We start from the raw sequence: 218197 nt of genomic DNA on the forward strand, positions 1-218197 counted from the left end.
AGAGCAGCATCACTTCTGCAGCAGGTTTTATTCAGAAGGTTCACAAACAAGGTGGCAGCAGACGAAAGCTGGTTTCTGTTCAGCTCAATGACAGAGTCATTATTACAGACACTGACAAGATGAAGGATGAGGCAGAAGCATCAAAAGGAAAGCAGCAAACCTTCACATCTGAAGCATGAAATGTTTACTTAAACCACACTGATCTATAAAAAACATTTTATAACCTCTTCATATGTTCAGACTTGTAATAGAGTAGAAGTAAAACCTTGAATCCGAAATCACTACTCAGCATGACTCAAGATTTATTGGATCCACATACTTTAATTAAAATCCAACACAAATCAACATGTCCGACAAATGTTACAATATATACAAATATTTTTCTATTTACAGCAGATATGGAGGCCGGCGGCCTTTAACACTGAATAAAATCTGAAGGGGGAAGCGGGCTGTGTCAGTGTCCGAACATCTCCTGCGAGGTGTAGGTCATGTAGAGGAAGCCGTCCTCGTCCTGGTGGTCTTTGTACACCTGAGCCATGGTGAGAGACATGCTGGCCAGCCCGCTGCTGTTGATGAGCAGGTAGAAGGCCTGAGTGGGCAGCAGGGCCATGCGGTTCCTGAGAGACACAAGACAAAGAGGTCATTAACGAGGCATCCTGCAGACTGCACGCCGCCTCTCAGCTGCTTCACATACCTGCTGCTTCAGCAGTAACGTGGCTCCGCTATTGTTTTCTGCTGCAGCTGTGTCCAAAAATGTTAGAATGCAGACTAAAACTGACTTGTTTGTTTGCTCTTGGATTCTACTGTCCCACAATGCATTGCATGAAGAAAATGAATGACTGATTGCAGCTTTAAAAAAAAACACTGGATGGACAGAAAACAGCAACAGCAATAGTTTCAGTACTGATACTGACATGTTTTTGTACAAAAAGCTGAACCCTGATTGGCTCCAGACTAATTCTGATGTCACAAGTCCTGCAGGTACGGTCCAGGCGTTGAACTGAGATTTAAGGCGAAAACAGAAACTTTCCTCCTTCAGCAGATGAATGTGAAAAAGTGGAGGAGCTTCAACTTACAGTTTGAACAGTAAAGCAGGTGGATTTTTGCACCATGTGGAGAAAAGCTGCATATAAAAAGGACTATATAGTACATCCAGTGAACTATTAGTGTGTTGTGTTGATTTGGAACAGTCACGCTTTATGAAGCAAACATGTTATGTAAATGCAGATTAACTGTATTACATCTTGTAACTATAACTGATTCTAGAGCAGCCATCTGAGTCTCAAGGTAGTGACGCTTTCTTTACTGCTGAACCAGGACAGACTGAATGGTTCTTGACTTTCTGCTGTGTAATCATGACCAGACGAAAATGAGGAACCTCAGAGATCTGAAGAGAAGCAACGAAACAGAAGATTCACGCCGAAAAAGATCAGCAAGACTTCAGGCTGAAAGAGACAGATTATATTCACATTCATCCGAATTAATTTATCGAGCTAATTTTTACCGGGGAAGAGATTCATTTCTGCCTGCTCAACGATTCCAAAGCTCACAGAAAGATTTAAGAAGTCTTTCCATTTTGTTCCTTCAGAAATGAACTGTTTCTCGGGATAATCACTCAATGGTTTCTTTCAATTACATATTCTGTAGATACATACATACATACATATACACACACTTAAAAAAAAAGGTCACTTTTTACTGAGCTCCACAAACTAAATTCCAGACAGACGTCACAGCCTTCACAAATAAAACCAAACTGTCTGCATGCAAGAGTAAGAAAAACGATCGAGTGATTTTGAAAAGGTATAATTTTAATTTTGGAGAGATCTGACCTCAAATATAAAAGAGTTAATTGACTGGGTGTTTCCAAAGCCAGTTTAATGTTCACGTACTGTAAAAGGTAACAGCAGCAGAGGAAGCGTCTTGACTTTAACACATAAGGAGAAAATCTAAGTTGACCATGACAAGTTACAATCAGCTGTTCTGCAACAAATCGCCACGTGAAAAAACTGAAGAAACTTTGTTTCCACAAGGCAGACTGATGCACTACAGCCAGGAAACACATTCTTTAAAACATGTTGATTTCATGAAAAAAGGTGACAGATCCGCCCGTTTGACTGAAGGCAGATCAGGACAGTCTGAAACAGGAACAGACTCAGTTCTGCTGCGTAATCATGACTGACAAGAATCATCTCAAACAACAAAACTCAACCTAAAAAAAATGACGTTTGGTGTTTAGATCAACATTTCCAGAACTCTTATTACAAATAACTTATTACAAATATGAAAATAGAAAGAAAGCTACTTCAGAGAAAGCCTAAAAGTTAAACATGTTCTGAACAGTTCATATATTGTTCTACAGCAGAAGCAAATTATCAATACGTTGATCAGCAAAATGATTTAGACATTTTTTTCTAACACCAAAACCGAATATTTTTATTGCATGTTGGTTAGTTTTATTGTAGTTATCTTAATTTTATTCTTTCTAATCTTTCTTATCTGTTTCTAACATGGGGGTTGCAATGAAAATTTCATTGACATGTCATTCTCAATGACAATAAAGACTCTTGAATCTTGAAAAGATATTTTCTACTTGCAGCTCTTTGCTCCATCACTCCAGAGAAAATTGTGTTCCCACTGAAACATTAAAAGAGACGCTGTGCTCTACTCCATCAACCTGACACCTTCCACTTAAGTAAAACATCATTTTTCTCTCCCTGATTCAGTCTGAACTGCCTGCTGACTGCAGGAAACTCAGCAAGGTGAACTTTACCTGATGATGGTGACAAACTGGGTCATCGTGAGTTCATGCGGCACCAGGAACTTGGTTTTATCCAGCGGAGGAAGATATTTCTCCCTCTCGTACCGCTCGATGATCACCTGCGAGCAGCCGTGAAACAGGTGAGAACAAACAAAAATCACCTTCGCTGGTTAATCCTGAGTCATTTCGGCCGCAGACTTACCGGGATTTTGTTGGGGAACTTGGACCTGATCCCCGCCACTTCTTGTTTCCTGGTTGCTGCGGAGAAAAGAAAACACTCATCAGGCGGGTCAACGTGTCTGAAGTTGTTTCCCTGCGTGTTTCTGCTGTTTGAGACGTTTACCGAAGCTCTTCCGCTGTTTGAAGGGTTTGTCGTGCAGCTGGGTTTTGTCAAACGGAGGCATGTTGTGCGTGAGCCGGCGTGTGATGGAGGGACAGCGCGTTCAGCAGGAGGTTTGAGCCGAGCAGCAGTTAAATAGAGGCGGCTGTGGCGCATCAGCTGATTAGCACATGGTCGCAGTCACAGCGTGAATCATCTGCGGATTTAATCAAGTTAGAGCCGCAATGTGGGATGGAGCTCCGAGTCCGACCCGATCCGACCCTCCGAGCGGCTGAAGGGCCGGGCTGAGCCATTCAGGCCCCCGAGCAGAGCCCCCACTGACACTAACTAGCGCTGGAGGAGCATTCAGATGCTTTACTCCAGTAAAAGTACTAATACCACACTGTAGAAGTACTCTGTCAAAGGTAAAAGCATTGAAAATGTTACTGTAGTATAATCAGGAAAATGTGCACAAAGTAAAAGTACTCAGTGCAGTAAAATCTCTCCTGTGACTGTTCTACTATTATATATGATATCATTAGATTATTGTGACTCATGCATTAGGTAAAAGCAGGATTTTACTGTTGGAGTTGGTCGAGGTGGAGCTCATTTTGAACTGTATATGACTGTCACTGATGATTCCTCACATTTGAGAAGCTGGAACCACAAAATGCTTTTGCAGGAAAACTGACTGAAACCTTTATCAAAATAGGAAAAAAAACATTCATCTTAAAGAGGAAATGTTTCATAGTTCCAAAAAGATGAGTTTAGAGGTATAGGATTCTGGTCTGAGGGGCCCCTTATGGCTCCAGAGGAGGACTTGTTGGTCCTCATTATCCAGATTTGTACTGTACTTATAGTTTAAGCTGCTTTACATTAATACTGGGTGACTTTATACTTTTTCACTAGTAATTTATGTAATAGTCCTGTACAGCCTCTGGTTCATTACAATAGTTTTTGTTTAATCTGGACTCAACTACTTCTGTTCAACTACAGAAAGTTCCAGTCAAGTTTTAGGACAACATTCCCCTCAGGTGGCTGTTCGTCGTTTATTTTTTATTTCTTTTATCTGTATATTGAGCAGTGAAAGATGTCTGTTTTCATTTTGTCCCTGTTGTCACTTTGATGCCCGTCTATTAAAACTGATCGCTCTATTTCCATAATAGGAAAAACACCTTTTAAATGTGCTTTAACTTATTCACATGAACTTTGATTCTGATTGACACAAAGTGTCGTAGTTCGGTGATGTAACGCGCGCTCGTCTTCCATTGGATCACTTTCTTGCCGTTCACCCGATCAGCCAAATGCTGTGAGAGATTTCTGTCGTGGGTGGGACTGAGGTGAGTTGATGTGACCGCACAGGTGTGTGAAGCGGTGTCAGGTGAGCCAAAGAAACACCGGTAATGAAATAGTCCTGCCTTCAAAATAAAAGTTTCTCAGACGATCAAAATTTCAGCAGAGAATACCTTGCTCCTGTGATTGTTTGTTTGAAATAAACCATCATGAAATACATAATCTAATACTGGAATCAATCAACAGTAATCAATCAACTAGCTGAAACATAAATCACCAATTATTTTGATTGATTTTTTTTTATTTAAAAAATCAGCCACTTAATTTGAAGTTTATGTTGGAGTTTGTATAGGTGTGACAACAACCTTGTGAAAGTGAGATTTTGCAATTAATATATGAGCTATAATTAATGCAGATTTACCAGATTTAACGGAATTCTACTATTTACAGTGTTTTTTCTGCACATGTACGATGACGTTGGTTATATTTTGAAACTTCGGAGCGGAAGTGTGGAGTCTGTGTTCGTCCCGCAGCTTGACGGATGTCTCATCACCTGACAGCTGGCTCAGACAGGAGCTGCGCTGCCCAGCAGAGAGGGCTGCTGATGGACTGTATTTCCCTGCCGAGGATATCTCACTGAAGCGGCTGAGAGTCCCGGACCGAACCAGAAGCCACAACGCCCCGGTCCGGCCATGGACGAGCAGGCGGGCCCCGGTGTCTTCTTTAATAACAACAACTCCGGTTTGCCCGGCGGTGGGAATATTAAAGCTCCGCAGACTGGCGACTTCGGTGGCGGAGAGGCGGCCAGAGCTCATTACAACATCCCGGGGATTTTACACTTTCTCCAGCATGAGTGGGCCCGCTTCGAGGTGGAGAGGGCACAGTGGGAGGTCGAGCGGGCCGAGCTGCAGGTAAGCGGCCGCAATCACAGAGGTTTCCATTGTCGGACATTGTTCTGTTTGCTAGCTAAGCTTCGTCCTGACTGGTGAGGACGTTGCGCTAAACCGCGTTTAAAATTGTGGGAAGTAATTGTTTAATCGTTAATGAGCAAATTAATATTCCCGATAAAGTAGTAGATATAAGATGATTTGAGTGGAAAAGATCCATTATTTGATTCGGCATTGGTGTAATCCAGCACTCGGCACACTGTCTGATAACATTTGTACTTTAGGGGGTGTTTCTCGCCATTTGCCGCTCTCCTCTGTGATGTATGTTGGTGTGTACAGGGAATGACGCACATTGTTACTGAAATGTAAAGTTTGATTTTAAAGAGGCTGCTTTGCTGATCAATGCGAAGCCGAATTAAAGGACAAGTCCACGAGGATCAAGAAATTGTCTTGAATACTGTTCATGAGGTTTGTGTGCCAATGTCAAGCTAGACGACATGGAATTGCATAATATTTCAACGGTGGTTCCGCTCAATGTTATCTTTACTGGTGGTGTATCTGCGCTACTTGCTAACCAGGTTAGCTGTGGCTGAGGTCTCAGGCTTTCCCGTTTGTGCTGTGTCGACTGCGAGTAATTGTATGACGATTTCATGTTAGCTTGTTCCTGTGTGATTAATATAAACCAGCAAACCGAAGTTGTTTTATTGTGGATGGGCGATTACCTGTGCGCCGCAGAAATTCCTGAGGGTGAAATCCATTATCGGACATGCAGCCGTTTGTATTTTGGTATTTTCTCGGGATCCCCTCATTTTGCTTTCATCATCATATGTTGACCAGAACCATACAATCAGGACCACCCAGAGTCCCGACCCTGACACGAAATTCCGTCCCTACGAATATCGGACTGCGCGTCCTGTTGTGGCTGTCCGATAACGGACGCATAGATGTTGCGTTTCCGTGCAGTGCGTGATCTGGTTGAGTCACGAAACGTTGGCGTGTTGGTGTGTCATCTTTAACTTTATATTAGAAACCAGCCTTAGGCGGTCTGCTGAGCCTTTGTAGGACCAGAGTCTGGTTCAGGTCTGGAAACTGTTTATATATACATGTATGCGTGTATTTATGTTGAGTAACCTGACGAAGTAAACCTTATTTTTAAAAAGACTTTCCTGCAGCAGTGATTATCAAACGTCTGTGGAGAACCAGCCCAGTCAATGCATAAATATGCTGATCTGGATTGTTCATTGAATGGTGTGATACTGATGATATTCATCATTTCAGTCAACTGTTGAGCAGAATACCTTTATGCTCTTTTGCTGGGAAAAATAATAATCTAATGGTCACTCAATGCTATGCCAAGAAGCAGCTACAGGAGTTTAATGATGCTGTGGCATAAAAAACAGAGCTGTTTAGGTCACTAAATAAAAAGTATTGATCTTTGTTGCCCAGCCTTTTTTAGGATGTGTAATAGTTATTAACAACTACCAATGTGGATCTGCTGGCTTCATGTTGAGGGTTATCAGCAGATAAATCAGACACTGAATCACTGGTGAAAGGTCAACATCCGCAGGTGAACTGTTTAACTGTTGGGAGGACAGTGAAAGAGTTAATTACAAACATTTTATACAGTAAATCTCTAAGCTAGTTAGTGCAGGGACCAAGCTGCAGAACTTTTTCAACAGAAATTAGTAACAATTTAGTTAAATGATAAAAGGGTTTGTAGAAGTAAGGTTTTGAAAAAAAAGCGTTTGGTATTGGTGCTATGGCAAATTTTTACCTGTTAATATGTACAATAATGAAAAAATAAATAATAAAAAGATAATTAGGTTAAACTATTAATATGATCGCATTGATCCGATGCTGTTTCATTTTAACGTCTGCTGCATTTCATGGTGTAAAAGTTTACATCCTGGAATGTGATATAGCAGCATATCTGATGCTGCTTCAACCACACTGAATGTTCATTTTTGATGATTAATTGAGGCATCTGAGGTGTTTAATTAAAATATGTATTTCCATTTGAACTGTTAGTCCCACATTGCTGTGCGTTGCAACAAGAATCCGGTTTAGTCTTGTTCATAAAATCAGTCTTAGACACTTTTTTCCACCAAAATACCAAGAACTGGCTTTGCTCTGCCTCATTTGCATGAACCTCCCACCTGCTTGTTCCTCTCTGTGCTGGCCATCAGAATACAGACAGACGGGCAAAGTGAATTTCAAGGTCAGGAAGTGGTCAGAGAGCTGCTTGTGCTGGTCATTAATCATTTCTTTTGAAAAACAAAACAAAACATGACAGCGTTGCATTTTTTTCCCCGTTAGCATCATCGTGCTCAGCTCACCAGGCCTCCACCACAAAATCTGACATCACGCAAACCTGCTGATGCAGACTGGGACCAGGATTATACTGGACCCATGCAGGATGGCTGTTGTCACAAAGTGTGTAGGAGCCTTTATCTTTCATGAGCACCTGTAGTGCGGCTGTGTATTCAAGCTGAGCATGGTCTGACCTCTCTGTCTGTTTTATTACAGACAGGAAGTGAGAGTCATCAGCCGACCTGTGCTGTGATGACAGTGCATCCATAAAGGAAACCACTTCCTGTGCGGCTGAGCTTATGATGTGTGGCCGTTGTGCACCATCTCCCTTTACGACAACCTTCCAGCCAATCGCGCAGAAACGTCCTCTGTGTCGTCTGGCCATTTGAGGGCTTTTGTTCTGAAGAAGACGAGAGTTTTGCCCCACATATCAGAGACTGCATGAAACCATCAGTCTGCACCACTGTTTGATTTTTAATTTTCCTTCCCATTGAGCTGGGAGCCGATCAAAGCGCGACAGAGCCGCTGGTCAGCCGGGGCCGGAAACCAATTTCAGCTGTAAATCCATTTGTTCTGCTGCCGTGTTGTTTGAACGCGCTGCTGCAGACGGACTGCATGTCGTTAGCGTCTGTGGCTGAGAGCGCACTTCCTCTGAGGTAATCCTCTGCAGGGAAAAGGAAGAGGAAACGGAGGAAGCTGGCACACAAAATGGGAGAGATTACTCAGAGTTTATTATCTGAAAACAAAGAAAAAGTCTTGTGTGTAGGAAGTTTCCTAAAGAGAGGGAGGAGGTATAGTGTGACATCTCAGCTATAGCCAGGAGATTAAATCAGACCGAGTAAGATGTTGAAGAGTTATTTTCTTCAGCATCATCCAGTTGTTCCTATGAGATTGTTGATTTTTTTACAGCTGAAATCAGGACATCATTTCTGACTTTTACTGGATTTTTTGAGGCTGATTGAAAGTTGGAAGTTTACACTTGGAAAATTACTGTTTGTTAATTCTGTGCTGAAATTTCTTGTTGCTTATCAGCTGATAAACACAATTTAACGAGTGAGCTCATGTGGGCTGATGACATTGACCTGCCAATTTATCAATCGACCCATCCAATAGTTTGATTTGATATCATAGTCTCACATTAAGTGAATTTGTGATGATATGATTGTTTCAATGGTTTATTCAAAGATAATTCTAATTTAATACAAACAAAATGAGTTCTCCAAAGTTTTACACATGAGGAGGGTTTATTTTCCTGATGCGTTTATGTAACAACGGACCAGAGTTCCTTGCATTGAGTATCAGTGTAGTCATTTCTCTGTGATTCCTGCTGGGACGCGACACTGAGGTGAAGTCATGCGTGAGCTTTGTTTGCGGGTCACACACTCGTCACTCCGGTTCAGGAGGATGTTTGCCACTCAGCTTCCTTCCTCTTCGGCCGCGGCTATAAATACACAGCGGAGGGGACAACGACCGGCCAACACACACATTATGGTAAACGGTGTCTGCCGTGATCCTGCTGGGCTAACCTGACGAATTATATTTAAAAAGTCACCAGTCACATGATTCTCTTTCCACAATAAGGGTCCCATGTAGCAGGTAGGAAGTCAGTATTGAATGAAAACAAATATTTCTGTTAAAAAGAGAGAGTGAGAGCAGCAGAGTGGTGGAATTAATGCCGTGGACATTATGCTGAATTTACCATGTGAGACATTAGAGTGCAGGTAACTCCTCATTACCTGGCCTTTATTAGCAACCAGCCTTTATTTACTTACACTGTTTAGATCTGTAGGATCAGTATTGAAGCTGATTAGTTGGATCAGATGTCAGCCAGATATGCTGATCCACATTAAAAACAGTTTTCTGTTCTGCTCCACTTCTTCAGGAGCTAATGATACGTAAAGCCGCTGCTGATGTTACGCCAACGTTTCTTGCTTCTGCTTCACAGTAAATGGAGGGCAGTGAAACAAGAAGTGTTGATCCTGATATTTGTGGTCCGATAATGTTACCCAAGATCACCACCACAGTATTTTAAGGCCTAGTCCACATGTGCACTGGTATTGTTGAGAACAGGGTTTTTCTTCATTCTCAAAAAAAAAAAAAAAAATCCCATCCATTTGACAGCCATGCTTTCCAATCAGAAGCCTGAAAAAGCTACTGCCAGCGGGCTACCTGCAACTAAACGTCTGACCATTCTCGTCCAAAATCAGCGAAGTTGGCAGCGGTGGCAGTGGCGGCAGCATGGCTGAACAAAGGAGCACCTCAGAGTACTCTCATATTGACGTCACATCTAATTATCAACACATTTTTAACAGCTGGAGTGAAACAGTCCTGGAGGAGTTACGCTGTTTGGTGTCACTTCTGGTTTGTGAGTAAAAAGATGGAGCCAGGTGAAGCAGTTTGGCAGAGAGATGCAGAAGCATATAATGGACACAGAGGTCAGTGAATGCAGCATCAGAAGGGTCTTAATGTCTGAATGTTTCCACTTCTTCTTCACTCACTTTTCGCTTCAGATGAGTCACATTAATCAGTTTCACACAGAGAGGTTAATGAACATCAGTGCACCCTTGACTCAAGTGATGCAAAGTTTTTGACTCCGGTTGGCTGTCGCTTATTTGACTAAAGTGGCTTCTGGAGGATTTCATCTGTCTGCTGCCCGAACAGTTCAGACCACGAGCTCAGTAAACAAATAAAGCAACATATAAGCACGCACAGGCCTCAGGTCTGTTCCTCATGGATCTCTGAAGTGTTGAGAAAGTTAGGCAGAGCTGACCTTTGACCTCCTCACTCGTCAGTTTCCTCTAATGCTGCTGATCTGGAAACTGAAGCTTCCTCCAGTCCAACGCTTCAGCTGATGTAACTGTGATAACACACAGCGAGTGTTGGACAGTAACAGAACAGAGGGAGTTACTCCTTCAGGCGAACAGTGCGCTCATTCTACACTGATGAAAGAATGAAAAGAAAGGGATGAAACTGTTAATTGCATAAGATCACAGATGTAGTGGAGGATGATTTTCTGAAATGAAAAATGGAGAAGAGTATTGCGCTTCTACACCCTCCAGCCTCCTGTACACAGTGTACCATCTGAGTAAAGGTGTTCAGATGGTGAAGGATGTGATGTTAATGTGCACCATGTTTGCTGGAGCGTTGAGTAATTCTGCTCTTATCTCTCTGCTGCCTTGTTTCTGCAGCCCATTTCTTTCACTAATTAAATGATATTACACTACACAGACAGACAGATGTGTTCAAGCTTCTGCTGTGTGTGTGTGTGTGCGCGCATGTGTGTGTGTGTGTGCGTGTGTGTGTGTGTGTGTGTGCGTGCACAGTTTGACACATTGTTCACATTCCTACATCCCTTGTTTGTGCAGCCTCTGCAGCTCTGCACATGTTTTATACAGAACACAGATTGCGTCATGCGGACGACATTCAGCTGAGCTCCATTTCATTTCCTCAGTTTTTATGTTCAGTCTGCTCTGGATAGTAAAAGTCAGCGCTTATTTATGTGTTTACTCTGCAACGGGGAAAAAAATACAATCAGTTATTGTTTATTATAGCTTCCTTATCTCCTCACTCTATTTGTGTCTCAATGCACTTTCATAGTTTTGCTTTGTGTTATTAAATTATAGTAACAATTCTAGTTTTTTAAAGCTGCTCATCTGTACTTTCTAACAAGGCAACAAAAGAAAAACATTGAACATTGATTTGAGCTGTAAAAATCTGAGATGTGGATGTGATTCAGAGGTCTGGCCTCAGTCTAGATATCTATTGTCCAGTGTAATGTTGCACTGCCACTGTCAGTGGATCCTCTGCATCAATGCCATGTGCAGTACAGTGGGAGATACAAACTCTGCAAAGCATCTGATGTCCTTTTGTTATCCATAAAGGCTGTGCACGTCCAGGTGCTGGATGGAGAACGCATACCAACATGAAAAATTCACCATCATTTGATGGTGATGCTTCAGGGAATAAATGTGTTTATTCAGTGTTATTTTGGGTGAGTTAACGGTACGTCGCCCATGTGCTGCTTTGTGGCTGTCTCATCCACTTTAGCCAAAGTAACGCCGCACCACTGACATATTGTTGCCCCATTTAACCACAGCAGCTCTTTATTTCAAAGGGCGGTGTTGGGTATTGAGTCGTCACTTTGTGTGCCAACACTTGAAATTTCCCCTGAAGGAGTGTTTATCGCTCCTGTTTAATAGACTGTTGATACCAAAACATTAGCGTGTGGTGAGTCCTGCTATCGTGCGCTCTCAGCAAACTGGTGTCTGGGCTCAGCCAGAGACGGTTTGCTTTCGTTTGGTGAGCAGAGTCAATTCCTCACATTCGTGTTCAAATTGGTATTGAACTCTTTCTACAGAGAAACCTCAGCGTGCAGAGAATCACGTCCCACTGAGAGCAGCACCACTCCAGCGCTTTGCATCTAAATAATGCAGCTGGAGGCTTCTACAGTGTTGAAGTTTCATGCATGAGAAGGAAAGTAAGCTCAGAGTGTCTTATGTAACAACTTAACCTTCCAACAGCTGTGCAACTATCTCCTTCTCTTTGTACAACATCATCGTCAAAAACAACAACAGGACCCGGGTTTGTGCCACCCAGCCTGACGTCTTCGTTCCTTCTCCTCTTCTTCTTAACGCTCTTTCTTTCTTTTCATATTGTCTGTCTGTCTGTCTGTCTGTCTGTCTGTAAAGCAGCCGTATAAGGAATGGCATGCACACCTGCTTGTTTTTCAGACAGGCGACCGCTGCAGGGAGGAATGCCACCCCGAGCCACGCCTCAGCACTGTAACCAGGCTTTGTTTAACCGGGCCTTCAGCCAAGATTTCCCCTGACATGAAGGCACTTTCCCCGCAGCCGGACGTGAACTGGGACTGTATTTAGCCAGCACTGCGGCTCACAATACGAGTTACAGTACAACCAGCCAGCCGGATACCTGGAGCCGACACTGATTTCCACAATGTAAAAAATATCTGCTAACAGGAACAGTTAGCAGTAAGTTCGATGTCATCACACACTAAGATAAGATAAGAGAGCGTCGTTTCACCTCCGGCTTCTTCGGGTTAATTGTGTCAATGAGAGAACTCTGATCTCATGCAAACAGAAAGAATGACCTACAAGCGGACAAAGAGGTGCTGACTTTTGTGTTGCCCTCTCATGACACGTTCATGTTCTGCTATCCCATCAGGATGTCCTCCTTGACATGGATGGACTACTGAACGAGTCTACCAGGTCCATTGTCTCATTATCTGCTTGAACATCGAGCTAATTTGAAAAACAGGAAATTCCAGTTAGAAAATCACTTGGTTTATTGTTGACATAGTAGATATTTGGCGTTGTGAGATGACATTAGAGCTTGGTATCACACCTTGTTACTGACTGAAATATGTTCTTGTAATCAAAGTTCAGAACTGGCAGGTATCAAAGTACTCAGTCAGATTTCTTCATATTTTTTCATCAAATATTTCTTGATCTAAATCAGTCAGTTGTGTTTTTGTGAGACAGATTCTTGGTTGCCTGTAAGTAAACCAACCTTTCTTTAGGCTTCATGGCGTTTTACCAGGAATACAACAAAACAGGCGAAGACTAACAGCAGCTAAAGCTGAATTCCAAAACACCGAAGCAGTGAAGGGGTGACTGAGGGTATCGTGCTTGTAAGGCGACATCTCTGTGGCTGTGAATCATTTCCTGTTCATGCTGCCAGCGGGGTCATCTGGAAGCTCATGGATCTGACCTGCGTTCGGTGCGAGTTAGTTATCTTGCAGGGCGTCGTAGATGCAGAGCAGCCATAACAGACTCTGATGCTCGGATGACTGATTGAGTCAGACTGATGGCCTGATTCCAGTCTGGCATCCTCTGACCAGAGCAAATCCACTGCTGGACCACAGCAGAGATGCAGGTCAAAGTCGATGTGGATGAAGAAAATGGGGCAGAGGTCCTGAGGGCTGCACACAAGGATCAAGTCAAGAGATCTGATCAATGTCTGGACTTATTTCTGTTTTTTTGTGTTGCTCTGACCACAGAAGCTCCAGCAGCCTTCACTACGGGCAGCCAACATTTTCCTCAACAACTGAAGAAATATGTGCATGTATATGGAAGTTATTTTTGTAAGTCGACATAGAACAACCTGTCTCATTCGATATCAACCACACATGCTGATAGAATTTTCGACGTAGCTTGGTGGGAAGATGATGGATCCATTCTTAAGCCTGTTTGCACAGCCGTGATTGGCAAGTTGTTTACCCAACCAGGGAAAGAGCTGTGAATGAGCACAGCACTTGACCTATTTAATTCACTGAACAAATTGGAGATGTGACTCACAGGCAGGCCTGGAACCAGTCTTCAGAGCATTTAAACTGAACTCAAACCGGAACTACAGTGCTTAAGAGCATATCGTCTAGCGGACAGCTACACATAAGGAGCAAATGTTTGTCAGGAAGCCATTAAACAGGGCTGTCACTGTTCCAAAAAAACAAGTTTGAATAAGTTCAGACTAACATGCAATTCATTTGCGTGGCCACCAGTATCCATCCGTCGCTGGTCAGGTGCACTGTCTTCAGTATAGCCTTTATATTTTCACATGTGGTGCTGAGGTTGTGTAGCTCATGTTGCTCCAGTCATTTCTGGAGCCTCTGCTGGGTTGCAGCGAGCAGCTGAGTCCTCTGATTTGTTGTCATTGTAAAGTCAGAAATCTGCTTCGTACAAAGTGACAAACAATCTATCTTTCATGGTCATTTTACCACCTATGCTGAAGAACCCGAAAGGCTTCTCATGATCTGATCTAGTTTCCTCCTCCATTTGTATTTCTTAACTTACCTCTGAATTCCTGCAATTCAATACTGCATCAGAATGAAGAGAAAATTCCTGGGCTCTCCTGCTTGTTCTACGCACACAGACACATACACAACTGACACAGTACACAATACACCCACACACACACCCACACACACACGCACAGTGGAGTTTATAATTGTCAGGCCGACTGACTCCATTAAATCCAGCGAGCAGGAATCCCAGCCTGCCTCAGACTCGGTGGATAATATGTGTACGCTGAAGTTGAAATTAGATCCACTTAATGAGGGTGCTTATCAGAAGAGATAATGATGGTAATAATATTGGATAATAACAGCCATTCAGCACAGTCGCTGCAGAGAAAAGGAAGCAAGTGAGTTTGAAACAGTTCGATCGGCTGCTTTTCTCTGTTCTGAATTGTAGATGTTTGGGTTTTGGATCGTGCATTTTTTAACGTGTATTTCTGACATTTTATGGACCTAAATTTTAATCAGAAAAATAATCAGTCACAAAAAGCTGTAGGGCGCCTCTTTGAGAGCTGCTGTTGGTTGAAAACTGCATTTGAACTTGAACAGATGAAGAGAGGCTGCCAAACCTGCCCGCTACAACAGATCCAGACTCACATCATGGGTGATATTAAAAATACTATAGGACACTGCCATGTTGTAAAGAGTGGGTGAAAACTGCTTGGCTTACAGCTTTTCATGGAGAAGAGAAGCTAGCTTACAGCCACAGCAGGTGGGAAATAGCCACCTGATATGCAGCAGCGGGCAAAGACACTCAGCATCTCCGAATCTCAGCGGAGAGCAAACACTTTGCAAGTGGATCCTGAAGCACCACAATGCGAACGGAAAAGATCCGGTTTCAGCCCCAAAGTGTGTGTTTGTTTCCTGCAGCTCAGAGAATAATTGATCAGTCTCAGAGCACCAGGTAGACCCGGCAGAGGCAGGAGCGAGGAAGGTGGTGCAAACACTGACATTCACCCCCCTGAAGTGACTTAATCTGGCTGATGTTTGCTTTAGAAACGCTGACAGCATTGGCGGCAGCGAGCAGCAGCTTTGGGATGAGCAGCGTGACGGCAGGCAGCAAAAGAATGAGATGATTTACAACTTAAGTACACCGCCATGATTAAAACATGCGTTGGATATGTGTTGCAGTGAGAGGAGTTTCTCATGAGTGCAGCGGCACACTTGGACTACTTGAACTCGTTCATACTGGCTCGTAGGCTTCGCTTCATTCCTGACAAACTTTGGTTCGCAGTGTTCAAGAACAAGTATCAATCAGTCAAGTATGCATCTCAGCCGCCGCCTCGTTTCTCACACTATTTTCAACCACATCTTAAATGTTTATGTACAGTTTGGTTCCTCCTTCTTCTGAGACACAAATGGTCCCTGTGAGGAGATTAGTAAGCACAGCCTCAGTCTTTTCTCTGGGGAGCAGATATGAGGGTGCATTCTTTTGTTTACCTCTGCTGCTGCCAATAGTGTGATGCCAATAACTCACTTCCTCTTACTGTGGTTCAGTGTTGGACCTCCAATATGGCCAAAACAGCCAATTTCCTCCTGTCTCTGAGGAGGACAATGCTTCAGGCTGTGAATAACAGTCTCACAGAGTCAGACTTGGTCAGACTTCATCTGGTGGAGATATAAATGGCTTTAAGGTGGTGCTACGCTAAGTAAAAATCCAGACTCTCAGGTTATTCAAGGCAAATCTTCAAAATCAAGTCAAATCAAAAGTCTGTATCGCAACATTTACACCTTTGGATACAGGTGCACATCCTATTTTGATGAACCTCTTTACATAGTTGTTGTCTTTTTCGAGATGACAATATTAATCAGTCGGCCAGGTGGTTTGTCCGTCTGTCTGCCTCAGACTTTGTGATTTCTCAACAGATACTTGCCAGTGTCCCAAAAAACTGTTGATTTTCCATTTATTTTGCTGGGAGAATACACATTCTGGCATCCTGAGATGATAAACTAATTCATATTGTGTTGGTTACTATCGTGTTATGAAGAAGGATTCCTCCATCACGCTGGTGTTTCCTGTGTAGCTCCTGGAGAACTCTGCAGACGTTCTGCGACGAGTTTGAGTCGAGACAGACTGGATGGTTGTTGAGGACTCTCTTTTGTTCTGCTCATTCTTCCTCAGCTGTGCTCTTGAAGGCTTTCTGTTGTTCTAATTAACATCTCATCGTCTTCGGAGGAGCACTTGTGTCGTCGACACTCCCTGAGGGGACCAAGCAAGTGGGTAAGGGGCTTTGTCACGCCGTCACTATTCCTGCTCATCCTAAAACCTTCCCTCCCCCCTTCGCCTTCCTTTCTCTTTCCATCTCTGCCGCTTGCTTGATCTCCGCTCCTCTGGGCATTCATATCAGAAGACTTCCTCCCATCTTCCCCTGTCTCATTTATGCCTCCCCTGCTTCTGTTCGTCGCTTCGCCTCCATTGTGAAATCGGCACATGGGGTTCGGCGTTGCAGTGATGCCAGTGATGTGCCAAGATTCCTTTGCAAAACAGAAATAAAGAACACAGGAAGATTTTTGGGAATGTGAGCTTGTTAGGGCGGATTGTCTTGAGTAATATTTGTTTTCTTCCTCCTTGTAGACCCCCCCAACATTCCACATGCTTTGCATCTCTAGTCTCTCTGGAGGTTCAGTGTTCACTCACTTGCTGAACCACAGAGATAGAGAATGAACAAATCAATCAGTCAATCAACCAACCAAGCAATCAGTCAGACAATCAGTCCATCCTGTGAAGTTGTTGCAGTGTCATTTTTGATTTTGACTCGTTCCATGTGTTTTAATGCACTCAGACAATCCAATGAAGACCAGAAAAAGGTCAAACTGCCGTTATTTCTGCTGTCCATCAAACACATTCCCAGGTTCTGTTACTCACATTAAGGTCATAGCATAACTCTGCATGGCCAGTGAACAATTGTCAGAGATGATGCTGCGATCAAACTCAAGAATACTTGTTGCTGCTATAGATCTGTTAACTGATTACGGGAAAGTTGTGAGTGGTGGTGGGAAGCAGTGTCAGAACAGGACATAAATGGTGAAAGTAAAGATCACACCAGTTCAGGCTACAGTGAAGTTACTTACAATAATCAGTATAGCCTGACCAATACTGGATTTTTGAGGTGAATATCAATAATGAGTGACTTTTAAATTTGGTCATTAAAGAATTTTGACCAACACATGGACGAAGCAGGATATTTTACTGTGTAAAGATTGAACTCTTCAGCATTCAGTGCACTGGAGACACTGTTTCTAAATGACCTCAAACCTACACACAGTGCCAGTTTATTAGGTACACCTAGCTCAAACTAATGCAGTCTATTACAACAGTCCCACAGTAAATCCTGCCTTTGATTATTTTATCCAATACCTTTATATCAGTGAGGGCAGGCTAAATAATAGAAACACTGCTCTGTATAATTGTTACATACACGCAGTACAGTATGTGTATTAAGCCATAATTGGCTGATTTATCAGCACTTGTTTGTATTTATGAAAAACTTCTAAGTGGACACAGTATCAGTGAGTAAAGGGTGGACATGATTCTTCATTGGTTCAAGTAGGGAAGTGCAAACTGATGAACAGATGAGCAAAGCTTTCTCACTTTGAGCGTCAGTTATCTTATGTGTCAGAACTTTCTCCAACAACACTTGAAACGCTACAACAACTATTGTCAGATGGACTCGTTTCATCTTGTGGCCTTCAGGGTCATCTTCCACGTAAGCCCACAAGCTGAAAGGTTTTGACCTTTTAAGACTTTGCTTCGTTAGTCCAGTAACCTCCACTCTGCCAGGTTGCTATGGTGACCCACCATCTGTTTATCTTAAGGGAAATTTTGTTGCCATGGTGCAGTGATGTGATGTATGTTGGATATGGAGCAAATTAACATTAGAGTCAGACCTTTACTCTTTTTTTTAGGGATTAAGAGGTCAACATGTCAAGGGTGTATGAATGAATGATTCAGATCTCAGTTGCTGTGACGCTGCCACTTCTCCACCCCGATACAAGCTAAACTCTGAACAAAAGACAACTGCTCGCTTTTGTTGCCTCTTCCCCCAAAAAAGGAAATTCTGAACTTTAAACTTCATTGCCCTTTTTTCAGCTCCCTAAACCCATTTTGGTTAAATCACAACATGCATTCGACAGCTTTTCCCAGAGAGCAAAGAACCAGCTCTCTGAACACTGAGTTTATCAGGCCGACCCCCCAACAACACCACCATCCCCTCCGTCACCCCTCTTGCTCAGCAGCTTATCCTCCCGTCTCTTCATCTCCTCCTCTCCGGCTCCCTGGAAGAATAATCCCCTCGCTGCTCCAGATTTAAGCAGCGGGAAATCCCCCTCCCACAGGATCTTCTTTGTGTCTAAAATATTGCCGTCATTTTACCGCAATGTTAATGCAGCTTCAGCGAGGGGTCACGCATCGTCACCAGACGTATCATGTGGTTTTGGGGTAGGGCGCCATTTTTAAGGAAGGTGGTCATATGGGGTTACAGAGGCTCAGAGGACTGTTATGAAGGGGGGAAAGAACAACTGTCTCACCCTCTTGCTTGATGTGTAGACAGTAGTAGCATAGGAACAAAGATTTAACAGCTCTCATCAACATCTTTTAGCCTGTTCACTGCAACACAGTTTGTTTTTAAATGATTGAACTCAGTATTCCAAGTTTTTTGGAAGCGGAGTTGTACGTTACGTCACGCTCACCAGTTTCCAAATCATACCTCAGTCTGTAGATTGACTTCATTCTTTAGAGGCAGCTTTTTGTTTCCTTTGATTTCTATGATAAAAGGAAACAATAAGTCAACTTGGAGAGACTTGAATCTTGCTGGAAGCAGCTGATCCATCACATTAACCTTCATGCTCTGTTGTTGTTGCATGGTCAAAATGAAGGTGCTGGTGTGATGCTGACAGTCAGTTGAAATGTGACTGTCAGCTGCCAAAAGCAACGTTTTTTAATGCAAAGAAAATCACATTTGCTGTGTGCTGTTTGCTTACTGTTGTTTCCTCGTCGTTTCAGAGTTGTTTAGGTAACGATGCTGCTGATGAACCATCGAACGAGGTTTTTTAGAATTTCGTTGCTTCTTGAATTTGGTAGTTGGCTGTTCTGTGGCTGCTAACTCTCAAACCCTATTTTCTCACGTTTTTGTTTCCAAATGATTAACAGAGACAACTTTTTTTGAAGTTGTTCCAGTGTTGAACGACAGCGCTGCAGTCAGCAGCCATGAAACAGGCTGCGGTGTGATCCCTCTGGGTCTTTGCACTCCATCATAGTACACCCACTAAAAGTGTTTGTTTCTGCCACTGACAGGCTCAGATTGGGATAATGTGTGTCTGGCATTATTATTGTAAGGATCCATACAGCAATCTTGCAATCAGTTTATAGTCTCAGCACCATTAACATGCAACAAATGTGTAACTTGAACAAAAGTGTAGTGAGATGAAGGGAATTTAGAGCGATGATCTTTTAACAAGGCCCCACAAAGTTCTTCTCAGATGAAAATATACTGGGGACTGTTTTGGGGTATTGACGTTTGTTTTGTATCATTTGAACCTCTAAGACCCTAATTGCAGACAGCAGTACATTAACCAAGCACCGCGTCAGTCCAGCTGTCAGCAGAGACACTTCGAATCCACTCATTTCAAACACCACTGAACTCATTTTGTCAGTCATTATGTCGGTTTGTTCTCTGTGATGAGCTGCTCAGCTGCGTGTCCTCCCACGCCGCCCGACCAGCACGACGGAGCCGTTGCTGGTTTCTTACAGTAGCTCTCAGAGGTCAAGATACCGACTGCAGCAGCAGAACCCACTGCAGCAGCTCCTCGGAGGATCGTGGTGTGTGGGAATGCACAGTAGTGGATATTGATTTTATACAGAAGTGAAATCTGCTTCAGTAATCTGTCATCCCACAAGTGTTTCCATCCCTGCTCTGAAAGCTCGCATCCTTAAGATAAACACCAGTGAAATAATGTGAAGATTACTTTGACTAAATCTTTGCTCTCTTACCTGTTATATTTCATAGGTATGAAGCTGTTGTGAGCTCATAGTTGCTGCAGTCTATATTTGAAGCTAATGAGAGACTTTTGAGAGGCTGATAACTGTTAGTAGGAAAAGGTTTTGAGGCCTGAGTCTGAAAGAGAGATGCTGAGCGTATAGTGAGAGCTGTATTGTAGTTGTAGTTCCTGTCTGTGTGGTGTTTCCTGTATTGAGGGCAGAGCTCAGAGCTGACACAATTTAATCTTCCTGAGGCCTGTAATCCCTGTTATCTTAAACAAGACAAAGTAAGACTCTGCAGTCCGACATGTTGTCTCTATGAGCAGGCGGCAGCTCAGTGAGGAAGAGCTGAGAGCAAAGCAATCAGGGTGAAATGTTCACTTTCTATAGATGAACCTCAGAGCCACGGAGTTCAAACCCACTCAGTGTTTTATAATGTGAAACAACAAAAGGCAAATCTTTGGGTTTCAGGGCCACAGTACAGCCAGAAAATACAAAATCTACTAAAAAAGCCTGTTTTTGTGCCATATTTTCCCCAAAGCTGCTATACTCAGTCTTTCTCTAACAGTAATGTATGAAATGACGTTGTGAAGCCTCCAGAGAATGATCAGCTGAATCTGCAGCTCCCCTCGGCTTTACACATCATTGTTTATTGTCCCGACACAACTTTGCTGTTCTGGTTCGCTCTCAGCGCTCTCATAGTGTTGCTTTCAGAGGAAAAGCTGTAAAAGGCCACAGAAACACTACCTGCTGAGCAGCAAACAACAGACACACACAGTTAGAGACAAGCTGGTGAACATAGTGGAGCATTTAGCAGCTAAAGAGCCAGATATTTCCCTCAGGAAATATGTACACTAGTGTCCAGTTTATTTATTCACACAAATGACAATATCTTGGCTTTAAATCAAATCAATCAATCAGTTAATTACATAAAAAGATCATCCATTAACCTTCACAAGCACATCACAATCCCAATGAATAGAAAGACACTGCTGCTTACATTGAAGGTTATTCTAATGTCACATGGCGAACACCTTTAATGTGAAGTTGTGTTTTACAGTATCATGAAGTAGCTGCTCAGTGTGACTGATGTGTTTCCACTGGTGGATCCACAGCTTCATCCGCTGACATAACAACCGGTACAAAGTGGGAAACTTGTCAAGTTCCATCATGTCATCACAGACGGAGATTTATTTCACTTTTACTGACAGAAAATATGAATTTGAAATTATTAGAAATTTTCTTATTGAGAGAGATTTTCTTTGTGTAGCTTTTCGGATTCGAAAACAGCTTGTCCGCCGCCTCTGTGGTCTGATGTAGAGCACCAGCTCGTTCTAAAAAAGAAGAACAGGCTGATGGGAATTTTTAACAAGTGGGTTACCCAGTTTGTCCTTCATTTAGATTAGAGTAAAACCTCCCTGCCAGATAGTTCCTCTTCTGAAACTGAGCCATGTCAAACCGCTCTACCTGGATTTAAACTGGAGTGAAGTTTAAAGATAGTATTTTGTTTTGAGCCATTGAAACAAAAACTCTTGTTCCGATCATTTGTTGTTTTCTTTCGCTCGCGCGGAAAGTGATGTGATGTGTAAAACAATGTCGACAGATCTGTAAATGAAGGGACACACACTGCCAAACATGCATCTACAAAAACTTTTATAATTTAATCCTCAATGGACCAATAACTTTCTAAATCTCCACAGCGACACACAGTAGAAGAAACGAGATTTCTGGAGAAAAGTTGGGAGTTTTCCTGTTAACTTCATTATTGAAAGAGTTTTGTTGGTGCTGCCCTCTAGTCACCATGAGATGAACTGCAGATTACACCTCCACTTACCTAAAGACACTATCAATAAGTTTTAGAAATCCACCATCGGGTTGCACCTGGTAGCTGAAAAAGAGAGACAAATCTACGAAAACTCTGTCTACATGCAGAAAATGAAAAGAGTGTAGAAATTTGAGAGTGTAACTCCACCTCCAGTAATTTGAATTTTAAAAGCCTTTGTCAGGCTGTGGGATGACATTTTAGATCCGCTTCACTGAAAAGGTAACATTGTCTTACAGGTGAGTGAAGTAAGCACTCATGGGACAAAATAATAGAAGAAGTGACGCCAATAATATTGGTATTCTTTCAAGTGAAAAAAAAAAAGTTTTTGCGCCGACAGAGAATCAAAGTCAAGTTTATTTATATTGCACCTTTCAATTTAAAGTGCTGTTCATAAGACATAAAAGACTCCAAGAAAAGATATAAAGGACACCTAAAGCAATATGGCAACATGAAAACACATGAATAATATTTAAAATGAGTAAAATAAAATACAAGATAGACTAAAGAAGAGCTGCTCGAATATGGCCAGAAATCATAATTACAATTATTTTGTCAATATTAGCATCACTATATGATGTTTGACGCGTCAGGCAGCTTTTATAAAAGATGTAGAGTCGTGTTTTGAGTCCAGAATCCCCTTTATTGTGTTAATACAGTGACGTTATACCGTCACCTTACAGAGCAAAAAAGCAACGTAGGTGAAGCAGGTTACACCATCCCACATTTGGAGCAGGGTCCTTAGTCCTTGGGGGTTCGACGAGCGGCACAGGAGGTCATTCCTGCCGGTGGCTTCGAGCTCTTTGTTTCAGCTCTGGCATGAGTGGACTGAGAGGCTGCTGAGGTTCTTACTGGATCATATTTTCCAGAACATCTGGCACAGTGAAATACATCTGTTTGCCTTATAGTTGCATGCATTTTGTACGCCTTACTGCAGTTTGCACATGCTCCGAAGAGCACACCGTTGTGTTTCATCTTATGCGCCATTCTTTGTGCTGTGTCGTTGGTTTGTGTACTGCTGCTGTGGCATGTGAATTTCCCCTCAGGCATAAATAAAGTATCTATCATCTATATAAGACCTGTCAGCTGAGCTACAGTTTTGTTTGGATTCTGGACAGACAAAAAAAGCCGACACTTGTCTGAGCTGCTCTGCTGATAGAAAAAAGGCCGGGATGTTTTGTGTGACAGAGAAGCAGAAACATGTTAGTCTGCTGAGGCAGAAGTCTCTCTAGCGCCTTGTTGTAGTAATTATTAGAGTCGTTTTAACGATCATTCGATTTGACAGATAATATGTTGTTTTTTTTCCAGAGCTCTCACTCTGATGGGATTTCATATCCTGGGATTTAAATGCATCTACTCCTGGCAGAGAGCATCGGGGAATTAGTTTACAGCAGAATGTACTTTCCAACCTGTTTAACATATTCACTGCATCCAATGATTTTCAGCCTAACTGGAGTGGAAACCAGAGTGGAAAACAGCATGACTAAACCAGAGAAGAAGAGCAGTTTGAGGTCATCAGAGTGCTTTAATGGAAAATCAGTGGAAAGTCATGTAATTGCCCAAAGTTGTCAGAGTGTGACCTCTGGTATTGATTTGTTTGCACCGCTGTTGCACTCAGCTCTGCTCACTGTGAAGCTTTTCACTGGCTGCTGCTAAAACATGGCATTCAGACGTGTCAGTAAAAATCTATAATTATGAGAGAAGACGCCCCCGACGTGCTGCAGATGCCTTCCTACACAAAAGCTCGTTAAACATCACCCATCCCACAGAGTTCACCGTCATCCTCAGACGCCATGGCAACAGACGACGGAGCATCACATGACGCAGACGATGTAGTCACAGCTCGGCTTTAAATTTGTAACATGGTCAAGATCAATGCTGCAAATGAGCTCAGTGAACTCGACGCACTTTTTAAAATTTGTTGGAAAAAGTGCGTTTTGTGTTTTAACTTTTGCTTCATGGATGTAACGCCGGCAGAGGACACAAACCAATCAGAGGAGAGAGGAAGTTTGATGTGATGGAGGTGAAAGATACTGCTCGTGGTTTTTGTTTCCAGTGTGAGGCGACCATTAAAACACACTCTGTGGTCAGGAAGAAATCATAGATAAATCAATAAATTCAACCTAATGAAGTGAAACTTGGGAAACTAACAGTGCCGCCGCTTTTCACAACTTGTAAAAACCCAACTTTTGAGAAAAATTGTAACTAATAACTAAAGCCTTCAGACAAATGTAAAAAGTAAAAAGTACAATATTTGCCTCTGAGATGTAGTGGAGTACTCAAGTACCTCAGGTTTGTAATTAAGTACAGTACTTGAGTAAATGTGCTCATTTAATACCACCACTGTGAATTAGTCAATTCATTAATTAGCTGATCAACAGAAAATTTATTTGTCAGTATTTTATTAATCAGTTCGGTCATTTTTTGAGCAAATAGATGAAACAGTTAAATTTGAAGTTTTGAGGCTTTTCTCTGTTTTACATCATTTGGAACTGAATATCTTTAACTCCGGGAAGTTACAATGAGCATTTTCAACAGTTTTCAAAAGTAATGAAAATAATCATTAGTTGATACCACTTTTTATCATTGAACGATATGACACACACACACACACACACACACACGTCAAGTCGACCATTGAACTACTCAGTGTTATCAAACTGTGGGTAACCATAGCAGCAGCACTGATTCTGCTTCTGGCTCAGTTAGCAGCAAACGAGCCCAACCTAAAGTTAACTGGTGTGTCTTTTCATGTTTTAGCCCTTTAACTGCAAATTAGACCTACGAGCTCCACTGCTACAGAACCCAACCATAGAGAACCCTTTACAACATGTAATGATAATGATTTTCATCATTTCTTGCATTAAAAAATGCTGTTGGTTCTCAGATGTTGTGATTGTTGTTCAGTTGTTCAGAACAGGCAAACTGTCTCAGTTTACTGTCAACATCTCAGTGAAATGCAGATGCAGTCGCCTCGAGTGAGGAGCGACCCAGTTATCAAGTGTGTGACATGAGTGAAGGGCTGAGTGTCCCACTTCCTCCTCTGTGTGTGTGTGTGTGTGCGCGTGCGTGCGTGCGTGCTTGCATGTGTGTTTAGGGGGGTTAGTTTGCAAACATGCCGTCCAGTCAGTCAGAGTGTAACGTGGCCCGGAAGCGTCGGTCATACAGCGGAGCAGCAGCCTGCAGCGCTTGATCTGCTCAGATCAGATCAGAGACTCAAACCCACTCGTTCACAAACTGGTCTTCAGTGTCAGGAATATTCTGGAGAAGTCAAACTGGATCTAAAACTGTTTCCAGGTGAATCAACTGGTCTGTCAACCAAAAATGATTAATTGTTGTAATTTTTTTTTGACTTTATAAACAGAACGTGTGGTCAGAAGTCTGTAATTATAGCTGGTTCATCAAAGGTCACTCTACAGGAGCTCAGCACAGTGCTTCTACACATTCTCTTTCATGTGATCTCAGTCAGTCGATTGCAAATGGAAATCAGAATTAAGTGTGAAACTACAAAGGAGGAACATCTTCAGATCTCTCAGGTCCCAGCAGTGTAATGGGACACACACCGACACACACTGCAGGTTTATCTGACTGGGAGCTTCAACACATGTCACATTCTAGCTGTGTGTGCTGTGCAGCAAAGCTAACGTGCTGATTTTTAACACGTCATGCTTACCATGTTCATCATCTTAGCTTAGTTACTACTTTTTAGTCATCGCAAAGTGCGGCTGAGGCTGATGGGAATGTTATTAGTTCTGCAGGAAGTTGAAGATTTTGACCAGATGGTGGCGCTAGATGAACGTCAGAGGATCACCAAAGCTATCAGACTCATCTTCTGGGGATCATGAATGTCTGTACAAAGTTTCATGGCAATCCACTCTGTAGTTGTCGAGCTCTTTTAGTCTGGACTGAAGTGGTGGACCTGCCGTTGTTGCCACCTCCAGAGCAGCGCTGCCAGCATGGCTGCAGGGAGAGAACATTAAAAACAACATTTCACAGGTCATTAGATCATATTCATCACATTAAAAGAAATTCAACAGATTTAACATTGGTTATGTGCTTCCCTGGGGGTCACAAATAGTAGCTCATTCACTTCAATGCTGCTGTTTGACTCTTGGCAGGTACTGTGAGCTTGGCTGCACTGGGATCAGTTCTGTTAGGGAGCAACACTCTTCTGGATTTGTTTTGTTTGTCCGTTTTCAGAGAATCAGAGCGGCTTAAGAGATGACTGATGCAGTGTTAGTAGAAAGAAAATACTGCTTTAATTGCTTATTTCGTCTGCAGTAGTCTAGATTGAAGAGTCGCATCATAAGAGGTTTGTTTCCTGCCGGCTGGAGGTGTTTGTTTTGAACTCTCATATTAAATACAACAGCTGACTCTACGCAAACGCACAAACAAATGTCAGTGAGAGGAGAAGGAGGGTTGAACCTCAGGGGTGCAGAGGGGTTAGGGTGTGATGTCAGCGCTGATGTCATAGATGCAGCTGGGTAACAGCTGGGTAACAGCTGGGTCCCTGCGCACAGAGCCAGCAGCTCCCAAACACACAGCAAACTTCTGGTCAAGGACAAACACTGTTACAGTAGCAACATAATTATTTATAGTTGAACTTGTTTGATCATTGTAAGTCGACTTTTAGGACCATAGAACATATCAGCCTCTTCACATGTGTCTTATTTAACACACTGATGAACAATTGAACCTTTGAATAAGCGAAATGAGTATTTACTGCTGTGTTCATCTTCTTCTTTCACATCATTTGACCTTGACCTCCAAGTCGGTCACATGACGTGTTTTCCCACCCCAGCGAGTCGCCGCCTCTCGTCCACGCTGGTCTGAGAGGAGACGTTAAGACGGATCAGACGCAGATGTGTTAGTCGGTCACAAGATACCCTCCAAGCTGTGTCACATTTCCCAGGAGGCTTTGAGACCCTTGACCTCTTGAACAGCACCAGGACCTGAGTACCTGCTGACCCTCTGGATGTGGAGCGACAGACAGAAGAGGACTCTCTTCTTATAGCTGCGCTTTCATTAAATTAAAACTTTTCAAAGTTTTCAAATAAAAAATATTTTTATTCCTTCGAACTTTGAATGTTTTTGTCTGAGAGTGACTTTGATCAAATCCAGCCAACTGTGAGACCCTTCCCTGTTTTATCTTCATCCTGCTGTGCCAGTCACGTCAAGCAGCTTCTTCCTCAGAGGGTTTTCACTGAAGATGGAGCCGGTTAAAGACTCTTCCACCTTTTCTTTTCATCATCGTCAGCAGCTGCGTCACATGGCTGATGACGCCTGCGGAGAAATTGATTGTTTGCACAGTTGCGTTTGTTGTTCGATCTAGTCTGGACTGCTGAAGAAGACTGAATCAAGTCTCCACGTGTGCGATGATTTCCTCTTGAATTTATCTGCAGTTTTGATCCTGCTCTCATCGACAACATAGACAGAAATCTCGTGAACACTTTGAACAGAACGTTTCTGCATTTTAATTTTTTTTTGTGAATCAAGCACGGGTGTGATAGCAAATTTATCGCTTGAAGAACACACAAACATGCAGTTACATCAAATAAGGTTGCCAGTTATCAGTTATGTCTACAAATTACGTTCAGTCACCTCATCTGTTGTTACATCTCTGATCAGCAGAAGTTATTTGTTTGATCTGATTTGTTTTTTTGCAAAGCCAACAGACTGCGATGTTTCTGAGACGCTGTGAGTCTTTCCAGCTCCCTCCTTATCAATGGAGCTCGACTGATCAATTGGACAGGCCGATCTGTCAGCTGATATCAGTCTATCGCAGATTTAGCCGTGTCTGCAGAAATGTCAAATATGTTTGAGGACTTTTGGAAACACTGTCACCATCACATAGTTTGTGCGCCGACCAGCCCCTTCAGCACATGGTCGCTCTGTCTGCGGAGATTCTCAGTGATCCAGGTCCCGGTGATCTGAGAAGACTTGAATCAAGAGCAGCTGGACCTGGTTGTGGCCCTAATGCAGATATCAGCCAGCTGGAGCTAATAGCTAGCACAGAAACAGAAATACTGAACCCCTCACAAGATATTCTAGTAGTTTATGTAGCAGATGTAGACAGGCAATGTGTAACAGTCAGTGGTGGAATGTTTCTGCTAATGAATGATTTTTAATCTTTTGAATGTATGGAATAATGTTGAGGTTTGGACTGTTTGTTGGACTAAAACATTGCGAAGGCATCCGTTTTGGGCTCTGGGTCATTTTATCACATTTCTCATTATTTTCACTGCTCATTAAATTGTTGTGTTGATATTTTCAGCTGCAAATGGGTGTTTAAATGAAGGGACTGAAGACAGGGCTGTGCTGGTCTTTGTGATTATTTTAGCTTTCATGGTCCTTCACACCAGTTCCCCTCAGAGAAATCACACACAATTTTCTAAATCCACACGAAGCACTGCCGCTGTTTAACCATTCAAACCTCGGCGGGACTGCGGAGGAGCTCAGCACCAAATTAGAGATAATCGAAAACAGAATTAGACTCGATGAAACTTTAATGATCTCTGAGGGGCGGTTGAATCATCACAGATAATAAGAGCGCAGACGATCATCAAGGCAAATAATTACAGCAACGACGGCTGACAGGAGAAAACGCTGCTGTCAGGTGGATTCAGACACTGTGTTTCCCTGCTTTGTTGATTCATTTCCCTCTTGTAGTTTCTCGTCGTCGTCTTTAATGTCGATTAAATGTTCTATGGACCCCCTGAGGTTTCAGTTAATCTTGTCCACATCGCTCTCTCTTCTTTTGTGTGTTGCTGTTTTTCAGCCTCACATGACCAGCTGAACTTTGGTGCTTAATAGAAAACACAGCAGGGATCAAATCGTAATGACTGCAGTGATGAAAGAGTGAACTTCAAATCCACTTTTCGTCCATCATCCTTCAGCATTTCCTGTGTTTTCTTCCAGGCTCAGATCGCCTTCCTGCAGGGGGAGAGGCGTGGGCAGGAGAACCTGAAGAAAGACCTGGTGAGGCGGATCAAGATGCTGGAGTACGCCCTCAAACAGGAGAGGTGAGTACACACACATCCAATAATAAGCCATAATCCAACCTGCACCCCGAAATCAAGTTAACCTTCAAATAGGGAAAAATCTGAATTCATTCTTTAAACGGTTAAAACATCATATTTTTGACAACAAGCACAAACTGAGAGGAGAGATCAGTGTGTTGAGTCTTCAGTGTTTCCCACAGAATTAAATTCTGTTCCTGGTGGTTGCAGCTTTCTTACATTAATTAAAAATTAAAACGATATATTAGGAGGTCCACTGCAAATGTTTTAACGGCCAGTACTTTGTGACAAATAAATAAGTGAACAATTCATACAGAGCCATGTCTTCATGCTGTGGCAAGCAATTAAAAGAATATCAACAATGCTCTATTGCTTTACTTTGTGTCCGTCCTCCTTTTTGGCCGCTCTTATCACCGGTGCTATAGCAGCATCAATAGAAGTACATAGTGCAAAAACAAAAAGTCAAATTAAATCAGTAATTGGCCCAAAACTTCCCTCAAACAGCCTGTCGAAGAGCTGAGGACCAAAGAAAAATGCAGAAACTCCTGACATTTAAATTTCAAACACACACACACACACACACACACACAAAGATACGTACTCTACCCTGACTCACAAAGTTATATAACATAACAACAGGCACTCCGCTGCATGTCGCATCAACAAACCCGAGTAACGAACTGTAGCTTTTAAACTGAAGAGATTTGCACATGATGTGTTGAAAGGCCACAGCAGAGCAGCAGCTGTTTGTAACAGCGGAGGACGTTTCGGGTCGTCTGAGGACGTATTTCTGTCAACAACATTGTAGTCCATCTAATACTAATCTAATCAATACTGTCTGACTTCCTGTCTGTGCTCCAAGCTGCAAGCCCATTGGCTCCTGCTGAAAATGTAAATCTTTAAAGAGTCCTCACAAATATATAGTTTTGTAGAGCAGAATTACTGCTGGTCTGGAGTTAAAGTGACTGACTGACAAACACGATCGGCCTGTCAGTGTAAAATTGATCCGGGCGCCTCAAAGAGCAGCTGATCCTCTTATGGAATTATTAGTAATAAATCACATAATCTGGCGACAGATTTCATAGTTTGCTTGTCTCTGTGTTTGATTGGCGAGTCTGGATGCTGTTTAAAGAAGCGTTTGGAAGAGGGGAAAACTATATCGGCCATTAAAATATCAATGTATCAGTGCTACAGCCAGGGCCCCTAACACATCTCTACTACATCACATCAGGGCTGTCAACAGACTTGCTGGGGCCCGGGGACAAGAGACCATCATAGGGCCCCCCAAGCACCCCTTAAAATAAATTAAGGGTCATTCAGGGGCCCCTATGGTCCTGAGGCCCGGGACAACATACCCAGTTGCCCCCCCCCCGCCCCATCAACGGGCTTGCATCACATCACATGTTGAGAGCCAATTTAAAGCTTTAGAAACATCATGTAGGACATGGTGGGACATGTCAAGGTTTAGTGTTAGCAGCTCTTTAAAAGATCAACACTGGTGTTTTTCTTGCATTAGTTAATTGTCTGAATCCTTCCATCTTTTTAAAGATTTTTTCCGTCCTTTCATGGGTTTCACACGCAGAGACTTTGAGCATTTAGTCAGCTGAAGGTCAGCCACTGTCCGGAACTTAGGCAGAACTATAAAGCTCACTTGACTGTGATTTATTATCTGTCTTCTGCAGGATTAAACTCACGGTGATCTGAAATAATCTCAAACTGTCAAATCATTGGCAGTAATGAAACATTAACAAATGCAAAACCACCTGTATGCACACAGTGAGCCACCAGTCTGTGGATGAAATGATTGATTAAAAAAAGATGTAGTGCCACGTCTTTACATAAGAGCCAGTGAGGCCTGTTCAGACAGTAGGTGTGTTTCCATCCACCTGTGCTGAGTGGAAACGCTGAAAATTCACTACAATCTGAAAAACTTGTTTTTACTTGTTTTTATTTCCATCATGTTTTTTATCGATTGAGCTTTGACTGGAACTCTTTTAATGACATCATCTCATTGTGTGTGCGTATGTGTTCACCCTCAGGGCCAAATACCATAAGCTGAAATATGGGACAGAACTGAACCAGGGAGAGATCAAACCTCCAAGTTATGACTCAGGTAAGACAAACCTGCGATTGGTGAACTGCCGCAGCTCAGCTCTCACTTCCTGCTTCTTCTCTGCTGAAATGTTGTCTTTGAAAATTCGAGTGCCGCCTTCTAACTGATGATTGTAGCTGTTGTGGTCAAATTTGTGTAGCGCAGTGACACAATTATTTTAAGTCTCATGTTGTTTTATAATATCAATCTATTCATTTAGATTTGTGTACTTTATATCAATGTTCAGTAAATGCATATTTTTGTTATTACAAGGTTGAAGTGGTACTTACCTGAATGCTTACTATATCTACTATGAAGAAAGAAAATTCACTGTACTAACCCTTTAGGGGCAGAGAGAAGACACGCTGTGTGTATTTTCTCGTTAAAAGTTGAGGATGGATGGCACTTCCTGGAGGGGAGAGGTATCAGTCAGGTTCACAACACCTCCGACTGAGTACACATGCACTGTTCAACAAAACAATGTCAACTCAAGGTCCACGTACTACTGGTGTACAATGGTCTTCATCAGAGAGGGACTAGATATTTAAAGTGTTGTCCTCATTTTATGTGAAGAATGAACGTCTGTGAGAAGCAGCTGGTTAGATCAGCCTCGCTCGTCTCCTCACATCGTCTGAGGTTTGAAACAAGTCAGGTCAGGTGGTTCAGCATCTGCTCCGCATCTGATCCGCATCTGATCAGCATCTGATCAGTGTGCCTCTTGGACTCCCCCCTGTGGATGTATTCTGGACTCGTCCAACTGGCAGACCGAGACCACACTTATGGGGTTTATATATCCCATCTGGGGACCATCGGGATTCCTCCAGAGGAACTGGAGGATGTGGCCGGGAGACAAATGTCTGGACCGCTTCACTTTGGGAGTTAATGAATGAATGAAGAGAACATGTTGACAATTCATTTTCCCTCTCTCTCTCTGTCTCTGTCTCTGTCTCTCTCTCTCTCTCTCTCCCTCTGTCTCTCTCTCTCTGTTTCTGTCTCTCTCTCTCTCTCTGTCTCTCTCTCTCTCAGATGAGGGCACTGACAGTGAGGCTCCCAGCCCTCCAAACAGCAGCCATCAGCTCAGCTGGAAACAAGGACGCCAGCTGCTCAGACAGTGAGTTGACACACGGGCGCACACACACACACACACACACACACACACACACACACACGCACGCACACACACAGACTAATTTAAACTTTCACAGTGTCATGGGACAGTGGCCTGTCTGTGTCTGTCTTTGTGTGTGCGTGTGTGTGTGTGTGTCTCAGAACAAAAAGCAGAAAGCAGCAGAGTCAAATCTTCTTAATGCAGATTAACACTTTTAATGGGAATCAAACACTAATCCACTGTGACCAGTCGAAGCCGGCAGTGGTGGAAGAAGGACTGAGATCTAAACTAAGTAAGCACGTAAGTAAAAGTAGAAATACCACACTATGAATATACTGCAGTACATTATTTTAGTAACAGCTATTATTAGCAGCAAAATGTACTTAAAAGTATCAAAAGTAAAAGTACTCATAGGCAAGAGAATGGCTCCCTGTCATAGTGTTATACCATTGGATTATTATTATTATTATTTTTACACATGCATTTAAATGTTCTTCTAAAGTTTTAGCTGGTTGAGGCAGAAAAATGTTTAAATATATATGAACTGTACGTTAGTTGAATCTATAACAAAGAACCAGTTTTTATGATCTCCTATGTTTTATAACTAACTGTAACTGTTAACTCCAGTTGTCAGTTGATCAATCTTAGAAGTTCAGACAGTTTTCTCAGACTGATTTCGACGAATGCTCTTCATGTTGTACACGTATGCACTTTAAAATAAAAGATACAGAAAACATCCCATCAGGAACGTTTCAGCCAGAAGAGAAGAAGACGTCTGTGATAACGCTTTTGTTTTCTTATTGTCTAGCTTAACACACACACACACACAGTGTCTGAACATTTCTATAATTTTACGCAGGTTGTTTTTCAGCTCAGACTGTTTCTCCAAAAGACACAAGCTGCAGGCAGAGTACCAAAACTGCACTCAGATCAGTTCAAGCTCAGTGAAAACAAGCTGCTATCGGTCACCGTATGCAGGCCTGTGATAACCAGACACTTCCTAACCCCGGCTCAGCTGAGATCAGTCTGCTCAGTGACTCTGATCAGGTCCAGCATGTTACAAGTGGAGGAGCACTGTCTGCATGAGGCATTTATTCAAAAACATGAAGTCCAACACACACAAGCAGAAGCGCTGTGTCTGTTGATGTGTGTCAGCAGATCATATTCAGCTTGATTACATCCAGTGTTTTCACTTCCAGGCTGAATGAATGTGTCCAAGATGTGTGCTGATATTTCACAGTAACATTATCAAGCAGTAATGTTTGCTAGGAAGTGGTCGAATGCTAATGTTAGCAGTTGTCTGATGGTAGCTAATGGGTTATCAGAGTTGTTGTGTTACCTTAAATACGGCCTGAGAGCATCTGAGCACAGTCAGCAGCGCTAGAGTGTGTGTGTGTGTGTGTGTGAGAGAGAGTGAGAGAGAGAGAGAACATTTTGGCTGTGTGTGTTGTTGTCAGAGTAATCTTAAAAGACATAAGACTTGTAGTCTTTGTGTAGGTGTGAGGACATACTGTACATGTGCTTGTGTGTTCTTTTAATGGTTGCAGCTCACATAGTTGTTTTCTGACTCTGTGTGTGTGTGCGTGTGTGTGTGTGTGCGCGCGCGCTGCAGCAGTGGATGTGTGGCGTGACAGTGAATGGAGGATTGTGTGGAGGCGTCGAGGCCTCCTGCGATCGGAGAGGCTGGTACGGGGGGAGGCCGACCTTCCTCCCTCTTTCTCTCTCTTTCTCTCTCTCTCTGTCTCTCTCTCTCTTTCTGTCTCTCTCTCTCTTTCTATGTGAACAAACACACTAGATGTTATTCAGAATAAACCTCCGTCCACTGAGGATTAAACCTCGCCATAAAACGCTGCTCTCAGGTCAGCAGAGGCTTTTCTGGTGTCCCAGGCTGAAGGTACAGTACAGAGACTAGTTTGAACTTCTTCTGAGTAGACTTTTTGGGTCGGGGCCTAACCCTATTGTGAGTTAAACATCTTTCTGCATATTTTAAAAACTTCTGTGCTCAGGGATGGTGGAGCGTGCATCGTTCTTAACCACAGCTCAGAATCAGACAGAAAAGTTTGAAACTTGTCCTGTGAGACTGTGAGACTGTGAACAGCTTTGACTTTAGGGAGCCACTAAATGCTCCTCTGATATGTCTCACCAAATCAAGTGCACAGTCTAGCATTTCTAACAAATGTGAGAGTGGATGGAACTCATTCGAGTGCAAGAACTCTCACAGGTCAACACATTCAGCTCCTCACTTGCCAGTTTTATTGCAGATGTTTTGTATTTTCTCCTTTTTCTTGCTCTGTGTGCATCTTGAATTGGAACAGACCACAGGGAGAACGCTCAGGCTATTTAGATTCTTAAACTTGGTGGCATTGCCCTTTAAGGATGCTGCTCCATTGATATAATTGTGTTGTTGTGTGGCTCAGAGGGTACAGCAAGGCACCGACGCTGCAGGAAGAGGCTGAAAAACAGAATGAAGAGGACGCTCAGGGCCTGCCTGTGTTGTTCTGGTAAAATCAGAGGAGGTCAACAGATCAGTGTGACGGCAGTAATACTGCAAATCACAGCACCTTATATCTGGATCAGCCTGATTGGATTTTTTCACTTCCTGTGTGGAGATTTTCCACCACTAGTCATAACCAGTGGTCGAGTGTAACTAAGTACATTTACTCAAGCACTGTTCTTAAGTACAAATGTGAGGTACCTGTGACTCTATTTGGTTCTTTCATGCCACTTTCTTCTTCTACTCCACGACATCTCAGAGGTAAATATATATAATAAATATACATTATTCTTATTATTATATCTCATTACATTTATCTGACAGCTTTGGTTGCAAATGAAGATCTTTGCACACAGCATTTGTAAATATAAATATATAAGATGATGTTTTGTTATAAATTAAACTACCCAACAGTTTATACAAAGACAGCTGAAATGATGAGTCAATTAATCAATCTGATAATTGATAATTATTGAAGTCATTTTTTATTAAAAAAATTCACGGCTCCAGCTTCTCAAATGTCAAGATTTGCTGCTTTTCCTTTTGATTGTTTTAATAATTTTCTCAATTGCTTTTAATAATTTTGAAGCTTTGGTTCAAATTTGTAGTGGTGCAAGAAGTACGAATTTCCCTCTGAGATGCAGTAGGAGTAATGAGTGGCGTGAAAATAAAGACTCAATTAAAGTACCTCAAATTCTAAAAACAACGCTTGTTACATTCCACCAGTGTGATTGTGACTTCAGGGATTTCTCCACAGGGATGTGGAATAAGAGCGATGATTTGATGGTTGTCTCTCCTTCACGCTGACTCCTCAGCCTCCTCTGACCTGGTTCTCGCCTCCACCCTCAGGTACCTGCAGGAGGTTGGATACACAGACACCATCCTGGATGTGAAGTCTCAGAGAGTGAGAGCGCTGCTCGGCCTGACCGGAGACTCGGGAGAGAAAACTTCGGAGAAGAAAGCCGAACCGATGGTGAACGGCACCGAGCCGTCCTCACTGAAGGACAGTGGGATGGTCAGGTACGAGAGACGGGATGATAACAGCAGGATTAGCCTGTAATTGTAGTATTCCTCTTGAAAAGGCAGAGTTTAGCTGTTGGTTACAGGCGGCCGTGTGGGAGGAGAGAGAGCTACACCAGCCCTGTTCAGTACGTTCAGTTTAATCAGTGCTTTTACCACCAGACTCACCTCCTCTCTTTACTCTCTTCTTCCAGTAAACCCGACATGTCCGACTCGGCCACCGTGTTGGAGGCCTTCAAGTTCATCGAGAGCGCTGCAGCCGAATTCAGCGACGAGGACGAGGAGGAGGACAGCGAAGGCCGGGACAAAACCATCTTAGACCTGGCTGCAGTAAGACACGAACTCACTCTGGATTAGGACGTTCCTGCAGGCGCTTGTCCCTCAGAGGCTGCCACAACACAATCAGACACGAGTCCTTTGACAAACCACTTCTGTTCAGTAATTGAAGGAAACTTTTTAAACTCACATATGTAAAAGCAGGTTTATGGTACATGTGAGCGTATATGTGATGTATTCATGAGCTGCAGTGGTTTTATGGCTCATCGTTCCACCTAAAGAAAATATTCAAACTATCCTCTGCCCACATACTCAAGCACTCTGCTAAAGAGAGACAGTTTTAACCTGTAATCTCTCTGTCAGATGACCAGACAGTCATTTCCTGTCTGATGTCGTCAACCCGCGGAGCCAGATTCTCCCTCAGTCTTCCTCATTTTTTCTAACTTTTAACAGATGGTGAGGAAGAAGCAGTCGTCTACGCCCTCCTCCACGACGTCTGACCTGAGCGACGACCCCGACACAGAGGAGGCTCTGAAGGGCTTCGACTTCTTGGCGAGTCCAGACGAGCTGGATGGATCCAGGAGTGGGGAGGACAGCGGAGAGTGGGGTGAGACAGGGGGGCACTTTCTGATGACGGGGTTTCAATCATATGTGAATGACTGTGGAAGAATGCGAGTGTTCAGATTTAAGTTTAAACCAAACACCCGCAGTGTTCAGTGATCGGGGGGAATTAACTCCAGAAGATATTTACCTCACGAACGTGAACAACATGATCATTTATTTGGGTTGTCTTCTATTCCAGAGCCAACTTTAATCTATCAACAAAAAGTGTAATGTTAAGTTTATACAGAGGATATTTGACAGGCAAAAACATGGTGATGAATCTGAGTTGGAGTAGAATTGTTGAAATTTGTCTAAATCCACATAAATATCTATAGATATTTGCGGAGTAGATCCAGCAGCTTGATGTAGAATCAGTACACAAACATGATCGCCACATAGGTCTGTGAATGGCAGCACACCGACACATTTCCTCTGTCTGTATTAAAAAAAACTCTCTTTAAAAGTTCCCAGCTGGTGACCTGACTGCCCCCGCACTTTACACAAAACCTCCCTTTTTCTGCTGTTACTTAGCAACGCAATCAGTGTCATTTGGCCAATGACAAAAAGCGTCCCCACGCAGTTTGTGACTCAACCGTCCAGATAGTTGTAAAGGAGTGCTGACTCAATGCAACACACACTCAGTTGTTGAGGCATTAAAGACTGAAAAGAGGAAAAAAAATTAGCTTTTTTTCTTTGTAGATTTCTGTTTTCAAAAGCTGTATTTCATTTGGAGCTGTGAAAGTCATGCGGTGTTGCAGTTGTTTCCCTTCACAGTCAGTGATTATAGAACCGGCTGAATACACATAACAATGTTAAATAGTCTGTTCGGTTGCGTGTTGCTGCGTTATGAAACAGATTTGTCATCTCTGACTCTGAAGTCTTTCTTCTTGAACCCACGCCACCTCCACGACCCGACGCATCACTCGCCCCGGGCTGCCGGGAGTGATGATGAGATCCTTTCTTTGTCTCAGCCTGCAGTTATCTCGGCAGCAGTCAGTCTCGCAGACTCCCCCTCGCTGATTTCTGCATGTGTCTCATCTTTGGATCTGCTCATGTGCCCTTTGACCATCTGCAGTTTATTTTTATCATCACTTCAGTTGTCAGGAGAAGGTGAAGGCGTTTTGTTTCTGTCTGATCCTTCCTGAAGTGACAGCAGCAAAATCTGCATCTCCAATTTTTCATTTCGTAACAAAGTTATTGCTTCTACTTTTGATTCACCACCAGTTCTACACCCGCTGCCGTACGCCACCTAGGGCAAAGGATGAGAACAGCAGCAGCTGTTTACACCTGCAGGTGTCGATGTCACCTCCTGCAGGCAGTGAGCAGTACAGCTGCAGTTTTTGTCTTTATTGTGCATGCTGTTTTCTATTCGTTTTCAACATGAATGTCTGAACCACATTTCGTGACAGTCCATCCAGTAATTGTTGAAATATTCCAGTCAAAGCCAAAGTGATGAACCAGCCAACACGTCATCTGTAGAGTCGTGCATCTAGCATGGCTAAAAACATGAAATCTATCTACAGGGCGGCCTACAATTTAACATATATACAGAATAGCAGTAATAGCACCTAATTATATATTAGGAAATTAAATTAGAAAATTACAGACAGGTAAATTAAATCACGACTGTTAATTGTCTGTAAAAATAGTGACCTGTCCAGCATGAATAACTATTCTCCTGATAAACTCCAGATATTTAAATGATTTCTCCACTTTAAGTCTTGCCTGCTGCTGTTCCTTTGTTAAACCTGTAGGAGGCGATGTCCACATTTTTATGTCCTAAGGTGTAATCAGGCGCTGCTCCTCTCCTTGCCTGTCGGTGGCAAATGTTGGACTGAAGCTGCAGGTGTGAACCTGCTGCAGCCCTGCAGTTGGATGCTATTGGCTGAGCTGCTTTCAGGTGCTTCACCTGACTGATATCGTGTGTCTTTGTTCTGGTTTCACTACTTTAACTTAAGTAAAGGAATGGCTTTGTGGAACCTCTCTGGATTGTACAGCTCTGCTGCAGACTTTAAATACCCTCCCTCATGAGAGTCATGATCATTTTTGTGAACTGCTGTTTGCTTCACTGTTAAAGTGTTTTGTGGCTTCTTTATGAGAATGTGTTGCTCTCCTGTATCAACACTTCAGCCCTGCAGTGAACCACCAGCGTTTATTGCAGCTCTTTCATTCTCATGTACTTGTTTGTCGTATGCCACCCTGTTTTGTGTTCATTTGTGTTTCCGCGTTAACCACTGAAGTCACATGGATTTCATGTGTCTTTATGTTTCATGTTTGCTTGCTTGACATTCAAAGAGAGTTTAAATGTGTTGTGTTGATGTTCCCCTTGTTTCTGTATGTCATTGTTTTCTCTCAGCAGAGTCAAAAATTCTTCATTAAGAACTCAGTATACATGTTCATTAACAGCGTTTCATATTACTCATTATATGGTGTTAATTAGAATAGGACACAATAATACAGTAGCTACACGTAAGTAGTAGTTTACACTTAAGTAGCAGTTATTTATTTTCATTCTTTTTATACAGTATTGGGTCTTGCTTTTGTAGTTTTGGCCGCAGGGGGATTCAGCTAAAATGTAGTGAAATAAAGCTGGAGTCCGGATGTGGTTAGCCTAGCTTAGCATAAAGACTGGAAACAGGGGAAAACAGCTATCCCGGTTTGTCCAAAATACATCTTCACATCAACAGCTACGCTATCTGTTTCTCCCTGTTTCCAGTCTTCATGCTAAGCTAGGCTAACAACATCCTGACCCTGGCTCCATACTTACCATGCAACATGAAATTGATATTGCTCTTTTCATCTCCCTCTCGGAAATAAAATGTTAAAGTAAGGACATTTAATTTTTCATTTAATGCAGTGTTGCTTCTGTCTATATTGCCAGCTCCAGTGTTCACATTATCCAGTCCAGCAGCTTAGATGCTTGTGCTTGTGATGCCTTGTGGACTCATTTGTGAAGCTGAGTTTCTGCAACACCAGCTGTTGCACCAAAACTGAAAGAAATTATGACCCAAACTACAAAAGAGCAGGAGCAAGTTGTTAAAAACAAGAAGACAGTTCCCTCTGAAACTCCTCCTCATCCTGTCTGCCTCAGTAGGTTTGTCAAAGGAAAGTTGGTGGATATGTATTGTAGTGCATCCAGACACTTACAACAGGTTTCTACCCCACCTTCCTCCTCCTCCTCCTCCTCCTCGTCCTGTTGCTGACCTGTAGAGAAGGAAGAGCAGTCTCCTCTGGGTGAACTGGCCTGGGACGTGGACCAGGGACTGATAGCCCAGCTCAAGGAGCAGTACAGGAAGGAACGCAAGGGCAAGAAGGGGGTAAAGAGTAAGTCCTGTACCAGGCCTGTAGTCCATCCTCTCTCCTCACTTTATTTTTGTTCCTTTGACTCTTTGTTTTTGTGTTTTCTCTCCTCTCAGTCTGTAATGGCGTAACTGCTGTTGATTAATGGTTTAACTGCCTTTCACTGGCTTTCAACTCTAGCATTGTTTCCTGTAGCACAGCATTTAAATACATACTTTTTGCACAACTGTGTCATTTATGTTTCAACATCTTGCGATTGCTATTGTAATACTACATATTTTTCTTCAATATTACATATTTTTTCTTTTCAGACCAAGTATGTAGATATTTTGTATATTGTTTATTTTCATTCTCTTCTACATCTCCTTTTATATTCCTGCTACTATTGCTGCTCTCTGTAACACCCTAATTTCTCCGCCGGAGGGTTGATAAAGTTATATCTTATCTTATTTTAATACAACAATCAGAACAAACAAGAACAATACAAACAATACAACAGTCAGTACAAACAATCCTCTCTGACAGATTGTCTTTGGTCGAGTGCAGAGACACACATTCAATCTGTCCATCCTTCTGAGGTCCTGCAGTGATGCCAGATCTCTAAACAACAATGAGTAGTTCAGTGTTTTTTGATGAAACAGTTATTAAGTGGAGCTGATTTCCGCCCTTTAGCTACGGTCTCACACACTGTTACAATATGGATGAATAACATGTAGGCGACACCTTTACTGTCCCTGTTCACAGGCCTAAAAATAGAGCATGTTACAGGGCTAATTAAATAAGGACAATAAAAATAACAATAATAGTCTATAGCTGCCCAGTCTGTTTCTGAATTAGCTTTTTAGCTTCTAAGCTTTTAATTGCTAATACCTGTAAATCTCTACATTACTTTGTTACTGACTTGTTTTTTCTTGTATTTGTGCATCATATTTGCAGTATAGTTTGGTGAGATGGGCAATTAGCCACCTCAGCAGTCAGCATTAATGTATTTACATGCTACAGTAGAAGGAGTGAGAGCAATGTTAGTACGGTGGCTCAGTTTATGTGTTCTACCTGACCGGTCATGTCTGTTGACTTTTAATCATCCACCTGGCTGTTAAGCTGAAAGTCTCCCTCTGCTGCGTCTCAGTGTCTCTCCTGTCTGTCCGTCAGAGGTTTCGTGTTAAAGCTGGTCAGTGTTGGACTTCCTCTCGTCTGTGTCTCTGTGGCCTTTTTTGTTTTATCTCCTTTGAGAAAACCTTTGCTCTTACTCACATTTCGCTCCTCTGTTCTTTTTCATCATCTCTTCATTATCTCTTCTTTGTATTTTCTACAAAAGACCCAAAGGAATGCACTGACTTTAAGCTTTCTGTCTTTTTTGGCATTATCAAGTACAAGTCTGATGGTTCCCTATAATCCATTATTGATCCATTCACTTTAAATCCATTAATCACCACTACGAGACCTGACATCCTGCCATGTGTAAAAGCAGTAATTGACTTTAAATGGATTATATTGTCCCCATAATGTTTCAGTCATGCAGGTTTCTGGTATTATTAAATCATGATAATATCCAGTAATAATATCAGAGCATCTCTAATATCCCTGTTTGTTTCTTCATGTATTTGATGAATTGTGCAGTTCAAACAGCAGCTGCTACATTTCATCTGTTTCATGTTTCTCATGCAGAGATTCTTCTTATTTCTCTGTCTGCTGTCACTTTCTTTATCGGGTTTTACTCGCCTTCATCTTTTCTCTTTCGATCCTCTTCAGAGCTGCTGCATCCATGTGCTGGTTTATTTCCATCCTTCATGCTGATTTAATTATTTGTTTCTCTAACTATAGGAACTCTTGAGACTTATTTTGCCTTCACTTTGCTAATGTCAATTTTTCATCTCTCTCTCCTAACCCCCCCCCTCTGATGTCTCCTATCTTCTCTTTATTCTCTTCCTGCTGTCACTCCCTCCTCCTCCTCCTTCAGGACCAAACCGGTCTAAGCTCCAGGACATGCTGGCTAACCTGCGGGATGCTGAGGAGCTTCCCTCCATGCAGCCACCCGTGACGCCCCCTTCTCGCCCCAGTGTACCCAGACTCAATGAGCAGGAAGTGGGGCGGCCTGAAGACGGTAACCTGCGACTCGTCTTACTGTCACTTAAATGTGGATCACACAGGCAGGTTTTTCTGAACCCAGCTGCCTGTTTTGTTTCCATAGAGGCGATGACATTCCTGCCGTCGTCAGGGAAGTCGTTCATCCTGGGCAGAGTGGACGAGGCGGTTTCTAACGAGCTCGGATTGGGGGAACTGGCTGGACTGACTGTCGCCAACGAGGCTGACAGCTTGGCGTACGACGTAAGTAAAACAAACCAGCAGTCTGATGGTTTTTGATGGATTTGAGGCAAAAAACACTGAAAAATCTTGAGCAGCTGGGCTGTTTCAGGCCACACATCCTGCTTAACAAATCAGAGAAAGAATCCAAAATCACATTGTTCTTTTTGTTTATTTCAGCTATTCCATTTTATGATAAACACTCTTTCAGTTTTTTTTCCAGAGTTTAATGAGACTGTCTTAGTCTTAGTCTGAGGCATTTTTCATCCGTTGAGGTTACCAGGCAACCAGAGAAGAGAAAATTGATAGTTAACACTCTGGTTTTTGCGCAGACTGAACAAATATGTTCATCAGTGAGCTTTAGAGGTGCTGGAAGGTGGACTTTGATACCTTTGGACAGAGCTATCTTTTCTCACTATGCAGAGTTATGTAATTCTGCTTCAAATAAGAGTAAAGCACCATCATCACATAGATTGTAAATGAGGCCCCTCCCTCCCTCAGATCACCAATAACAAAGATGCTCTGAGGAAGACTTGGAACCCAAAGTTCACCCTGCGGAGCCACTTCGACTCGGTCCGGAGTCTGGCCTTCCACCCGGTGGAGCCGGTCCTGGTCACGGCCTCTGAGGATCACACCCTCAAACTGTGGAACCTCCAGAAAACGGCACCTGCCAAAAAGTGAGAGTTCAAAACGTTGTTTTTAACATTCATTCATTAACCTCAGCTGCAGAAACAGAGACAGGCACGTAATAACGCGTTTGATCATCTTTTTAAGTCAGAAGAGTTTTCTGATCTGCACCTGTTTTAATTTGCTGTTATTACAAACTGTTCTTTAATCTTCCAGATGTGCTGCTTTAGATGTGGAGCCCATCTACACGTTCAGAGCTCACAGGTGATATCCTGTTTTTTGAAGATAAATCAGTATTGCCTGAATTTGACTTGACACAGTTTATCTTTGATCCTACAAGCAAATGAATGTGATGCTGATATTTACACATCTTTTGTTGAGCAGTCAACATATTCTTATACCTTACTTAAAGAAAAATAGTGCTTTACAACTCAGTTTATAAGCCAGAGGTTCATCTCAGGACCAGAATATATACAAACAGTCAAATCAGTAAAAATCTGCTGGTAATCCGACAAGTCCGAACATAATTTTGACATTATCTCAATGTTATTCTTTAACAGTCTTATTTTAAGGCTTTAATGAAATCAACTGTTATTTAATGTTATTATGTTATTAAAGTAGAAACGGTTTTGCCTCCCCTCATGTAGTGGAGCCGTGCTGTGTGTCACCATGAGCTCCAGCGGTGAGCAGTGCTTCAGTGGGGGGGTGGACGGTACCATTCAGAGCTGGAACACCCCTAACCCCAACATCGACCCCTACGACTCATATGGTACGTTCCTGCAATAATGTAGTTTCATGAAAGCTGTTGCAGAAAATGTAGTTTTGATACCTTATCTCTGTATTACATGTCTGTGGCAGAGCCCACTGTCCTGCGGGGGGCGCTGTGCGGTCACACAGACTCAGTGTGGGGTCTGGTCTACAGCTCGGCCCATCATCGCCTCCTCTCCTGCTCCGCTGACGGAACTGTCCGGCTGTGGAACGCCGCCGACACCTCGCCGTCCCTCGCTGTTTTCAACGAGAGAGGAGGTGAGTCATAAGCATCAGTACCTTTGCTGTCGGCCATGAACTATTCAAGTCCTTTCCCTCAGTAAAAGTACAAATACCAGGCTGTAAAAATACTCTGTCCCGCATTGAAAATGTTACTTTAGTAAAAGTTTGTAAGTATTGTCAGGAAAACGTACTTCAATTACAGTAAAAATGTCCCCTGTGACTGTTCTACTATTATATATGATATCATTAGATTATTGTGACTCATGCGTTCATGTAAAAGCAGGATTTCACAGTTGGAGTTGAGGTGGAGCTCTTTTTGAACTATTTTCTATCGAACTGCAGCTAATGATTCGTTTGGGAATCGTTTCAGCTCTGCTAATGACTGAAGAACTTGGACTTGGAGCTCTGCTATTACATTTCTGCTAGCATAGTGTGCTAACATGCTAACTGTACACGGTTCTCAATACAAGCAAGCTAGCATTTAGCTCCTTAGCAAGTTCAAATGCTAAACACGCTAAACACACATATAAAGTATACTAACATGTTAAAACACAGGTTTAACATCTTTACATCCAGCTGTTAACATGCGAAGCTGTACTTGGAGCAAAGCTATTTCATCATGCTAAGATGCTAATACTGCTAAATGTACACATCATACCAGCTGCCTTTTCAGCTTAATTTGTAATTTGTTCTGTCTGCTATCTCCATGCAGTCATTGGTTTTTACAAACATCATACCTGGATTTTTTTTTTTTTTTTTTTTGTATTACGTTTGAGATTTTAAGCTTGTTACATGTAACAATATCACAGAAATCACATAATATAGAAAATGTAGCTGTCGTGGGCTCTATAGACGGTATACAAGGTCATATTTCATTCATTCCGTATTTAAAGAATTCATCGCAGCCCACTCATGGCTCATCTCTCAGTGTCTGTCATGGCTGCATTTCCACGGTTCACCTGTTAACAGCTTCCACCTGACGAGTCTCTGCTGTCTGTGTCTGTCAGAGCTGGGCGTGCCCACCTCAGTGGACCTGGTGAGCAGCGAGCCGGCTCACATGGTGACGTCCTTCACCACGGGCCACATCGGACTCTTCAACATGGAGACGCAGCAGCTCCTCCTGAAGCTGGAGTCTGCCGGGCCGCCAGGTAAATCAACCAGCCAATCACAGATGCAGACAGAGGTAGCCTCCAAAGCCAAAGAAGGAAAGTTTGGTACTTGTCATGGCTGGTCAGACAATTAGACCTCAGATTTACACCACCACTAACAGACAAAATGTCCATATTTAAAGACCAGAGTTTGTAAATCTCCATCTGTATTTAGTTTAGTGCAAAGTTCTTGAATTAGTTGTATTTTAAGACGCACTTATTATTCTGCATTTTTATTAATTCTCTATTTTCCTTATTGTCCAAAAATCCCATGAAAAGATCCAAACCAACGGCATGTTAGTGCATCTCTCAGTACTGTCTGACTTCCTGTCTGTGGCTCTGAGCTCGTTGGTTCCTACTGAAGATGTAAAAACACCTCACGAATATATAGTGTCATGTTTAAAATCATTCACTAATTTCCTCAAACAGCTGCTCACTGTAGTTTTAATCAAACTAACAGGAGGAAATAGTGAATTTGTTGGGACTATTTTCAGCTGCGGATTAATCCACATTTGGTGCTCTAGTGAGTATTTATGACGACAGGATGGTGAATGTGGGACTGAGTCAACATAAACTACAGTGTGTGTATTCATGGTAGTGAAGAAACATGTCAGCCGGTGCAACATAGTGGCTCATTGATGTGTTTTAATGGAGCTCTATGGCACAGAGGAAGAAGATCTATCAGACTGTGATACACACACAATACGTGTTAGTAAAAACGATATATTACTGTGTTTTTGCATTTTTCCCATCATGCAAACATGTCCTGCAGCGTGTTTTCCTGTAGTAGCTGTGAGAGGAACCTTCTCTCTCAGCTCTTTCAGTCCTGCTGGACTCAAGGTTGTTGGTATTAAAAGCTGATGTCGTCCTTCTCACGTCCACCTCCACACAGAGGCTCCCTGCAAGATCAACAAAGTGCTGAGTCATCCCACGCTGCCAATCACCATCACAGCTCAGGAGGACCGACACATCCAGTTCTTTGATAATAACACAGGTAACACACCGGCACCGCTCGCCTGCTGCAGAGGACCTGAACCACGTGCCAGATTCTGGTTACTTCATAAATAATCATAAATCATCATAAATAATCCCACTCAGCCTGGGAAACAGTTTGATGTCTTCTCTGGCTCCGCAGGAGTTTGTGAAAATAACTCTGATGATGTCATAGTGATGTCACCAGGGTTATCTCAGTTTGGGCTTTGGATGACAAACTGGACGTGGAGTTTGACCTCCGTTAATCTTTAAGTCTGTCCCTCACTGATCCAGCTGCTTCATGGAGGCAAAATACTAAACGACCGTAGTAACAGTTCAAGAGGGAGAACAGTTGTTCCACACAGGATTCGTCTGGATATGATATTAATGTTCTGTCAGAATTCATGACGTTTGACATCGTTTTTGTGTTGAGCATCGATGAAAAAACTACGGCAGGAATATGCAGCACGTGTTTCTATAGTGATGATGAACCAGCCTGTTTTCATCTTGTGTAGATGCGTTTTCCAGCTAATCCAAGAGGCTTTTTATAGAGTTTATTTAGCTGAATTTTCTCATCCAATAAAGGAAAACTTAATCCTTCAGTTTATCACAATGGATGTGTTGGAACGTAATGGAAATATTCAAGTAAAAGTACAAGCACCTCAAATTTGTGCTGATCTGTCTGTTGTGTAATATTTTCTCTTCATCAGGAAAATAAAACTTTATCAAAGATTAATTTTTTTAATTCTGTTTTGAATCGAAGGTAAACTGATCCACTCGATGGTCGCCCACCTGGACTCGGTCACGAGTCTCGCTGTGGATCCAAACGGACTGTACCTCATGTCTGGAAGTAAGTGTTCACGCTTACAGATGAAAAATGTTGCATGTGATTTGTTTTTAACATTTTTTGGTTTTGAATGACTACATGGAAATCTGCTTATGCTCTCTTAGCAAGATCAATTATCAGTATTGATTAAGAATCTCACAATTTATTTATTTATTTATTCTCCTTTGATTCACAAATCTGAAACCAGTTTGAGCCTCATTCATCTCAGATTCTTTTGTTTATCCATTCTGGAAGTTTTACATAAGAACTTAACAATAAACCGCTTGAACGAAATATTTCGTTTTCATTTCTTTAATCAGGATTTAAGTTTATTTTATGCAGAAATGTTCAGGATGTAGAACATGTAAACCTGATGGAGCCTGATGGGGGCTCGCTCTCTCTTCCTGCCAGGTCACGACTGCTCTATCCGTCTGTGGAACATGGAGAGCAAGACCTGCATCCAGGAGTTCACGGCTCACCGCAAGAAGTTCGAGGAGTCGATCCACGACGTGGCGTTCCACCCCACCAAGTGCTACATCGGCAGCGCCGGGGCCGACGCGCTCGCCAAGGTCTTCGTATGACCTGAGGGCGCCGGCAGCCGACTGTCGAGCTCAGAGGACGAGCAAAGAGGGGAGAGGGTGGAGTCTGGATGAGAAAGCTGAAACCTGAAGGTGACACAGACCCGGACTGCTCCTTTAAGATTTGTCAAATATTCGTCCCGACCCCCGCCCCGCACCTCGGACTTAGGCTGGCCCGGGTCCCGAAACAAACAAACCTTCGGATGAGACGATGAACAGGAAGTGGCAAAAAATAAAATCCAGACCTCTCGGTACATTTATCTACAGCTGGAATCCTTTTTTTTCCTGTCTTGTTCTTCAGCAGGTGAAACTGCACCACCACTAACCCCAAACTCTCCAGTGAGCAGCCGGTCGCTTTCAAGTATCGTTCATGATAATGTGCCTTTTTTCTTCGCAACAGAAATCCTTTTCGGTGTTGGCCAGAAGACATATTAGCGGCAAAATCAGTAAAATAACGACCCAGTTTTCAAAGAGAGTTAATTCAACATGTGGAGACAGAGACTGAATCCAGCGTGGTCAGAGCTCACGTGAGGACCTGCGTTTTAATCTGCGTTTTAATTTGACAGTCATTTGAAGTGATTTCATTATTTCCTGCTCTAAAAAGTTGTGGCGCAGCCTGAGGACGACGAAATCAGTGTGATTCAGGAGACGAGGACAAAGTTTTATCCCGTTAACGTCCAGAGGAGGTTAGAGGTCAGAGTTCATGACCCTGAGCTGGTCTGGAGTCAGTGCCTTGCTCAAGGACACTTGTGCTGGGTGGACAGTTGTGACAGAGGCTCTGTCAGCAGGTCAGATCACATCTGAAGAGTTTCATTTCAAAATGTTTTAGACTCGTGTCACATTTCACCGAGTTATTATTTTCTTCTTCTTCTTCATCTAGAAACACAGCCGATTCGCAGTGTTATTAAATATGCATCAGACATGTTGAAATAACAGCTGTAGACGACTGAATTTTCCTTACTTTATTTTTCAGGAAGGTCCTGATTGAAAGCTATTAATCATTGAATTGTTGATCTTATATGACGACGCTCTGAGTGTACACTGTTACAGTCCTTGATTCAGAGAATTAACCATAAGTTTCTGTTGTGTTCTTTTATTTCTGCACATCGAGCAGTGGTGTGTTGGGCTGTGACAGCACAGAGACAGAATTTGTGTCATGGCAGCACATCAGTGAATTCTGGCAGCAGCAGTGTGATCAATGCATCAACTGTTGGAGACGTTAAAGATGATTTAAGACGTCTCAGGTGAGTTTGGGTGTAGCAGAGCTGCAGGAGGATGCACAAACGTAGTTCTTAACGTTTGGAGACACAGTGCTGATGCAGCACTTTGTGTGGCAGAGTCTTTAAAGTCAGCACAGGGTCATTTGTGTTTTCCACGTTTCTCACCTGAGCACCAAAAACACACAAACACACTCGTTCGTACTATCTGTCCTCAGCCTCACACATGAGCCTTGTGCATCAGTTTGAAATGAAACCCCTCACTGTGTTGTGACATGTTGTTCATGATAACTGTAATATACTGTACTGAGCCTCCACCTGTAAACACGTCTGCTGTCATGTGACACGTTGATAGTTGTAGATCAGATGAAGAGCTTCTCTCCAAAGTCAAGTCTCACCTTGAAACATTTGAAATGACAGAAATATTTAAGGTTTGAATTCGACCAGTTTCAGGTTGGAATGTGTTAAATGTTTTGGATGGAATCTCTTCTGATTCAGTAGTTTTGATCAACGTTGTGATGACGAGGCTCGATTTGAAAACCTGCTGCTTTTTATTGTGTATTTATCGTCGGAAAGTTCTGACAAACTGCGGCGAGAAAAAAACCTGCAGCGACGCTTTTCTCATTCTTCTGTCTTGCTTTGATCTTATGAATTATTTATGAATACTTTAAAAGCGCCAAATTAAAGCCAAAATATTCAACCGAGACGACGAGATGCTTCCTCCTGAACCCGACAGTTGTTGTTGCTAATGCTAATTAGCGCATTTTGTTGTAAAAATAACACTTCAAGTAACACGTGTTTCAGTCCCAAACTGCACACAAGCTCCCCTCAGATTTGTACATGCTTTGTATGCTGACTGCCTGAAAATATTGTATTTGGTGTAATTATTATTATTTGGAGCGATTACTAGTTTTTTAAAGGACTTTGGGTGTTTTGGTGACAGACTTGTAAGATACAGGTAGATATTTTTTTTTAAAGACGTATTCTCTGTTTTACTTGAAAAGTGAAGTTTATTCCTTTGGGGTTCTGCTGGTGTTGTAAGAAGTACATATATGTGACTTTACCTCTCAGCACTACATAACACTTTGTTTTTGCTTTTTACCAAACTAGCATCTCTAAATGCAGCTGTGTTCCTGCGATGGCGGGAAACTTGCAGGACTTTTGGTTGCTTTTCTTTTATGGTGTAAAAAGGATACAGAGATGTGTACAGTTTTTAAGTATTAAAGCAGATCTATTTATAAAGCTGGTGTAATTAAGGGAAATTGTAACCGCGAAGTGAAAGTCAACAAATCATTTACTGACTAGGTGAACTGAAAGATCAGGCATTATTTATGTGAAAAGTAGAGACACAGCAAGTTAGTGGCTGCATCTTAAACTCAGCTGTTCTGTAAAATTGTGCAGAAAATGACTGGAGTCTGGTTGTTTCTCAGCTCAATCTTAGGTGAAGCTCAGTAACAAACTTGCCTGTTTTAATGTGACAATGTGACAGAGAGTTTAAGCTGAATTCTGTCACTTTGTTCACACGTTCAGCTATTTTAAAGTTCTGCATGCAAAGTGTTTGCTTCAGATCCTGGAAGGAATCAGTTCAGGTCGATCTTTCTCGACACATCCAGTCTGGATTTTCCTTCTCTAAAATAAGATACTTTTCACACTAAGCCAGCTGATGCGTCCACAGAAGGGTTTCCATAAAGAAATTTACCTTCTTACAGCAACTTTACTGCCTCGCAGCCTCTGATCAGTCTAATGTCATCATTTTCCAAAAAGCACCATTTCATCTTGACATTTAACCACCCTGCCTTCCAAAAGTTGGATCAACCAGTCAGCTTGATTGACTCACAGGGGCAAGATTTGAGAGGTGTGTCTCTTTGCGGAACCATGATACCGATTTTAACCTGTACTGTGGGTGAAAACAGGAACTTAAAGAATGCTTTTTCAAATTCAGCTGACTTACTGTGGACATGCTGAATCTTTCAACCACCACAAATGTTCTTCATTCACCACATTTATTTCCTCTGACTGTCCTCTAATCTTTGTTTTTTTTGGTGTGAAACACAACAACACACAACACCTCTTCAAGCCTCGAGAAACTACTTCAAGTGAAACTGTTTGAGAAGGAGGGAAGTGTGATTGGTTGAATCCTGTGAGAAGACACAGAGTCACTTTAAAGGCTCGCAAGATAAAAAGCTTGGAAACCACTGACGCACAGTGACGGAAACATTACAGAGCTGCAGGAAATGAGCGGGATCACATGAGAACTGTGCTTTATGTGATAGAATCAGATTTTTGATGATTTTGAATGGAGTCTGGTTGCTTGTTGTGCTTAATGCCAACACTGCAGAAACAAAACAATTTACTGTATAACACTGTTGTAAGTTACAGTTACTGACAGCCTGAATGAAGGTCAAGGAAAGCCTAACGAAAATAAATGTGTTTTTTGCTCAAATTCATAAAGTGATCCAACAAGAACTGAACCAGAATCAATAATGCTAAATCCTACCAGACTCCATTCACATCTGTCTACTTTATTTCAGAGCAATAGACGCACTGCGTTTGCCAATAATTTAATCTCATTTTCCATTTTTATTTTTTAAAGCAAGATTATAGACAACTGTTGGATGTCACTTACACTACATCAGCAGTAACACTAGCCAGTAGTGATGTAGGCAGCTGAACTGTGTCAGTCAAACTATTTCCAGATTTATATAATGTTGTCTTCAGTGGCCAAAAGCTGAACCTTCAAACTGAACCCTGAATGAAAACTGTTGTCAGGTCCAGTTTGCCTGTAAATTATTGTTGTCCTTTAATGTGTACAGTGAAACTATGAAAGAGAGATTATACTGTAGATGCTAATCTGGCTGTACATGAAGTACAAACAGGTGTTTTCTTTTTCATTGTTGTTCTTTTTTTCAAAATGGGAGAGTGAAGATTTATCAGTAACAACAATAAAGGAATATGTTGTATATCAGGATGCTGATGAGTTTCGTCATTCAGACACCAACATGGACACTTTTTACAGCGTGGACACGCACTCAGTGGAAGCCGCATGAAGTGGCCACAGTTTAGCCTTTATTAAGCAAGAAAACAATAAAACATACAGCATTAATGAAAAAAAACATGTGGTCTTATGAAGGCATTTCATCAATAAAGATCAATACATTTAGAATAAAAAGGTGGAAATGGTGTCTACATGTTGTTACTATTAACAGCCATGAGAAAAATAAACTGCAGGAAAGAGCCAAAACACATTTTTTCAGCACATGAGGCTGATAGAAAGGCTTGAATACAATAAAATTCAGATTAATGATACTGAGTTTTAGAATGTTATTAAAACGGGAAAGTCATTTTCCACAATTGTCATTATGATTTGTGGCCTCCAGGTGGCAGCGGTGCGCCATTAATGAGTTGATGCTGCCGTAAACATTGTCAGAAGAAGGTAGCTAGCTATTGTAAACAAAGCTGAACGGCCAGTCTGTAAAACAATTCAAAATTTGTCTAATGTGGTGGCAGAATATGATCAAAAATACTTCTACGTAACAGCAAAGTAAGTGAAAACTGATTTATTCACCAAATATCGTAACGCTGAGCGACAAATTAACTCGCAAAAAGACCGTTTAGTTCGTCAGCTAACTAACTAGCATAAACATGCTAAAGTTGAGACTGAAAAGATACCTCCGGGTTTTGGACAGTGACCAGTTAACTTTTTGCTTATTTTAGATCCCAGTGTTTTGACTGTATATAAGCTCACTGCTAAGATATTTAAGTCTTATAAGGTTTGACTGGTGTAATGTTGAGCGAATCGATTGGTCAATATTTGGCTAGCTGTTCGCCTGACTAACGTTAAGTTAGCACAGCAATAGCGTTAAATCAATAGATCTTAAATAAAGTTTGGCTGCTCAACTCAGTGACAGAATACGAAATACATTTCTCGGCAGTGCTCTCGAGACTCTGACGGCCAGACTTCCATGAGCACCTGGAGCAGCAGTTCAGTCCGGCCCCGGATCTGCCATGACCCGGCCTGCAGTCTGACTGGAAGATAATGGCTGCAGAGCTGTTCCCCACCAAGAAGCTGGTCCCCTCCGCCTCAGCGAGCAGCACTACCTCCATCCAACAGTACCAGCATCAGAACCTGACCAACAACAACACTACCACTGCACAGGGCTGCTGCAACTGGCAGGGCCTGTTCCCGACCATCCGAGAGAGGTCAGTCTGAACCCCCAGAGCTCCAGATAGTGATGAGCTGTTTAACCCCCGTGGAGGCTGACAAAGGCTAATGAAGAGAGGTCATCCTCTCAGACAGTTAGATAGACTCAGCTTTAATAAAGACAGCACTGGTGTACAGACACTGGTTCAGATTAGGTTGCTGAGGTGTCATCTGTGTCGTTGAATTTATGTCTGGAAAACTGCACATATCCTGTGCTATGATTCAAACAGAGCAACAGTGCAAGCATCAGCACTTACATTAAGTATCCAAAGCATTACTAAGAGTACCTATTCTCATTTTCTGTGTTTGAGGTTTCCAAATAACACTCTAGTGAAAATGATCAGAGATATGTGAACACACAGATCTTAAAGCCTTCCAGGAGTACTGAATCATCATCATCATCACTGAATCAGTAGCGTCTTCTTGCAGTGGACCTCCACTGACTGAAATCATCATTGTCACCTCAGCTGTGATGGTTGTATAGTCAGTGGTAGAATGTAACAAAGTACATTTACTCAGGTACTGTTTTCATGTCAGTTTTGACTGACTTTATTCTTGTACTTTACTACATCTCAAGTACAAAATTGTACTTTTTACTCCACTACATTTACTTGACAGTTATAGTTAAGAGTTACTTTTTTACATAAAGAAACATAATTTTATGATGTAATGCAGTAGTTAGAATCATTGAAATGATTCAAATCAGCAAAGTGATTCTTGATTTTCACCTTTACACAGAATGAAGAAGTATTCTCTTCTTGGCTCATTCCAAAATAACAGTAATAAGTTAAGTCCGTTTCAGATACAGGATATATTCCAAAAATCAGGTTTGTCTCAGAAGACTTTTTTTTTACCATGTCAAAGCTTTTCAGAAGCACAAGTTAAATAAGTGAAAAGATTTAGCGCTGATTTTAAACCAATACGTGTCTGCAGGATTTCTGCAGGACAAGAACATCAGAACAGAGTGAGGAAAGCTTTGTCTGGTCCCCCAAAACATCAGTTTTGTTACTTTGGATTTTATTCAAGACCTTGAATTTGATGTACTGAATGTGTTTTTTTCTTTTCGACAAATTGTTAATGAATTCTGTGTCCATGTAGGAATTCAGTCATGTTCAACAATGAGATGATGGCAGATGTTCACTTTGTGGTTGGGCCGCCTGGCGGGACACAGCGAGTACCAGGACATAAGGTAAAAACCCCCCACATGCTGCAGATCTGGGATCAGAGTGGAAAATGACCTGCAGAAAAAAAAAACATTGCTTGGTTTTCTGCAGAGAGTTACTCAGGTGCATTAGAAAGGTGCAGCTGTGTGTTAAAGCTTCATGAAAACTGGACATGAGAACAAAGCAAAAACTGCAGTAAAATCAACATTAACATAACATGGAATGACAAACTGTTAAAAATGAATAAGATCAGGCAGGGAAGTCACAGCATTACGTTACATGGTCAGAGCCATCACATTTGTATCTGTTGTCTTATGTTGTTGCTCTGCTCTGGCAGTACGTCCTGGCCGTCGGCAGCTCGGTGTTCCACGCCATGTTTTATGGAGAACTGGCCGAGGATCAGGATGAAATCCGGATCCCTGACGTGGAGCCTCCTTCATTCCTGGCCATGTTGAAGTATGTTGACCTCTGATTCATTCAGTGTTTATGGACTGTCAGCATTTAGCTTTGTCTTTGTGTAGAAACATACAAAAAAAAGTCAGTATACCTTTCAGTATGAAAAATACCAACAAACACAGTTTAGACCTAATTTAAAAATGAGCAAAATACAAATGAGTTTTGTTTAAGTGCAGGATCTGTCTTGAGTTGATCCTGCCTTCTACCTTCCCAGGTATATCTACTGTGATGAGATCGACCTGTGCGCTGACACTGTGCTCGCTACCCTCTACGCCGCCAAAAAGTACATCGTGCCTCACCTGGCCCGGGCCTGTGTCAACTTCCTGGAGACCAGCCTGAGTGCCAAGAACGCCTGTGTGCTGCTGTCTCAGAGCTGCCTGTTCGAGGAGCCCGACCTGACGCAGCGCTGCTGGGAGGTGATCGATGCTCAGGCCGAGCTCGCTCTGCGCTCCGAAGGCTTCTGCGACATCGACACCCAGACGCTGGAGAGCATCCTGCGGCGGGAGACACTCAACGCTAAAGAGATGGTGGTGTTCGAGGCGGCGCTGAACTGGGCCGAGGCTGAGTGTCAAAGGCAAGACCTGACACCGACTATCGAGAACAAACGTCTGGTGTTGGGAAAGGCCATCTACCTGATCCGCATCCCCACCATGGCACTGGAGGACTTCGCCAACGGAGCGGCGCAATCCGGTGTGCTCACGCTCAACGAGACCAATGACATCTTCCTGTGGTACACCGCCGCCAACAAGCCTGAACTGTTGTTCTGCACCAAACCTCGTAAAGGCCTGTCACCACAGCGCTGCCACCGCTTCCAATCCTGCGCCTACAGGAGCAACCAGTGGCGGTACAGAGGCCGCTGCGACAGCATCCAGTTCGCTGTGGACAAACGCGTCTTCATTGCCGGCTTCGGCCTGTACGGCTCCAGCTGTGGTTCGGCAGAGTACAGCGCCAAGATCGAGCTGAAGCGTCAGGGCGTGCCGATGGCCCAGAGGATCATCAAGTACTTCTCAGACGGCTCCAGCAGCACCTTCCCCGTGTGGTTCGACTACCCGGTGCAGATCGAGCCTGACACCTTCTACACCGCCAGCGTGGTGTTGGATGGCAACGAGCTCAGCTACTTCGGCCAGGAGGGCATGACAGAGGTGCAGTGTGGGAAAGTGACCTTCCAGTTCCAGTGCTCCTCAGACAGCACCAATGGTACCGGAGTGCAAGGGGGCCAGATCCCCGAACTCATCTTCTACGCCTGAGCCGGGCAGGATGGAGGATGCCACAGAGATTCCTGCTTCACTGCCATGTAGACTTTTACTTTGAAAGTGTGGAGACGAGTTCTCAGGAAGCCGTTTGAGGAGGCAGGGACTCCTGGATTTACTGCTGAGCCTTCGAGAGGACTGAAGAAGACTGAATCCTCACGTTCCTTCACACCTCTGTTGTTTTGTTTCACAGCAGCTATTGTTGAGTTGTGTTTAGTTTATCTTTGTTAAAGCAGGAATTATATTCCTGTCAAAATACACATACACTTCTCTGTGAGGCAGACATGGCAGTTATTGGTAACCACTGTGGGGGTGATAATTTTATATTACGATTAACAATGAATTAATGGATAAAATACTCAGACAGAACCGTTTGTTTTTGGCTAATGCAGTAAATCAAATAGCGGATAAATCAAAGTATTTCAGTGTGCACAGTGTGCTGATATCATATAAATGTCCAATATTCCAATCATCTATACAATTAATCCAATATTGCCATAAAGGAATCCTGATCATTGATTTATAGCGGCGTCCTCACACACTCACCAATGTTGAAGGGAGAGTCAACGTGTTAGAACAAATCCCCAAAATCCGTGCACATAGAAATCAGCCATGAGAATGTCTCTGAATAACTATATATTATTTTCATTATCAGATTCATTGTATATTAATCTCTTTTTTTATTTTTGACTGATCATTTAGATCCCAGAGACCAAGAGTCCAAAACCTAAACACATTCAAATCGTTGTTTATCGGTTTTGTTGATTAATCGATGAATCGTTTGAGCACTAAGTAGAAAATTGAAGAAGATGAGGCAGTTTCATAGCTCATTTTAATTCCAGCTGAACGCAGTGACTTTAAAATGCACTCTTAGAAGTGGTTTTATTAAAACCCACTCTTAGAAGTGCGTTTTAATTTGCAACAAATAAATACAGTTAAAATGGTTTCATGGTTCAGTTGCTGCGCTTCAGTAAAACAAGTTTTCATTTTCTTGCCTTAAAGATAATGTGTCTGGTTTTCATCATGAGACGACCGCAGAGACATTTAAATGTTTAAAACTTGACAACACGTCGCTCATTCTGCTGAATTCCTCCTCTCATGAAGTTAAGAGTTTGGTTTCATTTGAACATTCCTGTTGTTCCTGAAGAACTGAAGGACTTACTGAGGCACTACTTGGAGTTTGTAACCTGTACAGGTGTTTACCGTTGGTGGTTTTGGTATTTAAAGCTGAATAATAAGTTTTATATTTGTAGTTTGACACCTGGTCACACTCTGTTACTGCAGTTTTTTGCAGTCTTTCAGACATACTGTAACCTTCCTCTGGTGCTCTGTACTGTTCCTGCTTTCTGGGCTTCTTCTCTGATGAAATGTGGAGACTTAAAGGGGCATTTCAGCCATAATCCACCTGAAAGTCTACCTGTCCAGCCTGCAGTATAACAGGTTATCTGAGAGGATTTGAACTATAACTGTATACCTTTTTTGTGTTGTATTTAAAGAACAGTGTTCCTCAGACATCACTCGCACAGATACATTGTCAACAACTCATGCTTTTATTTTGAAAATCACGACATCATGTTTGTACCAGATTCTGATCTATTGTTGCATTAATGTTGCAGTCGTGTGAATATTTCAGTGATTGTGTCCTGAAGCACTTCATCTACTCACTTAGAAAATGGAGGAAAAAACTGTTTTATATGACTATATTGAAGAAACATATTTTTGGATGTCTTTGTTTCCTGTTATCTGATTCCAACCAGAATGTTCAGTGAGTCGGTGGCCTTATGAATGTGTTGTTGTGACAAATTTGGAAATAAAAGGTTCAGTCAATTTGTCCAAGTTCTCTGTGAGTCCTACGCTACTACTACACTACACTACTTGTGGATACTACAAGTAGTATAACTACAGTATAAAAATACAAGTAAGTAAAAGAAGAAATGTAAGTACCCAAATGAAAAGCACACATTAGTAGAATGACCCATTTCAGAATGATGTTTTTTATATTTATTATGTTACTCGATTTTAAATACTGATGCGTTAACATGTTCATCTACTTAATGTTGCAGCTGCTAAAGGTGGAGCTCCTTTTACTTTAGCTAGGGTGGGTAGCTTGTGAATTTCACTCTGAGCCTCAAAGTTTTATCATAATGTATTTGTTGATTATATTTTGTGTTACTAATCTGAATCTGCAAAGTAGAGTTATCAAATGTGAAGAAAAAGTACAATATTTCTCTCTGAGAAGTGTTGAGTTGAAGCATTAAGTATCAAAAAATCAGAATACTCCAGTGAAGTGTAAGGACCTCAAAATTGTACTCAAAATCAAGTAAATGTACTCTGTGTGTCTCTATGTTACTTTCTACCACTGCTAATACCTTTGTACTTTTACTGAAGTGAAATTTTGATTGCAGGACTTTTACTTGTAACTGTGCATTTTTACACTGTTTATTGCTACTTTTACTTAAGTACAAGATCTGAGTACTTCTTTCACCACTGTGTTATTACATAGCACTAATGTTCATATTTAAGCAGCATGATGTTACAGCAGGCGGAGGTGACGCCTGTTGTAAACATCTACTGTACTTAAAACAATTCATTGTAAGTTATATGTTCTTTTTAGATTTTTTAAAAATATTATTCAGCTGTCAGATAAATCCAGTGAAGAATTAAAAAAGAAAATCTGTTCTGTAGTTTGTCCATCCGCTCTTTCCGTCCAGAAAATCAAAACAAGGAAGTGACGTAGGGTGACAGTCGCGAGCAGAGTTCAAACAGCCCCACCGTCACAGACTAAACTCTGCTTGTTTTGTCGACAAAATGCACAGATTAAAGATAATCTCGGGACACTTGGGTGCCTCCGGTCCCTCAGGGTCCAGACGGGATTTACGGAGGGCGGAGTGCGGCTCAGCAGCCGGCAGGAGTCCGGAGGACGTGGTGGTGGTTCATGGACTCAGGACTGCTATCGGGAAAGCTAAGAGAGGAGCGTTAAAGGTAACTTGTTCAACTTGAACACCTGCCAGTGCTGCTGAAGGGTCATGATGGAGAAAGCTACATCACCTGCAACCTTATCGTGATGTAGCAGCGGTGGAACTACATTTACTCATGTACTTAGCATTAACTGTTTATTTTGAATTACTTGATTATTTCCATTTTATGCTCCTCAATACTCAACTATATCTCAGAGGCAACCACTGTACTTTTTACTCCACCGCATTTATCAGACAGATTGACTTACTGGTTACTTTTCAGATTATTTTTTTCTGTAAAAAACAGTTTAGGAAATAGAACATATTATAATGAATTAAATAATCAGCCTTTTTCTGAGTTGCTTCCTCTAAACGTCTGTTCAACTATTGCAGGACACAACGCCTGACGAGCTGCTGAGTGCAGTGATGACAGCTGTGCTGAAAGATGTTGGACTGCCACCCAACAAGCTGGGGGACATTTGTGTGGGTAAGACAAGACTTTCATTCTTTACATCGGCTATCACATCATTCATACTTTGTCATGAATGACTGAGTTCAGGATTCACCCTCAGCCTGGTCAAGTCAACTTTATTGATGCAGTTCAGAATCACAAATGACAGTTTGTTTCTAGGGGCTTTACAGTCTGTTCATCATCTGACAGCCACTGTCCTTAAAGCCTTTACTCAGGTCAGGAGAAACTCCATGAAAAACCCTTTAACAGGGAAAAAAAGAAAGAAAAAAGAAAGCTCAGCAAGAGCAACAGTCAATCAATAATCAATAATAACTAATGAGCAGAATATTTGATAATGAAAACATTCATTAGTTGCAGCCCTGAATGGCAGCTTTGTTATTCACCCAGAGAGAAGCTCTTCCTCCTCTGCTGTAAAACTAAGTTGCCGCAGACTTCCTGTGTAACAGTTCATCTGTGTGGTAAAACGCTGCCAGTGTGATGTGTTTGTCTTATTAACAAAATGCTCATTTATGTATTAAATAAATCCCACGTGAGGGATTCCATCATTGTCTCTGATGTTTACACTCAGAATCTGACGTGAAGATGCATTCAAAATGAAATAAAAACTATATTTAATCACATGAACAGAAGGCAGCCAAGGTAAAAAGTAGAAATCACATAATGAAAGATCAGTGGGTAACTAAACACATTTGTTTTAGTATTGTACTTAAGTATAGTTTTAAGGTATTTTACACGTCACATCATCTCAGAGGGAAATATTGTACCTATTACCTCACTACATTTATCTGACAGTTTTAGTTACTTTGCAGATTGCAAAATATAATCAAGAAATAAATGATGATGTATTATTACATTTTGAAAAAATTTTTTTTTGATCCTTTGGTTTAATTCGAAAGAGTATACAGTAAAACATGATCTCCACCAGCTTCAATATCAAAGCAACAAACACATGAATGCATCATTAATTTAGTAATATATAATATTCTGGAATTGGCCATTCTAATTAATGGGTACTTTTACTTCTAGTGCTTAAAGTATATTTTGGTGCAATACTTATGTACTTAAATGATTTTCTAATGTAATTCCGAGTATTTCTACACTGTGGTATCAGTAAAAGATGTGAGCACTTCATCCAATACTGATTGTGAAACATGTTCTTGATGCAAATAACCATGTTTGCAAAACAAATCCATTCAAAGATATTAAGATATATTCTATTAGGGAAAACTGACTAGCAGCCATAGTTTATCTAGTATTAAAAGGCTGGAATGTGACTATTTTATTTCTGCACACAAGACAGTACTTACCTGAACTTAGTCTATAAAGAGTTACATTTGCTACACAGGCTCAGGAGTTCTGACTTTGTACAGTCATAAGATAAAGTTTTGTTTTTTCTTATGCTCTGTGTACTGAGCCACTTTAACTGTCTGCAGGTAATGTTCTGCAGCCTGGTGCCGGTGCTCTGATGGCCCGAGTGGCTCACTTCCTCAGGTGAGACTGATCCTCCACAATGTGATCCTCCATCATTGAGTCACAGTGTCTCACTGCTCTGATCCTCTGTCATTGAGTCACAGTGTCTCACTGCTCTGATCCTCTGTCTGTCCTTGAGTCACAGTGTCTCACTGCTCTGATCCTCTGTCATTGAGTCACAGCGTCTCACTGCTCTGATCCTCTGTCATTGAGTCACAGCGTCTCACTGCTCTGATCCTCTGTCATTGAGTCACAGTGTCTCACTGCTCTGATCCTCTGTCATTGAGTCACAGCGTCTCACTGCTCTGATCCTCTGTCATTGAGTCACAGCGTCTCACTGCTCTGATCCTCTGTCATTGAGTCACAGCGTCTCACTGCTCTGATCCTCTGTCATTGAGTCACAGCGTCTCACTGCTCTGATCCTCTGTCATTGAGTCACAGTGTCTTGCTGCTCTGATTCTCCATCATTCAGTCAGAGCATCTCACTGCTCCGTTTAAATTTCAGTGGGTTTCCAGAGACGGTGCCGGTCTACACTGTGAACAGACAGTGTTCCTCTGGACTGCAGGCTCTGTTTAACATAGCAGGTAGAGACAAGATTCTTCGCTTATCCTTTTACAACCTGAACAAAGCACGAGACCACCGCTGACCTTACTTTTATCCTGTTTGTGCAGGAGCCATCAGGAGCAGATCCATTGACCTGGGCCTCGCATGTGGGTGAGTTATGTTACAACTGTAAGAAATACAGTTAAAGCATGTTTCTTCACTTTAACAGTGTGTGTGTGTGTGTGTGTGTGTGTCAGTGTGGAGAGCATGTCCCTGCGTTCTATAGGTAATCCAGGAGATTTGAGCTCCAGGCTGATGGACAACGACAAGGCCAGAGACTGCATCATCCCGATGGGGTGAGACCACATGCTGCAGGATTCTCATGTTCTATAACTCAGAGAAGGCTTGAAGGTCACTAGGTTGAACTGAAGGCTCTAATCCCAAATTTAATGTGGCAAAAAGTTATTTGTCAGCATCCCATAAATTTTTTTTTTGTCCCTAAATCTCAAAAATCTGCCATATTGTTCCAAATATATACTTTGTGATACCAGAAGTAATTACAGCCTTCTCAGAATTATCTCTGATCTCCACTTTGTTACATCACTCTTTAAATATATTTAAATAATCCCAACTAAAACATGTATTATCCCAAAATCTGATGTGATCTCAAAGGTGTTTTATCCTGATTTTTCTTTTAAATCCCAGAAATACTTGTAGAGCTTCTAAAATTATAGTTTTCTACTTCCAATTTGTGATTAACCTCCAAATGGCGATAAGATCACATTTTCTGATAAAGCCCCAAATTTATTATTTATATAATCTGGAAAACATCCAAGTGCCACAAAGATTTGTCATCACAACCCCCAAAATCTGATTGAAAATTATTGTATCCTGAAATTTGTCATAATCTTGAAATTTTGTTGTTGCACTCCTACAGCTCTAACATTTGTTCAACAAGATATTTATCGTAGCCCAAAAAAGTGACATAATCCCAAAATTGCTGTCAAACTCACACTTTGTTAACGTTTTGTGTTTCATTGTGATCGGGCCTTCAGGCCGCTGAGGTGCAGTTCATTTCAGTTTGTGTGTTTGTTCCTGCAGCATCACATCAGAGAACGTCGCGGAGCGGTTCGGAGTCTCCAGAGAAAAACAGGACGCCTTCGCTCTCAGTTCTCAGCAGAAGTCAGTCAAAGTTTTTAAGATCTGTTTGTCTGCAGGGGTGGAGGAAGTATTCAGATCCTTTACTCAAGTAAAAGTACTAATACCACACTAATACATGTCAAAATACTGCATCAAAAATGTTACTTCAGTAAAAGTATGTCAGCATGATCAGCAAAATGTAGTTAAAGTATTCAAAGTAAAAGTACTCAGTGAAGTAAAATGTCCCCTGTGACTGTTCTACTATTATTATTATTACTGTATGATATCATGAGATTATTGTGACTCATGCATTCATGTAAAAGCAGGATTTTACTGTTGGAGTTGGTTGAGGTGGAGCTCATTTTCAACTATTTTCTATTGGAATGCACCTAATGATTCTTTTCATTCTGGATGAATCTGCTGATAATTTTCTCCATGAATCGATTGATCATGGTTTGTAAAGATTCTGAAAATAGTGACAAATGTGGTCACAATGACGCACAGCCCAAAGTGACGCCTTCACAATGTGTGTTCAGTCCAACCAACAGTCCAAACCTCAACATTAGTACAAATACATTCAAATCATTCAAAGTCAAAGCAGCAATTCCCACATTTGAGAAGCTGGAAACATGAAATGTTTTTACAGGAAAAATGACCGAAACCATCATTGACTAATTGTTTCAGATGTGCTTGTATAAACTGTTTGGTGGTTTCATTTAAAACAAAACATTAAATGTTATAACCTCTTAATGTGTAAAGTGACTAGTGACTAAAGCTGTAAAATAATACAGTAAAAAGTGCAATATTTCACTCTCTGATGTGGTGGAGTAGAAGCTGAAAGTTGCATGAAAAGAAAATAGTCAAGTAAAGTACAAGTACTTCATACTGGTACTCGAGTACAGTACTTGAGTATTATGTAAATTCCACAGTCATGTGAAAATACGGCTTTGAAACATTTTCTTCCATATTTGTGATGTTTTTATCAACCTGCCTCCACAGAGCTGCCCGGGCGCAGAGCTCGGGTCTCTTCCAGCAGGAGATCGTTCCCATCACCACCAAGTTGGTAGACAACGACGGTAAAGAGCGGCAGGTGACGGTCGCTAAGGACGATGGCATCAGAGCAGGAACCACTCTGGCGGGACTCAGTAAACTTCAGCCAGCCTTCAGACCTGACGGCAGCACCACAGCAGGTGAGCCTTCATCCGGGACCAACAGGTGAACTGATTCATCCCAGTGCCTATCAATCAAACACACACACACGTTCTGTCTCAGGTAACTCCAGCCAGGTGAGCGACGGAGCAGCGGCCGTGCTGATTGGTCGCCGGTCTGCAGTTGAGGCTCTGGGTCTGCCGGTCCTGGGGGTCCTGAGGGCCAGTGCAGTAGTGGGGGTCCCTCCTGATATTATGGGTATTGGACCGGCGTTCGCCATCCCTGCAGCTCTGGAGCAGGCTGGTGAGATTTCAGACAAGTGAAGTTCTTGCTTTGAATTGATAAATTTAGATCAAGCGCCACCCTCAGGTGAGCCTCAGCATTACGCAGGATTAAATCTCAGCATGTTCGCATGATGACCACAGAGGGTCTGCTGTCCTTCAGTCACAGTGTCAACCTGTTTCCCCCTCAGGACTGACTGTGGCTGATATCGATGTGTTTGAAATCAACGAGGCCTTCGCCAGTCAGGTAAGTTCAGGTGTACAGTTAGAGGATTCCTTCTGTGTATGTTCAGGAGTCACTTTTTTGTATTTTAGAGTATGTGATTCTTTTTAATTGAACACAGAATTCAAACTTGACCTTATATTGAAACAAATCAAATGTTATCAGTGTAATTCTGTAAGTCTCTGGAGAAACAGTATCAGTTACTGTGAATCCAGGGAAACCACAGTGGACATATTGTGGATCATCCAGAGTCACAGAGACTGTTGAGAAGAAGTGGAGATAAACACCAGGTGGTCTACGTGGGAACATGTTTCCTGTTGTTTTACTGTGTGATGTGGTTGGACTGACCCTTTACTGCTGCTCAGGCGGTGTACTGTGTGGAGAAGCTGGGAATCCCGTTGGAGAAGGTGAATCCTAACGGAGGAGCCATCGCTCTGGGTCATCCTCTGGGCTGCACCGGAGCTCGACAGGTGGTGACGCTGCTCAACGAGCTCAGACGCAGAGGAAAGAGGTTCGTCTCAGCCGCAGCACCAATGTTCCCCATTTGTTAACAACACGTACGAGGTGATTAAAACGTGCCTCCAACTATCCCCTCCGGTGTTTTCCTGACTGCAGGGCGTTCGGCGTCGTGTCCATGTGCATCGGTACCGGGATGGGAGCTGCTGCTGTCTTTGAATACCCCGGACCATAGGAGGAGACCACCAATCACTGGTCAACATGATGGATAATCTGTAAATGTCTACCTGAGGTAATCTGCCTGAGATTAGATATACTGGGAGTAGAAGACGTGTGTGATCTGGACAGAAAAAATCATCGCAGATCGTGATCTAAACTGTGATGTTTTCTCTAAATTTTGAAATTCTCACGCATCTTGTGATTAAAACCTTACTTTGAAGGTGTAAACAGAAGCTAGAAGATAACAAAGTACCACTTTTCAAGTGCTCAGAATTCAAATAGTAAAAAATGTAACCTTCTCAATCACGGATGTTTATTTTTGGCACAAGCTCCTCATCCTTCCATGCTGCTGTTTACCCGAGGAAGAGGCCATTAAATACCGCTATCTCTACAATTCGCCTGAAAAGTAGACCGTGGACGCCTTCAAGATCAATCAGAATGTAAAATCATCCGATCGGCCGCCCCCCAGCCAAGAGTCTGTGATGTTTATACAGCATGGCGACCAATTAAAAAAGACCAGGAATTAAATACTTACGCAGGCCGTCAGAGTTTTACTAATTCCAGAAAAACGTGGCTGGAATTTGGTCTGTGCCTTCTGATGAGAGAGCAGCTTAAAGGGCCGCCTCACCGTGTTTATGGTTCGAACGGTCAGGTGAGCATATGAACACCTTAACCTCTTGCTTCCTCTTGCTCCTTAATGTGATTTCAGTGTCAGTGATGGGGGACAAACTCCTCAGTTATGTAAAGCTAACATGAGGCTTCAGTCTGAGCGAGACAGTTCAAACAGATGTCTAGTGCAGTTACAGCATTCTTTGGCAGATTTCCACTTGATTTGTCTAATTCAGACCATCTGAAGCCACATTTCAGTATCAGATAGACTTGTGAATACATTTTTACAGAATGAGGACTGTGGATTTTGTTAGAGCAAGAAAAACCTTTTTCAGTGTTCACATGGTCACATGACTGTTCTTCCAAGACTGATTTGAATAACTGTGAATAGAGATGCATGATATTGGGTTTGAGTCAATATTTCCCAACTCATTTTGGCTGATATATGAACATATTTTGTTCCACCTCACTGCAGAGATCATCCAGTCTGTACGGTAGTGGAATGAACATATTATTAAGTCCGCTCTTGTCATGATGGCCCACTGGCAGATGCAGACAAACTACAGTGCCTTTCAAAACGCACACAATCACAGGAAAACTGCTGCTGTTTCTCTTTGTTCTTCACAAATTTTATCATAATGATCAGGACCAAGGCTCTTAAGATGGACAGTTCGTTTTGTAGTGTTGAAGGAATGTGAATTGGCTCCTCGTCACATGACTGACGCTGCAGATAGCGACTTTGTTTCAGATGCTTGAAAAAACCTCCGCCCCCCAGAAATACTTTCACCACGTGTATAATTAAAGCGTTATCAGGCTGATACCGATATTTAATTCTAAAGCCTTTACTGGGCAATACTGATATCGTGCGTTATCGTGAACTTGTCCTTTAACAGCATGTTGCAGTACAACCTGCCTGCTCTCCCACACCAGAAGCTAAATGTATTCACTACATTAATAACAGCTCATAACTGCACAAATGCTGTTCGATTTAACAGATAAGCCCAGCAGTGTTACAGATCTGAACAGGGCTCCAGAGAGGTTTTAATCAATCTTTACATTAATCTCCCACTGAACTATTGCTGCTGTGCTTTAGGTGTTAATACAGTTCAAATATTTTAAGTGCCTTTGCTTCATGCTGCTGATCAAACCACTTCAGCAGTTTTTCCAGGACCAGATTTATCCTGCTTTAATCAACCGTCCAACCTGTATCTGCAACAAGTCCTGTCAGGTGTTAAACTGATGGCTCCAGTGTCTGTGAAGCTCTGTTTCTAACTGATGCGATGTAGGCTAGTTTCTTCCACAGCATACTGTCAGATACAGTAAAGCAACAGGCTTTTATTGTGAAACAGCTACAGGAAGTCATTAAATTAGCAGAGCTTTGTTAGCAGGGCTAGTCTTCAGTAAAAACAGGTGTGCAAAATGAGATATGGACATATTCTGCGCAGGGAGGAATACAGAGCTGCAGGTGATAGGCTCATACTGAGTTTTCTTTAGACTGTCATCAATGTAAAAAAATGAATGTTTACCCAGTCGAGCTGTCAGCTGTCACTGACGCTCAGCTCTTCTCTCGAGGCTGACAAAAAAAAACCTTGATTTTTCGCTGCATTGATCATGAATTCATGTGTAAAGATCCTGAGTTTGATTTCCTGGAAGTGTTTGAGGATGTTATGAAGCCAGCATGATCTGTCAAATCTGAGACCAAACAGTAATTCTGTTTGGAAATTAATTTGATCTGTAGATAATGAGCCTCATGCAAGAACATTCTCTTATTCATATCCTGAACGTTGTATGATTCAGGTTCAACAAACTGACTGGACAAACTTGAGCTTCATTACTGACATGATCCTAGTCTTAGAAACTGTCTCATAAATCTGCCTGTTCTGCAGCTGTTTGTGGGAAGTCCTGCAGTCAGAGATCTGCAAACAAAAACTAATTAGCAGAGTCGGAAGTCATATTACAGCACTACTTTGTCGTTCAAAATATTTTTCAAAAGATTAGAAAATATGCTGCCAATGATATGACATCAGAGCACTGCGAGAAATAAAGAGGGAAAGGCAGGAATGGCCCCAGTCTGAGATTTGCTGATACCAAATCTGATCTGATCTTAAAATGAAGCAGGAGAAACCTGATGATGCCACAAACAGTCTTAATCGCTCATATGTGCCACATAAGAAATCTGTTCTTGCACAAGGTTCAGTCTGTCACTGTTTTCTGAAACTGCAATGACTTTTAAATAACTGTAGAGCTTTGTAAAACTGAGCTGTGAAGAATGTCTTTACAATAATGATTTTCTGTGTGTACAAATAAAACATTTCAATGTGATCAGAGGCATCAAGATCAGTTTTTACTAAAAATGTGCTCGTTTTCTCTTCTCTTGGGATTTTTCCTGTCCGACACATGAAACAGAAACACAGCAGTCCAGATCCTGTGTCTTCAGGAGAGAAACTGTTGACTGCTTCTGTCAACATCTGTGATTTTAGAAGGAATCAGAGTCTCAGTCCAGGACAGTTTTTGTTCTCTTGTAGAAAAGCTGAGTCAAACCTACATGAACTTCTGTTTCTTCCGAGCCTGAAACTGCTCTGTTTTGCTTTTAATCGACTTGACGAGCAGAGACAAACTGGGGTCCATCGATTTCTTCGAGGCGGAATCGACTGATGGAGGGTCAGAGTCATTTTCCTGTTTCTTTCCTGTCGCTTCCTGTTTACCAGCGGTGCTGAGCGTGTCCTCCATCTGCCGCTGCTCCTCCTCTCGTCTGCGCTGCTTCTCGGTCAGGATGCTCTGCGTGGCTTTAGTCTTCTTGTAGCTGGGGTGGGACGGGTCCAGGTTGAACAGGTGGGAGGTGAACATGGCCTGGAAACGAGGGTCCTTGACATCCACCTGGACGCACAGACAGACAAGAGAGGGTTTGTTACAAAATGACACAACCGTGGACACGTTTAAAGTGTGTACCTTTCAGCCATTGAACAACAAAGAAAACAGACTTCCTATGAAAACCAACCAGCAGAGAGAGACAGTGTTGCACAAGCTATCGGTCAGTATTTTATCAACTCCACTTTTTGTCACATTTATGTAATCTGTGCGCTTAAAACTACATTATAGTGTGTTTAATGTGTCAATACTTCTATACTGCTAATAAAAGCTAAATGGGGCCAACTGCATGGCTAACGACCACTACGAGTACGTGAGAAAACGTGATTTTGAAATTTGGGTCAACTGATGCCTAACTTATCTGTCAGTTAATGTTTGGGGTTCTGGACCAGCGGTCCCACATTAAACCATTAAACAGACCTGGAAGTCGTCATCCTCCAGTGACTCCCCGCCCTTCTTCAGCAGCTTCTTCCTCTTCTTTTTGCTCAGGTTCTGCTGCTCCACGATCTTGTCGTAGTTGAAGTGTTTGTGTTTGGCTTCGTCGCCGTCGTCCTCCATCAGCAGAGCCATCTCCGCCTGCTCACAAACACACAAACGGGTTTACGTGTTCAGTATGAGCTCTGATCCACAGGTTCACAGATGTGATGACTCCATTTGCAGCCGTGCAACTGTGATTAAACTCTGACCTTTTGTTTCTCCAGCTCCTCTTCCTCCTCAGCTGTCCGCTCCTCTTTCTCCTGCTGCTTCTTTTTCTTCCCCTTCTGTTTCTTCTTCATGTCTGCAGACACATCAGACACACTGATGTTGTACTTTCCAAATGATCTGCATGCTGCACAACACAATACTCTACAGCTTTAAGGCTTTCTCAATAATAATATACAGAAATAATCTACAGTGAGTTTGACTCTGATCTGACATATAGCATCAAAGAAATTAGATTATCTATATTATTATATATAGTGCAGTTTGATAAAAAAAAGAGGTGATGAAAACATAAGCATGTCCTACAAACCCCTTGCTGTGATTGGTGAATGATTAATCTGATTGATTAATTGGCAGTATTGATCACCTGTAGCAGCAAGCTCCTCTGCGAAGAAGGGGTCACTGAGATCAATGTCTGGAGGAAGCTCGTCGTCACTGAGATTTTCCTCACTCTCGCCCTGATACAAGACAAAAAAACGGATCAATAATAATACCAATAATAATAAACTTTATTTGTATAACACTTTTCATATGAGAAATGCAGCTCAAAGTGCTTTATGACATAGACATAGAATGAATATAAATACAGGGATCAAAATCAATGTCAAATAAGATGGAGAAGAAAACCCACCTGATTATAATAATAGTAAAAGAAAGATAGGAGGATGAAAATAGAATTAACAGAATGAATAAGATGGAAAATAAAATCCACTGAATGATAGCAAGAAAATAAAGTTAAACATAGAATTCACAGAATGTATAAAGTAAAGTAATATACCACATTTTAAAAGAAGTACAGCAGTGGAAGGCAAAGCACAAACGTCTGTGCTAAAGGACGCTGGGATCACATTCAGATGATAAAAAAAGACACTAAAACTCATTTTTAAACTTGTTTCTAAGATCCTGTGCAGACTGAACAGAAGCTGCGTTTGATCTTAATGTATCGCAAATTCAAACCAATTTTGAAGAAAATCAGCAAAAGAAAATGTGAATGAATGCTTGTTTCCATCCGCTACTGTTATATGAGCTGGTTCATTGAGATAAGCAGGAGGTGGCGCCAATTCTCCTGTTGGAAAAAAGCAAAAACCTCCTCAAGCAAGTGTATAAACGTTTTTTGTGAAACTGAGAAAATTCTTTCTGAATTGTGTCATTTCATCCATGTATTCTAATGAGAAACTTCAAAATGTGGATGAAATACGTTGATGAAAACACACAGGCAGAGTTTTGAGGGAGAACATAGGAACATCTCCACTTTTTCCATCTGAAATCAACACAGGAGTCTATATGCCCGTCTTGTTACCTCTGTAGGGACAATTGTGTTGCTCTACTTGCCTCTTTTCTTTGAGATTTCTTCTGCTTCTTCCTGTCTTTCTTCTTCTCCAAGAACTCCTCCCACGGTGTCAGCTTATCCTTTCCCTCCAACTTCTTCTTCACCAGCTGCTCCGTCGTCTCCTTCAGCCCTGCAAGTACACAAAATATACATTTAATAAACCAACGACAGCTCATACTGTGAACAGAACCGCTTATCGACATGTAGATGCTGTAAACACATTAAAACAGTTCTAGTGAGGGAAAGACTGAAGGAGGCAGAGAAGGAGTTCCTTTGCATGGTCTTAATCACCTATTATAAGAAAAATTATGCATTACTGGTGTAAAATGAGAGGTTTTAAGTAATGCTGTGCTGCATGGGAACAATCTAAACAACAGTCACGTTTGACTCAAAGAGCTCTCATCTTACCTGGCACCCAGGTGATCTCCATCTCCATGTCTTTGTCTTCCTGCAGCTTCTTCTCTTTGTCCTGGATACCTTTCAGCAGCTCTCTGTACTTGGAGATCTGCTCCTCGCTTTTCTTCTTCTTCTTCTTCTCTTCCTCCCTCTGGGGTTTCGTCTCCACGCTGGGCTCTTTGAAAAGGACATCACACCTCCTCAGGACTGTCTCACCTCCTGCTGCATTGTCCTCGTGTCCATTCTCCTCCTCTCCAAAATCAATCCCTCCTTCGCCCTCCTCTTCCTCTTCCTCGCTGGAGGAGGCCAGGTATGCGTTGAAGTCCATGTCCAGCAGCTCCTCCTTGTTGAATTTCCTGTTCAGGGCGGTCACGCGGTCGTGGTCTGTCTCATCCCACGTCAGCTGCACCTGATTGGTTAAACACACACTCGGACACGTCAGTCCCAAATGAAAGATCTTAATTGTGAAGTTCTGTCCATCATTCTATTGTCATCACATTTTAATCTCAACTTTACATCAGAGGGCTGCTGCATCACCTCTTAAACAAATACAGACACAGAAACTCTTTTCATTTACCATTGAATTCCTGCTCTGACATTTTTTTCTGTTTGCTGTTTAGCTGCATAGCTGTTACTGAAACTCAGCAGTCTTTTAACATTCAAAAACCACCAGAAAGAGAGGGGTTCTGTTCTCTGAGCTGATTGAAGACTTTTAATGTGAAAAATGTGTGCAGGAAGTGTTGCTGCAGGAGCTACGACTGTCAGAGTAGAAGCAACTGGAAGTCATTGGCGAACTAAAGCAGCATTTTTACTAAAAAGAGAATCTGACACGACTCTGTTGCACTGACGGAATCAGTGGAAACATCATTATACTAAAATTACAGAGACAAACAGTAAACACGAATGTGCCTCGACATTACATCCAAACAAAAGCAGCATGAATACTTCTTACTAAAATATACTTACAATCAGAGGTGGAAGAAGTACTTTTACTAAAAGAAGCACTATCACAAGTGTGTAGAAATACTCTGTTTCAAGCAAAAGTACAAGAACTTCTTCAAGAACAAAAGTGAAAGAACTTATTGTTGGAATATTTTTTATCATATTATTGAAATATACTTATTGATGCATTAATGTGTTTATCACAAAGCTTGTATATCTAGAGCTAATTTTAATTATTCTATACACTGCTGCTTACCTTGTGAATTCCATCAATGGATCAATAGTTTTATCCTAACTGATAGGAATACATTATTTGTTTAATGTATTCTGTATTATTAATCAGAATCTGAATGGTAACTAGAGAAAAAAAAAACCTAATATAATGATAAAATAGTATTATATACTAGCACTTGAGTAAACCTACTTAGTTACATTACTAAAACAAGGGGAAACCAGAAATAATTGTGTGTCTCCTCAAATAAAGGCCTGTTTCTCTCTGCAGGTAAATATTTATATAGCCAGTATTTATATTTTTAACAATAATCATCGCTAATTGACAAAAATCCCATACAGACATAATTATCAACCAGCCATGCGATTAAAACTGAGACACTTTTCTGACAGTAACTATCAGCCTTTGTACCTTTGATGTTGTTGTGGCAGTGGAGGTAAACAGTTTGGGTGTGTAGGCCGAGAGATTCACATCCGTCGCCACGTCTTTGGGCTCCTCGTCAAACTTGACATCGTCAGGAATAAACCTGTTCAGAGGGGGTTTCAGTTTCAAAAAGGGTGTCAGATTTTGAACCATTTCTCTTCTAGTTTAAGTTAAAGAGTCTGTGGTGCTCTCATGTTTTAACTCTGACCGGAGGTCCAGGACGGAGCAGCTGCTCTCATACTCGTAGCCGTCACACTCCCCATAGATTTTAGCAGCTGTGTCAACTGAGTCACACTCCACTACAGCGTAGAAATACTTCAGCCGCTTGAACTGGTAGTCACGCATCTTCTCTCTGTAAACCCTGAGAGGAGACAACACACACACTTTAAATCGAGAGGTAGAACACACTCCTGTATCAGTGTGAACTGAATCACCTGTGTAATCTCAGGTGTTTATGCAGGGTTAGGTTATGGTAAAAGGGACTAATCGTAAATCTGTGTGTGTCTGTGTGTGTGTGTGTGTATGTTACCTCTCCTCTTCAGTGTCGTCCTCTGAGTCATCAGGCAGAGCTCTCAGCTCCAGCGGTCCCTGAGTCTTCTCCACATTCAACCTCTCCTTCCCAAACTCTGATGGGTAGATCTGGACAATACCCAGCATGCACTTCTGTTAATCTCACTTACAGACAACATTCAGCTGTGGAATGTATCAGAATTAAGTACAAAGTTTTCCATGCCACTTTCTACTTTGAGGTTTCGTTATTAATCAAACTACACAACAATTTAAACAGTACAGATTGATTGAGTCGATTGACAGAAAATTACCTATTTTGATCATTTTTCAAAGAAAATTTCATGGTTCCAGCTTCACACATGAAGATTTGCTGCTTCTTTAATGACTTTAATACAAAGTGTTATGTATTTGTAAGAATATTGAGGTTTGGGCTGCTGGTTTGACTAAACAAACATTGTGAAGCTGTCACTTTGGGCTCTGGGTCATTGTGATCACATTTCTCAGAACGTTTACAAACCAAACAATCAATCAATCAATCAATGGAGAAAATAATCAGATAATTAATCCATAATGAAAACTTATTATCTTTCATAATCTTTATGATGATGATTCTTACACTTTCACAGAAGTCATATTTCATCAATGCAGTAGTTTTACAGTGTTGTATTAGTATTTTTGTTGAAGTGAATATCAGAATACTTCCTCCACCACTGCAGTCCACCATCTTGATTATGGTGGAATGATTGAGGAAAACAGTTTGACCCACTTTATGTGCCCCCTTTAAGCCAGGTCCATATTAATGACGATTCTGGAAATATGATTTGTTTTCTTGTTTTTGGACACTGAGCTACATAAAAAAAAAACTCTGCAGAGTGGATATATATCTCTGTCGTCATGACAACTGCACAAACTGTAAACTGATGCTTGCAAGGATCATCTATAAACCTCCATCTTATCATTATGTATAAAGGCGTCATGACAACAGAAGCACAGAGACATGCCACAGAATAACTGGCTGTTCTGAGTTAATGAATGCAGATACGGTCATTTAAGTCGCCTGTGGTTGCTACCTTAAGCTTTGGTAGCGATTGAACATTTAACCCCTGTGTTTTGCTTCTCAGGCAGCCCAAACTAGTTGAAGGAGCTTGCTGGGACTGTAGGACACTCTGCAGACATTTGTAAGTGAACAGAAAACCTGCTAAAATGTGTTCACAGGAAAAACTTTTAACAGGGTGTCTAACAGTTTTTATCTGCTTTCTAGCTCCCACCACTTCAGAGCAGCTTTACCTTAACAGACAGCACAGCCCCCCCTTTGGGTGTGAAGGAGTTCAACAGAGCCAGCAGGTCTTTGGCTTTCATCCGGTCCCAGTCCATGTTGCAGACAGCCAGTCGGGCAGAAACCTGACACACAAACATTGACAGTTAAAGCATGTTAAAATGTTTCCTGGTCGAGCGAGCAAACGTCCTCACCAGACGCCACCTCACCTCCTCACTGCGTGGAGCGTCTTTGCACAGATCTCCCCAGTCATGTTCGATCTCCTCTTCTTCTTTCCTCAGGATGGCGTCCACCTCGTCGTCCTCGTCGTCTTCATCTGAGCTTGTCTCTATGTTTCCCTTCCCTCTGGCCAGATCCGGCCCACTGTCACTGTCCTCTTCCGAATCCAGACCGGACTCCTCCTCATCTGATCCACTCGCCACATCAGTCTCCTCCTCTGCATCATCATCTTCATCATCATCCTCTTCTTCTTCATCTTCATCCTCCTCACTGTCAGCTGTAACGCTGTCTCCCAAGTCAGTATCATCCTCCTCTGCACTTTGCTGCTCCTCTTCATCTTCCTCATCTGAGGAAAATAATAGGCAGCATTACAAAAATCAAGCCCATACAAAGGCCTGTAAGACTCACAAATTAAACATCTGTTTGTAAAGCTGCCACCAAATGCTCGCAAATCACTTCTGCAAGCACTTCATTGATTATTAAACAGTTAGGATGAATTGTCTGTCAAACAATTAACTGAGTAACTGAAATAAAAAGCTTGTTTGATTAAGGCTCAGTGTGTGAGTCTGGAGTTTGGGCGTCAGGATTCGGCCAAAAAACAAGAAACCTGATTCATGGAATCAAATCAGTCATATTATAAGAACACATCAGATTCAACCTTCTTGGACTGTAAAATCACTGAGCACAGACTTCACTGGTGGACAACATGTAAGTGTCCTGACAAACAGGACTGGGTGCACTGCAGGCAGGTGTTGTATCAATATACATGCAGACCTGTCTGACCAGGGGAGCTGTCTTGTATTGTCCGTGTATTGTTGTGTTGTGTGTTGTATTTGTGTTGTGTATTTCTTTATGTTTATGTTGTATTTGAATGTGGATTATATTGTATATGATGCAAATTGCATTGATACATTGTAAAGATGTTGTATGGACCCCAGGAAGAATAGTTTTGGCATTGCCACAGCTAATGGTGATCCAAATCAATCAATCAATCTGTGAGAATCAGAAAGATCTACTCACCTTCTTCAACAACTCTGACACCTTGTTCAGGCCGCTCTGCTTTAGCTTTACCATCTCTGCTCTGCACTGCTTTTCCTTTCTTCACCTCTCTGTCAGCCTTCACCAGCTTCTCCTTCACTTTTTTCTTTTTCTTGCCCTCTGCCACCTTCTTGCTCTTTACATCTTCCTCATCGTCTTCGTCCTCGGAGTCAGAGACTTTGTAGAAGCGCTTCAGGTCCTCTGTGGAGGTCTGGTTAATGGGACGGCCTCGCTTGTCCACTGTGTACTTCTCCTTGAAGCGCTTGTCATGAAACATGGACTGGAAACGCTTGTCAATCTTGATTTTGCGTTCTCTCTCTGGCATCTCCCAGAATCTGGGATCCTTCCGCACCCGCAGGAAACGCTCATCGCAGTCCTGGCTCTTGTTGGACGACATGATGGCAAACTTGAAGTGTCACCTGACAAAGACAAACAGGCCATACTGTTGGGTAACACGGACAACGAGCACTAAGCCTCCTTCTCCTATTGTATATGTGTGTTTATTCCAATGACCTGATCCTAGACTTTTCTCAGCCTCTAATGAAATAGTCAATACTTTTAAATTAACAATAGAGCAAATCACTATATGTAATGTGAGCGGTGTTGGTCATTTTGACGAGCCCACAGAGAGATAACACCAACTCTGCAGTTTCCGTCATAGCTCTAAGGAGCTTTCAGCCTCTTTTAGCTCCTAGTTTTGGTTTTCAGGTACAGCTGTTCTCTACCTGCTCAGCAGCAAACAGCAGACACACAAGATTTGTATCGCATTTAATAATTGAGAAGTTTGGCAACTTTTATTATACATAAAAGAAAAATGTGCTCACATTTCCCAAGTAAATTACTGAAAAAGTATTTTTTGGTATTGGGAACAAAAATCGGGTATTAATTGGCATCAGTATTAAAAACGTTTGAAAAGACACCAAACCAGAATCTTGAAAAACAAATCTGTTGTCTACGTCTACAAAGCAGAAAAATGTAGATTTCATGTAGAATGATTTATCAACTGAGAATCATTATCATTATTATGAACACCAACTAGACAACCTGGCAACCGGGCTCTTTTTAAAATTCGGTAACGATGATGAAAGTATGTGTTGCAGCTGATGTTACTCACTAAATCTGGACTGGAACAAATGGCCCCCTGAGCACACATAGAGTGCTTAGACAGGGCTGCCTATTCACTGGGAAAACAACTACAGACCCGTTTTAACTGTGGGGTCTGGACTTAGACTCCGTGAAGCGTCTGTGATTCTCGCCTGTGGTTCAGTTTCATGAGGCTCCACAGCGCCTTGACATGTAAACAAAATGTCTGAACAACGACATTAACGGCGGGAAAACCAGACAGCGGCTAACACTGCACAACACTGAACACACGCCTGTGAAATATATCTGAAAAATTAGTAAAATACTGTTTAAAAATAACAATAACCATAAAACTTTACCAACACTTCTCTGGTCTTCGGCTACACGTGTTTTCCCAGCATGCAACTCTTCGGTGACCTCTCTGTCATCCCGCCCCTTTCTTGATAAAGCAAGCGAAGTGGGACAAACGAGGTAAAACGCGCACCCACGGTACAGGAACGGTAAGAACAAATGACTTTTCGCCTGTTATCAATCAAAAGGCTATGATTACACATAATACATATATTTCACAATGTTAGCATACATAATTAATATTTTAGTCAATCATCCCTAGTTACTTTGTGTGGAAGATATATCAGTGTTTGTGTTTCTAACTTCTTATTAATTATTGTTCACCGTTTTATATATTTGTAAAATGCTTTTTTTAATGTTCTAGACAAAACAAGGCACGTGAATACATCACCCTGGGTGAGTGTAGAGTGTATGATTTATCCCTGCTTTCTGACATTTTATGGATTAAGCATTTAATTGCTTAATTTTAGAAACAATCATAAAATTAATCAAAGTTGAAAACAATCAGTAGTTCTCTAGCTTCACTTTTATAAGTACCAGTATTAGTGGTATACAAGCAGCTGCAGTATTCTTAGTATCTGTGGTTTTATATTTAACTGAATAGAAGTTTATTTACAGATTGTGATCCAGTTCCGTTGTTTCCAATGAGCCCAGCATATTCCAGTTCCGGGTTTTCCCTCCTCCTCCTCCCTAAGGTCATCCACAGTGGAGGACAGGAAGAAGTCCTCTCAGGTGTTAAGTGTTGGAAGTGTTTTGTCGTAATTCACCTGGCAGCAGCTCCATGAGCAGCGGAGTGTGTCGCAGAGTCCTGCAGAGGCTGCAGACAGCCGGTTCCGCTCCTACAGCCTCCCTAGGCAGCTGGAGCCGGATCCCGTCCTCATGCTGCAGACTCCGGGCTGGACCTGGGTATGAAGCCCGCAGAGGACTGTCGGTGCCGGGTAGGAGCACCATGAACGTGTTCAACAGGGAGATGAAGAAGAGGCAGAAGAACTGGGCAGCATCACTGCAGGACGGACACCTGTACGACTACCTGAGGGACGAGGTATGAGCCCATGTGCCCCAATTTCTGTACTTCAGTACACAGCTAGAGGTACTTGTACTTTATTCAAGTCTTCAGCTCTTCCCTTTACTCCACTACAGTTATCTGACAGTTTCAGTTACTTTACAAATGAAGTTTCCCACACACAAACCATACGGAGAAGTTTATACATCGTGTGCAGTTTAAACAAATACAAAGATTTGCTGCTTTTCACTTGAATGATTTGAATGTGTTTGTAATAATGTTAATTAATAATGATGAGGTTTGGACTTTTTACAAACTAAACGATCAATTGATTCATGGAGAAAATAATCAGCAGATTGATCCAGAATGAAAAGAATCATTAGTTGCATTCATACAGAGAAGAGTTGAAAATGAGCTCCACATCAACCAAATCCAACAGTAAAATCCTGCTTTTACATGAATGCAGTCACAATAATCTAATGATATCATATATAACAGTCAGAGGGGACATTTTAAATCCCAACTCATCTCTGATGCAATTCTTTTACAAATATTTACACCTTTTTCTATCAATTTAATATCGAACGCTAATACTGTTTTAATGTTGCAGAATTTGGGGGGGTTTGTATTGATATATTAATTTATTTTGCGCAAATGGGTCATTATCAGAGTTTGAAAGATGTCTTTCTTCGCTCCTTTGGAGCTCTTGAGGGATAGATGCTTCAGAAAAGTCACATTGGATGAATCATGAAAAAAAGATCTTCTTCAGGTCCGACCTGCAGCTTCTTTGATGACCAGAGGAAACATGTCCCTCCTTTAAAAGCGTAAGAATAAAGCGAGTGTTTTTTGTGTTGAATTACAGGTTGGCAGTCGAGTGGCGGATCGGGTCTACGACGTCGCCAGGTGAGTGTGTGACAGCTGGTATTTAACACACAGGTGCTACACAGGTGTTGTCCCTGTCTTCTCTTTCTTCTCAAACATTGCTCCCTCGTCCTCTCGTCTCTTCTCAGGACGTTTCCTCTGGCCCTGGACATTGGTGGTGGCAAAAGTCACATCGCAGAGCATTTAAACAAGGTACAGTGTGTCTCAGTGGCCCAAATAATCTCATCAGTTGAGTTAAATCCTGAGGTATTGACACTTAGCCACATCTTACTCTGTGTTTTGTGCCTGTTGGTGTGTCAGGATGTGGTGCAGCGTTTGTTCCTGACAGACATCTCAGAGAAAACTCTGGTGAGTGTTGAAACACATCAGAAAAACCACCTCATGGACGTTCATATATGGTCGATCTGCAGGTTCTCTGTGTGGTTTTGTCCAGAGCCGACTTTTCCTGTCTCACAGCATCTTTCTAACCAGTCTGATGCCATTAGTTTCTGTTTGTTAGAAGATGAATGAATCCTCTCACTCAGTTATTAGAGATACTAATGGATGCTGTACTTACTTCTGCTGATACATGATGCTGACAGACGTTCATTTTATGGCTCTGATCTTCAGAAACAGAGCAGACAGAGTGAGATCCCGACTAACTGTGTTCTGGCTGACGAGGAGTTTCTGCCGTTTAAAGAAAACACCTTCGACCTGGTGATGAGCAGCCTGAGGTGAGATTAACAGATAATTAGTAATCATTCTGAATGTTTTAAAGGATTTGAGGGAGAATGTGATCTTTAAGTACTTGACTGCTGTACCACTTCCTGCCAAAAGATGGCACCTTTTCATAAATTTTATTGATTAAGTTGTTCTGCTCTGTGATAAACATCCAAACAAAAGCAGCAGGCTTTACACGTTTTATTTCTTTTTCTCTCACACTTTCCCTCTTCTATCATTTCTGGTTTCGTCGGCGGTCATGCAGGCAGGCAGGAGTTTATAAACTCTCCTTCTCTGCGTTTGTTCATTCTGACATTTGAACCTTAATATTTTCACAAATTTCTTTTTTAAGGTACTTGTACTCAACTATTTCTAGTTCATGCTGAGTATTAAGCAGATTTTGACACTATGTCTTTTGTACTTTTGCGTGAGTAAATTTTTGAATCCAAGACTTTCGCTTGTAATAGAGTACTTCTACACTGAGATACTGCTATTTTTACTAAAGTCTAAGAGCATTTCTTCCACCACAGACTGCCGGATGTCATCTTCCTGTTCCTAACTTTGTCTGAACTGTTACAAACAACACTTCTGTAATGTTACTGCTCATCCCTAATAGTGGGACACGATACTTGTAGTCCTACTTAGGGGTTTTATTGCAGTAATCTATAAGCCAGCGTCACAGTCTGAGGAGGTGAAGAAGAGAAAAACAGAAGCATCTGTCCTGACTGAAACCACAGGAAAGTGTAGAAGAGAAGCTGTTCTCCTTTCTGCACCAAAGCAGAAATAGCTCACACATTTAAGGTTTGATGAAAATGTGTATTTAATCTCACCTTTTGTTCTCTTCTGTCAGTCTGCACTGGATCAATGACCTGCCTGGAGCTCTCAAACAGGTGAGCATGAAGTTTATGTTGTGTGTTGGATACAAATGATTTTCTCTCTGTGATCGTTAGCTGTGTGTTGATGGTCACAGTTTCCTCTGCTGTGAAATGATGAGTGGCTCTTACAAAGTCCACAAACTGTGTAACTTCAGGCCTTTTTGATATTTGATAAAACTGTAAATCACCCTTCCACCCCCTCCTCTCAGATCCACCAGGTGCTGAAGCCGGACGGGGTGTTCATCGGGGCGATGGTGGGCGGGGAGACCCTGTACGAGCTCCGCTGTTCCCTCCAGCTCGCCGAAACCGAGAGGGAGGGAGGCTTCTCCCCCCACGTCTCCCCCTACACCGCCGTCACCGACCTGGGCAACCTGCTGGGCCAGGCTGGCTTCAGCATGCTGACTGTGGTGAGGAACACCAACACAGACACTGTCAGAGCCAGTGAGACGCCATGACTGCTCATAGTGCTCGCTAACGTTGATGAAACACATTGGAAGATTCTGCTGAGGTTCCTTCTTCTGGTTGATTTTGTTTTCTACCTGCAACAAACGAAAAATTTAACAAACACATTCATTGACTAATTCCTAATTAAACAAGTAATCAGAGGAGGAGGATGAACAGTATACAGTGACATCCTGTGTTTAATACTGACACATCATTCTGTGTAACAAAGGAAAGGCACAGATCTCATCTGAGTCATAGATGAACTTTTTCTATGAAATAAATAAAGATTAAAAGGAAATAAACAGTTTAGAACGGTGGACATTTTTCATGCCAAAGAAGTAACAGACAAAAAGCAATAAAAACACAAATTAAGAAACAATAAAAAATCTGGAACATGACAATTAAAAATCACTCGCTGTCTCTCTGTTTCAGGACATTGATGACGTTCAGGTTCACTATCCAGGAATCATTGAACTCATGACGGATTTACAAGGTATAAGCTGTCAATGTGTGACTGAGTTTATGCAGAGTCCCATTAATTAAAGCTGTTAATATGCTGAACCTTTAGTGTCACACTTTTTGTATTTGTGTTGATCTTTCAGTTCTGGTCATTTTCCCAGTTAGTGGTGATGTTTTTATTGCACCACACTGACATGTGAAAATCTGGTCATTTACCATAAATCTAAACGTTTATTCTCCATGAACCTTTATTTCCGCGTTCTGCAGGTATGGGTGAGAGTAACTGTGCCTGGAACAGGAGATCACTGTTGCACAGAGATACCATATTAGCGGCGGCAGCTATTTATAAAGGTAAGTGTTTAAAGAGGAGGGTGATCGGCTGCCGTTAAACAGCGGAGACACACCAGATCTGTGGCTCCAGCAGCCGTTTCCAGACCGCCATAGAAATATTGACTGTATATGAATATAGAAGAGTTTCTGAGATGAGAACAGTCTCGACTTTTACAGACATTTCTGAATTTGTTCGCAGCTGAACCACAGCAGAGGACTTTCAGGGGGTTTCAACCAAACAGTAAAAGTAGTTTGACTCAAAATGGCAGAAAATGTGACTTCCGTACTTCTAACTAAGCCAGGAAATGAGATCATATACTTCTTACAGCTTCACTATACCAGTGGTGGAATGTAACTAAGTACATTTACTTAAGTACTGTACTTCAGTACAAATTCCAGGTACTTGTACTTAACTTGAGCATTTCCATTCCATGCTACTTATACTCCACTATATTTGTCTGGCATCTTTAGTTACTCGTAACTTTACTGGTAACTTACAAGTAACAGATTACAGTTTTTCATCCTCTTCATGTCCAGTGAAAACCATGTATCTCCAGATGTGTTGATGTTGAATGTTTGTGATAAACTAAAAGAGGAAGTGTTTTTTATAGGTTGAGATAATTCTCCTCCTTCTTCAGCTGAATAAACTCTTTAAAAAGCTTCTTGGATCAGCTGGAAAATGTATTGTCATAAAGCTGGAAACAGGCTGTTTTTCTAAACTCGTGAAACTTTTTAGAGATAAGTGGTTCTCACAGGACAGCCCTGCTACAAACATATGATGGTCTTTTAGAATATGATGCTTTGCTGTAGATTAAACTAGCCAACAGTGTATAAAGTAGTTCAAATGAGCTCAACCTTAAACATCTAGAGCAGGAAACTGCAACGTACACATTACCGCAGCAGTAATATTAATCCACAAACATTAGATACAATAGAGAAACGCTGACAGGGAACATTTTACTGCATTATGAGGACTTTATACTTCAAGTACATAAATGATACTTTTTTTTTTTTTACATACTTTTACGTCTGTAAGGTTTTGAAGGACTTTCACTTGTTTACTTGTACTTTCACAGTGTGATAATAGAACTTTTACCTCAGTGCAGGATCTGAATACTTCTTCCACCATTGCACTATACTGCATGCCTGTTGTTGTTGTTTCAGGGCTCATTTTATAACCTGTTAGGAACTTCATGATCTGATAACACACAGTTACTCTTCCCTCCTTAACCAGAATCAGTTTGAATCTTCATCTACTGAAATCCACAATAATGTCAATTCAAATCAAATATATATGGAAAGGACACTTTCCATATAGAGCAGGTACAGACCAAACTCTTTAACTTGCCGACAGTTGCAAAGAAAAACTTCATAAAAATGAACGTCACAAATATGTGCTTAGTATATTTTCAGATACTATGTCATGGACTTTTTGAACTGAGGCTGGTAGAGGAAAGGTCAGTGGGGCACCAGGTTAGCACTGATCACCAGGATGAGTCTGATGATATAAGTTTTTCTTATTGTCAGTAAATCCCATGAAGCCAAACCAGCAGAGAATATATCTACTAACAAGTCCTGTGTGTGTATCACAGCCTGGTAGATCTTCTTCCTCCTCCATTACAAACACACCAATGAGCCACACTGTTGCACTGGCTGACATGTTCCTTCTGTACCATGAACACACACAGTGTAGTTTATTTTGACTCAGTCCCACATACACCATCCTGTTGCCACAAATACTCACTACAGCACCTAATGTGGATTAATCCATAGCTAAAAATAGTCCCCAACAAATGCACTATTTCCTCCTGTTAGTTTGATTAAAAACTACAGTGAGCAGCTGTTTGAGGAACTTACTGAAACGATGTGTTCGTGAGGAGTGGTTTGGGCCTTGGAGTTTGTTGACAGAAAGACAAATGTAAAATAAAGCCAGACTTATCCTCGAAACAGTAACCTGACAAACATGCAGTTTGTGCTCGTAGTGGGTTTTACTCTCCATCTTATTTTCCATTAATCTTCTATCCCTGTCGTTATGGTTACTTTTTTAAATGAAGCACTCACACACACATGATCTGCATTGTTGTATCTTGTATGAAAAGGTACTACACAAATAATAAGAATTGTTATTATTATTATAATTATTAAATAATAAGTCATTTAGGTGTAACAACCACTTCAGTGAGAACAGACTGTATTTCTGACACTTCTGTCTTCTCTGTACTCATTTTTTTCCACTGTTGATGTTTCCTTTGTTGAATCCGATCTTGTGCCTTTTGTTCATCATTATCTACTCTGACACATCAGACCAGCCTAAAATAGATGGTTTTCTTTTTGGACTCTGCTGTTTAACTTCCTCTTTCTGAAAAACAAGCTGCACTGCTTCAGACGCAGGGATCAGAATGTGGTGAAAGTGGATTCTGGTTGTTGGATGAGCTGGTAAAAAACCTTGAGGGCTTCATCACCTTGTTTTCTTTCTTTGCAGAGTCACATGATGCCAGTTTTAATGATTCATCTTAGATTGTACTTATTAGGCTACTGTAGCTCAAAGACTGGAAGCAGAGGGAAACCACTAGCCTGGCTCTGTCTGCAGCGATGAAACTTATCATCTGACATACTGCCATACTGTGTCTGTGTTTGTTTGAAAACAGAGATGTATGGTAACGAGGACGGGTCCATCCCTGCCACCTTCGAGATCCTCTACATGATTGGTTGGAAGCCTCATGAGTCACAGGTAAGACAGGTGACTTGTAGAAATAATGTTCAGATGCTGCTGCTTTAACAAAGTGCTCCTCAAGGTCCTTCCTTTTTCTATATTTGTCTCAATTTTTGGTGGTGTTTCTGAGCTGCGATTCCCAGCATTTACCTGTGTATCAAACAGCCTGTGCGGGATTATTATGTTTGATTTTCTGTTGACACAGTTCGAGTTTGACTACCTCTTGCTTCTCATGATAAAAACCTTTTTCTTTTCATTTTATTCCAAACAACCAGAAACATTAAATGCATCAGTTCCAGTGGAACGGCAGAGCAAAATGAGACACCAGCGCTGCTGGGTTTATCCATCAGATTCAGGAGCAGAGGAGACATTTTTATGTAGATAACCGGTTTAATTATTTCACTGATCTTTTGTTTTTTGTTTTTTTTTTGCTTTGCCTTTTCAGGCCAAACCAGCAAAGCGAGGCTCCGCCACAGCGTCGTTTGGAGATTTGTCAAAGATCAGCCAGCCAATCAACACAAACAAGACATAGAAGCATCTGAGCCACTTAACAGCTGAAATACTGCAGATTGTAAATAAAACATTTATTTAAACAACTACGTTCTGTTGTCGGGTCAAAAGTAGGCGATCTGTTGTAATATCTTTCTCTGTAATAAAGTTGAGTCATGAAACAGCCTCGTGAAAACATTCTGCTTCCTCTGAGGGGAAATGCTGTTTTAGAAGCTAACAGCCAACGGGAGGAGCTGACTTGAAAATAGAAACTGACTCTTTTAGCCACCGAGGCGTCGGAAATAAGTCAGAGAGGACAGTTTGACATTGATGCCAGTGGACTCAAAAACAGGCACAACAACGCAGACTCATCCCAAACTACTGTCTAAACACACATCTGTTTCACAGCTGCAGTACACAAAGAAATAGTTCCAGTGGATGTAGGCAATATGAATTTTATCAGCTTCATCTTGGATTTATAATATTCTCCTAGATATATCCTATAAATACTCAATTCCATATTATAGTGTAGCCTGTGTACTCTATAGAGTCACCTTCATGATCAAAAGTGACAAGCAGCACCATGTATTTGCAGCTGAATGGGAGGACATACATCATAGAGGCACACTGCTGCCGGTTGTATTCCTATAATATTCCTGTAATATCTCTATGATCATTCAGTAGCAACTGTGCTGCTGAAAATACACCCCCAGATCAAACCACCCCTTTTAGGGAAGACTAGACTGCAGATACAGTTTTTGCTTTCGTTAAAAATGAACAAATCACCAGCTGGTAATATCTAATGGTCAGACTTACAGTAGATTTGCAAACAAAGTCACAGTTTCAGGCACAATGAGTGGAAAATAAATGGTGCAACTAGTCCTACCTGTGCAGCAGCATGCACAGGTAGGACATGTAAATGAGCACATGTATCAGCAGCAGATGTCTCTTCAGTGTGGGTTGCAGAGAAAAGGAGGAGTGTGTTGACGGCATGTCTGATGACCCAGCTGGGATTTTAATAAATAAGGCCCTTATATACTTTATAAAGAAGATTTGTAAAATGTAAGTTGTGTGTACACTGTGTTTAAGGAACGATATGATTCTGTATATTCAAGATCTAAATCAAACATTTGCTCAGATCCTGGGCACAGTGTGAAATCACACAGTAATGGCAGTTTCATTTCCAACCACAGTGTTATTAGTCATAAGTTCCTCTTAGATAAAGACTGGCTTTTAGTCCTGTGTCTCAGTGAAATTCACAGGCTGCAGAGATGTCGCTTTACCTCTACTTTGTCCTTGTTGCATGTTTCTGTCACAGCTTTACTGGTAAGAACATCTAACTTGTTGGCTTTTTAGCAACATCACATTTCTAAAGTTTGGGCTTTGGCTTAAATACATTTTAAGCAACTTAAAAAGCAGTCTTAAAACCAATTTGAAATGAATTAGATGGAACACTGTAGAACTAATGGGAGACTTTAAATGTCAGAATACTGAAAGACATTTCAAGTCTGATCCAGTAAAAGATCAGAATACTTCCTCCAACTCCGGTTGGTGACCTCTGATTTCTTTTTCATGTTATATTTTGACGTCATTCTAATCAATGATAGATTTGGTTGTCACCTCTTGAAAGGATTTCAGTATGTTAGGGGCATGTGTTACTGATCATATGTTTTGGCTGGATTATGCTACAAAATTTGTGTTGTGACAAAAATCTGTATTAAGGGTGTTAACTTATTAACATTATTCTGTACGATGCTGTCTGTGGCTTTTGCTGTCAAAACGTTGCTTTTCTAACTGATGCTCTGCTGAAAATGGCTGAACTTGAAAAAGTCACATACATCAATATAGTACAAATGTTATAATAGGTCACCTTTCTTAGCAACTGACCCAACTCAGAGAAAAGGGTTGCACATCAACTTGTCTGTAACGAATAAGACACGACATGTAGATGGAAATATTTGATTGCATGTATGTATTTGTCATTATCTGTTACCTCTTTACACTACTTCTTATACTGCTGTAACATCAATAAAGTCTGATCTACGAAGTTGTGATCCTCTGAAAATAAACTGGCTGTTGGAACCCTACAGCTGATTTCACAGCTATCAAACCAGCAGGCAGGAAAAAAGAAAAATTGGGAACCACACTTATTTGCTTTCTTCTTCAGAGTCAGATGAGATGATCAATATCAATCTCATGTCTATTCATTAATAATTACGAATTTGGACAAGGGAAAAGAAATTCAACTTCCAACAGCTGAAACTAGGAAAAGGGGGCACAGGGAAGAAGCGGGCCTGGCTCATTTGGTAGTTTAATTTAAAACCAAACATATTTTATAAGCTTTTCACATGTTTTCTATACAAAAATCCTTATCTGTAAATTAACTAGAAACTAAAGCTGTCAGATATATGTAGCCTAGTGGAGTGACAAGTACAATATTTCCCGTCAGGTATGTACTTAAATACAGTAGTTGAGCCAATGCACATGATCCCACGACTGCACAAGCTAATGGAACGTCTGGAAAGGAGATTGCCTGTAGTTTGCAAAGGGGCCAGTCTGCTGAAGTGTTAGCAGTCTGACTATCATGTAACACAGTCTATGCTATGGTGCAAAATAAGCCAATGAACTACGAAGGACATATAGATGATCAACACACAGGTTTACTGATAATATTTGACTTACTGCTGCCTTTTTACTTTACAGACACTCCTAAAAAGACTTTCCTGCAGAACACAATGGCTATACTGCCCTGTCCTCACAGAGAGGGAGATGTAATATGGAGCCGCTACATAAACGGTGAAAAGGTGATTCTTGTCTCTATCGAAAGTGGCATCGAGAAAATACCTGACAAACACTATGGCTCCCTGGCAGATAATTCACTGTTAATACATAATGTTAAACCCTCTGATTCTGCAATGTATTTGTGTAATGGAGCACAAATATATCTGGAAGTGACAACAGATCCCAACATGGTGGATCACAATGCTGGAAATGTACCAGTCACAGAAAGAAAGGATGAATCGGCTTTTGGCCTGGGACCAGCTGCAGCAGGGGACGCGGACACAGAGAGCCAACAGTCCTCAGACTCTTGGAAAGTTCCTGTTGGTGTCGTCATGGGTGCCGCATTGGCGCTTTTGGCTGTTTTATCCCTGAGATTCTGCTCAAAAAAGAGAAGAGAGACAAACACCAGCTTGGACAAAACTGTAGCTGAGTCAATTTATGAGGAGATAGAAGCTGGTGTGGAGCAGCCGAGGAGGGAATCAGATGTTGAAAGTCCATACTACTGCACAAGCATCACACCATGCAGCTCCACACCACCAAACAACAATCTGTACAGCGCTGTTAACAAGCTGAAAACTAAAGGACCCAGCAGTGAGGAGTGTGTGTACTACCTGGCCCAAAATCCACCACAGACAGTCAGTTGTCAGCGTCAGTGCTGACTGTCTGATATGTGTCACACTTACATATAAAAACTGTGTGAGGCGCTGTTGAAGTTTTCTGGTGCAGATTTGTAAGATTTAAACACAAAAACTGCGGCTGTAAATGCTTCTTTTTGTCCTGGAGTCTGTTGTTTTTCATATTAACTACACTAAACATAGATATCTTTGTTCCATGTTTTGTAATATATAAAACTCAATTAGAAATCTGAATCAGCTGATCGATTAACATGTCGGTCTATGCTAAGTGTCTAATAAACATCATCCCGTTGTATAAAATCTGCTTTAAATTGTCATTTTTCATTATTACTTTTCACAATTTGTGTCATAATGTTAATTTAAATGCCTCTGTATGACTGATTGGTTCATTCAAAGATACCTGTTTTGCCTGCTTTCAGGACTGTAAATCTGGCAGAATTTCATTCAATAAAGACTTTTTTAAAGAGAAAAAAACGATCATCTGACATCGTTGCCATGACAGCGCCTCGTGTTTACGTGTAGCAGAGGACTGAAGCTGCGGCTCGGTTAGCTAACAGATTTTAACTCCTGTTTATTGTCACCACCGACTATATATCACGATGGTGAGTAAACTCTTGTTTAATCAGTAGTTAGTTATATCACAATAGTGTTCTGGATTACGGTTAGCATGTGATAGCTTAGCATGAAACAGATACCATCTTTGTACTGTTAGCTCGGTCAGCTAACGGAAAGCGACTTCGTGTTAATGTTGATGGGGTGTTTTTTGCAGCCACCGAAGACTAAAAACAAAAAAGCTGGGAAGGGGAAGTCTTCTGCGGTGGTGGACGGTCTTTCAACGGAGGAGATGTCCAAGGATCAGGTTAGGACTGCTGGGCGATGCTAGCACAGCTAACGTTAGCCTCAGAGCTCTCAAACTGTAGTCAGGTTAGGTTAGCTTCTCATCTAACTAGTGTCCAGTCCAATGAGTATTTGGACAGTTGGTATTGTTCGGTACTGTTGTGTTTGAAACATTGTGAAGTTTAAGTTCTGTGTTTTAGCTTGAACCTGTTTATACGTAGGAAATGCAGCCCTTTTAATACACTGATCCCAGACGAAATAGAAAATAGCTTGCAAGTATATTTATATACTCAAGTACTTTACTAAAGTATAGCTTTGGCATGCTCCACTACATGTATCTGACTGTGTGTATAGAAACTCCATATGATCAACTTATTGAATATAATATATTGTCAGAAGATACGAAACAGTAATGTATAAAGCAGTTAAAATTTGCTCCATCTCGTCCAGTGACATTAAAATGCTGCACCAGAAAACATCATGTTTTATAATGTTATGACACTCTGGATTATGCCTGTAAGAATAAGGAGCACTTTTACTTTGATATAAAAGATTGTTTTAGAAGTTTTGATGATACTTTTTACCCTTGTGCAGTTTAAATGCAAGCAGATGAAGACAGGCTGTCCAACTCCTCTCCAAAGTTTCCTGCCATGAAACATCCACACTGACACTCCTCTCTGCAAATACAATACAAAATATTTTAGACAAACGTCACTGTTAACGTGGTGATGGACATATTTTCTTAAAGAAGAATTATTCTGCCATCAAACATATTTAAAATGCTAATTCAATTGTTTGGTATTGTTCTATGTACTGTGCAGCCATATTATGATGAATACTTACTGTGCAGCTCACTTGCCAACAAACTGACACAAATCTCTGAATTTCCAGCTGGAGGAGCATATAGTTCGCCTCCGAGAGGAGCTGGACAGAGAGCGGGAGGAGAGGAGCTACTTCCAGCTGGAGAGGGACAAGATCCGGTCCTTCTGGGAAATCTCCAAGAGGAGCCTGAAGGAGACGAAGGCCGAGCTGAGGAACAGGCACAGAGAGAAAGAGGAGGCAGAGGAGCGCCACCGGGTGGAGATCACTGTGAGCTGCACGCATGCACACACGCACACAGGCCACAGGTTTATTATTATATTTAGGCAAGCAGCATGTTATTCAGAGACACTTTCTTATACTTTACTAGATTATTTCATATATTAGTTTTTATACTGGAAAGATACAGAAAGAATTAGAGAAACAAATTAACCAGAAGACAACTGAAGGACTTTTAAAATCCTAAACAATAAGTAAATACACTAATGAATACACATGTTTACTTTGTCTTAAAGTTCCTGTTTACTGCTTCTCAGTACAGCCTGACATGACCATGATATGTACCATTATCTGCTCAAATCTACAGACTGTGCTCTCTCTTACATCTGTCCACTCTGTTGTCATTCTTTCAGTTATTCTTTACTTTTGTGGAAGTTCATGCACTGCTGAGTTCTGATTTGAAATCAAATTAGAGTAAAATAAATCTGAGAGGTTAAGAGAGGGACCATGAAAAAAACATATGCGATTTTCAGACTTTCTTCGGTCCATTGACATTTTCTAGTCGTTCTTTTTGTGAAAATACGACATTATCATACCATCAGTATACTTAATGTCACCAGGTCCTGTTTACACCAGATCACATTTGATTGATGCATGAGTTTCACATCCGAACACCACAATTACTGTTGGCATCCAGGTGTACAAGCAGAAGCTGAAGCACGTCCTGTCTGAACACCACAACACAACATCCGAGCTGAAGACGGACAGTGTCACCTCAGCTTCGCTGATCCAGAACCAGCACACAGAGTCAGAGCTCGGGCTTCAGAGAGAAAAGCACGGCTTGCAGGCCGATCTCAGAGAGAAGAATCTCCACAACGAACACTGCATCAAGATGCTCAAACAGGTGAGTGTGGTGTCATTTTTACACTTTAGACATGCAGTGGTTTCCTGTTTCTGCCACAGATCTGTCATTCTTTTAATTCTCAACAGAAACACCAGGTTGAGTTCATGGAACTTGCAAATGACTATGAAAGGAGAGTCAGAGGTGAATACACCTGAATGCCATTTCTGAATTAAGCTCAAAAACTACTGCCATAAACTCTGCTAAACATTTTCCCTCTGTTGATAGAAATTGAGGCAAAGTATCACAAGAAAATGCAGTTGATCCTCGAAGCGGAGGGCAAAAAGCAGAAAGCTGAGATCAACGAGTTTGAGGACAGAATGAAGAGTCGTGTTGTGACTCTGGTGGAGAAACACGACAAAGCCCTCAGATCGGCTGAGCAGGAATACTCTCAAATTCAAGGTCATCTGCTGTTCCAACGGAATGTGCTGAAGGTAAGAGATGTCACTGACTCACTCGAGGCTGTTCACAGTGAAAAGAAAACACACAAACTAACAGCTCAAAAGTATAAGTGAAAACTGGTTTTGCAGATGTGCAATGCCACAAATGTGAGATGGTCCATCAACAGTGTTTGTACTCTTCAGAAGTTATTATTCTATTCAGGCAACGTTATGATCCAAAGGAGGCCATTATTTTCTGGAATGATATAATTCATTCTCAAAAATGTGTATTTCTCTCATATTTAAAAATGATTTGTTCATAAAGTATTTTTTCATGAACAAGGTTTTCTGAGCCAAAATAACATTTGCTCATTATAAACTTACATAACAAGAAAACAAAAGATATTTCAGCATGTTTTCATCTTCTGTCCCGAGCAGATTATTGGAGAATTTCAAGACATTTCTTAAAACAAGATGACTTTTTACCACAGGGTCTACTTTAGCCAGACACACATTTTCTGCCTTCAAATAATCATTGCATCATTCGCAAATCGTAACTGTGAAATCATTTTTGTTACTTTGTCACATTTATTTGAGAACTCTGGAGTTGTTCTCACCACAACTAGTAAACTAACTAACTAACTAAGCTAACTTTGACATGTGAAATTCCACATGACGTGAAGATGTTGATCAAACCTGCATGAATTTCAGGGGTTTTTGTTTCATGGCGTGTTTAATATGTGGTAGGAACAACTCACAGAAGTGAGGAAGCAGCAGGTGCGAGTGGAAAACCGGCTTTCAGCAGCTCAGCAGGAGAACAAACATTTGAGGGAGTCTCTGCAGGAGGCCCAACAGAAGCTGCCCGAGCTCCAAAAACAGCTGGAACTCCACAACCAGGCCAAAGCCAAGATGGCGGTGCGGTCACTGCGCAGAAAGCATTACAACACAGTGTACATCATTATCTGATTTTAATTCAGTGTTTGCTGCTACCTAAAAACAACATTCTTTAATAACTTTCTACCATTAGGGTTCACCATAGCCACTTGTTTGGAGCAGAACAACGCTATTGCTGTTAGGAATATGACATATTAAGCAAGACATATTAATGTCATGCTAAAGCTGATTTTTGTTACTTTAAAGAGAAAAAGGCAAAGCTCCATTTTTTTCATCTTTTCTTTATAAATAGTCATTCCCGTTTACAGGTCTAATAATACCTGGGTATACTTTCACCTGACTCAACTTTACAGTTAAATGGGTGCTATTCAACAGAAATGAAAGCACAATAAAATGAGTTATTCAAGTTATAACTGATGGAGGTGATGTACAAAACTATGAAAATAATATTCAAAAATAATTAATCATTTCCCTTCAAACTGCCGATAATGTGTCTGACAGATGGCTAGAGCTCGAGTGAAGGTCACTGAAAAGGAACTGAGAGATCTGACAGTGGAGCACGAGCTGCTGCTGCAGGCATTTGAAAAGGTAAACTATCATCTGATAAGTTTTACCTTTATTCGGCCTGGCAGTTGTTCATGTGTACAGTATACTCTGCTGTCCGGCAGGTTCAGCAGGAGCGTGATGAGCTGTTGAAGAAGCAGACGGAGGCTATTCTCGATGTCCAGCAGAAAAGCGGACTGAAGGAACTGTTGCTGGAGAGGAAGTTGGCAGCGCTGACAGAAACTCTGGAGAAGAAGGAGGCTCAGCTCTGCGCTGCGCTCTCAGCCTCCAACATCGACCAAACTGCAGGCAGCTGTGCCGAAAACAAACTTGAGGTACAATTTTCTGTCCTTGTCTTGTTCCCACTTCTTTGTCTCAGCTTGTGCAGCTGAGACAACTACAGACGATCTGCCCTGATGTTTTCAAAACAACCTGCCTTTTAATAGCCAAGGGGGCACCACAGGGTTCTGTGCTTGGTCCATCATTATTATAGTTTACATTAATATGATCACTCCAACTCAGGCCTATAATACCCATTTTTATGCAGATGATGCACTCCTCTATGCACATGGCTATTCTCTAACTCAAGTCATGTGTAGTTTACAGTTAATGTTCTTCAGAAAACTCCACAGAACCTGAAACTTGTATTCAGTGCTGATGAGGCAACATTTATTTTATTCTCAAGAACCTATAAATCTGTGTTACATCAACCAGCAATGATGCTGAATTTGTAAAAATGGGTCGGTCCTCACAAGTTTATAAATCTCTTCTGGAACCGACTGCCTCTTCATAAGAAGATTGCCTTCCACTACTTTACACCTTATAAGTGGATTGAATTATCATGGATTTCAAAACTTTGATTTCATAGAATGGGGTGAGACATTCAGCTTTCAATTGTTGACTTTTAGAGACGTGTGTGATTGTTTCTGATGCTGTTTGTATGTGATGACATGCTTCACGTCCACACTCATCTTTCTTTTGTCTTTATATCTAAAAAATTTGCACTATTTGAATGTGAACCTCAAGAACAAATATCTGAAAGTGTTTTCCCTGCTCATAGGAAATATTGGAGTCTAAACAGGACACCATCAAAGCCTTGCAGTGCAATTTGGCTCAAGACTGTAAGGTCAGTTGTCAGTTAACTCAAAGGGTTTTCATGCATTAATGCAGCTGTTCAGATGGAAGTGTCCATCAGCTCATGTTGAACGTGTGATCTGCAGGAGTATGATGACCTGCTGCAGACCTGTCAGGAGAAGCTGGAGGCTTTGGGCGTCCCTCTGTACGACTTTCCCTTCAGTCCCTCGAAGCAGATCTTGGGTGGACAGACTCGTGTACAGAACTCTGCTGGACTTGCCACGAAACACTGAACTCCTCAGGTGTCAGGTTTACACTCACCTGCTCTGCCTGGACACTTTCCAACCAAAACTACTTCACTTCTCTACTCCTCTTTCATTTTATCATTTCCTACCATTTCGAGTGAGATAAGTAGATTTTTCAAAGTGTTTTTACACAAATATAAGTGCACTTTCTGAGGGGACTAGTCCTTCTTCCTGATGCTGCTGCTGATGAGTGTTTACCAGGTAAACCAAATCACAAAGGTTACACTTGTTTTGTTTAACAATAATAAAAATAATTTTGTCACAATATCTTTGTCTCGAGACATTTATGTGACATTTGTTACTTCATAAATCTCAACTTTCCTCAGTGAACGTTTTAATTTTCATTGGTCTTCATTTTAATTGGTAAGCTGTTTTTTTTTAGTTGACTGTATTTAATGTCACTGCTCAATTCAGGCTCTTTGAGCTAGATTTGTTCTGATTTGTTTCAAATAATGAAAACAGTTTGGTTCACAGGAGCAAAGTATGTTTTTGCTTTGTTTCATGTAGTTTTTTAACCACTTTACATGGCTCTGGGGATGGCAGTGGGGGTCGGGTGGACGGTTAAACACTTTCCAGTATGAAACATTTCAGCATCTATTGGATGGATTGCTATGAAATTTGGTTTTGATGAATTATGACTTTGGTGATCCTCTTCTCATCTAGTGCCATCATTAGGTCTTAATTTTAATTTTTCCAAAATTTTGGTTTATGACCTAAATCAGCATTAGTTTTGGTCATAGGCCAAAGAAACCAATAGTTAGTGCTACTTAGCAAATGTTAGCATGCTAACATGCTGGTAAACATCAGGATGTTACATTGTAATTGTGAGCATGTTAACATGCAGGTGTTAGCATTTAGCTCAAAGCACCACTGTGGCTTAGTACAACTTCACACAGCTGCTAGCATAGCTGCAGACTGTCTTCTTTGTTTACCTTTAACATTTATTTAATTTCAGTGGTGTTTTAATCAGTGACTGGCACTTTAATGTGACTCAACAGGATACTGTACGAGTGATTACATGAGAGGAGTTTAATCATTTTTCTGTAATTCTGCCACAGTTGAGTCTGAAAAGACAAAATCTCAAATCATGTGTGTATTTAAGTGTGTATATAAGTTACTGTGCTGAACACAAACACAACACACACTCAAAAAAACCCTGAAAAATCACAGTGTGTCAATTTTCTATTTGGTTTGTACACATACAAACAAAATGTATCATGTTAGTGAGCGAGCTTTAGAGCTGCTGGTAGGTGGATTTTTTTACCTTTGGACAGAACCAGGCGAGCTGTTTCCCCCTGTTTCCAGTCTTCTAAGATAAGATAAGCAAAACATCTCCTAGCTGTAGCTTCATATTAACTGTACAGACATGAGAGCGGTATTGAGCCTCTCATCCAACAATAACCACATTTCCCAAAATGTCAAACTGTTCCGTTGGCAACAGTTATTCTTCACCTGGGAAAAAAACAGTCAACAGTCTGAATGTTGTGGTACATTCCTTTAACTGACATTCAATGTCAATAGTTTACATTGCATACAAGCATACTGTATAGAAAAACTATGCACATTAACATTTACATTCTATATACACGCATTATGGCTTATGAAAAAAGCAGTCAGTGGTTCATGTAGTCATAATCAGGCAAATTCAAATGAAACTCGAATGCTGTGGAATCCAAACCTTCCTGTTCAGCTGCAAACACAGCAGTGAGATGCTGGAAGACTTCAAGCGGATTTACTCAGTGTGTCACTGACCCATTGGAAAATAAAAATAAAATCAGCTCTGAGCTGCTGGAGGTACAAAATGTTCCTCTGAATGAGTGTTTGTCTCTGCATAATTGTACTACGTGGGAAACGTACTAGATCGGCCCTTTTAACCTATGAAAGATGAATTAGTGCTGATGCAGTGAATAAAACGAACACCATCACCTTCTGAGGCTGCATCTCTGAGCTCTGATCTTTTCTTTGACAGGCTTGCGGACTGTTTGCCTGTAGCTTCAACTGTCCAGCAACTCAATGATTCCTGATGCCCTGAAAAATGTTAAAACCCCAAACTTCCTTCTATTGTCACTTTAATGATCACACTTTTGTTTAAAAGCAAATACGCCTGCAATGAATATGCTAAATCAATTATTAGAGCACAGAGGGGTGCTGACTGGAAACAAACTTATTCTAGCAATTGCTGGTTTGGAGTTGTATCATTAAGTTTGTGACTCAAAGTTGTACATGAGTGACAGAGCTTCCAAATGTTGTTGTTCTGCCAGCTTTGAGTCAACACACAGCACTGGTGGTTAACTTTCAGGGCAGGTTCACTTTGCTGTAGTCATTATTCATACTAGGAACTTTCAGTGCAAGTGATGGAGGACAAAAGCCAAAGTCCTCATTTTGTGCAGAAATGTGTTCTAAAGTGTCTCTGTAGCTGAAGTGAAATGAAATTGTTTCTGCTGACAGTGTTTCCCCTTTGAGCCACAGGATGGTCTCACATCAGCTCCAGATAAACCTTTGACTGTATTGTTGCACATAACAAGGACTTTGGATGTTGTCCTCTATCACTTCCACTTGAAGCTCATTCAGATCTTTTAACATCCAACAAAGGAATGATCCCAGAAAGCTAAACCTATTCTCAATCTGGGTTCTGACTGTTGTTCTAAAACTGACTTGAGGAACGTGCCCTGTAAACTGCTGTGACTGAGCAGGTGAGACCACGATAAACCACAGCAGGAGAGCCTCACCTGCAGCTGCTCACACTGTTCAGGTGTGTTTCAGCTTTACTTCCACAGTCAGTTGTTTTGGCGTGTTTTGACTTGTGTCTGCTCTTCTCTAACTACAGAGCTTTAGTCTGACCACCAAACTCATTTGGATTTAAGCTTCACATGTACGTCACGTTACATCTCCACTGTACGAATATTCAATCCCATTCAGATCAGACAGTTTCAAGCTTGAGTTTCTCAGAGACTGTTACACTTTGTGTTCAATGATTGCTTATACCTGCATCAGAACTGTGACATCACATCCTTTTTCTGGTGTGAAGCAGTTTTAATTAACAAAAGGCTAATGTGACGTTACCTGAACACAAACTGCTCTGTAGTGCTGTTAATCCAAAACGAACCCGCTCTCTTGCCAGTCTTTATGACAGGAAATGAAAATTCATCTTGTGATTGAACTATGGCTGCCATTAATGACCACTGCCGTTAGCAAACCTCTTGTTTTTAATCAATTGTTTGGTTTATAAAACATGAGAAATCTGTGAAAAATGCCCGCAATATTTCCCAGAGCTTTGTTTTGTCAGACCGTCCAAAGATATTCTGTTGCTGAAGATATTCTGAAGCTGAAAGTGAATGTTTGCCGTTATTTTTAATTTTTTGCTGATGGAGGATTTCAGTAACAAACCAATTGTTTCAGCAGGAGATCAAACGCCCTCGTTGAACTCCTAACCTCGACTGTGGTAATGTTCTGTTCTACTTTCAGACTTTCAGTTGCCATTAATATCACAGCTGCATGTGAATATATTTAATATATAGCTATTTATTGCTACACTGTGTTAAATAAAGTGTTTGTTTCCATCATCGACTAAAAAAACTCAACAAATGTTCAGTGACTGAAGATCGTAAAAAGTTGTATCATCATAGACGATGAAAACTTGCTCTACTCGTCTCTGGATGTATATGTAGAAATGAAACTCTTTAAACAGAGCGCTGAATTCTCTACTTCAACATTCATGACAGAGTTTCCACGTGGACTCAGAGCTGAACAGCACCTAACAGGTTCCAGATCATCTGACAGGATGATGGGAGGTTGGAGAGGAAACTGACCTGCAAGTTTTTCCTTCTTTGACCTCTGAGGCGATTCTCTGCGGCCCAGAGAAAAGGCACCGAGCAGTTTTTTTTTGTTTTGGTTTGGAGAAACTTTCAGCAGACAAATCACCGGCCCTGAGGCTTCACGGTAAAGTCAGCCAGTGCCGTGGCTGCTGTACTCGAAGACGCCCTTCTTGAAGAACGGCGAGAACTCACAGATGGCGTGTTTGGTGAGACGGAAACCGCCGTCTGCGTCCGCTCTGAGAGGAGAGCCGGTGGATGACAGCATCACGCGGAACAAGTTCCTCAGATAACGCTGCAAAAAACAACCGCAGCACAAAGTCACCTTTCTGACATTTCAAGATTCAAGATTTCTTTATTGTCATTGAGCATGACATGTCAATGAACTTTGCATTGCAACCCCCATGTTAGAAGCAAGATAATAAGAAAGATAAGAAAGATTCTAAAATAAAATTGAGATACTAGAATAAAATAAACCAACATGCAATAAAAATATTCGTAAATGCAATTAAAAATATACCAGAAATGAAAGTGTACTAAGACAATAAAAATATACTAAACAATAAACAATAAAATATACCAGTGAGATGTACCGACAGCAGCTTAAATATACTAAAATGTATATAAACAGTAAACATTAAAATATACCAATGAAATGTACCAATATACTAAAATGTATATAATTTAGTTAAGTGTGTGTGTAATTAAATGTTAAGTACACAGAAGGTGCAGGTGGAGGTGAAGGTGTAAAAGTGCAGTGTGCAGTGGCTCATAGTTCTTAGAACAGAGGATGACAAGAGAATCGACCTCTTTGTCTATTGTTACATCTTTTTGTCTTACTTAAATGTGGGCAAAAAAACTGACCTCCAAGTGATTCCGGCGCTCAGCAACCATCCGCTCATCTCTGTTTCCGAACAGTTTTTTTGGAGGGAACTCAAGAGCTGCCAGCTGAAACAGAGAGACATCAGTGACAGTAAACAGAGTCAGGACTTGTGCCTGACAATATGGTTACTGTGTGAAAAGTTCAAAGTGGATCAGACTGTCTCACCTCTGGGTATTTTAATTTAAGGCTCTTGTGCATTTCCCGGAAGCGACTATAACGTCTGAACACTGTCCACACGTCGTCCATCACAGTGATCTGAGGAAAGAGAAATGTTTATTGAAGAGACGGGTAAAAAGGTCAACTGCTACTCTTACCACTAAGATTCTTCCATCACTGAGTGAAAGTTTACAAGCAAAAAAACTTTTGAAAATTTTAACATATTGAATAGCTAAAAGAAAAAACAATGCTACTGCCTTCAATTTTGCATTTTGAGCCTGTAATTTTATTTATCTCATCCATTCAGAGACATTTTATGGAAAATGGATAACAATAAAATATATGGAATAAAAAGAAAAACATAACTAGCCACAGGTGGATGATGAAAGAGACCACACATAAGGATCAACGAGTCAGGACGTTAACTTATGATGATGACGAACACTGCTAAGTGAACTCACCTTCACCTCGAACTCAAAGTGCTCGTCCTTCCCCTGCCCGCGGAGAACATAACGAGGAATGCTAATTTTAACGGGCTCCTGGAGGCCGTCAGAGCTCATCCCAAGAGGACGACAGACCAGGTGCTGCAGAGGAAGTCCCCGGGAGAAAGGAGAGACAGGAAAGAGAAGAAGAAGAAAGAGGTGGAGAGTAAAGGGTTGACTCAAACAATTACAAGAACTGCTGTGAATCAATTTCTCAACTTCACTGAGAATGATTTACTGTAACTATTAAAGAAAGTCAGACAATGATTCTACAATCTTTATTATAAATATTATTCCTTCAAATACATACCAATAATATTTCATCTGTAATCATTTCACATCATGACAAATCCTCACATTTTCTTCAAGTCATCGGATCACAATTATTTTTCTTAAAGTGCAGATGCAACATTTTACATTAAACTGTGCAATTAAGTGACACCAACATTCTCCCTTTGAACCATAAAAAAAAAAATCAAAAATCAGACATTAAACCAGAATCATCAATATAACTAATGCCAAAAAAAGTATTTTATAAATACAGAGAAAACCTGATTCATTCATTCTTTACAGGCTACATCTAAACTACAGAGATTACAGTTAAGACATGTCAGCATAGTTCTCATCACATCATCACACAATTAAATTTGAATAACATGTTTCTAAAATGTTAAAAAATATTTTAAAATACTTCCAGATGCATCGATTTTACTTTGGCAAGATGATGAATCACCTTTTCAGACATTTCTGTACTCTTTATTCCATTAAATGACAATAACTTGTTAAAGGCATCCTAAAATAAATGAGGTGACTGTTCATTTCTTTGGTCTTTCTTTTGAACACAAGTAAATACTTTGCATTAATAACAATAAAGTCAGGTTAAACTGCCTTTAGGTGTATAATTCAGGTACACAGATGATTAATTAAGATCATAGCTTCAGAGGTACAACCAAAAGATAACTTCCAGGAGTCACACCGACGGCTGTAATGAGAGAAGGAGGGCGCTTCAGCAGAGCCCCGCCTGGACTCCACCTTCTTTTCTCGATCTTGTGGTCTGTGAGTTGTAAACACAATCTCTATCAACAGCCAGCTGTCATTCTGCCTCACAAGGAGGCATCTGATCTCTGAACGCTTGCGGAGTTCGAGCCCCTGAAACTGGGACTGGGCAGGAACCAAACTGGAGCCCCGTGGCACCGGGTGAAAGACGCCATCCTCACGGAGAAGAACTACATGAGTGTCTGTCAGGAGGAACTGAAAAATGGTGCTCTGATGCACACTGGTAGAGTTCATGACCTTGACGCTGGTGTAAAGCAGAGGACAAATGTTTGCCAGAGATGGTTTGTCAGGAGCATCCATGTTCCCATGGACAATGTAGAGCAGGTCTGCCAGGACCCGCTTAAATCTGGAGGTAATGTGAAAGCCATTGTCTAGGATGATGTCAGGAACACTTGACATCCAATCCAGAGAGAGGACCATGAGGTCACCAGAGAGCAAGGGATGATCCTCAGTCCCTTCAGAGAACTTTTCAGGAGAAAGAACCTTCAGCAGAGCCTTGCAGAACTCCTGGGTAAGTTCTCTGCTGTGGGTAAAGACCGCCAAGACAGTGTCTTCAGTGCAGCCAATTAGGCGGACGTGTTGCCCTGCCAAGCTTATTTGGACCTTCTTGATTTCAATAAGGTTAAACTGGTGAAAAATAGCTAAGGTGTTGACTGAATTAGTTTCACTTGACAGCACTATTATGTCCTTTTCTGACAAAAGCAAGCACCCAGGCTTTGGGATCGGATGCTTGCGGTTGGCAATTCGAAGCCAGAAGACACTCAAAAGCTTGTTGACTTTCATTGAAGGGGCCACAGATTCCAACTTTTCTTGCATCTTCTGGGATGAAAGTGACTGTATTTGAGACAAGGCTGGTGGCAGGTGGACCAGCCTCTGATAAAACACTTCAGGACATGTGTTTTTGAGAGATGACACAGAGCCTTCAGGCCACCCTGGGACACCCGGGATTGCAGACATGCTGGGATTCTGGGGAAGACCGAGGGTGCAATCCTTCGACAGATCAACCACAGCGACTTTGTTTTTTGCGAGGACACAAGGCTCTGGCTCCGGTTCAAGCTGCATTCGATTAATCAGTGTCAGCTCTTTGGATATCATGGTCACATATTGAGAGAGTGCAACCTTCATTTCACCCACTTGTACGTTTCCAATGATGTCCCGTGTGCCCTGTAGCCTTCTACCAGCACCTTTGTACACTTCGGAAAGCTTTCCAGTAAAATACCCTAAATTGTAGCTCCTGTTGGCCACTACTCTCTCAGCTCCTGTGTCTGTCTTTTCCTTCGGCTTCAGCTTGGAACTGATGTAGCCATTGACATAGTTCAGCAACTTCGACTGATGATTGGAAAGTTGGAAAGTTGCAAAAGTTGGAAAGCTGGAAAGTTTCTCCGTTGAGGAAGAATAAGAGCATCCATTTACCAGTGGGTCCTTTGCTCCATCTTCAACCTTTTTATCATCGTCATCAGGAACACAGGAGGCAGAATTGCTTCTTTTTTTACCAGTGATATTCTCATTTTCATCAAATCTGTCGGCCGTGGTGTTTGCTGAGGTGACACAAAACTTGTGTTGTCCAATATCGCGAAGATCATCACAAACAGCTTGGCCTACTGTTCCTTGAGGAGTTTTCACTCCTCCTTGCCACCACTTGTTTTGGTCACCATCTTTGTAAGGCATGTCCGCTTTTTCAATCGAGACTTCAGCTTTTTCTTCTCCATGAAACTTTGAGAGGCTGGTCTCTGGTTCTTCCATCATGTTTTCCTGGATGTGAGGAGGGGAGTTTGCCTCGAGCTCCGGAGCAGACAGGAAGCTAGACCACAACCCGCTGGCTCTCTGTGTGCACAAGGGGGAGTCCATGACAACATCGTCAAGAGGGACGTGAAGGCTCTTTGAATTATACTGAAGTCCTTAATCCACCCCAATGAGAATTATAGTTCCTCCATCACCAGGTGCACAGGTGAGTTGTAAGTGATTCAAAATTAACAGTGTAAGGAAGTTTTGCATGCAAATTAGGATGACAAGTGTACAAAAAAAAACACCTCAGCTTCTTCTTGAAAAACTTTAAATTCTAATCAAACATGGGCAATGTAGCATTTGCAAATAATTTCTATGATTAATACCCTTCTTGGTGACAAGATGCATGGTCTTTACAGAATTCCTACATTTTGTTTTTAAGTTTCTGTCTGTGTCCACCCATCTCTTACATTATTTGACTGAAGAAATGGCATCTGCAAATATTAATTTACCCATGTTTCATTCAACATGGTTTAAAGTGGACTGTGAGTTGAAATATTACATTTCAATATATACATATTATTATACGTACAATATTATGTTTCAAGCTGTTTTGTTGTCTGCTAGTCTACTTTCCAGGCATTGGCCACTACCTTCCTAAAAAGGGGAATGGGCTTCCTTGTTCTCGGTTCTTCCAAAAATAAAGAATAGAACCCAACGGTAACATTCACATTGCCATTTCAACCTTAATCTCGTATCAAAATAGAAGTCAAGTGACTGATGTTAGCGATTGGAATTCTAAAAATAAAAATACATCTGTCTGCACATTCCTGAAATTTAAAAATAGAAACTCATTTACAGCTTTATTTTAAATAACATTCAATCTCTAAATTTATGTGGAATCATGTTAAGATTTTTGTTATGGAATTGTTACCATGCATGAGCAATGACAGGCACATTTTATTAAAATGCAAACAAATGGAACCCCTGAAAAATGTAGCAGGGTGACAGATTTTCAATGATTTATTATTAAATTGTAATAATCCCAAAACCAAAATAAGATCCTGGTCTTACCTCATATTTAAGCCTCCTTGGATTAATGTTTTGCTGCTTTTCATCATCCTGAAAACAATAAAACTAAACATCAACTCTCAGTTTCACTGAATATTAAATATACACTGAATGTTCTCAATCTGCAAAATTACGAGCAGGATTTTTTAATACTTTTCTTTTACTATTAATCCAAAACTGTAAATTATATTTCATGACAAGAAAAAGGAAGAAATGAAACAAAACAGCGACCAGGATAAATAAAAACCAGGTGGAGCAGAACCCAATTAAAAGAACTACAAACCGAACTGATTGATAGAAGTATAACTGAGTCGATCCATAACCATATTTGGGAGATCATGCAGATTACAGAGCAGGGAAGGTCTTATTGGGACATACAGAGCAGATGGATCCTGGTCTTACCTCATCTGTTAATCTAACAGAGCTACAGTCGCTAACTTCTTCCTCCTCCTGCAGGGTTAAAGAGCTGAATATCAGTTCTACACAGGGAAAGACGCTTCAACTCGCAATCTGTCGCTGGACCTGCTGGATTTCATCATTAACTCTTTTTTATGAGCGAAATATGAATTTCAGAGTGGAAATAAAGCCAAAGACGATGGATGCTTGGACTAAAAATCCTACCAGCTACAGTCAGCGCTGTAAGAGAAGCAATGACTTGTAAATGGTCCTGTAGTTGCCAGAACCAGGCATTTCTTTATCCCAACAGATCACCCTCTGTACTGACTTTACTTGAGAGTTCAGAGAACTTTTTTTTTTGAAAAAATAATCACAGACATGTATATGACATTGACAGATTAGCTGATCATTAGCAATATCTCAACAATTAAAACCACACGCTTAAGGCATTTTAGACTTGGGCTGCAACTAATTATTTTTGTCATTACTGATTAAATCTACCAATTAATTATTTCTAGAGTCCAAGCTTCCATTTTTTGATGTCTTTTTTTGTGTGTCTGACCAACAGTCCAAGACAGCAATTAACACCAAATTCTCACATTTGAGAAGCTGGAACCAAATTTTTTTTTGGCACTACTAATCAATTATGAAAATAGCTGGTGATCAATATTCTGTCAGAGGAGTCTGGGTGTGCTAAACGAGTAAAGGCCCATATACATGTTATGTTATACAATAAATAAAATAAAAATCAGCAACACCTTAATAAAACTCAGGTTCAATTAAATAAGAAAGTAATGAAGCGTGTGGGTCAGTTCTTACCCTGAGTGATTCACAGGACAGAGACAGGTCCATGTTGCTGCTGCTGCCATTAAGAAGATTCATCTTGCGTAACCTCCTCTGGACTTCCTCTTCAATGTACGCGTTTATCCTAATAATGACAATGACGAACCAACTTTAACAACAACAAAAACACATGAATAAGAAACCAGTTGACAGTTGATGGAAAGATCAACCCTCTGTCCCAGCAGCAGAAAAGTTCTTGGGACGATAACGGAGAACAACCCTGCAGAGTAAACCAAGTAAAAAACTCTAAGACTGCAGAGCTCTCTGAGGTGTACCTGTCGTCTGACAGCGGCAGCAGTGTGTTCAGACTCTGGATGTGGCTGACGGGGGGGCTGTTGTGACTCGTCTTCTCATCATTGCTGATGGAGTGAGTCCTGTTGTTTTCCTCTCCTTCACTGATCCTCTGTCTCAGCTTCTGGATCTCTCTCTCCACTCTAGAGAGAAGAAAACAGACTATGAGCACTGTTTTCATGGCAGCTCTACGAACAACTTCATTTTGCCCATCTCTTTGGCATTTTCACACCCAGTGCAGACAAAGTGAGCAGAGAGCACAGATGGTACGTTGTTGGACGATGATTAAAACATGTCTTAAAACAAGGTCTGTTTTTTGTTGAAGTGTCACTCAGCTGCTAGTGATTGATAACTGTAATATTTTTAATTTTCATGTGTGTTTCAGAAAATTCCTCTAAAGTACATTAAAATGGACACTATCCACCAGAAAAAAGCTTTTAAGACATCATTATGGCCTCTAACAACTTGTCAAGATGTCACTGTCTAACTAGTAGTTAATCTCTAAAATGTCAATCACACAGATTTCTACCTTAATTTAATCAGTGGCGTAAATTAACAAGGACGGGCCCCAGTGCAGGCTATAATGAGAAGCAAACATGCACACAAATTTAGATTATTTTTTTAAATCTTTTTTTTTACAGCATTCACCAGACCCATCATGAGAGCCAACCCACCTGCCCGACCAACAAAAGTATATGTTAATCAACATCTGCACCCGATCCGACCTGCAAATCACCAACTTCATGCATTACAGCAGCACAAATATCAGCACGACTGTCAGGATCGTGCTGCAATCTACTTCCTGTGCTCTGCAACATACAACAGAACAACAGTAAAACAAGTAATCCTTCATCAGACATTAAGTCTGTATCTCGCCTTTTCTTCCTCTCGTTCTCTCCCTCTTTTCCCTTCATATCATAACAGTAAATTTGAACAGAACATCGTCTGTACTGTCTGTTTTTAGCTGCTGTTTGGCTGCACTGTGTAAAAAAAGAATGTAGTTCACGGTTTCAGCTGCAGTAGAGCATAGGTGAGTGTGTTTTAGAGAGAGAGAGAGAGAGACAAAAACAATGTGATCAAATAGAGACTATAGGTTGGACAACAACATATTACCCAGCAATCATCACTGCATCTGTACATGACTTGAATACCAGAGAAAATAAGAAAACATTCATTCAATAATTTATATAGTTTTGTTATACTTTTCTTGCTACTGACAGTTTTTTAATAAAGTTACTGACACCATGACAGAGGCTGATGTGCACATTTGAGGATATATATACCAACTGATCTCCCTTGAAAATATAGTAAAGGTAAGGTTGGGAGACAGTGAATGGAAGTACTGCTTTGAAGCATTTTCACCAAAGCCCTGCTAGAGGCCCACTTGCTATCGGGTGGGGCCCATTCGTGATACAGCATGCACTGGCTATAGCTACGCCCCTGAATTTAATTGAACTATATTAAAATATGTATTGTATATCTGTATGTTTTGGAACTTGTATTAAAAGGCTCTGACCTCTGCTGGTTCAGATCGGCCCCCGTCCTCAGGTTCCTGAAGACTGAGCTCTTGTGTCTCTGCTCCTCGGTGTCGGGCTCCAGGGAGGTGCTGCGCCTCAGGGCCGAGTGCCTCCTCTCCAGCCGGGCCACCGCCTGCTCCATTGCCTCCCTCTGCTGCTTCTCCTTTGACTCCAGGATCTCCTTCTCCTTCCTCCTCACCTTCTCCTCCTGCCGCGCCACGTTGGCCGTGAACTCGTAGGTCTCCTGGAGCTGCTGGAGCTGCTGAGCACTGTGCCAGTGGAAGTTCAGTTTCTCCTCTTTGTCCTCCAGCTCCTTCTCCACTTGGTACAGTGTATTGTCGAGCCCTGGTGGGCTGTCGCAGTTCCCATTACTGCCTCCGCCGCTGCGCTCCAGCATCTCCATGGCTCTCTGCTTCTCCTCGGCCAGCGCAGGGAGGAGGCCATCGGCCACACTGGCCAGCTGCCGCTCCTTGAACTGCAGCCTGTGCTCTGCCTGTTTGACCAGGTGCTCCTCCTGGCTGATAGCTGTAGCTTCCTGCGCTCCCTTCTCCTGCTCCTCTTTCAGCTGTTGTTGTCGTTCTTTGAGGCCGCGGCCGAGGAGCAGCAGTGTATTATGCTCAGCAGCGACCTCTTTCTCCAGGCGCTCCCTCTGCTGCTGGAGCCCCTCCTCCAGCTGGCAAAGTTCCTTCACCTGTGCCTCCTTGAAGTCAGTGTATCGTGCCTGGGCAGATCTCGCCTCCTCACTGGCATCCTCCACATCTGACCTCTCTCCAGCTTCTTTGGCACGAAGGAGTGCTTCTCTGATCTCAGCCAGAGCTCGACGTTCCTCCTCCAGGCGGCGGGCGTCCTCCCGGGTCAGCAGGGAGACGGCTGCCTCGTGTTTCTCTCTCAGCTGCTCCTCCAGCCTCCCCACCAGGCTCAGCTGCTCCCGCTCCTGCTCCTCCAGGCGCCGTCGCTCAGTCTCCAGACGAACCTTCTGCTCCTCCCGCTCCCTCTTCAGCTTCTCCAGCTCACGGTAGATCTCAGTTTGCTCTGCAACCTCCTGCTGCCGCCGCTGCTCCTCCCCTGCTTCACCCTCCTGCTGCTGGAGGTTCGCCGCCTGGATCTCTGAGCGTCTCTCCTCCTCGAAGCGCTCCTTCTCTGCCAGGAAGTCTCGCAGGCGGCTCTCGATGTCCTGGCTGCGACAGCGCAGGCTCTCCTCCTGGCGGAGGATCCGCTGTTGCACCTCCTCAGATTCCTTACGCTGACTCTCCACCTCCTGCTGCAGGCGCTCCAACTCTGCCTTCTCACTCTGGTGCTTTGCCTCCATCTCTTTGATCAGTCTTCTACAGCAGCAATATACAACAACATACTCAGTATAGTATGTTAATGTTTGATGTTTTGGAACTTCAGACTCTCAAGCATTAACAAATCTTTTCTTGATGATGACTGAATTGTATTTCTGTAATTTTGTGGCATCTGGTGACATTTACACTTCATTTCATTATTTGAGTTTTAGTAAAGTTACTTATAACTTAAGTTACTTCAAACTCTGGAACGTTTGCCTTGATTAGATTCAAAAGGATTCAGATTTGATTACCAGATTCATTAGATGACACAAGTGCGATCATGGTCAGTAGATTCTGAGAACACTTGTACCTTTTCAGCTCCAGTTTCTCCAGCTCTTCTCGCTGCTGTCTCTCAAACTCCAACCTGTAAACACACAAAACTCCATCAGCCTCCTTTACTGTTGTCAAAAACAACAAACACACAAACACACACACACATCAACATTCAACACCACAACTACTGAAGTGCAGTAAGTAAAAGCAGCAGTTGGCACACACAACGGCTTCAAATGAAATGCCTGGCGATGCGGAAAAAGCAACGAAACATTCTCTACTGTCAGACGTCAAAATGGAGATGGAAGCAGCAAGGTGACATGCAAAATAATAAAAAAAACAGACAATGGGGGTTCAGGTTGAGAGACTGGACAAGTCAACAAACATTTTTGTGTCAAAAATGGGACAGCTAGACAGGAAGTGGACAGCTGAGTCTACCTGAGGAAGACGGGGCCCTTTTCAGTGAAGAGACTGTCAACAAGACAGGGTTGATACAGTTAATTCCAGCGGACTTTAACCATAAAGTTTGTACAGACGACAGGAAACTATGAGCTTAATAAGCTTTTTTAGGATTATTTTTGGCATTTCTACCTTTTATTACTTAGACAGCGGTAGAGAGGGGATGACATGCAGTAAAGGGCCTGCGCAGGAATCGAACCTGGGCCACTACGGTAAGGACTCAGCCTTGATACATGGTACATTTCAGGCAAGTTACCAAAGCACCTAACTATATGGTTAATAAGCCAATAAAACCCAGAGAGTGAACAAGTTCTGCTCTGGACAAAGAGTAGAACTATGAACCATTGAATTCATGTTAAACTACAATTAACCAGATTACACCGAGAACAACAAGCTCAATTTCTCTCGAACGAGAGCAAAGATTTGGCCTGATGGTGGCAGTACAGGTCAGGGAGTGACATAATAATACGTAGAGTTCATCCTCTGGAGACCTTTAATATCTACCGACACATTTCATAACAATCCAACACTTAGCTATCTCATTTGCAGAGCTGACAGTGTGTCCTCAGGTTAGCATGAGAAGAAAAATCATGTGGTGTGCAAAATGGAAATGGTTGATCCTCGGAGGAGGGTGAATGTTCTCAGTAAATATCATGGAAATCTGTTGACTAGATCTCGTTTAAATGTGAGCAAAGTTTTGGCCTATTGGTGGCAGGAAAGGAAAGGTCAGGATCAAAGGTCAAAATGATTTGAATTTATCTTGGGATCATGAATGTCACAGTAAATTTCAGTAAATTCAAACAGCACCATTCTTGAGATATAAGGCTGCAATTATTCTACACTTTTCTTTTTGTCAACAAATTCCATGAAAAGACCAAAACCAACAATGAGTCAGTCCCTCTGTCAATATGTCCCTTTTTAAAAAGGCTCAAACAAAGTGGAGGAATTGTACATTTACACATTTGATTTGTCGACAACAAGAAAAATAAAGAATATCACCAGGTGGAGGCTTCAATCCTGCCTCTGTTGGAGCAACAAACAGAATCCTGCAGGGTTTCTGCAGATCTCAAATAGAATATCTCAAGAATTTAATGCAAGGACCTTTCTTTCTGAAGGGACAAAAAGTCAAATCACCTTCAATAAAGAGCACAGGATGGTGCATTGCTCAGGATTCATCTGAAAGTGTGATGAAACAGATCATCTCATAATTACACTCTGGAAATTCATTCCGGTTTTGCAAAGTTTTCTGACTCTTTTCCAGCAGAATCCATCTGCGGTCTGTTTCTTCCTGATCTGTGAATCTCGAACTTCGTTCATTTTGATGAACTAGAAGAGCCACATTTTGTGAAATCTCACCTACAGTATTTCATTTTTGCCAGTGCTGTATGAATGCAGATAAACTTGAACGTGAAGTCCTGAGGGGGTTTTGATGCAGAAGGAAATGCATTGCAGGGTCTGAGCTGATAGTCACATGCAGCTGCGTATCTGTGAATGCATACACTCACCCAGGGTTATAGAGCATCACAGTGGACAGGTTTTCACAGGATTTGGACAGATCTGTCATAGAGAGGCTGAATGTAGAGAGTAGGCCGCTCTGTGGGGAAAAAGTTAAAATCAGAGGGTCATAGCATCACCCAGACTGTCTCATCTGAGAGCAGATTCAGTCTCAGAAGATCAAGTGTGTAAAATGAGATAGAGTCCCACCTTTCGTTTCTCCCTCAGCCTGGCCGCCTCCTTTGGATGGTTGAACCGAAACATGTTGGTCCTTCCGAGCAGAATAACAGCACCTGGACCGCAAAACAACAAACGACCGAAAGTGAAAACTGTACAGGACAGATTCCTCTTTCAGCTCTGAATAATTACTGAAAATATAATTCATAGAGTGCAGTTTAAAGGAAGTGACATTAACTGATACAATATTAGAGGTTTCTCACCTTGGTTGAGCTGCGACGGCTCTGTCACCTGAACTCCATTAACTGAACATTGAGCTCCGCTGAGAGGCACCAGAGTCACTTTGCCATTCTGGTTCTCAAACATACAGTGTTCACTCTCCAAGTCCAGACCGTGCAGGACTGCAGGAGGAAACAAAAACACAGGAGAGACATGGATACTATACTCAAATACAATAATAATCGTCTATAGGGCTGACAAAGTTCTTCATAAAAAGAGTCAATATGGAAGGTAAAGATACATGTACTTATAAGAAACAAGTAATGTGGGTCAAAAACAATACAAAAAAGGTTGTACTGTTTAAGAAGTGATTTCATGTAAAAAAAAAAAAAAGGAATTATAGATGAGAAATATTAACACATCGTTAATTCATTTTACAAATTAACTTTAGATGTTTATTTGCTTATATTTTCTGCTTTTCCAGTGAATTGAAAGGTTTTCCTTGTTGTTTTCGCACACTGGTGTAAGCTGCAGAATAAGCTTTAAAGTCATTCCGACTGGCTGTTGATAGAGAACAGGTTCATATGACAAACTCACTGATGTCCTGCTCTGTGGACGCGTCCTCTCTGCCAACGTATGTCCGTCCCTCCTGAGGTGGAGGAGGAAAAACAAAGAAGTTTAAAAGTCAAACACTTCAGGACACTTCAATTCATTTTGAGCATCATATCTGATGGGAAAATACCATTCTTTTAGTTCTCTTATAAAAACTGAAGGCTTGAAGAATTAAATATAACTTCCTTCCATTCAGATATGTGCATTGACAACACTGGTGTTCACCATGTAAACAGCAGTTACAGTTACATTTCAGTCTGGTGAAACACGCTTTCAAGATGGCGTAAGTTACTGGATTTCTGAGATGATTCGCTTAAGTCCAGCAGGTGATACGTTTCAGGTGATTTCTGACCTTTAAATGGTACAGGATGATGCCGGTGCTGAGGAGGTCGTCGTCGATGCCGATGAGATGAGGCAGCTCAGAGTCCAACACCACCCCGATGCCCTCTTTCCTCAGAGCAAGAGTTTCCTCCTGCAAACATGTGGACAAAGATATGACGAAATTGTAAAGATTCAGCCACAAAGACAAATGTGCAAAAAACATCAGCAGAGGTCGCTGGTTTCTCCACAACTGTTAAAATCAGTCCACAGATAGTGAGCATGCAAAACATGGATGATATCTAAACATGCCCTCTGACCTTGAGAATATTCTGTGTCTCATTCCATTTGTTGGTCCACTCTTTAGTCAGCTCCAGGACCTGCAAACGCAATTCAGTACAAATCAACAGAAACCAGCAGAGTAGAGATCAGCAAAGCCAAATTTACAGTTCATATGAACGTCAAATAAATGTCTAGTTTATTGCCGCAGGTTTGAATCTGGTGCTGCAGTCATCACGCTTTTTGGTCCAAACATTTGACATTGACTTTTCCATTGGTTAAAATCCAGAGAAAAGCATTGTGAGAACGTGAGACTCACTCTGGCTTCATTCTGGTGCAGTTTCTCCTCCATACTCAGAGCAGTGGGCGAATCCAGGAGAGCAATCTTGCACATAAACACAAACACACGGGTCAGAAACACTTCGAATGGGTTGTATTCTCAGTCACATTCATGCCGTGACTTTATTGCTATTATTATAATAACTATTGTTCAAGCTGGTAGCATGTTACAAACAGTACCACAATTCAGAAAAACAAAAAAAGATTAATCAAAATTAAGTTCAACTAGTGCCTCTTCTTCTTTTAGTTCACTTCCTTCCCTTTGAAGCAGCATCCCTGAATTTGAAGGCAGATCCTGACACCTGCTCTGGACTCTGAACTGTAACTCTGTATCTTGTAGCTGCAGTCTGTTCTGTCAGACTTTGTTTACCTGGTTGCCCTGAACCAGCAGAGCTTTCAGCCGGGCGATTTCTGCCCGCAGTTCTCTGATCAGCCGGACGTTGCCGTCCTCGTTGATGGTGGGCTTGTTGATGATGTTCTTGGCTCGGTTAGCGTATCGCAGAGTGCTGAGCGTCTCGCCGTAGTTCACATCAGCGGGGGAAATGGCTATGATGAGAATTTAGAGATTTTAAACAGAATTACATCAAATCATTCTGCTTTTGGATGTAATTTAATGTTTGCGTCTCACTGGCAATCATGATGGTCTTGGAGTTGCCTCCCAGGCTGTCTTTCAGCAGCCATGTTAGCACTGAATCTCTATAGGGAACAAACACTGACTTCTTCTTCAGGTTGGTGTTCACGCCCTCCTGTGACATGTCAGCTGGACAGAAACAGGGAACCGGTACTTCAGTCAATAAACACAGTGAACCACAGCAAACAATGATCAAAGTTTAAAAAAAGAAAAGTTATCTCATGTTTAAATTAACTGACCCAGAGAAGAGATGACGTTGCCCAGGGTGACCAGTGACTTGTTGATGTTTCCTCCTTCTTTCAGCCGGACACCTGTCGCTCCGGTGGCGTCGGCTCGCTCGCTGCCAGCAAGATCGACCAGGTGGATCTTACTGACTGTCTCGCTGGGCATCTCTGCATCGAACTTAGCCTAACAGAGAGTCAGAGTGCAACTATGACTTGAGTAAGAAAACTATTTTATTTCTAAAAAACCCTGCACACTGCTCAGTTTTCTCTTCACTTTGCTTTGTAATTAGTGGACGAATTTTCTGAGCTGTTCTATCCTGTCTATACGCTGTTCTCACTTGTTCCAACAAGCAAACGTTACCACAAAGTTAAAGCTCTTATTTTCAATGACTCATTCAAAACGAGAGAAATGATTCGCTCTCTGCAGCCCTGACCTGAGTGAAGTTGATGGTGAAGATGGCGTGCGAGCGGCTGCTGACGTCATTCATGCCGGTGCTGGCGGTGGTGCGGTTGATGTTTCCAGCCTCCATCAGCTCCTCCACGTCACTGTAGTTCTGCACCAGGTGTTTGGACAGATCTGAGTCCAGGAGGGACGAGGCAGGTTACAGGAAGTCAACACGTGAACAAAAATGCTGCTGTGAACTGCTCACCTACTGCCTCAAGATTCCAACTCAACTATTGATTTTCATTTCGCAAGACTCGTAGAAAAAATAGGAAAACAGTTCTCCAGCACTATTTTGGCCCTGGAGTGTGCTCAGTGTAGCAGTCTCACCTTCTACATACGGCCCATCTTTTGGGTGCTCCCTGACTCTCAGGTTGTAGGTCTGAGTAGATTTCCTCCTCAGTAGGTCCCTCACCCTCTCGTTGTAGATTTCCAGGTAGCTGAAGGCACAAACCAGAGGAAAACATGGCTCCACTCCCAGCTTAGTGCTCTGTATCTGAGGTTTGTCCTGTCACTATAATCTTTTTTTTTTGCCTTTAGTCAAAAGTGCTTTTTGTAGCCTCAAAAACAACAAAAAACATTTCTCCATGAATATATTTGTTCCTGATACGAGTTGCTCTCTGTCATGGCTCCATCTGAAGAGCCAGAAGAAAAAGGAGGCTGTATTTGGTCAATCTGAGGATGAAATTCAACAGCTTAATAAACTGGGATAATAAAATTGTATCACATCCTCCTCAATCGGAGCCATCAGAGTGAGCACAGATGTAGCAACAAAGGTTGATTTCATGTGTATAACCAGGATCGTATCCATGGTTAACAGTCGCATTTAAAATCTCAATTTATAATCTTATTTATGCTTCAGCACCTGCAGTCTGATCAGTGTGTCAGGTGGTTTTATCTTCCACTTCCATGCTATATTAACTGGTCTGGGACAGCCTTTAAAGGATAACTTTCGTTTTTTACAACCTGGACCTTATTTGTAGCATTAAATACGACCATTTACTCACCCAGACAACTTTGGTGGCATTTGGAGTCGTTTTGAAGAAATTAGCCCCAGAGGAGCGGTGCGTATATCCGTATAATGCGAGTACTCGGGGCATCCATGCGCAGCCTCTATATAACGCATAATCTGCGGCGAAACTCGTTCATATTCCAATATTTTGTTATGATATTCTGGTGCTATTCCCCTCTGAGCCGGCGGTCGGCTAGTTTAGCTGTAGTTTGGCACAGCTATGGTTCATTATTGCGTATTCGTAGCCGACCGCCGCAGAGTTAGTCGTGTTGTGGTTGGCCGCTCGCGGTGTTCGGTAATGACATCATCCACGTCAGAGGTAGTTGTTTAGAGACGCCGGATGTTGATAACATGCCACCACGGGCTCAGAGGGGAATAGCACCAGCATATCATAACAAAATATTGGAATGTGAACGAGTTTCGCCGCAGATTATGCGTTTATAGAGGCTGCGCATGGATGCCCCGAGTACTTGCATTATACGGATTTACGCGCCGCTCCTCTGGGGCTAATTTCTTCAAAACGACTCCAAATGCCACCAAAGTTGTCTGGGTGAGTAAATGAGCGTATTTAATGCTACAAATAAGGTCCAGGTTGAAAAAAACTAAAGTTATCCTTTAACATGGCTCCAAAAAGCAGAGAGGGTGAAGGTGCAGCGCTCAGAATGAGAAACTCCCAACTTCTAACATTTTGATGTGAGATTCTCTGCAGCTTGACATCTGGTCTCACCTGACTTCTGTACGAAACGAAGCTTCATCCCATCGAGTCGCCTCAGAGATTCGGCTGAACAAACCTTCACAGAACCTTGGGATCAGACCTGCATCTCCCTAAAACAACAAGACAAAAGTCTTCAGTAACACACAGCGACAACAACTACAGGCTTAAAACCAGAGCAACATCGAATGCCAGAGAGACTCTGAAACATCAGGTCAGATGAATGTGATATTTTCTGTCTCATTAAATCTTCATGTTTTCTCCAAAGCCTCCTTTTCAGTACTGTTCACTTAAGTGTATTTACTCTCTCTGCCTCTCTGTAACTTCAGAGGAAGCAGCCGGCCGGCAGGTTTATTGACAGTGGAGCTGCTTGTCCACTTCACAGCCGAGTGCAGACAAGATCAAACGTATGAATAAAACCTCACATGGCTCCGTGCGGAGTCGGACTCATCTCTCTCACCAGATTCAGTACAGATTGACAACAGACAGTTTGTGACCTTTGACACTTCAAAGCTGCCCATTAAATAAAACACTTAAGGTCATGTCATCCATTTGTTTTGGAAATTTGGAAAAGTTGGGGTTCAATCTTTCATTTAAAAACACAGACATGAGAATATTGTATGTGCTGATTGTGTTTTTAGACTCAAAATATTTAGATTTTACTATTTTTTTGCTGACAATAATCAAATAAAGTCAGTGTTTGCTGTGAGGAAAACACTTTAAAATAGCACCTTTGCCTTTATTTTGGGGAATACAATCTGGCAAGTGAGTTAACATTTTTCTTACTGTCAACACATCCCATTAAAGACCAAAACCTTCAGTGAATGTATGTACTAACAAGTAATGTGTGTGCATCACAGCCTGATAGTTCATCTTCCTCTGTGCCAGAGGTCAATTAAAAACACATCAATAAGTCACACTGTTGCACTAGCTGACATGTTCCTTCATTACCATGAACACACACAGTCGTGTAAAGTTGTAGTTTATTTTGACTCACTCCCACATACACCATCCTGCCGCCACAAATACTCACTACAGCACCACATGTGGATTAACCTGCCACTGATGAGCAGCCATTTGAGGAAATGACTGAACCCTTTTAAAAAAATGAAACTATATATTTGTGAGGTGTTTTAGTTATGTCATCAGTAAGAACCAATGGGCTTGAAGCTGAGAGCCACAGACAGGAAGTGAGACAGTATTGAGAGATGGAGCAACGTTTCATTGGTTTTGTTGACAAAGAAAAATACAGAATATCACCATAAATTGTGGAAGTCATTTTTCAAGAAAAAAATGCTTTTTTTGCCATATAACACTAAACTGAATATCTTTAGTTAGCGGGTCAAAGCAAGCAGACACCACCACCACCACCTCTGAGAAATTGTGAATAAATTTTGTCACTGTTTTTTAAGATTTCATAGACTTAACAATCAATCAAGGAAATAATCAATAGATTAAAATAATCGTTAGTTGCAGCCGACTGTCCAAACTAATCATTTGAAAATGAGACAAGCTCAATCAAACTCTGCTGGAGCCTTCAGTGATGACTTCACTGAGCAGACAGATCGATAATTTAGACTCACTCATTCTGAAGTTGTGGATAAGGGTCTGGAATGTGAATGATAAATATGAGTTTTGTCTCACTGGATTTCCCATCATGGTGTAGGACTTCCCCGAGCCGGTCTGACCATAGGCGAAGACGCAGGCGTTATAGCCCTCGAACGCCGCCTTCAGTACGTCTGAGCCCAAATCTCTGAAAACCTGCAAATAAAACGAAAAGTCAGTATTGACGTTGCAGAGCTGTAATGTGATAGGTCAGACCTCGTGACGAGCTCCAGTCATGTTAGAGCCCTGTGTAAACACACAGAGTCTATCAGCAACAAGCTGTTTTGACAGAGAACAGCCTCTGACCGCAAATCCAAACCAGCAGTAGATTTGCAAAGCAGGATTGGAAAATTATTAATCTAAATAATCCATCGAAACTTTAGTTGAAGTTTAACTCACAGCTTTATAACACTAATTATATGGCTTATCTAGGCACGTGATTGAAATTTGTTTGATTCAAGCCAGATTCAGGTCAGTACAATCACGGATAGAACCTCCTCTACTCTTTAACCGGTCAGCTGATTTGTGTCTGAGTAGATTTTCAAAACAAACCTATTAAGATGGCAAGACAAGACTCAGAGAGAAACGCAGTGACTCTTATTTACCTTTTCCTGGGAGACATACATGGAGCTCTTACAGTCCATGGAGTCGTAGGAGAAGTCGTACGTAAAGGTTTTGGTTCGATCCCTCATCGAATCACCTGCGACACCATCTGCAAGCTTTGGAAATCAGAGCACAAAATGAAAAGGACACATTTTCAGTGTGAATTACAGCCTGTGCAGTTTTCTTCTTCTGGGAAAAAAAAAAAAGCACCTTCAGGTTGGTGATGGAGGTTTTGGTCCCTTCCATCTTGATGATGCATTTTGCAGTCAAGTCCTTCTCCCTGTAAAACATCAATGATGTTTATGTATTAAGCTCTTGTTATTTCATTACTTATTTTACAACATTAAAACAAGACAGACTTTGGTATTATGAACTTTGACAAGTGAGAACATCTTCCAGACTTTGATGAGGTGAGTTTAACAAATTGTTCCAAGCTGAGAATTAATTTAGCAAACCACTTAACAGGTTTGCCTTCACTCAAGGAAAGACTGTTCATGTATTTTTGTTTCTTTAAAAGGCCAGAGTAACATGCAACTGATTATGAGAGGCAGTCATTGTGTTCTTAATTTAACTTTAACTATCAACCAGTTTTAATTCACCTTTTTAACATTTGTAGTTGAACTATCTGTCAAGAATACATTCTGAGATTAAAAAAGGACACTGTGATGACCAGCGCTGTTGTTGCCTTGTTGTGTAGTCATGACAAAATTTTTTGTCACAAATAAAAAATAAACATTGATCTGATTTTTTTATCTGTAGCAGATTCTATGTGGTGAAGCAGCATCAGGCTAGACAGCAGAGAATCGGTAGCTTCAGACTATAAAAACATTTTTCCAAACTGTTAATTTTATGTCACACAAAAATTAGTAAAATATTAAAATAGATGAAAAACTGCATCAAACTGTAACTTCTAGGCTACTGAAGGTGTCTTGTAAATTATTGTCTATACACACACACACACACACACACACACACGTACTATATTAACTATGACTGCATCTCTGGAAAATGTGTGGCCTCCAAACTGGATCTTAAAAAATATTTCCAACAGTTTCTGCTGTTGAACTTGAGTTTGTGATTGTTGAAACAACCCTGATTGTCATCAATAAAACTCACATGACTGAACATGAATTGTAGAAGCAGAGCAATGTGTTTGTTTAGTCGTGTATGATCTTCTGTCTCCACCCGTTTGTTCAATGCTGTGCAACATCTTTTATGTTTAAGTAAAAGCTGAACAGGAACACTTGATGTTGGGCAAATGTTTTCCATTTAAAGTCTTTCACATTTAGGCTTCTACGGGGTTTATAAGTCAGCATCAGCTGTGCTAAACAGGACATAGAGCAACACAGTAACTGAACAACACATTATGTAATTCTGTGTGCTCTCATTATGAGCCCGTCATAAAAAGGAGGTTAACTCACACCAGACTGTTGAGAAAGTATGTCAAGAGTCTTTTGGAGTTCACTTTATGGCTGCAAGTAACAACTATTTTCATTCTAATAAACCAACATTTTCTTTGTTGATTGATTGATGTTTTGACCTATAAAAATGTCACAGAATAGAGAAAAATGCATATTAAAATTTCTCAAGGTCCAAGTTAACATACTCATGTTGTCTGTTTTATCCAACAAACAGTCTTAAGATAAAATTTACTTTCATAGAAGATGAAGAAAACAAGCAAATATTCAAATTTTATAAGATGACACCATTTGAAATATATTGCTTAAATAAAATATTTAGTAAACAATCAACAGAACTTTCTGTCAATCTACTATAGATTAAACAACTTAATCATTTATGGTCAAATGTAGTTCTTGAACAATTTAAGAAATGTACTAAAGGATAAATGACAAGCATTGATCAGTGTTACTGTGCTTGGGCAATAAAAATCATTGTGGTCATGTCATTAGAGCAGTGAAATGATTAGCCAGTTAATCTAGGAGTCAACTGTGTTCCAGTGTTTCTCCGTTCTTTTCCTTTTGTGCTGTGAGTTTTAGACTGCTAGTAAAAGAATAAAACAACTTGAAAAGAAATGTATGACTGTGAAATTTTGATGGGTATTTGTAATCATTTTGAGACTTATTTTTGTATATCAACTTGTCTTCAAAACTGAGGTAATAAAGAAAATGTTTTGAGTAATGAAAATTGACCATAATATTGAAAGATTTCCAATGATAGCCAGCTCTGCTTGTGATAAATTACAAACTAAAAAGATGCATAATAAATGCATTTAAAATGGGATAATAGAATTAATTGATATTGTGCTATGTTAATCATATGATAAGGTGGAAAAAAGATGCATGGGCAGCTGTTGAGCAGTAACAACCTCCAAGTAAAAAGAAATATATGAACCACATATCAAGGCACTTTTTTTTAATTCAGTGGTGTTAAATGTTATTTAAACTGTTTCCTGTCACTCATTAGAAATAAGACCTGAAATAATCTGCAGTTTGTCTGATTTCTCTTCTTTAATCTCTGGACCTGGTCTGACTGTCAGGGACAAACAGGTGAGAATATGTTGTCAGCCTCTGTATCAATCACTGAATGAACACCTGCTGTTCAGACAACCACAAAACCACCTGCATTCATTCTCACACACACACACACACGCACACTGCAGTGAACCTCCAGGGCCAGAGACTATTAACTCACTTTAAATCACACTATTTCACTTTTACAATAACCTTAAAGACGCTTCCAGTTGTGACAATTATATGAACGTGATTTAAACACCCAGCGGCGACTGCGGCTACATCTGTATAAGCCTTTGACCTCAGTTAGCTTTACAAAAAAAGGCATTATGACATAATACTGCCTGAAACATGACAGCTGGAATTAAACAATCATCTTATTGTCCTTAACTCACCGCCTGTTCATGGGCCTGACCCGGACAGCCACCCGAACCGATGCCATTGCACATCCCGCTGTTGTCCGTCCACTCCAGTTGGTTTTTAGCCTCGAAGTGAGCGACGCTGCTTTATAACAGCTAATTAGCTAACAGGCTAACTAGCTAGCATGAGAAACAGTGGGCAACAGTGCTCCACTGCGGGACAAAGAGGGCAAAAGTCGCAAAGATAACCGACTGACTGCACACGAAATGTAACAACTAGACAGATAATGATGAGGAGAGACGATCGCCGCTGTGGACAGATGTTATCACTGACCGGTGACAAAGCGTCGCCGTCCCGGGGTGAACCGGCTCGCATCCATAGACACTGTTAGTAGTAGCCGTTAGCCTGTTAGCTAGCTTTCAAATGACAAAAAGAAGCCGAGTAATAGGGAAGTATCAGCTGATAAAAACATTACATCCATACGGAAGCCTAGAGAAGACAAAGGAGTTGCTGTACCGTATGAAGCTGAGACACGACTGATGGTTGTAGAAAAGGGGTTATAAAAAGGGAAACTACAAAAAATATATGTGTTTACATATACAAAAATAAAATGTATGTGTCTGAATCTGGAGCAGCTACAACATGAAATACTGTTTACATGTTAAAGTACTTGTGATGATAATCCAATATAATATGTAAAGGGTGATGACATAACGGTCTGAATTGAACAATTCTGCAATTATGAGCAGTACAAATTTTGATACTCCAAGTACCTTTTGCATTTTTACTTTCACTTGAGTACAATTGGACTTGAAATTGAGTATTTTACAATGTAGTATTACTACTTTTAATCAAGAAACTTTTTCCATCACATTTATAAATACCTATCTGCCTACTATTGTAATGACTTAACTAAGTAATAATACATCTTTAGGACAGCACTAAGCAAACTTGTCAAAAAACTACAGTACAACACAATATTTTACCTCCATGCCTAAAAATGAATATGCAGCCTGTGGTTTTCCTCCTGACCTGCTGGTGGCGGTAGAGCATAAAGCAGTTAAAGCAGCAGCCGGCGTTAGCGGCGCCAGACGTCTCTGTTTCCTGTTTTACATGAGCGGTGTGAGTGGTGAGGAGGTGAGTTTAATATTTAGAGTTTTGTTTTGTACTCACTTGTCTGTTGTTTATCCCAATCGATGGGACGGGTGATAGCTAGCTCTTCATTATGTTCCCGTTAGACAGCACCGTTTTTCATCATTTTGAAAACACAAGTAACAGTTAGCTACATTGCTAACTGCTGCTAGGCTAACGTTATGAATGAATGCAGCCAACGTTAAGCCAACGCATGTTTAAACTGCATGAAGCAGTGGTGGAAGAGGTATTCAGAACCTTTATTTTAGTGCTAATAACACACTTTGAGAAAACTCCACTACAAATAAAAGTCCTGCGTTGAAAACCTCACTTACGTGAGAAAACATGTAGTAGCAGCAAAAACTATGAATAGTAAAAGTGCAGTAAAATGCCCCCCCCCCGTATGTTCTAAAGAGCTTCTGTAACAGTACATTTCTCCATTGTGAGATTAATAAAGTCTTATCTAGCTATCTATGTTCCCTGTCAGTTTTTCGTTATAATAGCTGATGTTTGACGGTTAATATTACTGCTACATTAATGTGTATGTTGCATTTTACTGCTGTAGATGTTTAAGGTTGAGCTCATTTGAACTGCTTTATATACTGTTGTCTACTTTAATCTACGGCAAAGCATCATATTCTATAAGACCATCATATGTTTGTAACGGGGCTGTCCTGTGAGAACCACGTATCTCCAAAAAGTTTATTGAGCTCAGAAAAACAGCCTGTTTTCAGCTTTGTAGCAATGCATAGAGATACATGGTTTTTAGTGGACAGGAAAGGCATGATAAACTAATCTTAAAAGTAACTAGTAACTAAAGCAGTTACACTTAATACAATATGTGCCTCTGAGATGTAGTGGAGTAGAAGTGTAAATTTCCATGTAATGAAATTACGAAGTACCTGGAATTTGTACTGAAGTACAGTACTTAAGTCAATGTTCTTAGTTATATCGCACCACTGAACGTAACTTAAAACATTAAGAAACAGTTGGGATGTGAATGAATATTTTGTGCCAGAGCTTCACCTAACAGCTTCTCTGTGGTAACTGTGCAATAACAGGTTGAATCAGAATTCCTGGGCATGTCTCATATATCATTAGTATTTATCAGTGACGGATGGCTTCATTTGACACATGGATTTGAAGAAGTTGACTTGCTCTTTTGTTTCATCAGACTCCACCATGGATATCCGACCAAACCACACGATTTACATCAACAATATAAATGATAAAGTCAAGAAAGAAGGTAAGTGTACATTTAGTCAACCTGCGTGGTTTGTATCAATTTATAAAGCAGTAAACATTCATGATGCCAAGTTTTTTTTATCACACTTTGTCTTGAACAAATAGTGGTGTAGTAATCTAGCAATGATATTTGATATTTTTTTAATTTCCTGGAAATGACTTTATCATGCCTTTTTTTTTTTAAGCTAACTGTATTTTAGCTTGTATGGATCCCGCCTGTCTAATGTGAGGCTTTTCTGATCTTCTTAGTTTTAGTGATTGTAAATTAAATATCTTTGGGCTTGGACTGTTGGGCAGACAAAACAAGGAGACAAAGATGTCACCTTGGGCTCTAGGAATGTGAAATAGACATTTTTCATTATTTGTTGTAATTTTACTAGCCTAACATTTACCAAAAAGTAACTGACAGCCTTGCAGCCTTGTCATAGACAGAGAGGAGCATCCAACACAGTGTCTAAACCTCTTTCACATCACAGTTGTGACACTAGACACAAATGGATATACTGGACAAAACTACTGTGTCCAGTTTTGTGCAGCCCTCCAGTTTTGTGCAGAAGTGATAGTAATTGGATTGTTCCACGCCGAATCTCCAGCTTCTGTGATCTGTGTCGTACATTTACGGTCTCTTAACTTTACGGGATGGATGAACAAGATTCTTCCAAAAGATATTCCCTCATGTGGCATTTTTATGATGGTGGTGAAGAGTGCTGTCTATTCTCCCATAGGTGTTCACTTCGGTTCAGGTTCAAGTCTGGTGAATGTTTAGGTCAAAGCTTCTGATTGTCACCATTTTCATTCTCATCAAATCATTCAGTGAGCCCTGATGCTCTGCGCATGTTTAGATCCTTTACTCCTGCAGTCCTAATTTAAAATTGAGGTCAAACTGACAGTTTGTTAATTACTTCAAGGCTGCAACTTACGATCATTATTTCATTACTGATTAGGGTACTCTCCTTTTTTGTGTAAAAAAAAAAAAAAAAAATGTAATGAAGATGCTGTTTCTAAATCACCTCAAACACTTTTCTGCTAATTTCTGAGAGTTTGTGCTGATCTCGTCTTCTTGTCTTCCTCTTGCAGAGCTGAAGCGTTCGCTCTATGCACTCTTCTCTCAGTTCGGTCAGATAATTGAAATTGTGGCCATGAAGACCATGAAGATGAGGGGACAGGCCTTTGTTATCTTCAAAGAGCTCGCCGCCGCCACCAACGCACTGAGGCAACTCCAGGGTTTCCCTTTCTACAACAAGCCCATGGTAAGATGAGCAGAATGATTCTGTGTCTTCACACTGGTCTTCTTTCTTCTCTCTGAGAGGGCTTAAACTAACTTGTGTGCTGTTGTTTTCCAGAGGATACAGTATGCAAAGACTGACTCTGAGGTCATTGCCAAGATGAAAGGCACATACGGCGACAAGGAGAAAAAGAAGGAGAAGAAAAAGAAAGCTCAGGAGACGGCATCCAGCCTAACAAAGAAACCAGCAACGGTGAGTGACGCCTCTTTCAGTAACATCAAGTTCAGATTTCCAGAAGTCATTATCTGTCTCAGCAGCTCACATGTGGTCTTTTATGTTTCATTATAAGAACACGTCTGTTACATGATTACAATAGTAATTTTTTACATTTTCATTAATTTGTTACAAATCTCATATACAGAACACACTGTTGATCATTTTTCTATACAAGCTCTTTGAATCATTTACTACCTTCTAGAGAGCCATGAGTTTCCGTTCATTTCAGGACTTTATTAAATTTTTACAGTTTCATTACAGTCAAGCAGATTAAAAAGCTACATACAGATGACAGTTTTCTCTATGCAGACAGGCTGAGCAGTGATTGAGAGTCCAGTATTTTCTTGGAGTTCCTGTCCAGGTCTGGTCTAGTCTGGACTTTGATGGGAAAAACCCATTTCCAAAAAAGTTGAGATACTGTGTATAATGTAAATAGCAGCAGAATGTGCTGATTAGCAAAACACTGAACCCCCATATTTGATAGAAAATGGCCCAAAGAAAACATATCAAATGATGAAAATGATTTGGTAGAATTTGATTCCAGCAACACGTAACCAAGCTGGGACAGGGTCAAGTTTACCGCTCTGCTGCATCAGCTCTTCTTTTAACACTCTGTGAGCGTTTGGGAACTGAGGAGACGAACTGTTGTAATTTTAAAGTGGAATGTTTTCCCGTTCCTGCTTGATGGATGATTTCAGCTGCTCAACAGTTCAGGGTCTCTTTGTCTTATTTTACGTTTCATTATGTGCCAAACATTTTCATGGGTGACAAGTCAAAATGGAGCCTTCAGAAATGAGCAGATTACCCATGTGCACTAATGATACTTTCTATCTAAGTTTGAACTGCGTTGCCACATAATGATAATATGCGAGACAGAAAATGCCACAGTGATTTTTGGTGTACATGTTGTTCACTGTAATCATTTGTGTTTGCTGTTTACAGGGATCGGCAGCACCTGTGCACTCCCCTGCAGTACAGGTAAGACTGAGTACAAAGTGGTTTTATCAGACTTTGACAGTCAGGAAGAAATGTTAACACGGCGCCTGTCTTTAGTTGACCCTGCACATGCCACCATTTCCTCATGTGTTCAGGAGCTTGCACATTTGTGCTGGAAAGGCGAAAAACGAAGGGGAAAAAAAGCATCAGTTTTAGGTGTCCAGAGTGTTCTCACACCAGAAACTTTTTGCTCGACACTCAAGTGATGTCATCAATTGCAAATGTCAAATGTGTAGAAAGATTTAAGATTAGACTCTTTACATATCAAACACCATGATTTTATCTGCCGACTGTCGTCACCAGCTGACCCAAACTGGAACAGACCAGGTCCACTCAGGCCATCATGTCCATCGGCTCAGCGCTCGCACTGACTTTAACAAATGATTCATCAGCTTCTCTGTTGTCTTCTCAGGTGCCAGACAACCCACCAAACTACATCCTGTTCCTCAATAACCTGCCTGAAGAGACCAATGAGATGATGCTCTCCATGCTTTTCAACCAGTGAGTTCACCTTCCTGACTTTGTGTTGTTGTTTCAGACAACGAGTGTGTTGACAGTTTTTGTTTTCCCCCTGCAGGTTTCCTGGTTTCAAGGAAGTGCGGCTCGTCCCCGGGAAACACGACATCGCCTTTGTGGAGTTTGAAAGCGACACGCAGGCGGGAGTGGCTAAAGACGCACTGCAGGGCTTCAGGATCACAGCGACCTGCGCCATGAAGATCACATACGCCAAGAAGTAGAGCCCAAGTTTGATCACTGGACACAAAGAGACTCAGAGTAGGAGAGGGACGGTCCCTGGATTTCCGTTGTGTTCCCAGATCCTTTTGATTTTTGTAAATCCCACAGAGCTTTTTTTTTTAAATTCCTTTTGCTTGTTTGGTAAATTCTGTGCTGTCATTTATGAGGTCGAGCAAAAAAAATCTCTGGCCTACATCTTGTTTTGTAAAATAAAAGGCTTTTGCATAATTGTTGCCTTACATGTGAGTTTCCTCTTTGATCTTCAGAAACAAACAGGACTCTATTTACACAGACTGACTATTAAATCAAGTTTTGATATTAAAAGTATAAAATCATGCTTAAAGTGTTGTATGTAATCAGTGTCTTTTCGGGCTGGCAATATTCTCTATTACACATATTATTATCTCTCAATACACTCTGACTTCCTCTCTGTGGCTCAGCTCCAAGTCCATTGGTTCCTCACAAATTAATAAAAGCTTCAGTAATTTCCTCAAACAGCTGCTCACTGCAGTTACTAGAGGAAATAGTGAATCTGTTGGGGACTATTTTCAGTGGTGGATTAATCCACATTTGGTGCTCTAGTGAGTATTTGTGGCAGCAGGATGGTGTATGTGGGACTGAGTCAAAATAAACTACAACTTCACACGACTGTTCATGGTAATAAAGGAACAATATAGTGTGTGTAATATTACCAGATTTATAGTTTGAGGTTCAGGTTTTTTAGTGGATGTTGGTATGCTTGTTGACATTTGACGACCATCTATAAAACTTTTATTATCCTCTATGTCACACATCCAGATTTAATACTCCCATCATTTTGTCACTTCCTGTTGTATTCCAAAAGTAGAACTTATAACATCTTAAATACTAAAGCTCACAAGATTATCCAGACATACAGCTCTGTTTCTGCATTTGTGTGACACCTTAAATGACATCTAAAAGGACAGATTCTGCTCTTCCCCTTTCTTTGTGTGTGTTATGAGTTCGAAGGGAATGTGTTGGAATAATCTGCTGTTAAAAGCTGTACCACACGTAAACAGAACAAGACTTCAGATTGCGTTTTAGATCTGTTTCATTCATATTTCTTCCTCTAGCTGTCATTGATTTGTGTAATTTCAACAGCTGTTCATCATTTGTTATGTTGGTTATGAGAACCATATTTCACCTTGTTGACCGACAGCGACATCAGTGTCGGTTCCTGCTCGTTTATGTGTATGGCCAGAGGAGAGTTATTGATCAACAGGCAGCAGAACGAGCCCAGACGACAACACTTCATCTTTTTGTGGACTGTTAACGAGCTGGCAGACCATGACAGGGCTTTATGGGCCATGAGAGAAGAGGAGGTTGTTTATTGGTGGACATCCTCACATTAATGGGAGAAGTGGTTTAATTTAGCATGAAGTGAACGTATAGACTGGTGGTGATTGCTGAATGTTCTTATCAGACCATGGAGGATGTTCTTACTGGAGGATCAGATCAGCCTGTACTGTTGAGACCTACATATACAGGTTATCAGCTCTCACAGTGACTGACAACTGCAACAGATGCAGAGAGAAGCTGCTGACATGCATGAAGGGGGAGGGCCACTTGTCACTTGTACCCTTATTCTTACCGAAATGTTTTGTTCCTGTTGCTTCAAAGCCAAGAAATGCTGCATGCAAAGCAAAGTACAGCCAGCAGCTCAAAGACAGAAAGAGTCAATGGACAGCAGTCATTATCGCTGCACCTCTTCTTGTTATTAGCCTAACCACATCAGTGATGTCACATCGTACCGACACACACTGGAGTACGCCACTACATCACAGCAGCAAGGTGACAGGTTAAAGGTCAGCAAGCTTTTACACACATACCTGTTACTGCCTCAGCTGAACTCAGATCAGATTAAGATCAACATAAAAGTCAAAAGTGTTATGCTGCAAAACACAGAGTGATGTGGTAGATGACTGAGAGAGTTAAAGAAGATAAAACGAGGATAGATACCTGGTAAAAAATACTACTAATAGCAGCTAAGAAAGCTATCACGAAGAAATGGGGAAGGGAAGACACCCCTACACAAGAACAATGGACTCACCTGGTAGAGGAAATCTACACAATGGAGAAAATGACACACCGCTTAAGGCTAAAGGAAGCTCAGTTCAAAGAGAAATGGATGAAATGGACAATATTTATGACTAAACAACAACAAAACAAAAAACTTGATTGAGGAAAAGAAAATGGAATATGGACAGATTGCTTTGAAAGTGTCTCCCATGTGTTTTTCTACATGTTTTTTACTTGTTTTAGTATTATTTTGATCCACCTTAGTAAAGGAAAAATTCTCAATAAAAACCAAAGTGAAAAAAAAGAAGATATAACGAGCCTATTGAACCAATGAAGTAAGTCAGTGAAATCAGATCTGGCGTTTCCTCCGCATGACTGATCTTGAACTCTCTGCTGGTCACAGTGTTTGTTGAGCAGTTAGCACGTCCAGGTAATGATCTTTGTTGTGTGATCGAGGAAAGGTTTTATTCTGAGGTCGGTTATTCGGTCTCATCATGAAACATCATCATCCTGAGAGGTTCTTTTCAAAACTATCCATATAATTTTGACAAATCTTAACTCGAGCTATACCTGCTAGTTTTTAGTGATGCTAGTCGCACGGCTCACTGCTAATAAGCATGTTGGCATGCTAACACGCCAAACTAAGATGGTGACCATGATAAACACACCTGCTAAACATCACCATGTGTGCATTCACTGTGAGCATGTTAGCATGTTGATGTCGGTATTTAGCTCAATGTAGCACTGCGCTAAGTACAGCCACAAAACTGCTAATGTGGCTGCAGACTCTTAATTGTGTTTGAAGAATCGGGTGTGCAGAGCTGCGCTAAAAACACACAAATCACTAATTTAGCAGCAGAAGTCTCAGTCTCCAGGCACAGATAAAGTCGTTCTCCAGACCTCCGTCCTGTCTGATGTGGGTGTATGACAACAAACCAGCAGGACCTAAGCTCTGATCTGGAGTCAGTCTTGGTTGACTGAGCTGTACCACCATCGCACTGCTGAAAATGATTGTTGTGGTCAGGAGTAGTTTTGTTCAGATGAATCCATCACAGCAGAGACCCTGGGAACAAATGACTAATGTGTCCCCAGATGTCAACATCCTGTATCAGTGTGACTGAGTGTGAGCGTTCGTTACAGCCATGAAACCGAACAGCGGTGATTAAGGTGTTTTCAGAGCAGTAGTTCCAAACCTGTTTGGCTTGTGACGCTTTATAGTAAATCAGTGTTTACTCACACAGTGTGTGAGTGTCTACGTAAGCACAGGTTGTGTATGAGTTCAATCAAGGCAAGGATCGATGCTCCCTTCTCAGATTCTTCCATTTGAATTATTTCTAGTGTCTGAAGTGATAAAAGTATCCAGTCTTTCACAGTAAAAAGCAGCAGGTGAACTTTAAAATAAAGTTTTAAAGAAATAGTTTGGTAAGTAGACTTCTTGACCTTCCTGCAGAGAGCTAGATGAGAAGATTGATATCACTTGTGTCTGTGCATTAAGCATGGATCTGGAACTGGAAGGCTGCTAGCTTAGCATAAAGGCTGGAAGAATTGGAAGACAGCTCGTCCGGCTCTGTCCAAAGTTCAAACAGTCATCTAAAGATCTCTAATTAATCAAGTGTTTGCTTAATCCAAATAAAAACAAAAACTTTAAAATGTTTGGTTTTAGAGGGAAGTAACTTTTGCATTGTTGCTGGATTGTTCTTTTTTTTTTTTACTTTTGCCAGAGCAAGAATTGCTGTTACCTCCTTATCACCATTCATTATGCTAAGCTAGGCTAACCTTATGCTCACTCCAGCTCTATAGGCCTACTGAACGCACAGATATGACCATCTCATGTTACTCTCGCAGGAAGTTCCCAAAATGTGAAAATATTCCATTGAAGATGGACTTGAAACCAGCTAACTATGAGCATCACTGTTAAGAGACTTCACTGAAACACACAAATGTGACCCTCAGGGCGGTGCGAGAGGAAAAGTCAAGGGATCAACAAAATCATTGAGTGTGTGTGTGTGTGTGTGTGTGTGTGTGTGTGTGTGTGTGTGTGTGTGTGTGTGTGTGTGTGTGTGTGTTGGGACATAAATCTTTTTACTCAGCCACATTGTGTGGACTCACATTCCTCATGTGGACAAAATGCAAGTATAGTGGTGTATATATATATGTGTGTGTGTGTGTGTATATATATATACACACACACACACACACACACACATATATACATATATATGTCCATACATTAAAGGTTAAGGGTTAGGGTTAGGCATGTACTGGTTATGGTTATGGTTAGGGTAAGTCTCCAGGTGATGAATGTCTATGTCTATGTAATGTCCCCAAAAATGATGGAAACACTACTGTGTGTGTTTGAGTGTGTGTGTGTGTGTGTGTGTGTGTGTGTGTGTGTGTGTGTGTGTGTGTGTTTGTCTCTCTCTCTCTCTCTCTGTGTCTGTGTGTGTCTGTGTGTGTGTGTGTGTTGGGTCGCTGTATGCTGTGAAAGCGCCTCGCGCTCTGTGGATCAGTCAGTGGATCAGAGCGCGCGGTGAAGCAGCTTCAGGTCTGTATCATAACTGATCATTTCTCTGTTCTGGTCTGAGCGTCGCCTCAGTGTCTCTATTGTTTAAACTAAATGTAATTTTAACTCTCTCGCGCAGGTGTTTCATTGTTAAATGTAGAGAATCATTAACGGACTGAAACATGAACGTCGGGTGTGTGATTTCACGCATATTAAGTAGATTTTCGCCCGAAAACTTTAACGTTGCTTGTTGTTGGAGTCGATGACACGTCTATAAAAACTGTGTGAAAATATGTTTTATTCTGCCTGATTCAGCACGTGCGTCCTGCAGAAATCCATTTTCTCATATTTTCAGCTGTTGCAGGTTTCTTCACTGCTCTCATTGTTTCTTTATGCGCCTGTCTCTTTAGTAGCCTGTCTCCTTCTCTGCCTTCTATCATTTGTAACCCAGAGGTAGATCCCAAAGTGTGGTCTGGGCATCCCAACCAGAGGGAACTCCAGGTGTTAAAAGTAAACAAACAAAACAAACAAACAAAAAAAATGGCTCAGATTTCAGTATTATTTAGTCTGAAGTGTGAAAAACTGAGGTCTCACTTACACAGCTGGATACTGTGTTGTGCTTCAAATCTAACAACTGCTGGACAAAATGTTCATAAATTTATCGAAACCACATAAATCTATATTTAAAAATGACATAAACTAGATTTAGAGTCGTTATATTTGGTGTTTTTGCTTTTAAAATGACTGAAATTATTAAAAACAAAACAGCTGCAAATAAATTAATCGACTAATCCGTCATTGCAGCTTTGAACTTTATATATATATAAAATAACTACAAAGACAACAACATACAAGATCTATACACAAGCTTAACTGTTCATGTAAACTGGAAACCAGGACATATGGAAGTTGGAGAGGAGTGTAAGAGTGCAAAGGAGCAGGTAATGCGATACCTGTTAAGGCCCGGATGCTAAGCTGGACCCAAAAAGGCAGGAGACGTTAAGGCAGTTAGTCAATGTCTTTATTGTCTCACCAGAGACACAGAAAAAGGGTGCACCAAATTCAAACAACAAAGGAAAAACTTTGCAGGCTGCCGCTGCTGGAGGCTGGCTGAAGATCTTAGAAGGGGTGCGTCGGCATGGCACCTATCGAAGAAACACACAGGCAAAATGATCAGAACAGGAAGAATTTTCAGAGGATTCTGACAAAGCCACCTGAACCTGGCACTACCGAATGAGACGGAATTATCTGGCAGAGTGGTGGAGGAAGAGCCGGTCTTTATGGAGAGGTGAATTGGCTACAGAGTGCCATCAGGTGTGCCCAGCTGCACACAGCCAGAAAGTAGGTCAGCCACGCCCCCCAGTCATAGCCTGCAGTGCTGTAGAAAGAAACAGAGGCCTAGGGTGCAGACACCCTCCAAACACACAGAAGCAAAACAAAACTTAGACCATAACAATACCTACAGAACCATCATGCATATACATATACTGTATATATACCCAAACACACACAAACACACACACACACACATATATATAGAGAGAACATAAATGCATGTACACATTGCAATATGTACACTTGCAGCATCATAGTGAATCATAATTGATCTTATTTCTGATGATCAGATATGAGTCAGGATTCTAACAGGATCTGCAAAGTGTCGGTTTTTGAGATGCTACTCTTATAATTTCAGGTAAAGTAAAAGATCTCCATTTCCTTCTCTGTGGCAGCAGTTGTGGTGATAAACAGTAACTGCAGGTGTGTGTTTGGACTTCACCTCCCACAGATCCAAACAGTGCTGCCTGCGTGATCTGAAGTTTCATGGTCAGGAGTCATCGATCTTTCCTTTGATGGTTCAGCCATAATGACTATTTATCCACAACTCAGACCAGAAACAACAGAAGGCAGCTTCACACACAAATGAGTGGGCTTTATCAACACTGTTTTACCTCATTCAGCGTCAGATAATGATTTAACAGACATTTATTTCTACGAAAAGCTTCTAAATTATGACTTTACAGCATCTCATGATCAATAAAAACTAATCATCCCTAAATGTCCCCCATGTATTGATTTTCCTTGCGTGAAAATGCTTCCACACAGGTCAATTTGGGGAACCCCTGTTTTAATTTGATATAATCAATATAACCCACAGCAGCTATGAATCTGTGAAGAACAACTCAATGAGCGTATCCGCCGGCTGATGGGTGACGATTTGCCTGATCTGCCGTGATAAAAGGTGAATTTATTTTAAACCTGTACAGTGTCATCCACTGACTCCTGCTGCCTACTAATTTAAAAATACTGATCACTTAGAAAAACGGACTGATGCAGCTGACGTGATAAAAACCTCTGCCGGAGCTGTAAAAGAGGTTTTCAGACGTCAGAGCTGAGATGCAACATTCCCCAACCGGAGCACGAATCTAACAAGTGGACTACATTAACACCGTATCTAGGCAACAATGTCAGCAAAACTATGAAAATGATGCGTCTAAAAACTCAGACCCAAGATTTGTGGAGTTACACGGGGCAGCCAAAGAGCTGTCTGTTTGTCCAACACTAAATCTAGAGTCTATGTGTGTGTGTGAGAGGGCCTGAGATACAGGTGTGACCTGTTCAGGCTGTTAGTGTCCAGCCACCCTCAGCGGGGTGTTAAAGCATAAGATGTGGTGTGTATTATTCTTATTGTGAACAAGTCAAACCAGCAGTAAATGTATCTTCTAACAGGTACTGTGTGTGTGGGTGTGTGTGTGTGTGTGTGTGTGTGTGTGTGTGTATCACGGCCTGATAGATCTTCTTCCTCTGAGCCATAGAGCTCCATTAAAAACACATCAGTGAGCCACACTGTTGCACTGGCTGACATCTTCCTTCATTACCATGAACACACACACACACACACACTAATCAATCCAGTTTAAAGGGCGAAATCATCAAAGTGCACATAAAAAAGGAACTTTGGGCAAACTCCATCTTGCGGATCATGTGATTCGATCCAAAGCTCCAGAACAGCTGATAAATGGATCTTGTGATCAGAATGTTATTTATTTTATCACCCCTGCAGACGCTCATATCCGAGCATGTTGACCTGATCCAAAATGGCCGACCAGACCAACGGCAGCTTGACCCTGACGGACTACTTCCTGGCCGGTGACGGTGTGGACTATGAGATCCCTCTGGACGAGATCCCGGACACCACGCAGGGCCGGGCCTTCTTCGTGGCCACCATCGTCATCGCGGTGGTCCTGGTGGGCATCATGTTGGTCTGTGGAGTGGGAAACTGTCTGTTCATTGCCAGCCTCGCCCGCTACAAGCAGCTGCGCAACCTGACCAACCTGCTGATCGCCAACCTGGCCGTGTCAGACGTGCTGGTGGCGGCGGTGTGCTGTCCCTTCCTGCTGGACTACTACGTGGTGAAGCAGCTGTCGTGGGATCACGGCCTGCTGCTCTGCGCCTCCACCAACTACCTCCGCACCGTCTCTCTCTACGTGTCCACCAACGCACTGCTGGCCATCGCCGTGGACAGGTGGGTCCACCTGCACATCCCTCAGACACAGAGCCGTCCAGGCTTGGCCCTCTGGGTTCCTGATGCTTCCATGAAGTTTTTAGTTAATTTTCAAGATATCTTTAGTATCACTTTAAAGACTTAAATGTGTTCTGGTGGAGAATTCAGGTCATGGGTCAAAGAACAAATTATGAGAGTTTGGTGCAGATAGCGCCACCATCTGGCATATCAAAAAGCACTATGATTTCACTCCTGAATGGTGAGTTGTAAAGGTAATATTCTTTTCACCATTAAATTGTTCTACAGCAGTTTATTCAAATCTGACACTTATTTGTAGGAGCCATTTTATAATTGGTTGCAAAATTCTTGCAGGCTTTTAGGCTTATGTTGTATGAACTGCCAGAACTCTTAAACACATCGTACAGCTGCCAATACATTCAGAGCACAGATGCACATTTCACCTTGTGGTTGATCATGGTCAGTGTTAAGGCTTTCGGCACAGCAGCGACATGATGAATTTAAATACAAAATTAAAAACACTCATCGGTATAATTTCTGCAATGTTGCATGTTTTTAAAAGAGCTTTTTGCAGCACTTTCAGGTTCAAGTTACAACACAGGCAGACAAAAAAATTCAATTCTCTCCCCCTTAATTAAAGTATACCTCTACGTGAGGCAATTATGCACTTAACAGTGACCACAAATGTTTTTTTTTAAACAAAGGTCGTTGATTTTGGACAGATGGAGGCAAAAGCAGCGTCTCATGTCCAACCAGCGACCATTGATTCTGTCTGCTGACCTGAAGGCTGCAGAGTACGGATGGTGGTGCTGGCGGAAAAGTCACAGGTTCATTAAAATCAAAAGGGATCAATCAAGAATGTGTTTATTGAATCTCACTCAAATCTGTGCATTAGATTGAGAGTTTTGTTGTGTAGAAGTTGAAATTTTGGCTGTAAGTGAAACATGGTATCTGTCCTGTGGAGATTCTGTACATTGTCAAGTGATTCTTACACCCAATTTCATCCTTGTTTTTCTTCATTTCTCTTCCTTTCCTTTATTGTGTTCCTCCATCTGTCTTCATTCCTTTTATTTTTCTCTCTCCATCCTCTTTCATGACCACATCCCCAATTAGCAGCAGTCTTCCCTCCCCGCTTCTGTTCCTCTAACCACCTTCATGCTGAATCCTCCTGCATGCACATGACATGTCAGCTGTACCGGCTTCACCAATGTGTCGCTGTGACCACATCAAATTGGCAAAAAGTATGTGTGCAGGAACGGCAGAGGGTCTTATTCTTGTTTTTTTTGTGATAATCACAAACGGCAAGACAGAAAACACTTCTACATCTGCTGCAGTGCAGCAAACTGTGCACAAAACCATGAGCAGTTCCAGCTCCAGCTTCTCAAAGGCGAAGATTTGCTGCTTTTCCTTTTAATGTTTTAATGTATTTGTAATAATGTTCAGGTTTGGACTGTTGGTTGGACTAAACAAACATTTTGAAGGCGTCACTTTAGGTTCTGGGTCATTGCGACCACATTTATAACTATTTTCAGAATCTTTACAAACTAAACAATCAATCGATTCATGGAGAAAATAATCAGCAGATTTATCAACAATGGAAAGAATCAGTGTCACCGTCAGTGTCAGTCATATAGAAAATAGTTCAAATGAGCTCCATCTCAATCAACTCTGCTTTTACATGAGTGCATGAGTCACAATAATCTAATGATATCATATACAATAGCAGAACAGTAGAAGAGTCAGAGGAGACAGTGATTATACTAACATACTTTTACATAAGTGACATTTTCGATACAGGATTTACTTGTAAAGTAAAAGATCTGAATACTTCCTCCACCTCATCAGGTTCAGATTTAGTTAACTTGCCACATGATCATATCATCTGATCTATCAAAGACAAGGGATCTGCACCACAAAAACATATTTATGAGGCAGGAGATAATGGTAGAAATACGATTATTAAATAAAAACTGGTTAGCAACCAAGCTATAGCTTGCTAATTGATCATTAGGGAATCAGCTAGCTTTGAGGGCTACCGTGACTGACTAGTGCTAACGTGTTCCAGACTGACTGGCGTGTTAGCTGTTAGCTCACTGCTTCTACTGTCTATTGCTCGAGGATGTGCAGACTACCCTGGGTGTGCCAGTTTTCAAAAGCTAAAAAAGGATTGCTATTTTAGGCTATTTATGTGACTACAAGGCAAAGCATGAGTTCTGTCTTTGTGGAATAATAGATCAAAATTCCAGAGTCAGTATGCCAACATACCAACTACTGCACAAGCTTGCTAACTTGCTAACCTTAACATGCAGCAGGCAAACTTATGTTTGGCTGAACTGCAACGGTTTGTGAGTCAGGTCTGTTGGCAGAGAGAGAGTAAACAGGTAGGTGTACAGGCAATACTGTGCAGGAACCTGATGGCTGTTCCACATCCAACAGATCTCAGAACAGATCTCAGGACGCTGAGGACAATCTGACCTGAGACAATTTATATATCGATTATATCGGAGACAATTTACATTATGCTTGCATAAAAGCTGCTTCTGGTCTTCCCCTCAGCTTCAAACTCAGAGTCAAATTCATCATCAGCTGTAGTTCCACTCTGGGACCAGCAGGCCGTTCCATTTATCTCGGCTGACACCGCCTACCATGTAGCATCTGCAGAGAGGAAAGATGGATGGTCGCTGTACATCAGGGAATGTTTAAGTGGCTCCTGTTTGGTTGTGTTTCTCTCAGCTCTGGATCGAGGATACAGCAGTCCTGCAGCTAATTAACAATAAATCGAACAAAAACCAGCCGTTGTAAACAGCCCTAAATCATCTCAAGCAGCAGAATCATTATCATCCCCTCCACAGATATAAACTATACAGTCAGCTTCAAACAAGACGTGCTTCGTGTGAAACAAGGCAGCGTCTTCTGATGTCAGATTCACCTGTGTTAACAGGTGACGGTCAGCTTGGTTTATGTTTTTCTGTTTTTTCAAACCACTCCTGCTTTCCACTCTCCATCATTATGACAACTGTTGCAAACAGGCATCATTTATAGTATAGTTGAATATATATTCATGTTAATATTGCTTCATTGTCACGAAATGGCTCTGCTTGAGTATCTGAAAATCTTCCAATGTGTCATTAGCCGCATTTTGGCTACTTCCTGTATGGAGCAGACTGATGTGATGCACATCTGGACATAGATTATTCCACAGAAGTAGTCTGAAGTAGTCAGACTGCCCACTTGAAAGCCTACAGAAGCAGTTTCATCCTTCCAAGTGTTAGATAATCAAAAGATGCGGCCTCCATTCAAGGCGATGCTCTCTTTCTGTCTGCAGGTACATGGCTATCCTCTACCCTCTGCGGCCTCGTATGAAGCACCAGACGGCGTACTGTGTCATCCTGACAGTTTGGATTGTCCCCATCTTCATCTCCATCCCCTCTGCCTACATGGCCTCTGAGACAACATACCCACATGTGGAAGGTCGCACCTACAAGACTTTCTGTGCTCAGATCTGGCCTGTGGACCAGCAGGTTTACTACCGCTCCTACTTCCTTCTCGTCTTCGCTCTGGAGTTCATTGGCCCGGTGACCGTCATGGCTGTCTGCTACATCCAGATCTCCAGGGAGCTGTGGTTTAAGGATGTTCCAGGCTTCCAGACGGAGCAGATCCGGAAGAGGCTCCAGAGGCGTCGGAGGACGGTAGTGGTGCTGATTCTGGTACTGGTCGCCTACGTCCTGTGCTGGGCGCCATACTACGGCTATGCCCTGCTGCGGGACTTTTACCCCACCCTCATATCTAGGGACAGGAACTCCCTGGTGGCCTTCTACATCATCGAGTGCATTGCCATGAGCAACGGGGTCATCAACACCCTCTGCTTTATGAGTGTCCGAAACAACAACAAGCACCTGAAGAAGACCGTCAAGTTCCCACTGAGGCTGGTGGCTTTGGTGGCCGGCAAGTCAATGGATGAAGGGGAGGCACGGACCTCCTCCCTCCGAGTGACGGAGGATGCGGAAGGAGCTCGGAGGCCAAACATCTGACAGGTCAAACAGCACACTTGATCTGCTGCAGCTTCAACGGAATCGCCACATCAGTGAGGAGCACAAAGTGGGATTTTCAACACATATTTGGAGTTGAAAAGAGATGGCGGCGCTTCCAACAGGCTTGGACGGTGGACAAAGCGTGTGGCTACAGCAAAGGAGAAAACAGTGGGGCCATGTTTGTAGTTCTGTTTCTGAAAAGCCGGGCACAGGTTTTGGAAATACCTGTACTGTAATGTTGGTTTCATTCTCATCCCAGGCAGACAGTAAACACCTGTGTGAGCATGAAAATACCTGGAGGTGCAAACAGCTGCTGGATAACAGGTAAAAAAAAATAATGGCCGTAGTTCCACAATAAGGTGTGAAATGAGAAGCCACATGTGGGGCTGCAAGCACCTACTACTTTTCTTCATGTATATGCAGCAGTGCAAACCACCTGAAGTGGTGGTTAATAAATACACTCTCAACCAATCACATCACTGCCCTCATTGGTCTGAAACAGCTGAGCCAATCACAGGGAAGCATGAGGACAATAGCTCAACAATTAGAGAATATGGCACCGTTATTTATTTGAAGAATGAAAACAATCAGACAGGTTAAAAAGAAAGTTAAAAAGGAAACAGTCCGATGTGTGGTTCTTTATCAACATTGTTTCCTGCTGCCTTCAGGTGTCTGCAGGGATTTAATGAACAGTAGGTGACATTTCATATAATGTGAAGCAGCAACAGGTACTGGAGGACTCACTCAGACTCATGTAGAGACAGACTTTACAGACATTCCTGCACACCAAATGTGCATTTTTGATGCAGATTCAAACACATCTGTTGGTTTGAGAGTGTTTAATTCTAATGGTTTTGTTACATTTTAATTATTCCTACATTGATGCATATTTGCTTAAATTATTTAGTTTGCTGTTGTTGAGATACGTGGCATCAGATTAACACGTTTCTCAGCACAAAGACATGTTTCCCACCAACATGAAAACAACTCGTGCCTTCTGCTCTGATTGAATTGTTCAGTACAGAAGCACAAAGTCTTGCTGTGTTTCCACTGATCGACAGACGTCCAGCTGGTTCTTCAGAATGTGGCTGAAGGTTTGTTGTGGTGTTTTTCTGCATGTCAGACCCGTTCAAGTCACTGACTGTGGCATGTCAACAGGACACATTTTAATAGTTAATTAGTTGTTTCTGTGTTTTAGTTACCGAGAGCTTTGAATCAGACTGATACCATTCAGAAAGAAAGAAAAGTGAACAGGAAGTGGAATAAACCCAACTGTTTTAATTAAACCCTGTTCAGACTGGATTTATTCCTCCTGGAGAGGTTGAGTCAGTTTAATAATGAGTATGTTAATCATAATAAACACTCAGTGATGTACTCCTTTCTATCCTTCTGGTCTTTTTTCCTTTAAAAAAATCTTTCTATGTGATGTGATTATTTCAACTTGTTTCATGTTTCATGACCTGTTTTCATCTTTCTTAGTCTAAGATATTTATATTATTGTCTAGAAATGAATATTCAGGTGCTCAAATGAAACGCTGGAACCTGTAGTGCACAATGGAGCCAATAGAAAGCAATTTTGGATGCAGATATTCTCGACTATTAACCACCACTGATGGAAAGTAAGTGAGTACATTTACTTAAGTACTGAACTCAAGTACAATTTGATATACTTTACTTGAGTGTTTCCATTTTAACTCCACTGTTTCACAGGGAAATATTGTACTTTTACTTTATCTGACAGCTGTAGTTACTTTTCAGATGAGTTTCTAAAATGATGCTTCCAGTCAGTAACGTTAATAATGAATAACACAACATAAATAATAATGTTATAGTAATAACACTCTAATAATAATAATGACAATAATATGTTTAAGTTGTTCTGCTGCATAGTGAGTACTTTTACTTTTTGATACTTTAAGTACTTTTTGTTGCTGATACTTTAATGCTTTTATTTAAGTAACATTTTGAATGCAACTTCATAATTCCTCCTGCCTCACTTGGTTCATGTGGTCTGACAAGATAATGCAGGTTACATGAGGAACGGCAGGACTGGATGAGGTACAACAGGAAGCATTTTTATGTTGAATGAGTGGCACTTTTCCTTCCTGATGGGACCGGGTGTGTTAAACATGTATGTGGTGACGGTGCTGTGTTGCCAGCTCATGTTCAGACAGCAGCTCTGGAGTCGTGAACTGAGATGCTGTTTGCAGCTGTTTCCTGTTGAAATTCATGAGGTCGGCCAGCTGTTTATCATGTTCATTGAATACAAAGCATCTGCCAGAGTCACGACGTGCTACAAACAACCCGCCTGACTTCAGATCAGCTTGTTTAGCTACAACACAAAGTTCACAAATAAAAAAATCCTGTTGCTGAGTGAGAGTGAACTTCTTTATTCTTTGCAGATGCCGTTTTATTTCAGCTCAGACGGGATTCAGGAATGCTCCAAACTGGCTGCTATGATCCACAAGACAGAGGACGAACAGAGATAAGAAAGCTAACCAGTGCCAGCCAGAGTACTCAGATATTTGACTGCAGTAAAAGTAGTACTACCACAGTGTAGAAATACTCAACAAGTTACAAGTCCTGCATTCAAATTTTTTACTTTCATACAAAAGAATCAGAATCACAATACAGCCTACTAAAAGTACCAAAAGTGTACCAAAAATGTCCAAAACACATGAAAAGCGTCCAGTAATGAGGCCACTGCTGCTGCACATACTGTTCAATGCTGCTTCAAGTTGTAGCTTTGTTTTTCTCTTCATGCAAAAAGATGATTTCTTTAATTCCATTTAATTTGTGACCTGTCCAGAAGGAAGATGTCTTCTGCAATGATGATCAAGGACAACGTGTCTCAGTTTGGATGTGACTCTGCATAATATGGACACTTGGTTCATGACCAAATACCTTTAAAACAGATGACATTCCCATCAGCTCAGCTGTGCTTTAAACTTAGTGCTAATTAGCAAGTGTTAGCATGCTGATGTTAGCATTTAGTAAAGCCTCACAAAGCTGTTAGTATATAGACTCTTAGTCAAGTAAAGGTGTAAAAACCTAAAAATAAAAAATACATTTAATTAAGCATTTTCCAACAGCATTACATACTTGGCACAAGGCCATAATGTAGAAAGATCAAATTTATAGAAAATATAATTTGACAGCCAATTAATTAACAGGCGAAGGTAAAATGTTTTTCATGCAAAATAGTCAGAAAATTGTACAGAGTTTGGTGGGTGGCTCCTTTGTCAGGGGAGCCATGTTTCATAACACCATGAAATGAAGATAGGAAACTCTTTGCTTTCATCAGATGTATTTATGCAACATAAGAAAAACAGTCCAACAAATAGACTAATAATTACTCTAAAAGTCCTAAATTCAACATATTTACACAGACAGAATCAATCTGGAACATTTGGAGCTTCATCTGAAATAAAATCCAAACAACAACAACAAAAAAAGAATATTATAAAACACAATGAAAATCAAAAGGAATTTGGCAGTTTCCATTTCTGCTACATTCTGGACGAATCCCTACACAGTTCTAAGTGCCAAGAGCTAAGAGCTCAAAGTGCTGCTATTGTTTTACTTTGAGGTCTCCATTTGTCACCTTGAACCGGAGTTTAACTGCACAGACTGAGAGACAAACCTGGTTTTCTAATCCAGGGACACAGACTGCGTCCACAAGTCTGGATATTTGCTTTTATCTGCAACAATGCTGTCAACATGTAAAAGGTTCATGGTTCAATAAAGGTTGGGACTCCTACGCTTTTATCTAGCCTCTATTTCATGCTCCCAAAGTTCTGAAAACATAAATCTGCCAGAGGAAAGCTGGTGTTCACTAACAGTTCAGTAGTTTTCACATCATAAGTATAAATAACATGACTCACAATGATGGAGTGCAGGCACATCGACCTTACTTTTATCATTTTATCTATCGATATTTGCAGGTCTGCAATTGTAGCCCACAATACCTGAATTTCCTTTTAGTTTTCCTGTAATTTATTCAGTCTGTGTTGTTGTTAGTCAGTTTGTGTTGTGGTGTAACCCTCAATACAACTTTGAGAGCATCAAATGTCAGAACTCGGTGCTACACCTGAGATCCAGGATCCCTGATTTGCCCCTCCAGAGATCCAGTTCTGGTCTGGGTTCTTGGTAAGTGACTTTGTCTGACACGATCTGGGCCACAATTAAAATTCCAATCTGGACTGAACATCTCTGTTTAGGACCAGAACAAACAATTTGTTTGAAAGAAGGTTTTCTGCTGGTTCAGTTTGGACCTGTAAAGACCTGCAGTATACTCAGCACTAAAACAGTACTGAAGTTGATGAGCAGGCCTGGAGGACTGGATCAAATTAGATCCAACTTCATCATTCCCACCTGGACATGAACCTGCCTCAGCTCCTCCAGATGATTTAAGATCATTCAGCCGCTGTGTCTGTGCACATTAAAAGGCTGAAGGCTGCAGCTTTGAACCCAACAAACAGCAACAGAAAGGATCTGTGTCTACTTCCTCCTCTTCAGAAAGGTCTTTGCTTCTCTCTGCAGCCTTTTGATGTCCTCCTTACCGCTCTCATCCGAGTCAGGAGGGACGTAGTCTGAGTCATCGCCCACGTCCTCGCTGTCGTCATTAATGAAGCTGTCGTCGTCCCCGAACTCCTCATCCTCATCTTCATCATCAGCGGGCGCCTTTTTGGGGACCGTGCGTCTAGTAGAGGCTGTGAAAGCATAAACAGTGTGGACAGGTTGACACTGTGCAGAGTGAGTCACAGAAGGAGACGATACAAAAACACTACAGGAACTCTGTGGAAGAGCTGCTTCAAGCACGTCTGTCTGAAATCAGCAGGACTCGAACTTCAGTAGATCTTTGATGAACTGGTTTATTTAGGTAGACAGAGAGATAAAAGGGGAAGTTTGACATTTACTTTTTAAAGAAAGGTTTGCTGCGTCTCCCAGCAGCGTGTTTCTGGCCATGATCCTCAAAGACTTTGTCTCTGTGCAAAGTTAGAATTAAAGAGTTTACCCACTAATTAGATTAAGATATTTAATGTCTTCCTGTGTGACGACTGAGTGACATCAACATCTTGTGATTGATTACCAAAAACATGTTCCTCTACTTACCAGGTGTTTGACTGCACTACATTTATTTTAAAGCTTTAGTTACTACTAAGATTCAGATTAATAACACGAAATATTTACAACAAATAAAATCTGTTGTATTATTATGGAAAAAAATAAAAAATAATTTTTCAGGGTGGGTGGAAATTCACAAAAGCTTTGATGCAAAGTAAACATTTTTACACATTGTGGTAGTTAAAAGAATTAATAATAATAATAATAATAATAATAATAATAATAATAATAATAATAATAATGATAATGATAATAATAGGTGAGGTTTCAGCATCATGGTGCTTGGCCCACTAATGAAAGAACTGCTTTGGGTAAATGTCATAATTTAGGTAGAAACTGTATAATGGTCGTTATTTCTTTATTTTACTGCAGAAATGATCAACATAATCTCTTGTTTCTGTCGTGGATTAGAAAGGGCAGCAGTGTTTTTACAGCCTTCCGAACCACACAGTGACATTGTGTCTCTGTGTCCTGTCAGTATAAACAGAGGTCAAGGAGATGACTATGACGAGTGACTCAGCATAAACTCGGTGTCAACTAAATGTCAAGTGAGGCAGCAAAATGGAAATCGTGCTGTGAGGAACAACGCGTTTCCGCTGTGAGGAGGGGTTACTCATTTAATGGCCTCAGACCTCACAAGGTGTGTTTGCGTTACATGGTCATTTCTTCTGGGGGTTGATGTCCTGAAGGGCCCCGAGATTACATTTTATAGCCTGCTAGCAAAAAAAATCAATAGGTCCCAAAGGGTATATGTCTGTTCTGTTTCAGAGATTGAAATCAATTTTGTTTTTGCTCTTCCAACATCGTGTGTGACTCTGGTTGAATCGTCCTGTCTGTGTTTACAGCTCACGTTACTTACAACCATTTCCCAGTGGGTGAGAGTGTAAATGTGTGGGGGCCCGCTGGTTTTAGTTCATTGTCAAAATCAACTTGCAGCGAAGTGAAACTTGCTCAGTGCAGCTCATGCATCATGAAACATGTGTCAGCACAATTTTTCATTTAAGTTTTCTAATTTTAGAGCCTTATGTGTTAATATCAGAGAGGTCTGTCAACAGAGCTCCACCATCCAGCTGCCACATAGACCTGCATTATTAATCCAGAATGTCTGGTTATTATAGAAGGCAAGGCAGGAAAAAATGTATTATATATGTATATATTCCTTTATTATAATAACATGAAATACATTACAAGAATAATGAGCCCGTCATCAAATTCTTACCAAGCCATTTTAAGAGGCTCTATCAAATTTGTATAATGGACCTGAGCTAATGACCTTTTCCAGCATTAAAAAAAGTTTTGCTCACCTGACATCAAGAAATATCTTTCATATTAAAATGCATTATAATTAGTGATATCAGACCCATTTTATTGATTAACGATTTTAAAGAACTAATCTTTCTTATATTTTCTAAGATGCTTCCACACACACACACTCGCGTTCTCTCAGACCAGGACACCATCTGCCCGTTTGTCGACCAAGTATCGACTCTCTCCACCTTCAAATCTGTCTGACTCTAGTGGCTACAACCACACTGAGCATTGATAATTGATGATTTTACATCTAGTTATTGTATTAACTTGTTGGTTAATAAGGGGTTGCTAGGGGCGACATACGATGTGTTGCCAACCCCGCAGAACCTAAGTCTCTGGGTACAGGGCGATCAATCGTGCCCACTCTGCTCAGGTACAGCAAGTTTAAAGCACATTTTGTCAGGTTGTAGAATTAGCTTATCACAAGGCCGGTATACATGGCGGCATAATCAGGTGCTGAGAAGCTTAGCCGCAGGCATTGAGGAGAGAAGGAAGCAGGTGAATTCTGGAAGTTCTAGAAAGGAGAGGTTAGATGTGCAGTTTGTTCGAGAGGGGGAGAAAAATAAAGCTGCTAAGTCAGGGAGAAAGCAGGTAGGTGGCTGCCTGGTAGGGGCTGATGATTGGCAAATGCAGGTCGACTTGGGAGGAAAGCTAGTTGTGCCCCAGGAAATAGTTTATAGTAATCTGAGGCCAGACATTGTCTTATGGTCCATGAGTAAAAAGACTGTGTATTTTATTGAGTTAACAGTCCCTTGGGAAAATTCAGTGGAGGCAGCTTATGAAAGGAAGAAGACTAAGTATGCAGATTTAAAGACAGAATCTGAGCAGAGGGGATGGAAGACCAGGGTCTGTCCGGTTGAAGTGGGGTGTAGAGGTTTTGTTGCAGGGTCAGCTGTTTCACTGTTGAGGGAGCTGGGAGTGCATGGGCAAAATTTAAGAAAGACAGTGAGGGAGATGTCAGATGAGGCTGCTAGGTCTAGTCAGTGGATATGGATCAGGAGAAATAATAGTAGTTGGGGGGTGAAATAGGGACAGTGAGGGAGAGGGGGGCAGAGGACATGCATGCCTAACCCGGCAAGAGAAGAGGTTAAAGTCTGAACAAGACACCTCTCCTCTGCTCTGCTTTCCCCGCCCCATCTTCTCGCTCTGGCAATAGGAAGAGAACCAGGAAGTTTAGATAAGGTGGGGGTGTGGCCAGCTAGAGTCTCTCTTTGGGACCATGCGGCCTGTTCAGGTGAGTGTGTGTGGTAAGATACAGAGTTGGCTTGTTTTTTGATCTTCTTGGTTGTTTTCCTGTTTTGTTTGCTTCTTGAAGGAAATGTTAGGGTTTGTTTTCCTGCTCTGTTTGCTTTTTGAAGGAAATGGTAGGGTTTGCTGCTTCTTGAAGGAAATGTTAGAAGAGGCTGTTAAATCTAGTCTGTGGTTTAGGCCTCCACCTTCAGCACCCTCTAAATTTTCCACCCCCTACCTGAACAAGGGTCTGTATCCAATCCCTACTTTCATCTTTTGACTCTACCTCTTTATTTTCCATCCCCTACCCGAACCAGGGTTTGTATTCCCACCCCGCTTTTTCTTGGTGCAGTTGGTGAGAGGCAGGGGTAGATGATGGTAATGTGGCAATCAGCAGTTACATGTGGCATCTAGGCCTGTGGTAGCATTGTAGCAGCTAACAATAGCTAAAGCGGTGAGAGTACGATAGTATCTTAGCAGTTAGTATTGGTAGCTAGCAATTAACATTAACAGTATAGGTGAATCTAGCTTTATTGTCTTCTTCTGTTCCTCTTAGCAGGTAGCGGTTAGCACGTAACATTAGCTAAATGGTAGCATCGGAACTGTATTGTCTTCTTCTGTTCTTCCTAGCGGTTAGCATTAGCAATAGTTAAATGGTAGCATCGGTACTGGCCACTACCTGGAGCATCTCTGGGTCAGTTGAACGTGGCGGTGCTGTTTGGATTGTGTAGGAGCAGTGTGAACTGGCACTAGGGGGGGTGACTCTGGGACGCCGGAGTTCACTGCCTAACCTCCTGGAGGTGTAGTGGGACTAAGTAGGCGAAACACTGTTGAAGGGAGGTTTCCACCTGATGACCCCCATAGACGTGTTAGGAATCACTGCTCTTTGGCAGGTATAGAGGCAGATTAGAGCTCCAAGGTTCTTCACTGAGAATGAATCCTCTTTTTGAGCACAAGTATCTTGTGTTTAAATTAACTTAACTTGTTGGCGTATATTACTGCTTTGTTTGATTGATGATGTCTTGATACATCGCCACCTGTTTATTATGACTATGTTTCCTGCGTCCTTACTGTTGATGCTGTATTTTACTGATCTCACTGTTAATTAGGATCACTATTCACACTTTGTCAGAAACAATGAAAGACAACCAAAAATAGCCCACCTGGTTTCTTTGTGTGTTTGTATTCCTTCCTGTGAAGAGGATTCTTCCTGCGAGGGACAAAAAGTCAAAGTCACAGTTTGTTCTTTTAAATAATAAACACAATTAAAAAACAGCATTAATAAACGAGATAAATAAACAAGTTTAATATCACTTTCAGACTGCCTCAGTGACTCAATGACAGCCTCACAGTGTGAAAATTCTGAACAAGACAAACAACAAGTGTGGAACTAAAAATCTAGTATTTGTCCTGAGGGTGGCACTGAAAGGAAATCTCATGGGCATCATTAATATCTAGAGGGTCCATCATCTGGGGAGCAGGAAAGTGGCTGTTATATCATAAGATATCTTGTGTGCAAACCAGAGTACTGCGATATAAATGTGGTTCCAGAGGGGTCACTAAGATGAATGGAGTTCATCATCTTGCGGACATGAATATCCACAACAAAAGTCAGTGAAATGTGGCCTTTAGAATAAAGCTCATATAACACAGACTGTCTAGGATCATGAACGCATTCAGTAATCTGCTTTGATGGCAACACCACATGAAAGTCAAAGAGGCCCCAAGATCAGCACAGTTTATCCTCGTAGGACCATGAATATCCATAGTGATTCTACAGGAATCCTGTTATTTATATACAACGTCTTGTGTAAAAAGTTGACCTTTTGACTCAAGGGATAAGGGATATTAGGAAAGGGTTCATCCTCTGGAGATAACTCGACATCAACATAAAAAAGGACAAATTATAAAATGAATAAAATTTAAAAAGAGGATATTAGCCATCAGATGAAAACAGCTCCACACAACAAATAGCAAATATTTAACTTTGTGGCCAAAAGTTAAATGAGAATCAATACCACTCTGATATCTGTACATTCAATATGAAGCCACAACCAGCAGCCAGTTATCTTAGCTTAGCATAAAGATCGGACAGAGAGGGAAATAAGTTGCCTGGCTCTGTACAAAGGCAACAAGATCCAACTCACAGCACGTCTGAAGCACACTTATGAGCAAGTCCCGTTTGTTTATGCAGGACCATCTCTTGGTGGTGTCACATGACTGACATGTTAACTATTCAGCCTTCAGGAGCTTTCAGACAGCGAGTGGTTGCTGCTGTAGCTGCCACATGGCAGGATTAGTGTTGTGTATTTTGGTCTGAAAGTTCCTTTAGAGCTGCTGGTAGGTGGAGTCAAGCTGTTTCCCTCTGTTTCCACCCTTTATGCTAAGCTAACTGGCTGCTGGAGTTTAATATTTTCCATACTGACATTAAAGTGGTGTCAATCTTCTCATGCACTGCTTCTCAAAATATGTACATATAATGTAATATAATATTAATTTAACATGTGTATAAAGTGCAGGCCATCATCTATGAACTCAATTGATCATATGACAAGATGCATCATGATGTGGGTGGTGTTCCAGCTGGGCTTCACATCGTTCTGTTTGTTTAGTTTAGAGCCAAAGTCTTGGACAAACAGAGTGACAAGAGAAAATCTGCTGTGAATGTCTTCAATCCACATTTTTAGCTACGATATTGGCAACGAGTAAAAACCTGTGAGAACAAATGTGAACATTATAAACACTGTAAAGAAAAAATAGACAAAAACTAAATATTAACTTTTGAAAACAAGTGATGACATAATGAATTCTAAAATAAAATGATAAAGGTGTGAAATTTCTTTCCTTAAGCTTGTTTTGTTACATTTTTGAACAGATACAGACGGCAGAGAGACGACAGGAAATTATGCAACGATTCATCAAAGAAAAGAGGAAGCTGCTCCAGTAATTATTGTAATCATGCAAATTCTGATTCAAGCACCTGTAACGTGTGTTTATCTGTGATGGAGCTTCTGAGAGGTAAAACATATCCTCTGTTAGCCATCAGTTTTCCCATCATGCCTTTAGTCCCTTCCTTTCATCTGGTGGTAATAATGAGCGTGCTGTGATGTCTGACCTGTAGCAGTCGGTGCCGTAGGGGCACTCAGGTAGGTCTGCCTCCTCCGTCTCCTCCTCCTCCTCCTCCTCCTCGTAGTCCGTGTCTCCAGGGTGACTGCACTCCTGGAAATGGACCGGGTTCTTCCTGGAAAAAACAATAGGGATGTGATGAGATGTCTGCAGGAGGAGAAATGTGTCAGAGACTCTGCACACAAAACATTTCTACATGACGTTTCCCTGCTGATGCTCCATCATTATGTACATTTGATTTTAAGGACCAGACCGTGATCTGTTCAGGAGCATTTGAACCACATGAGCCAGAATGGGGCCAGACTGGGCGATCGACCCCAAAGACTAAATATTAGTTATTAAATATCAAAGGCTTTAATACCTCAAAACAACATAACATTAGTTAAGTAGTGTACAGTCATCAAGCACAGACATTTACCTTCTAGTTGCTGTTGGGAAAAAAACATTAAAAAAAAACAAAATTGTGTAGTCCAAGCAGGCGCTCACAAGCTCAGAGGCAGCATCTGGTGAAACTGGCCCGAATTCACAAACTCATGAATTCACCTCGAGATCCTTAAAACGGAGGAACTGTTTGATGACTGACAAACTGGTTACACCCGTCAACCTGCCGGCCTCCTGCAGGACATGATAAGAGCACGCTGCTGTGTCGTCCTGCAGGCAGAGGGAGCGGTATCCTTTCACTTTGTTAAAGCTGTTTCCTTAGTGTGTGTTTTGAGTTTTTTTGGCTGGAAATTTAAACTGTTTGATTGGAAAAAAATAAAATATTTAATAAAAAACATTTTTGCATGTCTCCAGTGGGTATTAGTTAACCAAAACACACAGAAAAGAAGTCTCTAGCTCACCTGTGGTGTCTATCCGTGACTCCCGTCTCCACCACACAGCAGTGGAGCTGAGTGGAGCTGTGGTTGTGGTCCCACTTTGTGACTTATGATGTGTTAGAAAAGCTTTTAAAATTAATGTCCAGCTTTTTTTTTTTTTTTTTGAATTTGAGAGGAAGCACAGAGCATCAGGCAGTTGTTGTCAGAAGCTTTTAGACCTGATTCACTTTTTTGGTTCGCTTCATGTTCAAGGGCCTTTCATGAACCTCGTCTTTGTTGGAAAATGAGCCACATCAAAGCAAAAGCCCTTCTGCAGGACTTCAAATGGACTCTCAGTCATCCTTTAACTTCCTTTATTTGCTCTGAAAAACTCATCTTGAGGTAACATACCTGTAGCAGTCCTTCCCGTACGGACAAAGTTGCCGTTTGGATGGAGCTGGTTTGGACGCAGAGCTACCGTCTGACCCCACAGACTCTGCTCGTTTGGTCATTTGCTGGCCATTTTTCAACTTCCTGTCCCCATTCTCAGGTTGACTGACTGCACACGCCCGCGTCGTGTTGTTTATGTCAGCTGTAGATGTTTCTCCTCGTCTTCCTTCCTCTTCCACGTCCATGATGAAGCTGTCGGACTCGTCACTCACCTCAGACCTGTTGGATTCACTCTGCAGCTGAACGGTGGGCCGCTTTGAGGGAACATCCTGGAAGTTGACAAAATCAAAAGAAAAGGGAAAGGGGCTGGTTTCAGTTCAATTACTCTGTGAAAACAGCATTTTTACACCCTCACTGAAAAGGCATTTCACCGTCCTTCTCATTAACAGGTGAGACTGAAAGAAGGCATGAACCAATTGGAAAACCAAAAATAATGAATTCCTGCAGAAAGAAAAAAACTGTACAAACACAGAATAACAGCCTCTGACTACTTGCTTGTACTCAACTGTTTTAGACTGAGCTGCTGCTTCTTCTTCATTGTGCATCTTCCTTCTCCTCTTCTTTGGCATTTCCTCCTCGCTGAGCTCCGCCTCCTCAGGTGAGGAAGCCTTGGCCTGTTTGGCTGCTGCTCGTTTCGTGCTGGTTGACGCCGCCGCAGGTCCTTTACTTGTCTTCAAAGCTGACTGAACTACAGCAGAGAGAGAAGGATCATTTTAAGGATGCTAATGTTTGAGGCTGATTAATGATATTAACATTAGAAAAAGTCTGGTTCACAGACACACAAACACATGTTAGACAAGGATTCTTAAAAGTGGTTAAAAGAAATTGTGACAGGAACAATTTACATTCTGAAAATAAACTTGCGTTCAAACCAAAACCATCTCCTCGAGAATCAACACAACACACCTCGATGGACCCCAGCAGGCTAGAGCAGTTAGCCTGGGGCTGAGTATTAAAAATATATCAGCTTTTATGCACAGCCACACACATGTGAAGGACACTGCAGCAGTGGAAAGCCTGCTGAGGTGAGCTCCCAAAGAAAAAACCCTACATGTTCATAAGAGGCAGAAAATTCAGCAGGAAACAGTTAAGTTGTGACTGATGTCTGAACATATGTGGCATAATTAATACTGAAGCATCAATGTTAGAGCAGCATTTTAATGGTGGCGACAGTTTCAACTACTTTATACACAGTTAGCTAGTTCAGTCCAGTGGTGCCCAACCTCGTGGCCGGGTCCCTCCAAATGGGCGCCAGATAAATCTGAGGGGTCGTCAGATGATGAAAGGATGATGGGAAAGAAGAAAAATGATGAAAAAAAAATGGAACTGGCAACAACACAGAGACTTTGATTAAGACGTCACATGACAAAAAGCCTCACAAAAGTGTAAAATCTTAATCTGAAAGAAAACCTGTGACTGAAGCTGTCCTATAAATGTAGCGCAGTAAAAACTACAATATCTGCCTCTGAAATACTACTGACAGCAGTTGAGTAGAAGCATCACAAACTTGTATTTAAGTACAGTACTTGAAGTTTTTGTTGAGTTATACTGCACTTAACAGTTTCTGTGAATTAGTCAGACTGTGAATGCATCAGACTCAGATAACTCCTTCTCCTGAACTCAGGAGTTCATCACATGGACTTTTCCATCCGTCCACTCTGCGTCTCATACAGCAGCAGAGCCATCTGGTTCCCTTCAGACTAAGTATAAGTGAGCAGCAGCACTTAGGGGTAACACTCAACTATTCCAGTGAAAAACCTGCTGCTCTCAGACTGTGTCGCAGTCGGGTTCAGCTGCTACTTAAGGTCAACAAATGTCCTCAGGGATGTATCAGGTGGAGGCTCTGCACAATGTCACCTGAAAACAGACTCATTCCTCCAGCAGACACTGTGGATTAGAGCTGTGTGGAGGACGGAACAGCACAAGTGTTTGACACAAAGGCCCAAACTGGCTCCAAAGATTCAAGAGCAGCTGGGATCAACACATCAGAGCTAAGTCCTTTAGTGTTTAATTTACAGAAAGTCTATTTGGTCAAACCAGCAGAAATTTAACTTATTGCATGAAACTTGTAAAACATGTAACTTTGTCCTTGATCAGCGGATCACAGGAACTCTGTGAGCTGTGAGACCTGCGACTACCTTTGTTAGAATCAGACTGAAACGGTGACTCATCCCTTGTGGCTGTTTGTCAATGGAAACAACAACATTCACCATCAGTGAAAACACACAGCACTTACCAGGAATCTCTCTGTTAGCAGGAAAATTCTTTGTTACTTCTAGGAGCAAATGCAAAAAAAATTAATATCTTCCATTCTTCTTCCTTCTAATGTTATTCACTGTAATTATGATTTTTCAAAGGTTAGCTTTCCTGACAGACAGCTTTCACTGCTAACAAGCCAGCAGTTTTTGACAAATGCCAATTTATTCCAATTACCAGTTTAATAACTGGAGAATTTTTATTTTGCTAGGTTAAAATATGAGTCATAGTCATGTCTCCATTACACAGTTTGACCACCAGGGAGTGCTGAGAAGATGATTTTTACACTGTAAAAAGTCCCGCTCAGTATGAATCCTGGACATGAAAAAAGTCAATTTCTACTGCAGTGAATCCACAGTAAGAAACAGACAACATGAACACGGTACCTTTCAGGCTGGACGAAGAGCTGTGTGGAGCTGCTACAGCCGCCATCATCCACGCAGGTAAAACTCTTCTCTTGGGAGTAGACGGAGGGACGTCACTTCTCTCATCCTCCACCTCTTGTGCAGAGTCTCTCTGCATTAAACAAAACAGTCCTCAGCAGTGTGCAGTGGCTTTTTCTGAGCTTGTTTGATGAAAACTGCTGCTGCTGGAAACCCTGAGACTGAACCAGAAGCTGAAGGATCTGATTCAAACGTATAAAGTTGATGAGCTTGTTGATCTGACAGGAACAGACTGTACTGCTGTGTGGCAGAGTGGAGCATCTTCCCTCACATCCCTACCTCGTCTTGCAGCTTCAGTGTCAGAGTTCAGTGAATTGGTGCATTTTGTCGGCCTCAGTGTCTGAACGCTGAATTTGATATTATTTGTTAGCTAGAGCTTGACGATAAGGATGAAAGAGATTTTCTGAAAAACTGATTGTGAAACTGTTTCTGGATCAAATAGCCAGATAGAAATGTTTGTGTTTTGTAGCAAAACAGTAAATTAAATATCTGAAAAATAACGGTACTTCATCACATTATTATAAAAACCATGTAAATAAAAAAATCAACACAAAGCTCGTTCATTTTCAACACTGAAAAAATTAACCAACATAACCGGAGATACTGAAGGGAAAGACAGGTATTTAATTAAAGTTTCAAACCAGACACAAGCTTAGTCTCCACCTGGAAAGAGGTCGACATGATTTAACTTCAGAACAGACCTTGTTTAAGCTTCTGTTGGGACGGTCGGCTTCCTCCTGGTTTGACGGAGCCGCTGGTGTCGGCTCCTCACGAGGCGGAGTCTGGCCGTGGCCCTGTCCAATACGAGGAGACGATTCCACATCTGACTTTGGAGAAACAGGAAGTTCTTCTTCTTCAAACATCTGACTGTTTCTACAGGAAGTGAGATTCGACAGACAGGATTCAGCCTGAACAAATGAGGTGAAAGCTCCTAAAACTCCTCCAACTATTAGAGAAGTTGTTGGTGAGATGAGAAATGTCAGAAATCCTAACTTGTGAAAGCTTCATGCTGTTGCTTTGATGCAGAATTTCTCCATGAATTTTACATGAGCTTCGGCTGGTTTGAACAGCGCTAACATTTGCTCGAGTGTCCTTTCCTGTCCGTTTGATGTAAACTTCAAACAGAGCGCGTGCATCAGAACAATGCTATGAGGGTTAACTCATAGAAGCCCGGAGACTAAATAAATCAAAATTCTCCTTAATGTTTCTTTTAATTGAGTCAACAGATAACACTTAAACTAAACCCCATTCAACCCCGCACGGTCTGCTCTGACAAGATAAAAGAAACCAAACAGTGGAGAACACCCACCTCCGTCTTGGTTAAATTATTCATGGAGACGTCGGAGGGAAATTGCAGTAAATGAGATTCATGTCTTGATGCAGAGAATTAACATGGAAAGGAGCATTTTACTGATGTCTAAGTACCTGGGAGTGCGGTCTTCTCCGCCCACCGCCACCACCTTGTAGATGAAGTGCCCCGGCAGCAGAGAGAACAAGTCTCCATGATGAAGAGGGTGCCAGGAATCTCTCTGCAGGGGTCGAGGGTCGTCGGTCAGGGACGACTGAACAAAGCAGGGGTTCAGGTGGGTCTAAAGTTCAGAACAACAAACAGAATAAAACCATGAACTCCAGTAGATTATTTGAATTAAAGGTAAGTCTGTCATGATGGTTTAGGATTCAAAGTTCAGGCTACTTATAATTAATATTTTTCTAATGAGAACGTATCAAATGACAACGTCAACATGATGTGATAGTGTGTGGGTGTCTCCGGTAGTGAACGATCAGCTGAATCTGCAGCTCCCCTTGGCTTTACTGAGCTTTATATTGACTTCCAGCTCATTGTTTATCTGTCTGGACACAACTGCACTGTTCTGGTTCACTCTCAGCGCTCATATATCATCGTTTTCAGAGAAAAAGCTGTAAAAAGCCACAGAACACAACCTGCTGAACAGCTAACAACAGACAGACACAGTTAGAGACAAGCTGGTGAACATAGTGACGCATTTAGCAGCTAAAGATCCAGATATTTCCCTCATTTTCCTCAAATAATCTAATGATATCATGTATAATCATACAACAGTCAGACATTTTACTGCACTGAGTTCCTTTACTTTGAATACTTGAAGTACTTTTTCCTGATTATACCTCCATACTTTTACTAAAGTAATATTTTCAATGCAGGACTGTTACTTGTAACAGAGTATTTTACGGTGTGGTATTAGTGAATACCACACCTGAATACTCCCTCCACCACTGGCTGTCAATGCAAGGCCTGTCCCTCATGATAGTCCCACATCCGCCATGTGAGTCAGTCCCACAACACGATGGACTGAATGGATCTGTAGAAAAACATTTCACACCTACAACATTCAGAGCTTCTATATGTATTTTTCCTCTTTATATCATAGAACTGTCCTCTACAGTCTGACACAGTCTTGTCTCACTGCGAGACACAATGACACCTGCAGGATCACCAGAACAATGTGTAGGGGTCTTCAGTTAGTTCCCTTCTGACCACCTCTGTTAAAAGGGTCAGAGCAATTTAAGTAATTTTTCACCTGGATCAATCATCTGAAATCCTGCTAATGATTTTTCTTTAATGTTCGCAGCCCTGCAGCAAAAAAAACATCAGCAACTGAGCCGATGGAAAAGACAAAGTGGACAGCATTTGGATTTCCTCTGTTTTAGGATGCAGGTATGAAGGTTAACACAGAGCCTCAAGCTGCTCTGTGAAGAATAGCTATCATCGTTTTTCAGTGTCAGATCAAGAGACCACATTACTGACGCGATTGATTCGACCTCACGATAGAGAATGGCTGCAGCGCTGCGGCTGTTTAGTGGTTATTACTTTTCTAATATGACGAAGTGCGGACGCATTAACGGTCCTTCAAGTCAATTCATCACAAATGATAAATAAGGTCATTATGATGCATATCCTTAACACTGTGTAATCTTTTCTAACAGACCTCCATCTGCCGGAGTGACTCCCTTTCCCCTCAAGGCTAATAAAGATCTGTGTATTTGATGTGTTTGTTGGCAAAGGTCACAACAGCATGTCATTACAGCAACTAAATGAATCAGGAATCACTGTTGCTCCAGAAGATGTCTCCTGATACTGTTGTTTTTTTAAGACAGATACTAAATGTTTGGATAACATTAATACAGATTATGTAATGGAGAGAGTGTTATTCATCTTATTTACACCTTGAAGATTTGTTTCATCAGCCTCTACAGACTGTTTGTAGTGTGTCGTAGTTTTCCTGGTCCTACTCTCCAGACCAAACCCTGTTCATCATCAGTTGAAAATAATGAAATCACCACCACAAACAGCTCAGTCATCGCTTCTCTGACACAGTGTCAACACATAAAGTACATACATGGAGAAATTTATTGTACTTATGTAGCATTCCTTGCAGGGCTCCTGCATCACAATGTACAGCTCTTTAAGTTTGTCTGAATATTTAATGTAGTTTTTTAGGTTTCATCAGGCAGCCGTCTGTTACAATACAACAAACTACTAATTTCATCATATCCTGCTTTGGATGTGATGTCCAGTGGTGAAAGAAGTTTTCAGATCCTTTACTTAAGTAAAAGTATTAATACACAGTGTGAATACACAAGTAAAAGTCCTGCAAATTTGTTGAAACTACAACAAAAATGGCATCCGGATTTGTGCTTATGAGGTACCAGGCAGAGTGACCATGTCCTTAAAACAACCGGTTCAAGGAGAAACACATTTGAGTGACATTTAAGTGACGAGACTTAATGTGCTACGAAGGAGCTCACAGATGGCGAGGCAGGCACACTGCATTCATGGTATTTTAACCCTGAAAAGTTACAGATTTCAGTTTTCAAAAGTGATGTTTAAGCTTTGGAAAAGGGTCACCAGTAAATTAAAGATTAAACGTGGCAAATGACTGGTGTGAATATTTATATTTTTAGACTAAGACTAAAACGTACCGGTTTGAGACGTAGCTGCCCGTCCAGGTTCTCCAGCAGCCCATGAAGTCTGGACACCCTCTTATCACAGATCTGAAACAATGTGAAAGAAAACAGTGTGACAGAGTCCTCCAGTGGTTCAGAGGAAGACGTGCAGCTCAGCTGTAACATCCACATTTCTTTAGTTTTATTCTTCGGGGAGTTTTTAGGGTTTTTTCTAAGTGTGCATGTGGAACGCACAATACAGACATATTGGTCAGTTTGTCTGTGTTTCGAGCAAATACTGTTTGAAAGCATTGGGAATGGAAATAATCAGTGGAGAAAGAAGTATTGAGATCTGAACTTTTCTGGACATGTTACCTAATGATATGGCCCTGTTTTGTGTGGGGGGTCTTTTGTCCAAATCTAGTTCTAACATCATTATCATGTTAGTTTGTATTGTAAGCGTGGACTAAATTTGATTAAACTTTCTAAATAAAGTTCAATCAAATTACAACATACATACATAGAGTTAGGGGTGAGGCCACAAAATACCCTCATCCAGCCATAAGTATTACCTATATAATACCATGTACCAGTGTGATTTATCTGTCAGAATGTTAAGTTAGTTTCAAACACTCCCACACAGCACATTTACATTTTGTCATATCTAATAATATGTACTGAACCTGTTAAAAACAACCTATGAATATTTAAGAGTAATTCTAGTATCAAAGTAAATAAGCTAAGATAAACTAAGCTAAACTAAACTAAAGCCACAGCAGCACTCACTCCCAGTAAAGGCCCCCTGCCCAGCACCGTCTCCCCCGGCGGAAGCTGGATGGGATCCCCGCCGTCCACCGGGACGAGGTCGAATCCGGACATGTGGTCAGCGGGCGGGACGGGAAAAGAACCTCACCTCGGGTCACTGGAGGCATCACAACACACGCCTTTAACATTCAGTTCAGGGTGTATTGGGCTTATCGGGATAATTAAATGGTATCAGGAGTTAAAGAACTTATCTAACTTATGTTTCATTCAGTTACTGCCTGAGAGAAGTAACGTGAAACAGAAACGAAAGCTGAGCAAATGTTACAACGAACCATTCAGCTGTAAAGCTTCACTTCTGCCCACCTGCTGTGGTGGTGAACTGGAAAATGAATGGTCTCCCAGGAATGAAAGCGTTTACAAATTATTGTTGTTGTTGTTTCTCCGTCTTCTTCGTCTTCCTCCTTCTTCCCTCTTTCTTCCTCCTCCTCCTACTTCTTGAAGTTTTATGGCGGTTGGAATACAACGTGACTGCGCATTACCGCCACCAGCTGGAATGGAGTGTGGCTCAGTAATCAAACTTTACATTTACCAATTTCAGTGATAGAGAAAAAAAAAGAAAATGAAAAAAATATATCTATCTATCACGTTTGTTGCGCTGAGATATTGAAACAAAAACAAGCAACACTCCTGAGAACTTAATTGTAAAAGCTCACATAACTCAAAGCTCAACTTTTATTTCTTTAAGCTTCAGTAAGGGTTCCTTCTCTCAGTGTCATATTTTCTACGGTCACGTATAACATGTTCTACTGTTTCTTCTTGATCACAAAACTAACCCTGTACTATGTTTTCCTATTTTAAATAAGTGCTGTTCTCTCCTGTATGATAATCTTCATCGCATGGATCCGTCCGCATGTTTAAATCCCACAGTGCAGAAACACGTTGACGAGAATGTACATTCACAGGTTTTGTTGCTCAAAGGCGTGTGACATTCTGGCGCATGCGCACTTCGGCAAAACACGCTGACGTCGGTCTGTGTATAAACAACCGTCGAGACATTTAAACAGCGAGCTGTCAGAACGACACGAAGCGACCACACTGCCGGTAAGAAGCAGTTACTTCACCGACATGGTATCGTCTTGTGCTTAAATATGGCGGCAGGCGTTAACTATCTGCATTTTTCTTTAAAAACAAAAAGGTATTTGACTTGGAAGTGCTAAATGCCGAAGGGTCTCAGACGGTGTTAGCTAGCTAGCTGCTAGCCGGGGCGGAGATGACGCTCGTGTAGCTGAATGTGACTCGGAGCTGCAACAAAAAAGTCTGATGTCGTCGAAATGAGATTCACGCTTCGATGCAGAAATTAAAAGCGTTGTTTCATCCACAAACCCAACAGTAAAACAGATCATATGAACTGAACCTGACTGCTGTTGTTTTGTGATTTATAATAGAAGTGGGAAAACGTGAGTTGTTTTGTTGCCTGAGATTTGGCCATCCCTCTGCCTGACAGCCATGTTACATACATACACACATACAGTATGTTGCAATTCGTACAAGCGAATCATGTCTTGTAAGAAGAAATTCAATGTGTTTAAACGTAGGGCTGGTGCGGGAGGTTAAAATGGGTTCAGTCACGGTAATGATCATATTTAAAACAGGATTGATTATTGATGTTTCTAAAATTAATGTACGCCCTACCATTGTAGTTTAAATATGGTTCGTGAATAGTCTGTTGGAATAAAACTACAAGCTGTCCAAATGTCAATAAGCTTGTGTTACTGAGCAGAAGGCCAGAATTCACTTCTAAGTAAACTGGACCACTGAGGAGAGGGCAGTGATTTTGTTGCTATAGCAGAAAAAAATGTTTTTCCTCCATCCTTACATCTTCAAAGTGACTATGAGCCAATCTTGAACTAATGCTATTGTTCACCTGAAATCAAGCTTTAAATGTAATCACTGACATCACATTCACAAAGTGATACACGGGTCCATAAATATTTTACAGGATATACGTTTATACATTCCCAAGCTCCAGTATCAGATGTTCAGTAACACCAGAAGCAGAACAGCTGCAGCATGTTTCAGTGGTGTTTCTTTGAAAGCTACAGTTAACAGATCAATCACACTCTGTGGTGTGTGTGTGAAGTTAGTATGTCTCATATGATAATTTCTTAAATTTTGCTCTGAGATGCTTAATCACTCTGTTTTCCCAGGCTGGTTCAGATTGTTGGACCCTGAGCTATTATGCAGCATGACCCGACAAGGACCTCGCCTGTGTTCTTCCTCTATGGAAGACAACCCTCCCTGCTAGCCACCTGCGACACCCCCCCTCAAAACTTTGCTGAAACACTGCCAACAGAAATGAGTGTGAGGATCTTTGGTGAATTGGACCCGGAGAGTCTGTGTTGTGCCTCGCAGACCTGCAAGCTGTGGCATTACATCATCGAAGAGAGCGAGCAGCTGTGGAGGAGGCAATGTCTGCTGGTCAGAGCCATCTGTCAGAGGGAGGTTGACAGCGACAGGAGGGACGGCCTGTCCTGGAAGGTGAGTCAACCTTTCAAGAAGTGGAACACAGTGCGGAGCATGATGGACATCAGCGGAGGAAAACAGGACAAATTTAGCAGAGTAAGAAGTTGTATTAGGGAACCTAAAACAGTTTGGAAATATCAACACAGCTGCCAATGACCCAACTATTGGTATGATGCTAAAAATCATCTTGCTACAGAAAAGTGGTCCATGACTGAAATTGGAGGCATCTGGGGTCATAGGAGACAAAGCAGCAACCTTCTGTGCTGAAAAAGCGTGCAAGTACCAAAAACTGCAGTTCTGCTAATGGCCACTTGAGGCTGGATCCGAAATCCCCATAGACCCCCATATTAAAATGCCCAATGTGACAACAGAAATAAACATGTTTACAGCCTGTTACAAAAAAACAATCTGGTCTCTGTAGCTAATTTCCTTGTTCATGACGACTGTACGGGAGTGAGTTTTTATATTATTCACTTGCTTAAATTATATTAAGGCTTAAAGTTATTCTGCAAGAATTCAGCTACATGCTACAGGCTACATGTAGAAGATGTCAGAGGAGACTTTAATTGATAGACATACTCCTGTTATTTTGATTCCATGTAATGTAAAGACTGAGACGAGGTTAAGCTTCTGTGATACGTCCGTCCTCTGACTGCATTCTGTCTCCAGGTCACTCTGGTGAGGAACTACACTCGAAGCTGTTTGAAGAGAGACTGGCTGAGAGGACGTTACAGCCACGTGAGATCAGCGGAGGAGCTGAGGGGCAGGAAAATGACGCCGCTGGATGCTGAGACCTGGGGAGAGATCCTACAGGCCGAGCTGGACAGATGACTGATGGCAACGTTTGCTGCCACATTTAGGATTTTATTTAAAGCACCTTTTATACTTTTGTGTTTTATACAAATACACACAAACAATTGTTCTTTGTAACTTTTTTAAGAAAAAAAGGACCATGGATGGCTGAAATGAACAGTTATGATTGTCTCTTTACCTTGATGTACATATGGCAATAAATCACATCATGTTGAAGTGTGTAATGCAGTTTTTATTGACACCATGTCAGAGATATATCCATGTGTATATCCAAGTATGTTTGATGCTGTATTTAGTGACCGTGGAATATTGTAGTGCATAACATTGTAAGTGTCCACCCAGAAAACTTGTGGTTTCGTAATCTAGAAGTGTCTTTACACTGACAGGAAGACGCACCACGGCAAGGCTACAGTACTTTGCAAAAATAAGCTTGTAAAACACTACTGATGTAGTATTTTAAAATAACTTATTTGAACTAGTTAATGTGACATGTTTGTCTCTGTCTTGTCTTTCAGCCTGTCTCTGTAAAACTCTTTTGAAACTCTTGTTTCAATGTTGAAAAGAGGTTAGCAATGACATGCTGTGCATTTACATTTTTTGTGTAAATGGAATTATTCATTACTGTGGCTGCAACAATTTTTTTTTATCATCTTATCGTGCCACTTTTTTAAGTTACTGTTGTTTGCTTGTCTATGAAACCAGAAAATGGTGAAAACTGCCCAAATGAGTTTCCAACATTCTAAAACCCAAAGATATTCAGTTTACTATGGTGTCAGATGAGGAAAAGCAGCAAATTCTCCCTTTTGAAAACCTGCATAAAAATGACTTAATCAATAAATTACCAAAATAGATATTTTCATGAACTTTACAAATGAAATGACTACTTACTGCAGCTCTACTCTGTAGATAATGCTTTGATATAGAGCTGAAATGATTAGTACAATGACATTAATGGATCAACCCATTGTCAGAATGTTAATTGGCTACTATTTTGAAAAATGTAACGCAAAGAACGTGGCTTAAGCTTCTCAAATGTGAACATTTGCTGCATTTCTTTGTCATATAAAAAGGTGAACTTCATATCTACGAGTTTTGGACTGCTGGTTTGACAAAAGAATCAATTTAAACAGGTCTTGGGAAAATAAAATTAGCATTTTTTTGCAGCACCACAATGAAATTACTTTGGCCCTTACAATTCCGCTTTTATTTTGAAAGACGTAAACGGAAGCCCTGTAATGTCCAGCTTGACTCTGGTCCCTCCTCAGCATCACCGCATCAACCGCTGTCTTCTCCCTCAATACGGGACCTAAAATTGACCCCATTAAGCACAAAACACGGGATAATGGACGACGTTCCTCCGATCATCAACATCTCCATCTCCCTGCGCATCCAGCCCAATGAAGGACCTGTGTTTTTCAAGGTGGACGGAACCAGGTTCGGCCAGAGCAGGACCATCAAACTGCTCACGGGCTCCAAATACAAGATCGAGGTGGTGATAAAGCCTGGAAACGTCGAGGCCACGTAAGAAGAAATTCAATTTAAATTCAATATTCGTTTTACTTTCTCCATTACAGGGTGAGGTGCTGCCGTTTTTGCAGCATGAGGCCACAGAGCACGCTTATCCCATCATTCACTCCATGAAACAAAGAGGTCACAGGATACGTCTGTAAGGAGATGATCCTTCTCCATTATCAGAGAGAAGTGATTTTAATAAACAGACAGTAAAGCAGTAATAAGCTCGCAGGTCGCTGGTTTCCTGGCCTTCCTCCTGCAGGCCTGCAGCATCCGATATGCGCCTGAATAAATCATGTGTGATGTGTTTGTCGTCGCTGGTGGTGACAGGAAGCGTCGTCTGTCCGCTGATGAACAAACACACACAAACAGGTGATGTCAGTCTGTTGTTGTAGGATTAGCTGAGGTGCGATCAGAGTCCAGCAGGGCGGGGTCCAGATGATCAAACACGGCCTCAATGACAGTGGGACCCCTCTGTGCAGCTGAGCTAAAAGTCAGCCTTAATGAATGATGACAAAGGAAGGTTGTAAAGAGAAATAACATCAAAACAAAAAAGCAGTAAAACAGATGATTAAAGTGGGACCTGAAGAGTTTTCATGATGGTCCACACATTTTTTTTTTTTATCAAACCTACAGCCAAATAGAGCAACTTGGCAAGTGTATTATAACATCCTAAAAACATTATATTGTAATTTAATCTAAGGTTCCTAAGTGCTGTAATAGAGAACTTGAAATAACACCACATATGGTGGCACCTGTACTGATGATGATCCTGGACATTTTTGCCTTGAGAGGTTGACTGAAATCACCTGACAGGATGTCCCAGGATGAAGATCTGAACTCTTACTGACAGAATATGTACGATATGAGCGCAATATAAAGTAAAATAATGTGATGTATTGATACAGAGCCTCTCTACAGACACAAAGCAGTGTACGGTTATTAATGTTGGGCCCATTTATTTAAAATTGTACTTTAATAGTGCACAAATCAAGTGACACCCTGTGGATCTGCAGGCTTTAGGGGCCACTGGGAGGTCCGGGAGCTGTGGCGGCTCCAGTTTTGCCCATGTTGGTAATCCAGACTCTGTGGTGAATCCTCTTTAAACCTGTTTAATTCAGGTACAGGTTCAGCTTACAAACCCTAGAGGACACACCTTATAGGTATTACTTATTTAGGTAAGGTAAGGTAATAACACTACTTTAACAGTTACTCACCAACAGAAGTCACATCACTGTACCCCAAAGCCTTTAAATGAGCAGACAAACTACAGTTTGCAGGTATGAGCGGCTCATCAGCAGCACTACAGAAGTCTGGTGAATCCAGAGGGTTCAGTTCCCTTCAGGTCCTCCAGGAAGGCGTTTCTCCTTCTTCAGATCCACTTCCTGTGGCTCACATTACATTTATGTGTTTGGAAGGTGCTTTTGTCCAAAGGGACGTAGAAATAAGGTACAATCCAAGCCACATTGAATCAAGGAGAAACTTTCAAGTGTATCTGCACTCAGTCCACCTGACACATGTGCCACCAGGTGAGTGCAGGCGTCCTATCACTGAAAAGCCCTAAATAAAGCATCACACCGCTTCTTCCTCCCTCTCTTCCTCACAGCAACATGAACATCGGAGGCATTGTCTTCCCTCTGGAGCAGCAGTCCAGGGACGAGGAGTCTGTGGTTTATCACGCCCAGTATGACACCGAGGGCGTCCCGCACACCAAGAGCGGAGACCGGCAACCTGTCCAAGTCAGTATGGAGGTAAGACAACAGTGTCACAGTCACCTCTGATGAAATATCAAGTGGTTGTCAGAAATGTGGCAGTGGCAAGCTTTTGCCATTTTTGATGCATCACATTAAAGGTCAGAATCAGTGCTGCAGTGTTGGTGATTTTCTTTCTGTCCAGTTCAACAAGGCAGGAACGTTTGAGACGGTCTGGCAGGCGAAATACTACAACTACTACAAGAGGGAGCACTGCCAGTTCGGCAACAAATTCAGCAGCATCGAGTACGAATGCAAGCCCAACGAGACGCGGACCCTCATGTGGATCAACAAGGAGGCGTTCAACTGAGTCCGCTCGTCCCTCCACAGTCCACACTCTAAATACCAAGCAGAGGACATCCGTTGTACCAGGACAACCTTTGAATATCAGCATCACAATAAAAGGACAGCCCTCGCTTAAAGGCGGGGGACAAGTCGGCGAGGGTCTGGAATTTGTGTTGTTTTATCAAGAAGGGGAGAGAAAGTAGCTGTTTGCTATGCTGGTCTTTCAGGGGGTTTTGTTTTAAAGCTGCACTCGGCAATAGTGCTTTTTGACAGCTTCACATGCCAGCAAAAGGGAATAGTTTGAAAAGTATTAGCTAATATTGAGAAATCCTCCACAGTCACGCTAGTTAGCTGCACACGGCACGCGGCTGATTTAAGATGTTTTATATCAAATGAAACTGAACGGACGGAACAGGGGAAAAATCGGAGGCTTTAAAGTGCAGTCTAAGTGCTCACGTTTCTGTATTTTGCTCTGAAGTTTCAGTTCAGTTGCTGTGTGAGTGGATTTCTGTCAGTGATCAAACATTAAGCAAAGCTTCAAAAGTTGCAGAGTGTCGCTTTAAAGCAGCAGCGTGTCGACGAACAATCGGACATTCTGTGAAGTAAGCTCATTTGTCAATCTTTTTCAAGATTAATATGAACTCATGTCAATGTGTTAGGTGCAGAGATGCGTTCATGATATGTTTAGCCTAGCTTAGCTCCCAGTAGCACCAGCCACAAGCTAGTCCAGAAGCCCTTTGGACGCAGGTTGAGGAAAGCATTGTTTTTGGCATCAAAATTCAGCTTGGTTGACATTATAGCTGTGACACCTGGCAGACAGAATCTTCATAGGTATATTTGTAGTCTGTGGTCTGTTATCTACTGTATGGCTGTCATAATATGTTAGCATCTGCCTACCAGTGTTTAAATCGACTACTGTCCTAGCCTGCTGTAGTTAACGTAGCGTAGCTAGCTCTTTGGTTAGGAAATGCTTTCGGACTAAATCACGTACAGAGTGCTAAGGTTTCAGTTGGGTGTTAGAGGCATCTACTAGCCTGGGTCCATCAAAAGAGGAAAAAAAAACAAAACTCTTTCCAATAAAATGAATGCGGCCTGATTTTGTTAGCTAACAAGCTAGTTAGCAGGGTTTAGTTGACAGTACAGTTAGCTCAGAGCTCAAATCTGGCAAACTCACAAATCCTGTCGCTCCAACGCTAACACCTGCTATAACCATAATTTCACCTATATGCACCTGTGCAATAAACAGCATGTAAAACTGAGTTTCTTTGTACTAAGCTAAGCTAAATATTGGACCTATCTCTGTACTAGGCACACAGACTTGAAGTTAATATCAATCTTCTCATCTCAATCTGGGGAAGAAAATGTGAGCCTCAAAATGTTCCAACTGTTCCTCTTAGGTGGACAAAAAAGAAGCCTTCACATAATGAGCAACACCCCTCAATAATTTCATTTATCGCAACACGAGGCGGGAGGGATCGAGCGCACCAGCTAGCATGGTGCTAGCGGAAGACCAGGATGGACGACAGCTGTGGATGGAAGACGTATTTGACCTTGTTTGTTAAAACGTGGATGTTTGTGTGTGAAGAGAAAACGGATGAGAGTGTGAACATCATTGTAATAGTTTTGACTTTTCTTATTTGTTATGTGTGATGTTATTCAAGGGAATAATCCACCCAAAGCACATAAACGCTGTTTGAACAAGGAGGCAGCAGCACAGGTTTAGAAAAAGAGGTTTTGTAAAAATACATTTCCGTAAAAGTGAACCAAACCTCACAGATAATAAAAGATATAACAGTGTGAGTGGATGACGGTGGATTTTTCCCTTAATGGGTAAAGCTGGTCTTACTCTCAACAAGTCCCATAAAAAGATCAAAACCAGCAGAGGCAGTGTGTGCAACATAGTGGCTCATTGATGTGTTTTTAATGGAGCTCTATGGCACAGAGGAAGGAGATCACACTGCTGGTATTGGTCTGCACATGGAATTTGTTGACAGTAAGATGAATATTGAATCTCACCAGACTTCTTTAAGCATTCAAACATGTCTGTCTTTCTGTTGAAAATGGGACAATTCTTCTCTTTTGTTTGAGACATGGTGCTTATCATAGGCTGCCAGCGCTTCACTTTCTGTTACATTCCTGCCGCAGCACCTCTTTCTTCTCGCTGTTTTCTCCTGAAGTGCATGGCTGGATTCATTTTGCCAAATATGATCTGTTTGTTTGTTTGTTTTTGTTGAGATGTCTCAATGCCCAAACCCTGCTGTTTTGTTACATATTGATCTAAGGAGTATAAGGTGTCTTTGTGAATAAAACAGTACACTGAACCAATATTATCGTGCAGTAACAGTTGCAGTTATTATAAACTTATGTATTTCAATTTTGCAGTGGTAAAGTCAGTTCCTTTACTGAAGTAAAGTCGCAGAAGTCCTACATTGAAAATATTACGAAATGTAAACGTATGCAAGTAGGAGCAAAATGTACTTTCATCAAAAGTAAAAGTACTCCTACTGGTGTATAAAAACAGCCCCTGTGAGTGATATACTATTTCATATTATATCATTAGACCACCATGATTAGTGTAAAATTCATATATATATATATATATATATATATATATATGGATTTTGTGCACAGTGTTGCTGTGATGTGGTGCCATGTGACATAAATGCATGAAGTACCCGCTTACTATACTAGCAGAGACAGAGGTTAGAAAACAGGATTCTGCTGTAATGAAAACATGATGACTGATGTTTGTTTTTATTAGTGATCTATGATGAGCTAGAGATGAACAAAACCTGGATGTGCTGTACGGCTTTTCTCCAAAGATTGTGAGTGCATAAGGTGATGAATCACTCTGCAACAAAAAGTTTTGCCGAAAAGTTTGACGCAGAGGCTATTCGAGGCTGAGCATAATTGTGAACCTCAGCACTTCTTATATTACTCTATGAGCTGGTCAAAAGTGCTCCCAACACAAACTTTCAAAAATGAATTTCTACTCATCCAACAGCTGATTGCATCAACAAGTGCATTTTACAGTCTGCCTGAACTGACAAAACACTGTCCAGGGTGGTAAATATTGAGGTTAAACACGGATTTCACAAAAGGTTAAGATGACTTGTCCCCTAAAATATTTGCATGAGGAACAGTCTGGGACCAGTGTGTGTTCAGAAAAAATGCACAACAATATCCTAAAAGCACATATTAGATCAGACTTGGTATCAACATGTAGGCTTACTCAGTATTTCGGAATCAGGATAAAAAAATGAAGTAGGACAATACTGAAAACACAAATATTTACTACAGGCGCCTTAAACAGGGGCTCTTGCTTCGGGGCCCTGGTGAACCTGTTCAGTAATTAGTCAATGGCTGAGATCACAGGTGGGACTATTTGAGGCTCCTTCTGATTGAGTGACGCTTATAATGAAATAGAGTGATTCATCATCTCAATAAGCGAGCTTTGCTTTGCACCTACCACTCCTCCTCCTCCTCCTCCTCTCTCCCTCTTCACTCTCCTCACCAACTCAGCCTCTGTCTCTCACACCACCGGCTTCTCTCTACTCCCTCTCCCCCCCTCTGCGGCTCGATCTGCTGGTGCTGCAGTGAATCTCTCCCCCGCTGTCCTAAGCCGTAAAGTCAGACACCCGGTAGTCGATATCTGGCCGTTAAAAGTCATAAACCTCGCTGAAACATCGTCTCTGTCCGATCGTTTGCGGAGCTTTGAATTTCACCTCCAGCAGCTGTAAGACCCTCTGACGGCAAAATGGTGAGAAAAATGTGGTTCTCATTTTTGGAATTATTATGTCAAACCTCGTTTTAGAATAACAGCTTCTCCTTCGACTGTACTGCTAGCTTCATAACTAGCTAGCGTTCTATGCTAACCTGCTCGGTGCTGCTAGCTACCGTTAGCACAGCGCTGACATTAAAAAGAGCGTAACGTTTGTGGCAGTTTGTTTGATTAATGTATGATTTGTGCTTCGTACATTTGACACAATGTCACACATCCACGTTTAAAGTAACTTCTATATATGACTTGGTAGACATTGCCATAAACCTAGCTTGTGAGGAAATAGAGAATTACTATTGCGGTTTTGCTAGCAGGCTAGCTAGCTTGAGGTGCGTCAAGTGCGCAACAAAGTAACGGCGGAAGTGTCGTAATAGTGCCATCAAAATAAAAGCTTAAAGTATGTTAGTCGATGATATCATCATCACTTGCATAAATGAACTAGGACCTCAGCTAACGGTTATTTTCATAATCGATTATTCAGGTAATTGTGTAGTCCGTAAACAAAAAGTTAGATAGTAGTTTATATGAAGTGTATGGTCCGACCAACAGCTTGTAGTTCAAAGGCAACATTAATTTAATATTTAAGTGACAAAAGGAGGAAACCCACTTTTTGAAGCTGGAACCAGAAAACGTTTGGGATTTTGTTTGTTGAATTATTCAAAATGTTAATCTGCTCTGATTGTCTATTGTTCATTATGATAGCGTTCATAATGTGTTAGAAAATAGTGAAAGATTCCTAACACTGTGTCACAGAAAGCCAATCTGATGCCTAGAAAGTGTGTTTGGTCAAACAATTCAGGTTCTACTAAGGTTCAGTTTACTATCATACAAGGTGAAGAAAGCAGCAAAGTCTCACATTTGAGAAGCTGGAGCAGAATATGTTTGGCATTATTGACTGAAAAATGACTTATTAAAATCGCTGCCGATTTTCTGTCGATCAGGTAATCAATTATAAGTATGTCTTAAACACCTTTGTGTTTGTTTAACAACGGGGCAGAAATGTATTTAAAGACTTGGTTTTGTTTCCCCATTTTGATCTTTGTGACACCAAAACGAGGTTCAGAGGTCTTTTAACATAAAAAGTATTTGTCATGACGTTGATTGCATTTTTTTTAGGAGCCCGCACTTTACGTAACATCTGCATGACCTCATTAAATGTGACTGTCCTAAAGAGTGGTGGTACAACATATAGGCGACCACATAGGGTCAGTTTTTGTCTGCAATATATCGTTTTATTTTGAAAGTGGTGACCGGAAGTGTTGTATTGACTTTTGTGAGAAATGGCAGATTCTCTGTCAGATGTCTGTTGGTGTTAAAATTAAACTGTCACCTGCCATTCACTGCCATTTTTAAGAGTATTTTTCAGGATTATAGCCATCTGACATTAAGACCACCCTCTTGCTAATTCATATGCTTTAAAGTATTGTTACTGTGACGTTTGATGTTAAAATAAAAAGCTAGCCAATATGTATCATAAGCAGAACACAATGAAAATAAACTAAAACAAAGGTTTGTTACTCAGAAAAGCATAGAAACATGAATTTATTTATTTAATAGATTTTGTAAAGCCTTTGACATGTTGTCTGAAGCTCTGATCAGAAAAAGACATTTACAGACAAAGCAGTGCCCCTTTATGCAAAATTGTGATAATTTCTTTTCCATGCGGTTTCAAATTCACTCAAAAATCTTCAGCTCACATTTTTATTTTTATTTTTTTACCTCACATTAATAGAATATAAACATCCTGTTCAGTGATAAACAACAAGCTCCACACATTAGCTACACATGTGCATGGACAGTTGCAATAGCAAGAATTACGTTATGAATCAGGTCCGTCTTAGCCAAAAGAACCACAGGTCAGTACAGTTAACATTCAGTGCTCATCATTACAAACTGAAAACTACTCAAAAAGGGTTTAATCTGCTGCAGCAATATAGAGTCCAAACATAGTCTCTGATATCTGTACAGGCAGCCGCTGCAATGACAGGAAACACAAGACGTTTCAAGACTTCTTTGGGATTTCTAATGCAGGATTTACGTAAATGATGGACTGTATACAATATAATCCTCACAGTTTCTGTAACATGAGGAATGCATTAATAAGGGCAACTCAGGGCTTTGAGGGATGAAGCAAGCAGGCCAAGCAGTCAAGGATTCCTCATTTTGTGGAAGCAATTACTGCCTAAAGCATGCACTGAACAAATCATACACACGGATGAAGTAGTCAAGCTGCAGAACAGTAGCTGGGATGTGCCAATCCTGGTAGCAAATGTGATATAACTTTGCAGAGTTGGAGTGTGTCAGTGCTGGGAAATAGGACAGTGGTATATGTTGATGAGTCAAGATGCCGGATGTGGATGCGGGTGTTTTGACACAGGCCGTATGCTGCCGGTGAATGTTGCCCTTTAGAGTTAAAACGGGATTGATGAATCCAAAATTGTGTGGGCAATGATTACCTTAGCACTGCAGCGAGTAAGAATACACCCACACTGAGCCAGCTGTATTTGAAAACATCTTTCTCTCTCCATTCCTGCCCTCCATACTGTACATGACAAGCGGGTGTTTTTCATACTGAAACACTGAGCTTTTCAAAAATGGTCTCTTGAGTAGATCCTTTTGAAAATGCTGATGTCATGTTTTAGTGTAGATGAGGAAAACATGCTTGTGGAAAACAGAGATGTAAACTTGGTTGAAGGCTCTTTGAACTGTCTGTCTGCTCTGACTTTCACTGTGATCGCTCTTTTTAAATGTCAGTAAAACACAGCCCAGCTGCTGCCCTTAACTTGTCACAATGGTGATTCCAGTTCATTTCATTATACTTTATTTCAGCAGGATAATCCACCAGGTATTGATACTGGTTACTTGTATATTAGACCAGACATTGTGTTCATAAAACACTGATTTAACTGACCCTTCAGCCTGAGATGGGGATTACTATTTTACGGGTCAACACATTTTCTGACCAGTATTTCTGACCTGCAATCAAGTCATTATTTTCTGCTTGTTGAGTTACCTAGTGTCAGAGTCTCATGTGTGAATGACAACAGCTAAGATGTGATAGTGTCAGGATTAAAACACAGTGTTCAGAGAGAAGCGAGAGGTTTACTTAGCTGAGAAGAATCCGACAGTCTGTCCCACTGTAACACATGTCGGCTGTGATCAGCAGTTTTGTTGTTTGCTGATTGAAACAGGAGAAGGAAGAACAGGTGGAGCATTTTCCCACTGATTAAATGTTTTAGTGTGCATTGACAGCTTTATGGAAACGTCTTAAAATGCTAGTGTGGATGCCTAGTCGTTTCTGCGTGCATTTGAGATTTAGCCGACCTCCCGTCAAAGCAGCGTGAAGCCAAACACTCTCTGTCACTCTGTCATCTTACCATGTCCACGAGGGACAAAAACCCTGAACTGCCTGCATTTTTGTGTAGTTAATGACAGTTGTGTTGGTGGTCAGCAGTTTGAGACTCCTTTCAGACACTGCTGCTGCAGCACCAGCAGCTTTGGTGTCATGTGCCTGTGGAGTAATGTCACTCAAATTTCTGTCACACGTTCACATCATCTGGCAGAAGAACTGAGCTGAGGTGGGGTTACTGTCCACGATGCCTAAAAATACAGGCACATGTTTCATTCATTGTCAGTGTGTAAAAGAAGCCTGGACTGAATGGTTGTGTTTTAATCTCTATGTATTTAGTTTCAGTGTATGTAAATTCACTTCTTTCAACAGTTGCACAGTGTCATAAGTCTCATCATCACAGTAGAGCCTGTTACATTATTGACGGGAATAAGTTTCTAACTCCTTAAACACAAACACAATGATCTTTAAAGGCCTTCTAATGGTACCTGGTACTGTTGTCTGGATGAAATACACCAGCAAAAACTGCAGGTTCATGTGATGAGGCCCTATGAAATCCATTTTTCCAGATTCTGATAATTTCTTTCCCAAATTCTGTGATTTCCGTTTTAATTTTTCTGAATTCTGTGTCAAAACGTAATGAATATCCATGAATTTGATCGAACACAACATTGCATTATTTTTATCAAATGGATCTTGTGCAGGAGAGCCTCCATATTCGGCTTGAACACAACGGGAAAGTCGGTCTGACAGAGGCTACCCTCACGTTCGGGTGGCGCTCCCACTGTGTTCACGCTTGATCAGAAATGGACATAGCTTTTTACAGCCTGACTCAAACTTAAATCATATTTACTCATGTTGTTATTGGAGCATGCATTTAAATATTTGCTGGTATGTGATGGATGTTAGTATAGCGAACCATCCACTGAATGCTCAGATGGAGGCGGAGAGGACCGGATGAGGGTGTAGTGGCTGTAAAGTAAGTGAGGCAGAAAAAAACTGCAACAGACCCTGAAGTGTGCTGTGTGCGTCCGAGTCATCTGCACATGAGAATCTTTTGGTTTTCTGAACCACCAGGCTGTTATGGCTGCTAAATTGTATTGTCACGACTGCAGAGATCCTTGCTTATGATCCTGCTGTAATGCAGACACTCCAAGAAGTGCATGAACTGTGTCAGAGGTGCAGTGATTGATTGTGTAATGTAGTTCTCACTCACAGCTTCAGTGCTTAAAACTTATTTGAACGCAGCATCAGTGAGACTCACAAGTTTACTGCTCCGCAGCACACAAGCAATCCAGTTTGATGGAGCTGGGAGGGCCACTGAGTAATGTGTATGAGGAACAAGTATAATTACTTATGTCGAAAATAAAACAGAGACACTGTGGTGTACCAGGCCTGTGTGACGCCTGTGATCAGGCTTGTGTTGGCTCAGTGTCAGACAACAAGCTGGAACAGACCTCTGCATGTTGAGTTCCCCGAGGAGGGAGGACGAATGTTTGAAATCGAATCAACTCTTTTAGTCAGCCTCCATCAAAATCACAAACCGAATGATGAAATCTGGAGTGAAACTGATGGAGGAAAGCAAAATGGCTTTTTTAGAAGTATGTTGTATTTTTTGCTCTAATGTTATAGAAGATGGCATGTGTGCGAGATCCCAACCACGCACTGCTTCTCTCTGAATCGTTCAAAATAATCTAGATTACAGAGCTAAAATGATTTATTCGTCTAACTATTTTGATAATTGGTAGTTAATTTTTCAGAGCAAGCAAAAATGCCATTCTCTATTTCCGGCTTCTTTCCACACCAGTTGTAAAGATTTTCTGCTGTTCTTTGTGTTATGTGATAGTAAATTTAATAATTTAGGATTTTAAACAGATGAGTGGACAAAACAAAACATTTATTGACCTCACGTTGCTCTTTAGGAAATTATTTCTGAGATCAACAAAATAATGTTTTTTTATTGTTGTACTAAGTTTATTGTGACTTTTTTGACCGCTAACAGCCTCTCCTTCTGTACAAAAAATCTGCATGAACTACAGCAGCTTGTCAATGACAAAAACAATAAAATCACATTTTACAACCGAGCAGCAAGTTGGCTAATGAAAGTAGAGATCTGGAAGACGCATCTGGTGAAGACAGAATATTTCACTACATTAAATAGTTAATAACCTTTTAAACATAGTCAGAAACTAAGCTTTAGAAGACCAACATCTCAGTGACTAGCCCAGTACTCATAAAGGCGGCAGTGTTAAACAGCTACCTTGTCAAACCCCACAGATGAGATTGTGGGTGTTATGTGTTGGAAAGCAGTATGAACCTCACATATTGCCTGTTCATGAGTTACTGTAGCTCTCATTAGCAGTTGAGGAGGAAAGCTGCAGCCTTGTCGGAGCAGCCTGGTTCAGTGTCTGTGAGTCCTCGAGAGATGAGATGAGGCAAATCCAGGCGGCACGTTGGCCTCGTTTTCAGAGTCCAGATCATTCTGTCGCTCATACATAATGAATAACACCAGCGATTAGCCAAGAACACAGAATAGATCAGTCAATCTTTCCTATATGTCTGAGTTGATTTTACAGATTTTTCCCTCCCAGTCCACGAAGAGCTGTTATTTTTTACCCAACATCAGTGGCATTTAATGGAATGTATTGATGGGCCTTTAACACCTCTCCATATGGCAAAAACCAGCTCCTTAGTTGCATCAGACCAGATTTTCCTTTGTGTTTTGAATCAGTTTCCTAAATGTTGAACACTTGTTTCATTGTCAGTCTTCTCTCTTTTTCAGGGAAATGAAGCCAGTTATGCTCTGGACATGTGCTCGCACTGTAAGTATCAGGAAATGTCACTTCACCACATGGCATCAGATCAAACACTATCAGTGACCTGAGCTACAGACATTTGCTGCCTTCCCTGAGTGTTTGATGTCCTCGTGTTTTGTTGGGGTTCATTCATTTCAGTTTTTCGGAATATGTGGTTAGCACTGTCTTCTTGCAGCTAGAAGGTCCACAGCTCATGTCCTAGCTTGGGGGAGGGCTCCTGTGTGTGTGTATGTTCTCCCCTGGGCTTGTGTGAGTTACCTCTGGGAGCTCTGCTTTCCCTCATTGAAAACATGTATATTAGGTCAATTCTCCTCTCATTGTGCTTGGCTTTTTGGCCTTGATTGCACATATATGAGTATGTTTAAAAACCGATATTTTCCCCCACACAACCTTTGTTTTGCAAAATATCTCTGAACACAAAGGAACACAAAAACGTTTTCAAATGCGCAACAAGCCTGCTGGACCAGTAGGTGGCAATGAAGACTACATCAATGATACAGCAAATACCAGAGAAGAACATTCTGAGCATGCACAATGAGCTTGTTTTCCTTTGGTGGTAGTAACTTAAAAACACAAACAGAAGTAGCTAATAATTATTTATTTGTAGTTCTTTACCCCCTTTCTGGCACACAGCCCAGCAGTGCATACCAAATATAAACTAGGAGTCTGCCATTGTTGTTGTTGCAGACACATGCTCAGTACACAAAGCAACAATCCACATATGCGATGTGATGACATCGTTTCCCAAATGCTCTGTTTTACATATGAATACACAGAAACTGGATTTTTGAAAAATCTTGACTTTAGAGGGCGTTTTCGAAAATCCCTGTTTCGCTGACCTAAAATGCTGTTTACACGTGAACGAGAGGCCCAGATGCAGAGGAAAATGTTCATTTTGCCGCCTTAGAGCTGGAGTTGGTCCCCAGGTGCTGCAAAGTGGCTGCCCACTGCTCTTCCTCAGGGCTGGATCTTATTTGAAAGGCTGGTGTAAATCTGATATAAAACCAAATATATCAGATTTCAATAAACCATTTGTAGGGCAAACACCTTTTACTCATTGCTTACATAATGTTTTCTTGTCATACTTGCATATACTTTTCATACTTGTGTATATATATATACACACACACACATAGAGAGAGAGAGAAAAGTAGAATTAACATACTTTATTTTAAATCTGGATAAAGTTTGGGATATGATGGTGGCCTGCGATAGATGTGAACATCACCCACATGCTGCACCTTTTTCTGTAGGCCTCTGCCGGCAGTGACTCCCAACACTCTGAGGCTAAAAATGCCTCATCGCTCTGTAAAGGTCAGTGTCAGGGGTGCTGGGAAAACCTTGTTTATTTTTAGTCACCGCAATATCCCAGTTTTAATTTGTCAGTCGCCTGGCTCCAACACCCCCAACTCCAGAGAGGAAAGCTTGCCGCTCAATTAGAACATAACTGTAATGTCTGGACCTACTTTTTGAGCAACATGAATAAGACAGTAGGTCAAGGTGAACTTGAGTCTCAAAAGTGACATCAACCATTGCTGGGACCAGGTGTTTGCCGAGTGGGTGCGAGGTTTGGGGGGGCTGTGTCCTATCGAGCTGTTAAGAAAGTTGTCGAAGAGCGGGGCCTTTTTAACTCCCAGAAAGATCTTAGCCTTTTTTGAACTTTGTGCCATGGAAAGTTGATACTAGATCTGTGAGCAAGACCACACCCTGTTTTGTGACCAAGCCGATGGTTCATGCAGGACTCTGCTCACTGCAGTTGAGCCAAAAGTCACACCAGCAGCTCTCAAGTGTCTCGGCTGTCACCAAACCTCACCAGTGTGTTGATGGTCTGAGCAGCAGGATTCAGTCTTTCTGTCTGTGCTGTATTTTCCCTGTCAACTGATGGACTTCGCCTGCTCAGGAATATTTATGGGAGTTCCCGATGCTGCCACTCCTCCACTCTCCACCCATTTTTTCTTTCAGGACCAACAGGTTAGGGCAGCTGCATTCCCTTGTAAAATCAGTGCTACCTTGCCCGACCCTGTGGTCCCATTAGAATCACTGTTAGGCCATGTCTTTATGAATGGATCCCCATTTTGCCTCTTAATGCACAGGAGGATGTGGGCAGCTTGATTACAATTCTGCCTTAACTTTCACGTTATTCTGCTGACTGACATTAGTGAAAGCAGGGCATTATGAAACATTGTGCTAACAATGTGAAGAAGAGAACTGCCAGCCAGGAAACATGGATTGTAAACAATGCACAATTTAAAGCATTAAAAAATCGGCTTTGCTGATCTTCTCTGAGGAAAGAAATAAATTCTCCACATTTACTGAATATTAACATAACTTTTTTGTTTTTTACAAGAAAACTAGCATGGCCCCTTGAATGTTTCTTGGAGGGTTTCATCCAAAGATGCTTAAAGGAAATGAAAGAGTCTTGTTCAGTGTCATGCAGTTTTAAAACCTGATTTGCCATTAAGTATTTATTTGCCATTTGGTCTACTTTGTAAGACTTATGCACTGAGTAGCCAGTTTATTGTGTACACCTAGTTAGAAATAATTAGTTTTAGTTAGGAGTACCTATAAACTGGCGACTGAGTGTCTTACCTAAAAGAGGACCACAAAGAAATTAGTTTTTTTTTTTACCTCTACCAGTGCAGATTTTGTTGTTTCAAGAAATAAACTATAATAAACTGTTAAAAGAAGATAAGAGTCATGATGACAAGACTTCTGGAAAATACTTGAAATAAGATTATTTGAAAACTGGAGGATGGAGGAGAAGGTGTCTCCTCCTGAGCAGAGGCCGTTGCATCCTTTGCCATCACTGGTGACTTTCCTGTACAGACAGACTGTGTTCACTCTCATGTGTCAGGAGTGATGGTGTGGCAGCAGTGAAGCAGCTCTGGCCTCCTCATTCTTTTGTATCGTGAGCCATCTAGTGGTCGTTCTGTGTCACAACACCAGTTAGTGGTCTACATGGAAGCCTGTTGTTACTGCAGTGTGGCAGGGAGTCATGTTGAAGTGGTCAGACATGATGAAAGCTGTCAGGTCTAAAAAATGTTCAGATTTGGAATGAACAAGCTTGTTTTCTGTATTTACAAACCAGTTATTATTGGATGACTTTTAGAGCGACTACATGATACCATTTGTTATCTCTATTAAAATTGGTCTTGAAAAATTAAGGTCAACTGACACAAAACTAAAATTATTGTAATTGTTAGACTTGTTACAGCAAGAAGCTGCAGACAGTGGCTCTTCAAGTCAAGTTTGTTTTCCTGAACAGTGACTGAATGTCATAGTAATGTAATATCATATATAATAGTATAACAGTCACAGGGGACATTTTTCTACGCTGAGTACTTTTACTTTTGATACTTTAAGTATATTTTCCCGGGCCCGTCTAATAAACGAATGCATGAAGTAAAGTGCATTTCACATTCGGCAGATGAAATAACTGCCTCTCCTCGTCCTTAATTTTATCCAACAGACCTCAGCTCAACTGATAACTCATCTGAGAATTCAAAAATCTATAATTTAGCTAACAAGCTAGCATGTACAGAGATTTTCAGTGATCACATTTTGGAAACGTGTGCTGTGTAGGTCTATCAACGTTGGCCAAAGGACATGGAAATATTCACTGTACAATAAATACACAAATTGAAATCCATTTCAATTTCTGTTTGGTATTTAATGAAAATTTGCTTAAAAAAAAAATAAACATTTTTGAGAAATCTGTTCATGTTACAGCACACACACATCAAAAGGCTGACATTCATTTTCAGTGGGAAGCGAACAATCACATGAGAAAAGTTTGGGAGAGTTTAATATTCTGCGAATGTGCACGATGCTCCCAAAACCCGAACCAATAACCAGATCAGATTAGGGCAAAGAAAAGCCTGCTCTGTATCTAGAGCTCCTGATCAGTTCTGCTGCTAAACATAGAAACTCAGTACAGCAGTTTCAGGTTTACTGACCGTCTGATCCGTCTCACCCCTTACAACAATGACAGGAAAAGTCATGCTTGGAGGAAATTGGTGGAGATTATTGGTGTCCCTAATTTTGACAGTAAATTGATGTAACGTTAATGCGAAGTCATTGCTTTCAGTGTGTGAGAGTTGGCACAGTGTGGAATTTAATGTTTTTGACTATGCAGTAGCTAAATAACAGACTTCCCATTAAGACAAAGAGGAGGCTGACCTTTGAGCTTTCTGCCTCATCGCTATGTTTTCACTGAACTTTGTTGTAATAGGTAGTGTGTCATTTGTTCATGCCAGCTGCGTTTCCTAATAACCAATAACAGACTGCTAAACGGTCTGCTCAGTTTATAATTCTTGCTCTTCTATGGCTGCCTAAAGTAGAGATTGTGAGTTTGTTGTGTTGTGGAGATTTTTGTAAAGCAGCATTGCTAATCATTTAGCAATGGCGCTATGCCACAATGAAATGTTCAGCAATGTTTCCTGTGGCTGCAAAATCTAATGGATTTTTAAAATTTTAATTTAAATATTTTTAAGCATTTTTTTCAGATTTTTGTTCAGGTGTTGCCTCTTAATATGTACATTTGTTCCCTTTCATGAAAATACATCAATACATAAGATATAATACTACTCAGTGTCTTTGACATTTGAGATGATCAGAGATACACAGTTTTTACCACCATCATTAAGCCCGGGACTGAAGTATGGGTAGAGTTTCTCAGTGAAGGAGCAGCCAGTAAAGGAGTAGATAAGAACTGCAGCATCTACGTCATAAAAGGACACCAGACCCTTCTCATAATCCACAAACACCCCCACTTTCTGAGGCGGAGACTTCAGAGAGAGACTGACTGATGGGTCATCAAGAGCTTCGTACTCATATCCATTTCTCAACCATATAGTCCAGTAACCATCCTCAGGACTCAGTGGGATGTTCTCCTTCCTGCTGATTGACTCTCTGGCGACTCCAAAGTCCCATTCAGTCTTTCCTTTAACCTGAACCTCAAAGTAAAATCTGCCTGAAGAGAAACTTTGCTTTCCTAAAACACAAACACAGGTAGAAAATCTCTTTGGATGGTCTGGAAGACGTTTCTTCACATCACCATGAGTCACTTGTTTCCCATCATCGGACAGGATGAGTTCAGGATTTGCTGTATCAGGATCAAGAGTCACATCCACTGCATACTGCTGGACCCTCTTCAGCTCTGCTTCAATCAGCTTCTTCATCTCTTTACTGAGCGTCTCCTCCAGCTGAGCCACAGCTCTCACCACAGTCCCCTCATATGATGCTGGATGGACGCTGACCTCTGTCCAGTCTTTGGTGGTTGGGACATCCTTCAGAGGCGAGAAGCTTTGGAGAAGATGGAGGTGGTCCTCAGAGCGTGAGAGCTGCTCCACCTCAGTGCTCCTCTTCATCAGCTCAGAGATTTCTTGTTCCAGCTTTTGGATGAAAACTTTGGTCTGTTTTTCTGTTGTTTTCTGCTTCTCTTCTATCGTTTTGATGAGCTCATTCAGGCCTCTCTCAACAGATTCCTTCAGAGAAGTGAAGATCTGAACACCTTCTTCTATCTCTCTGTCTGCGTCTTCTTTACTGAGCTTCACTGACTGTTTGATCTCCTGAATCTTCAGTCGTCTCTTCTGGATCATCTGCTGAATTTCAGCCTCTGTCTTTACCAGCTCTGCCTTCTTTTCATCATATTCTTCTCTCAGAGGAACAACATCATGTGTCTTGTGGTTTAAAACAGTGCACAGCATGCAGACACATGTCTGGTCGGTCTTACAGAACAGCTCCAGAGGTTTATCGTGCGTCATACACATCCTGCCCTCCAGGTTCTCCACAGGGTCGATCAGCTGATGTCTCTTCAGACGTGAAGCTGTCAGATGAGGCTCCAGGTGAGTCTCACAGTAGGAGACCAGACAATCCAGACAGGACTTCAGGGCCTTCAGTTTGGTTCCAGTGCAGACGTCACAGGGAACTTCTCCTGGTTTGGACTCTTGTTTCTCTGAGCTGCTGCTGCTGGCTTCCTGTTGAGCCGTCTGTCTGAACTGAGCAACCATCTCTGAGATGAAAGTGTTGACGTACAGCTCAGGTTTTGTATTGAATACCTTTTTGCACATTGGGCACATGCACTGTTCATTAATATTCCAGTGTTCAGTGATGCAGTTTTTGCAGAAGTTGTGTCCGCATGATGTGGAGACTGGATCAGTGAACACATCCAGACAGATGGAGCACAGAAACTGGTCTTCAGATAGCCGATAGTTTGCGTCAGCCATGTCTACACATGTAGAGTGAAAGAAAAGATCATATTAGCAGTGCTGCTCAAACTCGCTATGGTGGCAAAATAGCATGGAATATACTCATATCATGTTGTTTACACAATATTTTATTGAAGAATAGAGGTGCTAACAAGCACGGCTTACTTGATGAGAAAACATTACTTTCAGCTGCTTCAAATTAAAAGCCCCCCACTGGTTCTCTGGTGGAAGGCTTTTAATGTGGAACAGCTAGAGGAAATAGAATGCAATACGGCTGCAGGAAGCAATATGTGCACAGAAACAATACCAGGACAGTCAGAGTGAAACTTAACTCCAAACTCCAATTCAGAGATTCAGTTATAGGTTTGTAAAGTCCTGAGAACTGACACAGACTGTTTATCGCAGATAAAGTGAGCCACTGTATAGTTGACCTTTTGGACAAACAGTCATCGTTAAATATAAGTATGAAATGAAAAGAGTGGAACTTCCTGCCCGAGCAAAACTGAAGTTTAGTGTGAATCCTTGTTGTTGAAGCTGTAAATATGATCAGTTGTACTCACCAGTGTTTGGCGGAGACTCTGCTGTTGTTGAGAAAGACCCGATGAACTTTTCTTTTAGAGAGAAACAGACTTGTCTCGACTGCTGTGTGGCTTCCACTCTGACCCACAATCAGTTTCATTTATGGAGTGTGACGTTGAAGCTCTCCTCCTTCCAGTGTTGCTCCACCTCTTACTGCAATGCTGTTGGTTAGGATTTGTTTCCTCCCTCTGACTTGCACGATTATTGGGAAATGCCAGGGTTTTCCCTGATTAATGTGGAACAGAGGTGGTACTATACCTAACAGATGGTTGGAGTAAGGTACGTGAACAGGTGCCTCAGCTTTAGTTTTTGTGGTGCTTGATGTAAAGACAAAATTGATGCAGGAATGTCCAGTTTAGGTTTCAACAATAGCCTCAAATACTGGATTTTCTTCTCTTCTTTTTGGGAACAAAAGGCTGTATTAAGTTACTGCTAATGCAAACCAAACATTTCCTACCACTGCAGCTTCACATTAACAACATTTAACTGGTGAAAAGTTGAATTTTATTGTTAGGTAGTCACAGGAAATGCAGTGTGTTTGTCAGTGACCATTTTCTGACAGCGGATCAGTTTGTAGCCACAGTGAGCTGTTAGATGAGTCTGCTGTCTGCAGACTCACACTGTGCAGCATGAAGTCACATCACAGCTGCTCACAGACTGATGGAGAAAGGCCAATTAATGCCTGATTTCTTTACTGATATGACAGTAGTTTGTGTTGCTGCCCCCAGAATTCTGGGGCTCATAGTATTAAACCTTACTTGCTGTTACCATCAGTAGCCACAGGTGTCGCCAAATCAACCAGGACTGAAATCATCCAGATTGTCTGTTTTAGTTTGGACTCTTGTTTAATTTCTGTATGTAAAGCGTTTTGCTGGATATCCTTTTATTCATTCACAGAGTTGTCCTGAATTAACATTGAATATATAGTGAAAGGCTGTTGGTCGGAGTATGACTGCTCCATTTCTTGTTGAGGGCCTGCGATATTTTTCCCATATTTCTTAACATTTTTGATGATTTAAAAGGACCGGCTAAAGTATCTCCACCAGGTTACTAACATAATACGCCTCCACTGGGTCTCGCTGTTTCATGGTTACCAGCAGAGTGATTAGTGTTGAAAGAAGTGTCACATGACCTGGTGTTGGGGCTTAGAGTGCGGCACCAGGAGGTCCGGTGGAACAAGGTTCAGTCTAACTGGTGCAGTGAGAGACCAGTAGCTCTGAACAACTATGGCCAATAGGAACAAGAAAGCAGGTAAGTTTGGTGCAGGTGTCATGCAGGGAAGTGGTCTCTACAGGCAGCACAGAGGGAAATAAGAGCCAGGTGGACGACAGGTGTTTTAACTGCTGTGTCCTGAACTTCACAGGCTGAAGTGTCGCCCAAACTCACTGGTCCAAAGACATTTGTCCGAACAGTCTCCTCCTGTTAAACAGAAACTCTGTCCGTCTGTCCTCTCTGTCCGTCTGCAAATAACTGTTGTCTCTCTGTGTTTCATTTCAGTTGATGCTGATGAGATTAAGAGGCTAGGAAAGAGATTTAAGAAACTCGACCTAGATAACTCCGGGTCCCTGAGTGTGGAGGAGTTTATGTCCTTACCAGAGCTCCAACAGAATCCCCTCGTGCAGCGAGTTATCGACATATTCGACACTGACGGAAACGGGGAGGTCGACTTTAAAGGTAAATAAATCGTGAAACATATGTCCTCTGTTCATGAACTTAAATTGACTTTGTGAACAGGATCTATATGTCTGTGTGAAAGTTTTTACTTTTGACTTCAGTCGTAAGGATATAATATAATCTCTTTTCTTATTTAAATTTTTTATATTTGTTGTTTTCAGGAAATTGGGAGTCTAAATACATCATCATATATGTAGTACATTTGAAGTTAAAGTAACTTTATGTTGCACTTGCACAGGTACAGAGTCAAACACATTCATTCTCAGTCATTTAGAGAAGAAATAAATACAGAGGGGATTATTTTGGTTCAGAAAAAGAATCAGAATCGGCTTTATTGGCCAAGTATATGTGCACATACAAGGAATTTGACTCCGGTTTAAACACTGCACTCAATGTACTTGCTTAGAAGAAAAAAAGACACATCGCAACGAGGACAAAAAACTAGAGACTGAACAATAAGTAGTGAAAAAATAGAAAATAAAGAATATATACAAAGAACGATGAGGCAAACACTATATATAATGAAATGTACAATGTTTATGATTTATGTTTTTGGGGATTTTTGTTGACAGTGAGTGATGAATGTACATATGAAACACATACTTATATACTCATGCTAATTAATTAATACATGTTTATGCCTTTATGCTGGCTGCCGCCGGAGGTGTTATGTTTTTGGGTTGATCGTCTGTACGTCCGTCCCATCCTCGTCAACACAATGTCTCAGGGACGCCTTGAGGGAATTTCTTCAAATGTGGCACAAACATTCACTTGGACTCAAGGATGAACTGATTAGATTTTGGTGTTCAAAGGTCACTCTGACCTCACAAAACACTCCAGAATTCATATGTTAATTATGACAATATTTCATACGAATGTCTCATTGGATAAAATGATGAGATTTTATATCCAAAAGAACAAGGGTCAGCTTCACTGAGACATCACAATATTCTGTAGAAACGCTTTTCTGGCCATTTTATGACACCATAACTGAGGAACGAAAGGCGAGATTGTGACCATGTTTCACATTTGGTCAGATACTGAATTGGTGACACTAATCCTGGGTGTCCACCTTGAAACAGTGCTGATTGTATAGATCTTCTGTGAAGATGTGTGTGAAACCTCCAGGTTTTACAGTTTGTAGCTTCTTTGCAGCAACATCCATATTTGAAGCATTGTAGTTCACCACAAGCTCATTGGTTCTGCTGATATTCAGCTTCAGGCGATTGTTCAGTCCCATGTACTCCTCTGTAAAATTAGTCTCTAAGTGAAGACAGCATGTTTGTCACTGGAATCATTAAAATGGCCAAAAAATATAATTTTGTCATGCAACTAAGTTAAGATGTGCCACAAGTGACACCAGAGTGACATCATTAAGACCAACCTTGTTTTCATGAACTGAGAGATGTTCTGTTTGTAAAGAAACTCGTATTATGCTAAAACACATAAATCTGTCCACATTGTAGTCTGGCTCGTGGTATTTTAAGACATTACTTCAGTAAAAATACTCATTTTGAAGGGTAGCTCCTCTCAGTGTTAGGTGGGAACACAGCAAAATACAGTGGAGTGAAAGTATAAAGTAGCAGAAACTAGAAATACTAAAGTACATTACTTTGAGTAAGTGCACTTGTAATTTCTTCTGTACTTTCTTTTAACAAATATGATCAGATTTGTTTATTATCTGCAATTTAATCTTTTTTAAAAAGCTCTATAACAGTTGTGACACCACACTGGTTCCACAAACACATACACTTAGTTCAAAGAAAGTAAAACTTATTTTTGGTTGGCGCAGTGACCCCATCATAGTGTGGTGATGTTTTATGTCAACAGATTAAATGTATAATGTGATGACAGGTTTGTTATCATAACCGCCGTTTGAATCAATGATGTTTTCTGTCCTTTGGCAGAGTTCATCGAAGGAGTCTCCCAGTTCAGCGTCAAAGGTGACAAAGAGCAGAAATTACGTTGTAAGTGTCCAACATCCAGCAGTTTCTTCACATCTCTGGTGCTTCTCTATGATTATTAAACTCAGTCATGTGCGTAGCAAAATTAAATCTCATGTAAATCTCTGTTTCAACTTCAAGGCTAAGGCTAAGAGATATTTTCATTTCTGTTAAACCTTTAAATACATATTCTATCCACAAGGGGGCAGTACAGCCACTTGTGTCAGCCAAACCTGAGGCTTTACTGAAGTGCAGCGCTACATCTGAGAAAACATTTCAATATCTATACTGCAGCTAAAGCTGGACATAGTTTGAATTACATTTCTACATGTGTCTAAATTAAGGCCAGCAACGCCTTTTTGTCACTCTGTAAAATGTTGCATGTTACGTCACAGACGTCGTCCTCAGTATCACAAGGTGACTTCTCTGTTGATGCCCATCAGCAGCTCTGACCCAAACAGACCTCATAAATAAACACTGACATCAATCCTCCATTGTCGCTTCTTTGACCTCAGTTGCCTTCAGGATCTACGACATGGACAAAGACGGCTACATATCCAACGGGGAGCTCTTCCAGGTCCTCAAGATGATGGTGGGCAACAACCTGAAGGACACCCAACTTCAACAGATCGTCGACAAAACCATCATCAACGCAGACAAGGACGGGGATGGCAGGATATCCTTCGAAGAGTTCTGCGCTGTAAGTATTGATGACTGAGCTTCGTGCGTTAACCAAAGTTTCAGCCTGAACAACACAGAGCTGAGATTTCTGCTAGTCGTCCTCAGTAAGACTTTCATTAAATGTTAAAAACATGAAACGATGTGTGACCCCGCTTCCTTTTGCGTCCTCCAGGTCGTTGGTGGATTAGACATTCACAAAAAGATGGTGGTGGACGTCTGACAACTTTTCCCCTCCATTTACTGAACATCTGCTTGAAGACGTCGTCCAGCAAAACGCTCTCGTCTGTTTTCAACAGAAGTATTTTCTCTGTGAAAAGTCCCTTCCTCACCCATCCTCCCCTCCTCCTCCTCCTCCTCCTTTCCTCCCTCCGAGCCTTCCGAAGCCAAACTTTTACCAAGTATCATTGACCAGGAACTCTCAGTGACTCGCCGTTGCACTTTAAAAGCTGACAGACGGCTTTTTAAAGCAGAGCGACGGTTTCAGTTTGGTGGACGAAAGCTGGACTGTGTGTGTGTGTGTGTGTATGTGTATGCGTATGCGTGCGTATATGAATGTGTGTGTGTGTGTGTACTGTATGTTTTTCAAGGTATGTGGGTTTTTTATATTTATTTTGGTGTCATTGTTTTTTTTGTTTTTTGGGAATCAAAGAACGTCTCTGTAAAAGAAAGTAAACTCTAGTGGACGAGTGCAGTCAGCGATGATGTTACTTGATTTCAGAACAACACAAACAGCATGAAGTGCCAACGAGAATTTATTGACATGCAGTTGAATTACAGGTAAAATCTGTGTCTTTACTTTAGGGATGTAATTGTATTATTGGATGCATTTATCTTACTGGATTATTGCATTATTTACATTTAAAGAACAGCTTCACTTCACTGTCATGTTTGGCTAAATTTTGTCATGAATAAAGGGACACTGCATGTTTTTAAATGACAGACTTTGGCTTACATGAGCCTCCATATTCGTTTGCTTTTTCAGGCGCTTTTGTGTTTCTAAGCACCAAATCAGACAGTGCAAGCTGTAATAATGACTTACATGCTGACGTGAGCATTAGTTACAAACCGGTTATTACAATAACTGCGACATGACATGAATGCAGCATGCCGTCAGGGACGAGCGCCTCTGTTGAATTAAAGTAATCTATGAAACCTGCTTCACGTATACGTTTATAGATTTTCTGCAGAAATCTTAGACGTCCAAACAAACACACATAAAACTCGCAGCTTTGTGGGATAAGATCAGAGTTTTTGATGTCTGCTTGTCGACAGTTTTCTATTTTCTGCACATCTGAAGAAAATTACATGAGGAAACGTGCAGATTCACATATTTCTCGTAAGTATTTACGTGTTTGCCTGATGACACATTAGAAACTGTAAACAACATGCAGGACTTCTGCAGGTTGGGAAGACTCATTTATGTTTTTAGGTTTTAATAGTTCTGTACGTGTTTTTACACCTTTAAGATTTAGTGAAACTGTTTTGAAAGTCAGCTTCATCTGTAGACGTACGGCAGAATTAGCAGAGATCCGATTGATCAATCTGTTCTGTAGGAAGCTGAATCTGTGTATGTGCAGCTCTTCTGCTTTGGAAAGTCACAGCTTAAGTGAAGAAGCGAAGCGAAGCTGAGGAGGAGGAGAAAAACAAAATGGTAAAAATGCTAAAAGCTGCTGTACTTGCTTGACGCTGCAGGAAATCTGCCCGACTGTACGGTTTATTTACTGACGTGCTGCAACAGACTTTTATACCTGAAATGGACGACTTGTGATGTGTTTGCATGACATGTGAACTGATCTCCTCTTCTTCTTCTGCCCGTTGCTGTTTGCATGTGGATCAGGTTTTATTGAAGCTCTTTAAAGCTTTTTTCAAAGCTCCAGTTTACCAAACTGGTCTCAAAATTTAATGAAATGAGTGAAATGTCTTGCAAATGCAAATAATCTATTCTGTGCATGCAAGAGTATGTGATAGTTTTACAGCACTGAAAATACATAATTTTCTGTGAGCTAGAATGTTTGGATTTTTCTACAGTTATACAATAAAGTAAAATATAAAATGGACTGTTTTTGGTGCATGTTTAATAGAATATAGCTCCTGTCAATAGAACTTTAACCCTTAAACAAGATTGTTTATTTAGCTGTAATACTTTCTTATTTGAACGTGTAACAATGGTGTCAGGCTTGTGTTATAATCAGATCATGTATTTCATGGTGAGGATATGTAATCTTATCATAATCTGTCTTGTATTTATTTTGCATTTCAGAGTTTTGGCTCATTTCAGGAAATTCAGTGAGACCGTGTTGTGTTTACATGTTAATAATGGTGATAAGTAAAACATTTCACGCACGTCGATGTTGCCAATAAAAGGTTTAAATATGGAAATGACTTAAAAAAAGAAAATAACTTTAATGATAAAGGTTTTGAAACTCGCTCACTCATTGCTTTTTCATCTTTTTTTCTTTGGGTTGATGATGTTTTGTTTGAACAGTTGGTGTCAAAGCTTCCTGCTTGTTTACTTTCAGGTCGGTGCTGAAATGTCTTCTGTTGGTTTAGACTTAAACTCCTGTTTTCATCTCTGCTGCGTCACTGAAACTTCATACATGGAAAAATGAGAAATAAACTGTTTGAAAGTTGTTATGGATGCTGTGAACTCAAAGTCTCGTTTCTAAATGTTCCAGGTTCCATAATTAGAGCGTTAATTAATTATGTACTTAATGATGAGCTCGACTCCTGTCTTTGGTTGTATGTTGTGTGTGATGACCTGTTTTCGGATTGAAAGTCTGGAACAATCTGACAGTAAATGATTTGAGACAAAATTACAAAATGTGGAAGCACACGAGAAATAATTCAATACTTAAGTATAAAGACACCTCTTTCTGTGAGCTCATTAAAATACACCGTTACATGCCTCAGATTGACGCTGCTGACTAGCAGGTGTCGCTGCTGACCAGCAGGTGTCGCTGTGAGGTCACATGTTAAACACACAGGTGTAAGTGATGTCAGCAGCTTTCTGAGGCGTTTGAGACTTATTGGAAACAAACATCAGTAATCAAATATGTAAGCCCATTTCTGCCACCTGTACTTTTATTCATTCATATTATTATAATTATGAATATGTCTGATTATGGTAAAGTTCCTCATAATTTTGACTGACTTATCAAATGTAGTTAAATCGTGATCTTATTTTGGCACCTGATTTAAATTGAGTTTAAGTCTTTAATATTGTTTAATGTTAACACATTTTAAATTGTTGATTGTTAATGAACCGTTTCACTGTCTGTCTCCATCTTTGTTTGTGGTTACCTTGGTTACACGCGTTGTTCTTGTCAGCAGAAAACAGCGGCAATTTGTCAGTTATGATGCAACCATTTATTCTTCAGCAAACTTTGTGATGTTAGTGTTTTAAAATATACCACGATGTGTTTGAAAGAGATGTGAAGAGATTTAAAGCTGCGTCCCAGTCGAGCTCAGCGTCTGTAAAGTGGGACAGATGATGTCAGGTTGAGTGGAACAATACATTTAAGGATAAAATTACTGATAACAATGAGTTTTACACTTATTTCCTGATCATTTGTTTTTAATCAAACAATAATCCATCTTTTAATTTGAGGAATTTTAATCGCTCTTTTGGTTGGGACATTCATTCCCACACTGAGCAGCAGCAGTGTAGCTGATTACAGAATAATGACTCAGCTAAATGAACATGTCGACGGACTTAAATACGGCCGAATGCTGACGTTAGTGTCCCACTCAAACAGGAAGTTACAGTGCAACAAAAGGTTGAAGACGTAGTTTATGTAAATAATAACTCCTATGTTGTATCTAACCACAGTGTAGGTGAATACCTGATTGTGATTGGCTGCAGGGTGTCCATTAATTCCTGGTAATGAAGACCAACTAACTAGGTCCAGTGAAACTGTTCAATGTTCTGAATTGATGTGCAGTCTTTGTCTAAAATAAGCAAACATGTTATTGACGTTGTCTCTTGCTAGCATATCGTTAGCTGTCTGGCACATAGCTGAGCGAAAGGTTCGACAAATATCTCCTGTTGTCAAGTCAAATCTAAGGTTCGGCCTATTTACTGGAGCAGTCAACAGCTGTTCCATTGCATGGGATAATTATGGGATGGTAATGATTGTTCCGGGTATTAGTCAAACGCTCTAGTGTTACCATGGAAACTGAGTTATGGCTTGTGAAAAACTTAAGATTTTCTCATGCTAAACAAATGAAAATATAATTGAATGGTCTTTGTAATCAAAGACATTGTAACTGATCATGATGTCAATAATGTGTAATACTGTGAGACGTTTACTGTACAGTGAAAATGTCCAGTAGTGGATAGAAATGAGCATAAATTCACATTTTCTTTTCCCGATTTTCTGGAGATTTGGTAAAAATTTGAGTCACATTTGTGAAAAAGATCAGATTACTGCATTAATATGATGTTTTCACTTCACTTTAATAATTATTTTCAGGAATTAAGATGAAATTAGTTTCTTGATCTTTTTCCTGGCAACTGGTGGCTTTAATAAATATTTTTATCAGAGACTTTGCTGACGTGGCAACGCATTAAAACGGTTATTGTTTCACTCTGTCAGTTCATCTGTCTTCCTCTTTATCACTCAGGTTTTACCCAGCTTGTCTAGTTTTCATTTTCAATAGATGTCTAAAACCGTGTCCCATTTTTTTTTTAGAAAGGAAAGTGTTTCACCTCCTGAACTGAAGCATCACATCACCTGACGTTCCAGGTCTGAATGCTCCTAATTGAGCTGCAGGAGGAGGCGGCCAGTTGTTGCCGTCGCTGCCAATTAAAAGTCTCATTCATAGTCCCTCAGCTGCGCCCTCGGACCCCCGAGCCCGCCGCCTCTCGTGGAAGCTGCTCATCTGTTTGTGATTTGGACTCCAGATTTATTTTCACACGAGCCAACATGAAAGCCTGCATAGTCGACCTCTAAAATGTCTCTCTGGCTCACGAAGTGATCTGTGCTGTAATGGCTAAAACTACACGATTCCTAGAAATATGGATTTTCACACAGCGTCCTGAGAGTAAACAGAAACGTCAGCTTCATCCTCTGGCCGAGTTATGAGGGAACAAAGAGCAGCTTGTGTTTCAGGTTTAGATACTTGAAACAGCAGCTTAATCTCTCGCTGGTTGGACACTGAGAAGAAATCCTGCTTGAAATGATGCAGAATACAGTTTCATGTCTTAGACTTAGTGCTCTATTTTTTAAGTGGCTCTCCCTTTGCCTTCTAACTGGTATCAGCAGGGTTTTAGAGCGTCTTAAATGACCCTGTACTAGTTTGTGTAGTTCCTGTTTGTTTGCCGGCTGACGTTAACGTATCGAGGACGTCAGAAAACGTCTTTAAAGTGAAACCTGTCCCGCTCTTTATCAGTGTGGATGTCGTCTGTAAAAGCTGGACGGGCACCAAGCCGTCCTCTCACCTGTCACTATCCTCTGTGATTGGCCTGGGAATAATTCATGGAGCAGAGTGAGGTGGAGGTGGGGGGGTCATTCAGAGTTCAGTGGAACTCTCAGGTAACTTCATTTCACCGGCAGGTAAGTAAGGAGATCTGCAGTAAACACTTTCAGCCATGTTGTTGTAGGCGTCAGGTGAGGCCACGAAACGGCTGAGCTGCAGCAACACACCAGCATCACCACAAGCTGTGTGTGTGTGTGTGTGTGTGTTTAGATCTTCATGTAAATCAACCATGTGCTCCATCTTTGCCATTCAAATGTGGACGTCTGGCTTCTTGTCATCTGACTCACAGGATGCAGGTTGTGGGTATAAGCCTGCCACTGGGCGTCCATTTCTTTCTTCTTCCCTTTCACTATCTGCGATTTTCAAAATCCTCGTCGCTACGGGAAACAACAAACTCAAAGCTAGCAACCAACACGCTGAAAATATTACCTGAACCGTAGCCTGGTCGCTAACGCAAACGTTCCACCAAAACACACACACAATATTCTGCAAGGGCACCATTCCTACATCCTGGTCTTAGCGCCACCCAGGACGACTGTGATTGGTTTTAAGAAATACAAACAAGCCAGAGTGCTTTTCCACTGTAGCAGAATGGTAATGGGTGCAGCCAGGCCTTCCTGCAGTGCTGACTCAGCACTAAAATGAAGGGTGGAGACGGGTGTGGGTATGCGAGGCTTGCAGTGGGAGAAACTGCATGTGTCCAAGTGGAATGCTTAAACAGTGGTTATATTAAAGCTGCATTAATGAACCTGTGGCCAGCAGGGGGCAGGAGACCTCCACATCAAGTTGACAGACATCACTGGCAATTGGTGGCTACAAAGTCTCGTCCTGATTGGTTCACTCAGCCTAATATGCGTTTCTCAAAGTTGGGAACACAAGTGGACATTTATGAAGAGGTCATGTGACTTCACACCGCCTCCGGTGGTGGAATGCAGCAAAGAACATTTACTCAAGTACTGAAGTACAAATACAAGGTACTTTTACTTTACTTGTCTTTTATTTTTTGCCATGTTCTACTTTTACTGAACTACACCTCAGAGGGAAATACTGTAGTTTTTACTGCACTACTTTATGACTTTAGACACTCTGCTGCTGTACCTCAACCAACTGTAACAGTAAAATCCTGCTTTTACATGAATGCCTGAGTCACAATAATCTAATGAAATCACATATAATATAAACATTTTACTGCACTGTGACTCAGTAATGGATGAAGTATTATTATGTTTTATGTTTCATTAGAAAACTGGTCAGATATTTACAAAATGAAGAACTGCTAAATGAATAATGTGTAAACTTCATTTTTGATGCAATAAATGGCAGCTTAAATGCATTTCAACGTGTGCTTAAGTCATTATACTCTACTGTTACTACAGAAATGCAAAAAACAAGATCGACTCATTTCTCGGTTAATATTTTCATACTATTTAGTAAATTTTGAAAAATTTCTTTTAACCACAAATCTTTCGTAAAGTCTATGAGATGCACTGAAAAACAAAAAAAGCTTATTTCTGTAGCAATGTAAACCTGCAGTCTCCATGCTATTTATTGATTTATTTATTTTAGAGTATAAATAATTTAATGACTCATGATGAATGTTTAGACCAATAAATAATCTTCCTCTCTCTAAACATAAGCTGAGTTATATAAGACTCACACGCACTGACATTCAGAACTTTCATTGCCAAAATAAGCTACTTTATAATTAAAAAACTACCTCAACTTGGCAAAGAAAAACTTCAGAGAAATTTCCTTTACAAATGGAGTAAAGTGAATCCTGGAGTACGTTTGGGACAAAGGCAGCGTGATTAAACCGAGGCTGATTACATCTGTGTGCCTGTGATTTGCAGCAGCGTGCTGGACTACGGTTACACACCTGTCTGCTGATAACGAGGCTCGGTTTACCTGCCGGGACGATATCTGCTCCATCAGACAGCTGCCAGACTGTTAATGAAGAGACCTGACAGGCCGAGCGGACCACCTGACCGCTAAGGACAGGTGACTCCCACCTGCTGATGTTCAGGTGACGCTGTGACTCTGACATGAGGGAACATTTCATCCACTCCTCTTTCATTTATAGATACATATTCAACCTGTGTGCTTAATTTTATTTCCTTTATTAAATCAGTGGACGAAGGTTTACTTCAGCACTAGACTTAAGTATGAGTAGTTACCTCAGTGTTCCTATTTTACTGTACATTACTTAATACTTCTGCTGCACTCCAGTAGGAAAATATTGCACTTTTTATTCCACTACATTTATCTGACAGCTACAGCTACTAGCTATTGTGAAGATTAAGATTCTGCATAATAAAAGCTGATGGTGAGTTTATAAAATCTTTACTCAAAAGTAGTTCAAGTAGCTTCACCTGCACTAACTACGACAATAAACCAGAAACAATCATTAAATACGAACAAACAGCATAAAATACAACACTGGCAGGAGCATTCTGCTGCACAACAAATACTTTTACTTTTGAAACACATTTTGAACAAAACTTTCTCTGGTTAGGGGTTCAGGCTGGATTTGTAAAACATAAAACCTTTAACACTGAAAGTCATTATAATTAGAAAATATTAATTTAAGCACTTTGCATGAAGGGCTGGTCAGTTCTATCTGAAAGTTGAATAAACGTGTTGACAAGGAGAACTTGAAAGCAGCACACTGTAAAAAGATACTAAAGATACTTCAAGATGCTCAATACATGGCACAATACACAGTATATGTATACACTATATGCACATGTACACACACTCACACGTTGTTATGTTATGTGTATATATGTAAGTGTCATTTATAGATATTTCATAAGTGCCCGTTATATTTTTCTCATTAGTACAAATTTAGATTTTTATCTGTTTTGTACACACCACGCCTAATTTTCAGGTGACTTTTGTGTTAAAGCTGGGTTAAAGTTAAGTTAAATAATTGTTTTTTTTATGTTAAGTCTAATTCAAGGAATGAGAGAATAAATTTTTACAATAACCAATAACTCAACTTACAGTATAACATGTAAATAAATGCCTCCTGTCATCTCGCCTTCTGTAAAGAGTCTGCTGGACCATGACGAGTCCACACAGTCTGCTGCTTTTCATACACATCAGTCAATGAGCAAGTTAAATGATTTTCATATGAAAGCCAGTTTGTGTTTAATTACTATCACATGAGCGCATTGTTAGTGTTTTATCAGACAGCTCGTGGGACCAGAACAGAACTGCTCTCAGGTTTTTGTAGACAGATCACAGACAACCAGTGATGATATCAACGGTAAACATTTTATTGGTAAAACACTTTAAAAGCAGTTAAAGTGCTTCACAGAAAATAAAGTGAATAAGCAAGAGAAGAGCAGCCACAGTTGACACTCAGGTTCACAATCAAAAGAAGGTGAAGAACAGCAGCCCTCATGTGACTTCTCATCAGCAATGGACGGCCAGAAGATCTTCAAGGAACAGTATGTCACTCTGGAAAACCCATCTGTCCAGTATGTGGTTAGCCTAGCTTAGCACAATGACTGCAAGCAGGGGGAAACTGCTAGCCTAGCAGTAACAGATGTCAAAGTAAATGACAGCAAACAAACTATTTTCCAAATCAATGGGCTGTTTGTTTAAAACATTCTTGCATTAAACATTTACAACTCTTGCAGACATTAAAAATAATAATTCACCATTCTAATAAGCACATTTATTTGCTTTCTCTCCATGAGATGAGAAGATCAATACCACTCTCACGTCCGTGTGTTGAGTACAGAGTTGGAATCAGGACGTGGTTAGCCTAGCTTAGCTTAAAGACTGGAGGCAGGGGCTAACAGCTAGCCTGGCTCTGTCCACAATTCAAACATGTACCTACCAACACCTCTAACGCTCTCTGATTAACACTCTGTATGTGAGTTATGTGCTGGAACTATTTCTTGTTGCTTCCTGAAAGTTGGTCTTCACAGTGAGGTTGCCAGGTTTGAAGCCATTGTTCCTGAAACGAAACCCAGTGCTCACTGAGCTTATCTGGCAGCCTGCACTGTAGCTGGAGATGCTGCACAGATGCACTGGGCGTATGGATACGCAGTTTTTTGTCAAGAAATAGTTCCCTCACTGTAAAACCACAAACTGTCTTTCTCACATTTTGGTTTCCGTCCAGATCGAACAAATGAAACAAAGTGTGGTAAGTCGTTTCCCCCTGCTTGCAGTCTTTATGCTAAGCTAGGCTAACCACATCCTAACTCCAGCTCCATACTTGAATTACACACCACTTATAATCAAACTCTCAGAAAGAAGGTTAATGAGCATATTCCCCAACTATTGATCTAAAGACACAAAAACATGATTTAATTTAAAAACACAAAATTTGTGAAAGAATAGAAACACAACATAAAGCTCATTTTCAGCACAGCTGCAGTTTAACTCTAAATGAACAACTTTTACAAGAAATGTTGGTCGAGCTGATTCAAACATTTACGCTTTTCCACTGAGAAAGTCGCCAGTGGTGTGAAATGCTGACAGCAGTGCTGGACAGGTGGCGCTCTGACAACAGCGCAGCAGTTTCTGTCCGGTTTCACCTTGAGCCAGGTGAGGTGAGACGCTGTTCTAAAGGTCTGTTGTGTTAAGAGGCTGTTTGTCAGGTGGGTGCTCGGAGGTTTTGGGCGGCCTGCAGTCGCTGTCGTCGTCTCTCCATCGCCTGCTGCTTCTTCAGCTCGATCTCTGCTGCTGAACATTTACTCACAGCTGCAGAGGAAACACAGAAAGTACAGACACAGGAAGGCGGAAAGAGCTTCGATTTAATCAACAAACGCTTTGACTTAAAACACCTGAAGCCTCTTATTCGATACAGACATCCAAAAAAAAGTGCAAAACCAGGACAGAATGCATCCACATTTACTTTAACAGATAAAATTATGCAAAAGACGGACAAACGGAGGGTCAGTTCTTTGAAAAGGGTCAGAGTCAGTTCCCTTAAATAATCTGGTGATAAATGACTTGTAACCATAGTAACAGTGCAATAATTAGCATTGGGAGGAAAACTGTAAGACTATAGCGTGAGCAGCTGTGATCAGAGCTGAGAAGCAGCAGAAACATCTCAGTACAAAGAGCTGCTTACCTTCATCACCTGCTCGCAGTGCAGGAACAGCCTGCAGCCCTCCCTCTAAGCAGCTCGCTGTGGCTACAAGACATTCGCGGAGCAGACGCTTCACTTTAACGTTGTTTTTGCTCACAGTTACATCAAGACTACAAGAGAGTGCTTTTGATTTGGACTGTGTTCATGCGGAAAACTGTGCCGGCTGATGACATTAGCGAGCGCTCGTCCAGAAAACTCACGAGGCCTGAAAACTCCATGACCTACAGTATTTCATCAGATTTAAATACTTCCTGCTTTTATTTGGAACTTCATACAAACAATAACATCTGCCTCAAATGAGTCAGAAAAACAAAACAGTGAAAGTGCGATGAATGAAATGACCACAATAGCCCAGCAGAGCGTGTGTGTGTGTGTGTGTGTGTGTGTGTGTGTGTGTGTGTGTGCAAGCGTGTGTGTGTGTGAGACCGTCTGGACCGAGATGGTTTAACACTGTTTTAAAGTGAAAACAGAGACGCAGACGGAGCTGCTTGTGTGGGTGTGAGGTGAATTGATGCAGATCTACCTGCTCGTTATCGTCAATCATGTGGTTAAAAATAATCTCACTGGCTGCAAAGAGTCCATACATCCAGCACCAGTTTCCACCATATTGGTACAAAATTAAAATTAAAATTGTCATAACTCTGAACTGATGTTCAGGCGGTTTGTTTTGTTCCAGAGGCCGGACATGTTTTTATGATACAGGATACTTAGTTAGCTTAAAAATGAGGATTTTCATACCAAAACACTTTATCTTCTGTTCTATAATATAACATTTAAGATGAACTTTCCCTATGTAATGTCATGTAATTAGTTTCCATTTATGTTAGATTATGTAATAAGTAATGTAATTGATACATTCTTTTCTCTTCCTGGGAGGCAGGAAAAGATTAAGTACATTTGTACATTTCTGGCAGCCTTCAATAATTTTGTTTTTAATTACACTTCTAGTGAAATATTCACATTTTGCTCATTTCCATTTGAAGTCACACATTATGTGCAAAAACTTACAGCATATCCTGAGTGTATCAGAACAATAATGTTCCAGTTTTGTACAAGTGGAAATAAATGACTGAGAGCTGTATGTTTGTACAAGAGAGATGAACAATAGAAATTCAGCTCTAATCTCATAGAAATGTATAAAAACATGATGATGGTTGGTCCAGAAAAGATTCGAGGAGATGAGTCCTTTTATTAAGTGATGTCTGCTCACAGACTCTAGCTGTGGTCAATGACTGGATGATCACTATTAATTTAACAGAAATTATATTGCATGATGATATAAATTTACTGAGACTGATGCGGCACATTTAAAGTAATATATGAATATTTTGTAGTAAGAGATGTTCTGTCCCTGCAGTTTCCTGTTACAGGCAAATAAAGAAAATGTTTGTCTGAAAACATATGTTGTTATGGTTTGGATGGAGCATGCAGGCAGCATTAATGTCCTCTGCCTTTCGATGACTGTTTCAGTGATGAACTGCACTACTGGTGGTTGATTTTAGAGATGCTTAAAGACGTTTCTATACTTGTGCTACAAACCTTTCAGCCTCTGTAGCACCAACGCTATGTGCAAACAAAGTTACCGCAAAGCCCTGCAGGTGTAAATAAACACCAGCCACCATTGTCTTGGGTTGGCTGGAACGCCTCCTGCTCTGTGCTTTAATTTCACTCTTGCCCTCCATGTTTTCTTGTCACTCTCTTCCTCTTAAACCAGCTTAGAGGTGCATTACCAACACCACCAGGGACGCTGTAAGCTGTCCTACAGTCCAAATCACATTACCATGCAAGGCAGCTGCATTCACAAGCTCACACGAGAGTTCACCCCTGATTTGCATCTACTCCTCTAGGTCTAGTCTGACACTGCTTGCTTTTGGAGATTAGTTTATAGCTAACAATACTGCTAGCTAACGTTACAGCTCTCCATGAGTAGATGCACACTTCCTTCTGCGCAGTGATGTGCTTTGGTAAAAAGAAAACAGTTCCTAATGAAGGTGCTAACAACAAAGTCTGTGGATTATTTTGAGTAACTGCATCACAATTTCTCTAAAGAGACGTTGCTGCTGACTTTTTCAAAGCTATTTTTTTGCCATTTTGAGCAACACAAGCTGAGTGACATCTAGTTCCATTATACTCAAGGGAAGGCAGACATCTCTACAGATGATATCTCCAGAACTCAGCAACTCACATCAAAACAGTGTAGATGCATAAACAGCAGGTTGTTCCTTTGATTCATCCAATCACAGCATCACACGCTTCCTCAATGATGTGGTTGTTTCACACTCAATGGCAGGAAGTGGACAGCAGGTGTGTTGGTTGTCTGTGTGTGCAGCGATGCGCTTAACTAGAAGAGCACGAAGCCTGAATGTGCTGTGACTTCACTGAGTGTCTGAAGCTGCTGTGTGGACGTGCTCTTACCTTTGCTGCCCCCTGTAGAAACTGGGCTGTTCGGCTTCTTGAAGGTGAACTGGTCTTTGTGGGTCTTTCCCTGCGCTGCTGACTGGACCCTGCTGCTCCCCTGCACACACGCTGAACTCTTTGTGGGTCCTGAAACGTTTTTTGCTTGTGTGAATCTGAAAGAATCCGGCCCTGCGTTCATCTGTGCACCTGCAGTGAAGTTGGAGACAGAACCTCCGGCCAGTGAACTGCCAGCTCTAGCTGAAGCACAGGGAAGAGTGGCTGGTGTTTGTTTTTGGGGAAACGGTTGCTGATTGGCTGGCTGGTTTCTGTTGTCCCAGGTTCTGCTGGCCGGCTGCAAAGCTGCTCTCTGGTTTGAAATGTGACTCACTGTCTGTTTAGTGGAAACGTTCTCCACCCTCTGCATCTGGTTCTCCACGTCTTCACACATTTCACACAGCAGGTCGTCATCGGCTGGGTCGTCCCAAACCGGGTCAGACAAGAAGAACGAGTACAGGTCCTCATCTAGGAGGTCGGCACCAGCAGGTGCCTCGTGGTGGGATGAAACTACCGCAGGTCTTTGTGGAAAGCTTGCAGCTGTTTCTGTAGCTGATGTGTTTGACGCAGCAGAAGCAGTTGTGTTGTGTTTGGCGTACGAGCCTCCAACAGAAGTCCTGTGATGAAACTGGGGTTTCTGTAGGTCTGACTTTACCATGTTTGATGTTTGGCAGGTACTCTGAGATCCTGCTTTGACTACAACACCTCTACCAGCTGAAAACCTGCTCTGGTGATTGTCTTTAACTGCTGTTTCTGAGCTGAAATCCACCTTCGACTTTGTCCATGTGTCTGTCTGGATTCTTCTGGCAGAGAAATTAGGATTTGACTCTAGTTTGAAAGTCGTTCTTTGTCTGACATTGTCCTTTTCCACTTTAGAAGCTGCTGATTGGCTGAGTCCAACACTTTCACTGGTGGGAACATTTACTGGTCTTTGATATTTTATTTCACTGGATGGTTTCTGGGTTGAACAGTGCTTCGGAGCAGAGAAGCTCTGAGGATTTTGTGTCATCTCCAAAACTAAAGAGTCATTTAGCAAGTCATCATTTTCCCAATCATCCTCAAACTCTTGGTTTACCAAAGTGCCTTTAGTGTTTGTCGTGGAAACACTACAAGTGGAACCATGTAAGGAAGAAGACAGTTTCCCAGAAGCCTCTTTGGAAGATCCATCAGAGGCAGGTTTTACTTGTGACGACACCTGACTTAAGTTTCCGCTCACATGTTGGGTCGGTCCATCAAACAGAAAATCCAAATCGTCTTCCATATGTTGATCCAGGTGGACCTGCACATCTGCTGCAGCTGCTGCCTTCCCAGCTGGCTGAAAGTTTCCAGGAAGCGAAGATGAAACGTCATTCTCACTGTTCTCTAAATCCAAGATATCCTCTGACAGGAGCTCCAGACTCTGCTGGTGCAGGTCCTCCACTTCTTCATCTTGACGAAACATGTTGAAGTCAAACTGTTTGGCCAGTTTCAGCAAGTCGTCCACTGCATTCGGCCTGTGACAACAAAACACTCAGCTTACTGTGACGACAGAGAAATTGTGGAAACACAACATGGATGTATAGATTTGGCCTGTACTTGCTGGTTCTTCTGAACCTACCTCGGGGATTTCTTCTTGGGTTTGGGCACCTGAGCATCTGGTGTGCAGGGAATGGTGGCGCTGTCTCCGATCCACTGCTGTAAAGTTGGCTCTGCGTTCTCAGGTCTGCCATGCTTCAGAAAGACGGGAAACAACACAACAAGAATGTAAATAAATGCAGTTTACAGGCATCTACTGATCTGAGCTGTGATTCAGAGCACAGTCATGAACAGTGAACAGCTCCAATAGCTGCAAGAACTCAAAGTTTTTGGGGACGATGTTTCATCCCACCAGCCATGGTACTGACCTTCGGAGCAATCCTGTTAACGATCTCTGAGATGTCCACAACTCCAGCACGCTGTTTCTTTCCTCTTTTACCTGAAGAGTAAAACGGAGTTATCACATAGCTCAAAAATCAACCTCCAACAGGAAACCAAAGAGATGGAGAAAAGTGGCATCAAATATCATTTTCATCATCATTTCATCATTTTTGTTTCCTAAAGGACTACAGGAATCAATCTGAAATCAAAGTGATGTTTTCCACTGATCAGCTAATCAATGTACTGTCATTGCATCAGTAACTGACATGATGAACTTGCTGATGCTGAATCTCTTCCTAAATACACATCCCAGCTGGCAGTCTGAAGATTACCGAGTCTGTTGGGTGAAGGAGACGTGGCGTCCCAGATGATGTCCTGCTGAAAGTCAGAGTCGTTGTGTGGAGACTCTTCACTGAAACCACCACCTGCTCTCGATCTCGGGATTCTGGTCGGGGTCTTAAAATCTGGAGGAGAAGAAACACAAACACAGATTCACACACAACATTTATTTGACTACAGTTAACGCTCAGGTCAGAGGTCAAGGTCTGGAGCTGTCAGGATTGAGTGTCTGGCTCAAGGTCTCACCTCAGTAAGACAGACACTGTAAGATGTGAATTAAGAATACTGACTGCTAAACTGTACTTTCTGATTCATTCTCATGGAAAATAATTTTATGAATATAACATACATGTGCGGTTTTGCTAGTGACGGACTCAAACTGGAAGGAGCTACTTGTTAGCTTCATGTTAACACGTCTGAATGTTTGTGGATTGTTTTTTTTTAAAATTTAGGTAAATTTATACATGTAATCCACTGAACGATATTTCATTCCAGTTTAAAAAATCTTGCACAAGGCTATCCAATGCCATCCGAGGCTTGTTATGGCTGATGACAGCAGAAAAAAAATATTTATTTGAGTTTAAATTTTCCGGTCATAAAATGCACTGTGGTGAACTTGTTGTATACCGAATTGAACACTGAAAACTATGGTTTGTAAACACACATTTGGTCACGATTTATGATGTAGATCAATGCTACATGTTAAGAATGCATGAAAACCTCAAATTGCGAGGATTCTGAGTGTAGGCATGCAGTTACCTACATACAGCAGGTCGTTGTCGGGGCTTGTACAGGTTACAGCTCATACGAGAGGCCGGCAACAACTTCAAACACATAAAATAAGACTAAATAGAAAGAAATGCAGTTACTGACCTGACTGTTGGCTGTTTGGAGAGTCGATCTGCGCCGCTGTTTTTGTTTGCTGACTCTGTCTGAAAGTTCTGCTCAGCCGGTTTGGTTTTGATGTGGCCGTCTGTTGATGGAGCGGCGAGCCTGTCAGACCGGACGGAGGGTCAAACTTCCTTCTACCTCGGTTCATCGCTACCGGCGGTTACCTGTCGATCTGTTGACAGGGCATCTTTTTAAACGAAGTTACTTTGTACTTTGTTATTTACAGTTTATTTTGTTGTCCATTCGACCAGTTGGCGGAGTTTTTGAACGTCCCGCCATCTTGTCGTTCCCAGAATTCCTTTCGAGGGCGATGCGTTCAATAGCAACAAAGCTGCGCGTATACTGCGCAAACAGAGTTGCATTTGGGGGTTATTGTTTCTGGATTTTGTTTTTCATTATCACAGTGATTTTCACCATAATAATTTTCAAATGTTTTGTCATAGTATTGCAACCCGCTATTGTAGTAAAAACGTCTGATATTCTTCAACCTTGAAGCTGCAGCAGCAGCGGCTCTCCTCCTCCTGTGCCGTTTCCCCAAAGGAAGGATTAACATGTCACATCCCGCTGGGCCCAGAGTACATACACACTTTAACAGTGTGTAACTGTAACTGCTGCTGCTGCTGTAACAAGTTAACTTCTGTGGAAAAAACACCAGCAAAGTGACTGAGAGCACTGAATTATAACAGATGATGGTGGAAGCACACAAAGTCCATGTTTGACAAACATGTAATTTATAAGATAATATTACTAGTCCAGCACTGCAATAGTTGGTGTTAGTGGGTAATACATGTTCAGTGGGTGGGGAAGAGGAGCACAAATTCCTAACAAGAAAAAGGGGTTCAGTTGACTGTAATCAGGTCTATGAAGCTTTGGGTTTTTTTAACAGGCTGAAACAGTATGCATGAGGCCTTCATCCAACCATATCTACTGGTTTAAATATTTACACCTGTCATCTGCTGTTAGCCTCCACCTGGCTGTATTCAACAGCATCCACAGTTTCTCTCCAGGAAGAAGTATTCAAATCCTTTCCTTAAGTGAAAGTAACCATACCACAGTGTACTTGAGTAAAAGTACTTATTACCATCAAAATGTACTTAAAGTAAGAAAAATAAAATAACTCACTTATGGCTCCTTCAGAGTGTTAAATTATAGAGCCTTCAAGGTCCTGAAAGATAGTATTTTTATCTTATGCACACAAGATAATAATTTTTTTCACATGTTATTATTGTGTGGACTTTGGGACATCGGCAGCTTCTGCTAGCTCTAACTGTTTTATTCTTCTATATACATGATGACTTCATGTAAGTATCATGCGTGATAATTTTGTTGTTTTCTGGGTAAAATTTAGTGGCTCTAGCAGTTAAATATTGTGATGTAAAGGCATAAAGTAGCATAAACTAAAGTACAAGTACCTCGTATTTTCACTTAAGTACAGCACTTGAGTAAATGTAATTAGCTGCTTCCCTCCACTGGGGAGCACATGTTCTGACTCTCCTTGTAAAAAAGTGATGGAAGTGGTAGTGTGATGACTGAAGAAAGCTTGAGAGAGACATTTAAATTCCGCCCACTTTCACACCTCTACACAGCTGACCAATCACTGCATGAAGTGGCTGTGATCGTCCCAAAAGGTGCAAGGGAGAGGGGTTGAACAGGAAATACATCCCTATTGGCCGGTTCTGCACCTCTCGGTTTACATGCAATGCCAGCTTTCACAGGGTGTTGAGGTCACTTCGATAAATCAAAATTAGTTTGCTTTGGCCACAATATAACTTAACCATAACCAAACTGTCAGCTGCTACACACAGGTGTCATAGAAAACAATTTAGTGTTGACACTTAATGTTATCTGCGGTCAGTATCAACGATCCTGTCTAGTGATGTAGAGTTTTTGTATTTTTTTCCCAAAACCACAAACAAAGAACCAAATTCTAAGGTGTAAATCAAACAGTGGGTTTTTGCAGGTTTAGCTCTTAGCCCACTGCCCACAGTTGTAATCTATGGAGTTACTTGCAGGCCTGGAAGCAGCACATCATTAGCTATTACAACCACAATTTTCTTTGTGGAATGTTTATGCTAGAAGCCCTTTTCAGGACTGGAAGAAGCAGTACATGCTCTTTATTCTTAGTCCAAATCAGGTCGTCCTCAGCCTCAAAGCCTTTTCTCTTATAGAAGTCAAACATATTGTTTGACAATATGAACCATAAAGCCCAAATCTAACATCTCATTTGCTTTCCAAAGTATGTTTTTCCATAGTAAGAACTCAAATGATGTTATGTCATTTTAATAGTAAGTTAAATAGTCATTAAATAGAGAGTTGGTGCTACAGTTTTGTTTGGTGTACTTTTCCTTTCCTACATACAATATATGATTGGCAGCCGATCAAACTGGCCCGACTGGATGAACTTCATTGATTCTACAGCAAGGAGCCAATAAATGTACACTAATGCTCATACTACTTTTACCACTATTACTACCACTACTACTACTACTACTACTACCACCAAGAGTACCAGTAACACTAATAATGCAGTCAGGGAGAGCGCTGGCAGCACGTCGGCTGAAGCAGGATCGTGGAGCTCCAGATCGGGTCAGCAGGTCCAGACCTGCTGGATCAACAGTATTGTTATTGTTACCTTTTGTGATCATCAGTCTGAATTCCATCTCTCATCATTTACTTTCCAGTATTGCTTTGTCTATTGTGATTTGTTTTTATTGTGACTGATATATCCAGTGTTGAGTTCTAAACCTCAAATGTCTCAAACAAAATCAACATTTTACAACATCTACAGCACTTTTTAACAGCGCATGTTTATAAGCTGAGGAAAAAGAGAAATCAAACACTGGGACAATTTTAACATTCTAATGTGTTCCACATATATGAAGGTTCAGAAACAACCCGTCCACCATTTCATCGAAAAGACTGCAGCTCTGTTTCCAGCTCGCCAGCTGTGGACTGAGGTGAAATCTGAGCGATTCATCACCATCCTGTTGGGCCGACATGCCGACCCTCCGCCTGGCCCGCAGCCAAACAGAGATACGCACCATATTTCATGGCCTGTGCGTCCGAATAGAATACCCTGCTGCTCTAAAGAAGCACTGAGCTCCGGTGCACCGAGGAAGGAATCCACGGCAGAGCTGTCAGGAAGGACAGAGGCAGCTACCTGCTTTTCACATTACAGTGGCAGCAAGCTAAATGGCTCTTTTTCCCCAGCAGACATTGTCCGTCTTTGAAATGTGATCTGGGATGCTGGCGGAGGCTCGTTAGAAAGTTAGAAAAGGTCTGAGCACTTTCAGGCCGGCGGATCAGAGAGCAGCGTCAGATATTCTGCTCTCTAATCTCACCGATCTATCACTGTCTGCTTAGAAGTGCCAGAGAGCCTCCGGGGTGCAAACTGCAGGACCAACTCTGGTCTGAAATCAAACCCCAGCTCATGAGCCAGTGTGCAGCGACTGAAGGAGGCAGTGGTGCGAAGTACAAATCTGAGGTACCTTTACTTTACTGTATTTATTTTATGATGCTTTATGTACTCCACTACATTTATCTGACAGCTGTTGCTCTGACAGTTACTTCGCAGATCAAGATTTCGCTATATAATAAACCTATAAAATAAAATGCTGCATTAAAGAGTAAACCATTGGTTCCAAACCCTTTTCACTTGTGACCTCTAACAAAAAGTGTCTAGTTTGGGCCCTTCATCATGTTTATCAGCTGTTCGCAGTTCCAACAAAGAGGTATTTCCAAACAGGTTTGTGTATCATAACTTTGTTTTTTCTTCTTTCCCATTAATCATCTGATGACCCCTCAGATTTATCTGGTGACCCTCTGGAGGGGCCTGACCCCTATGTTGGGCACCGCTGGACTAAACTAGGTAACTGTATATAAAGTAGTTGAAAGTAGCTCCACCTGGAGCAGCTCCGACAGTAAAATGCTGCTCCAACATTGATGCTTCAGAATTAACAATCTAATAATGTCACACAGAATCAGATATCAGTCACAGGAGACATATTACTGCACAACCGGTACTTTTACTGCATGGAGCTGACAATACTACTGTACTTTTACTACTGATACTTTTACTACTGCTGCTGATACTTTTAACTACATGAAGCTGACAATACTACTGTGCTTTTACTAGTGTTACTAATGTTGGAACTTTTCTATACTTTTACTCTAGTAAAATTTTCACATTCACATCCACATCAACCCACCAATAAAACAACAATTTTTATTCATTTGTGCTATTTTATTTGCTTGCATCATCAATAATTGATTAAAAAACATGCCTAAAATGAGACAAACAATCTCAGGATCCATAGAAAATAACATTAACTGAAAATATAAAAGATTGCTCTGAATGTTCAATGAATGATTCTGAATCTCTGATGTTGTTGAGATGCTTTTTTGAGTGATTAGCTGTAAACTTTTGGCTTATTTACATCCTGCCTGGCGATCTGACGGCGTCGGTTCCTTCACTGTGTGCACCGTGACCATAACTGATAGAAATGATTCACAAAACTACCAAGACAAGAGCTTAGTGGACGTTTGAAACAATGCCATCATCAGAACAGTCATACAACGGGACCACAGGTTTGTCTTTCCCCGCAGTGGAAACTGATCCTCACTGTTGCACTTACGTAACATCCAGCAGATCTTACAGGTGCACACAGGCACACTTGCTTTCATTTATTGGCCCGTTACTGCTCTCATGGGGCGTTTTTAGTCATTCTTTTGTGTAGCATCGCTCCACCTGCAGCTTCCAACGCTTCTTGTACAACAGCTCATTTTGCAGCAAAAGTCCTTTTTGTTTATCCTCTTTTGATTTTCCTCCGCAGGCTCAAACTCCAGAAGTAATTGTACAACGTAAGGCTTTATTATTGGTTAACACTTAATCTGCTGTTGTTTTATATCCAGTGGTGGAATTTAACTCAGTATATCTACTAAGTACTGTACTTACATATATTATAAAGTTTATGAAATATGATGTTAAGTTATAAATTAAACTACCAGACAGTTTTTACATGCACAGCAGAAGGAATTGTCAGTTAATAATGGTTTCAGTCATTTTTCCTCTAAAAACATTTCATGTTTCCAGCTTCTCAAATGTGATGTGTGAAATGTGAAGAAGATTTGCTGCTTTTCCTTTGAATGATTTGAATGTATATTTACTAATGTTAAGGTTTGGACTGTTGGTTGGACTGAACAAACACTGTGAAGGTGTCAGTGTGGGCTGTGAGCCATTGTGACTACATTTCTCACTATTTTCACAGTGTTTACAAACCAAACGATTAATCAACTCATGGATAAAATAATCAGCAGATTCATCCGCAATGAAAAATAATCAATCAGAAATTAGTTGCAGTCATACAAAATCGTTGAAAATGAGCTCCACCTCAACCAACTCCAACAGTAAAATGCTGCTTTTACATGAACGCATGAGTCACAATAATCTCATGATATCATATATCATAGTAGAACAGTCACAGGGGAAATTTATTGTACTGAGTACTTTTACTTTGAATACTTGAAGTACATTTTCCTAATTATACTTAGATACTTTGTCAAGAAACTATCAAAGTGTTTCAGCTCATTTGTTTGGGTTAGACTTGACTGACACAAGATGATGACAATTTAAAAATAAGACAAGAACAAGACAGTTTAGTGGAAACATTTGTATTTGACTATAGCGTCTGTATTTCCTTTGACTCCACTGGAATTTTAGAACAAAGGAAAAATATCTGCTTTGTGGTATTTATACACACATATTTTTCCTTAAATAGAGCTGTTAAAAAAGACACCAGAGTTCAAAGATATGGACAGGCCGGGATGTTTAATTCAAAACAGTGCAGATGTGGCTCGCTTACAAGAAGACAAGCGTCGGGAGGGAAAGTATTTTTAGCACATATGAAACAGAGAAAAGTGAAACTGGACGAGGTCTGACTTTGAAATCAGTCCACATGAAGCAAACTACAGTGAGGCAGACCTGACGTCATGCTTCCAGTGTTTCCCCTTTGAGCCGCAGCCGGTTAACAGGCGGAGATGGGCAACGTTTCCTCCATCACAAGCTTGAAAAGAATTCCCATCGACGTGCTCTTCAGCTGGGCTGCCAGAGCGGCGAGCAGTCCAGAGTACACAGTTTACAGCTCGCCGCACTTCAAGTCTAATGTTCCACAAGCCTCCCTTCAGATTTCCACTTCAACACCCACTATAATGCGTGCAAACGACTCCAGTTACTGTTTCATTACTGGCCTATAAACTCCACGATAAGTGGCTCCGTCACATCCATTTGAAAGCCGTCCAAGACGTCGCCCACAAAGTGCCCGCTTCAGAGTGCAGCGTGCATGTGTTTGGGCTGGACTTAATGCTGCATTTATTGCCACTGACTGGCCCATTGTAATCTATGTCAGATGGTGTCCCAGCTTTTTGTTTTTGTGAGAAGTACAAGCAGGAGGCCGGGAGGACTCAGAGGCATGTACAGACGTCCAGAGGGGCTGGAAAGGAAAAGCAGCACATCTTCAACATGCAGCTTTCAGTCGACTTTAGGGTTCAGATTCCTCACACCTAAACAACAACACCGGATGTTTGTCACTGCAATCGGTTCATGTGAGCTGCCTGATCTGACACCTCCGTGGATAAAGTTAGTTTTTCAATGTCAGAGGTGAAGTCCACCTTTCCACTGTTCATGCTTTGTCTTGGAAACTGTAGTTTTACAAAGCACCATAAGTTACACTTGCTGTACTGGCATTTTCCAGAGGTTTCAACTGTATCTCAATTTCTGTCTCAGAAATTCAAGCAACCTGTCTGCTTGCACCGTTCATTACAGCTAATCAATAGCTAGTGGCTTCTCTCTTTCACCAAAATAAGCCATTATTTTAGTTAACAAGCCGAGGAACTTACACAAAGCTTCATTTGCATTCGGTAAGCCGCTGCTAGCATCTTAATAGTGTCGCCTGTGATGCTAGCAGCTTTATGAGACTTACAGGCACAACAGTGCTTTGAGCTAAATGCTAATCATACTTTTAAAGTACTGACAGTGACCATGCTAACATGCTGATGTTTAGGTTTAATGTTTACCATGTTCACCCTCTTAGTTTAGCATGTTAGCATGCTAACATTCGCTGATTAGCACTAAGCACAAAGTACAGCTGAGGCTGATGGGAATGCTTTGCAGATATTTGATCATAAAATATTAGAAAAGCAGAAATTTTGCACTAGATGAGAAGTCAGAGGATCATTAAAGTTATTACAGTTCAGCCTGAGGGGAACATGAATGTCTGAACCAGGTTTCATGACAATCCATCCAATAGTTGTTGAGCCATTCACACACACACACACACACACACACACACACACACACACACACACACAAACACTTCATGGTGGCACCAGAAGAAAAGTCAGAGGCATCACCAGAGTCATCAAGGCACCATGAATTTCTGTACAAAGGACTGACTGACCAATCCATGCTGCCATACAGTTCTGCCAGTGGTGGGACCACCGCTGTTTCACACTGGTTAGAGATGTGAGGCAATGCGAGCTGAGGCCATCATGCCCTGAGGTGCCCAACAGCCCTCAAGCCAGTCTGTAAGTGTCCCTGAGGCCACAGTTTGTGCCAAAGAATCTTGTTGTGGTGATATATTTAATTTCACAAGAACTGGCTCCGTCATTGTGGGCACAGAGAGTGGTTCTGATGAAACAAAGAAGAGGATTTCAGAGCCAAACACAATGGATCTTGAAAGCAGAACAGCTAATTGCGTTGGGTAACGCATCCGAACATTTATCAAGCTAGTCTGTTTTCTCTCCAAATCTAAAACACCCGCAGGAATGCTTTCATTTGTAGACTGTAAGTGCTGCAGGCTCAGCTGTCAGCACGCAGCATTTCAGAGTCCAGTGTCTGAACATGCAGTGGAGCAATGAAACCAGTTGTCCAAAACCTTCATTCTTCCCAGGATGACAGTACTATTTGGCTTGTGTCAGCTCAGTCTACTGAAAGCCAAAGCACTCTCCTCAGGTCTTATTCTCCTGTTGTTCCCTGGACGCTGCTCATGGAGTCTGGAGAAATCCCCTCCGCCATTCCAAAAGCGAGGACTGTTTGGATTTATGGACGAGCTTTACTGGACTGTTGGGAACCGGCGTGCAATCGCTGCACTGCAATGAAATCCTGACATTATTCTGCCTCGACCATAATTGACTTCATTTTGACCTCAAGTCAAGACATTCAACCCAATTCAGTAAAATTTCTCTTGCATGTCATTCTCTACTCCACGATACTCATCCAGCTGCACTTTTTATAGACCAACTCATCTAAAGGTTGCAGAGGGGGAGGAGAATATGTGAGGCCACAGGGGGAAGTAAAAAGTTAATGGAAATTAACTTCTTGGACTCTTAGGACAGATGAACTACTGTTTATTGAATGGACAATTTTCAGCTTGGTTTAAATGAACACAGTTTATCTACATTTACAGTTTAATTACAAGTAGCGGTGCCTTGGGTCCTTTAAAGGAACAATCGTGTTTGGCCTAGTTTAGCTCGAGCACACGTTGATGGAATCTGCCCATAAATGAACAAACATGACAAAGACAAAATGACTTAAAGGACAATTGGTTGATTCGGGAAATCTTTTCTTTTGCTATCAGATGTGGTGCTCAGCATCAGTCTCAGCTTTGTGTGTCCAGGACAGAGTCAGACCTAAGGCAGAAGTAGCCCAGAGGACTCATTTATTTCTGTTATCCCTGGCCAGATTTTAGTAATTTAACTAATTTATTAAAATACATGTCTTGTTTATTTTGTGTTATTTGGTGAACTTCTTGGTTTTTGTCTTCCCCTGTGCCAGCGCAGAAGTCAGTTTTGTCTGTGTGTCCTGCCTAGAGATATGTTTAGGACATGTTTAGCCTAGCTTAGCACAAAGACTGAGAGCAGGGGGGAAGCACTAGCCTAGCTCCATCAAAAGAAAGAGCTCTTTAGTGAAGAGGTGTAGAAACAAAAATGCTAAAATGAAACATCGTGTTTTAGCAGCAGCTAGCATTGGCGTTAACTGCACAGAACATCACGAAAAAGTGCAGACTCAGGTCCTCACAGTGTTTATATGAGCTGCTGTTTCTTCACGCTCTGCTGCTGTGATGGATGGTCACAGAGAGGAAGGACTCAGTTTACTGGAAACAGGGGAGGTCACCACCATCAAACCCCCACAACCTCCATCACCCACCACCACATGCACATACGCCACTAACATGGATTCATCAGCCGAGGTCACGTTCACCCTCCAAAACACACAAACACACAAAGCCCTCACTGTTTCCGGTCGTCACCATCACTCATGTGTGTACGTTCTTGTAGTTTTAGGCTTCATTTTTATTTGGATTTTTTTTTGGGGGGGGGGGGCTCCTGAGGGAATATCTATCAAACTGGTGTGCTGGTTCATTGTATCTGTTTTACAAATTAGCTCTTAAGGGCTTATTTGAATTTGTACCTACAAGTGAGGACATTTTGTTTTGTCTCTCTTCATTAAAGAGCTTGTTCAGGGCGAAGACTTGGATTACAAACCAAAGCAGAAGAAGAATTGGCAATGATGATATTTGCACTCTTTCATACTTTGTACTGCAGCTGCTGCACAGCAATTTTCCTCAGGATTAATAAAGTTCAATCTGCTATGATCTGATCTTAAGTTTTAGGGTTGTGGATAGAATAAGGTTCAGGTTCATGTATTAAATTCCTCTCCTGGCATTGATTAAACCCATAAAAAAATTCTTCTCTCATTTCATATTTAGAAATGAACAGAGATGAATGGCTTAGATGTAACTCTATACATTTGCCTTCATTTAGTATGTAGGGATTCATGAATATACCCACCCATTAACTTGTGCATCGAGATCACAAGTTCTTTAATTCGTTATCTAGAGAATAAAGCTGGTTTTCTCATGATCACAGGTTAATTTATCTCTTTATCGCGAGCTTATTTCTTCTTATTACTTATGTTTATCAGACATCAGGAGTGCCAGCATGCATAGACGGGGTCTTAACAACTGCAGCAACTGTTTTAATCTGAAAATGTCAGATGGAGCCGGTTTTGATCAACACATCAGACTTCAATCTTACTTACCTATATAGAAACTTTGTTACACTATTCAAACACCCAATATGGGTAGTTTCTTTTGGTTGTAGCCTCCTGGACAGTAACACATCTGCTTTATATTGATCACTGAATGTGAGCCTATCCCTGACAGTAATTAGCCATAATGTAAATACCATCCACTATACCAAACGTTCTTACAAAGTTAAGAAACGTTCTTATGATTTGCTTTGAAACTCCCAAACCCACAGAGCAACGACTGTACGCGGTTCACTCTTATGGATCTTATGAAGTCGCTTCTTGTGATAAACACCACATTATCTTGAGAAATCAGCCCTTTGTTTTCCTGAGATAACAAGATAAATTAACCCGTTATCACAAGAAAACAATCTTTTTTAATCTCAAGATAATTTACTGGTGATCTCGAGATGACGGCATTTAAAAGATAAGATGTTGTTGGCTTCTGTAGAGCTGAAATTGTACATCAAACATATTGGTGGTGGAGGCAATGAAGCAGAGACACTCAGCACAAGTATTTTATTACTGTGCTTAAATGTTATTTTTTAAATGAATTTTAACTTTCCTCAAACAATTATGTTGTGGATTACTTTCTACTCATAAACTGTCCTTAATATTTCAAATTGTAAAACTGCTACGTTTCTGAACAAAAAGACATTTATATTTTCAAGGTCCCAGGTTGTAGAAAATGAGTTTTCCATATATTTTGGATGATAAAGCAGGTGTAGGTGCTGCACACTGCACAGAAACACACTCAGCCTGTATTCAATGTGATTTTAAAGGAACAGTCGGGACTTCAGGTGATGACACAACTATACAGTCACCAGTGGGAGCTGACCAATTGGAGCAGACTTGGCTTTTCAGGAGGAGGGCCTTAAAGAGACAGGCACTAAAGAGAGTGTTTCAGACAGAGGGTGAACAGAGGTTCTGCAGCAATGGACAGCATGAGAAAAATAATGTGTTAGCATGTAAAAAAAAATCCATAACAACCCTGTAAAATGTCTTACAGTAACCCACCTAACAGTATATGAAAGTTAGCTCCACCTTGAAAAGCTACAATAAAATGCTGTCTAATATGTTAGTGCCTCGGTTATAATAATTACTATCCGAGTGTTTATTTAATAACGCGACTCTGATAAGAGTGTTGCCACTTTTATTAAAGTCATTTATTGAAGTTGATGAATACTTCTTCCACCACTGCTTTCACCTTTGGTACTTGAATTTTTATTAACATAATGGCTGTAATCTGTGACTTTTATTGTAATTTCTTTCCACTTTTTTCAAATAAAAAATGTGATCACCATCATTTAATCATCATTTAACAGCATTTAGACGTTGTTTAGAGACTTAAACATTCAGTATTGTGCTGGTTTGTTCTCTGAAGGCCTCGCTCTTCCTCAGCTTGGCGTCTTGATGTGGTGTTTATTGACAAATAGTCTGTTGAGGCCCCGCCCCCGCTAACGAGCTGAGCTAATTGAAGTGAATCTGATGGTAAATGAATGAGCTGTAGGCTCTCATTAACCTGATTAATACACTCTTTCCCCACAGCCACAGATGACATGTCACTGTGAGTCATTAGTTCTTCCTCTGAGCAGGAGAAATGAATCTGACCTGAGACCTTCAGCCTGGAAAACACAAGAGAAATCGCTGGTGAGAGAAACTTTCAAACTTTGTTTTTACTGAGAATTTCCATCTGCATTTGATCACCCTTGTCTGGTCACTCTGTAGTTTTGCTGAGCCAAAACTGTTTAAAACATGGCACATTTAAATCCAAAACACCTTAAAACTGTTTATTTTCTTTTGTATTTGCATTTAAATTTATGTGTTTTTTGATTATAAAAGGTCCATTTAGCTGCTGTTCTGTATTTTGACCCACTTTCTTCCTCTGCAGATGGCATTTGCTGTGCTGTGGAATTGTAAATGTTTACATTTCCATTTTCTGAGCATTTTTAAAGTTGAGACTGAAAGACTGACGTGATTAGAAGCTCCAGAACAGCTGCTAAATGGACCTCTTGGTGAGGCTGTGTTGTCAACTGCAGTTTCTGAGGCCGAGAATCAACTTTCAATCTCAACTTTCAGGCCAGCGTGGCCAAAAACAGAAATTTGAACATCTGCAATCCCGTGACGACTGAGCAAATGCTGGCGGAAGATCATGTGATATGGTCAAAAGCCCTAGATCAGCTACTAAATGGATGTCGTGGTGAGACTGTTTTGTCCAAGTCTGTTTATGTTTTATTTTGTTGTATTTCTCAAAGTATTTCTGTGTTTTTGTTGTAGCCTCAAGGTCCATTCAGTAACTATTCTGTGGCATTTGGTCGTTTCACATGATCGTCATACAAATGTGAATTAAGTTTCTGTTCTTCTGAGAACTTTAAGGACTTCTCGGTCATCTCAGCCTGACAGCTGAGAATGAGAGATTGATACGGTAAAAAGGTCCGGAACTCAACGGGTCTCTCAGAAATGACATTTACATACAACAGCTAAATCTGTCCTGCAAAAAAAAAAAAAGCATTGCTGCCTGATTATGATTCTTTTATCAACATAACGAGGAAACCTTTTGAATGAACCTATCTCATTTGTTTTCTACAGTATCTACTCGTGATGAGTGAAGTATCATTTTTTTTGGTTTTGTTTTGACACTCACTGTAAGGTTAAGGTCGGGGAAAGCTCATCATCTTTGTCAAAAATTATACTTTATTTAATTTATAGGACTCAGGTATGCCAGAACAACCACTAAATAAATCCAGTAGTTTCCAAGGTCATGAATGAACTTTTGGTCCCGCTTTTAAGACGACATGGACAAGAAGAAAAAAGGAAATTCAATGAGAGAAAAAAATGTAAACGATCAAAAGCGGCAGAATAGCTACTAAATGAACAGACTATTTTTATTTACCTGTTGTATTTACCTTTGTTGTTTTAAATTACCTTTTTTTGCATTACATCTGAAAGATTTAAAGCTAATTTAATTTCTGGAATTATTTTCTTTTTTTTATTTATTCATGTATTATTTATAGTTTTTATGTTTTTTAATTGAGACATTTTTAGACAGTTTTATGTGATTTGGATAGTGTTTCCTTTTATATTTTTCAGATATTATTATTAGTTTTAGACAATTTTTCTGTCATTCTTGTTGATACATCTTTATAATATTCTAATGTTTTATATTGTTTTATATTACATTTACAAATGTTCGAAATTAGCTACATGCTAAAGAGGGAAAAAACAAAACAATACTACTACTATGAATACTACAAATACTACTACTGCTACTTCAGCTCCCAATACTCCCAATACTATTACTAATAACTGTAGCTGACATGTCCTGTGGTCTTTAATTTACCTGCATTTTTAGGTGAGCAGACGATGACCGTCTTTCATAGACGAGGTTGACTTCTTGCCCACCAGGTTGACGTGACCCGTTGGAGTAAACTGACCCCCCCCCCCCATCCTCTCCCCCACCTTACCTCCTGCACTTCCTCTCTCCAGGTAACCATGATCCTCCCCTCCACGAGTTTCTGGATCCTCTGTCCGACACTGAATACCTTCCCCTTTTGCCCTGCACAGGGGGAAACACATTTAATCCCTCCTGAAGCAAGCATTTAATTAAAGGCAATAAATTATCCAACTTTGTGTTCAGTTCTCCGGGATCTCACAGATCTAGCCGGCGAACAGAGAGGCTTTCAGGAGGAGGTGGGTGAGCTCATGGCGGCTGTTGTTTTCAAACTGAGTATTGATGGAGCAGCAGGTCACAGGCCCAGACCTGGAGGAGGCAGATTGATGTCTCCTTGGAATTTGGGTCTGCTCAGGCTAACGTTTGTTACTCGAGTACGAATCAGGAGTTGGTTTGTTTAGATAAACCTCGTTGCCTCTGCAGGCTCGCTGCCTGCAGCCAGAGAGGGTCATCCCCTGGGCACAAGAGCCCACTGCTCCTCAGGGACAATTTATCACCATCTGCACAGATCTGTGGCATTCTTTCCTGCTGACAGAATAGACACTGAGAGCAAACTGACGCAACTGAAAAACACACCGGACTCCCCTTCACATTTCGCCAACGTCACATGAAATATCAGGATTTCCCCAGGAAACTGGCTGGCAACCTGGGACAGAAGCTGTCAGGTAATTGGCTTGTTAGCATCATGGATAGATTACTGAACACATGTTGAAAGTTTCAGAATAAGATCCCCGTTAACATATGTCAATCAATCAAATGACTACAAATAGACACAAAAGGACTACAAAGAGACAAAACAAGGTCCAAATGACTGCAGAGAGATGTTAAATGATTAAAAAGACATGCAAAATTACTTAAAAGAGGTGCAAAATTATGAGGGGAAATGAATCCATGGGTGAGAACAGTGTTGAACTGCAGTTTATGTTTGTATTTATAATTTTTTTGTAGTTATATCAATTGTAGGATGTAGCCATATCTGATATTAATATACAGTCAACTGATGTGATTTGTACACATCACTTTAGTTCACATTCACATTTGATTTCTATCCATCATTTTTTACAACGGAAATGTTGTCAGTTATTTTTCCGCTTTATCTTTAATTATCAAAAGTCAAGGTCATTATTCACTATAATGGAAACACTGAGAATAAAAGTCCAACTGAAGTTTGATTTAATTCCAACTGATGGATGAGCAAGTTTTGCATCATGAACTTATTTTAGCAGTAGAGGAAGTTATTTTTCATTTTATAAGAGAAATATTCACCAAATTGCAGCAGTCAGATTGGAAGATGTCTGAATCAAAAATTTTGGTCAGACTTAAAAATACAGCTTTACGATGTACTTTCACTGAGATTCGTAATTTCAATGTATGAATCAGATACCAGTAAAATACTTAACGCTTCTTACATTCATTCATAATTGTAGGTACAGTGGAACAAAAACATAACTATGGGGAACAAGAGAGGAACAACTGGGCATTTAATAAATAACAATAATAAACTTTATTCACAGGATAGAAGAAATAGATTTGATATTAAGAATTTTTGTAAATACTGGGTACCTACATTCGTCAGTACTGGTGAACAAAACTGGTGATGTCTGGGAAAAACAATGCAATAATAATAATAATAATAAAAAGAAGAAGAAGAAGAAGAAGATCGATGTAGGTGTATATAACATAGCTAATCTGAGAAACCTGTTAATTATTACTTTAAAAGCTTTAATTACATTGAATTCTTTAATATAAAGAGTTGACTGTTTCACCATTTTTACAACTTAAAAGTTTTGTCTCTATGTATTGTACAATGTAGGCACCCAGGCAGTATTTACAAAAATACTTCCACCAAAAGGCCTAAAGGTTGTTGCTCCTTCGTTCCCTGTCGTCTTTTTTTCTTCCACTGTACCTGTATTTAAGCAGCAGTAAGAACCAAAGAGTATTTTATTGGTTGACCTACGTATGTGATTCATACAACCAAAATACGCTGTAAATCAGGTAAACTTGTAAACAGGCTGTTTTATGAAGTGTAAAAATCTCATTTTGCAACCGGTTTAAAAGCACTTGGAAACGGTGCTGCTGGTTTGAGTGCAACAGAGAATGAAACAGAGCCCGAAAGGTGAGGCAGCTTATTTTGACTGATGTGTCACAAGCTAAAACTCGGGCCTGTCCCAGAGTTTCAGCTTGCATGATTTTGGCTCAATTGCCCAAAATTAAAGCTGCGAGCAGCAACGAGCCTGTTTAATTCCTTTTAAACAAGGACTTAATATAACCAACCACACACACACTTGTTTCATCATCACAAAGCCAGCAGCTTTTCAATAACTTGTTCCTCCATTTGTCCCCCTTCATCACATTTGAATGAAACTTGCCGTGTGTGTTCAGGAGGGAGCACAGGATGTCCCCACAGAGTTTGCTCGAAGGCTTCTTTAGTTATGAGCAAACATGTGATACGCCACGCCAACTGGCACCAATCAATACAGCACTTCAGAGTTTGATTCACGCCTCCCTCAAAGCCTCCGCACCGACCAGTTGAGGTCCACGTTCAGGTGTTTGTGATTACACATGTCTTGAGTTTTCTACGGCGGTTTGTCTTATTTGTGTGTGTGTTTGATAAATAACAGTAAAACTAATAATCAGAATAAATAACCTGCCTGGAAATGTTGCGTTCACTGCCTGAGTAATGTTGGAGACAGCTCCAAACAGTCATTTAAAAATCTTTCTCAAATCGGATTTTCCTGTTTATTTAGCTGTCGCTTGTTGTTGTCACAGCAGCTTCAGTCTCCAGAGACTCTCCTCACTTCAACATGGTGTTTCTTTTTCACTCGTATCTTTTCGCATTTTTAAGTGAGCATGTTTGATTCTTTGATGAGCGCTCACCATCCGCTGACTGTCTAATCACACATTTAGCTTTAAAAACAGAGATGAAGGCAGTTTCCACAATCCCCTAAAGAGGGCAGTCAAACATGGGAGTTGAGGCAGCCGCCTGTCAGTCAGCTCAGAGTGAAGCAGAGGGAGAAGAGCAGTGAGAGGACGCATGTTTGCTTTAGCTCTCATGTTTTCTGCTTCAAAAATAAGTCACCAGGACCATAAAACTCATCTGAACAAGTTCTGTTTCCTGCGGCCGCCGAACAGAAACCCCTTGAGCCACAAACCCGGAAGAATATCTGCACTCGCCTCAACTCCGTTCTCTAAATTAGTAATTGATTTTAAGAGGAAGATAAATGATCTCTTTTGTGGCCTCCAGCTTTGAAATGAGGTGTAGCTAGGAAACTCCCAGTGGATTGGGAGAACACATCCATTGAGGGGGCCAACTGGAGCGTGAGGGGGAACTAATCTCTCCATTTAAGAGTTTGGAGCAGATTTACGTAAATCAGCTTTTTCTTCCCTCCTTTGTCAAATTCCAGGGGAAGAGTTGCATCAGAGTGTGTGTCTCTGCAGGACTTCAGACTGGAAGACTTCCCTCAGGTCTGCATATACACTGAGAAGTGATCTGTTATGAGTGATTATTTTAAACCGAACTGGACGGCAGGGCGAGAGCCAGCTGCTGTTGGCACATCTGCACGGTTTTCTTCCAGGAGCCTCTTTCCTCTTCCAACCAGAGTGACTCTTGAAAGTTATGAAATTAAAGTTGTAATTTTAGTTTCCCTCCAGTTCAGCTGAAGCCTT

The 218197-nt window shown here is 41.2% G+C and overlaps 17 protein-coding genes across 24 annotated transcripts; 11 read left to right on the forward strand and 6 right to left on the reverse strand.

The window, feature by feature from the left end:
* Positions 1 to 338: 338 nt before the first annotated feature.
* On the reverse strand, positions 339 to 6113 carry map1lc3c (microtubule-associated protein 1 light chain 3 gamma). Of its 2 annotated transcripts, none has more exons than XM_041934159.1 (4): positions 5983 to 6113; positions 2964 to 3019; positions 2774 to 2880; positions 339 to 617 (listed from the first exon to the last, which is right to left on the reverse strand). In XM_041934159.1, the coding sequence occupies exons 1-4, from the start codon at positions 6026 to 6028 to the stop codon at positions 455 to 457; spliced, it is 372 nt and encodes a 123-aa protein (XP_041790093.1). In that variant the 5' UTR covers positions 6029 to 6113; the 3' UTR covers positions 339 to 454. The 2 variants fall into 2 exon arrangements, with proteins under 2 accessions (XP_041790093.1, XP_041790092.1); XM_041934158.1 differs by lacking the exon at positions 5983 to 6113 and adding an exon at positions 3105 to 3355.
* On the forward strand, positions 4950 to 51722 carry strn (striatin, calmodulin binding protein). The gene is made up of 18 exons (XM_041934156.1): positions 4950 to 5284; positions 29099 to 29202; positions 31239 to 31312; positions 32318 to 32402; positions 35743 to 35913; positions 36108 to 36243; positions 36643 to 36796; positions 40003 to 40116; positions 42053 to 42196; positions 42284 to 42420; positions 42898 to 43073; positions 43240 to 43287; positions 43671 to 43792; positions 43882 to 44049; positions 45021 to 45161; positions 46054 to 46155; positions 46897 to 46983; positions 47371 to 51722. The coding sequence occupies exons 1-18, from the start codon at positions 5066 to 5068 to the stop codon at positions 47538 to 47540; spliced, it is 2352 nt and encodes a 783-aa protein (XP_041790090.1). The 5' UTR covers positions 4950 to 5065; the 3' UTR covers positions 47541 to 51722.
* Positions 51723 to 52716: 994 nt separating this feature from the next.
* btbd3a (BTB (POZ) domain containing 3a) lies at positions 52717 to 57645 on the forward strand. The gene is given in 5 exon segments (XM_041934157.1): positions 52717 to 52762; positions 52765 to 52954; positions 54054 to 54144; positions 54456 to 54574; positions 54789 to 57645. Coding segments are annotated over 5 exon segments (1479 nt in total). The 3' UTR covers positions 55822 to 57645.
* A 921-nt stretch (positions 57646 to 58566) lies between these two features.
* acaa1 (acetyl-CoA acyltransferase 1) lies at positions 58567 to 67668 on the forward strand. Its single transcript, XM_041933203.1, has 12 exons — positions 58567 to 58806; positions 59175 to 59268; positions 60687 to 60744; positions 61229 to 61308; positions 61396 to 61438; positions 61525 to 61623; positions 62369 to 62449; positions 63407 to 63597; positions 63680 to 63859; positions 64029 to 64084; positions 64426 to 64571; positions 64676 to 67668. Exons 1-12 carry the CDS (start codon positions 58633 to 58635, stop codon positions 64749 to 64751), a joined length of 1278 nt encoding a protein of 425 aa, XP_041789137.1. The 5' UTR covers positions 58567 to 58632; the 3' UTR covers positions 64752 to 67668.
* esf1 (ESF1, nucleolar pre-rRNA processing protein, homolog (S. cerevisiae)) lies at positions 65979 to 76775 on the reverse strand. Of its 2 annotated transcripts, none has more exons than XM_041933201.1 (13): positions 76723 to 76775; positions 75263 to 75699; positions 74233 to 74588; positions 74035 to 74148; positions 72767 to 72876; positions 72446 to 72598; positions 72226 to 72340; positions 70653 to 71049; positions 70247 to 70374; positions 69282 to 69372; positions 68899 to 68990; positions 68633 to 68788; positions 65979 to 68221 (listed from the first exon to the last, which is right to left on the reverse strand). In XM_041933201.1, the coding sequence occupies exons 2-13, from the start codon at positions 75675 to 75677 to the stop codon at positions 67886 to 67888; spliced, it is 2463 nt and encodes an 820-aa protein (XP_041789135.1). In that variant the 5' UTR covers positions 75678 to 75699; positions 76723 to 76775; the 3' UTR covers positions 65979 to 67885. The 2 variants fall into 2 exon arrangements, with proteins under 2 accessions (XP_041789135.1, XP_041789136.1); XM_041933202.1 differs by having other exon boundaries at positions 76727 to 76760.
* A 644-nt stretch (positions 76776 to 77419) lies between these two features.
* Positions 77420 to 85575, forward strand: ndufaf5 (NADH:ubiquinone oxidoreductase complex assembly factor 5). The gene is made up of 11 exons (XM_041933655.1): positions 77420 to 77756; positions 78580 to 78620; positions 78728 to 78791; positions 78900 to 78947; positions 79209 to 79312; positions 80149 to 80188; positions 80383 to 80580; positions 81050 to 81110; positions 81344 to 81427; positions 84055 to 84137; positions 84565 to 85575. Exons 1-11 carry the CDS (start codon positions 77496 to 77498, stop codon positions 84649 to 84651), a joined length of 1071 nt encoding a protein of 356 aa, XP_041789589.1. The 5' UTR covers positions 77420 to 77495; the 3' UTR covers positions 84652 to 85575.
* Positions 85576 to 85863: 288 nt separating this feature from the next.
* On the forward strand, positions 85864 to 88432 carry LOC121604573. The gene is made up of 2 exons (XM_041934132.1): positions 85864 to 85934; positions 87312 to 88432. Exons 1-2 carry the CDS (start codon positions 85880 to 85882, stop codon positions 88046 to 88048), a joined length of 792 nt encoding a protein of 263 aa, XP_041790066.1. The 5' UTR covers positions 85864 to 85879; the 3' UTR covers positions 88049 to 88432.
* A 116-nt stretch (positions 88433 to 88548) lies between these two features.
* LOC121604282 (dynein regulatory complex subunit 4-like) lies at positions 88549 to 94208 on the forward strand. Its single transcript, XM_041933761.1, has 11 exons — positions 88549 to 88626; positions 88794 to 88883; positions 89753 to 89950; positions 90597 to 90803; positions 90890 to 90944; positions 91029 to 91234; positions 91928 to 92095; positions 92576 to 92662; positions 92743 to 92952; positions 93678 to 93743; positions 93838 to 94208. Exons 1-11 carry the CDS (start codon positions 88624 to 88626, stop codon positions 93982 to 93984), a joined length of 1437 nt encoding a protein of 478 aa, XP_041789695.1. The 5' UTR covers positions 88549 to 88623; the 3' UTR covers positions 93985 to 94208.
* A 1123-nt stretch (positions 94209 to 95331) lies between these two features.
* On the reverse strand, positions 95332 to 120158 carry kif16ba (kinesin family member 16Ba). Of its 3 annotated transcripts, XM_041933295.1 has the most exons (28): positions 119822 to 120158; positions 117166 to 117235; positions 116958 to 117071; positions 116392 to 116508; positions 114763 to 114860; positions 113354 to 113463; positions 113016 to 113158; positions 112597 to 112765; positions 112355 to 112486; positions 112097 to 112272; positions 111707 to 111772; positions 111429 to 111488; positions 111143 to 111262; positions 110776 to 110827; positions 110223 to 110360; positions 109993 to 110075; positions 109794 to 109882; positions 108268 to 108300; positions 107867 to 107920; positions 106228 to 107553; positions 104696 to 104854; positions 104397 to 104505; positions 103584 to 103631; positions 103185 to 103232; positions 99309 to 99431; positions 98857 to 98946; positions 98673 to 98756; positions 95332 to 98103 (listed from the first exon to the last, which is right to left on the reverse strand). In XM_041933295.1, the coding sequence occupies exons 1-28, from the start codon at positions 119866 to 119868 to the stop codon at positions 97942 to 97944; spliced, it is 4020 nt and encodes a 1339-aa protein (XP_041789229.1). In that variant the 5' UTR covers positions 119869 to 120158; the 3' UTR covers positions 95332 to 97941. The 3 variants fall into 3 exon arrangements, with proteins under 3 accessions (XP_041789229.1, XP_041789230.1, XP_041789231.1); XM_041933296.1 differs by lacking the exon at positions 108268 to 108300; XM_041933297.1 differs by lacking the exon at positions 103584 to 103631.
* A 716-nt stretch (positions 120159 to 120874) lies between these two features.
* snrpb2 (small nuclear ribonucleoprotein polypeptide B2) lies at positions 120875 to 125640 on the forward strand. The gene is made up of 7 exons (XM_041933754.1): positions 120875 to 120923; positions 122092 to 122163; positions 123240 to 123412; positions 123506 to 123640; positions 124607 to 124642; positions 125073 to 125161; positions 125238 to 125640. The coding sequence occupies exons 2-7, from the start codon at positions 122100 to 122102 to the stop codon at positions 125395 to 125397; spliced, it is 657 nt and encodes a 218-aa protein (XP_041789688.1). The 5' UTR covers positions 120875 to 120923; positions 122092 to 122099; the 3' UTR covers positions 125398 to 125640.
* Positions 125641 to 133033: 7393 nt separating this feature from the next.
* On the forward strand, positions 133034 to 137489 carry prokr1a (prokineticin receptor 1a). The gene is made up of 2 exons (XM_041933800.1): positions 133034 to 133461; positions 136784 to 137489. The coding sequence occupies exons 1-2, from the start codon at positions 133034 to 133036 to the stop codon at positions 137487 to 137489; spliced, it is 1134 nt and encodes a 377-aa protein (XP_041789734.1).
* A 2666-nt stretch (positions 137490 to 140155) lies between these two features.
* On the reverse strand, positions 140156 to 157404 carry aplf (aprataxin and PNKP like factor). 3 transcript variants are annotated; one of them, XM_041934407.1, is made up of 12 exons: positions 157282 to 157404; positions 156940 to 157075; positions 156190 to 156261; positions 153655 to 153818; positions 152931 to 153102; positions 152173 to 152302; positions 151767 to 151805; positions 150037 to 150218; positions 149492 to 149799; positions 148273 to 148398; positions 146321 to 146367; positions 140156 to 142201 (listed from the first exon to the last, which is right to left on the reverse strand). In XM_041934407.1, exons 2-12 carry the CDS (start codon positions 157030 to 157032, stop codon positions 141990 to 141992), a joined length of 1545 nt encoding a protein of 514 aa, XP_041790341.1. In that variant the 5' UTR covers positions 157033 to 157075; positions 157282 to 157404; the 3' UTR covers positions 140156 to 141989. The 3 variants fall into 3 exon arrangements, with proteins under 3 accessions (XP_041790341.1, XP_041790340.1, XP_041790342.1); XM_041934406.1 differs by having other exon boundaries at positions 157251 to 157392; XM_041934408.1 differs by lacking the exon at positions 151767 to 151805 and having other exon boundaries at positions 140157 to 142201; positions 157251 to 157392.
* Positions 157405 to 157941: 537 nt separating this feature from the next.
* LOC121604541 (F-box only protein 48) lies at positions 157942 to 160470 on the forward strand. Its single transcript, XM_041934090.1, has 3 exons — positions 157942 to 158019; positions 159126 to 159456; positions 160111 to 160470. Exons 2-3 carry the CDS (start codon positions 159157 to 159159, stop codon positions 160270 to 160272), a joined length of 462 nt encoding a protein of 153 aa, XP_041790024.1. The 5' UTR covers positions 157942 to 158019; positions 159126 to 159156; the 3' UTR covers positions 160273 to 160470.
* Positions 160471 to 161596: 1126 nt separating this feature from the next.
* cnrip1a (cannabinoid receptor interacting protein 1a) lies at positions 161597 to 163827 on the forward strand. Its single transcript, XM_041934246.1, has 3 exons — positions 161597 to 161775; positions 163373 to 163517; positions 163663 to 163827. The coding sequence occupies exons 1-3, from the start codon at positions 161597 to 161599 to the stop codon at positions 163825 to 163827; spliced, it is 489 nt and encodes a 162-aa protein (XP_041790180.1).
* A 3473-nt stretch (positions 163828 to 167300) lies between these two features.
* On the forward strand, positions 167301 to 186891 carry ppp3r1b (protein phosphatase 3 (formerly 2B), regulatory s1ubunit B, alpha isoform, b). Its single transcript, XM_041965430.1, has 6 exons — positions 167301 to 167562; positions 173715 to 173754; positions 182034 to 182210; positions 184118 to 184177; positions 184669 to 184853; positions 185007 to 186891. Exons 1-6 carry the CDS (start codon positions 167560 to 167562, stop codon positions 185052 to 185054), a joined length of 513 nt encoding a protein of 170 aa, XP_041821364.1. The 5' UTR covers positions 167301 to 167559; the 3' UTR covers positions 185055 to 186891.
* LOC121626745 (E3 ubiquitin-protein ligase TRIM21-like) lies at positions 177404 to 180626 on the reverse strand. Its single transcript, XM_041965419.1, has 2 exons — positions 180518 to 180626; positions 177404 to 179977 (listed from the first exon to the last, which is right to left on the reverse strand). The coding sequence occupies exon 2, from the start codon at positions 179973 to 179975 to the stop codon at positions 178332 to 178334; it is 1644 nt and encodes a 547-aa protein (XP_041821353.1). The 5' UTR covers positions 179976 to 179977; positions 180518 to 180626; the 3' UTR covers positions 177404 to 178331.
* Positions 186892 to 193581: 6690 nt separating the features above from the next.
* On the reverse strand, positions 193582 to 201264 carry etaa1a (ETAA1 activator of ATR kinase a). 2 transcript variants are annotated; one of them, XM_041933672.1, is made up of 7 exons: positions 200979 to 201264; positions 200099 to 200230; positions 199754 to 199824; positions 199468 to 199580; positions 197835 to 199363; positions 195402 to 195464; positions 193582 to 195028 (listed from the first exon to the last, which is right to left on the reverse strand). In XM_041933672.1, the coding sequence occupies exons 1-7, from the start codon at positions 201142 to 201144 to the stop codon at positions 194922 to 194924; spliced, it is 2181 nt and encodes a 726-aa protein (XP_041789606.1). In that variant the 5' UTR covers positions 201145 to 201264; the 3' UTR covers positions 193582 to 194921. The 2 variants fall into 2 exon arrangements, with proteins under 2 accessions (XP_041789606.1, XP_041789607.1); XM_041933673.1 differs by lacking the exon at positions 195402 to 195464.
* Positions 201265 to 218197: the final 16933 nt, after the last annotated feature.

The sequence above is a fragment of the Chelmon rostratus genome, chromosome 3 (genome assembly GCF_017976325.1).
Source record: "Chelmon rostratus isolate fCheRos1 chromosome 3, fCheRos1.pri, whole genome shotgun sequence".
Lineage (NCBI taxonomy): Eukaryota > Metazoa > Chordata > Actinopteri > Chaetodontiformes > Chaetodontidae > Chelmon > Chelmon rostratus.

What these genes read in the sequence shown, in the direction of transcription:
- ndufaf5 (XM_041933655.1), top strand. Translation starts at nt 77,496, where the DNA reads ATGAGCAGCGGAGTGTGTCGCAGAGTCCTGCAGAGGCTGCAGACAGCC. An exon ending in ACATCTCAGAGAAAACTCTG is followed by an intron (nt 78,948 to 79,208) that starts GTGAGTGTTGAA and finishes TCTGATCTTCAG; the next exon opens with AAACAGAGCAGACAGAGTGA. An exon ending in TGCCTGGAGCTCTCAAACAG is followed by an intron (nt 80,189 to 80,382) that starts GTGAGCATGAAG and finishes CCCTCCTCTCAG; the next exon opens with ATCCACCAGGTGCTGAAGCC.
- ppp3r1b (XM_041965430.1), top strand. An exon ending in TCTGGACATGTGCTCGCACT is followed by an intron (nt 173,755 to 182,033) that starts GTAAGTATCAGG and finishes GTTTCATTTCAG; the next exon opens with TTGATGCTGATGAGATTAAG. An exon ending in CGGGGAGGTCGACTTTAAAG is followed by an intron (nt 182,211 to 184,117) that starts GTAAATAAATCG and finishes GTCCTTTGGCAG; the next exon opens with AGTTCATCGAAGGAGTCTCC.
- LOC121604282 (XM_041933761.1), top strand. An exon ending in GCATCAAGATGCTCAAACAG is followed by an intron (nt 90,804 to 90,889) that starts GTGAGTGTGGTG and finishes AATTCTCAACAG; the next exon opens with AAACACCAGGTTGAGTTCAT. An exon ending in TGCTGCAGGCATTTGAAAAG is followed by an intron (nt 92,663 to 92,742) that starts GTAAACTATCAT and finishes GCTGTCCGGCAG; the next exon opens with GTTCAGCAGGAGCGTGATGA.
- aplf (XM_041934407.1), bottom strand. Translation starts at nt 157,032, where the DNA reads ATGTCCGGATTCGACCTCGTCCCGGTGGACGGCGGGGATCCCATCCAG. An exon ending in CAGCAGCTCAGTCTAAAACA is followed by an intron (nt 149,800 to 150,036) that starts GTTGAGTACAAG and finishes GTCAACTTCCAG; the next exon opens with GATGTTCCCTCAAAGCGGCC. An exon ending in CAAACACACAAAGAAACCAG is followed by an intron (nt 142,202 to 146,320) that starts GTGGGCTATTTT and finishes ATGCTTTCACAG; the next exon opens with CCTCTACTAGACGCACGGTC.
- LOC121604573 (XM_041934132.1), top strand. Translation starts at nt 85,880, where the DNA reads ATGTCGCTTTACCTCTACTTTGTCCTTGTTGCATGTTTCTGTCACAGC. An exon ending in TTTCTGTCACAGCTTTACTG is followed by an intron (nt 85,935 to 87,311) that starts GTAAGAACATCT and finishes TTTACTTTACAG; the next exon opens with ACACTCCTAAAAAGACTTTC.
- LOC121626745 (XM_041965419.1), bottom strand. Translation starts at nt 179,975, where the DNA reads ATGGCTGACGCAAACTATCGGCTATCTGAAGACCAGTTTCTGTGCTCC.
- etaa1a (XM_041933672.1), bottom strand. Translation starts at nt 201,144, where the DNA reads ATGAACCGAGGTAGAAGGAAGTTTGACCCTCCGTCCGGTCTGACAGGC. An exon ending in TCCAAACAGCCAACAGTCAG is followed by an intron (nt 200,231 to 200,978) that starts GTCAGTAACTGC and finishes CTTCTCCTCCAG; the next exon opens with ATTTTAAGACCCCGACCAGA. An exon ending in TTCTACAGGGGGCAGCAAAG is followed by an intron (nt 195,465 to 197,834) that starts GTAAGAGCACGT and finishes AATGTCTTGTAG; the next exon opens with CCACAGCGAGCTGCTTAGAG.
- snrpb2 (XM_041933754.1), top strand. Translation starts at nt 122,100, where the DNA reads ATGGATATCCGACCAAACCACACGATTTACATCAACAATATAAATGAT. An exon ending in TGATAAAGTCAAGAAAGAAG is followed by an intron (nt 122,164 to 123,239) that starts GTAAGTGTACAT and finishes TTCCTCTTGCAG; the next exon opens with AGCTGAAGCGTTCGCTCTAT. An exon ending in CTCTCCATGCTTTTCAACCA is followed by an intron (nt 125,162 to 125,237) that starts GTGAGTTCACCT and finishes TTCCCCCTGCAG; the next exon opens with GTTTCCTGGTTTCAAGGAAG.
- strn (XM_041934156.1), top strand. Translation starts at nt 5,066, where the DNA reads ATGGACGAGCAGGCGGGCCCCGGTGTCTTCTTTAATAACAACAACTCC. An exon ending in GGAGGACAGCGGAGAGTGGG is followed by an intron (nt 36,797 to 40,002) that starts GTGAGACAGGGG and finishes GCTGACCTGTAG; the next exon opens with AGAAGGAAGAGCAGTCTCCT. An exon ending in GGGCAAGAAGGGGGTAAAGA is followed by an intron (nt 40,117 to 42,052) that starts GTAAGTCCTGTA and finishes CTCCTCCTTCAG; the next exon opens with GACCAAACCGGTCTAAGCTC.
- acaa1 (XM_041933203.1), top strand. Translation starts at nt 58,633, where the DNA reads ATGCACAGATTAAAGATAATCTCGGGACACTTGGGTGCCTCCGGTCCC. An exon ending in CGAGTGGCTCACTTCCTCAG is followed by an intron (nt 60,745 to 61,228) that starts GTGAGACTGATC and finishes TTTAAATTTCAG; the next exon opens with TGGGTTTCCAGAGACGGTGC. An exon ending in CTCAGACGCAGAGGAAAGAG is followed by an intron (nt 64,572 to 64,675) that starts GTTCGTCTCAGC and finishes TCCTGACTGCAG; the next exon opens with GGCGTTCGGCGTCGTGTCCA.
- cnrip1a (XM_041934246.1), top strand. Translation starts at nt 161,597, where the DNA reads ATGGACGACGTTCCTCCGATCATCAACATCTCCATCTCCCTGCGCATC. An exon ending in CCTGGAAACGTCGAGGCCAC is followed by an intron (nt 161,776 to 163,372) that starts GTAAGAAGAAAT and finishes TCTTCCTCACAG; the next exon opens with CAACATGAACATCGGAGGCA. An exon ending in CTGTCCAAGTCAGTATGGAG is followed by an intron (nt 163,518 to 163,662) that starts GTAAGACAACAG and finishes CTTTCTGTCCAG; the next exon opens with TTCAACAAGGCAGGAACGTT.
- LOC121604541 (XM_041934090.1), top strand. Translation starts at nt 159,157, where the DNA reads ATGCAGCATGACCCGACAAGGACCTCGCCTGTGTTCTTCCTCTATGGA. An exon ending in GGGACGGCCTGTCCTGGAAG is followed by an intron (nt 159,457 to 160,110) that starts GTGAGTCAACCT and finishes TTCTGTCTCCAG; the next exon opens with GTCACTCTGGTGAGGAACTA.
- map1lc3c (XM_041934158.1), bottom strand. Translation starts at nt 3,165, where the DNA reads ATGCCTCCGTTTGACAAAACCCAGCTGCACGACAAACCCTTCAAACAG. An exon ending in CAAACAGCGGAAGAGCTTCG is followed by an intron (nt 3,020 to 3,104) that starts GTAAACGTCTCA and finishes TTTTCTCCGCAG; the next exon opens with CAACCAGGAAACAAGAAGTG. An exon ending in AGTTCCCCAACAAAATCCCG is followed by an intron (nt 2,881 to 2,963) that starts GTAAGTCTGCGG and finishes GGCTGCTCGCAG; the next exon opens with GTGATCATCGAGCGGTACGA.
- kif16ba (XM_041933295.1), bottom strand. Translation starts at nt 119,868, where the DNA reads ATGGCATCGGTTCGGGTGGCTGTCCGGGTCAGGCCCATGAACAGGCG. An exon ending in CAAGACCATCATGATTGCCA is followed by an intron (nt 112,273 to 112,354) that starts GTGAGACGCAAA and finishes TTCTCATCATAG; the next exon opens with CCATTTCCCCCGCTGATGTG. An exon ending in TCATCCTGTACCATTTAAAG is followed by an intron (nt 110,828 to 111,142) that starts GTCAGAAATCAC and finishes CCTCCACCTCAG; the next exon opens with GAGGGACGGACATACGTTGG.
- prokr1a (XM_041933800.1), top strand. Translation starts at nt 133,034, where the DNA reads ATGGCCGACCAGACCAACGGCAGCTTGACCCTGACGGACTACTTCCTG. An exon ending in CTGGCCATCGCCGTGGACAG is followed by an intron (nt 133,462 to 136,783) that starts GTGGGTCCACCT and finishes TTCTGTCTGCAG; the next exon opens with GTACATGGCTATCCTCTACC.
- esf1 (XM_041933201.1), bottom strand. Translation starts at nt 75,677, where the DNA reads ATGTCGTCCAACAAGAGCCAGGACTGCGATGAGCGTTTCCTGCGGGTG. An exon ending in GGGCTGTGCTGTCTGTTAAG is followed by an intron (nt 72,877 to 74,034) that starts GTAAAGCTGCTC and finishes GGTATTGTCCAG; the next exon opens with ATCTACCCATCAGAGTTTGG. An exon ending in TGCTCCGTCCTGGACCTCCG is followed by an intron (nt 72,341 to 72,445) that starts GTCAGAGTTAAA and finishes CCCTCTGAACAG; the next exon opens with GTTTATTCCTGACGATGTCA.